The following is a 288,358-nucleotide window of genomic DNA, read 5'->3' as shown; positions in this document are numbered from 1 at the left end:
ACTTGCCCAGAGTCACAAGGAGCTGCCTGTGCCTGAAGTGGAATCGAACTCAGTTCCCCAGGACCAAAGTCCACCACCCTGACCACTAGGCCACTCCTCCACTGTTGCTACTATTTGAGATTCTACATGGAATGTTGCTATTCCACTAGCAACATTCCATGTAGAAGTCGGCCCTTGCAGATCACCAATGTGGCCACGCAGGCTTCTGCTTCTGTGAGTCTGACGTCCTGCACGTCAGACTCACAGAAACAGAAGCCTGCGCAGCCTTCTACATGGAATGTTGCTAGTGGAATAGCAACATTCCATGTAGAATCTCCAATAGTAGCAACATTCTATGTAGAATCTCCAATAGTAGCATTTGTACCCTGCGCTTTCCCACTCATGGCAGGCTCAATGCGGCTTCCATAGGGCAATGGAGGGTTAAGTGACTTGCCTAGAGTCACAAGGAGCTGCCTGTGCCTGAAGTGGGAATCCAACTCAGTTCCTCAGTTCCCCAGGACCAAAGTCCACCACCCTAACCACTAGGCCACTCCTCAATCCCTTTACCCCTTCCTTGCCCCTTTATTCCTACCCTGTACTTCTCTCTCTCTCTCTCTCTCTCTCTCTTTCTTTTTCTTTCTTCTTACTTTGGCAACAATATGGTACCTAAAATTGTCACACCAATTAAGTTCTGAATCTGCCTCTTTTTTGATCAATCTGCTACACTTTCCCTCTCCATTGGCAGGTGCTAGGATATAACAACTCCCTCCTCCCCCTAGTCAGACGCAGCCAGCCAATAGGAAGGCTGCACGGAGAGGCAGGAGCAGTAGCTAGGATACAAAAGCACTTCTTTCCTGTGTTTCCCTGCCGCTCTGATGCGTGGAGATTTTTGTTTCAAATCTACAGATCACAAGGAAGAATATTGGGGCTGCTCAGACACCCACAGCCAGTGGTGTGCTGGAGCGGGCTCTCAAGGGCTCGCGAGAGCCATTTGTTACGTTTTTAAGAATTTTGGGAGCCGGTTGTTAAAGTAGGCCTCCCCATGGCTACTTTAAGAACTGACTCCCAAAATGTGGGCTTGGGCCCCTTCCTGAATTCTCTTTTACTTTGCTGGCAGTGAGGCTGGCCCCACCAGCCAAGTAAATAGACTGCTGCTGCTCCCTGCTCCTTGTTTCTGACTCTGAGCATCAGGCTGGGACTTTTCATGCAAGCGCAAGAAGGTTCCATCATGCTGCTCAGAGCCAGAAACAAGCAGCAGAGAATGGTGGCAGTCCATTTATTGGCTGGTGGGGCTCAACAAAGGTATGCCTAGCATGCCCGCACAAGGGAGGGGAGAGAGAGGCATGTATTCCCCCTCCCCCCCAAAAAAATTTCAGGGCCAGCTATGCCCAGAGAGAGAGCCCGTTGTTAAAATTTTACCAGCACACCCCTGCCCACAGCACCCACAGAGCTGGTGCCTATGACATCCTCAAGCTGTGACAGTACCAGATATCATTTCCCACTATCACTTTTGGAGGGAGGGACAACAATTCTGGGAGAATAAGGGAGCAGTTTTCCCTAATCCCTCCGTTAGGGCACTGCACAATGCAAGCACCATTATATAACTTCGATATCCCGGAGAACATCCCAATGCTGATTTCGGGGGACATAAATGTGCATTTTATTTCTGAAATGGGGAAAGCAAATGTGTACTTTAATCCAGCCTTAGTCCAACTTGAAACATGCCCAGACCATGCCCCTTGTGATGTGTATATATTCACAATTTCAGTGTGAAAATCTTGGTTTTCTAAGAACAGGATATAGATATGTTTGCAAAATACATGTCTAAATGCTGATTTGTGTACATCCAAATCACAAATAGGACTTCCAAAATAACCACCTCTCTAAATTAAGCCTGTGTTTACAGAATGGTGCTTATGTGGAATTCTGCCATATTCTATACATTTATATGGATAGTAGAACATAACTGTTAGCCCCTATGTTATAGAATTGCCCCCTATGATGGTAATTTTATAACAGGGCACCTAGGTTAACAGGGCAAGAAGACACCTGTTTTTACCTATGTGTCTTTATAACATACAAGCACCCAACTTGCAGAAATATCACTTAGGCTGAAGACATGGGCACTAAGCTTGCTCGGGAACAAGTCTAAGTGGTCTTTTTACCAAACGGTGGTAAAAGGTGGCCAGAGGTGGCATCAGCACAGAGAATCACCGTGTGCCGAGGCCACCTTTTACCACTGCCGGTAAAAGGCCTTTTTTTTTAAGGGCCAGTAAATGACTGTACAGTAATCAAAAAATTGTCACATGGGCATTTACTGCTGGAGCCATCGTCTCCTATTTACGGCTCCGGAACTATCCTGGTAGTAATCAGGCAGTGCATGGCGCTGTTCAGTTACCGCTGGGCATGCCCCCAGTGTTGGAAAATCTTTTTTAAATTCTGAGACTGGAAACAGCGCACGCCAGAAGCTAGAACTACCACTGGGCTCCTGAGCAAGCCCGGCAGTAAGGCTCATTTCCTGTGTGCAAATCTGGCAGCAGCCCTACCAGGGCTGCTGAGAGGGGGGGCAGGGGGGACAAAATTCCCCAGGCCCGGGCCTCCACGGGGGGCCCGGCGCTGGGGTCAGGCTGCCGGTGCTACAGTCCCTGGTCTCACCTGCCTGCCTCCTTGGCTCCGGGCCCCCTGCATTCGAAGCGGCAGTCGCAGATCTCCTCTCTTCTGGCCTTCCCTCCCTGTGTCCCGTCCTTGCGGAAACTGGAAGTTACATCGGACAAGGGCGGAACACAGGGAGGGAAGGCCTGAAGAGAGGAAATCTGCGATTGCCGCTTCGAATGCAGGGAGCCCGGAGCCATGGAGGCAAGCAGGTGAGACCGGCGACTGCAGCGGCGGGGAGAGCGACGGGGGTAGCAGCGGCGGGGGGAGTGATGGGGGGGGGGGGGAGGAGGCGGGGCGTCCTTGCCCCGGCCTAGTCTCTCGGCAGCTCTGAGCTCTACCGTCAGGTAGCAAGAGGGCCCCTAAATGTATGAGTGTATTTTATAAAATTCATGTGTTAAATGTGGATCTGCCCATGCTCCAGCCAAACTCAACTGAACATGTTGACTTTCACCATTCATGCTTTTATACATAACCTAATTTTAAAACGACCCATTTATGTGCATAAATCAGGTTTTTACATGCAAAATTGGTTTATAGAATTACTCTCTTAGGGCTAAATTTTATAAATGGCGCCTGAAAAATCAGTGCTGAAAACCACACTCTTACTGTGATTCTATAAACTACGCCTAATGTTAAGATTAGTTTAAGGAATATGCGTATGTGCCGTTCTTATGACTAAAATTTAGGTGCACCCATTTAGGCCACCTAAAACCAGGCCTAAAGATCCACGACTAAGAGGCACATAGAAACATAGAAACATTACGGCAGATAAAGGCCATATGGCCCATCCAGTCTGCCCATCCTCTGTAACCCCTAATTCTTCCTGTTCCTAAGCAATCCCACATGCTTATCCCATGCCTTTTAAAATTCTGGGACAGTCCTCGACTCCACCACCACCTCCACCGGGAGGCCATTCCACGCCTCCACCATCCTTTCTGTGAAATAATACTTCCTTAGGTTACTATTAAGCCTATTCCCTCTTAACTTTGTCGTATGCTCCCTCATTCCAGAGTTCTCCTTCATTTGAAAAAGGCTCTCTTCCTGTACATAAATGCCCTTGAGATATTTAAACGTTTCTTTTTTTTTAAATGTTTTTATTGAGGTTTTCAATAATACAACAAACAAAAGAGAGAAAGGAAAAAAAAACAACAACTTATACAAAACAATGCTATACAGGAAGCTGAGATCAAACATTAGGCAATACAATTAGACAGCTGATGTCAGAAAGAGGTCGAGAGTTTTCCATTTCTGAGAACCATAATGAGACCCAGGGATAGCAGGCACTGAAAGCTGCTCATATTTCTTGTACAATAAAACCCAATTCCACCAAAGAATGATATTTAAACGTTTCTATCATGTCTCCTCTCTCCCTCCTCTCTTCCAGCGTATACATGTTGAGGTTCATAAGCCTGTCCATATAATTTTTGCATTCAAGACCGCTTACTAATTGCATAGCCGCCCTCTGGACCGATAACCCTGCGCATAGTTTTTTGAAATGCTCGCAACATGCCCATTCCACACCCCTGGCCACATCCCTTTTTCGGCTGTGCGCATTAGAATTTACAAGCACCACATTATAGAATACGCCTACAACATTGTGCACATAAATTCTAATTAAAACCAATTAGTGATTCTAATTGTTTGTTTAGTACCAATTATCAGCGCTGATTGGCTTGTTAATCGAGTTGTACGCGTAATTTGGCCATGCAGCCAAACTAGTGCATGTAACTTAAAGCACCATTTATAGAATTTCGGGGTATGTGTATTTTATAGAAAAGCTCTGTATTTGCTGAGCCTTTTAAAAAATACTAGTGTCCTAAATATATAAGGGTTGATATTCAAAGTGATTTAACTGGGCAAGAGAGGCTCCTGGTTAAATAGATTTTCTAAATGTTAAACATTCATAGCTATCCCAGTACCTTTATGATACTGTATTGTAAAATTGGATTCTTACAACAAATTACTTTCTTATGCAATACTAGTAAAAAAGGCCCGTTTCCGAAACCAATGAAACGGGCGCTAGCATGTGGTTTTTTTTTTGTGTGTGTGTGTGTGTATGTGTCACAGAGTTATTTTGTGTGTGTGTGTGTGTGAGTGTGTGTGAGTGTGTGAGGGTGCGGTGTGTGTGCAGATTGTTGATGATGGAGGTGGTGCGTCGGTGTGCGGTTGTTTCGTTAGTTTGGCAGCGATTCCTAGGCAGGGAAGGAGTACTCCTCCCCCTTCCTTGGTCGCTGTTTGCTGCTGGCTGGATCACGGGTAATCCTTCCAGCTGGGCCGCAGCTTGTCCTGTTCGCCCACGTCCCAGATGGTGACAGGCACGTTGTTTTCCGGCTCCTCTGACTCCATGTCAAGCGATCCCAAATATAGTCTGTGCTATAGGCCCTCTGGCACTCTTCAGTACTGGCATTAAGCATTTAAAAATTCCCCCCCCCCTCCCCCGGTCTATTTTTGCACATACCCACAACAGGAATATTTTTCTCTCGTTCCAGCGATGGTTCTGTGCTCTCCGTGCCGCACAGATAATGAGCCATTCTGCTGGGGAATGCTCCTCCCTTATTGTCACGTAGTTTCCTCTGATTGGTCCATCTTACGTTGCCTAGTGTTGCCTGGGAACGGTGTTGTGATGGTCCTTTGTGTTTCAGAATGTTGAGGGTGTTTTTTCTGATTGGTCCGTCATGCGAGGGCGGGGCAGAGAGACATGGTCAGTGTTGTGGCTTCACCACCATGAATCCATGAACCCTTCAGGGAGTGACTGAGTGACTTCAGAATGCTGTCTTCAGAACGTTGAGGGTGAGTTTTATTATAGTAGAATCTTTGTTAAGTATCCTATACTGTTAATTGTAAGCCACATTGAACTTAAACTTGTTTGGGATGATGTGGGATATAAATGTCACAAATAAATACAATCTGATGTTCAGCACCATTTAACAGGTTATCCTGAATATCAGTACTAGCCACCTCCTCTTTCTTCCCCTTTTTCTTAATGTGTTTCTAGTTGTGGATAGCTGTTTCTTGAATGTGAGCTCCAGTTTTGCCATGTTTGTAACTGTTGCTTGTTGAACTGTGGTGAGCTCTTGCTTCTATTGTATTATGTTGAAATCCAATAAAAGATATTAAACTAAAACAAATAAATACAATCTGCTGATATTCAGCACCATTTAACAGGTTATCCTGAATATCAATACTAACCACCAAACATGAAGCTGGCTATTTTGTGTGTGGTTCAGGGGCAGACTTGGCACTTATGCAGTTCTGTTTATTTTATTTTTGTTACATTTGTACCCCGCGCTCGCTTTCCCACTCATGGCAGGCTCAATGCGGCTTACATGGGGCAATGGAGGGTTAAGTGACTTGCCCAGAGTCACAAGGAGCTGCCTGTGCCTGAAGTGGGAATCAAACTCAGTTCCTCAGGACCAAAGTCCACCACCCTAACCACTAGGCCACTCCTCCACTGTTGCTACTATTTGAGATTCTACATGGAATGTTGCTATTCCATTAGAAGTCGGCCCTTGCAGATCACCAATGTGGCCGCGCAGCCTTCTACATGGAATGTTGCTAGTGGAATAGCAACATTCCATGTAGAATCTCCAATAGTAGCAACATTCCATGTAGAATCTCCAATAGTATCTATTTTATTTTTGTTACATTTGTACCCTGCGCTTTCCCACTCATGGCAGGCTCAATGCAGCTTACATGGGGCAATGGAGGGTTAAGTGACTTGCCCAGAGTCACAAGGAGCTGCCTGTGCCTGAAGTGGGAATCGAACTCAGTTCCTCAGTTCCCCAGGACCAGAGTCCACCACCCTAACCACTAGGCCACTGCTCCACTTTATTGTTTATTACACTTGATATACCGTTTCTCATTGAAACAAACTGAAACAGTATACAACATAATAGAAAGAGGAGAAGAACGCCATAGCAAGATAGGAGAGCAATCACTCACTCAGAACAGACAGCAACCAAACCTTCCAAAGAAAACAATCCTAAAGAGTATGGAAAAAGACAACCCAACTCCAAAAAAACATACACAACTAAAAGCAGTGGTTCCAAGAACCATTAATCAAAGCTAAAATCTTATTAGAATCTTAGAAAATCCCATCTCCCATTGCAGAAGATCTTACCGGACAAACCATCAGATTTCAAAGGCCAGTTTAAAAAAGTAAGTCTTTAGAGATGTGCGAAAGGCAAGATAAGATATTGATATTCAGCACTTATCTGCCTAAGATAATCAAGTTGATGTCATGTGATTGATGTGCAGGGCCGGTCCAACCCAGTAAGCAGGGTAAGCACCGCAGGAGGGCTCCTGCCTTCAAGGGCGCCAGCTCCCGTGGCCCGCCCAGCTGTTCGACGGCCTTCCCGCTTCTAGTTCCTGCCGTAATGCTACATGCGGCGGCGCACGCGCTTTACACCTCTGCGGCGCTGCTCGTCTCCTTCCAGCCTGGCCAGCAGCTCCTCCGCTCTCGATGTCACGAGATGCCACCTCCTCCCTCTGCGGCACCCTGCGTGCGCGCCAGTGCGCCTTGCGGTTGCGGCAAGTGAGTACCCTAACTGCCTAAGCGTCTCATGTCTCGTGTCCTCCTCTGGCCGGCTCGCTCCTCCGTCCCAGGCGCTGAAGCTTCCAGCTGACTGCCTGACTCACTGCCTAAGCTTCCGCCCCTGCCCTGGCCTTTCCTGCACTGGCTAGTGCACTCCTCATCCACCCCTGCCGTCCATGGGCCACGCCACCAGTCGGGACTCGCTCAGCAGAGGAGAAGAGAAGAAGAATCTTCTCAATCAAGCTCTTTAAGCCAGGTATTGGCCCCGCGGGGGGAGGGGGGGCGCCAACTGATAGTCTGCAGGGGGGCACCAGAGACCCTAGGACCAGCTCTGTTGATGTGAAAAAAATAAGCAATTTAATCAACTTCCGGAAATCACTGAAGGCCTATCTCTTCAATAGAACATATCACAACAACCCTTCATTTGAACTTTAGTGCAATACTGTTTTAATTGTTATTTCACTATTGATTTGTTATACCCAATGCTTTATCTCACTATTGTTACTCATATTCTTGAAATTATTAATTGTATCTTTACTCAGTTATGGCAATAGCCAGGGCGGAATATTGTAAGCCACATTGAGCCTGCAAATAGGTGAGAAAATGTGGGATACAAATGCAACAAATAAATAAATAAATTGGACCACACAAGACATAGTTCCATCTTTATCTGATTTTGCTTAGGAGGTTAAGGGGCCCTTTTACAAAGCGGAGGTAAGCCCAACGTGGGCTTACCGCACGCTAATCTGAAACTACTGTCGGCCCAATGTGGGCACTGGTGGTAGTTCCAGCTCCAGCATGCACCATTTCCCACGCTAGGGGAAAATCAACCTGCATTTTTTTAGCGCAGAACTAACCCGGCGGTAATTGGGCAGCACCGTGTGCTACCCGGTTACCGCTGGGTTAGCACGAGAACCCTTACTGCCACCTCAGAGGGTGGCGGTAAGTGCTCTCCATCTCATGGCCCTGGCAATTTTCAGCCTTTTTTCACCCGCTTCGATAAAAAGAACCTCAGCACGCGGCAAAAAAAAAAACCAGCCCCCACCGCTAGCCCAGGGCCCTTTTTACCGCAGCTTGGTAAAAGGACCTCTAAGTGCTAAATATTGCACTTAACCAGATAAGGGATAGCCAGCCATATAAACCCGGATATTTAATTCCGGCACGTGGACTTGTCTTGGTATTGATCATCGTCGGATGAATATTTTCTAACCTACACTCCCATACAAGGTTTTATTTATTTAAAAATTCTTATAGGCCACTCTGTTTACCAAAGTTATCCTCAGAGTCGGCAGAGGGGCCAAACAAAATCATCTTCAACCCTGCTCCCACACTCTTTAGCTGTTGGGACTATTTGTGCAAAATATTGGTGGGGCCATGGCCCTTGAGGCCCACACCATTCCGCTGCCTATGGGTATCCTTCACACGCGAGTCTTCCAGAAATAGATTACAGGTACTGCAGAATGTTTCCGTGAGAATAATTTTTGGACCTCCAACTAGAACTAATACTACTCTGCTTCTTTACAGTCTCCATTTGAGTTCCGGTTGTGGATTGACCTCACCTTAAATTTTTTGATACTTCAGTAGTGTTTTATACATTGAGGGACAATTGTTCATCTTAACTTTTTAAGAGATAACAATATCATTTGCCAAGATGAACTCTTGAAACAAGTCAGAACACCACAGCTCTCTAGTTTATTAGAACTGCCGTTGTTTTTAACTTGTCTTCCACGTACTGATTGTTACTATCATGACACGTTTATTTCTTTATTTTATCTCTCTATATAAAAGGCAACACCAACATTCTATGAAGCCTCCAGCCGGAAGTGTGAAGGGGGAGAGATATCCGGTTTCCCCATGAGTGTCTGCCCCGCCCTCTCTGTAACACAAACAGTCAGTGAAGGAAAACAGCAGAGCAGGAAATCAAATCACTGGCTCTGTAACAGTGAAGGACTCAGAGGGGGGAGGGGAGAGAGGCCAGAGGGCAGGGACACACACACTCCCACATGCACACAGAAGAAAACATTGCTAGCCCCCGCTTCATTTGCATCAGAAACGGGGCTTTTTTACTAGTTTATTTATAATACTTATACCCCATTTATGTATGTGAATTGTAATCCACTTAGCTGCTAGGCAGAATAAAATGTCAAATAAATAAATTCACAGCTGTTGGTCTTAGAGAAAGTCAGTTCCATTGTGTGGCAGGTGGCATGACACCAAGGGTCTCCTTTACTAAGCTTGGTTAAGCAGCTAGCATTCGTTTTATCATGTGGTAGACATAGTGCGAATCTGCACTAATATTTATCGTGCATTAAAACCTGCAGTTTCAGCTGCTTAATGCAAGCATAGGAAGGAACCAGGCATGACATGGGAGGGCCAGATGTGTGGCTGGCTGTGACAATTAGTGCATAAGTCATTACTACACATTAATTGTCAAAACTGCCAATAGAATGGCTGCTCTTACCACCTCAAAAAGAGGAGGTAAGTGCAGCTTCACTACCACCACTGCAGCCATAACCCTAACCCAGATCAATTCTCCCTCCAATATGATCCTGCACGCCTCGGTCCAACGTCCCTTCCATCCTACCAACCCCCCCCCCCCTCCCCTCCGGGTCCTCAACACCATTTTGAATCTGGAGCCAAACTGCGTAAGAGCAGAGTGGGGCCATTTCCACTTCTTGCTACTGGGCCACCAGAGGTCACCTCTGGGTAAGTCCCAGGGTGGGGCTAGGTTCCAGGGGGTCTGGGGGATAGGGGGAGTGTTGGATTAGGGACAGGTAGGAAGGGCTGTACTTTGTGGGAGGGAGATCAGAGGATCAAATGGAGTAGGGAATCAGAGAGGGGGAGCTGAGCTGGGGATTGGGGGATCAGATGGGGGGAGGGATTGGTAAAGGAAGATCATGGAGGGACCTGGTAGCACTGCCACATCTGTCATATTGACAGGTAGTGCCCAGGCAGTGTTATATGCCTAGGCTGATAGCATGGAGGCCCATGCTATTGACCCAGGTACGTAGTGCAGTGCCCATGCCTGCATGTCCCCTAGGCACATCCCCTACATTTACCACACCGGATTTGCCTTTATCTCACGTTAATCTTTGCTATTAGGGTTAGAAAAAAAATGGTGCCAAGAAAAGCATTATTCTATAAGCCACGCTTAAAGTTAGGTGCGGTTTATAGACTAGCGCTTATGTGTGGGAACTGCACATAAATTTAGGTGTGGTCATGTACACCAACTGAAACGTAGTGCAAATGTACCCATCTATATTAGGTGCTTATCCCCGTTATTCTATAACAATACATTTTAATTTTAGGAATGCCCCCATTCTGCCCATGGCCCTCCCAATTCCACACACCCTTTTTCAGATCACGTGTAAAAGTTAGGCGCAGATTCCGCACCTACATTTGCATGCATAAAGGTCAATTAAATGTAATTAGCATGGGAGTAGTTTGACAGTTTCATTTGGGGGGGCAAAGGGTGGGGGTGGCACATTAGCATATTCATTTGCATACATACATCATATACATTCATTATAGTTATTCAAAACACAGACACACACAAACCTAGAACACTGAACATGAAGCCAGTGTGTGTGTGTATATATATATATATTCAGATTATTCAGATTCTTCAACGTCATTGGACAATTTTGTCGATTCATGAAGCATTTAAATTTACTCCTAGATTCGCATTCACTCGAGGGAGGAATTTGGGAGAATATTTAAATAGAAATAAAAATACCGATTATAATGCAATAGAAACAGGACACTTTAAATGTAACCATTGTATTTACTGCCAGTATGCTTTGGAAGTTCAGGAGGTCATCATTCCCCATACTGAGAAAAAATACAGGTTAAGATCTCGTACTGATTGCAACTCTAGTGGCTGCATATATGGGATTGTGTGTCCTTGTAAATTATGGTACATAGGTATGACTACTCAGAAGATCAAATGTAGAATTGCTCAACATTTAAGTTGTATTAGAACAGAGCGTAAAGAATCTCTGCTTGTTCCTCATTGGATGACTGTCCAACATGAGCTTAAAGATTTAAAGTTCGTGGTCCTTAATCAGGTTAAATTAGAAAGAGGAGGTAATCTCTCTTCCAGTCTACTGAAAAAGGAGCAACGCTTGATTCATCAGTGGAATACGGTAGTTCCTGGTGGACTCAACCATGAAATTGATTGGTTAAACATTTGATATAACCAATGGGAATCTTGACTGCTAGTACGCATGTGCGGGCGTTTTTTTGCCTTCCATGCTGCTAACGGATGTGTGCTCCTAGCCGCCGTGAGAAGCCGGTAAGAATGATTGATAAATTTTAAGTTTTGATGTTGTAATAATATGTAAAATGGTCAGATAGGATTGAATATTATGCACATTACATTTGTAGGACGAATGAATAACCCTTGAAGACGCCTTAGTTGGTGAAACACAATTGTGTCGGGTTGTATGTTTCATTCTACAATCGGGAAGAATTCCAGGCATAAGAAACTCTTATGGACATTTCCACTGGACTTATAACAAGTTTTGACGAAACGAACAACGTTTTGATGTCCAAGTATAGAGAAAGACGATTTATACGACATCTGATGGAATATTAGTAACGATGGATAAGATCTACACTACTTAACACTATAAGGGACAACAGATACGACTTATGATAAGATATGTCAAGATAGTCAAATATGAATGTCCAGTAGATATGTGAAGATTTAATATGGCTTTAAGAATTTGTTAGGAAATCATATTTAGATTGATGTGGTTGAATGATAGAATGATTGAAAGTGTATGTGATTTGTTTTATTGGATGTATGTGATAAATATATATAAAAATACTTTTTGAGATAATAAAGTTGGCATTAGATTTAAGAAGAAAACGGTTGTTTTTTTAATATTAAATATATATATATATATATGGGACCACAAAAACTCCATTCAGACAATAACTGAAATGGAGACCCCCCCCCCCCTCCACCTAAGAAAGCCAGACTCTACAAGCACGGCAATACTGGTAAGAAAGAAGCAGAAATGTTTTTTTTTCTCCTGTACTCTGCAAAATACAAAATAAATAAATAAATATATGTACATTTCACAAAGCAGACACATCTCAATTCTTAAAAAATATTAAATAAAAATATATTTCTTTCTTTTCTACCTTTGTTGTCTGAGCACTTTTATTTTTCTGATTGGGCTGGTCTCACTCTCTTCCACTTTCCATGTGTCAGTCTTCTAAATTCTTTTCCAGGTTGGCTTTTCCATTTCTTCTCTCTCCACTTGTTGTCTTCCTTTCCCATTCAATCACCAAGAAGTCCCACTCATCTTCTGCTCTGTTCCGCTTCCCCCCACACCTCAAGTCCCATTCATCTTCTCCTTCTCTCTCTCTCCCACCCACCCACCCCCCCTAGTCCCATCTATCTTCTGCTCTCTCTGTCTCTTCACACCCCATCGTCCCATCTCTCTGTCTTACTCAACCCCCACATGGTCTCATTTGTTTTTACCCTTCCCGCCCAGGCCCGCCCATCTCTTTTGATCTCCTTGGAGACCCCTGCCGCCGCCACAGCCCTGGAGTCTTCCAGTGGTGCCCTGTATCACTAAACCCCTGAGCCACCGGCAGCTTCAGCAAAAGCAGCATGCAAACTGCTTTAGACCTGCCCCGGAAGCCCTTCTCTCTTCTTCAGCTTCACGCCTACCCAGGAACAGGAACTTGAAGGAGAAAGAAAGGCTTCTGGGGGCAGGTCTAAGGTAGCGTACATACTTTCTTGGAGAGGCTGCCAGCGGCTCGGGAGATTGGAGAATGGTGTGTGGCAGCTCAGTTCATTTGGAGGTGCACTGCCTCCCCCACCCCCAAACTACGCCCATGTAATTAGTGCCAATAATTGCTTGCTAAAAAGCTTATTAGTGGCTCTAAATAGCTTGTTTTTTAATTAAATTGTGCAAGCAAATTGGGAGCATGCCCAAATTTGCACACACAATTTGTTGCGACTTATATAGAATTAGGGGGTTAATGTGCAATGACTGCAGAATCCTATCACACTTTTGTAAAAGAGCTCTCAAAATCGCTGACTAGAGATCATGGTTATCAGGTTGCAAATGATTTCCAATCTAGGATAGCTACCTAAATGGCCAAACTAAAAATGAATGTGTATGTGTGGATTAAGGGGGAAATCTTTACAATTAAAGGGGGAAAGGGAAATGGGACTTGATATACTGCCTTTCTGAGGTTTTTGCAACTACATGCAAAGCAGTTTACATATATTCAGGTACTTATTTTGTACCAGGGGGCAATGGAGGGTTAAGTGACTTGCCCAGAGTCACAAGGAGCTGCAGTGGGAATTGAACCCAGTTCCCCAGAATCAGAGTCTGCTGCACTAACCACTAGGCTACTCCTCCACTAGCAACATTCCATGTAGAAGCCTGCCCTTGCAGATCAGCAATGCAGCCGCACAGGCTTCTGTTTCTGTGAGTCTGACGTCCTGCACGTCAGACTCACAGAAACATGTGCGGCTACGTCGTTGATCTGCAAGGGCAGGCTTCTACATGGAGCAACATTCCATGTAGAAGAATAGCAACATTCCATGTAGAATCTCCAATAGTAGCAACATTCCATGTAGAATCTTAAGTAGAGGAGTGTGGTAGCCGTGTTAGTCCACTCTTAAGGTTATCAATAGAAATCAAACAAAATAAGACATGGAAAAGAAAATAAGATGATATGCCTCAGATATGTATCCAAATCTATCATCTTATTTTCTTTTCCATGTTTTATTTCTATTGATAACATGTAGAATCTGAAATAGGGAAAGGGAAATGGGACTTGATATACACCGCCTTTCTGAGGTTTTTGCAAATACATTCAAAGTGGTTTACATATATTCAGGTACTTATTTTTTCCAGGGGCAATGGAGGGTTAAGTGACTTGCCCAGAGTCACAAGGAGCTGCAGTGGGAATTGAACTCAGTTCCCCAGAATCAAAGTCCACTGCACTAACCACTAGGCTACTCCTTCACTTCACTCCACTCCACTCCAGGATAATGACACCCTGATTCCATTTGTAATGGAAGAACAGGAGTGCGAGAGAAGCACCAGGTTGGAAAAAAAAATAGGGTTAGCAAAAGTCTGCATTCACTAAATTTCGAGGACATCTAAAATGTGGACAGACTAGCCGGTGTTAATCCTTCTACAGACTCATACTGAGGCAGAGTGTTTTCAGTAAGTATCCTACCACTTCCCCACAAAAGACTCATTTCCTGGCATTCATGCATTAGAACAGAGCTCCAATCATGGGGACACTATGCAATTAAAATATGTTTGAAGCAAGCAGAACAATTTTAACTAAAAATGTGCACTGGGTAAGTATCATTCAATTACAGGGTGCCTGGTCTCTGTATGCTGGCACTCTATTTTTAGTTTTGATAAGACGGGTTTCTTCAGCAAGGGACATATGCAGATTTCTATTCCGATGATTGAACTATTTTGTGTCATTAGCAGTGGAGGACAGAACATCAGGATTCTTGTCTTTCAGCACAATTAGCAAAAACGATAGAAAAATAATTTACTACCTGCTTACATTCAGCTGTAGCTTTTTGCAAAGCTTTTGTGGTTTCTTTAGATCTGTCGTACACACCTTCATTTTAAAATCTCTTGGATGCCATTCGTTTTCATAATAGAAAAATGGGGTCATTTCAAGTCTTGTGAATTAGAACATTTCCTTTAATTAAACTTGTCCTATAAATGCCATTGAAAACATGACCAAACTCTGTGTACCTTTATTTTTATAATCATTGAATTTATTCATTATGTTCATTGTATTGAAAAACAAAATAGATTTATACTGGAAAGCTGGTGTCAAATTGCCATCTACATAACACTGTCTTGTGTATCTAAAAGTAGACAAAGCGATGGGGCCTGATGGGATTCATCTCAGGGTACTCAAGGAACTCAGAGAAGTTCTGGTGGCTCCACTGTCTGAGCTCTTCAATGTTTCCTTAGAATCTGGAATGGTCCCGGAGGACTGGAGAAGGGTGGGTATGGCCCCCTCTGCACAAGAGTGGAAGTAAGGAGGAAGTTGGGAATTATAGACCTCTCAGTCTGACCTCAGTGGTGAGTAAACTAATGGAAATTCTTCTAAAGCACAGGATTGAGAGGTTTCTCGAATCGAATGGACTGCAGGACCCAAGGCAGCATGGTTTCACTAGAGGCAGGTCATGTCAGACAAATACGATTGATTTCTTTGACTGGGTGACCAAACAGTTGGACATGGGAGGGGCTCTAGATGTGGTGTACTTGGATTTTAGCAAAGCCTTTGGCACGGTTCTGTACAGGCAACTGAAAAATAAACTAATTGCCCTCGGTATGGGACTTAAAGTGACTGACTGGGTTAAAAACTGGTTAAATGGAAGGAGACAGAGGGTAGTGGTAAATGGAGCTTGCTCCGAGGAAAGGGATATTATCAGTGGTGTACCACAGGGGTCGGTCTTTGGGCCAGCTCTTTTTCACATCTTTTTGAGTGATATTGCAGAAGGACTGTTTGGTAAGGTTTGTCTGTTTGCGGATGATACCAACCAAATTTACGCTCATAAACTCAGGAGTATAATTTATGCTCCTAAATGTATGACTAAATCTATGAGCATAATAGGCCCTAAATCAGGAGTATAAATTTCGGAGCACAGATTATGCTTGTAATTTAGGAGCGTAAATTTAGCAGCTTAACCTTTATAGAATAAGGCCAATACGGTCCTTTTACAAAGGTGCATAAAGGCGTTAATGTGCAAATTAGCACGTTAACTATACCGTTAATGCAGTTTCATGCCAGTCAGGAAGTGCAGATTTGCAGGTTAACCGCATTCTGTTTTAGGGGGTAGGAACCTTATTCTATAAATGTTATGGACCCTGTTTACTAAGCCGCACTGTAGGCACGCTAACATTTTAACACGCGCTAAAAATTAGCGAGTGCTAACGATAGAGACACCCATTATATGTATATGGGTGTCTCTAGTGTTAGCATGAGCTAAAAGGTTTGCACACCTGCAGCGTGGTTAGTAAACAGGGCCCCATGCTGCTAAATTTACACTCCTAATTGGCTCTTCACTCAATTAAGATGCACATTCAATTTAATGAGTTTTACCTGACTCAGGTTTTATAGAATCCAGGTGAGGTAAGTGCCTCCCTGCTAATTGCAACCAGGTTTCAGCACACTAAAGACGTTTCAGTGCAGTAATTGCTGAGGACAAGCTGTGCACACCCCCAACAATGACAACACAGCCTCTGCGCTTGGCATATTCCGATTTCTGCTGTTAAGTACATAGGAGTATAAACATTGCCATACTGGGACAGACCAAAGGAACATCAAACCCAGTATCCTGTTCCCAACAGTGGCCAATCCAAGTCACAAGCACCTGGCAAAATCACAGAACAGTGAAACAAACTTTATGCTGCTTATCCTAGAAATAACAACAAAAGAAAAGAAAGTAGAGTGCTAAGGGAGAATCCAATGGTGGAGATTATAGGCAAAGTCTCGTAAACAAGCAGCGATGCTTTACAAACTTCTGTTGTGCTGCTTTCCTTATAATCATAGACTCATGCCCGCCCTCCTACCATGATTAGAGCTGTCAACCATGCTAATTTTCCAACTTTTTCTTTCTTTTTTTTCTTATATAATTAATATTGTTTTGAAAAGCTTGCTCTTTAGCTCTCACAATATACACTTGCTAGAGATGGCTTAAGTATTTTAAGACTTATCTGCATACCGATAGACAAGCACTCCCTGTTTCGCCTTCCTGGCTTTCTCAAGGGGAACATAACGTGCAGTCTCAGGCTGTCAGATTTTCTTCGTCTACCATCTGTCTATAATCTCCACCATTGGATTCTCCCTTAGCACTCTACTTTCTTTTGTTGTTATTAGCTATACTAAGTAGAGTTCAGCTGCGTTGTTTGGCAGTAATTATCCTAGGAATAAGCAGTGGATTCTCCCAAGTCCATCTTAATAATGGCTTATGAATTTACGGGCTTATGAAGTGCAGTCGCACCATGGAGCGATACAGAGGCATTATAACATTCTCGTTTTTGTTTTCCATTCTTTTCCTAATAATTCCTAACATTCTATTTGCTGTCTTAGCCACCACTGCACAATCACCAGTGATGACACCTATATCCTTTTCCTGGGTGGAGACTCATAATGTGGAACCTTTCATCATGTAACTATAATTTGGGTTCCTATTCCCCACATGCATCACTTTCCACTTGCTCACATTAAATGTCATATGTCACTTGGACACCCAGTCTCCCAATCTCATAAGGTTCTCTTGCAATTTTTCACAATCCTCTTGCAATTGTGGGGATGGGACGACTTTCCTATGAAGAGAGGCTGAGAAGGCTAGGGCTTTTCAGCTTGGAGAAGAGACGGCTGAGGGGAGATATGATAGAAGTGTATAAAATAATGAGTGGAATGGATCGGGTGGATGTGAAGCGACTGTTCACGCTATCCAAAAATACTAGGACTAGAGGGCATGAGTTGAAGCTACAGTGTGGTAAATTTAAAACGAATCGGAGAAAATTTTTCTTCACCCAACGTGTAATTAGACTCTGGAATTCATTGCCGGAGAACGTGGTACGGGCGGTTAGCTTGACGGAGTTTAAAAAGGGGTTAGATAGATTCCTAAAGGACAAGTCCATAGACCGCTATTAAATGGACTGGAAAAATTCCTCATTTTTAGGTATAACTTGTCTGGAATGTTTTTACGTTTGGGGAGCGTGCCAGGTGCCCTTGACCTGGATTGGCCACTGTCGGTGACAGGATGCTGGGCTAGATGGACCTTTGGTCTTTCCCAGTATGGCACTACTTATGTACTTATGTAATAACTTTGTGTCATCAGCAATTTTAATTACCTCACTAGTTATTCTCATCTCTAGATCATTTATAAATATGTTAAAAAGCAGCGGTCCCAGCACAGATCCCTGGTGAATCCCACTATCTACCCTTCTCCATTGAGAATACTGACCATTTATCCCTACTCTCTGCTTTTAAGCCACAATTTGGCATTGCATGCTATCCCTAATTTCCTCAGGAGTCTTTCATGAGTATGGTTACCATATGTCCGGATTTACCCGGACATGTCCTCTTTTTGAGGACATGTCCGGGCGTCCGGACAGGTTTTGCCAGTCCACCCGTTTGTCCGGATTTCTGGACAAATGGGCGGGCGGGTGGTGGGCGTATTCTAGCCTCCCCTTACTTACTATCTACTGCCCTGGTGGTCTAGTGACCTCTTCGGGGCAGGAAAGAGCCCCCTCTTTCCTGCCCGGAGTGCTGCCCTTGCCCTCCATCCTGTTGCTGTGACGGTCTCGGGATTCAAAATGGCCACCGAGAGTTGAAGCGACCTCGCAACAGGATGCAGGGCAAGGACAGCGCTCCGGGCAGGAAAGAGGGAGCTCTTTCCTGCCCCAAAGAGGTTACTAGACCACCAGGGCAGTAGATAGTAAGGGGAGGGGAGGTGACCCAGGGGAAGGGAGGTGACGGGGGGCAGGGGAGGGGAATATGTGACCCGGGGGGAGGGGAATATGTGACAGGGGTGGGGCGAGGATGCGAAGGGGGTGGGGCGGGACATGTGTCCTCTTTTTGAGAGGACAAAATATGGTAACCCTATTCCTGAGGTACTTTGAAAAATGCCTTTTGAAAATCCAGATACAAAATACTGACCAGCTTACTTTTATCCACATGTTATTCACCCCTTCAAAGAAATGTAGTAGATTTGTGAGGCAAGATTTCTCTTGACTAAATCCATGTTGGCTTTGTCTCATTAATTCATGCTTATGTATATGCTCTGTAATTTTGTCCTTTATAATAGTGTCTACTATTTTTCCCGGCATCAACATCAGACTCATCAGTCTATAATTTCCCAGATCACCTCTGGAACCCGTTATAAAAATTGGCATTACATTGCCACTCTCCAATCTTCCATTGCCATGCTTGATTTTAAAGATAAATTACATATTACTAACAAATAGCTCTGCAAGTTCATTTTTCAATTCTATCAGTATTCTGGGATATATATCGTCTGGTCCAGGTGATTTGCTACTCTTCTGTTGTCAAACTGTCCTATTTCATCTTCCAGGTCTACAGAGATTTGTTTCAGTTTCTCTGACTCATTAGCATTGAATATAATTTCTAGCATTGGTATCTCTCCCACATCTTTCTCAGTGAAGAGAATTCATTTTATCTCTCTGCTATGGACTTGTCTTCCCTGAATTTCCCTTTTACTCCTTAGTCATATAGAGGGGCATAATGGAAAGGGGTGTCCAAGTTTTCCTGAGGACGTCCTTGCAGGACGTCCCGGCGAAGAAGCGGGGAAACCCGTATTATCGAAACAAGATGGGCATCCATTTTTCATTTCGATAATACGGTCGGGGACGCCCAAATCACGAAATTTAGGTCATCCTTAGAGATGGTTGTCCCCGTTTTTTAGTGATAATGGAAACCGAGGATGCCCATCTCTGAAACAACCAAATCCAAGCCCTTTGGTCATGGGAGGAGCCAGCATTCGTAGTGTACTGGTCCGCCTGACATGCCAAGACACCAACCGGGCACCCTAGGGGGCACTGCAGTGGACTTCAGAAATTGCTCCCAGGTGCATAGCTCCCTTACCTTGTGTGCTGAGCCCCCCAAAACCCACTCCCCACAACTGTACACCACTACCATAGCCCTTATGGGTGAAGGGGGGGGGCACCTACATGTGGGTACAGTGGGTTTCTGGTGGGTTCTGAAGGGCTCACATTTACCACCACAAGTGTAACAAGTAGGGGGGGGGGGGATGGGCCTGGGTCCACCTGCCTGAAGTGCACTGTAGCCACTAAAACTGCTCCAGGGACCTGCATACTGCTTTCATGGAGCTGGGTATGATATTTGAGGCTGGCATAGAGACTGGAAAAAATATTCTTAAAATTTTTTTTTGAGGGTGGGAGGAGGTTAGTGACCACTGGGGGAGTAAGGGGAGGTCATCCCCGATTCCCTCCAGTGGTCATCTGGTCATTTAGGGCACATTTTTGTGGCCTGGTCGTAAGAAAAAAAGGACCAGGTAAGTCGTCCAAGTGTTTGTCAGGGACGCCCTTCTTTTTTCCATTATCGGTCGAGGACGCCCATTTGTTAGGCACGCCTCAGTCTGCCTCCAACACGCCCCCGTGAACTTTGGTCGTCCCCGCGATGGAAAGCAGTTGAGGACGCCCAAAATCGGCTTTCGATTATGCTGATTTAAGCGACCCTGTGAGAAGGACGCCCATCTTGCGATTTGTGTCGAAAGATGGACACCCTTCTCTTTCGAAAATAAGCCTGATAGTGGTCCAACTGTTTCTTTTACCGGCTTCTTGCTTTTAATGTACCTAAAAAAAGTTTATACTATATGTTTTTGCCTCCACTTTGTATTTCACTTGCCATTCCTTATTCTGTTTCCTATTATTTTCAGTCGCATCCTTCTTCCATTATCTGAAGGATTTTCTTATAGCTTTAATAGCTGCCTTTATCTCACTTTTTAATCATGCTAGGCAGCTGTCATTTGGCCTTCCTTCTTCCTTTTTTAATACATGGGATATATCTGGTCTGGGCTTCCAGGATGGCATAGCATCCATGCCTAATTTAAATATTTGACCTTTGCAGCTGCTCCTCTAAGTTTCTCCCCCCCCCTCCCCCCATTCTCCTCATGTTATTATAGTCTCCTTTTTGAAAGTTAAACGCTAATGTGTTGGATTTCTTGTGTGTACTTACTGCAGAGATTACATAAAATCTGATCATGTTATGATCAGTGTTATAAAGTGGCCCCATTACCTCCTGCACTAGATCATGCGCTCCCCCTAAGGACCAGGTCTAGAATTGTTTCCCCACTTGTTGGTTCATGAGCTCAGCTGCTCTATAAAGCAGTCCTTGATTTTATCAAGGAATTTTACATCCCTGGCATACTCTGTTAGCTTTAAGCATCGCCTCTTATGGGAACACAAATATAAGATCTCAAGAGGACTGTATTTATGCTATATACAAGCTCCAGCAGGAATTAAGCAAACCTAAATAAATAAATAATCCATAGCTTTTGAAAGCTACACTTTTAATCTATTATTTTGGAATGCTGATATTAAGCTTCCACCATTATTGCCTGTTCCTTACAAATTACAAAGCAATGCATTAACATAATTACCTAATAAGATAATATTCATAGCTTAGAAAGAGGAGTATTAATATGTAAATGGTTTCACAAATTATTAGAGTACATGTGCAGAATCAGTCAGATAAACAAAGCCTGTGCAAATTATATTTGGGTGAGTCAACTGTGTAAACTCTCACTTTATTTGCTTGAAAAATAGCTATTTGCTTCTGGACATGCAGAGGTTTTATAAAGGATGCTATCCTTTTTTTATTTCTTTAACTTGTCTAATATTTCGTATTTTGAAAAATACATATTCTGCATATAGAGGGTGGATCACTGAAAAGAAATGAGCTGCTTGGAGAGATCTCCATGCTGATGTGGTTGGCCGTGGGTAATGGTTGCAAGTGGGTTTGTTTTTAACATTCGTGACAGGAAAGAACTTCATTCCTTTGCCAGGCTGTGTATGTTGAAGATGACCTCTGTCGCCAAGATTTACTGCTAGTCTTTGTTTCACCACTTGTGAAAAGAGAGTTTTCGGAATTCAAAAAGGGTATACATCTATATCTCTACTATAATACAAAAGCACCTCCAACGTTCTGAAGCTGACTCCGTGGCTTCACTGAAGTGAAGGGTTCGTAAGGTTCGTCAGTCTGTCACCATCTCTCTCGGCCCCGCCCTCGCGTCAAGCAAGGGAAAGCATTTTATCACCCCTTATTAGTGTGTTGTAAACCCCTGATGCAGCCTTTTTGGCGAAACATGGCCACGTCGGGTAGTTGTAAAATAAAGGTTTCTACAAGCTGGTCTGCTTGTTGTTGTTTGTGGTTCTACTAGGGATATGCATTCATTTGAAGCAACATTTCCCATCATTTTATGCCATTTTTCCTCTGCAAAATGACAGGAAAATAACAAAATTTTGGTTTTTGTTTGTGAGTGTCATTAATAGTGCACACTGTTCCAAGAATGCACAGTTTTTGCAAAGAGTTTACACTATTTGCAATAGCATACCAAAGGTGGGGTAGCAAGGGCGGTCCGCCCTGAGTGCAGGCAGTAAGGGTGTGTGCAGAACAGAAGCATGGCCCCCTCTAACATTACTTCCTGTTCTGGGGCAGGGGACCGGCAGAGCCAACAGCCACGCGCCTGCTCCGCACACACCCTTGCTGGGAGGAAATGTCTGGTGATGTGCTTCAGGGGGAGGGTGTGATGCAGGGCCGGTCCAACCCGGTAAGCGGGGTAAGCACCGCAGGAGGGCGCCTGCCTTTAAGGGCGCCAGCTCCTGCGGCCCGCCCAGCTGTTCGACGGCCTTCCCGCTTCCAGTTCCCGCCGTAACGCTGCACACGGCAGCGTGCGCGCTTTACAGCTCCGTGGCGCTGCTCATCTCCTTCCAGCCTGGCCAGCAGCTCCTCCGCTCTCAACATCACGAGACGACGCCTCCTCCCCCTGCGTGCGCGCCAGTGCGCCTTGCGGTTGCGGCAAGTGAGTAGCCTAACTGCCTAAGCGTCTCGTGTCCCGTGTTCTCCTCCGGCTGGCTCGCTCCTCCATCCCAGGCACTGAGGCTCCCAGCTGCCTGACTCACTGCCTAAGCTTCCGCTCCTGCCCTGGCCTTTCCTGCACTGGCTAGTGCACTCCTCATCCACCCCTGCCATCCACGGGCCACGCCACCAGTCGGGACTCGCTCGGCAGAGCAGAAGAGAAGAAGAATCTTCTCAATCAAGTTCTTTAAGCCAGGTAATGGCCCCACGAGGGGGTGGGGGGTGCCAACTGATAGTTTGCAGGGGGGCACCAGAGACCTTAGGACCGGCCCTGGTGTGATGTACTTTGGAGTGGGGCTGATGTGCCAGGAGTCTGTGTGTTGTGCTTCGGGGGAGGGGGTTGTGCAGCAGCAACCCACCCTGGGTGGTAAACAGGTGAGGAACACCACTGACTATTTGCAAGAAGGGTGCAGTCTTTCAGAAAGAGTCCACACTCTTTTCCAGTAATACATGCATTGACGATCCATTAGTAAAAACAACTCAGAACTATCCAAATTTCAGAAAATTATTGAAGTTCACCCTGGTCAAAAAGGCTTATTCTCCAGGCACAACATAATAAGATTTACTAATGGTTTAAAATAATTCATGGACACTAATACCTTATATTTTCTTTACTATCTTGTGTTAAACTGATACCACTCTGTTTATGATCTTACTGTTATACTGTATTATTGTACTTTTGTACTGTAGCCCTTCTACAGTTTTGTGTAAGCCACATTGAGCCTACAACAGTGGAAAAATGTGGGGTATAAATGTATTAAATAAATAAAATAAATAAATTATGCATGAGCACACTATCAGCAAACAGTGCAAACTCTTTCCAGAACAGTATTCCTCCTTTACAAATAGTACACTTTTTTGCAGAAAGTATGTACTCTTTTGAAATTGTGCATTTTTTTTTAAAGAGTGCACACTTTTTTTCCCAAAAAAGTGCACATTCTTTCTGAAAGAGTATAAAATCTTAATTAAATTGTTCCCATAATAATAGTTAAAGCAACACAACAACAACAAAAAATAAAAACACAAACAAAACGGGAAATTATTAAAAATGAAAAATTCTGGGTTTCACAGCCCTAGCTTCTACTATACAAGATGCATCATACAGCTTGCAGAATGAAAGGTTATAAACTGGATAGGTGAAAACTTTCTTGTAAGATGAATCAAGCAGGAGTTATGATTTTTTTTAAAAAGAAATATAAAATTGAGTCATCTTAAAAAGGAGGGGGCTGTGATTTAGCAAAATCTCATTCCATTAAAATGACATTTCTGTACGTCTAAAAACTGATTAAGGGATGTTGATGATCCTGTGAATTTTAACAACTTTAGGTCAATTAGAAAAGCACAGAAACTTGCAATTACAACATTAATACTTGTGATTTGCATTTTAGTCAGTGAATAAAATATATGCAATGAAACAGGGGAGAGATAAAAAGAGAGTGAGAAAGAGATAAAGTGAGAAAAAGATGGCGAGAGAATTTATTTTCTCAAGTTCATTCTCACAAGTCTTTTTCATTATGTAAGATACAAATTTTACATAGTAACACAGGGCATGATGGAAGAAAAGGGTTACATGGCCTACTTTGTTTTCATTAGGGACATATCCTAGCTGTCAGCTATGCAAGCTTGACCACATGACCCAAGTTAATTAGGTTTGTTGCCATCTCTCTTGACCTTTCACCATTCTGGGCTGTTGTCAAGTGCCATTGAGTTGGGGTTTACAAATGGTGATCCCCTGGAGAGTTGCTCTGAACTGTGTTCAGTCTTCATTCAGGTACAGTGTAGCTGGGTCACCCATCCAGGACCCAGCCAGGCTTGACCCTGTTTAGTTGCCTCTTCCTCCACACAACTGTTGCCTTCACTCCACAGCACTCTGGCTCCGCTGAGCCTTGGCTCCAGGCCCTGCGAACTCCCAGGACTTCCTCCTCCCTCCATTCCTTTCACAGAGGCACATTCAAAGCCCAATGTTTATAAGTAAGAGCTTTTATTTCTTGCTTTCAAAACAGTCCATATAACTTCAAACTCAGGTTCAAAAACAGTCCATATAACTTCACTTCACTTTAGCTCAGATTACTTCACTTAGGGAACAGTACATTATCAGAGGGACAAACCAAATAGCTTGGTAGGTTGCAGCCCAGACCTTTTTAATATGAAACAGTTTACACAGTCTTTCTTGCACCTTCTCACAGCACGGTTACACAGCTTTTTTCCCACCTGGTTCAGGCTGGGGTTTCAATTGTGCCCAGCTCTTTCTCTCCCACAGGCTGCACCTGTTTCCTCTTTAGTAGAGATTTTCCCCAGTGCCTCAGCCTCTCTCCTCCAGTGTTCCACCAGGCTCTCCAAGGTACAGCTAGCCACCCTCTTACAGCAGCTTTTTGGGTTTGAGCTAGGGCTCCAATCTCCATCTGTTCCTCCCCTAGTCCTTCAGTAATCTCCATTTTATCCTCCTCTTCAACTTCCCCCGCCCCCAATCTCTCCAGCTGGCCCTCATCACCTTCCTCAGAGACCATTTTCCAATCTTCTATCTCCTCCCCTAACTCTTGCACAGCCGGGTGGGGAAGAGAAGGATTCTGGGACTGGTAGTTCCTCCCCTTCTTCCTTAACCCAGCCAACCTCTCTGCCTCCGGTAGCCCAGCTTTCTGAATGTGGATGTTGTGCACATGAAATCTGCCCCGTTGGGATTCCCCGGCTCCCTGTACTCCCTTTCTTCGCACCTTCCCGGATCCCCTTTCACCTGCATTCTTACAACAGGTAGCTAATTATTGATAAAGTGGCTTGCGTAGATATGTTATTTTATAAATCCATCACATTGTTAGGAATCTTCTTTTGTATTGACCTTCATCCTTTCCAAGCATGGTATCTTTCTCTAATGACCTTTCTCTTTGTATAATGGGGGAGATTCTATGTATAGTGCCTAAAAAATTGTTGTGGAAATCAATGCTGACTAAGTGTATTCTATAAGCGGTGCCTAGATTTATTTATTTATTTGTTGCATTTGTATCCCACATTTTCCCACCTATTTGCAGGCTCAATGTGGCTTACATAGCACCGTACTGACGAACGCCAATTCCGGTATGACAAATAGAGATCATGTGTGACAGACACATTACAGAATCGGAAAGGAGGAAGAGTTATGTTATGTCCATTTCGAGTATTAGATTTGTTGTGTTGCAGGGTTTGGTCATTTAAGTTGGATCATTCGGATATTTTTGAACAGGTAAGTTTTTAGTGATTTCCGGAAGTTTGATAGGTCTTTCGTTGTTTTCACGGCGTTTGGAAGTGCGTTCCATAATTGCGTGCTTATATAGGAGAGGCTGGATGATTAGGTTGATTTGTAGTTGAGTCCTTTGCAACTTGGGTGGTGGAGATTTAGGTATGTGCGTGTTGATCTTTTTGTGTTTCTGGTTGGTAGGGCAATGAGGTATGTCATGTATCCTGGGGCCTCTCCGTAGATAATTTTATGAACCAAAGTCACTTTGGCAAAGTGCAGATTTTGAATGCAATACGTTCTTTTGAATACGCCTAGTTCATATCTCAGTGCCTAAAACTACGCACCTCTATTCACACCAATGAAAATGTGGCATAAATCCCGGCAAGTAGATTTGCATGCACTGGGGCATATTTTATAACTATATGTGTAAATTTCAGAACACCCATAAAATGCCCATTTCCCCACCTATAACTATGCCCCTTTTTGCCTGTATGTGTTAGAAACTAGGTGCACTGAATTACAGAATACTCTTGGCGAGTTGTGCGCCTAAATTCTAATTATTGCCAATTTGTGCTCATTATTGCTTATGTGCTGTTATCAATGCTAATTAGCTCGTTAAGCTAATTAAGTTATGCGCATTGTTATAGAGTATGCTTGGATTTTATTGTGGCTCTCTAGGAGTGCTATATAGAATCCAGGGAAATGTGTCCAAAGTAGCACAGTCAAAATGTTGTCATTTAAGCTTCTAATGAAAACTTAGGTTTGATCACTTCTAATATTGATTGATTTATTCTTAAAGGCAGTCCACAGTATATGCAACATTCTCCAGCACCATAATTCAAAGGCATTGAGTTTCTTCCTGCCTCGCTTCTTCACTGTCCAACTTTCACATCCGTATGACATTATCGAAAATATCATGGCTTTGATCTAGGCACTTAAAGATCAGCCCATGGTGGTAAGCCACTTCCAGCCATAAATTGGTCTAACTCCAGATAGTCAATGCTGGAGCATACACGGCTCCTGGCACTGAATATCTGAGCATTTCGGCCAGCCCAGAAGTCAACTGGGCGCTGGCCAATATTCAGACTGGTGTCTGGGTATCTTGCTGCCTAAAGTTAGGACAGCTGTGTTGCTGTCTAACTTTATGCACTTACTTAGCTGATTAGTGTATTGAAAATCGCCACTAACAAGCTTAGTTCATGCTCTTCCCTAATGCCACCAGTAGGAGATGGTCAGCTAGTGACATATTCAGCGATAGTAACTAGTTAAGTGCCACTGCATATTGGATAGGGTTACTATATGTCCGGATTTACCTGGACATGTTCTGTTTTTGAGGACATGTCCGGGCAGCTGGGCGGGTTTTGCCAATTTGCCCGTTTCTCCGGATTTCTGGACAAACGGGCAGGCTGGTGGGCGGCCCTGTCCTATAGGAACGGCCCGCCTGCCACACTGCCCGTTTGTCCAGAAATCCGGACAAAAGGGCAGATTGCTAGCCTCCCCTCCCCTTACTTACTACTGCCCTGGTGGTCTAGTGACCTCTTTTGCCTTTGGGGCAGGAAAGAGCCCCCTCTTTCCTGCCCGGAGTGCTGCCCTGCATGCATCCTTCCTGTTCCTGATCTCAGCGCCAATTCAAAATGGCCGCCGAGAGTTGACGTGACCTCGCGAGACTTCAACTCTCGGCGGTCATTTTGAATCAGCGCCAGGAACAGGAAGGATGCATGCAGGGCAGCGCTCTGGACAGGAAAGAGGGGGCTCTTTCCTGCCCCGAAGAGGTCACTAGACCACCAGGGCAGTAGTAAGGTAAGGGGAGGGGGGTTATGGGGAGGGGGAGTGATGGGGTGTGGAAGGGGCGGGGCATGTGTCCTCCTTTTTGGGGGACTAAATATGGTAACCCTAGGTGACTAACATGTTGTTAACGCGGAGGCACTTACTGCATTCTAAATAGGAAGCACTAAGGGCCAGATTCAGTAAATGGCGCTGAAAATCAGCTCTCAGATCTATTCTATAAAGGGTGTTGCGGGATGAGAGTCCTTTATAGAATAATGCTTAGTGGGGGATTCCCATGGCCAATTCTGCATGGGAGGACTTACACCAGTTGAAACCTGGTGTAAATCCTGGTGCACAAGATGGGCTCATATCCCTGGAATTCGATGACACTGTGCCATCTTTTGAGAATACCCCTCGTCAGCATTACATTGTGCTGTTCAGAGCCCAACCTGAAAGTTAGCCTAACTGAAGATTCAGGGCCTACCCAGAGAGTTCAGTAGAGGCCTCTGGGAGATAATGCAAGCAGCTCTGACATTCCTCCCCCCCCCCCCCCCCCCCCTCCCTCCTCTGATCCCTGGTGATGTCAGTACTGCCTCCTGCCTTCAGGGCTTAGTTTGCATGTTTAACACCCATGCTGCAGAATGACAAAAGAGACCAGAACCAGTGCTCATATACAAAAAAAGGAGGCCAGATTAACTGACTGTAAGAACTGAACCTCCAAAGGAATTCTTGCCTCCTTGGTAATCAAGAGACATCAGATCAAACAAACCAAATTATAACACAGGAATATACTGGAAAAAGAGAAAGTTCAAAGATATAAAGGACACACACAGACATTCACACACAGGATATACACATACACTCAAATATACCCCACACCTTCAGATATCCCCACATTCAGACACAGAACACACACACACATCTCCCTCCTCAGCTCTGAAATAAGGACATACACTCATTCACTGACAGACACACACACACAGAATTAGAGAGACACAAACCCTGAGACACACAGAAGTAGCACTACAGTACGTTTGTGCCTTAAGTGCTGTAGGCCTATCTAATATAATAATTCGCAACTCCAACGTTCTGAAGCTGACTCCGTGGCAGTGAAGCCATGCAGTGTTTGTAGGGTTCGTAATCGCCCAAGAAAAGAAACGCGACATCAGAAGGAGAAGGGACCAACCACAGGCCTCGCACGCGCTCTCAGTGCCCCGCCCTCGGAGGGAAGGGAAGGCTGCATATAATAGGAATGTTTTCCGTAACCTGGTACAATCAATGGTGCTCAGTCATCTAGATTACTGCAACGCACTCTACGCCGGCTGTAAAGAGCAAATAATCAAGAAACTTCACACAGCCCAGAACACTGCAGCTAGACTCATATTCGGCAAAACAAAATATGAAAGTGCTAAGCCACTACAAGAAAAACTACACTGGCTCCCACTTAAAGAACGCATCACGTTCAAAATTTGCTCCCTAGTTCACAAAATCATTCATGGAGATGCACCAGCTTACATGTCAGACCTGAGAGACTTACCACCCAGGAATGCTAAAAGATCATCCCGCACATTCCTTGATCTGCACTTCCCTAACTGCAAAGGTCTAAAATACAAACTAATGCACGCGTCAAACTTTACCTACTTAAGAACACAGTTATGGAACGCACTGCCACTCAACTTAAAAACGACCTACGAACTAACGAACTTCCGCAAATTACTGAAGACCCATCTATTTAATAAGACATACCACAAGGATCAACCAATGTGAATATACACAACTCCTCCACACATAGTTAGAACTGCCTTATAATATCTGCTTGTTATACTACTATCATGACTGTTCATTATCATATTGCCAAAGATTCTTCTGTAACACTAAATGTCTATTTTTATTATATTTCCACTACTCATGATGTATCGTTAGCCACATTGAGCCTGCAAAGAGGTGGGAAAATGTGGGATACAAATGCAATAAATAAATAAATATTCACCCACCGAAAGTACGTTCCCTCCCTCCAAGTTCCAGGGTCGTCATCCGTCCCCCCTCCCTCCCAGTTCCAGTGTCCCCCCTCCCTCTCAGTTCCAGGGTTGTCGTCCCACCCTCCCTCCCTCCCTCCCTCCCTTCCAGTTACAGGCCCCCTCCCTCCGAATTTTAAAAGTCATCCTGACTTACCTCGCGCAGTAAAAAGCGAGCAGGCTTGGCACTTACTTCAGTTTTCCCTTCTCTGTCTCTCGGCTCTGGTCCCGCCCTTGCGGAAACAGGAAATGAGGGCAGGACCAGAGCTGAGAGACAGAGAAGGGAAAACTGAAGTAAGTGCTGAGCCTGCACGCTTTTTACCGCTGCTGCCGGCCGCCACAACCCCGACAAGGTAAGTCAGGATGACTTTTAAAATTCGGAGGGAGGGGGCCTGGACTGGAAGGGAGGGATGATGACCTTGGAACTCGGAGGGAGGGACGACGACCCTGGAACTGGGAAGAAGGGAGGGGGGACCCTGGAACTGGGAGGGAGGGGGGGACCCTGAAATTAGGAGGGAGGGAGGGAGGGGGGACGTTGGAACTTCCCTTAAAAACATTAATGGCAGAAGGTGATTACCTTGCTAGTGCCTGTTTCATTTCAATGAGAAACGGGCTTTTTTTTACTAGTTTCTATATAAATACCTTTTTCCAAGCCACACCTGTATGTTGTACTATTGTGTTACAAAACCCACTACCCCTGAGCAGTGGACCTGGGACCAAAGAAAGGAGTTCAGAACCAGATGAAAGCCACAGCTAACATCTGACCTCTGGGACCATAACTAACACCCCTAACCTGCCCATATCTCTACCATGAACATGTACCCTTTTGGGTTGAGGACTATGGGATTTGGGTGCTCAGGCTTATAGAATAGCATGCAGCCAGATGCTCGCACAACCCCTAATTGCTGCCAATTAACATTGATAAAAGATTGTTAGCATCCAACTATTGATGCTAATTGGCTTGTTAATCAATTAAGTTATGCATGCTTCTCGAGATTGCATCCAAATTTGGGCATAAATAATTGGGTGCCCTTTAGAGAATCGGGGGGGGGGGGGGGGGAGGGGAGTAACAGAGTGCTAATTCTGAACATTACTGCCAACTTTAACAGATAACCAGAATTTGAAAATGCTGGGAATGCTCCTTCTTGCTGGTGTGTTAGCTTTGAGCTTGCCGTGCATTAACATTTGGCGTTACGGCAAGTTAAACCCCAAACTTAACACACTGTAGTAAAAGAGCTCCTTAACATTTTCCAAATCAAACTCTTGGGACATCAAAAGAAAGGCCAGAAAGACTGTGAATAACAATGGATCCAGATCATCCTTACAAGCATATATCATCATGGCATAATGACAGTGTAGAAAAATGGAAGCAAGGCACGGCAAAACAAGCCACAGTGCTCTATACATAGTATACTCGACAAAATGTGATTATAATGTCTGCCTACACAGTCATGTTACAGAGCCAGCCACGTTATTTATAAATGCAGCCTGGCGTAGCTTGCTAGAACTGCTTGTATTTCTCACAAGACTGCCTGTTAGAAGGAAAAAAAAAAAAAATCCATCCTACTTAATGTGAAACCTTTACATGGGTTGTGATTATACTGTCAGACTATTGACAAACTTCTACAGCAATCTGAACGATTTGTAAATCACCGTAATCCAGAAGATAAACTCACAAATATTACCAAATTAATCATGGCCAAACACAAGAAGTCCAAGTAAAATGGACGACAGATAAATCAATCACTGGAAAAGATTGTGCTGATTTGGTGCGCTGCATTTTTGGTAGCAATCTGACGCCTAAATTATATCATTTGCCTTATTTTTTGTACCTTTCACATGTGAAAGAACTGTATTCTTGCAATATGCATGTGGATGAGTCATATTCTATGGGATTTCAATAATTTGAAGTTTTTAGGGCTCTGTGTGCTCTTTCTTAGACATTATTTATTTTGATTTTGCTCACACCTTTTTCAGTAGTAGCTCAAGGTGAGTTACATTCAGGTACTCTGGATATTTCTCTGTCCCAGGAGGGCTCACAATCTAAGTTTGTACCTGAGGCAATGGAGGGTTAAGTGACTTGCCCAAGATCACAAGGAGCAGCAGCAGGATTTGAACTGGCCACCTCTGGATTGCAAGACCAGTGCTCTAACCACTAGGCCACTCCTCCACTATAGCAACATTCCATGAGGAATGTCAAATAGTAGCAACAGAATTTCAAAATAGTAGCAACATTCCATGTAGAATCTCAGATAATATCAACATTCCATGTAAAATCTCAGATAGTAGCAACAGAATCTCAAATAATTTATTTGCATTTTGCTCACACCTTTTTCAGTAGCAGCTCAAGGTGAGTTACATTCAGGTACTCTGGATATTTCTCTGTCCCAGGAGGGCTCACAATCTAAGTTTGTACCTGAGGCAATGGAGGGTTAAGTGACTTGCCCAAGATCACAAGGAGCAGCAGTGGGATTTGAACTGGCCACCTCTGGATTGCAAGACTAGTGCTCTAACCACTAGGCCACTCCTCCACTATAGCAACATTCCATGAGGAATGTCAAATAGTAGCAACAGAATTTCAAAATAGTAGCAACATTCCATGTAGAATCTCAGATAATATCAACATTCCATGTAAAATCTCAGATAGTAGCAACAGAATCTCAAATAATTTATTTGGATTTTGCTCACACCTTTTTCAGTAGCAGCTCAAGGTGAGTTACATTCAGGTACTCTGGATATTTCTCTGTCCCAGGAGGGCTCACAATCTAAGTTTGTACTTGAGGCAATGGAGGGTTAAGTGACTTGCCCAAGATCACAAGGAGCAGCAGTGGGATTTGAACTGGCCACCTCTGGATTGCAAGACTAGTGCTCTAACCACTAGGCCACTCCTCCACTATAGCAACATTCCATGTAGAATCTCAAATAGTAGCAACATTCCATATAGACCAACATTCCATATAGAATCTCAAATAGTAGCAACATTCCATCTAAAATCTCAGATAGTAGCAACAGATTCTGAAATAATTTATTTGGATTTTGCTCACACCTTTCCAGTAGTAGCTGAAGGTGAGTTACATTCAGGTACTCTGGATATTTCTCTGTCCCAGGAGGGCTCACAATCTAAGTTTATACCTGAGGCAATGGAGGGTTAAGTGACTTGCCCAAGATCACAAAGAGAAGCAGTGGGATTTGAACCGGCCACCTCTGGATTACAAGACCTGTGCTCTAACCACTAGGCCACTCCTCCACAGAATAATATTGCATATGTTATCCATAGTATGTAAGCCGTGCCAGATTTAGGGTAGGTCATGCAGGGCAGTCAACAGCAGTATCATGTGGTGAGGACTGCCATCAGCTGGTAGGCAACCATGAGCCCCCAAACCAGCCTGTCTCCCATCACATCCCCTCTCGGCTGCCCCATGCAGGTTTAGATGTTGGAATGTGCACACAAGCCAACAATGAGCAGGGCAGAGAAAGCTACGTGTACTCTCAAACTAACCAACCTAGGAACCAGGGATGGGGACCATCCAAAAGTAGGAGCACCATCAACATTCCTGCCTAGGGTGCCACCTGTGCCAGAGATAGATGTGCTGTTAAATTACTTTGGGCTGACACCAAAGAATCAGTAAAACTAACAACTAATCCCACTGTGTGAATGAATATCGACCCCTCAGGTTTTTTTTTTCTTTTAATATTGGACCCTAAATATTTGTACTAACAAACCTAATGGATGCTAATGAATGGACATCACTATTAACACACCCATGTGTTAAGCACCTATTGCCAACCGCATAAACCTTTTTGATTATTAGTATGATTCATTTTACATCTGATTCTGAGCTCTTCAAATTGTTTTGATTTCACTCTAGCTGAGAATGCAGTTATGATGGCATTGATGGGATGAATCTTAGCAGAGATTGGGTGGCGACGCCGGTAATTGGAAACACAATGGGAGATGGGCAGACTTCTACGGTCTACGCCCTGATCGCAACTGAATAGATAGGGATGAGCTGGAGTGTAAATTTTAAGGGGCTTCGACGTTAGCTTCAGAACTTAGTACAAGAAGAGAGCTGGGCAGACTTCTACGGTCTGTGCCCTGAGAAAGGCAAGGACAAATCAAACTCAGGTATACATATAAAGTATCTTGTTGGGCAGACAGGATGGACCGTACAGGTCTTTATCTGCCGTCATTTTTCTATGTTACTATGTTACTCTTTGGGGTTCTACATGGAATGTTGCTATTAGTTGGGATTCCGGAATCTTGTAACTCTTTAGGATTTCAGAATCTTCAGAAGTTGTAGTACAAGAACAGTGCTGGGTAGGCTTCTACGGTCTGTGCCCTGAGAAAGGCAAGGACAAATCAAACTCAGGTATACATATAAAGTATCTTGTTGGGCAGACAGGATGGACCGTACAGGTCTTTATCTGCCGTCATTTTCTATGTTACTATGTTACTCTTTGGGGTTCTACATGGAATGTTGCTATTAGTTGGGATTCCGGAATCTTGTAACTCTTTAGGATTTCAGAATCTTCAGAAGTTGTAGTACAAGAACAGTGCTGGGTAGGCTTCTATGGTCTGTGCCTGAGAAAGGCAAGGACATATCAAACTCAGGTATACATATGAAGTATCACATATCATGTAAAATGAGTTTATCTTGTTGGGCAGACTGGATGGACCGTACAGGTCTTTATCTACTACTACTTATCATTTCTATAGCGCTACTAGACGTACGCAGCGCTGTACACTTGAACATGAAGAGACAGTCCCTGCTTTATCTGCCATCATTTACTATGTTACTATGTATTTGACAGCCATATCAGAAAGGTATTCCTAATGTAATTTAAGGAGTAGTTACTTGTACTCGTTCCAAAAGTATGAAGACTCGGGGACACTTGAGGAAGTTACATGGGAATACTTTTAAAACAAATAGGTGGAAATATTTTTTCACTCAACAAAGAGTTAAGCTCTGGAACTCTCTGCTGGAGGATGTGGTAACAACAGTTAGAGAATCTGGGTTTAAAAAAAGATTTGGACAAATTCCTGGAGGAAAGGTCCATTGTCTGCTACTGAGACAGACATGGGAAACGACTGCTTGCCCTGGGATTTGTAGTATGGAGTGTTGCCAAGATTTGGGTTTCTGCAGGTACTTGTGACCTGGCTTGGGCACTGTTTGGAAAACAGGATACTGGGCTAGATGGACCATTGGTCTGAGCCAGTATGGCTACTCTTATGTACAAACACTTGTTAAGAGAATAATGAATGATTTGAGCTTTTTAACACACATTAAATGGAAAAATTGTGTATTATTTTACCATACCTTAGTTTAAGTTACCATGGACTACATAAAAATGAATTACAAAGAATACAAATGAATGCAAAACATACCATTATTACATTAATCGAATAATGCAGCCTACATTGGATGGGAGTGAAGTTGGCGCTTGAACGCTTCAGAGATAACCCCTCTTATTCTATAATTTTAATGCCTAAATGTAAGCACTATCCCCTAATTCTATAAAATTCACCAAGAATTGCATGTGCAAATTTAGGTGTGTGTGCCCAATTTGCATGCATAATTTAATTGAAGAGTTAATTAGTGCCAATGATTGTCATTTTAACAAGCTATGACAGCAGCTTGGGGGGCATTCCTAGCATTTACATGTGTTATAGAATACGGGGGATATCCACCTTATTTATGGCGTCTTTTACGTAGGTGCGCTGGTGTTTTTAGTGTGCGTTAAAAATAGGCACACGCTAAACACTAAAGATGCCCATAGGTGTCTTTAGTATTTAGCGCGTGCCTATTTTTAATACATGCTAAAAACGCCAGCGCGCCTACATAAAGGACCCCTTTAGGCATGTACATTTGCACCACATTTCATTTGGTGCAAATGACCACACCTAAAGTCAGGCATAATTCCCAGGCATTAGTGCTATTATATAAATCATACCTAACTTTAAAGGAAGTTTAAAGAACAGTGCTTTTTTTTGTGCCGATTCTTTAGGCACCGTATGTAGAATCTAGCCCTATTTGCGCACTAAAATGATAGAATACTAGCATTTACGTGAGTAAGTGTCCACTCTGCCTTTTTCTATCAATATGTGCAAGGGGGGCATTCACAGAGGAGAAGCGTGAGCAGAGTATGAGATTGACCAACATTTTGGAGGCTGTATCTTATTAAGGACATCAAAAATGTCCAGGACTAAAACTAAGACATTTTGAGCTAGACCTGCTTCAATAATGACCAGATGAGCACTGGAGGAATAAAGGAATGACCCTCCCCCCCCCCTTCCTTACTCCCCCAGGCTTTTGTTGTTGCATTAGGTGTAAATTAGCACCTAACACAGCTTTTTAAAAGGGCCCCTAAGTTTTAAGCTCTGAGGGGCCCCTTTTATAAGCGGTGATAAGCCCAACGCGGGCTTACCGCTCACTAAACAGGAAGTATCGCTGGGCTACCGCAGCAGCCCAGCAGTACTTCCCACCCCTAGTGAGATTTCATATCTGGTGCTACAAAAATATATTTATTTTTGTAGCACCAGAGTGTACCCAGCAGTATTTGGGCAGTGCCGCATGCTGCCTGGTTACACTGGGTGAGAGCGGAAGCCCCTACTGCCACCTCAATGGGTGGCGGTAAGGGCCCCCCTCCCCCCAAAAAATATCCGCATGGCAAGCGCTTTACTTGCCGCATGGCCATTTCCTGCAGGAAAGAAAGATTTCCCTTTTACCTGCTGCAGGAAAAGGAGGCCTCGGGGCATGTGAAAAACACTTGCTGATGCTAGCACAGGCCCCCTTTTGCTGCAGCTTGGTAAAAAGGGACCCCGGGAGAGCTGTTCCATCCTGGTACTGTCAGATGACATCACTCACTTGTATCCCTTAGGAATCCTGCTGAATACCGAAAACACCTGTTACAAGTAAGCAGCATTGCTGTGTCCACATATGTCTGCTTTGGAAATTTCTCCAAGGAATTTATGTGATTACATTTAAACCTTCTCTTTTGCATGCACAGATTTTCAGGGTTAATTAATTTACACACATATGCTTGACTTTTGAAATGCATGAGAATAAATTACAAACTCCTCTCCAAATTCATCTCGGTGGATTCCTCTGCCCATACTGGGTAAAGTCACACATGTGAGGCTGCATTGTGCTTAAGTTTACTTGTATATCAAGTGGATAATTTTATTGAAGCCTATATCGGTAGGTTAAGAACTGTTTTATCTGTGGAAATCATTCAAAAAGTCCCATCCCTAAAACTACTTCAGAAACTGGAATATGAATAAAACAGATATTCCTAGGTTTCATAAAATTACTATTTTATGTTGTTATGGTGATGACCCAGAAATCAGTTTTATATATTTTTTCTAAATCCAACCTGGTTTGAGTAAAAACTATCAGAACTGAGTAATTTTAATACCATATGATTAAAAAACTTTAAAGTAATCTAATGCCTTTATGAATGAGGATTAGGGTTCAGTCATTTCATTTGAAAACATCTTAAATTAAACAATGTAATGCATGCATGGTAATGTGCTCTCATGACGCAATTGTTCTAATGACATTTATAGGCAATAGTATACAAAGTATTAATTAAAACTTATTATTCAAGCAAGTAAAATATCTTAATTAAAATTACAATTTCTTAATTATATTGTACAATTAATTGTACAATTATTCAATTTCTAAGTTCCATTCTAATTGTCATATACATGGATGACTATAAATTGTTACCTTTTTCCATCTAGCAGGTAGTGCATTTTTTGTTTTCCCCAGTTTTTTAGTAGTGAAAATTTAATGCCAAGAAGTGCAGAGTGATGCACTTGGGGTGCAGAAATCCAAAAGAGACGTACCAGGTAGGAACTTCCTGAGCCCTTACGCCAAGCCCCCTCCCTACCCATCTTCAAATCCTTGCTCAAAGCCCACCTCTTCAATGTTGCTTTTGGCACCTAACCTTTATACCTTTCAGGAAATCTAGACTGCCCCTATTTGACTGACTGTACATTTGTCCTTTAGATTGTAAGCTCCTTTGAGCATGGACTGTCCTTCTATGTTAAATTGTACAGCGCTGCGTAACCCTAGTAGCGCTTTAGAAATGTCAAGTAGTAGTAGTAGTAGATTGGTAAGCTTGGCTCAGGAGAGGGACCTGGGGCTGATGGTGTCCAAGAATCTCGAGGTGACAAAACAACGCCACAAGGTGATGGTTGCCTCCAGAAGAATGCTAGGCTGCATAGCGAGGGGGTATCACCAGCAGAAGCAAGAAGGTGTTAATGCCCCTGTACAAGTTGTTGGTGAGGCCTCACTTGGAGTACTGTGTCCAGTTTTGGAGGCCGCATCTTGCTAAGGATCAGGGGCGGATTGACCATTGCAACAAAAGGGCACTGTCCAAGGGCCCAGAGCAGCGGGAAGTCCCACTCTCCCGTAGCTTCCATCTAACTTAATCACATTTGATAGGTGTTTAAGAGCCCGTGACCCTTATTGCCCGAGGGCCCAGATCACTGTCAGTCTGGCCCTGCTAAGGATGTAAAATGTATTGAAGCGGTTTAGAGAAAAGTGACAAAAATGTTAAGGAGTTTACATAGCAAGGTGTACGAGGAGAGACTTGCTGACCTGACCACTTATACCCTGGAGGAAATGAAAAACTGGGGCAATATGATACAGACATTCAAATATTTGAAAGTTATAAATTTGCAGACAAACTTTTTCCAGAGACGGGAAGGTGGTAGAAGTAGAGGACATGAATTGAGGTTGAAAGGGGACCGACTTAGGAATAACGTCAGGAAGTATTTCTTCACTGAGAGGGTGGTAGGTACCTGGGATGCCCTCCCATGGTAAGTGGTGGAGATGAAGACGGTAACAGAATTCAAAAATGCATGGGATAAACCCAAAGGAATCCTGATTAGAAGAAATGGATCCACAGAAACTTAGCAGAGATTAGGTAGCAACACCACTAATTTGGAAGCAAAGCCAGGGCTGGGCAAGACTTCTAAGGTCTGTGCCCTGATTGTGGCTGAATAGTTTTGGATGGGCTGCAGAGGAGATTTTCAGGGGGTTTCGACAACTTCACAAATTTAGAACAAGGACAGTGCCAAGCAGACTTCTATGGTCTATGCCCTGAAAATGGCAAGGACAAATCAAGATCAGGTATCCATATGAAGTATCACATCATAAACTCATTCCATATGGTATCTTGTTGGATGGATGTCGTCATCTACTATGTTACTACAAGTTACTATGCTGTTTTTTTATTATTTTCAGTCGGATCCTTCTTCCATTTTCAGAAGGATTTTCTTTTAGCTGTGATAGCTTCCTTCATCTCACTTTTTAACCATGCCGGCTGTCGTTTATCCTTCCTGCCTCCTTTTTTAATACAAGAAATATAACTGGTCTGGGCTTCCAGGATGCTATTTTTGAACAGCATCCATGCCCGATGTAAATCTTTGACCTTCACAGCTACTCCTCTAAGTTTTTTATTCACCGTTCTTCTCGTTTTATCATAGTTTCCTTTTTGAAAGTTAAATGCTAATGTATTGGATTTCCTGTGTGTACTTACTCCAGAGCCGATATCAAATTCGATCATATTATGATCACGGTTATCAAGCAGCCCCAGCACCATTACCTCCTGCACTAGATCATGTGCTCCACTAAGGACTAGGTCTAGAATTGTTCCTCCTTTTGTTGGCTCATATACCAGCTGCTCAAAAAAAGCAGTCCTTGATTTCGTCCCGCTTTTGTGGGATAATGTGGGGTATAAATGTACTAAAAAATAAATAAATAAATAAATTTTACCTCCCTAGCATGCCGTGATGTTACATTTACCCAGTCAATATCAGGGTAATTGAAACCCACCGCTCTCAGGACAAATCACTCCTTTCTGTACCCTTCTCCACCACCGCTAACTCCAGACTCTGCCCCTTCTGCCTCGCATCACCTTATGCCTGGAACAGACTTCCTGAGCCCATACGCCATGCGCCCTCCCTGCCCATTTTCAAGTCCTTACTCAAGGCCCATCTCTTCTCCCTTGCTTTTGTTGCCTAACCACCTTCCCATTCCTGATACATACACTGACTACATAGTTTTTACCTTTAGATTGTAAGCTCTCTTGAGCAGGGACTGTCCTTCCCCATGTTTAAACTTGTACAGCACTGCGTAACCCTGGCAGCGCTATAGAAATGCTAAGCAGTAGTAGTAGTAGTAGTAGTTATTGTATTCTCCAGTTTGTTAGCCTCCCTAATTTCTCATAACATTTCTACATCTGTTTGTTCATCCTGGCTTGGTGGATGGTAGTACACTCCTATCACCATCCTTTTCCCCTTTACACATGGAATTTCAATCCATAGGGCTTCCAAGATGTGTTTTGTGTCCTGTAGAATTTTCATTCTATTTGATTCAAGACCCTTCTTTACAGCGCTACCCCTCCACCAATTTGATCCACCCTATTACTGCGATATAATTTGTACTCTGGTATGACAGTGTCCCACTGGTTATCCTCCTTCCACCAGGTCTCAGAGATGCCTATTATATCTAAGTTTTCATTTAGTGCAATATATTCCAACTCTCCCTTTTTATTTCTTAGGCTTCTGGCATTCGCATACAGACATTTCAAACTATGTTTGTGGTTCCTATTTACATCTTGTTTAGCAGTTGACAGTGATAAGTTGCAATCTTTTGCCTGCTTTTTATTTAAAGACACCTGGTCTACTATGATCTCTATTGCAACCTCACTATCAGGATACCCTATCTTCCCTGTTTTGGTGATATCTTTGAAGGATACCTTGTTCTGAACCATGAGCTTTTGAAAGACTGTTGGCCTTCCCCCAGTTTCTAGTTTCAAAGCTGCTCTATCTCCTTTTCAAATGCTGATGCCAGCAGCCTGGTCCCACCCTGGTTAAGGTGGAGCCCATAATTCCTGAATAGGCTCCCCCTTCCCCAGAATGTTGCCCAGCTCCTTACAAATCTAAAACCCTCCTCTCTGCACCATGGCCTCATACATGCATTGAGACTCCAGAGCTCTGCCTGTCTCTTGGGCCCTGCGTGTGAAATGGGGAGCACTTCTGAAAATGCTACCTAGAGGTTCTGGGTTTGAGCTTCCTACCTAAGATCCTAAGGAGTCCTTTTACTAAGGTGCGCTGAAAAATGGCGTGCACTGTTGTAGATGCGTGTATTGGACGCACGCAGGTCTATTTTTCATTAAAGGACAGACTTTTAAATGCCCAGTTGATTATATATGCTAAACGCAACAGTGTTAAATATTTCAGACATGTCCCTCAACTGTCTCGAATGATGTTATTATCATCCAGAAAGAAAGATATAAAAGTTTTCAGTTTTGGCACAGTATAAGTCATCAAAAGAACAAGTGACCAGGATTGGCCACTGTTGGAAACAGGATGCTGGGCTTGATGGACCTTCGGTGTGTCCCAGTATGGCAATACTTATGTACTTTTTCATTTTTACTGCCAGGGGCTTACCTGGTGGTAATGTTACCACCAGGTTACAGCAGGAGCCCTTACTGCCTCTTAAATAGGAGGTGGTAAGAGCTTTTCCAGGAAATGGCCATGAGGCAAGTTTGTACTTACTGCACAGCCATTCCATTTAAAAAAAAAAAAAAAAACCTGCCATGATAAAAAAGGGCCTCAGTGTACAGCAAATCCACATGCTAACACCACGGCAGGGTCTCTTTTACCGCAGCTTGGTAAAAGTGCCCCATATTTATAAGAGGTCAGACCGTCAGAATGAAACCAAATATTTAATTTTATTTTGACTTATAAAACCACTTTTCCCCGAAACATGCTCAACACAGAAAAATCTATTTGTTTATCTAAAATGTTTTACTTGGTGTAAATTCCAATGCCTAAATTGGACGCAGAACGGGTGCATTCTATAACGACACACATAGATGTTAGAAATGACCATGCCTCACCCATGGCCACACCCTCTTTTCAACTATGTTACAGAATATGCTTAACGACTTGTGAATTGGCTTGTCGGCATTGCCGCGCGGCTTAGTAAACAGGGGGGGTCAGTCTTTTATTACTTGAACACCTTCTGGAATCAGATCCACATAACTATACATAGAAACTTCACTGCATGGTTTGCAGGATCATTCAGATCAGATGCCAGTATACCAGAGGATGAAAAGCAACTCTCCCAAAGCAAATGATTTTACACATGCACATTGGAGCCGACTCTGTGGGTGCTGTGGGTGCTTGAGCACCCCCAATATTGAGAAAAATTGCTTCAGGGAGGGGTCATTTCCATTGGGCTTAGCACCCCCAATAATTTTGAAAAGTTGGCTCCTATGCACATGCATGCCTATAATTGGTTCATCATCTGGATAATTTTTCTTTTGTTTGTTTATTTGATTTTTGCAAGACCATTGCAAACAACCTGAGCTTTTAATTCAGAAGCAAGACCCAATCTTGAGATTATTTTAGAACTAAGGAATTGACTCTTTCATATAAAACCTTTAAAAACACTACATTTAAGTTGATTAACACTTGTTCTTTCAAAAGTGGTTTGGGTTCAGTGATGTAGTTAAAACCACGGATACTGAGGTGTAAGGTTTAAATAATTTCCTGGCTCATTACTCCTGAAACTGAAAGTTTGCTGTTATTTCATAATTTTATATCCACTGCAACACTAAGAAAAAAAAAAAGATGCAGTACAGAATTGCTTTCAGGGTCAAATGTACTCCGGCCAGGCTTAAACTGGGGTGCTTTATATAAATGGCTCAGCTAAATGCAGACTGAGGAAAGGGTTACAGAAAGCATTACATATTCTAGTGGTCCTGTCACTAAGGAACCTGATTTAGTCTTCAGGGTTTTATACGAAAATTCTTGAAATACCTCAATGTTCTCAGCAATCTGAGAGCTCAGAGGCCCAGCATGACAGACCCCTGCATTCTTATACTTACTCTCAGATATTCCCCCCTGTTGTAGAACATAGAGTATTGTGCCTTGTCCCCGGTTTGGAATTGTGGACTACTACTACTACTTAACATTTCTAGAGCGCTACTAGGGTTATGCAGCGCTGTACAATTTAACAAAGAGAGACAGTCCCTGCTCAAAGAGCTTACAATCTAATAGATAAGAGTGAGACAAATATAGGACAATCAAGCCATTGTGACATCACTGATGAGGTTGGCTCTTAGGCATTGGTGGAATGAGGCATTATGACATCACAATCTCAGCTCTGGTTAAATCACTGCTATATGTAATACTACTACTACTACTTAACATTTCTAGAGCGCTACTAGGGTTACGCAGCGCTGTACAATTTAACAAAGAGAGACAGTCCCTGCTCAAAGAGCTTACAATCTAATAGATAAGAGTGAGACAAATATAGGACAATCAAGCCATTGTGACATCACTGATGAGGTTGGCTCTTAGGCATTGGTGGAATGAGGCATTATGACGTCACAATCTCAGCTCTGGTTAAATCACTGCTATATGTAATACTACTACTACTACTTAACATTTCTAGAGCGCTACTAGGGTTACGCAGCGCTGTACAATTTAACAAAGAGAGACAGTCCCTGCTCAAAGAGCTTACAATCTAATAGATAAGAGTGAGACAAATATAGGACAATCAAGCCATTGTGACATCACTGATGAGGTTGGCTCTTAGGCATTGGTGGAATGAGGCATTATGACATCACAATCTCAGCTCTGGTTAAATCACTGCTATATGTAATACTACTACTACTACTTAACATTTCTAGAGCGCTACTAGGGTTACGCAGCGCTGTACAATTTAACAAAGAGAGACAGTCCCTGCTCAAAGAGCTTACAATCTAATAGACAAGTGAACGGTCGGTCCGATAGGGGCAGTCAAATTGGGGCAGTCTGGATTCACTGAACGGTAAGGGTTAGGTGCCGAATGCAGCATTGAAGAGGTGGGCTTTAAGCAAAGACTTGAAGACGGGCAGGGAGGGGGCTTGGCGTAAGTGTTCAGGAAGGACTGAAATAGGATGACTATATATATATTTTGTAAAAGTATTGTGATACTATTCCTCCTTTTTCTCTACAAGAGTTATTCTTGGAATTGTAATATTAAACTTAAAAATAAAATAAAAAAATAAAAAAAAAGAAGGGAGTTAACAGACCAAAAGTGGGAGGGAAGAGAATTCCAGAGTTTAGGACCGAGATAGCTAAAAGAAGTGTCACGCGAGATAGTCAAATGTAAAGCAGAGGGAGAAGGAAAGCATAGTAGATTGTCAGAGGAAGATTGAGGAAGGCGGGTAGGAGCATAAGGGATCAGACATTGGTGCAAATAGGCCAGGGCAGATGGAGGATGACATTTAAAAACTAACATGAGAAGTTTGAAGTGGATATGTGAGGAGACAAGGCGGAGGGGAGGGGTAATGTGATCAAAGTGGCGTGATCCAGTGAATAAGTTTAATGGTTTGAATGAGTGACGTGGAAGACCAGCATAGAGTTGCAGTAGTCGATCCAAGTAAACACCAGGGCAAGGAGGAGAGAGCGTAGAGACTGAGGAGACAGAGAAGAGTGAATGGCGCGGATAAGGTGAAGGGCAAAGAAAGAAGAAGGGATAATGGCATCAATCTGGGGTTTAAACGTGAGCTTCAAGTCAAATAGAATACCACGAATTCTGAGTCATAAAAGCACGGAGGGTGATTATTGATGATAGGGGGTGAGGTGATGGGAAAGTAGAGATTGATTGGTTGAGAAACAGGAATTTAAGGTAGCTAGGGGGAAAGAAGTGTCAGGGACCCAAAATAGGATCTGTATGTTGTCTGCATAGCAGAATGGCACACAACCCTGTTCTTGAATGATAGTGAGGAGGGGAGCCAAGAAGATGTTGAATGGGGTAGGGGAGAGGATAGAGCCCTGTGGGACACCAGATTAAAGGGGCATTATAGAGAAAGAAGCACCTGAGAAGGAGAGATGGAAAGACCACTTGGAGAGATAGCTGGAATACCAGAAAAGGACCACACCCAAGGTCCTGATAGGCGGAGGTGGCGCAGTAGAAGGATGTAATCAACCATCAACCAAACTGAAAGCTGATGAGAGATCGGGGGAGACAATGATACTGAATGTTGATGGTTGAATGCAACCCTAATTGTGCTGTTGTGCTGAGTTAGGCCTACACTAGAAACAAGGGAGAAGAAGAAGAAGGTGGCAGCCGTTGAAGGAGGTAAATTGAAATTGCCAAGGAGAATGAGAGGCAAGAAGAGAGCAGCGGACTAGGCTGTGAAAGAAGAGAGCTCATCGAGGGAAAGGACAGAAAGGGGAAGGGGATGGCTTAGAAGGGCTAGGTAGAACATAGAAGAGGGGCCAGAGACACGGAGGATGAGCACATCAAAGATAGCGAGAGGTTTAGATGAGGATTGGGAGACAGAGAGGGCAGAGGAGAAAATGCAGGCAACACCTCCTCCCCAGCGAGAAGGCCAAGGAATGTGAAAATTAGAGAAACAAGAGTTGAGGAGGGTGGAGGTGTCATGGAGACCTGGATGGAGCCAGGTCTCTGTGATGCAGAGGATGTAGAGGGAATGCTAGATTATGAGGTCAGAAACACGCTGTCCTTTGTGACAAAGGGAGCAAGAATTAAGTAGTCCAACATGAAGCGGAGGAACAGAGGGCAGCAAGGGGAGGGAATGGGAGGTGATCAGAAGGAGAACAAGGTAATAATGGGATGGGAGGTACCAAGGATGGAGAGTGCAAGGACAGGAATCATGGCGGCAGACAAGTCAGAGTGAAAGATGGCAAAAGAAAAGTCTAGAAAGTGTAAAGAACTAAACAAGGTGAGATATCAGAATTGATACGTCCAGGTCTGGTTCTGATAGTATTTTAGAACAGGATCTGTCAACTAGGGAGCAAGGTCATGGCTGCAATATTGGATGCAGCCAAGGTCATGGGCAGGAATGAATCAACATTTCTCTTGCCTCAACAAACCTTCACTGGACCACCAGGGATTGAGGTAAGCCTGGGGTATCTACAGCCTACAGGGAGTAGGGGAAGGCGTAGGAAGCGGGCCAGAAAAATTGTGTTGTGTGTCATCCGCCATAACAGCAAAAGAGGTGGGGAACTGAATAATACAGAAATTTTCCTAGATGACATGGGAAAGGTCACAAAACAAAAACGTTCTGGCTACCCATCGCTACAACTAAACCGCACTAGTGATTGCCACATGGCAAATGTGACGCATGGCCTGTGGCAAATTTGTCACACCAGGAATCACTAGTGCGGTTTAGTAAAAGACGCTCTTGTGTGCACACAAAGACCCTAATTCTTATTGCATGGGCCTGTACGATTTTCGTGATATGAAATATAGAACACGGACATAGGATGTGATGGAGGACTGAAAAACCAAGTGGAAGGTGTTTATGGTACTGATTATCGGTGTAAAAAATATTGCTGGAAACCGGGTATGACAGATTTCTTTTCTTTTCTTTCTTTCCCCCCCCCCCCCCCCCCCCCCCCCCTAAGGTGTCTATTTGGTCTCTGCTGAACTGCTGTATTCTGTCTTACCTTATCTATTAGTTTTAAGTCTCTTTCTGTCTCTCTTCCATATCGGCTTCTAAAATCTTATCTCTATTGCACTTCTGCTATAGTCTGATAGGGATTTTATTTATAATAAAAAAAAATATGTTATGAGATAGGGAGAATAAAGACAGAGAGAGAGAAGGAAAGATAATAGGCAGCTTAAAATGACAAAGTATGCAAAATCTATTGCACCTTGTGGACTAATGTGGGAAGAGGTGTCTGGATAAAATGATGGCTATGAGCATAAAGGAGATAAGTTGAATTGTTGACAAAATTGACTTGCACTTGCATTTTGCAAAAAAATATGAAAATTAACTCTTGCAGCCTCTTTCTGCTGTTTTACATGCGTGTAGGCTTCCAAGCCTTTCATAGACCTTTAGCAAGTCAATCTCCTGTTTATCTGTAAGTTGGCATTTAAACTTTTTATCTGTCTCACAATGTCCCCTTGTAATTTGTAACGGCGAGCTTGCATTTTTACCACTTTGAATAATTTGCGCCATCCTCAAATTTAATCACCTCACTCTATGCACCCTCTCCATGGTCACTTAGGGCTCCTTTTACTAAGCAGCGGTAAGCCCAAGGCGGGCTTACTGCTCGCTATACAGGAAGTAGAGCCGGGCACCACCGGGCTACCGCAGTAGCCCGGCCATACTTCCCACTCCTAGCGCACTGTCATTTCCGGCGCAACAAAAATGCATTTATTTTTGTATCGCCGGAGTGTACTTGGCAGTAATCAGGCAGTGCCGCATGCTGCCCAGTTACTGCCGGGTTAATGCGGGAGGCCTTACCACCACCTCAATGGGTGGTGGTAAGGGCTCCCCCCCCAAAAAATGGCCACATGGCAAGTGCTTTACTTGCCAGACGGCCATTTCCTGTAGGAAAGCGAGACTTCCCTTTTAACAGCTGCGGTAAAAGGGGGCCTCGGCGCGTGTGTGAAACATGCGTCAACGCCAGCGTCGGTCCCCCCCTTTTGCCGCAGCTTGGTAAAAGGGGCCCTTAAATCTTTAAACTATGGTGACAATATTCAGCTGTCGCAGGGAGTGTTTTTGGTCACCGCCGAGGGCATTATTCCCAGATATTCAAAGCAGGGACCTGTGCAGGCTCTGCCTTTGAACATCCAGTTATTTTTAAGGTGGTTACGACATAGCTGCTCAAGTCAATATTCATGACTTAAGTGTCCATGGATTACTGCATAAAAACAGGACAGACTTTTCTACGGTCCCATTTATGCAGTAAACCTAGCTGCTTAAGGGACAGAGAAAGTACGCATATCGTGTACACAGCACTGCATATATCTAATATTCACAACTAATATTCCGCCAGTGTCGTTATGCTCATATTAGCCCTTTCCTCAAGTCACTTCACTGGCTTCCTATCCGTTTCCGCATACGGTTCAAACTCCTCTTATTTACCTATAAGTGCATTCACTATGCAGCTCCTCAGTACCTCTCCACTCTCATCTCTCTCTACATTTCTCCCCAGGAACTCCGTTCACTGGGTAAATCTCTCTTATCTGCACCCTTCTCATCCACCGCTAACTCCAGACTCTATTCCTTTTATCTTGCTGCACCATATGCCTGGAATAGACTTCCTGAGCCGGTACGTCAAGCTCCATCTCTGGCCGTCTTCAAATCTAAGCTAAAAGCCCACCTTTTTGATGCAGCTTTCAACTCCTAACATTTACTCACTTGTTCAGAACCCTTATTTCATCATCCTCACTTTAATATTCCCTTATTTCTTGTTTGTCCTGTTTGTCTGTCCTAATTAGATTGTAAGCTCTGTTGAGCAGGGACTGTCTCTTCATGTTCAGATGTACAGCGCTGCATACGTCTAGTAGCGCTATAGAAATGATGAGTAGTAGTAGTAGATTGGAGCATACTCAGTGCCAGTGAGCCTGATATTCAAAAGGTACTATTCAGTGGTACTAAACCAGGCAATGCTGATCAATATTAGCTCTAACTGGCCATTGATGGGCAGTCCCACAAGTTATGTGGGCACTATCAATATTCGATGCTGGTGCCCACATAGCTAACCAGACAAGTTTACTATGGGTAGACGTGAATTGCTTGTTTACTCTTTCCAAAAATAGTAGGACTAGGGGGCACGCAATGAAGCTACAAAGTAGTAAATTTAAAATGAATTGGAGAAAATATTTCTTCACTCAACTTGTAATTAAAGTCTGGAATTTGTTGCCGGAGAATATAGTAAAAGCGGTTAGCTTAGCGAGGTTTAAAAAAGGTTTGGATGGCTTCCTAAGGGAAAAGTCTTTAGACCATTATTAAAATGGACTTGGGGGGAAAATCCACTGCTTGTTTCTAGGATAAGCAGCATAAAATGTATTGTACTGTGTTGGGCAATGCCATAGCAAGGGCGGCTGACACCCGGGGAGGGTCACCACTGCGCACCCCCTCGGGTGCAGCATGGCACACCCCCCCCGGCACGCACCCCCACCCCCGGAGCGCATTCTTACTGCCATACGAAAGCAGGGGGCGGGCGGGAACGCCGATCTGCCCCGAGTGCACGTCGCTGGGAGCTGCGTCGGCTCCGCTGCTTCCCTGCTCTCTCTGCCCCGGAACAGGAAGTAACCTGTTCTGGGGCAGAGGGAGCAGGGAACCAGCGGAGCCAACACCCCCCCAGCGGTGTGCACCTGGGGCGGACCGCCCCACCGCCCCCCTTCCTACGCCACTGGTGTTGGGGTCTTGCCAGGTACTTGTGACCTGGATTGGCCACTGTTGGAAACAGGATGCTGGGCTTGATGGACCTTCAGTCTGTCCCAGTATGGCAGCGCTTATGTTTTTATGTACTAAGTAAGACCACATACATGACAGCCCTTGCTTTGCCTGGTTTACTATGCTGATATGGCATAGAATATCGGCCAGACCGGCATAACTTCTGGGTGCCACTGCAAACCTGGATATTATTATTATTAGAATTTGTATAGCGCTACCAGACGCACGCAGCGCTGAACACCTGACACAAAGAGACAGTCCCTGCTCGAAAGAGCTTACAATCTAAATAATACAGACAGACAAGACAGTTACGGGTGAGGGAAGTAATGGGTGAGAAGGAAGGAAGGGACAAGGGGAGGGCAAGTGAGTAATGGCTAGGAGCTAAAAAGCAGCAGTGAAAAGTTGGGCTAGACAGTGCTGCTGCCCGAACAAGGCTCAGCAATATCCAGGTCTAATTTAGCCAGTGATGGTCAGCGTTTGCAAAAACACTGGCCATCACTGGCTGAATATTACCCCAGTCATATTTCAGAAATACCTGTTTGCCAGCATATACGGTGGGAGCATCAATTTTGGAGAAAAAAAACATGTAGGTGAAATTGAAGACACAAACCTAGCAGCTTCCACTTGGAAGTGTTGATTTTGCAATTTCTTCATATAAGTGGCGGCATTTCAATGTGTAGGTGTGCTATTATACAAACCTATACGTGTAAGAGCTGCCAATTAATCAGTAAAGCTGTAATTTTAATTTGACTTCATTTGGACACAGAAATAAAACCTGGGCGAGTAAGGAGATGGCCTAGTGGTTAGGGTGGTGGACTCTGGTCCTGGGGAACTGAGTTCGATTCCCACTTCAGGCACAGGCAGCTCCTTGTGACTCTGGGCAAGTCACTTAAGCCTCCATTGCCCCATGTAAGCCGCATTGAGCCTGCCATGAGTGGGAAAGCGCAGGGTACAAATGTAACAAAAATAAAATAGATACGATTGGAGATTCTACACGGAATGTTGCTACTATTGGAGATTCTACATGGAATGTTGCTACTCTTTGAGATTCTACATGGAATGTTGCTATTCCACCAACATTCCATGTAGAAGGCTGCGCAGGCTTCTGTTTCTGTGAGTCTGACGTGCAGGACATCAGACTCGCAGAAGCCTGTGCAGCCACATTGGTGATCTGCAAGGGCCGATTTTTACATGGAATGTTGCTAGTGGAATCTCAAATAGTAGCAACAGTGGAGGAGTGGCCTAGTGGTTAGGGTGGTGGACTTTGGTCCTGAGGAACTGAGTTCGATTCCACTTCAGGCACAGGCAGCTCCTTGTGACTCTGGGCAAGTCACTTAACCCTCCATTGCCCCATGTAAGCCACATTGAGCCTGCCATGAGTGGGAAAGCGCAGGGTACAAATGTAACAAAAATAAAATAGATACTATTGGAGATTCTACATGGAATGTTGCTACTATGGGAGATTCTACATGGAATGTTGCTACTATTGGAGGTTCTGTTGCTACTATTGGAGATTCTACATGGAATGTTGCTATTCCACTAGCAGGAATGTTGCTATTCCACTAGCAACATTCCATGTAGAAGGCTGCGCAGGCTTCTGTTTCTGTGAGTCTGAAGTCCTGCACGTACGTGCAGGACGTCAGACTCACAGAAGCAGAAGCCTGCGCAGCCACATTGGTGATCTGCAAGGGCCCGCTTCTACATGGAATGTTGCTAGTGGAATAGCAACATTCCATGTAGAATCTCAAATAGTGGAGGAGGAGTGGCCTAGTGGTTAGGGTGGTGGACTCTGGTCCTGAGGAACTGAGTTCAATTCCCACTTCAGGCACAGGCAGCTCCTTGTGACTCTGGGCAAGTCACTTAACCCTCCATTGCCCCAGGTACAAATAAATACCTGTATATGTAAGTCACATTGAGCCTGCCATGAGTGGGAAAGCACAGGGTACAAATGTAACTAAAAAAAAAAAAATGTCTCCCTTAATTCCTTGTGTAAAGATCTGGCATAACAAACACTTTTCTTGCAGTCTATATGTGGCTCTGAGCTGGGCATTTTGCAAAGAAAAGCTACAAAAATGGTATTTGATTTGCATTACAAGACATACAAGGAGAGACTTGCTGACCTGAACATGTATACCCTGGAGGAAAGCAGAAACAGGGGTGATATGATACAGACGTTCAAATATTTGAAAGGTATTAATCCTCAAACAAACCTTTTCCAGAGACGGGAAAGCGGTAGAACAAGAGGACATGAATTGAGGTTGGAGGGGGGAGGGGCAGGCTCAGGAAAAATGTCAGGAAGTATTTTTGTCACAGAGAGGGTGGTAGATACTTGGAATGCCCTCCTGCGGGTGGTGGTGGAGATGAAAAGGATAACGGAATTCAAAGATATATGGGATAAACACAAAGGAATCTTGTTCAGAAGGAACGGATCCACAGAAGCTTAGCGGAGATTGGGCGGCAACACTGGTAATTGGGAAGCAAAGCTAGTGCTGGGCAGACTTCTACGGTCTGTGCCCTGAAAATGGCAAGGACAAATCAAGGTCAGGTATACATATAAAATAGCACATACGAGTTTATCTTGTTGGGCAGACTGGATGGATCGTACAGGTCTTTATCTGTCGTCATCTACTATGTTTACTGTTTGGGGTCTTTTAGTCAGGCACGCTGGCATTTTTAGCACGCGTTAAAAATAGGCGCACGTTAAACGCTAAAGATGCCCATAGGAATAGATACCTAGTAACATAGTAACATAGTAGATGACGGCAGAAAAAGACCTGCACGGTCCACCCAGTCTGCCCAACAAGATAAACTCACGTGCCATTTTTTGTGTATACCTTATCTTGATTTGTACCTGTCTTTTTCAGGGCACAGACCTTATAAGTCTGCCCAGCACTATCCCCGCCTCCCAACCACCAGCCCCGCCTCCCACCAGAGGTTCTGGCACAGACTGTATAAGTCTGCCCAGCAATATCCCCGCCTCCCAACCACCAGCCCCGCCTCCCACCACCGGCTCTGGCACAGACCGTATAAGTCTGCCCAGCACTATCCCCGCCTCCCAACCACCAGCTCCGCCTCCCACCAGAGGTTCTGGCACAGACTGTATAAGCAGGGCCGTGCTGATGCGGTAAGCGAGGTAAGCGCCGCAGGGGGGCGCCCACCTCTGGAGGGCGCCACCGCGGTGCTTACCCTCGCCCCGCGCCGCCGAGGACTTTAAACTGCAGCAGCGTCGGTGAAAGCGCTGCCGACGTCTCCCTTCCCTTGCACTCATTGGTTCCCTCAGTGTCCCGCCTTCTTCTGACGTCAGAAGAAGGCGGACACTGAGGGAACCAAGAGCGCGGTGGGGGCGGTCCGCCCCGGGTGTCAGCGGGTGGGAGGTGCTCCGCTCCCACTGCTCCCAGCCTACCTTCTTAAAAAAAAAATAAATCAGTAAAGCGGCGTGGCAGGCAGCGCAGCTTCGCGTCTGCCCTGCTTGTAAAACAAGTAGATCTCCTCGTCGGGCCTTCGCTCACTGGGTCCCGCCCTCGAGGAAATAGGAAGTTACCTCAGAGGAGGGCGGGACCCAGTGAGCGAAGGCCCGACGAGGAGATCTACTTGTTTTACAAGCAGGGCAGACGCGAAGCTGCGCTGCCTGCCACGCCGCTTTACTGATTTATTTTTTAAAAGAAGGTAGGGTGGGAGCAGCGGGAGCGGAGCACCCCCCCCCCCCCCCACCCGCTGTCATCTCGACAGAGCTGCTAGTCGGGTCGGATCAGGGGTGCCCAGATGGCAGAAGGGGATGGGGATGGGGATGGGGAGGGGAGCCCAGATGACAGAAGGGGATGGGGTGCCCAGATGGCAGAAGGGGATGGGGAGCCCAGATGGCAGAAGGGGATGGGGAGGGGAGCCTAGATGGCAGAAGGGGATGGGGTGGGGAGCCCAGATGACAGAAGGGGATGGGGTGGGGAGCCCAGATGACAGAAGGGGATGGGGAGGGGAGCCTAGATGGCAGAAGGGGATGGGATGGGGTGCCCAGATGACAGAAGGGGATGGGGTGCCCAGATGGCAGAAGGGGATGGGGAGGGGAGCCTAGATGGCAGAAGGGGATGGGGTGGGGAGCCCAGATGACAGAAGGGGATGGGGAGGGGAGCCTAGATGGCAGAAGGGGATGGGGTGGGGAGCCCAGATGACAGAAGGGGATGGGGTGGGGAGCCCAGATGACAGAAGGGGATGGGAGCCCAGATGACAGAAGGGGATGGGGTGCCCAGATGGCAGAAGGGGATGGGGAGGGGAGCCTAGATGGCAGAAGGGGATGGGGTGGGGAGCCCAGATGGCAGAAGGGGATGGGGTGGGGAGCCCAGATGGGGTCTGGGGCTGAAAGGGGAGGCCCTAATGCAAGGCATGTGGATGAAGGGAGCTGGAACTGGGGGCTGAAAAGGAGGGTAGGTGGGATAAGGGGGCTAGTATTGGGACTGGAGGCTGAAAAGGGACAAGAGCTGAAACTGTGGGGACTGGGGGCTGAAAAGAAGACAGGGAGAAGTGGCTGGGGCTGAAGCTCGGGACTAGTGAGAGAAAAGGGCTGCGTTTGAAACTGGGGGCTGAAAAGGGGACAGGGAGAAGTGGCTGGGGGCCGAAGCTCAAGACTGGTGGGAGAAAAGGGCTAGGGCTGAAACTGGGGACTGGTGGGATAGTGGGGCTGGAACTGGGGGCTGAAAAAAAGGGGCAGAGAGAGGGGACAGATCCTAGATGGAAGGGACCTTGATGGATGGGAGAGGGAGGGCAAATGGTGGATTGAGCGGACAGAGAGAAAGGGCAGACAGTGGATGGAAGCGATAGAAAGGGCAGACAGTGAATGGAAGGGGGAGAGAGAGAGGGCAGACAGGGGCAGACGGTGGATGGAAGGAGCAGAGATAGAGGGCAGATGTAGATGGAAGGAGCAGGGAGAGAGGGCAGACATTGGATGAAGGGGACAGCAGAGAGGGCAGACACTGGATGGCAGAGAGAGAACAAAGACAGATGCTGGATGGAAGGAAGGAAGACAGTGAAAAGAAGATGAGGAAAGCAGAAACCAGAGACAACAAACTGTAAATAAAATATTTACTTTTATTTTTTTGCTTTAGGATACAGTAGTATTGTAGCTGTGTTAATAAATGTTTATAATAGGTAATCTTTTTATTGGACTAATTTTAATACATTTTGACTAACTTTCGGAGAACAAAACCCCCTTCCTCAGGTCAGGATAGGATACTGTAACAGCACTATACTGTATTGACCTGAGGAAGGATGTTTTGGCCTCTGCAAGCTAAATGTATTAGTCCAATAAAATGGTATTATTTTATTTTCTATATTTCTTTTATTTCTATTTGTTAATTTGTAAAGTGGTGATTGGTTCTTGTTAGTTTTTTTCAAATTTACATCTGCAGTCTTTATATTTTGCACAGTACTAGGGGACAGTTTCTGTTTCTGTGGTGTTGCATTGTATGCAGAGTCTGGCATCTTGGGGGTTCAGTTTAATTTTTGTCTAAATAGCGTTTGGAATATGTCCACTTTGAGAATTTACATCTGCTATCTTATTTTGCAATGTATAGCAATTTGTTTCTAAGAATATTGCTGACAAGTGGTGATCGATCATTTTCACCGGGGGGGGGGGGGGGGGCGTGATCATTTTCACGGGGGGTAGGGGCGCCAACTGATAGTCTGCAGGGGGGCGCCAGAGACCCTAGGCACGGCCCTGTGTATAAGTCTGCCCAGCACTATCCCCGCCTTCCAACCACCAGCCCCGCCTCCCACCACCGGCTCTGGCACAGACCGTATAAGTCTGCCCAGCACTATCCCCGCCTCCCAACCACCAGCCCTGCCTCCCACCACTGGCTAAGCTTCTAGGCATCTTTAGCGTTTAGCACGTGCCTATTTTTAACACATGCTAAAAATGCCAGCACGCCTTAGTAATAAACCCCCTATGTTACTAACTGCTGCTGGCATTATGCTTAGAAATTCAATGCTGGGTCAAGTCCAGGCTTCGGCATTGAGTTTACAGGTTTGGGGAGCTGGCTAAAGCATAGCCACTTAAGGGGTCCTTTTACTAACCTGCAGTAAAAAGGGGCCTGCGCATGCATCAGTGCATGTTCTTGATGTGCACTGATGCCCCCTTTTTACTGCAGTGGGTAAAAGGCTGCACATTTTTTGGGAAAAAGAAATGGCCCACTTATCACACACCCAGTAATACTTTTTGGCTGTACAAGATATTTCTTTAAAAACTACTACTACTACTATTTATCATTTCTATAGCACTACATGGCATACGCAGCGCTGTACACAATACACAAAAAGAGACAGTCCCTGCTCAAAGAGCTTACAATCTAGATAAGACAGGAAAACAGACAGAACAATTAAGGGTAAGGGAACAAAGAGGTGAGGATAAAGGACAGGGCAAGTGAGTAATGGTTAGGAGTCAAAAGCAGTGAAAAGACCTCAAAACACAAAAACACTTACTTTTTATTTTCAGCGTCTTTAGCTGGGGTCGTGGTATTCATCATTGGTCATAAAAACCTTGTCGCTTATTTTTTAATTTTATTTTATGTTTTTATTTTATTTATGATTGTCTTTGCACAGAAAAAAATCCTTTTTTTTTCAATAACTTCTGAACGCATTATCATCAAATCCGCAGACAAAGGAGGCGCAGTGGTAATTATGGACATACAAAAATACATTGAAGAGGGGCACAGTCAGCTCTCAGACAATAAATACTACAGGAAACTAACTGAGGACCCCACACAGGATTACACAAAACAGCTGAAAGACCTTATCAAAACATTTCCTACACAAGCGCAACCTCACCTGAAGAAACTCATACCAAACCAGCCTGCTGTGGGCACATTCTACATGCTACCCAAGATCCACAAACCGGGAAACCCTGGCAGACCAATCATATCAGGTATTGGCACACTCACGGAAGAAATATCTGGATTCATAGAGGGAATTCTGAAACCTCTCGTACACAAAACTAACAGCTTCATAGAAGACACCACAGACTTTCTGAATAAATTGAAAAATATCAAGCAACTACCATCTAACACCCTTCTGGTCATGATGGATGTAGAATCACTATACAGCAACATTCCACATGCGGATGGCATAGCTGCATGTGGAAGACTCCTAAAAAAAATCCACTCTGGACCATCAATACTCACCAGAAACTATTACAAAATTAATCAAATTCATTTTAACTCACAACTACTTCCGCTTTGACAATGATATCTATCTACAAATAATGGGCACTGCGATGGGCACCAGGACAGCACCCCAATATGCCAACCTTTTTATGGCTGAGCTGGAAGAGACATTTCTGAATACACACCAGACCAAACCTCTAAAATACTACCGGTACATCGATGACATTTTTATGATTTATTTTGTTTGATTTCTATTGATAACCTTAAGAGTGGACTAACACGGCTACCACACTCCTCTACCACTGGGGTAAAATGGCAAATTTTTCTATTTCCTTATTAATGTCCATGTGGCTAATTTTGCAGTAGGGGCTCACATGCTAAGCACACGCTAATCGGTTAGCACGCAGCAATATAGCTGTGATAACCAATTATTTTTTAAAAAATTTTTGGTTACATTTGTACCCCACGCTTTCCCACTCATGGCAGGCTCAATGCGGCTTACATGGGGCAATGGAGGGTTAAGTGACTTGCCCAGAGTCACAAGGAGCTGCCTGTGCCTGAAGTGGGAATCAAACTCAGTTCCTCAGGACCAAAGTCCACCACCCTAACCACTAGGCCACTCCTCCACACAATTAGTGCAGAGCACGCCCACTCTCTGCCCCAAGACCTACCACAACGTTAAAAAATAATTTGTAGCTTTTCCACAGGGGTAGCACACGCACATTCCAAGGTTACCAAGGGACACCTCGGCGCGTCCTGTGGTAAGCCATTTTTTGCTGTGGTAAGCACGCATTAATGCTTACCGCCAATCCATTTACTACGACTCAGCTCTACTGTCGAGCTAATCTTTTCGATCCTCCCTTACGGACATCATTGCTAATGCCTACAAAATACAAAGGCAGCAAGAACAGAAGAAGATTTGACTTAGCAAGGAAATTTTAAAGAAGGAGTGTAACTTTTTTCAAAGAAATTTATATAAGCATAAATTGAATAGAATATGTTAATGGAAACAAGTGAGGCTTTGAGTGTTGGCCGTTAAAATATACTGGCAAACTGTGACATCCCATGGACAGACCTGTTAAACTACAATCAGCTCCACTGAATTCAATGGAGCCATGGCGAGTTGCCAGCATGTTTAAATTATCAGGCATGTTAATACTTCCAGGAAACCTTTTTCTGTTTCTTCTAACATTTTCCATCTAACAAATTACTCATGTACTGTATTTATACAATAAACATTTTTTTATTAACATGGACATGTTGTATAAACAATCCCCCATTAAATAGGTAATTCAGAAAGCAAAGTACCCAGGCCAGTAAACAGCAGCCTTTGATTACATTCATTAGCTTAAATTTGTAGACATGTATCCAGTACTATGTAGAAATGTTAAATGGTCTCAAAGCTGATGTGGGTGCAGGGGTTGGCAGCCACACAGTGCCAGAAATATTACCCGTCCCTGCTGGAATCATACCCATCCCCACCTGTCCCCACTGGAATCTTATCCATCCCCACCCATCCCCGCAAGAATTTAACCCGTCCCCAACCGTCCCCGCAAGAATTTAATGGTACATAAAAAAAAATTTTCTGGTTGGCTCTCTGTCTCTCTCTGGCTTCAAGCCGCAGCACTGCAGGCAAGGAAGAAACAGAAGTTGGAACTTGGAACACTCTGGGGCGCACATGTAAGACTTGTGTCTGATTCACTGGCACTGAGATGTCACCACATGCACGTGGCAGTAGGTCAGGTGACATCTGATGCTTGTGCCTGTGTCAGAGTTGAGGTCTGCCTATCAGCCCGAGAGCAAAGAGGATTAACAGTAACATAGTAAGTGACAGCTGATAAAAACCTGAATGGTCCAGTCTGCCCAATAGTCACGCTCATTATCAATTCATAATTAAATCAACAATGAATGTGATATTATATACTTGATTATGGTCTTTCTTTGGTGCTTCTGGGACATAGACCATAGAAGTCCGCCCAGCCCTACCCTTATGTAGACCATTACCGCCCAGTTACAGTGTGAGACCTTACCGCTAGGTCAATGGCTTGCGGTAAGGTCTCAGACCCAAAATGGACACATGGCAATTTTCATTTTGCTGCATGTCCGTTTTCGGCAAAAAGTGCATTTTTTGTAGGTGCGCTAAAAAATAATTCTGCTTGTACCCGAAACACGCATCTACACTACCAAAGGCGATTTTAAGTACATAAGTATTGCCATACTGGGAAAGACCAAAGGTCCATCAAGCCCAGCATCCTGTTTCCAACAGTGGCCAATCCAGGTCACAGATACACGGCAAGATCCCAAAAATGTACAAAACATTTTATACTGCTTATCCCAGAAATAGTGGATTTTCCCCAAGTCCATTTAATAACGGTCTATGGACTTTTCCTTTAAGAAGCCATCCAAACCTTTTTAAAACTCCACTAAGCTAACCGCCTTTACCACATTCTCTGGCAACAAATTCCAGAGTTTAATTACATGTTGAGTGAAGAAACATTTTCTCCGATTCGTTTTAAATTTACTACATTGTAGCTTCATCGCAAGCCCCCAAGTCCTAGTATTTTTTGGAAAACGTGAACAGACGCTTCACATCTACCCGCAGTATTTTTTTGGAAAGAGTAATCAAGTGATTCAAGTTTACCCGTTCCACTCCACTCATTATTTTATAGACCTCTATCATATCTCCCCTCAGCCCCCTTTTCTCCAAGCTGAAGAGCCCTAGCCGCTTTAGCCTTTCCTCATAGGGAAGTCGTCCCATCCCCTTTATCATTTTCGTCGCCCTTCTCTGCACCTTTTCTAATTCCACTATATCTTTTTTGAGATGCGGCGACCAGAATTGAACACAATATTCGAGGTGCGGTCGCACCATGGAGCGATACAAAGGCATTATAACGTCCTCATTTTTGTTTTCCATTCCTTTCCTAATAATACCTAACATTCTATTTGCTTTCTTAGCCGCAGCAGCACACTGAGCAGAAGGTTTCAACGCACCTTAGTAAAAGGACCCCTTAGCAATGCTTCCAACTGAGATGGTATATATAAGAGAAAGGAGGACCTACTAACTAAATATTATTTTGGGGATTTACTCCAACCTGGAAAGGAAGCATATACTTTGGCATGAGAGTTACAGAAGATGAATTAAATGGGTCTGCAGTGGCGTTCCTAGGGGGGCGGAAACCTGGGGCGGCACCCCGCCCCTCGCGTGCAGCGCCCCCCCCCCCCCCGATGCAGCGCGGACACCCCCCCGGGTGCATGCCGCTGGGGGGGTGCCGCAGCGCGCACCTGCCACGAGTTTACTAACTTTGCTCGTTCGCTGCAGCTCCCTCTGCCCTGGAACAGGAAGTAACCTGTTCCAGGGCAGAGGGAGCTGCAGCGAACGAGAGAAGTTAGCGAACTCTCACAGCAGGCGCGCGCTGCGGCACCCCCCCAGTGGCGTGCACCCGGGGCGGACCGCCCCCACCGCCCCCCCCCCCCCCCCCCTTGGTACGCCACTGTGGGTCTGCATATATTTGGGTGAATAAGTTGTTATAATATGTTCTTGAAGCAGAGTGGAAGGCATAGATTGAGTAAATACTTTTATCTTAGGTAACTTTTTTTTTAAGTCAGAAGATGTATATACTTTTTGGTATTCAAGGTTCTTCAGACCACTCAAGAGCCAAACAAATTCTAGCTACGTGAGTCGAAGATTCTCTGGTGAATTTAGCGTCTCACTTCTATGACAGACGCGTCGGTGGTACAGCACAAACAGTTCCTGTACTGTACTATGTGCTCACTAAACTACCTTCTATCAGTGTGTTCTGTGTTATTAACATTACCTTCAGTTGTCCCCAGTCTGCTAAGCATACCTTCCAGCCAGACATGCATCATTCTGTCACAGAGAACAGACAAAAGCAGCAAAACAAAAACAAACAAACAAAAAAAATGCTATTTTGGGTTTTAAAAAAAATCAGAACACTGTAATCACTTTTCATGTTCCAGTTCAAACAGAATTCAATATTTATCAACTATGAAGCCATATATAACTCTGTAACTGTAAAAATTATATTTTTCCCATTCCTTTACTAAGTATAAAGGCTATAAAAGGCGATTTGCTGAGGTTTTCAGCAGTAGATGATCTCTTTTATAGGAGAATGTTAGCGATAAAACTTCCCTGAATGGCTGAGCAGATGGAATCTATGGGGATAAATGAACAGTACAATCCTTTATCACCTCCTTGCTATTTCCTGAATATGAACTGATATATGCTAGCATATTTTTAAACAACTTTAGCTGTCAATGCAGTGAACAAGGTATCCTGATACCCACTAAGAAAATTAGGGCCCTTTTACTAAGCCGCGTAAGCGTCTATGCGCGCCCAATGCATGCCAAAATGGAGTTACCGCATGGCTCTTGCAGTAATTTCATTTTTGGCATGCATCTGATATGCGTGGACCAAAAAAATAATTTTTATTTTCTGTTGTGCATATTGGACACTTTTTGATGTGCATATGTCATTACTGCCCAATTATTATTTATTTAGATTTTGCTCACACCTTTTTCAGTAGTAGCTCAGGGTGAGTTATATTCTGATACTCTGGATATTTCTCTGTCCCAGGAAGGCTTATAATCTAAATTTGTACCTGAGGCAATGGAGGGTGAAGTGACTTGCCCAAGATCACAAAGAGCAACAGTGGGATTTGAACCGACCACCTTGGGATTGCAAGACCAGTGCTGTAACCACTAAGCCACTCCTCCATTATAACAACAACCCATGTAGAATCTCAAATAATAGCAACAGAATTTCAAATAGTAGCAACATTCCATATAGAATCTCAGATAATATCAACATTCCATATAGAATCTCAAATAGTAGCAACATTCCATGTAGACCAACATTCCATGTAGAATCTCAGACAATATCAACATTCCATGTAAAATCTCAGATAGTAGCAATAGCATCTCAAATAATTTATTTGGATTTTGCTCACACCTTTTTTTCAGTAGTAGCTCAAGGTGAGTTAAATTCAGGTACTTTGGATATTTCTCTGTTCCAGGAGGGCTCATAATCTAAGTTTGTACCTGAGGCAATGGAGGGTTAAGTGACTTGCCCAAGATCACAAGGAGCAGCAATGGGATTTGAACTGACCACTTTGGATTGCAAGACCGATGCTCTAACCACTAGGCCACTCCTCCACAGAATAATATTGCATATGTTATCCATAGTATGTAAGCCGTGCCAGATTTAGGGTAGGTCATGCAGGGCAGTCAACAGCAGTATCATGTGGTGAGGACTGCCATCAGCTGGTAGGCAACCATGAGCCCCCAAACCAGCCTGTCTCCCGTCAGATCCCCTCTCGGCTGCCCCATGCAGGTTTAGATGTTGGAATGTGCACACAAGCCAACAATGAGCAGGGCAGAGAAAGCTCACGTGTACTCTCAAACTAACCAACCTCTAACCACTAGGCCACTCCTCCACTCCACATGAGATTTTACAGCTAGATCAATGGCTGGCGGTAAGGTTTCAGACCCGAAATGGGCGCGCAGCAATTTTGATTTTCCCGCATGTCCATTTTCAGCAAACATTTTTAAAAGGCCTTTTTTTACAGGTGCGCTGAAAAATGATTCTACGCGTGCCCAAAATCCACGCCTACACCACCGCAGGCCATTTTTCAGCACACCTTAGTAAAAGGACCCCATAGTTTATTCTTACTGTCTTATCCCTGAAAGTGCTCTATAGGGTTCAGGTTTCGATGAAGTGTTTTATTGTTTACAGAGTTAGATTATTGTCAACAATTCAATCTGCAGCTCATAGGCGTTAAAGATGGCAATTTTCGACAGCCTGTGTTGCTGCAGTGTCTGCGCTAATTTTTACCAGTGATCTTTGCAGAAACTTTAAAAGTGAAAGCGGGTGCATACTTATACTGAAAACTGCTGAAGGAAAAGTATACGCAGAGATGGCCTCCTGCTGATGCTGTCGGGACATTTTTGACAAAAGGAAGAAATATAGAGGCAGACTTTACAAACGGCATATAAATCGGCAGCCCGGCGGTAGTTCCCACCCGCAGTGTGCCGTCATTTCTGGCGTTACAAAACTATCTTTATTTTTGTAGTTTCGGTGTGCATCCAGCGGTAATAGGGCAGTGCCGTGCACTGCCCCTTTACCACCAGGATAGAGTGGGTGGCAGTAAGGACGCTCCCCCGAAATGGCCACTCTGCAAGTGCTTCACTTGCCACATGTCCATTTCCTGAAGAAAAGAAAGGCCTACCTTTTACCCACTGCGGTAAAAGGGGACCTCGGCGCATGTCAAAAACACGCAGGCCCCCTTTTGCCACAGCTTGGTAAAAGGGGTCCCGACTAATTAATTTGTGTGTTGGTCTTGGATCTGCACCCAAATTTGGCCACCTGGATTTTAACGACCTATATAGAATCCAGGGGATGGTGACAAGAAAGTGCGTTCTTTGACGTGACCCAGATGTAGGAATGTTAAGGTACGAGTGGAGTATGGATAAGTCACAATTTTATGCACCTGGGGCTAGATTCTATATATCACACCTAAAAAATCTGCATGGAAACGAAATACACCTAGGTATATTCCATAAAGTTTGCCTAAATGTAGGCGTACTTTATAAGAGTATGCCTAAAGTTCCACGAGGTCTACAGAATACGCTGAGTGCCCATTCATGTGACTAAGGGGCCCTTTTACTAAGCCGTGTAAGCGTCTATGCGTGCCCAACACTCACCAAAATGGAGTTACCGCACGGCTACCAAATGGCTCATGCGGCAATTTCATTTTTGCCGCGCGTTTGATACGAGTGACCAAAATAATTTTTATTTTCGAATGCACGTATTGGACGTGCACCAAGTGGCATTTGGCGCATGTAGGTTATTACTGCCCAGCTACCGTGTGAGACTACCACTAGGTCAATGGCTGGCGGTAAGGTTGCAGACCCAAAATGGACGTGTGGCAATTTTGATTTTGCCGCACGTCCATTTTCGGTAAAACTCTTTAAAAAAGCCTTTTTACAGGCATGCTGAAAATGGATTGGCGTGGGCCCAAAACCCACGCCTACACTACCACAACCCATTTTTCAGCGCACCTTAGTAAAAGGACCCCTAAATTTAATCATGGGGAGCAGTTATATTCTATTAAAATGTGCATAGATTTTATAAACACCCATGACCCGTCCATTCCATGCTCTTGGCCATGCCCCCTTTTCAACTGTGTGACTTAGAATTTATGCAAATCACTATACTGAATACGCGTACACAGATGTGTGCGTAAACTCTAATTAATGCCAATTAGTGTCAATAATTACTTGTTAGTTGGCAATTATCGCCGCTGATTGGCTTGTTAAGTAATTAAGTTGCAAGCACAAATCCAGAATATGACTGCATTTGTGAGGGCAACTTAAGTCACTTCAAATAGAGTACAGGGGCTGTTTTATAAAATATGCGCATAATTTACATGTGATCATTTATGCCTGCTCCTAAGCAAGTACAAATGTCCATGGTTTGATTCTAGGTGTGATTTCTAATGGTCCCCTCCCCCCCCTTAGTTGAGATTCATTTCCTCAAGGAGGGGTTGTTTCAGTATAGAACAGGTTCAGAAACAGTAGGTCTGGGATTTCTGTGTAAATGCATTGAGCAGTACAAAGTTGCTAAATTAAAATCTGTTGATTTCTTTCAACTGGAGAATTCAATTCTTGATGAAAGTACTCAGAGATAACATTACTTACATACTAAGAGCTAGTTTAGGGGCCCTTTCATTAAGTTGTGTAGGTGCCAATGCTTATCCAACACGTGTCAATTTGGAACTACTGCGTGACCCGGGCGGGCAATTTCATTTCTTACGCACGTCAGGAAAATATATTTTATTTTCTAACACACGGTGCTAACCGGGCAGTAATTGGCAGTGTATGCGCGCTGACGATTACCACCCGGTTAAAGCGCAAGACCTAAGTCAATGGGTGGCGGTAAGGTCTCAGACCCAAAACGGATGCGTGCCAATTTTTATTTTGCCGCACATCCATTTTCGGCCCCCAAAAAGGCCTTTTTTTACAGGCGTGCTGACAAATGGACCTGCACGCGTCCAAAACATGTGCCTACACTAGCACAAGCCATTTTTCAGTGCACCTTAGCGAAAGGACTCCTTACTGAAGCACACTATTGTGTTTGTGTGCAATTAGTAAATAGGTCCCACTGCATACAATGGTACATGCGGTAAATAATGTGCATTAACGTGTGCTTGCATGCAGGTAGATGGTAGTGCCTTTTAGTATATGCAGTCCTACATCTGAAATAGGTCAGTGTAGAGTTACCATATGTCTGGATTTACCCGGACATGTCCTCTTTTTGAGGGCATGTCCAGGCAACCGGGCGGGTTTTGCCAATCTGCCCGTTTGTCCGGATTTCTGGACAAATGGGCAGATTACTAGCCTCCCCTCCCCTTACTTACTAGTGCCCTGGTGGTCTAGTGACCTCTTCCGCCTTTGGGGCAGGAAATAGCCCCCTCTTTCCTGCCCGGAGCACTGCTCTGCATGCATCCTTCCTGTTGGTGATCCTCGGCACCAATTCAAAATGGCCGCCGAGAGTTGAAGTGACCTCGCGAGACTTCAACTCTCGGTGGCCATTTTGAATCGGCGCCGAGGCTCACCAACAGGAAGGATGTATGCAGGGCAGCGCTCCGGGCAGGAAAGAGGGGGCTCTTTCCTGCCCCGAAGAGGTCACTAGACCACCAGGGCAGTAGTAAGGTAACGGGAGGGGGGTGACGGGGTATGTGACGGGGGGGAGGGGAAAACGTGTCAGGGGGCGGAGAAAGGGTGTGACAGGGGGCAGGGCGGGTGTGAAAGGGTGCGTGGTGGGGTGTGTGGTGGGGGCGGGGCATGTGACCTCCTTTTTGGGGGACAAAAAATGGTAACCCTAGGTCAGTGTAATTATCTGGGTCAAAAGGGGAAAAGTGTCCTGAGTTTATATAGGAGATCAATGTTTCCCCAAGTCCAGCCCTGCAGTACCTCTTGCCAGTCAGGTTTTCAGCATATCCATAATAAATATGCATGAACATGATTTGCTCATAATGTTCATGCATATTCATTATGGATATCCTTTTCCTATTTTAGTTTTTCTATATAATGAGGGGGGGGGGAATAATTTGTGATTTCTAATGTTTTTTGTGTGTTTATATCTATCTATTTCTATCTATATCTACATATTGATATATAGATAGATACAGATATCTAATATAATAATCCGCACTGCAAACATTCTGAAGCTGACTCCGTGGCAGTGTGGCAGTGAAGCCGTGTAGTGTTCGTAGGGTTCGCAATCGCACTCCCGATCACTGCCCCCGCCCTCGAGGGAACTGTATAGTTGCCAGGGAAAGAAACGCGACGTGCGAAGGGACCAACCACAGGCAATCGCTCTCACTGCCCCGCCCTCGGAGGGAAGGGAAGGCTGCATAGTAACGCCACGACCAGAGAACAGAGGACCACGGTGGCAGGAAGCACACAAACCGCCTGACAGGACTCTCACTTTCAAGAAAGTTGAACTCCGAGGTACGGACAGTGCACTACAAATGCTGGCCCCTACCACGACCAAATGCCTTGGATTTGGCCGGGTTTGAGATGGCTGGCATCGGTTTCCATTATCAGCGAAAACCGATGCTGGCCATCTCAAACCCGGCCATCTCTGACATTTGGCCGGCCCCAACCGTATTATCGAAATGAAAGATGGCCGCTCTTTGCGGTGCCAGCCATATAGATGGCCAGCGCCGTTCGATTATGCCCCTCCACATGTATCTCTCTCTTCCACTCAGAAGGTCATTATCTTGCTAGCGCCCGTTTCATTTCAATGAGAAACAGGCTTTTTTAAAACTACTATATAGATACATACATACACACACACACACACACACATATATAGATACTAGTAAAAAAGCCCCGTTTCTGATGCAAATGAAACGGGGGCTAGCAAGCTTTTCTTCTGTGTGCATGTGGGAGTGTGTGTGTCCCTGCCCTCTGCCCTCTCTCCCTTCCCCTGTGCTCTCTGTCCCCTCCCCCCTCAGAGTTGAATCCTTCAGTGTTAAGTTTCCTGCTGTGCTGCGTTTGTGTTACAGAGATAGTGAGGGCTTCTGCCCTCTATCCCCTCCCCCCTCTGAGTCCTTCACTGTTACAGAGAGAGCGATTTGATTTCGTGCTTTGCTGTGTTTTCCTTCACTGTTTGTGTTACAGAGCGAGCGAGGGCGGGGCAGACACTCATGGGGAAACCGGATATCTCTCCCCCTTCACACTTCCGGCTGGAGGCTTCATTTAGAACGTTGGTGGTGTCTTTTATATATAGAGAGATATTGAAATACATTTAAAAAATCTTATAATTAAAGTTACCTGCACTTTAGCTCTCAATAATTCTCCTCTATACTTTAGTACTGGGCATAATTATAGGGAGAGAAACTTTCAAAGGTTTTTTCACTTGTCAGAAGTCAGTAATCTAATAATCATACAGCTCCATACTTCAAACACTATCTAGCACCCACCATGTTGCAACAAGGTAAAGAAAAGCCATCAATCCATATGACTATTCAAACCACCCAGTTCCAAGGCTCATAAATTCATAATTCATGTTTGTTCCAACTTAAGTGAAATTGAACTATCATGGATGGTCTGAACAGTCACAAGGATTGATGGTGTTTCTTAACCTATTTGCAATAGGATTGGTGCCTGATAGTGAGTGAAGTATGGAGGTGTATTAATTAATTAAATAATTTTATTTAAAATATTTCTAGCCTGCACTATCCATCATTTAGGTGGGTAACAATAAAATATACACAATGAACCAAATAAAATAAAACTAGACATTGATATTCGAACATTTTCATAAAATATAGTTATATGTTCCAGTGGCGTTCCTAGGGGGGCTGACACCCGGGGCGGATCGCCGATGCGCCCCGCCCCCTGGGTGCAGCGCTCCCCCCCCCCCGGTGCAGCGCGGACACCCCTGGCAAAATGACACCCCCCCCCCCGCGAAGGAACCTCCCCCAGGTGCACGCCGCTGGGGGAGTGCCGCGCGCGCCTATCCTCCGTTGTTCCATGCTTCTTCTCTGCCCCGGAACAGGTTACTGTGGTAGCCCAGCAGTACTTTCTGTATAGCGAGCAATAGAAATCAAACAAAATAAAACAATGAAAAGAAAATAAGATGATACCTTTTTTATTGGACATAACTTAACACATTTCTTGATTAGCTTTCGAAGGTTGCCCTTCTTCCTCAGATCGGAAATAAGCAAATGTGCTAGCTGACAGTGTATATAAGTGAAAACATTCAAGCATTACTATGACAGTCGGACAGGGTGGGAGGATGGGGGTGGGTCGGAGGTATGCATGGGGACATCAAAGCATATCATTGATATTCTAACAGGGTGGGTGTGGATAGGTGAGGGGAGGGTGATCAACAGAGACATACAGCTTTATGGTTTATAATGGGCTAGGAACCCCAGATCCTTGTTAAGTCCTTTCTGTTGGGTGTTAAAATATTCAATCATTCTGACTTCAAAGGTCTTACGTTCTTGTATGGTTTTAAAGTTACCTTTCAGGATTCTCAAAACCACAGAAAGGCAGTATATCAAGTCCCCCGCCAGCCGACGTCCTCTCCCGTAGAACGCAGTGGCACTGGCAGAGAAAAGTCTTCTTCCTTGCATGCTGACGTCCTGCACGTTCGTGCAGGACATCAGACTCAGAGAACAGTAAACAACCCCCCAAGTTTGGCTGTTCATCATGATGCATATCCTGTTGGAAAATATACGTAAGATGGACCCCTCTATTCTGACTTGGATGACCTTTTTTAATGTTTGTTTATTTACACTTAGGGTCCTTTTACTAAGATGCACTGAAAAATGGCCTGGGCTAGTGTAGACGCGTGTTTTGGGCGCACGCAGAGTTATTTTTTAGCGCACCTAGAAAAAATGCTTTTTAAAAAATTCTTGCCGAAAATGGACGTGCAGCAAAATGAAAATTGCCGTGCGTCCATTTTGGGTCTGAGGCCTTACCGCAAGCCATTGACCTAGCGGTAAGGTCTCACACGGTAACCCGGGCGGTAATGGTCTACGTGCATCAGAAAATTAAAAAACAATTTTTTTTCAGAGGCGCGTAGCGGATGTGTGCCAAAATTGAAATTACCGCAAGGACCACGCGGTAACCGGGTGGTAACTCCATTTTGGCACACGTTGGACGCATGTAGGCGCCTACGTGGCTTAGTAAAAGGGCCCCTTTATGAATTACTTTTTTTAACCAAATAAATCAAAGCAATGTGAAAAAATGAATATAATCAAATAAAAGAACTGGAATGTCAAAAATAAACCAGAAAGAAATCAATCATTCAAGAATACAAATAAAGTCTAGTCGCACAAGCTCTACTGCCCCTCTATTTGTTTATCATTATAAAGCTTCAGAGCCAAATTGAAAACTATTTAAAATATTATTGTCCTCTTAGCCGCAAATAATATGGAAGCAATAAAGTGGACTATTAGATCAATGAGCTCTGCTAAGTGATTGGCCCTTGAATGTTTGAAGTGGCATTGCTACTGGTCAAATTAGGGGCTATATCTGCATCTTCTGCAGATGCAGGAGATAGGGATCACAGAAGCCTTCAGCCCCTGAAGAAGTTAATATAGTGGAAACAGAGTCCTGGTTGGACAATAAGATTGATACAAGCTTTAACTGTCTTATAATGTTTTATAATGTCTTTCTGCTTTAACGCCTTCATGTATTTCACCACCATGTAACACAAAACCCTCTGTAAACCAAATGTATATTCACTTCTATTTCCAGTATCCATGACGAAATTGAGCCTGCAAAGAGATGGGATAATGTGGGATACAAATGCCATAAAATAAAAATAAATTTATAGAATTGATGAATTAATGAACTGAAATTTCTGGATATTTATGGACTGAGAATTCTATATATTTGCATATAGAACATTGATATTGAAATCAATTACTGCATTGAGAGGAGGGTTTTTTTGTTTTGTTTTTGGATCAGCGATGAGTAGTAGCCTTGTTGACAATGTTAAGCCATAGAAGAGAATACATTACAGCAGTGGCGTAGGAAGGGGGGGGGGGCTGGAGGGGTGGTCCGCCCCGGGTGCACGCGCTCAGGGGGTGCCGGCCCCGCTGGTTCCCTGCTCTCTCTGCCCCGGAACAGGTTACTTCCTGTTCCGGGGCAGAGAGAGCAGGGAACCAGCGGGGCCGACGCAGCTCCGAGTGACGTGCACTCGGGGCGGATCGGCCCTCCCGCAGGTAAGAATGCGGTCCGGGGGGGGGGTTCCCACCGTGCTGCACCCGGGGGGGGGGGGGGTGCGCAGTGGCGACCCGCCCCGGGTGCCATTAGCCCTCACTAAGGCACTGTATTACAGTCAAAATTCAGAACGATTTAACTAGGCCTGATTACATTGTTTTGCCTGGCCCAAACTCTAATATCAAGCAGCACTTCACTGGAGAGTGCTGCTGAAAAATAGCTCTGACCAGTACAGCAATCTCCAGTTAGTGTTGGAGTGGTCTGGAGGTGGAGTCAGGGTGGGCCCAAAACTTATCCAAGCACCGCTGAAATTCAAAGCTGGTGCCCAGATAACTAGGGGCTCCTTTTACTAAGCGGTGGTAAGCCGAACGTGGGATTACCGCTCGCTAAACAGGAAGTACTGCTGGGCTACAGCAATAGCCCGGCGCTACTTCCCACCCCTAGAGCACCGTGATATCCCACGCTACAAAAATATATTTATTTTTGTAGCACTGGAGTATACACGGCGGTAATCAGGCAGTGCCACTCGCGGCATGGATACTGCCGGTTTGGCGTGGGAGCCCTTACTGCCACCTCAATGGGTGGCAGTAAGGGCTCCCCCCTCCCCAAAATGGCTGTGCAGCAAGTACTTTACTTGGCACACGACCATTTCCTGCAGGAAAGAGAGACTGCCCTTTTACCTGCTGCGATAAAAGGGGGCCTCGAAACATGTGAAAAACACACGCCGACACCAGCACAGGCCCCTTTTTGCCGCAGCTTGGTAAAAGAGGTCCTCAGTGGGCAAAAAGAACTATATAAAATGCAGTTATAACTATGTTTGGTTAGCTCTCTGTATACCGGAACTGAATATTTACCATGCCTGTCAGATATTCATCTCTGGTAGCTGGAATAGGCCTGGTACTGAATATTGGGTCTAAGCCTGCAGTGGTCAGCACTTTAACAAATTTTGACTGTCATGGGCTAAAGATAGACTTTGTTAGGGTTTTGAGGGTCTTTTTCTCCTTATTTTTCTGCATTGTATAGCAAAGATTTATTGTTGACTTTTGAGATTATGTAGCTTCAACCATAATCTGTGTTTAAGTCATTTGAACAATGGTGTCAATATATATTTAACTGGTCTATTTTGAAATGTTGTTTGTGCTAGGTGTCTATACTGTACTACCTTTCCTCTAGCTGAAACCTATTTCTCATTCTTTAATACCATGTAGAACAGGTTAAAATAATGGGAATTTATGGGTGAACTCCAGTTCACCTTGAATTCAAATAGAGACTCATTTCTTAGATTTAGTAAGGCTACTGTGAAGGTAGTGACCCATTATAACAGCTTTACTTATGCAGCAAATTTGTGGAAAAAAAATAGTTTTTTTTGCATTTTCATTCCAGTAAGTAAAGACTTGCAATTGACTCAATTCAACGTTCTGCAGTTAAAATGAAAACAAATCAAACTCTTTTAAATGCAACTTTGCCTTTTATCCTGGATGACCCATCTTCAAATTTCAGTCACAAGTAGTCTACCCTGGTGGCATCAAATTGACGATCATTGAACAGCCAGTTACACACACAATTCCCCCTTCACTGAAGAATGATTCAACAGAATGTGCTAAGAACAACACCAATAGAAGACAGCAAAAATCAGTCTCTTTGGTAAGCATTTAGGAATTTCAAAATAAACTAGTCTGGGCTAGGGTTACCATATTTTGTCCCCCAAAAAGGAGGACACATGCCCCGCCACCTTTCACACCCCGCCCCTTTTACATTCTCGCTCCGCCCCCTTTCACACCCTCGCTCTGCCCCGTCACATTTTCCCCTCCCCCCTGCCACACACCCCATCACTCCCCCTCCCCGTCACCCCCCCTCCCCTTACCTTACTACTGCCCTGGTGGTCTAGTGACCTCTTCGGAGCAGGAAAGAGCCCCCTCTTTCCTGCCCAGAGCGCTGCCCTGCATGCATCCTTCCTGTTCCTGATCTTGGCGCCTTCAAAATGGCCGCCGAGAGTTGAAGTCTCACAAAGTCACTTCAACTCTCGGTGGCCATTTTGAATCGCTGCCGAGATTAGCAACAGGAAGGATGCATGCAGAGCAGCGCTCTGGGCAGGAAAGAGGGGGGCTCTTTCCTGCCCTGAAGGCGGAAGAGGTCACTAGATCACCAGGGCAATAGTAAGTAAGGGGAGAGGAGGCTAGCAATCTGCCTGTTTGTCCGGATTTCTGGACAAACGGGCAGATTGGCAAAACCCACCCGGTTGCCCGGACATGTCCTCAAAAAAAGGACATGTCCAGTTAAATCCGGACATATGGTAACCCTAGTCTGGGCAAACAGGAAGCATCCTGACCTCTGATTCTTTAATTTTCACAGCAGAACAAATTACGCAGGGGTCCTTTGACTAAGCTGTGGTAAAAGGGGGCCTGTGCTAGCATCAGCGCGTGTAAAAAAAAGTGGGCTTGATATGAATGTGGGAAAAAGGCTGGTGAATAAGTTTAGTGGTGAAATTCAGCCACCAGACATATAGGATGAGATTCTATATATGACGCCTAAAAAACTAGCTCGGAAAACAATGTCGACTAGGCGTATTCTATAAGCAGCGCCAAGATTTAGGCATGATACACAGAATATGCTTAGCTGATAAGACTACACGCCTCAATTTACAACAACAAAAATGTGGCCTAAATTCTGGCGCATAGATTTAGGCACACTGTGCCATATTCTATAACTTTGCAAGTAAATTTTGGAATGCCCACAAAACGCCCAATTCCCTGCCTACAGTCACAACTATTTTTGCCTGCGCACGTTAGAAGTTAGGCGCACTGCATTACAGAACGCACTTACCAAGTTGTGCACGTAAATTCTAATTGTTGCCAATTAGTGCTCATTATTGCTTGCTAGGAGGTGTTATCAACATTGATTAGTTGTTAAGCCAATTAACCTGCTTATTTTCAAACGAGAAGGCCAGCCATCTTCCGACACAAATCGGGAGATGGCTGGCCATCTCCTAAACCCAGCCAAATCGGTATAATAAAAACCCAATTTTGGCCGGCTTCAGCTGTTTTGCGTCGCGGAGCCAGCAACAGTTCGAGGGGGCGTGTCGGCAGTGTACCGAAGGTGGGACGGGGCGTGGTTAAGAGATGGCCGGCTTCGGCCGATAATGGAAAAAAGAAAGCCGGCCCTGACGAGCATTTGGACAACTTTACTTGATCCCTTTTTGTTCACGACCAAGCCTCAACAAGGTGCCCCAACTGACCAGATGACCACTGGAGGGAATGGGGGATCACCTCCCCATACTCCCCCAGTGGTCAGCAACCCCTCCCACCCAAACAAAATATACATATTTTTTTGCCAGCCTCAAATGTCATACCCAGCTCCATGACAGCAGTATGCAGGTCCCTGGAGCAGTTTTTAGTGGATGCAGTGCACTTCAGGCAGGCGGACCCAGGCCCATCCCCCCCTATCTGTTACACTTGTGGTGGTAAATGGGAGCCCTCCAAAACCCACTGTACCCACATGTAGGTGCCCCCCCTTCATCCCTAAGGGCTATGGTAGTGGTGTACAGTTGTGGGGAGTGGGTTTGGGGGGGGGGGGGGTTGGGGGGCTCAGCACCCAAGGTAAGGGAGCTATGCACCTGGTATCAATTTGTGAAGTCCACTGCAGTGCCCCCTAGGGTGCCCGGTTGGTGTCCTGGCATGTGAGGGGGACCAGTGCACTACAAATGCTGGCTCCTCCCACAACCAAGTGCCTTGGATTTGGCCAAGTTTGAGATGGCCGCCATGAGTTTCCATTATCGGGGAAAACCAATGGCAGCCATCTCTAATGCCAGCCATCTCTAAGGCCGGCCCAAATGTTGAGATTTGGCCGGCCCCGACCGTATTATCGAAACGAAAGATGGCGGCCATCTTTTTTGATAATACAGTCGGAGACGCCACTTTATGGGGCCATCCCCAGAGATGGCCGCCCTTAGAGATGGCTGGCTCCATTCGATTATGGCCCTCTAAGTTGCGCATGTTATTAGAGAATATGCTTTGATTTTGGCACGGATCACTAGGCACGCTATATAGAATCTGGTGGTAATTTATCCATACAGGTGGTGATGGGTAAATAGCAGGTCTAACTGTATACAGATAAATATATATTTAATATGAAGCATATGAATTTTCAGTAACAGAGCTTACAAGAATAACACTGTAAATACATTTCTTACCTATTTATAGTTAGATGGAAGCCCTGATGCTGAATACCGATCAGCAAATTTCAAAATAATGTTCATAAATACATCACATTTTCAACAGAACATCCAAATTAGAACTGAGATGTCCCAAGTCGGGATGTTTCAAGTTCCGCTAATATTTTAGAACAGGGTCTTCCAACTTAGACACTTTTCTAAAATAAATGCAGGAAGGTATACAGTTATAAGTGGTGAGAACATCCTTTTTACAACCATCAATGGGGGTCAACATGGCAACATCAACATGTATATGCTGGCACATACCCTGTATATTAGCTTTTCATTTTCAAACAACGAGCTTATACTTGGAGTTCAGTTATCCATGTGAGCCTTGATTGCTTTGGAGCATGGAGCACTTTGTTTGCTGCTTTTTCATACTGACTACAGATATAATTTCAAGTGGACGATTCAGTACAACCCAAGAGACTCCTGACACAGGCCTTGTCAGCCGAAACACAGCTGTGTCGTTTGTTCCACAATAAACGTTTAGACCATCTGAAACATCGTCTGCTTATCCTTGAGTCATCTTCGCTGTTGTGTCACATAGCATTTCAGAACATACACATGTATGTCAGTCATATAAGTCTATGGGGTCCTTTTACTAAGGTACGCTGAAAAATGGCCAGCGGTAGTGTAGGCGCATGGTTTGGATGCGCCCAGAATCATTTTTCAGTTCACCTGTAAAAATGCCTTTTTAAAATTTTGACCGAAAATGGACGTGCGGCAAAATGAAAATTGGCGAACGTCCATTTTGGGTCTTAGACCTTACTGCCACCCACTGACTTAGCGGTAAGGTCTCATGCGTTAACTGGGCGGTAATGGTCTACGTGTGTAGAATGCCTTTTACTCCCAATAGCGCCGCACGCCAGAATTAGTGTATGGACTTTAAAATTAATTCTTTCTCTGATGAAGCTTTTCACGAAGAGCTGTTGAAAATTTTTAGTTATCCCAGCTTTCAAAAATTGTGATTTAAACTATTAAATGCTGACTTATGCATGTCCAAATGGCAAACAAAGGACCCCTTTTACCAAGCTGCAGCAAAAAGGGGCCGGTGCTGGCGTCAGCACGGGTTTGACATGTGTGCCGAGGCACCTTTTACCGCAGGTGGTAAAAGGGAAGTCTCGCTTTCCTACAGGAAATGGCCAACCGGTGCACTTGCCGTGCGGCCATTTTGGGGGGGACCTTTACTGCCACCCATTGAGGTGGCGGTAAGGGCTCCCGTGTTAACCCGGTGGTAATCAGGCAGCACGCAGCCCTACAGATATACTTTTTGTAGCACCGGAAATGATGACGGGCTAGGGGTGGAAAGTATTGCCGAGCTGCTGCGGTAGCCTGGCGGTACTTCCTGTATAGCGAGTGGTAAGCCCGCACTGGGCTTACCGCCACTTAGTAAAAGGAGCCCAAGGCTTCTAAAAAGACCACCAGAATATGTTTCGATAAACAGAGGTATCTCTATTTGCACGCACATATATACCTACACGCAAATATATGGTACTTGATTTAAGGCTTTGCAAAAGTTATGCAGGACTAAAAGTTACAAAGCCGGGGAATACTTTTGCTTGCATGGTTTTGAAACAGAGCATCACAATTTGAAAGCAGGTCATGAATGAACACAACAGCGAGTTTCTCCACTGTAAGTAAGAGAATCCTCAAAGAAGCTGGCCATGTCTCCATATAATTTTTGTGTATGTTAATTAAAAAAAAAAATCTAACAGTTCTTCATTGCAGGAAGTCCCTATTTAGAAAGCATGAATCTCCATAAATTTGAGCAGGGAATCAGAGGCAAACATCTGGCTGTTTCCAGTTCCAATTTGCACTGAAATACCACGGAAATGATCTTGTCTAGTTATCTCACACAATTTTTAATAGAAATAACAAATTGTGAATTAAATGAAGGGGAATAAAAATCTGTCTTGAGCAACTAATAAGAACAGTAATATCATTTCCCATATTAATATTTCATTTAGTCTCACTAGATTTTACCTAGTTTCATGGACAATGGATATATAACAGAAAACAAGGACTCTTTTCTCGTTTTCTAGACCAGAAAAGGGAGTCACCTTTGGCCACCAGGCCCTGCAACAAATGGGAAGAGTAAGTGAAAGGAAACCATGACAACCTTTGAAAAACCACTGAGCAGCTCTCTCTGCTGAACAGGAATATTTCAGGACCTAATTCAACACTTAAAACAAATACAAACCCCTATTTCTAGTCCTTACTTTCTGTTGGCCCTCCTCTATCATATTGAGCCTGTGTGTATACTAGTAATATGAATAATTTGCGTTGCATCCTGGTATAAGTTAGTGTTGTAGCCGGGTTAGTCCATGTTTAAAGGTAACTAATAGAAATAAAAAAAAAAAATTAAAAAAAAGATACAATGACCCATTTTTAATTGTACTAAGTGCTCATGCACTCATTTTCGTTAATGGCCATGCACTAGTGGAAGATAAAGGATGGGGTCTTGCCTTCATTCCTCCACTAATCGGCTGCTCAATCAGGGCACCTTTTTGTACTGTGGATGTGTATGAAACAGGTCTAGATCAAAACATTGTGGCTAGAAGGATGCTAGGCTGCACAGAGAGGGGTACAACCAGCAGAAGAAAGGAGGTGTTGATGCCCCTCTACAAGTCATTGGTGAGGCCCCACTTGGAGTATTGTGTTCAGTTTTAGAGGCCGTATCTGGCTAAAGATGTAAAAAGACTGGAAGCGGTGCAAAGAAAAGCTACGAAAATGGTATGGGATTTGCGTTGCAAACCGTACAAGGAGAGACTTGCCGACCTGAACATGTATACCTTGGAGGAAAGGAGAAACAGGGGTGACATGATACAGAAGTTCAAATATTTGAAAGGTATTCATCTGCATACAAACCTTTTCCAGAGACGGGAAGGCGGTAGAACTAGAGGACATGAATTGAGGTTGCAGGGGGGCAGACTCAGGAGTAATGTCAGGAAGTATTTTTTCATGGAGAGGGTGGTGGATGTGTGGAATGCCCTCCTGTGGGAGGTGGTGGAGATGAAAACGGTAATGGAATTCAAACATATGTGGGATAAACACAAAGGAATCCTGTTTAGAAGGAATGGATCTATGGAATCTTAGCGGACTGGCGATGCCGGTATTTGGAGAATAAAACCGGTGCAGGGCGGACTTCTACGGTCTGTGCCCTGAGAAAGGCAGGGAAAAATCAAACTCAGATATACATATAAAGTATTACATGCCATGTAAATTGAGTTTATCTTGTTGGGCAGACTGGATGGACTGTTCAGGTCTTTATCTGCAGTCATTTACTATGTTACCATGTTGCCTTGGACATTTCTTCCCATTCCATTATCATTGAAAGACATCCTAATTTTGGGCTCTGCCCAGTTGCACTCAAAACATGGCTCTAACATGCCCCCTTGCTATTTGGATCAACTGCTGTGTAAAACATCCAAATTCTGCCTTTTGAAAATTGGGATTTCGATATTTTCGGCAGATGGACTTCTTTTGTCCATTTTGAGATGCCATCTGCTTTCGAAAATGAGCACCATTGCCACTTGCAGATGCTCCAGTAGCACATGCTTCAGCCGGTACTTGGAGACAAAGGTCATCAAGCAGAGCCCAACTGCTGCATCACAACTGTACTCATTGCCAACTCAAGATCTGTGGCTTACCTCCATTCTTCAGGGCTTAGCGTCACAGCCTAGGAAGCGCTGGACCTCCTTCTACCAGTGATTTCTCCAAAAACTTTCTCCTGAAGAAAATCTGTGTACTGTTTTTTCAAGGAACAAAAGTATCCATTGGGCCTGAAAGAAAAAGAGGTCCAGGGTTGGCTAGGTAGATGTAACATTTCCCTTTCCTTTTCACCATTTTAAATGGTAACAGCTATACCATCTTCACAGAGTACAGGCACTAAGCCCCTGCCACATCGATTCACCATGGCATTCCCATTAATGACAGGGGAGAGAGTTAAGACGAAGGGGGTCTCTTACTAAAGGTTAGCTCGAGTTAGCTACAGCAGGTCTCATTTTATTCCTATGGGCCCTGCTGAAGATAACTCGAGCTAATTTTTTAGTAAAAGACCCCCTAAGGGCCCTGTTTACTAAGACGCGTTAGCATTTTTAACATGCCTACAATTAGCGTGCACGCTAACTGTGTAGGCACCCATAGGGATATTGTACTACTACTACTATAAATCATTTCTACAGCGCTATCAGTCGTACGCAGCGCTTCACAATTGAACATGAAGAAAAGACAGTCCCTGCTCAAAAGAGCTTACAATCTAAATCAGGACAGACAGACAGGACAAATAAGGGATAAGGGTAGGACAGACAGATAGGACACATAGGGAAAGGGGACTATTGAAGAGAGGAAGACAAGATAAAGGTTACGAACAAGTGACAAGTTAGGAGTCAAAAGCAGCATCAAACAGGTAGGCCTTTAGCCCGGATTTGAAGGCGGCCAGGGATGGCGCTTGACGTAATGGCTCAGGAATAAGGTGCGGCGAGATAAAAGGAACGGAGTCTGGAGTTAGCGATGGGGGAGAAGGGTGCAATTAGGAGAGATTTGCCTAGTGAACGGAGTTCCTGGGAAGGAGGGTAGGGAGAGATGAGGGTGGAGAGGTAGTGAGGGGCAGCAGAGTGAATGCACTTATAGGTTAATAAGAGGAGCTTGAACTGTAGGCGTGAACATGATTAACGCGTGTACATGGTTAACGCGCGTTAAAAACGCTAATGTGACTATAACACAGCTTAGTAAACAGTGCCCTAAGGCATCATGGATCTTCACTCCATAATTCTCCTTTCCATCTTGTGTAGATCAGACATTACAGCAGATGTTTTTTTAGTTGAGGGTATGGAATGCAGAGTCATCTAGATCCTAAAACAAGTACAGTAGGTGACAACCATTTGAGAAGAAGTCCTGTAATGAATTTGGATTAGACAAGTTTTATTGTACATTATTGAGCAATTGAATATGGCAAAATGGTTTGCCACAATTGACTGAACAAAGGTTTTCTCCAGCAGAGAGTCGGAAGGTGTTGTTAATGAATCAGATTTGTATTAATTAGGGATAAACAAAATCTAGATTTCTTGGTATAGGTACACTGTACGTTCTAGATTATTACTCAAAGATTCTCCACAAAATAACTTCTCTCAACTGCCGTCTTGTCTTTGATATCTCACGATCTAATAAAGGAAAATGTATGAGTGGAGGAGTAGCCTAATGGTTAGTGCAGTGACCTGAGAACCAGGGGCACTGGGTTCAATATCTACTGCAGTTTCGTGTGACTCTGGGCAAGTCACATAACCATTCAGTGCCCCAGGTACAAAATAAATACCTGTATATAGCATGTCAACTTCTTTTGACTGTAAGGGCCCTTTTACTAAACTGTGTAAGGCTCTACGAGCGCCCAATGTACGCCAAAATGGGGTTACTGCCCGGCTACCACGTGGCTCTTACAGTAATGTCATTTTTGGCACCGTGTCCGATACGTGAGGCTGAAAAATAATTTTTATTTTCGGGCACGCGTATCGGACGCACGCCAAGTGGCATTTGGCGCACATAGGTCATTACCGCCCGGTTACCGCGTGAGACTTTACCACTAGGTCAATGGCTGGTGGTAAGGTCACAGACCCAAAATGGACGTGCGGCAATTTTGATTTTGCCGCACATCAATTTTCCGGAAATTTTTTTTAAAAAGGACTTTCTTTACAGGCGCGCTGAAAAATGGATCGGCGCACACCTAAAACCCACGCCTACGCTACCACAAGCCATTTTGTCAGTGCACCTTAGTAAAAGAACTCCTAAATCCCTTTCCTTTAACTTATAAGGTGCTGATTAAAAACACTCTCGGTAGTAGATAACTTCCTTTTCAGAAGTCGTGTTCTCCTTTACCTTAATTGTGTGTAAGATTTGAACCTGCAAGCCCTCTTTTTCTAAAATATCTATTACACTGTTTCATGATGCATCAAATTACATCAGTTTGCCTGAGATTAAGCCTCAGAAAACATAAGTAGAAAAAGTTTACTTAATAACTCATTTGTTTTATTACTATTAAGAAGCTATACTGGCTTTTAATGAGCAGCATTTTTCCCTTGATGCCTGGCAAATAACTTTCTTTATATGGGTAAGTATTTAAAACCCATAGTTAACATTTGTTCATAACACTGGCCACGGCATTTGAATAAGGTACATATATACACAGACACTGCCAAAATCTGGACCCTGGTTCATAAAATTATCTATGGCGAAGCCCCGGGATACATAACAGACCTCATAGACCTACCAACCAGAAACACAACAGGATCAACACGAACATACCTCAATCTCCACTACCCAAGCTGCAAAGGACTCAAGTACAAATCAACCTATGCATCCAGCTTTTCCTACATAAGCACACAACTATGGAACTCATTACCAAAAGCCGTGAAAACAACTTATGATCACCTTATGATCCGGAAATCATTAAAAACTAACCTGTTCAAAAAGGCATACCCTACCGACCCAACTTAAACGCCTGTACCCTGCAACACAACGAAACCAAAGCTCGTAATGGACATACAGTGGGGGAAATAAGTATTTGATCCCTTGCTGATTTTGTAAGTTTGCCCACTGACAAAGACATGAGCAGCCCATAATTGAAGGGTAGGTTATTGGTAACAGTGAGAGATAGCACATCACAAATTAAATCCGGAAAATCACATTGTGGAAAGTATATATCAGATGCGCGCCAAGTGGCATTTGACGTGCATAGGTCATTATCGCCCGGTTACCGCGTAAGACTTTACCGCTAGGTCAATGGCTGGTGGTAAGGTCTCAGACCCAAAATGGACGTGTGACAATTTTCATTTTGCCATACGTCTATTTTTGGCAAAAAAAAAAAAAAACACGCGCCTACGCTACAGCAGGCCATTATTTAGCGCACCTTAGTAAAAGGAGCCCTAAGTGGGCAACTACTTTTAGGTGCCTCAATGTTGCATGATGGGTGCCCAGATTCCATTCTAGAATACTGACAAAACCCAATATCAGCATGCTTAACCTTTGCACGCCCCGCAGTCACACCAGTTATAGATCTGGTATAACTGTGCTCATGCAATGTGGACAGAGTGCATGTAAGTGGCAGCTCCGCTCATGCTCCTCCCAGAATGCCTTCTTGCATTTACACAGAATATAGGATTAGATTCAGTAAGTGGCACAAAAAAAATAGCTCAGCGCTATTCTATAAATGGTGTTTAAAGTTAAGTACTGCTTATAGAACAGCGCTAAGGGACCAGCGACAAACTCTGAAACCTGATGTAAATCCTCATGCCTAAGGGGCCCTTTCACTAAGCCGCTAAGCACCTACACATGCCCTACGTGCGTCAAGTTTGAGTTACTGCCCGGCTACTGAGTGGCTTTTGCGGTAATTTCATTTTTGACGCGTGTCCGCTAGGCGCGCCGGAAAATATTTTTTATTTTCTGACACATGGGCAGTAATCGCCATTCTATGCGCGTAGATCATTACCGCCTGGTTACTGTGTGAGACCTTAGCGCTAGGTCAATGGCTGGTGGTAAGGTCTCAGACCCAAAATGGATGTGTGGCAATTTTCATTTTGCCGCACATCCATTTTTGGAAAATATTTTAAAAAAGGCATTTTTTTACAGGTGTGCTGAAAAATGATTCTGCGCTCACACAAAACAAGCATCTACACTACCACAGATTATTTTCAGCGTGCCTTTGTAAAAGGGCCCCTAAATTAGGCACGGATCCCCGTTATTCGATAACCACATGTGCAAATTGGAGGAACACCCTGATCTGCCCATGACCCTTCCCTGGTAATGCCCCCTTTTTGGAGCCACGGGTAAAAGTTATACGTGGATCCCGGCAAATAAATTTATGCACCTAAGTTTCAATTATAGCCAACTAGCTGTTAAGCCCGTAACAACGGGCAAGTTTTTTGTTTTCCTAAGTCCTCCCGCCCCCGTCCACCAACCCTGCTCTCTCCCCTGCCCTCCCCCCATGTCCAGCAACCCTTCTCTCCCCCCTCCCATCCGCTCCATCCACCCGTGTCCATCAACTGTTCTCTCCCCTACCCTCCATCCTCGGGCTCCCATCCATGTCCACCCATATCCTAAGTGTACCACGATTGTGACCTCCTCTGCCCTGCCGCCCCCTCCGCCGCCATTTCACTACCCCCCCCCGCCGCCACCTTTGACCCCCCCCGGCATCGCCCCCCCTTTCCACCGTCGCCGTGTCCTCCTTCATCTGCTTTTGTTACCTCCCGTGATTCCTCCTGTCGTGTTGTCAGTTCTCCATTGCTGCGTCCGTTTCCCTCAGTTCCGCCCCCTCCTTCCCTCCCTGCTCCCTCTTCCTCCGATTTCCACGCCCATGTCCAAGCCCTCCTCCCTATTGGGCTGTACTGCTGGTGGAGGCGGGGCTTGGACTTCTGCACTCTCAACGTTCAGTCTCTACTGTGCATTTGCGGGTGAGTCGGTCACTTGTCATTTATATGTTTGATTAGCAACGATACTTGATTGTTAGGGCCCAATTATTGGTACTAATTAGCTCATTATTCAATTAAATTGCATACACAAATTGGGCAGTTCAAAATGCCATATACAGAATTCAGGGGTATGGGGGCAATTCTATAAAGTGATGCCTACATGTAGGTGCAACAAGGAAGTGCACTTAGCACCAAGTTCATAACGGTGTTAAGGTGCATCTAACTCATTATAGAATAGTACCGTAAAGCCCCTTGGCGTGCCAAAACGTACATTTGACAGCTTATTCCAGGTCAATGACAAGCATAAGCTGGAACACCTTAGTGCACTTTCAATGCACACATATGATACTATTCTATAATGTGCAGCCATTGCTAGATGGAACACCCATGATACGCCCATGTAACGGCCACTGGTATAGCCCATGCGAATAGCATGTCAGTTTTGTTGAATAGTGCCTGGCACACAAGTGTATAAATACCAATTTGTGATGTCATTCACATGAATAAAGGCCCTAGTGGTAATACTGTGAGACTACCACTAGAGGTCGGTGATGCCATTTTCATCCTTGTGGTGGCAAGGGCAGAAACAACTAGGGATTATTCCTGCCTAGAACCCACTAGACACCAGAGAAAGGTCCAGATAGAACCAGGGAAGACCTACTGGTGGGTGGGAGTCCATGAGCTTAGTGTGTGGGGGGGGGGGCTACTGGGGGGGGGGAGTTTGACCTAGGAATTCACTTCTGGGTGGCACTCACCTCCAGGGGTCACTTCTGGAGGGCCTTTTTCAGGATTGGTGTAATTCGGGGAGGGGGGGGGGCTTGTACTAGGGGAGCTTCCATTGGGGGTGGAATGATTTGGAAGGGGATGACAGCTAGAGGAGACTTTGGGAGGGGAGTGTGTGACAGAGGGGGCACTCATAGGGCATTTTACATTCAGTATGGTATCCCCATTAATATGTGGTCTGGGGGCTTCCTTTATCATCGGAGTCAGTAACCTGTACTACTAGGCTACCACCAGTTGCTGAATTCCATGGTCAATCTACATGTAGCAAATGACCCACTTTCACCGCATCTTGATAACTCCCCCAAATTATTTAATTCCCAATAGATTATATAGTTAATTATATATGAATCTTCTATTCTCTTCGAAAATGTGATAGATAATGTGTTCTCATCAGAAAGCCATGTTCATATTTTTGTTGCCTTTTTCTCCATTTAAGCTTTACTAAAACTGGAATTTATATATTAAGAATTATTTAAATGTAACAAATCCCCAGAGACAGGTCTAACCAGCAGGTTTAGCTGAATATTTTTAGTAGGGAAATTAACCTGCATCACTACCAAGTACAATGTGATATAAGCAAATTAAATGTGCAGTCAACTCATGGAAACTCCATTGGGAGATTCAAAACATAAAGTGCACAGAATTTGAATTATGTTCACTCAGTGTGATTAAACAACCCATATAATACAGTGCTTTTCTATTAATTATTTCCCACCTGCGCATACACATTCAAAAGTTGAGATACACACACACACGCACTAATTAATAGTGAGCTCTTGTTATGCAAAATTGTGCAAAGAACTCAACTATTACTGTGTAGGTAAAATACATGCAAATTTTGTTTTGTGGCCTGGATCTCAAATAAATAAATAAATAAACTACAACTTGGTGAGATGTAGTTCTATTTTGGGAAAATTTAGGGGTCCTTTTACAGAGCGGCGGTAAGCCTAATGCAGGCTTCCCACTCGCTCTTTCGGGACGGCTGCCAGCAGTAGCCCCGCCCCAAGCATGTGCCATTTCCTGCACGTTCAGGACGACTCACACAGAAACAGAATCCTTCCACATCAGCTGCAGCAACGAGCCGGCCTGGAGACCGGCGCTGAAGAGGACTTTGGCTGGCGAGGGTTGGGGAACCCCGCCAGCACAGGTACCTGACGGTGGCAGTGGTGGCGGGGGAAGGTTGGCAGTGGCGGGAAGGGGGGGGGTCGAAAGGGGAGGGGCGCCGGGGGGAGGGTCAAAAAAGTGGTGGCGACAGTGGCGCCGGGGGGTGGGGGTCATAAATGGCGGAGGGTCGGCGGCAATGGGGGGGGGGCTAAAATGTGCCCTCTTACCTCAGGCTCTGGACCCCCCCTCCCGCCAAAGTCTGGCTTCGACCCTGGCTTACAGAAAAGCGAGATAGAGACTATTTGCCTATAGTTTGAAATTAAATGACTAGGCTCTTTATTAGGAACGCCCGAATCCCACCCATAACATACCCCCTTGTGATTTGAATGCACTGCGGGTGAACAGCATAGAAAATTGCTTAGAAAATGTGTTTTGAAAATAGTGATTTGAACGTTTTGGCAAGCAAAATGTCCAAATGCCGCTTTATGCCACTTTTTAAACATTTTTCTCTTACGAAAATGAGCCCCCTTGACTCCTAGGTTTCTTTTTGTTATTTAATTTATAATTTTTTTTTTATTGGTCTTCCCCTACTTCTTTTTCGCTTGCAAATAGTTTAACATTCAGCAGTCAGATTATTAGCCAATATTTCCAATAGGGAAAATATTACACCAGTATTGATTCAGTTGCATTGGCTGCCTCTGGCTACACAAAGAAAATTTAGATTGTTTGTCAGAATGTTCAAGGACTTTAGACTTCAGCACCCTTCGGGACACCTTGTTGTATTAAAAGCGCATCATCCAGCAAAGGAACTACATTCCCAGACAGGAGATTTGTTGGAAGTACCGGCTATTTTGACATGCGAGAAGAACAGTTATAATAAATTGAGCATTTTCCATTGTAGGCTCGCAGATATGGAATACTTTGCCCCCTCAGATTACAGCAGAGTGAAATTTGAAGGCTTGTAAGAAGGAACCCCCAAATTCTGCACACAGCAGCTAAAGTTGCACGTGTTAAATTAGGTGCATGCCCAATTTATGGGCCCTGTTTACTAATGTGCCTACAATTAGCGCGTGCTGTGTAGGCATGTACACAGTTAATGCATGTACATGGTTAACACATGTTAAAAACGCTAACACGCCTATAATGCGGCTTAGTAAACAGGCCCTATCTGCATAACTTAATTGAACGAGCCAATCAGCGCTGATAATTGGGTGGGAACAACCAATTATTAGTACTATGGGCTTAATTAGCAATTATTGACACTAATTAGATTTAATTGGGACCAATGTGTGTAAAGTTAGGTGTGGGATCCTTGCCTACAATTTAACCATGGTACAAAAAAGGGGGTGTGGAAATGGGAGGGCCATAGGTGTTTTGGGGCGGAACAGGGGCATGGCTTCAAGTTACGCACATAATTAAGGAATAATTTTATTTATTTATTTATTATTACATTTGTACCCCACACTTTCCCACTCAAAGCAGGTTCAATGCGGCATACATAATAATAAGGATTACAGAGTATTGATAGAGAAAATATAGGTTATTCATATTAGAATAATAGAAGAGATAGGTAGGTAGAGATGGGGAAGGGTGAAGGGATTAGGAGAGGTATGAGCCCGGGGTAGATGAGCATTGGAGGAGGGTAGAGGAGGCGGGAGGGGGAATGGGACATGGGAAAAGCATAGGGAAGTTTGGTGGGAGATGTAGTCTGAGTCATTGTCGTTGTCTTCTGGATATGTGTTGGGTAGATGGGCTCAAAGGATTAGATTGGGTCATTTGGGTAGGCTTGCTTGAACATGGGTTTTTAATGATTTCCGGAAGGGTAGACAGTCACTGATTGAGTGGATGGGTATTCCAGAGTTGGCTGCCTAAGAAGGAGAAATTGGACCCATAATAGGTTTTGTAGTTGAGTCCTTTGCAATTGGGATAATGTAGGTTGAGGTAAGCTCGCGAAGTTTCAGACATGTTTCTGGTGGGAAGGTCAATCAGATTGAGCATATAGTCTGGAGAATCACCGTGGATAATCTTGTGGATTAATGTGTGGACCTTGAAGTTGATTCATTCTTTGATAGGGAGCCAGTGAAGTTTTTCACGAAGGGGTGTTGCACATTCAAATCGTGATTTGCCGACAATGAGTCTTGCTGCTGTATTTTGGGCAGTCTGAAGTTTCTTCAGGATATGGGTCTTGCAGCCTAAGAAAATACTATTACAGTAGTCGGCGTGGGTAAGTACTGTGGATTGCACCAAGTTCAGGAATGTTTTCAGGGGGAGATATGGTTTTACGCGTTTCAGTATCCACATCATGTTGAACATTTTCTTTGTAGTGAATTTTGCGTGACTTTCGAAAGAGAGATGGTTGTCTAATAACGATGCGCCACGCATACATTTAGGCACAGCATTTGCATCACGTTTTCACTGCTGCAAATGGCAATTCCTAAATTTATGTGCGACTCTCCACTTAAGTATGTATTCTATAAACCGCACCAAACTTTAAGTGATGCTTATAGAGTACCATTTACATGGATATTTTTCGTGCTGACGTTTTAGGCATCATATATGGAAAATAGCTCCACGTACTGTTAGATAGCCAGGTCAGGGCCATCTAGGTGTAATCATCAATTTTAATATAGCTTTAATAGTTGTCCTCTTTTAGGCCAATAATTTATTAGAAACTTAGATTAGGCACCTATTTTCAGCAGAACGTGGGACCCCAAAGGGGGTAATATTCAACCACGAGGGTCAGCATTTGATTTACATGTTGGCCATCGCAGTTTATGTCCAGATATTCAATATAGTTATCCAGATATCAGCAGGTGCTGAATATCTAGGTATATCTTGGGCGCTGACCATTAAGAAACTACAAACAGCCCAAAACACCGCTGCCAGACTCATATTTGGAAAACCAAAATATGAAAGTGCAAAACCCTTAAGAGAGAAACTCCACTGGCTCCCACTTAAGGAACGGACCACGTTCAAAATCTGCACGATAGTACACAAAATCATCCACGGAGACGCCCCGTCCTACATGCTAAACCTCGTGGACCTGCCTCCCAGAAATGCCAAAAGATCATCCTGAAAATTTCTTAATCTACACTTCCCCAGTTGTAAAGGTCTAAAATACAAACTTGTTCACGCGACCTCCTTCTCCTATATGAGTACGCAGTTGTGGAACGCACTACCAGCTAACCTGAAAGCAATCGACGAAATATCCAACTTTCGTAAATCCCTGAAGACGTACCTCTTCAATAAGGCCTACAAAGAGACCCCATAGCTTAACTAAACCACCTCACCAATCCACTCTAATCCGAAAATCATCTTTATATACCTATTTTATTAATACTTCTTTCCATCCTTAATCTCTTTGCATCAACAACTGTATCTGACATCCTGGTATGACACTACCATAACAGACCTCTGTAAGCCACATTGAGCCTGCAAATAGGTGGGAAAATGTGGGATACAAATGCAATAAATAAATAAATAAATAAATCCAGGTGCCAGCAATATTCAGACTGGTACTTGATAAGTAACTGGATAAAGCTAGGGCAGCCCTTTTGCTGTCCTAAATTTTTCCAGGCAGTCCCCAATCAGCGGAGTGAAAATCATTGCTGAGTAAGTGGAAACTCCTCCCAGTCTTCACTCCTAGCAGTTCCAGCCCTCCCCGGGAAGTGCCAAGGCAGTCTGTCTAGATTTTTAGTGGAATTATCTGGATATGCTGCTGAATGTATAAGTATAGACCTGGTAAGCGGGATTTATCTGGGTGAGATTCACTTCTACCTAGGTAAGTCCCTCTATATATCATCAGCTCCTAAGTTTTCATCTGAGAAAAAAAAAACAACATCAAATTTACATGCTGTAAACTCCCTCCTTCCACAGCAGGGCCGGGTCAACTTCCCCGGGCTCAGCACTCCACTCTCAGCCACAGCAAGTGAACACCTCCACAATGCAAGCTGGGGGGAAAAATCCCTTTTATTACAGTCCACATTCACAGTTTTTTTTTTTACATTTGTACCCCGTGCTTTCCCACTCATGGCAGGCTCAATGCGGCTTACATGGGGCAATAGAGGGTTAAGTGACTTGCCCAGAGTCACAAGGAGCTGCCTGGGCCGGGAATTGAACTCAGTTCCTCAAGACCAAAGTCCACCACCCTAACCACTAGGCCACTCCTCCACTCGCAGTTCATGAGCAAGTTTAGGTACACCCCTCCCTCCCTCAGTCTCAAACCTGGGAAAGTGGTCCCAGTACTTTAGGAGTCCTCTGTCCTCCCGGAAGCAATGGACAGGCTTCTCCTCTTTCTTCCAAAATAAACACTCAACAGCTCAATGCCGTCCTCTTCTCAGCCAGGAGCCTCAGTCCTTGAGGTTCCCTGCCAGAGCAGTGTTCCTCCCCCTGCAAAGCAACAAACAACCCTGTGGCCCCCCCACACACTGCCCTTTTCTTTATGCCAAAGTCACTTATCTGAACTCCTCCACCTCCATACCTTCCTCCCCACTGGGTGTAACAGCAGGTAGATCTGTTTCACTCGCTTCCCATTCCATGTCTTCCTCTCATCTCCCTCCTCTCTACTACTACTACTTAACATTTCTAAAGCGCTACTAGGGTTATGCAGCGCTGTACAATTTCACAAAGGACAGTCCCTGCTCAAAGGAGTTTACAATCTCGCCCTCCTCTTCAAAGACTCCAGAAAAACCGCCCTCTCTTTCTCACAGGTGGCAGGAATTATGCATTGATTCTTAAGCCAGGGGAACTGATTTCCCTGGTTCAGGCGCCCCCTTCTGGTAACCACTGCCTCTCCATTCCTCGCTCTGCTGATGCTGGCTCCTGGAAGGGGAATCCGACCCGGGGTTTGGGTTTTACCCCCCTCCCCTACTGGATTCTGGGTATGGTATTTCTGGCTCCAGTGACTTCAAGGGGAGTTCCCTGGATCATATCCTATTACAATGCCCAAGGCTGCCCAGTTACTAGTGCGTTAGTGCAGGAGTCCTTACCGCCACCTCAATGGGTGACGGTAAGTACCCCCCCCCCCTGAAATGGTCCCGTAAAAAGTGGGAACTTACCGCACAGCCATTTCATTTTTGGTTATTTTCACCTGCTGCGGTAAAAGGGGCAAAAGTAGAAGCAAAAAAATGGCTACCGCTGGGACTCTTTTACCGCAGATTAGTAAAAGGGTCACTAAATTAGGTGCCTAGTACTGAAAACTGTGTCTACCTTTAGCTCCCAAATTTTTTTTACCCTGCTCTATATCTGCTCGCTTATGGCTCACTTTACTTGCCGCACAGCCATTTCCTGCAGGAAGGCAAGACTTCCCTTTTATCAGCTGTGGCCAAAAGAGGCCGGTGCTTTTACCGCAGCTGGTTAAAGGGAAGTCTTGCCTTCCTGCAGGAAATGGCCATGCAGCAAGTAAAGCACTTGCCACGCTGCCATTTCGGGGGGGAGGAGGAAGCCCTTACCACCACCCATTGAGGTGGTGGTAAGGGCCCCTGTGTTAACCCGGCGGTAACCAGGCAGCACATGGCACTGCTCGATTACGGCCGGGTACATTCTGGCGCTACAAAAATTAATAAATTTTTGTAGCACCGGAAATGATGGTACATTAGCGGTGGGAAGGTACCGCTGGGCTGCTGCGATTGCCCAGCGGTACTTCCTGTATAGCGAGCGGTAAGCCCATTTATTAAAAGGAGCCCTTAGTCACTTGCGTTATAGAATCCTAATTTAGGAGCCTAGTGAAACCAAGATCCCAAATTTAGGAACAGATAGAAAGATAATTTAATCTATATTGGTATATCATATCTATCTATCTATCTATCTATCTATCTATCTATCTATCTATCTATCTATCTATCTATCTATCTATCTATCTATCTATCGTGGGAGATAACTATAGATACAGGTAGAGATATACAGATTGAAAATTACAGTGTTTAATTGGTGGGAAATGGTACACCATGTGACATCATGTTATTCTCCTATTTACTCTAATCAACTTCTCTCCTGACTCTCACATTTCATATTATTGATAATTCCAAACAGAAAATTGGGATGGAAAAAGAACTTTTTAAACCATATAAGTAATAAAGCAGAGAACAAGATAAATTAGCTTTAGAATTGGAGACAGTCAATTTTCATTTCCAAGCTGTGCTTATCTGAAAGAAATAATGAACTCCTGCCATGAATTCCAATATCTACATCTTCACAGCTTTGTAGCATTCAGACAGTGTCACTGTTTGAATTGGAAATCCCAGCTCTACTCCCTCGGCGTAGATGAATTACCAGTTCCCAATGCACAATTTCCAACCATTTCATGATGATATAACTTGTTGAGGAAGAAGAACATTTTAACCGAATGACAGATAAGCATTTAACATCTTTTCCTTAACCATTCAAGAATGGTTTTTCAAGACAGATTGCAAGTGGTGTCAGTTCAATTTTGGGACAAGTGACATGGGAAAAAAAGATGACTGAGAATTCCAGTAGTACTATCCAATGGTGTAGGGCAAGGACTTCTACTACTACTACTACTACTATTTAGCATTTCTATAGCGCTACAAAGCGTACGCAGCGCTGCACAAACATAGAAGAAAGACAGTCCCTGCTCAAAGAGCTTACAATCTAGTAGACAAAAAAATAAAGCAAACAAATCAATTAATGTGTAGAGGAAAGAGGAGAGGAGGGTAGGTGGAGGCGAGTGGATACAAGTGGTTACGAGTCAAAAGCAATGTTAAAGAGGTGGGCTTTCAATCTAGATTTTAAGATGGTCAAGGATGGGGCAAGACGTAGGGGCTCGGGAAGTCTATTCCAGGCATAGGGCGCAGCAAGACAGAAGGAGCGAAGTCTGGAGTTGGCAGTAGTGGAGAAGGGAACAGATAAGAAGGATTTATCCAGGGAACGGAGTGCATGGGAAGGGGTGTAGGGAAGGACGAGTGTGGAGAGATACTGGGGAGCAGCAGAGTGAGTACATTTATAGGTTAGTAGAAGAAGCTTGAACAGGACGCGAAAACGGATAGGGAGCCAGTGAAGTGACTTGAGGAGAGGGGTAGTATGAGTAAAGCGACACTGGCGGAAGACGAGACGGGCAGCAGAGTTTTGAACCGACTGGAGAGGGGAGAGGTGACTAAGTGGGAGGCCAGCAAGAAGCAGATTGCAGTAGTCCAAATGAGAGGTGACAATCTCTAAGTGCAGCCCAAATGTTGAGATTTGGTGACCATATTATCGAAATGAAAAATGGCCGGCCATCTTGTTTTGATAATTCGGTTGTATCTGCCGCTTCCCGGGGCTGGCCCCGGAGATGGCCGCTCTTATAGATGGCTGGCCCCATTCAATTATGCCCCTCCACGCGCCTTAGTAAAAAGGGCCCCAAAAATTCTTAGAGGCTAGTATTCAGTAGCTCGATATCCGATTAAAGTTAGATATCTGGATAATTTATGCTGCTGAACATAACCAGTTAAAATTAAGCACATAAAACTTTTCCAGTTACTTTAGGATTGTTTTGGGCAGCCTGTTAACCAGACAAGTTTATCTGTCAGGGTGAATAATAACCCCAGGTGTGGCATGGAAGAGTAGCCTAGTGGTTAGTGCAGCGGACTTTAATCCTGGGGAACTGGGTTCAATTCCCATTGCAGCTCCTTTATGACTCTGGGGAAGTCACTTAACCCTCCATTGCCCCAGGTACAAAATAAGTACCTGAATATATGTAAACCACTTTGAATGTAGTTGCAAAATACCACAGAAAGGCAGTATATCAAGTCCCATTTCCCTTTCTCTTATTTTTTACTGGATAGATGTCTGTCAACTCAGTTGCGGGGAAGGAGAATTTTTTTGAAATATATCATTTGTTTTAGTACTCCTGCAATTATTCAGATACCATGCAGCTGCAGGATAAAATGTTTTTAGATCAATTTTCAATGGATGGACCTGTTTGTATTGACGGTAAAGAGAGAATTGAGTTTCTTGGAAATTGCTCTGTTTACTTGCTGATTTGCCTTGAAGACCGTAGCAAATACTTGCACACAAATTTCAGCAGAGAAAGATATACCAGAAATCTTACAAGCAAGCACTTCGAACAGAAAGAATTAAGGAGCCCTTTTACTAAGCTGTGTAAGTGTCTACATGAGCCCAACGCGCGCCAAAATGGAGTTACCGCCCGACTACCGCGTGGCTCTTGTGGTCATTTCATTTTTGGCATGGTCCGATATGCACATCTGAAAAATATTTTGGGACGTGCGCCAAGTGGCGTTTGACGCGTATAGGTCATTACCGTCCATTCTTTACCGCTAGGTCAATGGCTGGCAGTAAGGTTGCAGACCCAAAATGGACACGTGGCAATTTTGCTTTTGCCGCATGTCCATTTTCAGGCGCGCTGAAAAATGGATTGGCGCGCGCCCAAAACCCGCACCTACGCTACTGCAAGCCATGTTTCAGCGCACCTTAGTAAAAGGACCCCTAAATTTGTTTTTACAGATGCAGCATAGAATATCATCCACTGTATGTGGACTATTTGGGGGGGCAGAAACCTGTAGTCTTGCTTCTTCAAATAAGCGCAGGGTTCGCTGTGGGCAGGCAATCTCTCATCATTTCTGCCAGGAAGAGATTCTCCATCGAAGGGGAGGGAGTGGGTCAAACAGACTGTCATTTTTGTCAGTGTTAATGGAAGCCTATGGAGCATGCTCATCAAATAAACAGAGATGAATGCTTAATGAGTTTTTTTGGCGCTGCGGATCACCCGGTGCTGTTATTCTGCATTGCATTACTTGTACATGACTGCACTATGTTTACTCGAATTGTTACTAAGAAAGAAAGTCATCTATCAGTGCGTATTAAGCACATTTGCATAACTCTTACTGTTCTCCTTTTTCAAATCAGTTTATTTAGAATTCACAAATAAAATGAAATAAGAGCGTGGGCCTCGCTTTTTCTATGCGGATGCTTGAAAATATCTATATTTTTTAAAAACCTGCACCCTTCTCCTCCACTGCTAACTCCAGACTCCGTTCCTTTTACCTTGCTGCACCATATGCCTGGAATAGACTTCCTGAGCCGGTACATCAAGCTCCATCTCTGGCAGTCTTCAAATCTAAGCTAAAAGCCCACCTTTTTGATGCTGCTTTTAACTCCTAACCCTTATTCACTTGTTCAGAACCCTTATTTCATCATCCTCACTTTAATATTCCCTTATCTCTTGTTTGTCCTGTTTGTCTGTCCTAATTAGATTGTAAGCTCTGTGGAGCAGGGACTGTCTCTTCATGTTCATGTGTACAGCATTGCGTACGTCTAGTAGCGCTTTGGAAATGATAAGTAGTAGTAGTGGTAGTCTTTGGAATTCCGGAATCTTGCTATTCTTTGGGTTCCGGAATCTTGCTACTCTTTTGGATTCCGGAATCTTGCTACCCTTTATCCTTATCCCTTATTTGTCCTGTTTGTCTGTCCTAATTAGACTGTAACCTCTGTCGGGCAGGGACTGTCTCTTCATGTTCAAGTGTACAGCGCTGCGTACGTCTAGTAGCGCTTTAGAAACGATAAGTAGTAGTGGTAGTAAATCAAAGGGTTTAGATGCCGTGCAGAAGAGACCCCTGCTCATTAATTTTAAAAGTGGTAAGAAGTGAATTAGCTTTTGCCTTTACTGCTAGAGAAATAAAAATAAAAGACACATGGAACATAACATAGTAACATAGTAGATGACGGCAGAAAAAGACCTGCATGGTCCATCCAGTCTGCCCAAGACAAACTCATATGTGTATACCTTACCTTGAATTTGTACCTGTCCTTTTCAGGGCACAGACCGTATAAGTCTGCCCAGCAGTATTTTTTCTCCCCTCCCAACCACCAGTCCCGCCTCCCATCACCGGCTCTGGTACAGACCGTATAAGTCTGCCCTCCCCTATCCTAGCCTCCCAACCACCAACCCCTCTTCCCCCCACCTGCTGTGCCACCCAATTTCAGCTAAGCTTCTGAGGATCCATTCCTGCTGCACAGGATTCCTTTATGCATATCCCACGCATGTTTGAACTCCGTTACCGTTTTCATCTCCACCACCTCCCGCGGGAGGGCATTCCAAGCGTCTGTGAAAAAATACTTCCTGACATCTTTCCTGAGTCTGCCCCCCCTTCAATCTCATTTCATGTCCTCTCGTTCTACATACTGTACATAGCTGTACATATACTGTACATACATAGCTGTACATGCATTTGCATGCATAATCTGCAAAGGTGTATCCCAACAGACCCGTGGAAGTGCACCGTAATTCTGTCAGGGCTCCCATATCATCACGTGAGGCAAATCTTATACACTGGACTATGAAGATCAAGAAGTCAAGAGAACTTTTCACTGTATATTTTTTTTTTTTATCGCTGCCGAGCTGTGATTATAGTCTGACAGCGCTGAATGTTTATTTTATTTTATTTTTACTGCTGTGCAAATATGGTAATAAGACCATTACAAAAAAAGTAGAAGTTACAGCAGCAGGTGCCTGTGGCAGAATCAGCCAGAGATGCAGCAGAGGCTGTCAGTTCTCCTCTAACTAGCAGCCTGGGATGCAGCAGCTGGAAGCTAATTAATGGCCAATGGGGTGTGGCTGCAAAGTGGAAAGCCTACTTGAGAAACAAAGCACAGAGCACAGGAGAGAAGAGAGAAGCTGCCTAGGGGACTAGGAATGAGAGGGCTGTGTTTCCTACCCCCTTGTCCTGCAGGCACTCCTACCCAGTCAGATTTTGAGGGCATCACACGCTGAATATGAATGAGATAGATTTGCACACACTGTCTAGTTGATATTCACCGTGGCTGTCCAGAAAACTAGACTGCTTAAATTTGTTTCCAGGACCAAGTAGGGTAACGCTGCAATAGTGGGCTAGAGGGGATTTAGGGTAACAGTTTCAGAAACATCAAGAAAGGGTTTCGGCTCTTCACAGAAGACTGATATTATCTTGCTGCACCGTATATGCCTGGAATAGACTTCCTGAGTTAGTACGTTAAGCTCTGTCTGTTACCATACTACTACTACTACTATTTAGCATTTTTATAGCGCTACAAGGCATACGCAGCGCTGCACAAACATAGAAGAAAGACAGTCCCTGCTCAAAAAGCTTACACTCTAATAGACAAAAAATAAAGTAAGCAAATCAAATCAATTAATGTGTACAGGAAGGAGGAGAGGAGGGTAGGTGGAGGCAAGTGGTTACGAGTCAAAAGCAATGTTAAAGAGGTGGGCTTTCAGTCTAGATTTAAAGGTGGCCAAGGATGGGGCAAGACGTAGGGGCTCAGAAAGTTTATTCCAGGCGTAGGCTGCAGCGAGACAGAAGGCGCGAAGTCTGGAGTTGGCAGTAGTGGAGAAGGGAACAGATAAGAAGGATTTATCCATGGAGCGGAGTGCACGGGAAGGGGTGTAGGGAAGGACGAGTGTGGAGAGATACTGGGGAGCAGCAGAGTGAGTACATTTATAGGTTAGTAGAAGAAGCTTGAACAGGATGCGAAAACGGATAGGGAGCCAGTGAAGCGACTTGAGGAGAAACCATATTCAAATCTAGGCTAAAAGTCCACCTTTTTGAGGCTGTGTTTTAACTCTTAACCCCCTATTCACCTGTTCAGTACCCACTTCTGATTCCCTAATCACTTATTTGTCCTGTTGGTCTGTCTTGAATACATTGCAAATTCTGTTGAGCAGGGACTGTCGCATACATATGCCTGCAAATTCTGTACAGTGTGACTAGAGTTGTGCATGCAAATCTGGGTATATTCTGATTTGCGTGCACAACTCAATTAGTTAACAAGCCAATCAGCGCCAATAATTGGATGTTAACAAGCAATTATTGGCACAAACTGGCGCTAATTAGAATTTAAGTGCCCTACTCACTGAGGGGCCCTTTTACAAAGGCTTGTAAGGGTGTCCAAATCGACATTAGCGCCCTGCTACCGCATGCCTCGGCAGTAATTCTAGATTTGGCGCAGCCTGAAAAGACGCGGTAGAAAATGTTTTCTATTTCTACCACGTGGTGCTTATCCAGCGGTAGATGGTCAGTGTGCCCTTACTGCATGCCAACCGCCTGGGTAGCACATGAGACCTTGCCGCTAAGTCAATGGGTGGTGGTAAGGTCTCAGGCCGAAAATGGCCGTGCGCTGGTTTTTATTTTGCCGCGCGTCCGTTTTCTGGCCCCTTAAAAAGGGCTCTTTTTTCCAGGACAAGGTAAAAACTGGCCCAGCCCGTGCCACAAAAGATGCACCGGCACTGGCGCAGGCCACTTTTCCCGCAGCTTAGTAAAAGGGCCACTGAGTGTATTCTATAAAACAGTGTGTGCATAAATTCTACTAGGCAGATCTCAACAGTGGACATGGCCATGGGAGGAGAATGGGTGTTTCACGGGCATTCCTAAAATTTACACGCAGTGTTACAGAATAACCCGTTCCGCACCTAAAGTTAGGCGTGGGCATTTACGCCAGATTTTCATCGGTGAAAATGACTGCGCCTAAATTTTAAGTCAGTAGATGGCGCTACGCATATTCTATAAACCGCACCTTACTTTAGGCACGGTTTATAAAATACATGTAGATACATTTACCACTGCGCCAAATATAGAATCTGGACCATTTTATGTACAGCACTGAGTACTTCTAGTAGTACTATAGAAATGATAAGTAGTAGTACATGGACTGAGGAAGACATGTCTAGCATGGCAACCAGCTTTCTCAAACTCAGCCCCTACCAATTGTGATCTTCTTCACTCCTTTCCCAGGATATGCTAGGGTTTATTTGAATTTAACACAAAAAAGTGCAGGCTGTTGCATCCAGGGGCGTATCTGCATGGGGCCACAGGGGCCTGGGCCCCCCCAGATTTCGCCCTGGACCCCCCTACCGCCGTTAACTCTCCCCCGCCTACCGCCAACCCTTTCCCCGCCTACCGCCGTCACCTACCCCGAGGTCCGCTCCTGCCAGCTTTTTAAACTATTACTTCAGCTGGCGGGGGACCCCCAACCCCTGCCAGCCCAGCCGAAGTCTTCTTTAACTTCTTCTTCCTCGTGCTGTTAAAGCTGCATGATGCATCCTTCCAGTTGGACGGAGTTTGATGTCACATCACGTTGTATGGACGTCAACGTGCTGCGACGTCAAACTCCATCCAACTGGAAGGATGCATCATGCAGCTTTAACAGCACGAGGATGAAGAAGTTAAAAAAGACCTCGGCTGAACCAGATGATCAATGTGGAATAATGATTTAGATAAATAATAACTGGGGATAATCGGGTTAATACCATGTTTTCTTTGTTTGCTGCTGTTTAAATTGATCTCCTTGTCTTGTTTCACTCTCCCTATTTATTTTGTGGTCTAAGAAAGAGAAAGATTGTATAAAATCCATTCATCTTGTTGAGATTGTTTTCTTCTAATATTGTTTTAATGTACAATCATCTCTGTTTTACTGTTTTGCAAGTGATCCTTGTAAAATGAAAAAATTATAAATAAATGATTTAAAAAAACAAAAAAAAAAAGACCTCGGCTGGGCTGGCGGTGGTTGGGGTCCCCCGCCAGCTGAAGTAATAGTTTAAAAAGCCGGCAGGAGCGGACCTCGGGGTAGGTGACGGCGGTAGGCGGGGAAAGGGTTGGCGGGGGAGGGTTAATGGCGGTAGGGGGGAGGGTTGACGACGACGGCGGTGGGGGGGGGGGGTTATAATGTGCCCCCTCACTCTAGCCCCTGCCCCCGAACCTCAGATATGCCCCTGGTTGCATCATCGTGATATGTCATGAGATTGATAAGGGCTTGATGAAGGAACGCACAGGGCATGGCAAAGATGTCCTTTAAAACCAACTGGCATGTTCTGCCATTTTTATGTCTAAGCTTGAAACAGCAGGGCAGGACTGCGATACTGGGCATTCAGCAAACCCATCGGTCCTTTCCCTATCCCTGTATCCTGTGTCTGCTTCTGCTGAACAGGTTACAGCTCACAAGCTTTCCACCCTTAATGACCTTGGCTCCTGAAGGTATGAAATTAGGCCTTCATATAAAGACCGAAGTGATTCAGAGGAAGCTGACAAAAACGGTACAGGGTTTGCTCCAAAAGACATAAGAGAAGAGACTGGAAGACCTGAATATGTATACCTTAGAGCAGTGGTTCCCAAACCTGGTCCTGGAGGCACTCCAGCCAGTCAGGTTTACAGGATATCCACAATGAATATTCATGAGAAAGGAGTGGCCTAGTGGTTAGAGCACTGGTTTTGCAATCCAGAGATTTTCATGCAGAAGAGGCAGTGCATGCAAATCTTGCTTATGAATATTCACTGGGGATCAATATTCAGCCTGTTAATTCAGACCTGTGTATTCAGTGCTGGGCCATATACAGGCACCAGAATGGAATATATAGGTCTCTGGCAGTACCTGGAGGTTATGCGGGTATGACCGATATTCAGTACCAAACCTGCTACATGCCCAGTTAGCTATACGTGCCCAAAATTATTCCCAGCATCATACACAACTAATATATCTTTAGCTACTTTGCAAAACAAATCATTTTTATAATATGGATCCTCAGATATAACAACACAGGTACTGCAGAATCAACTTATCTTAAGCAGCCGTCATTGATCCAAAATAATTTTTCAAGAATTTTTTGTTTAAATATCATTGCAGGAAAAAATAAAGCTACTTAGCCTCAAATTTCAAAAACTGTCAGAGCTGTTGCTTAGTATGGAGTGAGAAGAATTGAATTGAACCTCTTCCCTGAAGAAAAAAAACGAAACCTGTCTATGCCGACAGAGGCTCTTTACTGTTTTTGAAATTTGAAGCTAAGTAACACATCAAAATTTTTTTTGTCCTAGCACTTAGCTATATAAACATCTTGATTTGTGTTTGGTCTGGATCTGATTTCTAGAGATATGATAACACAGGAATATATTTGATGTCACTTCAGAAATCCTGTATTCCTCTGGCTTGACATGGATGCCTCTTTGGGTCACTGCCACGAGTTATTTTTAGATGCAAGAAAAACATGCCCAGGCACATTCTCCTTCAGGACACAAACAGGCTCATTTTTGAAAGAGAAGGACACCCATCTTTCGACAGGGTCGCCCAAATCGGCATAATCAAAAGCCGTTTTGGGCGTCCACAACTGCTTTCCGTCAAGGGGATGACCGAAGTTCACGGGGGCATGTCGGAGGCGTAATGAAGGCGGAACTTGGGCGTGCCTAACACATGGGCATCCTCGACCCATAATGGAAAAAAAAGGGCGTCCCTGATGAGCATTTCGACAACTTTACCTGGTCCTGTTTTTCTTACAACCAAGCCATAAAAAGGTGCCCTAAATGACCAGATAACCACGGGAGAGAATCGGGGATCACCTCTCCTTACTCCCCCAGTGGTCACCCCCTCCCACCCTCAAAAAAACATCTTTAAAAATATTTTGTGTCATCCTCTATGCCAGCCTCAAATGTCATACTCAGGTCCATGACAGCAGTACGCAGGTCCCTGGAGCAGTTTTAGTGGGTGCAGTGCAGTTCAGGCAGACGGACCCAGGTCCATCCCCCCCTACCTGTTACACTTGCGATAGTAAATGTGAGCCCTCCCAAACCCACCACAAACCCACTGTACCCACATCTAGGTGCCCCCCTTCACCCGTAAGGGCTATGGTAGTGGTGTACAGTTGTGGGTAGTGGGTTTTGGGGGGGGGGGTTTGGGGGGGGTTCAGCATACAAGGTAAGGGAGCTATGTACCTGGGAGCAATTTCTGAAGTCCACTGCAGTGCTCCCTAGGGTGCCCGGTTGGTGTCCTGGCATGTCAGGGGGGACCAGTGCACTACGAAAGCTGGTTCCTCCCACGACCAAAGGGCTTGCATTTGGTCGTTTCTGAGATGGGCGTCCTTAGTTTCCATTATCGCCTAAAATCAGAAACGACCAAATCTAGAAACGACCATCTTTTGGGACGACCTAAATTTCAAGAACTGGGCATCCCCGACCGTATTATTGAAACGAAAGATGGACGTCCATCTTGTTTTGATAATGCTCCACTGGGATGTTTTGCAAGGACGTCCTTGTCAGCTATCAGTCCTCAGCAAAACTTGGGGGTCCCTTTCGATTATACCCCTCAAAGTAAACAGAGGTCCTTCAGCACAGGGTTCAGTTTGATAACATTACAAAGCCAGCATTACTGAGAGATATAGCTAAAAATCTGAGATACACTAGGAGTGGCCTAGTGGTTAGGGTGGTGGACTTTGGTCCTGGGGAACTGAGGAACTGAGTTCGATTCCCAGCACAGGCAGCTCCTTGTGACTCTGGGCAAGTCACTTAACCCTCCATTGCCTGCCGCATTGAGCCTGCCATGAGTGGGAAAGTGTGGGGTACAAATGTAACAAAAAAAAATATATTATGGAAAGTGCTTGCTTCAGCAGAACATATACTAAAATTGAATATTATGGAAAGGGGGATTTACACCCACTCATGGATAGCTTCTGTACTAACCAGCAAGTGATGTGGTGGTTAAACCGGATTTTCAGCAGCACTGTGTGGTCAAGTGCCTTTGAAAATCTGCTGATAGCCCATTGAAAGCAACTTAAGCAGTCGGAAGACTCTCCCATCAAGTTAAATCAATCTAAATACTGACCCAGTAGTTTTGTGAAATCAAGGCTCACACTGTACCTGCCAGCAAATAAACTTGTATTTGCTGGCATCTTATACATAGTTTACCAAAGGCTCCATGCTCAACAGAGCTTTTTGTAAACTACTCAGGGAATTGTGAATGCCCCTGTCTTGATGTTCCAGTTCCTACCTAGATTTTCTATGCAAATTGGGGCTTTTAGCATAAGATGACCATTCGTCATTGAGCCAAAGGTAGATGTGGTAATGTGAGTAGTGGATAGTTCTGGGCCCTTGATAAATACAGTCACACAGGGGTTAAAGGTGAAAGTAAAATATTTACATTCAGAGAAGTGTGTAACCTTTTCTCTCCACAGGTCAGAGATGAATGAATGTACAAAGTCAGTTTTTATATAGTCACAAGCTCTCTCTCCGGTGGCCTGTTCCTGTAGGCCCAATGGCAAATGCTTGGTTGCCCCTCCACCAGGCAACCCATTCACCTTCTTTCTTCCTTAAATCCTCAGCGTTCCAGTTTCAATATTTCACACTGGGCACCGCTTAGCCCTGACTTCCCAAATTACACTGTCTACCAGATTGTAAGACAATCTTGTCCTACCTCAAATCCAGTTCAGCTCTGTTGCGTACAGGGTAGCACTCTTTGTTAAGGCCATTCTTCTTCCCCAAGATCTTTCCAGCCCTGCTTGCCACACACCCTTGGAGTCCTCTGCACTTGAGGCCTCCCTACTGGATACCTCTTGCCTGGGAACCTCCCTGATCTGTTCAATCACAGGGCATTTAACTCCAGTCTAGTCTGAGCTCCGCCCCTCTGACTCAGCCTCAGACTTGGCAGACTGGCACCACCTGCTGTAAGGTGGTTGAACTGCACCGTCAGTGGAGGAGTTCTCGTTACTATACCATCCACTCCCTCACAGTTAAAAACATGCAGTTGAAAAATCTAGGGAGAACGGTAAGGGTTAAGGAAGGGAAAGAGATGCATCTCTATAGACCTGACATGGCAGCAAAAAAAGGAATTATGTAACTAGAAAAGCCAAGAAACCCTAATATTTGAGCCATTACTGTTCTAAATTGATCAATTATTTTAAATTGAAGTATAAATTGCTACAAATCACACAGAACCAAAGTAGTTTAATGTGCACATGCACAGAGGTAATACCTACTTTAAAATTCTGTTGTCTTTATTAGCAGACTAGCATTATAGTGTTTCTTAAATGTCAGCCTTTCATTTGGAGACAGGAAAGAACAATCAAGATTGTTCAATTGTTTTCATCATTATTTTGGTATGACAATTTTTCATTTTGCAATTGCATACAACAAAAATAAGCACAAAATGGAGGTGAGGGGAATTATTGACACCAGGGCTGACTTATTTATATATAAATACGTAGCTACAACTCGTACTAAGGGACATACTTACTACGGTACATTAAGGTTTGCAGTTAATGTGCCTTAACAGTCCTTTGAATGAAAAACCTCTGTAGTAACGTTTGGTGGAGGGGAAGGTATTTGCAGGAAGTCAGCCACAACATTAATGCATTGGACAGATCACTAGTGCATGTTACTGTCATGTGGATGCATAGAAGGATCCAGCATGATGTGTACTGACTTACTGAAGGATATTATTGGGGAAGTTATCTCAATGCTCAAAGATCTAGGTGTTGTTGTAGATAATATGCCAAAATCTCCTGCTCCGTGTGCGGTGGTGGCCAAAAAAGCAAACAGAATCCTAGGAATTATTAGGAAAGGGATGGTGAATAACACCGAAAAGGGGAATGGGAATGGGACTTGATATACTGCCTTTCTGTGGTTTTTAGAATACTGAAAGGTAACTTTAAAACCATACAAGAACGTAAGACCTTTGAAGTCAGAATGATTGAATATTTTAACACCCAACAGAAAGGACAACAAGGATCTGGGGTTCCTAGCCCATTATAAACCATAAAGCTGTATTTCTCTGTTGATCACCCCACCCCTCACCTATCCACACCCATCCTGTTAGAATATCAATGATATGCTTTGATGTCCCCATGCATACCTCCTACCCACCCCCATCCTCCCACCCTGTCAGACTGTCATAGTAATGCTTGAATGTTTTCACTTATATGCACTGTCAGCTAGCACAGTTGCTTATTTCCGATCTGAGGAAGAAGGGCAACCTTCGAAAGCTAATCAAGAAATGTATTAAGTTATGTCCAATAAAAAAGGTATCATCTTATTTTCTTTTCCATGTTTTATTTTGTTTGATTTCTATTGATAACCTTAAGAGTGGACTAACACAGCTACCACACTCCTCTACAACTACATTCAAAGTGGTTTACATATATACAGGTACTTATTTGTACCTGGGATAGTGGAGGGTTAAGTGACTTGCCCAAGGTCACAAGGAACTGCAGTGAGAATCAAACCCAGCTCCCCAGGATCAAAATCTGCTGCACTAACCACTAGGCTCCACCTCCACATTACAATGCTACTCCTCCATACTATAATGCCTCTGTATTGCTCCATGGTGTGACCGCACCTTGAGTATTGTGTTCAATTCTGGTTGCCGTACCTCAAAAAAGATATAATGGAATTAGAAAAGGTTCAAAGAAGAGCGACCAAAATGATAAAGGGGATGGAACTTCTCTCGTGTGAGGAAAGGCTAAAGAGGTTAGGGCTCTTTAGCTTGGAAAAGAGACGGATGAGGGGAGATATGATTGAGGTCTACAAAATCCTGAGTGGTGTAGAACGAGTAGAAGTAAATCAACGTTTTACTCATTCCAAAAGTACAAAGACGAGGAGACACACAAGGAAGTTACATGGAAAAACTTTTAAAACAAATAGGAGGAAATATTTTTCACTCAATGAATAGTTAAGCTTTGGAACTCTTTGCTGAAGGATATGGTAACAGCAGCTAGCATATCTGGGTTTAAAAAAGGTTTACACAAGTTCCTGGAGAAGTCCATAATCTACTATTGAGACAGACATGGGGAAGCATGGAATATTGACACGATTTGGGTATGTGCCAGGTACTTGTGACTAGGTTTGGCCACTGTTTGGAAACAGGATAATGGGCTAGATTGACCACTGCTCTTACCCAGTATGGCTACTCTTCTGTTCATAGGTTCATCAAATGTTGCAGAGATATCAAACTGTAGTAGAACAGTCTGCCTTCCAACACTAAGCTGCTCTTTCACATAGGTAGCTAATACCAAACGAAGAGTTTCAATGCTATGATCAGCTCTAAACCCCAATTGAGAAAAATGCAAGCAAGAAAATTTATCAATATATTCCTTAAATAATTGACTCACATATGTTTCTAACAACTTAGTAAAAATGGGTATACTGGTATTGGGTCGCTAATTAGAAGGTATAGACAAATCAATGTTATTTGCCTTTGGGTATTGGTGTAAGTATAATCTTACCCATATCAGATGGCAATGAAACCTTGGCCAACAGTAAATTAAATTCTATTGTTAACCATTGTAAGATTAAAAGTGGTACAGTTGAGACTAAAGCAACAGGACAATAATCTAGAATACATTGAGAGCGTGAACATATCTTCAACAAAGTAACAGTGAGAGTAGTGGTTACTTGTGTGAAAGATTCCCAAATTGGATTAGTCTCCACCCCGTCAGAAAATTTTGAAGAGGAATCAAGTGAGTAATCTATTCTATTTGAAACGGTGATCATGATATCAGAGCGAATCTTTGATACCTTATTAAGGAACAGATCTGCTAGATCTTGAGCAGATGGCACAGATACACAAGAACCTGAAGAAGATTCAGAAATAGTTGTTACTGTTGTTACTGTTAATATTACCCTTGTTAATCATTTGGGCTGGAATAATTTTCCTGGTTTTCACTACCTTTTTCTAATATTGTTTGAAAACAGATTTCCATACCAATTTATCTTCTGATCTATTAGTCTTATGCCATCATCTTTCATATCTACAACAATTCTGTTTTAGAATTTTTAGAACCATGGTGAATTTTTAAGAATATTAACCTTTTTGGGTTTCAAAGGAGAAATTTTATCCAAGACAAATAGAGAGGCCAAATTCCAACACGTTTTCAGTGATTCACTATTATTAGAAATATCCAAGCAATGTAGCATCTCTGCCCAATAGCTGTTACTATCAATTTTCCCTCTGGTTGAAATGGTTTTAGTATTTGGAAGTTTTACTAGTTTCTCAAGGCATAATTTTAAATTAAACTCTAACTAAAAATGATCAGACCATGGAATTACGGACCAGGTATTTGCCTCAACCAAATGGGCAGACCTACTAATTAAAAAATCAAGGGTATGTCCCTTTTCATGCGTGGGAGCACTATTCATCACAGTTAATCTAAAAGATTATAGAAATTCTGTAAAACTAATAACATTAGGATCACTTAAATCTTCCAAGTGAAGATTCAAATCACCAAGAATGATCAACCTATCAAACCGACAGGAAGCTTCTGCAATTATCAAACATATAAACGGCGAGTGACCGTACTCACTCGCAAATGCGCAGTAGAGACTTCCCTCTCTGCCCCGCCCCCACGTCAATACGTGATGACGGGGGCGGGACAGAGAGGGAAGTCTCTACTGGCATGCTGCACACGTCGAAACCGCTCCCCCTCCCCCGGAGTCGCCGCCGCCGCTCCATCTGGACCGAGCAGCACTGTGAACTTACATCACCACGCAGCAGCAGGCACACCAGCAAAGCTACCGTCGGGCTTCCTTCTCTGCCTTTGTCCCGCCCTCGCCGACGTTACGTCACACGAGGGCGGGACACAGGCAGAGAAGGAAGCCCGCCCTGACGGCAGCTTTGCTGATGTGCCTGCTGCTGCGTGGTGATGTAAGTTTACAGTGCTGCTCGGGCCGGGTGGAGGGGCGGCGGCGGCGACTCCGGGGGAGGTGGGGCGGCGCCGACCTCGGGGGGGGGGCTCGGAAACCCCCCCATTCCAAAAGTAACCCGTTTTCATGGGCTCAACGGCTAATATCTAATAAATTCTCCTCTGTGGACCCTGTGGTTGATATATCAACAAAATACCAACTAAATTAAAAAAAAACATTTCCTGTTAAATAGTTGTAAAAATCATCTTGAAAACTATATAACATAAATTCTAAGCTAGGAGGAATCTCAGTTGACACTATAGAAAGCTTAAAAAATTGTTTAAACATCATAGCTAAATCTTCTTCCTTTTTACCTCTCCTAGCAGAATGTAGCAGAGATGAGAAATAATTGAAGTGTCTTCCTCCAACATCCATGTTTCAGTAATGAGCATAAAACCTAAGCTAAAAGTTCTTAAAATTGTAAAATCTTATTGTTAAGAGATCTTATGTTTACATAAAAAAATAGGAACTGGGATCATAGAACAACAATAATGCCGAGTCAATTGTCCTGATAGAGGTATTACATATCTATCTAACCTAAGATCTCTCAACGGCCTTTTACCATATCGTTTCCCAGTAGGAATTCTTTTAGGACAGACATCTGGCAAGACCCTTCTGACATCTAAACAATCAATCAATTGCCTTCTTACTGTATAATTAAATGATTTAAATTTCAGCCTGCTCGCTGAAGATGTCCATACTGGAATTTTTAACTCATAATCTTGTATAATTCCTGAATTTCCCTGAGACAACCCAAGTAAAAACATGCATAAGCAAAGTATCAACTTCATCTTGAGGATGATGTACAAAATAATAGTAATAAAACCAAATAAGTATTACTCAGTTAATTGCTCCACATAGATGCTTCACAAAGACGCTCGCTTAGGCTGTGCACCAAGCGGCAGCACGCTGCTAGGCATTATGGTTTAAAAAAACCCCGTGATGTCTACCATGAAATTCAATAGGCAGAGCTTGCTCCCACGCCTAGCGCCCAGATGGTAATGACAACTACAGGCAGAGCTTGATCCCATGCCAAGAATAATGATAGCAGCAACCACGTTGAAATCAGTGGCATAGTTATGGGCACCACGGGGGCCTGGGCCCCTGCAAATTTCCTCTGGGCCCCTGGTTTGGCTGCCCCACCACCACGCCTCACCTCCTCGCCCCCACTGCTTCGCCTCCTCGTCGCTCCCCCTCACCTCCTTCCCACTTCCCCTCACCGCCTTGTCGCTCTCCCCGCAAAAACAAATGCCTTTTCTGGCGGGGGTCCCCAACCCCCACCAGCCAAAGTCTTCTTCAGCACCGGTCTCCGGTGCAGCTGCATTCGCTGCCCTTCTCGTCTTTCTTCTTGCTCCTCCTGTGCACGCTGACGCTCCTTTACGTGAAACTGAGCATAAAGAAAAAAAGAGTAGGGCAGCGAATACGGCTGCGCCAGAGACCGGCGCTGAAGAATGCTTCAGCTGGCGGGGGTTGGTGTTCCCCAGCAAAGGTATTTGTTTTTGCGTGGAGAACGACAAGACGGTGAGGGGAAGTGGGAAGGAAGTGAGGGGGAGCGATGAGGAGGCGAAGCGGTGGGGGGCGAGGAGGCAAGGTGAGGTGTGGTGCTGGTGGGGGCAGCACTCAAAATGTGCGCCCAACCTCGGGCGCTGGCCCCCTCCCACCATGAGGTCTAGCTACGCCCCTGGTTGAAATTAACAGAAGCACAAACAGGAACAGGTGGCGGTAAGCGCTCACATGCTAATTTTTGGTAATGCCCACGTGCTAATGGCAATATTAGCACATAGCCATTAATTCAAAATATTGAAAATCAGCTATTTTGCAGCAGCAGTAAAAATGGCCTTAGCGAACAGGAAAGACACACACGTAAGGGTACGCTAAGGCCACTTTTCTTCAGCTTGGTAAAAAGACCCCTCAATACTAATTAATGAATGCACATCCCTGCTTTTGAAGTATGGTGTTCTAAAATTTCAAGATCATAGGAAGATTTGGATTTTAGCTGCACAACTCCGAGCAACATGAATTGAAAGAACTTAGACAGAACAGATAACAGAACAAAGAAAACGTAGTACACTTAAATCTAACTTCACAGGTCAGTCTGTGTAATTAAAAAAATAACCTTTTAGCCCCCTTTAAAAAGGGATTTTACTTGAAAGAAAATAAAGCAAATCCCTTTTGTCATGGCAACCATACGAAATTTTAAAAAAATATTAGCTAATTTCTCAAAGATTTTGCTATTCATCTCCACTCCAAAATAAATTATTGCACATAATTATCTGTGTCCACTCATTTGTTCAAAGAATTTGAACTATTACAATTGTCATGTAAATGATTACAATTCACTGATGAATAGAACCACCTACCTGTATATCAGTGCCAAGACCAGTTTTCTTTCACCTGGGACCAGGGGCATAGCTACTATGGGGCCACGGGGGCCTGGGCCCCCGTAGATTTGGCCCTGGATCCCCCTGCCGACGACCCTCTCAACCCCCCCTCCCGCTGCCAACCCGCCGTCGCCGTCTGCTACCTTTGCTGGCGGGGGACCCCAACCCCCACCAGCCGGTCTTTTCCCTTCGTTTGGTTTCCAAGTCTGACGTCCCCACCAGCAAAGGTAGCAGACGGCGATGGGGGTTGATGGTGGGAGGGGGGTTGAGAGGGTCGTTGGCAGGGGGGGAGTCAAAGTTGTTTGTGGTGGTGCTGGCAGCGCCGGGTGGGGGCTAAAATGTGCCCCCTCACCTCGGGCTCTGGACCCCCCTCTCGCAGAAGTCTGGCTAAGCCCCTGCCTGGGATAGCTATTCAGAATTACGATCTCCCCACGTCAACTTGCCAGTGGCTGCTCCAAGACAGTTCTCTCCCCTTGGTGGCAAAGTTGCTTCTGACCTCTTTGTGACAGCAGCTTCAACACAACACCTTTCTCTCTCTCTCTCTCCCTTCCTGCCCAGTATTTTCCCTTCTTTCCACTCCTTCCATCTCCCTCTTTCCCTCCACTCCACCTCTTCCTCTAGATTCCCCCTTTTTTGTCTTCGTCTACTCTACGATGCTTGCACTGCATCCTTTTCTTCTCCCCCTCCTCATGTAAACCCCCCCTTTGTTCTCTGACAAGCACTATTTACTCTGCATCCAGTTTTCTTGGAGGAGTAGCCTAATGGTTAGTGCAGTGGGCTAATAACTTAGGGAACTGGGTTCAATGCCCATTGCAGCTCCCTGTGATTCTGGCCAAGCCACTTAACCCTCCATGGCCCCAGGTACAAAATAAGGAGCCCATTTACTAAGCAGCATAAGCGTCTACGTGTGCCCAACGTGCGCCAAAATGGAGTTACTGCGTGGCTCTTGCAGTAATTTCATTTTTGGTGCGCGTCCGATACGCGCGTCTGAAAAATAATTTTTATTTTCAGACACGCTTATTGGACGCATGCCAAGTGGCATTTGACACGTGTAGGTCATTACCGCCTGGTTTACTGCATGAGACTTTACCGGTAGGTCAATGGCTAGCGGTAAGGTCTCAGACCCAAAATGGATGCGTGGCAATTTTCATTTTGTCGGACGTCCATTTTCAGCAAAAATTTTAAAAGACACTTTTTACAGGTGCACTGAAAAATGATTCTGCGTGCGCCCAAAATACGCATCTACGCTACCGCAGGCCATTTTTCAGCGCACCTTTGTAATAGGGCCTGTAAGTACCTGCATATATTATGTAAACCATTTTGATTGTAACCACTGAAAGGCAGTATATCAAATCCCATCTCCTATCCCTTTCCCCCCTCACTGTTCACCCTGCATTCCCTTCCTCTTCCCTCTTCATTCTTGTCTGAAAAAAATACAAAACTCTATAAAAATATCACTCACAGTATCTGTTTCCAACTTGGGCCATATCATGTGCACAACACGTCTACTATACAAAAACAGTATTAACTCCTAGAACTCAAAAAGCAACAATTCTATATGAAAAGGTGACTTATTTGCTATGCTCTGCCTGTTCTGGATCACTCCTCTTTCCTGAACCCTGCTGCTGCCTGTGAAGTGGTGGCTAGAGCAGGAAGCAGAGGGTTGTTTCTTTGTTGCCTGAGATTAGAGCACAGGCAGGAACAGGCAGGCAGGCATGCATGTGTGGTGAGATGGACCAAACACTTTTAGAAAATTTGATGGGTTACCGTTTTGCTGCCTCGGTGATGTCACAGTCCTACTTGTCCTTGGAGAACTTTTATTCCCTATTTTAAAAAGTCTTATTTAATCTCCTGAAGGTCTACTCTATGTCATCTATGAACTAAAATTGCCTTTTCAATTCATTTAGAAAACATAAGCATGTAAAGGTTTAAGACATGATTGACACGGCCAGTGCTTAATAGACACCGCAGTAGCGCAAAGTAAGATTTAAAACTGGAAGTCAAATGGCTGTTTTGTTTAGTTTCTCATTTTAACAGTCTGCCATTTGAATTGCTAATACTGATGAAAAGAACATTTGGAATGCAGTCTGAATTCTAAGGAATAGCTCACTACAAGATAGCAATTTGAATAGAATTGTTAGCTCTTTGAGAGCAACCTACAGATTGCAAACAGAACCATTTAACAATTAAACAAGAAAAAAAAAAGGTTCTTTCGAAAAGGTTTAAAAGAGTGTTGCTACTTTTAATTTGTGAATATTCTGCCAACATATGGGCAAAGGGGATGGAGTAAAGCAATTTAGGAGAAGCGGAAAAACGCAAAGAAAGGCCAACAAATCCCTATGTTATCTTTTGTAATTATATCACAGGAGTGTGAACAATTGTAAAATCCTCGGCAGGTTTATTGTTGCATGCACCAAGACATTAGAATAGCAAATCTACTGAATAAAATAGTTTTACAGCATTATAGAAACAGAGAAAATGAGGGAGATAAAGACCATATGGCTTATCCAGTCTGCCCGTCTACCTATCCAGTGATTCAAGTGCCTGCCACTATGGTACGTTTAAGGCAGATTATATTGGCGTTCTTTTACTAAGCCGGGCCAACGATTCCCGCATGTCAAATGAGAGGAAGCCCATAGGAATAGAATGGGTTTCCTCTCATTTGCCGTGCCGGGAATCACTAGAACGGTTTAGTAAAATAAGGTCAGTTATTTCTAGCGAGGCCTATTCACTGATACAACAACAACTTGAGCACACAAATAACCTGTGTCTTCATTAAAGAACCTCCGGCATGTACAATCTACCGCTGTCAGGTGCTCTTTTACAAAGGCACGGAAGGCTCTACGCACATGCAGCGTGTGTCAAATGAGACTACCGCCAGGCCAACGCGCCCCCCGGCTGTAATTTTGGATTTGACACGCGCCCATACCACCGGGACAAATTATTTTTTAAATTTCCTACAGCACATGGCATTTCAAGTGATAACTACTACTACTACTACTTATCATTTCTATAGCGCTACTAGATGTACGCAGCGCTGTACACCTGGACATGAAGAGACAGTCCCTGCTTGACAGAGCTTACAATCTAATTAGGACAAAGAGTAGCAAGATTCCATGCAGAATCCCAAAGAATAGCAAGATTCCGGAATCCCATAGTAGCAAGATTCTGTGTGGAATCCCAAAGAGTAGCAAGATTCCGGAATCCCAAAGACTACTACTTATCATTTCTATAGTGCTACTAGACTTATGCAGCACTGTACACTGGACATGAAGAGACAGTCCCTGCTCGACAGAGCTTACAATCTAATTAGGACAAAGAGTAGGAAAACTCCATGCAGAATCCCAAAGAATAGCAAGATTCTGAAATCCCATAGTAGCAAGATTCTGTGTGGAATCCCAAAGAATAGCAAGATTCCGGAATCCCAAAGACTACTACTTATCATTTCTATAGCGCTACTAGACGTACGCACCGCTGTACACTTGAACATGAAGAGACAGTCCCTGCTCGGCAGAGCTTACAATCTAATTAGGACAGACAAACAGGACAAACAAGAGATAAGGGAATATTAAAGTGAGGATGATAAAATAAGGGTTCTGAACAAAGTGAATAAGGGTTAGGAGTTAAAAGCAACATCAAAAAGGTGGGCTTTTAGCTTAGATTTGAAGACGGCCAGAGATGGAGCTTGACGTACCGGCTCAGGAAGTCTATTCCAGGCATATGGTGCAGCAAGATAAAAGGAACGGAGTCTGGAGTTAGCAATGGAGGAGAAGGGAGCAGATTTTTCACTAATCCCTTATACTCAATCCCTCAACTTCTTCCCTCCATCCTTTACCATTTCCCTCCCATTCTCCTTCCCTTTCACCTATCATATCCTTGTCTACCTTCCGTATTCTAACTAATATATTCCGAGACACTGTTGCCACTGTGTTTTTTTGTTTTTTTTTCTCAGTTCATTATATTCTTTTCACATGCCCTTTATAATGCTTTTCATAAAGTAAGTATTTATGATCATCACAATTTATAATACTCTTCCTACATTTCCTTGTTTTACTGTATTTTCTACCATGTAAGATACTTTCTTTTACTATGTAAGCCGCACTGGACCTGCTATATGTGGGAAAGAGTGGGGTACAAATGTAATAAATAAATGAATAAATAAAATAAATAAGAGAGATTTACCCTGTGAACGGAGTTCCCCGGGAGGAATGTAGGGAGAGATGAGAGTGGAGAGGTACTGAGGAGCTGCAGAGTGAATGCACTTATAGGTCAATAAGAGGACTTTGAACTGTATGCGGAAACGGATAGGAAGCCAGTGAAGTGACTTGAGGAAAGGGCTAATATGAGCATAACGACACTGGCAGAATATTAGTCGTGCAGCAGAATTTTGAACTGATTGAAGAGGAGAGAGATGGCTAAGTGGGAGTTGGCACATACTGACCAGTCACCAGGCATGTAGCACATGAGCCCATTTACCACTAGATCAATGGGTGGCATTAAGCTCTCAGGCAGGAAATAGGCACGTGGTGGTTTCAGTTTTACCACAGGCCCTTTTCCTGGCCCATTGAAAAAAAAATATGAAGGGAGTAGGACAGGTAGGCTCTATCCAAACCAAGGAAGACGTGTCGATTTCAAAGATCTTTATTGGACCACATTCAAAAGACTCGACACAGCTGCCGTGTTTTGGCGCCTAAAGTGCCTGCGTCAGGAGTCTTATGAGTGAATAATATAACCTGGTGTTTCCTTGTTGCACAATCTGATTGCCAGGAGTAATAGTCAGTGAAAAATCTCAAGTTTAGGCGATAGGCGTAGAGTCCAGCAAGGAGTACCTTTTAGCGCTAAATCTACAGAGGAGTGAGAGTCAGAGGAATTAAGAGCCAAAACTCAGGCAGAGAAAGGAATGAGAGTCTGAGAAGTAGCGGAGGCAGTTTCAGAAGAATGAGAAAGTGGTAGTTGAAAGAGGTTCATTGGGAAGGACTGATGAGCAGCGGCAGCAGGTGAGGTGAGAAGAGTAGGCCTTGGTATTGGGAACAGTACCAGTAAGGGGATAGGTAGTGGGAGAGCTCAAGGATCAGTAAAGTACAAAGTTGGACTGATGAAATGGGCTGTATTTTTTTACATTAACCAAAGTTATTTTGGGTATGCAATCCCCCACCGTTTTATTGTAAACCTAAAAATTCCCATTCAAATTTAAAACTGATTTAAAGCAATTTGCAAACTCTATCAAGACATTTGCATTATGCCTTATTATCATATAATCTTGATGCATTTTCTTTCTATTGGTTATTTTGGCTGAGTGCCAATTATAAATAAAAGCTTGTTCTGAATTGGTCATTACCGAAAAACACCAAAGAAAAGAGAACAGGAAATTGCATAAAATGTACTCTTCCAAAATAGCATTAAAATAATACTGCTGAGGTTTCAAACTATGTTGAGACTTTGAAGGAAATGGATTTTGAAATTGTTTTAATGACAAGAACACTGAGTTCTTATCATTTATTTACTAGGACGTTGCCCATTGCAATCAAAGACGTCTAAATATGCAAAATGTTCTCTAAATTCAGGACAAAAGTGAAAAGTAGATTTTAGTTACAGAAGTGTGTTAACCACTTCATTGCACTTTTTCGAAGTATATACTGTAGTATTATTTTCAGTTTCTTTGCTTTAGTTGATTTTTTTTTTTTTAATTTCGAATGCTAACATTCCCTACAGAGGTGTACAAAAATCTGAAATAGGTTGTTTGACATATAGAATTTCAGTATCGGTTGCATTCGTTTCATTTCCATTTTTAAAATGTGTGCATCAGTGTTGTTATTCTTTGTAGCTGCCTGTCCAATAATTCTGCAAAACTATTTCAGTAATAAATGCACGTTATATACATGAACCAGTGCAAAACACAGGAACTGAACTATACATTGCGATTTCAGTGTGGCTCAGCTGCTATCTGGATGTCGTATTCACGGCATTGTCCCCCAAATTCTATATATGGTGCTAAGAAATGTGTACTCTAAGGTGGGCGCGCCCAATTTGTGTATGCGATTTAATTGCATAACAAGCCAACTAGCACCAATAATTGAGTGCTAATGATCAATTCTCTGCGCTAATTGGCATTACTTAAAATTTGCGAGCGCATTTTCTATTAGATTGTAAGCTCTTTGAGCAGGGACTGTCTTTCTTCTATGTTTGTGCAGCGCTGCGTATGCCTTGTAGCGCTATAGAAATGCTAAATAGAAGTAGTAGTAGTTTAGGTACTGGGATCCGCAAGTACATAAGTACATAAGCATTGCTATGCTGGGACAGACCAAGGGTCCATCGTGCCCAGCACCCTGTCACCGACAGCGGCCAAAAGAACAAGCAATTTGTCCCGCCCATCCTAGAAATACTGTATTCCCTTGTCCATTCAATAACATTCTATGGCCTTTTCCTCCAGGAAGCCGTCCAGCCCTTTTTTCAAGTCCGCTAAGTTAACCGCCTAACCACCTTTTACGGCAGCAAATTCCAGAGTTTAACTACGCGTTGAGTGAAGAAAGATTTCCTCCGATTCGTTTTAAGTTTACCACACTGCAGTTTCATCGCATGCCCCCTTGTCCTAGTATTTTTGGAAAGCGTAAACAGACGCTCCACATCGACCCGTTCCATTCCACTCATTATCTTATAGACCTCTAGCATATCTCCCCTCAGCCGCCTTTTCTCCAAGCTGAAGAGTCCCAGCCTCTTCAGCCTATCCTGATAGGGAAGCCGTCCCATCCCCTGTATCATCTTTTAACATGTGGCTCCAAAAAGGGGACACAGCCATGGGAGGGTCATGTGCGGATAAGGGGTATTCCTACAATTTATATGCGCTGTTATAGAATAAGGGGGATTTGCACCTAATTTTGGGATGAGGATTTACACCAGGGTTTAGTTGATGTAAATCCTCACAACTAGAGTTAGGCACGGATCCCTGGCAACTAATTGCTGTTCTATAAATTTTGCCTAACTTTGAGCACTGTTTATAGAATAGCACTTAAGGCCCTGTTCACTAAGCCACGCTATAGGCACGCTAGCATTTTTAGCACACAGTAAAAATTAGCATGCGCTAATGCTAGAAACACCCATATGCGCTAAAAATGATAGCGCACCTTAGTAAACAGGGCCCTTAATTTGTTTTTTTGTTGGGGCTGATTATTTGATGCCCTTTATGGAATATGTTCCTGTATGATTAAAATAAAGGTGTATTTTTTTGTTTGTTTGATAATAGATACTTTTACTTATACATTCAAGCAATATACACTTGAAACCAGAAAATTCCAAAAGGTAATACAATAAAGAGAAAAAGAATCCTTTAGTCCACAAAATTGGACGGGAGGGGGGTATAGGAAAATTAAATGAGGTCTATTACCAAACCTCCTAATAGAAAGCTAAACAACAGTGACAGAAAAGACTACGAAATCCCTACAGCCGGTACATGCTAATTATAAGAACTAACCAAAACTCCCCCCCAAGTTTTTTAACCAACCAAAATCTTGCAACTGCTTCGGCTCAAAGAAAATATAATTTTTACCATGAAAAGTCAAACAACATTTAGCAGGAAATTTCATTATAAACGTGTCACGGAGCATCAAGATTCTTGGCCAAAAAGGCCAAGAAATTTTTCTTGCGCTTTTGTATCACTTGAGCGAGGTCAGGAAATACACAAAATTGTGCCCAAAGAATTGCTCATGTAAATGATGAAAGTAAAGACATTATATAAAGTCTCTATCAAAGGGGTTTTGAAACCCAGTCCTCTGGGTATCCTGAAAACCTTGATTGGCAGGGTATGCCCCGAGGACTGGGTTGAAAACCTCTGCAGTATCACGTTCCAAAGTGAAGGACACCAGGAGCGTAGATCTTCCAGTGATAACATCAAGAGAGTTCTCTAAAAAAGCTGTAAAGTTCAGAGAATCAGGAGTCAACCTTGCTTCACCCATAGGCGTAGATGAGCTATGAGCTGCTCCAAACACCAAACATTGGACTCTCACTATGGGTGGCAAATTTTCATGTAGTACGTAAGTACATAAGTATTGTTATACTGGGAAAGACCAAAGGTCCATCAAGCACAGTATCCTGTTTCCAACAGTGGCCAATCCAGGTCACAAATACCTGGCAAGATCCCCAAAAAGTACAAAACATTCTATACTTATCCCAGAAATAGTGGATTTTCCCCAAGTCCAATTTAATAATAGTCTATGGACTTTTCCTTTAGGAAGCCGGCCAAACCTTTTTTTAAACTCCGCTAAGCTAACCACCTTTACCACATTCTCTGGGAACGAATTCCAGAGTTTAATTACATGTTAAGTGAAGAAACATTTTCTCTGATTCGTTTTAAATTTACTACATTATAGCTTCATCCAATGCCCCCTAGTCCTAGTATTTTTGGAAAGTGTAAACAGACGCTTCACATCTACCCGTTCAACTCCACTCATTATTTTATAGACCTCTATCATATCTCCCCTCAGCCGCCTTTTCTCCAAGCTGAAGAGCCCTAGCTGCTTTAGCTATCATCAGCAAATTTAATTACCTCACTAGTTACTCCCATCTCTAGGTCATTTATAAATATGTTAAAAAGCAACGGTCCCAACACAGACCTCTGGGGAACCCCATTAACTACCCTTCTCCATTGAGAATACTGACCATTTAACCCTACTCTCTGTTTTCTATCTTTTAACCAGTTTTTAATCCACAATAGAACACTACCTCCTATCCCATGACTCTCCAATTTCATCTGGAGTCTTTAATGAGGTACTTTGTCAAACGCCTTCTGAAAATCCAGATACACAATATCAACCAGCTCATCTTTATCCACGTTTGTTCACCCTTTCAAAGAAATGTAGTAGATTGGTGAGACAAGATTTCCCTTCACTAAATCCATGTTGACTTTGTCTCATTAATCCATGCTTGTGAATATGCTCTGTAATTTTGTTCTTTATAATAGTCTCTACCATTTTGCCCGGCACCGATGTCAGACTCACAGGACTATAATTTCCCGGATCTCCTCTGGAACCTTTTAAATAATCGGCGTTACATTGGCCACCCTCCAATCTTCCAGAAACATGCTTGATTTTAAGGATAAATTACATATTATTAACAATAGATCCTCCAGGTTTATAGAGAATTCATTAAGTTTATCCGACTTGTCAGCTTCGAATACCATTTTTGACACCGGTATCCCACCCAAATCTTCCTCGGTGAAGACCGAAGCAAAGAATTAATTTAATCTCTCCGCTATGGTTTTGTCTTCCCTGATCGCCCCTTTTACTCCTCGGTCATCTAGCAGTCCAACCGATTCTTTTGCTGGCTTCCTGCTTTTAATATACCTAAATTTTTTTTTTACTATGTGTCTTTGCCTCCAACGCAATCTTTTTTTCGAAGTCCCTCTTAGCCTTCCTTATCAGCGCTTTGCATTTGACTTGACATTCCTTATGCTGTTTCTTATTATTTTCAGTCGGTTCCTTCTTCCATTTTGTGAAGGATTTTCACAAAAGTACTTAAGAACCATTTCCACTGGAGCCACTAGAGGGTACTTTGGAAAATTCAGGAATCTCAAATTGGTCTTCCTCATCTGGTTTTCCTTATGATCTAATGTCCATTGTAAAACTTCCCTTTCCTTTATTATCGTAAATTCCAGATTTTTCACCTCATCCGATGTCTTTTCTTGGGTTCTCAGATGCTGTTCATATTTTAACATCAACTTCTCATGAGCTTCAACCTTGGCTTGCATAACTCCAACTTCAGTCTTCATCCCTTAGAATGAAGATTTAAGAAATTGTCCAGAATTTTGATTGCCTCCCATTAGGCATCCATATCCACCATTGCTGGTTTCTGTAACTCCCCAAATGAACAGATCTCTCATCCAGAAAATGATGACACTCCAGCAACCTGGGTAATATTTTCCTCTGCTGCAGGTCAATGTCCTCCGGAAGAGTCCAAACCCGCCACTCCTCCATTCTCAAGGAAAATGCCATTCTCCTGATCCTGCAGCAAGGCGTCCTCCCTCCAGGTCGCTCCACTTCTGGGTCATGGGGAGCCCAACCATTGTTCTAGGCTAAGTGAAACCCAGTCTGAACTGAGGTCCGCCACCGTCTCAGGCTTACCTCTAGAAGCAGGAATCGTAGCCACAGTTTGGGACGACATAAAACCAGGTATCATAGTCTGAGTGCTTTGGAGCTCCCACAGGTGGAGGCTTTTGAACACAGGTCACTCCTTTCCACTTCTCCATTGCTGAAGCAATCAGGGTGCAGCAGCATAGTCTCAGAGCAAACAAGCTGGAGCATACCTCTCAAATGTCTGTCCTCAATGCTGGATGGAAGGAAAGAAAGAAAGATGGGTCAATGCTGGATGGATGTGAGGAGAGAAAGAGAGGGTGATGCTGGATAAGGAGAGGATGAAACAGAAAGGAAGAGAGATGGTGCAATGCCAGATGGAGAAGAGAGAGAGATGGGGCAATGTTGAATGGGAGAGTTAGAGAGTGATGGTGATGCAGGATGGGGGGAGGGAGAGACAGAGAGGAAGAGACATGGGACAATGCTGGATAAGAGGCGGGAGACGAGACGAAGCGAGAGAGGGGGACATGCTGTATGGGGGAGAGAAGTGATCATGTTGCATGGCAAGGGAGGGGTGAGAGAGAGAGGGAGATGATACATGGCAGGAGAGGAAAAATAGAGGAAATGCTGCATGGCCGGGGAGATAAAGGGAGGAGATGCTGAATGGAGAGATGGGAGATTAGAGAGCAAAGAGTTAATAAAAGAAGAGGAAGGGGAATGAGAAGGCCTGGATGAAGGAAAGAGATGGAAAGCCATAGGCAGATACAGTAAACATACTTTTTTGATCTGACCTGAAGAAGGAGGTTTTATTTTCCACTTTTTATTTCTATGTATTAATTTTTAATTTAATAAATGGAATATGTCAGTTTTTGAAATTCACTTCTGCCATTTTTATGTTTTGAACAGTACAAGGGGAAATACGTCATTGTTTATCTAGTGTTGTGCTGTTTGCAGAGTCTGGCTTCTTGGAGGTTTAGTTTCATTTTTGTCTACATAGTTCTATTTTTAATTGGTGGTTATGCATTCTGTACTTGTTGGTGAGGGTCTATCTGTATTCTGTGTGTGAAAAGGCCAAGTATTCTGTTAGCATCTGCCTTTTTCTAGATAGGTCCTTGTTGTGTGATTCCTGGAAGTTAATGCCATTATGGCATGCTAGAATTGCTTTATAGGTCCTGAGTGAGTTTTTGCATGGTTTTGTATTAATTTGCAATATGCCTGGTACTTTGATTTTGGATTTAGATGTAGCTCATACCATTCACAGTAGCAACTCAAGATGAGCTACATTCAGGTACAGTAGGTATAATCTTGTCCCTGGAGGACTTACGACCTAAATTTGTACCTGAGTTAAAGGAGAGTTAAGCGACTTGTCCCAGATCTTAGGGAGTTTGCAGTGGGATTTGAACCTTGGCTTTCCTGGTTCTCTAGCTTGCTGCTCTAGTCTAACCATTTGGTATAGCTAATACAGATAGGACCCGATACAGTAAAAACCCCTAATTGCATCTGGCACCTTTGAACCTAATGATGGAGAGTAAACTCAAGAAGCTACATTGCATATCAAAGTCAACCGTTCTAACCACTAGGCTGCCACCGCCAATCTGCAGTACTCCCTCTTACTTTTTTTTTATCATTTTACATAATTACATTCACATTTATCACATAAATGTAAGGAAATACAGAAATTAATATAAAGAAAAAGGAAAACCTTTTCTCTCAACAATATATATATTTGTACAATTGTCCACAATTGGAAGATCCAAGATCAGGAAAACAATCTTAAAGAAAATAAGAAAAACTCAAAATGGTTAATCTTACACTTCACATTTTCTGAGGGAGGAAGGTTAATCGGTTGCAGCCGGTACAGTGGTAACTGAAGGAAGTTGCTGCAGAGGATTCTTCATCTGTTTCCACAAACTCTTATAATTTCTTAGATTCAAACAAATAAGTAATAAGGAAATAAAACACTTACAAGGGAATCGCGCTAGGAAGGTCCCACATAGGGCAATGATTCCTGGCTTGAAAGCCAAGACCTCACACCTCCCAGTCTGCAATTCCCTTGATGTGTCAGGAAATATATTCATCTTTGAACCCAAAAAACTATCAACCATGTGTCGGAAATACAATTTCAAAACATTGTTCCTATCTAAATCAAAGGCGAAAGTTGCAGTACTCCCTCTTACAACGAGCAAGTCTTATTTCCTAGGGAGGTTAGTGCAAAGAGGCAAGCAAGGTACAAGCAAGCGTAGCCATGTTCCTAATGGCAGTGCCGTAGCGAGGGCTAATGACACCCGGGGCAGGTCGCTGCTGTGTACCCTCCCCCAGGGTGCAGCACGGCGCGACCCCCCCTCTGCGGTGCACCCCCCCCCCCTCCAGAGTGAACCCCCCCCGGACCCGCATTCTTACCTGCGAGAGGGCCGATCCGCCCCGAGTGCACGTCATTTGGAGCTGCGTCGGCCCCACTGGTTCCCTGCTCTCTCTGCCCCGGAACAGGAACCTGTTCTGGCGCAGAGAGAGCAGGGAACCAGCGGGGCCGGCATCCCCCGAGCGCGTGCACCCGGGGTGGACCGCCCCTCCCGCCCCCCCTTCCTACGCCACTGCCTAATGGCAGTCAGCTGTAACCCCAGTAAAAAAGAGAGTACTGTGTGCATACCATTTCTGCAGGGCCGCAGAGAGACTGAGTCGGGCCCGAGGCAGGGCCGCCGCCACCGGGCCGAGGACAGAGCTGCCGCCACCGTCCCCCCCAGGATCGCCGCACCGCTGCTGCCCTAAAGGATTGCCATCCCCCAGCCGCAACTGCAAATACCTTGGCTGCCGGGGATCACAAGGCCATGCCAGCAGGAGAGGTCTTCCTCCAGTGCTGCTCTTCACTCTGCCACATGACCTTCCCCTGCGGATGCTTTTTCTCTCTAACGTCACGCATGCTCAGTTTCAAAACCGAGCATGTGCTGCCTGAGGGGAAAAGCAGCCGCTTGGCAGGCAATGCAGCAGAGTGAAGAGCAGTGCGGGAGGAAGACCCTCACCAGCGAAAGCAGATATCCTGGGCCTACTATAGAAGCAAAGGAACCAATTTTTCAGAATTATTGTGGGTGCTAAGCCCAATGGAAATAACCCCTCCTTGGACACATACAAAGAATTCTCTCAATATTGGGGGTGCTCAAGCGCCCACAGCACCCACAAAGCTGGCTCCTATGCATAGAATGTCCATCTCCTCGTTTTACTTAAATGTGCCCCTTTCACTCCTGGTACTTTTAAAACATAAAGAACCGGATTGTATATAGGGCAACCAACATCTAGACACTCCCATTCATACTCCTAGTGGTATTCTATAAGCTGTGTCTACATTCAGATGTGGTTTATAGAATAGTGTATAGGCCGGGTGGATGCACCTATATTTAGGTACAGTCATTTATGCCAGTGAAAAGCTGGCATTAATGCCTGCTCCTAAATCTAGGTGCGCTCCCCCAAATTCTATAACCATGCACATAGATGTGATTGATGGCCCCGACTCACTCATACTTTTCCCGTGACCACACCCCCTTTTTAGCTGTGTGCGTGGGGATTAACACGCGCAGCTTTTTAGTATACGCCTACAAAGAAGTGTGTGTAAATTCCAATTATGCCCAATTAGTGCTAATTGGTCGTTATCAGCCAATTATCAAGACTAATTTATTTATTTTATTGCATTTGTATCCCACATTTCCCCACCTATTTGCAGGCTCAATGTGGCTTAATTAATTTAGTAATGCATATAAATTGGCTGCATGCACAAATTTACACATGCCATATATAGCATCTGGGGGAAGTGTCCCTGGAATGTAAATTTCTCCTAGGAACATAAGATCTAATCAATGTCACAAGCATTGCAGGAAGTTGCTCATAATACACCTTATGCACTAACACTAAAATCTTAAATTTAACCCGATACTCAACTGGCAATTACTGATATTGAATGTAAAGTGGAGTAATATGATCCATCCTCCTTAATCTACCCAATATCTGAATAGCTGTATTTTGCATAGTTTGTAATTTCTTCAAACAACTAAACCAGCATTAGCATAGTCAAGCTGAGACATAAATAAAGTATGCATCAATAGCAAAAAAGGTTTTTCATCTACATACCCATGAAGAACCCAAAATCTACATAAAATTATATAACCACGTCTAACCATCATATTCACCTGTACTGTAAAATCTAACTAGTAATCAAACAAAACACCCAAATATTTGAACTTTCCAGCAACCGGAACAACTTACCCAAACAGTTGTACAGTTGTTCCTGGCCATTCCCATAATCCAACAGGCAGCATTCTTACTCACTTTCAATACCATAGAATACCTCTCAAACATGACTGTACTGTCGTCAAGCCACAAGTCAAAGAAGGTGCCCATGCTACCCATAAAAAATCATCTGCATACACATACAAATTCCAGAAGTTTCTATTAGATCTACCAATCTACTATAATAAAACTCACCCTCAACGTTCTGAGGACACTGACGTCAGTGAAGCCAAGCTCTGACTTCCTTCAAAAAGGTTCGAAGGTTCGTGGTGGTGAAGCCACCAAAATCGCTCTGGGCCCCGCCCTCGAGGGCGGAGCAATGGCAGAACAACGAAGGGGTTGGCAGGGAGGGAGGCTGGGAGGCGGGTGGGTGGGAAATCGCTCCGGGCCCCGCCCTCGAGGGCGGAGCAATGGCAGAACAACGAAGGGGTTGGCAGGGAGGCCGGGGTGGGTGGGAAATCGCTCGGGGCCTCACCCTCGCATCTAACGTCATGATGTTGGGGGCGGAGCAATGCCAGAACAACGAAGGGGTTGGTCAGGGAGGGAGGAGGGTGTTGGCGACGAAAACCTTGCTAGCGCCCGTTTCATTTGCTCTGAAACGGGCTTCTTTTACTAGTGGTCTAATAAAGATAATATAATATAGACAACATTTGGGAATGCGCTGATCCTTTAGGAAATGAATGCATTGGCATCATTTATAGAATAGTGTGTAGTGCAAGGATCCGTGCCCAACTGTTAGGCATGAAGGTTTCAGTTGGTGTAAATCATTGCACATATGTTAGGTGCAGCTCTCCCGAATTCAATAACACTGCGTACATCTTTGGCGAACGCCTCTGACTCACACACATTTTTCTTCTGGCCTTGCCCCCTTTTCAGTTGTGTGCTATTGGATTTCTGCACATGGCTTTACAGAAAAGAGTACTGCATAATGCATGCGTAAAGTCTAATGACGGCCAATTAGCTCCAATAATTGATCATTAGTGCCCAATTACTGGTGAAGATTAGCTTATTATTCAATTAAGTTTCACACAGATTTTTGGGCACCATATGTACAATAGCTTAAGTGCTATTCTATTTATTTATTTGTTGCATTTTTACCCCACATTTTCCCACCTATTTTCAGGCTCAATGTGGCTTACATAGTACTGTCAAGGCATTTGCCCAGTTGGTTGATAGCAAATACAAGGTTGTATAGTGATTGAATGAGGTAATTTGTGGAGGGTCGAAGGGGATGAAGATAGTGTGTTGTCCAGTACGATCATTAGGCATGCTGTGTTTCTGGGTGAGGAGGTTTACGTAGGGTCGTTGGGGTAGGCCTTTTTGAAGAGGTTGGTTTTTAGTGATTTCCTGAAGTTCAGGTGATCATGGATTATTTTCACAGCTTTTGGGAGGCCATTCCATAGTTGTGCGCTTATGTAGGAGAAGCCGGATGCGTAAGTTGTTTTGTATTTCAGTCCTTTGCAATTTGGGTAGTGTAGGTTTAGGTATGATCTTGACGACCTGACTCTGTTTCTTATTGGTAGATCTATGAGGTCTATCACGTATCCTGGGACTACGCCATATATAATTTTGTGGACTAAAGTGCAGATTTTGAAGATGATCCGTTCTTTGATTGCGCTGCATATGCCTTGTAGCACTATAGGAATGATAAGTAGTAGTAGTAGTGATATGGATCCAATGCAGCTTTTCTCGAAGAGGTTTGGCACTTTCGAAGCGTGTTTTGCTGAATATCAACCTGGCTGCTGTATTTTGGGCAGTCTGGAGTTTTTTTGTTAGTTGTTCTTTGCATCCCGCGTAGATTCCGTTGCAATAATCTGCATGACTTAGATAAATAGATAGATATTGATATACGTTTTTCCATGTTTGGCAACTCAACAATACACTAAAGGCCTGCATGTCTGAAGCCTGGTGGACATTTGACAACCTACCAAAAATACTGCTAAGTAAATTTTATGGTTGCCAGTAACCATATGACTTCTGTTACAGTGCTTCTGAATAGTTCATATGACAAAAAAGGAAGATGGTGAACTGAGGGGGGGGGGGGGGGGTGGAGGATAGGGCTGACTGGGAGTCAAGTGTTAAAGTACCTGCATATATTTCCAGAATACTGAAAAAACTATTCTGTTTAATATGTTGTATTATTTTGGTGCATTGTTTTGATTGATTTTTTTGGCACATAATCTCCTGGAGTGTGTTTGATGTGCATATTATCATCCGTAACAAAAGTACTAGGAGGAAGGCAGCTGGTGCAGCTGCAGCAGAGTGATACAGTGAATAAATCCTTCCCTACCGTGTTCAAAGTGCTCACACCGTCCCTTTACTGCTAACATAATGTAATCCCCCATCCCAAGGATTCTACCTTGCCCTGCCGTGCACCATCTCTCCAGTACTGGTGGTAAACCTTAGCCCTTGTTGTTTTCTCCTCTCCTCTTCACCCTTTCTTCATGGACAGAGAAGAGAAAGAGGGGAGGCCTTCACCCCCTATAGAATCACACAGAAGCCACCCTATGGGCCCCTTAGAAATAAGCAACTAAGAGAAAACCAGAAACTGTTACTCATGTTGATCTTAGAAACCTGAAGCTTCAAACTCTGGCAGTTTCCCCAGACTCTCACTCTTCAGAAGTGCATTCGTATCCACAAGCTCTACTTCAAACTTTGTTCCTGGTCTCTTCTCTATTTCCAATAAGCATGATTTATTGCTGATTCATCCATGGTAGAACATTAGCCTTACCCCTATTGCCTGGTAACACTTGGGAACTCCAGGCATCCCCTGCCTGGAAAAGGGGTCAACTCTTCTGCAAGAGACTATCCCTCAGATTCTCATGGGCCGATGATCAGAAGCAAACGCAGGTGCTAGAGGCTGTTAGCGCCATACTAGCACCTGCGTTTGCCACCGCCCTATGATTAGAGCCCCCAAGCACGTGAAACAACACACTCGCAGGCTCTGAACACAACTAGCATGCAAATGCATGCAAAACAGGGCTCTTAGCGCAAGTAGCATGCAAATGCATGCTAAATATATTCCTCTCCAATGATCAGCATGCCAAACTTTGGCAAGCTGTCCGTGACAAACCCTACTCCAGTTCGGAGCTGGCGTTAGGGTTTGCAGACCATTGGGGAGGAATGGTGAGCCCTGTCCAGCATGCATTAGAAGTCCTTGGTTCCGGAGGGGGGGTTTCCTTATAGGGAACTGATGGCCACTTATAAGTTACTCAGGGATACTGAGAAGCCCTAGCTGTATCGTACTCCCTAGATGGGACTTTAAAAGCAGGGACCTCCTCCCTCATTCCCCTTTACCTGCTATGTCCCTCACAGCTTTTCAGCTCTTGTTCCCCCCCCCCCCTTCATTCCCCTTTGCTGACCTGCTGGGGTGATGAACTTGCCATAAGTGTGAGTCCCAACCACCCTGTAGCCCAGACTTTGTCTATGTGTCTACCTATCTGTAAAATATTTTCTATGTAAGATACCCACATATTTACAGAATAGTGCTTTGGTGGGTTTTTTTTTTACATACATATATGTCGTTATTCCAAACAATTTGCCCATGTAATAGGAATATGACTATATACAGAATTACCCCCTTTATTCTGGGTGCCTAATTTTTGTACTCTAAAGGGCAAAGTTATCAAGGTGTGCTAAAAGTCTTACATCATCTTAAGTTACTGAGGGAGTGACCATCCAGTGGCAGCTCAATATCACAAGTTACTGACTCCCATAGTATATGAATAACACTGATTGTGAACAGCCATGCAAAGAGTGTTATTCTACCATCACAAGAGCATTAAGCCATGATGTTCCCAGGGACATCCTAAATGGGCCACCCAAAGTCACAGCTGTCCCCAGATACCCCAATCTCAAATAAACCCCCTTGAAAGGACCCCCCAATTTATGACCCCCCCCCAATCCAGAAGATCCCTCTTCCAAATCATGATGCCCCATTCAGAAGGACCTCATGCAATAAAGATCACCTCCAACTTCCTATAGCCCCCACCTCCAAGGCTAGGGAGGTCAGGTAGTAGTGATCCTCAGTTGTTCCTGCCCTTGCCAATATTGGGTTCAAAATGGTGCTGGCAACCCCTAGAGGTAGTCTCATAGTACCTACTCCTAGGGGTGAAGCTTCCAATGCTCCTGGGATGGAAAAATAACCCCAGTGTTTACTGCAAGATGCATTATAAAATTTACATAGTAATGAAATATTTTGCATATATTTTCAAGCTTTGCCTCTGATTACTATGTAACCAGTGGTAACATTAAATACCTTGTGTCTCAGTAATACAATTTGCCTTAGTACTCTTTAATACACATTGAGGGGTAAATAACACACATTTGTTCACTATCCTATTAATTATGGTGTGCCTTTCTGATTTTATCTTGAATGTTTTATCTTTTTTATTTATTTATTTATTTTATTTTATTTATTTATTTGTTACATTTGTATCCCACATTTTCCCACATAGTTGTAGGCTCAATGTGGCTTACATAGTACCGGGAGGCATTTGCCAGCTCCGGTGAACAAATACATTTTTATTATAAACTGCTTAGACCCTCCTTTTATGAAATTAGCAGTATATCAAATTTTTATTAAACATAAACATTGGAGTGAATTGTATAAATCGCGCCCAAAAAAAAAAAGCTTAAGCTCTATTCTATAAGCTGCACCTAAAGATGCCCCTGCCTAAATTTATAAACAGAACCCCCTTATTCTATAATTTCACACGGAACTGTTATCCATACCCAAGCTCTGCGCTGAAACACCCATGACCTTCCTGTTTCCATGCCCCCTTTTCCGGGACACATGTAAAATGTAGGCACTGATCACACACCTAAATTTACACACGTACGTGTTAATTGATTTCAATTAGCATGAATAATTGTTTGTTAAAAAGCCCATAACTGGCACTAACTAGCTTGTTATTTAAATTGTGCGTGCAAATTGTGCGTGTACCCGAATCTGCGCATGCAATATTTGGTGACTTGTATAGAATTATGGAGATTCTAACCATAAAGCAGCTTACCCCTCCTAAATCTCAATGAATCACCCTTGCCTTATGGTTTACTTTCTTTTGCACATTAGGATCTGAATCTGGAAATGAAGGTACACAGAATCCAGGTACCTAAAAGTTTGAATCTTCAATTCAAAATAGAGTGCATTGATGCTGTTAACGAAAAGCAGAGGGGCAGTGTTAAGCCAGTACAACAAGTTCTATAAAGTCTTGTGAGAGAATTTACAGGAATAAAAATGTTGAAGCCAGATGGCATGAGAATAATAAAAAGCACATAGCATGTATTTAATAAAATTAAAATCTATAAATATCTAGTAGAGAGATGAAATGCAAACACCAGACGGGGGAGCAGAAGTCATAAACAGGTAAGCAGTTAATTTGAAGACTGCAGTTCTTGAAAATGGTTAAAACCTTTGCATAGAGACTGATCAAAGGGTATGGGAAGAAGTACCCTAATTACAGGAGCATGTTGACAGATAGGTCACATCAAAATGAAAAGCTAAGAAAGGTGATAGCACTGCACTGGTAGGTTACAGTGAGTTTATCATCATCAGACAGCAAGGATAAACACAACATAGAAAAAAAAAACTCTCTCGATATCCTCATACTTCAGAATGCTTTTGCAGCCAGAAGGAATGATTGGAAAACCGAGTCTGTGACTGACAATAATTCAGTTCTGTGTCTAATCATCAGGGGAGTCCTCAAACAAACACGAGGCTGAACCTCCTTGACTTTGTGACTTGATATATCCCGAGTCTGAAGTAGGCAATGTCTCTCGGTTGAGTCCCCTTAGCAGCATGTGCCTTGCCTTGCATTTGAACTCTCAGATCAATAAACCAGACCATACTGAATGCTGCATTACATGGCTTTTTTTTATTTGCCCAAGCAAAAAACACAAGTAAAAAATATTTTGAAATAAATTAAGGGAAAAGTTTGCAATTGAATGCTTCACTTAAAACACGTATTTTTATAGTAATAGAGAAGTTACAGTTTACAGTATGTAAATGTAAAGTTGCATTTGTAATCCTAGAGCACAGTTCTTCCGTTTCTATGCACTGCCATGATTATTAAAGTTTATTTCCACTAGATGAAAAGGGGAAATCTTGAATGTTATGCAAGACTTTCTTTTCACAAAATCTAAATTTAAGAGCCTATTTACATTGAGGCTGATATTTAAAGGTCTCCTTATTGGCAGTTTAATCCCTAATGGTAGTACTGTGAGACTGAAAAACAAAAAAAGCACCAAGGGCATTCGGAGCTAGGATAGCAGTTTGTTATTCAGGGGTCCTTTTACTAAGCTGCGGCAGTGCGAGCATATCTTTTGGGAACGCACTGGCCATTTTTTGCCGTGTCCAGGAAAAGGGGCCTTTTTTTTAAGGGGCCAGAAAATGGATGTGCAGGAAAATAAAAACCAGCGTGCATCCATTTTTGGCCTGAGACCTTACCGCCACCCATCAACTTAGCGGTAAAGTCTCATGCACTACCCAGGCAGTAGGCATGCAGTGTGCATGCTGTTTACACCATGCGATAGAAAATAGAAAATATTTTCTACTGCATGTTTTTGACACGTCAAATTCAGAATTACCGCCCGGGGTATGTGGTAGCCGGGCAGTAATGCCGATTTGTCCCATGCTGGATGCACATAGGGCCTTTTGCGCCTTTGTAAAAGGGCTCTCTTAATCTGCTCATGAGCCCTTGTGCCTAGGCCAAGGCTTAGGAAGAACCTTGGCCAAGGCCTAGGGTAGCACAAACAGGCGCTAAGCAATACCACGGCCACAAAGCCCTGCACACTCAGGACAAACAACAAGCACCATGTTGGGTTCTCGAGGTCCTTTGCATTCTGTCGGGTCCTTGAGGTGGAACCAGAGTACGTGAGCCCTTGGGCCACTGCCGAGGAGCTGCAGAGGCAGGCAAGACCACCCTGGGACTGGATACATGGAAGAGCAAGACTGGAACTCTGGACTGGAGTAGTACTGAGGCCGGCAACTAGAACAGGCAGAACAGGAACAGCTTCACCTGCGCTTGGCCACGTTCCTCTGGAGTTGAGCTCCGGAGTGCGGGCGGCCGGCAGGACTTGCAGGGCAAGGCAGGAACTGAAGATCCAGAGGACCCACCCTGGGTCTGGGAAACACGAGGAAGCTAGACTACATACTAGCCTCAGACTGAAAGCTGCTGTGCAGCCACTAGCAAGAAACACAAGACAGACTAAGGAGAAAAGACGTACACAACGGCTAGGCAGGAGCTGGGCTCAGGATATACACTCAGGACAAACACACTAGCTAGGCAGAAGCAGGGTTCAGGAGGTACTCAGGAAATACACACTAGCTAGACAGAAGCAGGGTTCAGGATATACACTCAGGATATACACACTAGCTAGGCAGAAGCAGGGTTCAGGATAAACACTCAGGAAATACACACTAGCTAGGCGGGAGCATGGTTCAGGATAAACACTCAAGAAATACACACTAGCTAGGCGGAAGCAGGGTTCAGGATATACACACTAGCTAGGCAGAAGCAGGGTTCAGGATAAACACTCAGGAAATACACACTAGCTAGGCAGAAGCAGGGTTCAGGATATACACTCAGGATGTACACACTAGCTAGGCAGAAGCAGGGGTCAGGACCTACATACAAGCTTGGCTGAAGCGGGGTTCAGGATATGCAGACAAGCTTGGCAAAAGCACACAGAGAGTATCAGGGGACAGACTATAGTCAGAGACAGGCAGCAGAGAATATCTGGGTTCAGGCAATAGTCAGAGCCAGGCAGCAAACAGAGAATATCTGGGTTTAGGCAATAGTCAGAGACAGGCAGTGGACAAAGGAAAAGCCAGGGTTAACAGGGTCGGGGTAGAAGCTTCAGACACCAAACACAGACAGAGAAAAAATGGCTGAAGCTTCAGCCTCCAAACACAGAGCAAGGCAATTGAAGGACAAGCAGTCCGCAGACACAAAGTAGCAGGGCAGAGCTCCACAAGGAGGGACTAGCAGTCCACAGACACAAAGTAGCAGATGGGCAAAAGCCCCAGAGAAAGGCTAAGAGGGGCATAATTGAACGAAAACGTCTATCTCCATGGGCGTTTATCTCCGAGAATGGGTCCGTGAAGGGGCGGACCGAACCATATTTTCGAAAAAATAGACGTCCATGTTTTATTCGACAATTTGTGAGCTGGGCGTTTTTGTTTTTCAGTGATAATGGAAAATGAAAGAGCCCAGCTCAAAAACGAATAAATCCAAGGCATTCGTTCTTGGGAGGGGCCAGGATTCGTAGTGCACTGGTCCCCCTCACATGCCAGGACACCAACCGGGCACCCTAGGGGGCACTTTTACAAAAAAAAAAAAAAAAGGTAAAAGAGCTCCCAGGTGCATAGCACCCTTCCCTTGTGTGTTGAGCCCCCCAAATCCCCCTCAAAACCCACTGCCCACAAGTCTACACCATTACTATAGCCCTAAGGGGTGAAGGGGGGCACCTACATGTGGGTACAGTGGGTTTGGGGGGGTTGGACGACTAAGCATTAAGCAGCACAATTGTAACAGGTAGGGGGGGATGGGCCTGGGTCCACCTGCCTGAAGTCCACTGCACCCCCTAACAACTGCTCCAGGGACCTGCATACTGCTGCCAGGGAGGTGGGTATGACATTTGAGGGTGAAAATAAAAAGTTGTGAAACATCATGTTTTGTGGTGGGAGGGGGTTAGTGACCACTGTGGGAGTCAGGGGAGGTCATCCCCGATTCCCTCTGGTGGTAATCTGGTCATTTAGGGCACTTTTTGGGGCCTTATTCGTGAAAAAACGGGGTCCAGGAAAAGTGCCCTAAATTCTAGCTACAAACGCATACTTTTTTTCCATTATCGGCGAAAGGCGCCCATTTCTCCTCGGCCGATAACCACGCCCCAGTTCCACCTTCGCCACGCCTCCGACACGCCCCCGTCAACTTTGTACGCTTCCGCGATGGAGTGCAGTTGAAAACGTCCAAAATCGGCTTTCGATTATACCGATTTATTCGTTTTTGTGAGATAGACGTCTATCTCCCGATTTGGGTCGAAATCTAGGCGTTTTTCTCTTTCAATTATAAGGTGGTAAGTAGCAGCGCAGCAGTGCACTCACTAACCTGACGACCTATAGAATAACACCATGCAAAGGCCCTGCATGCAAGCACAGCACTCCCTTATGAAGGCCCTCACTGATGATGTCACCTGCGCAGGACAGGAGCATGGAACACCCTCGCACCAGGGGGAGGCTGGGAACACATAGGAAGTGAACACACAGGAAACACAAGCAGGAGCCATCTTGGAACCTGGCGCTGAGTAGGCGGCAGCCATCTTAGATGCTGATTCCCCAGAGATGCATAGCCCACACAGGTGAGGTCTAGTGAAGTAATCAGCACACAGAGCCAGAGACAAAACTAACACAGAGACAGACAGAAGCCAGCACAGAGGCTGATCCCCAGAAACAAGGTAAGGCTGAGGTTGGTCACGGCCACAGACGTGACACACCACCAGAAAAGGGAGATAGACCACTCAGGCGGACCTCATGGCCGATCCGGAACCCACACATACAGAGTCCAAGCATACGGGCCTCACAGACGAATTGGAACTGAGTCACACACTAGGGAAGGGAAAAGAACAACGAGGGGTCCCCAAAGGGACTGGAGCTCATGCATTGCACACAGCGCTAGCTAGTGACACAAGGGAAGGGTGACAGAGAAAAAGCTGGCAGGTACAGACTATGACCAGAGGGAGAGAATGCAAACAAAGACTACACAGAAATACAGGTAGCAGAGGGCAAAGGCCACAGGGAAAAAGGGAAAGCCAGGGACAGAATGGGACACTGTAGATATGGACTCTACAAGAGCGAAGCTCCACATGAATAGCTAAACAGGGAAAAACAGGCTGAAGGAAAAGGCTGCTCTCATATAAAGACAGGAAAGAAGCAGGCATACAAGAGTACCGAAAGGGATAAGGCAGACACCAGAGAAAGGTTGCCTAGCAGAGGCAGGGCATACAGAAGGCAATACCAAGCTCTGCACTTAAAGGGTTAACACTGAGGAAAGGAAAACTTAAACAAACAGGAACAATTACAAGGGACAGAGAGGCTGCCTAACAGAGGCAAGATTTACAGAAGGCAAATACCAAGCTCTGCACATAAAGGGTTAAATGATTTTGAATAACGGGGAATCTGTGTTCAGGCACATATATAGGCAGTTATGACATAGCTTAGATGTAAAACTTTCTGTTAGTGTTTGATTCCCTCACCCCAGGCTTTTTATTTATAGTCTTTTAAGCCAATTAAGAGGATAGAGGATACATTTTTCATCATTAGATTTAATTGGACATCTTTATCGCCGAGTTATTAGCCTTTAGAAATAGATTAGTTCTAGGTCCTCGCAGTTCACTTGAAGCAATATAAAATAAATAGTATAAAATATACCTACTAAGCTTAAGGGGTTTTACATTCATTTAAGTATCCCTACTTCTTAGCAACTTCACATAACTAGACAACACACCACTACTAAGAAGTAGATAGCAATCCAGCAGCAAGATGAGGGTTATTAAATCTTCTGAACCAGGCGCCACATGTATGACTATTTCCCATAAGCACATAAGCACCGCCACGCTAGGAAAAGACCAAAGGTCCATCAAGCCCAGCACTCCGTCTCCGACAGTGGCCAATCCAGGCCCCAAGAACCTGGCAAAATCCCCAAATTTAATAATGATCAATGGACCTTTCCTTCAGGAACCTGTCCAGACCCCCTTTAAACTCAGCAAGGCCAGCTGCCATCACTACCTTCTCCGGCAATGAGTTCCAGAGTCTAACTATGCGCTGAGTAAAGAAAAACTTTCTCTGATTTATTTTGAACCTACTACTACTTAACATTTCTAGAGTGCTACTAGGGTTACCCAGCGCTGTACAGTTTAACAAAGAAGGACAGTCCCTGCTCGAAGGAGCTTACAATCTATCACATTCTAGTTTCATCTTGTGTCCCTTGGTTCTGTTATTGTTAGGAAGTGTAAACAAACGCTTCACATCTGTCCGCTCTACCCCACTCATTATTTTGTAGACGATGAGAGGTTGTATGTTTGCACTCATTGCAAAGATCTCCTGGTTCTCATGGAAGAAATTCGATCTCTGGAGGATAGAGTACCAGACTTGGAAGATCTGAGATGGACAGAGAGGTGTATAAGGGAGGCTTTTGGAGACAACAGTACATAAAACAACACTGTTTGTTCAAACCATTTATTGATATTTAGGACTCTAATTAACATTCATGACTTGACACAGGCCGTGTTTTGGCCACTAGGCCTGTACCAGGAGTCTGACTGGGATGTGCAAGTGCACAGGTATCGCATTGCTATGAATCGCAAATAAAGTTGTGGGCAACGCCAACTCTCAAATGAGAGAGAGAGTGATTTTATCTCCGGGTTCGGAACAGCGGCTCCGTCTCTGAACTGGCTCGTTCAAATACCACCGCCGATGCAGCTCGTCTCTCAGTTTTGCTCTGAACACAGAGCTGAATAAGTAAATTAATGGAAATGCTTTTAAAATAGAAAATAGTGAGGTTTCTGGAATCCAATGGATTACAGGGACCGAGGGTTAAATGTCCAATTTTCTCAGTGAAGAAAGGTGAATAATGGAGTACTCCATGGATCTGTACTGGTAGCGGTCTTTTTAACATATCTAGAAATGGAAACAAGTTAGATGAGCAAATCTGTAGATAAAAAAAATTATTCGGGTTGTTAAATCAATTGTGGATTTGGAAAAATTGCAGGACGACCTTGAGAGACTGGAAGACTGGACATCCAAATGGCATACAAAATTTAATGAAGACCCATGCAAAATGGCACATATAGGGGAAGAATAACCAGTGCATTTTCTCTAGCGAAAAAGGTGCCGGTACTCAAATGCCAGGCTAACCTTTAGGAGTGGAGTGATCACTGAAGGATTCACCCCACAATAGCCAGGCCACCTGCAACCAGTTACAGAATCTATGACAAGGCAAAATTGGTGTGTAGAGCCTGAGCTCTTTCATTAAAACTTGGGGACCATGGGTCAATTTTAGCAGACAGTGGAAAAGGTGCCAGTACTCAGTACCCCCAAGTACCCCCTCGAAAAAACCCCTGAGAATAACCCAAATTATAGTTGAACAATGCTAGCTTCCACCTTAGGAGTCACCATTCAGGAAAAGGATCTAGGCATCGTTGCGGACAATACATTGAAATCTTCTGCTCAGTGTGTGGTGGTGACCTCCCCCCCACAAAAAAAAAAAAACCAGAGGGGCCCTTTTAGTAAACTGTGGTAAGCACTAACGCGTGCATACTGCAGGTTCAAAACCATTACTGAAGGGCACACTCAGGCATCCTGTGGCAGGTTCGGGATCAGTGGGCATTTCCCATGTGCTAAAAAATATTTTTTTAGCACTGGGGCATGTCAGGGGGCAGAGAGTAGGCATGTACTGCTCCAGCTGGTTAGCACAGCTACACCACTGTGCGTTAACCAATTAGCGCGTGGTTAGAGCACAAAGCTGTGGAAAGCACTAGCATGTTCTTACCACAGAAAAAAAAGGCATCCCGTGGTAATTTCGCGATGTGCACATGCTAATTTATTTTTTCATGATGGGGACAAGTTTGGGACGAGCAATGGGCGTACTGTGTACTAATCAGTTAGCGCAGCTACATTGCTGTGAGCTAACCGATTAGCATGTGTGGCAGTAAAGGCTCACGTGCTAATCTGTTTTAATGACCATGCGCCCAGGGCAAAAAGAGCGCCTGGCCATTAATTTAAAAAAAAAAAAAAAAGGAAAATCCACCATTTTCCGCCAGAGGTAAAAATTACCTGAGCGCACAGGAAAGACTCACGTAAGTGCGCGCTGTGGCCACTTTTTGCCACTGTTTGGTTTCTAGTAGAAGTGCACACATGGCTGTTTAGAATGTTTTAAACATAAGGACAAATTGATTTTGGGACTAAAGATATTAGTATTCCCGGATGTCTCGAAGGACATACAAAAGAAACGTAAACAAGTTTTGATATTGAAACCAGAAGTATTGAAGTTGGGAGGCACATTTTATCTTAGATTTCCTTGTAAGTGCATTGTAGTTTACAATGCACAAAAGTATGTTTTCATTGATCCATCTCATTTAACAACATTTGTAACCTCTTAAAGAACATAAGGAACTAAATAAGGAGTGGAGGAGTGGCCTAGTGGTTAGGGTGGTGGACTTTGGTCTGCGCAGGCTTTTGTTTCTGTGAGTCTGACGTCCTGCAAGCAGAAGCCTGCACGGCCACATTGGTGATCTGCAAGGGCCGACTTCTAGTGGAATAGCAACATTCCATGTAGAATCTCAAATAGTAGCAACAGTGGAGGAGTGGCCTGGTGGTTAGGGTGGTGGACTTTGGTCCTGAGGAACTGAGTTTGATTCCCACTTCAGGCACAGGCAGCTCCTTGTGACTCTGGGCAAGTCACTCAACCCTCCATTGCCCCAGGTACAAATAAGTACCTGTATATGTAAGCCACATTGAGCCTGCAATGAGTGGGAAAGCGCAGGGTACAAATGTAACAAAAATAAAATAGATACTATTGGAGATTCTACATGGAATGTTGCTATATTGGAGACTCTACATGGAATGTTGCTATTCCACTAGCAACATTCCATGTAGAAGGCTGCGCAGGCTTCTGTTTCTGTGAGTCTGATGTCCTGCAGGACGTCAGACTCACAGAAGCAGAAGCCTGCGCGGCCACATTGGTGATCTGCAAGGGCCGACTTCTAGTGGAATAGCAACATTCCATGTAGAATCTCAAATAGTAGCAACAGTGGAGGAGTGGCCTAGTGGTTAGGGTGGTGGACTTTGGTCCTGGGGAACTGAGTTTGATTCCCACTTCAGGCACAGGCAGCTCCTTGTGACTCTGGGCAAGTCACTTAACCCTCTAATGTCCCATGTAAGCCGCATTGAGCCTGCCATGAGTGGGAAAGCGCGGGATACAAATGTAACAAAAATATTAAGTATGCCTATTCTCTCCTAGATGCTGAATTTCTTTTTTTGAAAGTTTATATATTCTTCTTTCTTTGACCTCCAGTGTTAAGGACATCTCCCCATATAATGTGGACTTGAGTGTTGAATGTGTGGAATAATATTTTCCCTTGTTATTTGTTTCCTTAAACATAATTTGACAGATTAACACTTTCTATTCAAGTGTAACTCCTTGAAATATTTGTAAATGTATAAAAATAAAATAAAATAAAAAAAAAAACTGCACATGGTGCCCAGCACTCAAAGCAGCAGGAAAGCACTGAGTGTAGTGCACCTGTTCTATGACAGACATAATACCATTCCTATGGATTTAATGTTTAAAATGTGTGCCTTTTTTTTCTGTTACATTTGTACCCCGTGCTTTCCTACTCATGGCAGGCTCAATGTGGCTTACATGGGGCAATGGAGGGTTAAGTGACTTGCCCAGAGTCACAAGGAGCTGCCTGTGCCTGAAGTGGGAATCAAACTCAGTTTCTCAGGACCAAAGTCCACCACCCTAACCACTAGGCCACTCCTCCACTGTTGCTACTATTTGAGATTCTACATGGAATGTTGCTATTCCACTAGAAGTCGGCCCTTGCAGATCACCAATGTGGCCGCGCAGGCTTCTGCTTCTGTGAGTCTGACGTCCTGCAGGACGTCAGACTCACAGAAACAGAAGCCTGCGCAGCCTTCTACATGGAATGTTGCTAGTGGAATAGCAACATTCCATGTAGAATCTCCAATAGTAGCAACATTCCATGTAGAATCTCCAATAGTATCTATTTTATTTTTGTTACATTTGTACCCTGCGCTTTCCCACTCATGGCAGGCTCAATGTGGCTTACATATACAGGTACTTATTTGTACCTGGGGCAATGGAGGGTTAAGTGACTTGCCCAGAGTCACAAGGAGCTGCGTGTGCCTGAAGTGGGAATCAAACTCAGTTCCTTAAGACCAAAGTCCACCACCCTAACCACTAGGCCACTCCTCCACACACAGCCTAAACTACGAGAAGCAAAAACTGCCGAAGATTCTATGTCTATTTCACTTAGAGCGGTGTTCCCAAATGTTATTGTGGCCGTGATCCCATGATTGTGGCAAAATAAAATTGGGTGTTATCTGGAGGTGCAGAATAATGATTCACTTATGGAGAGCCCACCTAGGTGGTGAAACCCAAAGGCAAATTTTGTGACCCCCATTTTGTACCCTGTGGGAAACCCTAGCTTAGGGGCAATTCGGGATGACCTTTTATTATTGCATTTGTCACGGCAACAAGGAGGAGTCTCAACAGGAAGGTTTGAGGGGAAGGGACCGGTTCATGGGAGGGAGGGAGGGAGGAAGGAAAGGGGGAGCTGCTGAACCACACGGGGGTAGGGGAAACAGGAAAAATGTCAGGCCATTTTGGGTGGGGAGACGGGCAAGAGAAGGGAGATCCTGGACAAGGGAAAGGAGAGAATCATTACACAGAGGGGAGATGTTGGATGGGGAGGGAAAAAGTGAGAAAGAAGAGGAGGGTATATAGAGAGCAAAATGGATGGCAATATGTTGGTATCAAATTCAGAAAACTATCAGCTTGCAAACTAATACATGCATTCAAATACTCAAGTAGCACAAAGTCTACTGTCAAATCACACAATTAGAAATTCTTTCAAGCAGAGGAAAGACATCAATAGAGCAGCGCTTTCCAAAAATACTAGGACTAGGGGGCATGCGATGAAGCTACAGGGGTGATATGATACAGACGTTCAAATATTTGAAAGGTATTAATCCACAAATAAACCTTTTCCGGAGATGGGAAGGCGGTAGAACGAGAGGACATGAAATGAGATTGAAGGGGGGCAGACAAGAAAAATGTCAGGAATTATTTTTTCACGGAGAGAGTGGTGGATACGTGGAATGCCCTCTCGCGTGGGATAAACATAAAGGAATCCTGTTCAGAAGGAATGTATCCTCAGAAGCTTAGCAGAGATTGGGTGGCAGAGCCGGTGGTGGGAGGCGGGGCTAGTGGTTGGGAGGCGGGGCTAGTGCTGGGCAGACTTCTACGGTCTGTGCCGTGAAAATGGTAGATACTAATCAAGATCAGGTATACACAAAAAGTAGCACATATGAGCTATCTTGTTGGGCAGACTGGATGGACCGTGCAGGTCTTTCTCTGCCGTCATCTACTATGTTACTATGAATGTTTCATTCACACGCATAAGTACTAGTACTCTATAATCTTAGTGTGCAAATGGCCCCTACATTTAGGTGCTAAGAATCTAGAATTTGGGGATTGTGGAGAAGGGGTTATGTGGGACGAGGCTGGGGCAAGGATGCTAGGAAAAGGCATAACATGGCAGAGGGCTATTGTGGATGAAATACAAAGGAAGACGACAGGCCTTTGAAGGAGGTGGGATAGGATGGAAATGGGGAATAAAAGGGGAATGGGAGCCTGTGAAAGGAGGTAAGACATAGGAAAGGGACCAGAGCTCGAGATGGGATGAAAAGCACAGGTAGATGATGATGGAGAAGGATGAGTATAGAAAATGGAAATAAGGACTAGAAAGTGGCTGAAAGACAGGAATTGAAGTCTGGTAAAGGAATGAGAGACATGGGTGAAAGTGGGAGGACTAGAGAGACAAAGATGGAAGAGGAATAGAATCCACCTTAGCTAAAATTAGAGATAAAAGAAGTAAGGGGTGAGGATGAGTGTCAGAGAGAGATACAGGGAAGGAAGGAAAGAGGACAGGGAGGGGAGGTGAAGAAACAGAAAATGGAAATGAAATCCTGAAAAAGGACTTAAAAGAAAATAAGAGGAATATGATATAGCGAGACCAGGAGCAACATGACTGGAAAAATAAAATGTTCAGACAAAGGTACAAAATATTTATTTTCAAATTTTAGAGAAGAACAATGTCAGTTTTGAAGATATGCATTACTTGTATTTCGCTCCGGCCAGAATGAAATATATTTCTCTTTCTTCCGTATTCCATAGAATTTTCTATTTCATTTTTGTCTGCATATTTGTAGTCTCTAATTCTTTATTAGGTGATGCTTGCCTGTGTTTTGCTTGTGGAACTGAGGTGAGGGATGCTGTTAACATGTAAGTTATGTGAGGAATATCTAGCAGTCTGAGTTATTTTTTTTTTTTTTCATAACTAGAAGTATAGGAGCTGGTGGAGATGAAAACGGTAACGGAATTCAAACATGCGTGGGATATGCATAAAGGAATCCTGTGCAGAAGGAATGGATCCTCAGAAGCTTAGCTGAAATTGGGTGGCGGAGCAGGTGGGGGGAAGAGAGGTTGGTGGTTGGGCGGCGGGGAATCCTGCTGGGCAGACTTATACGGTCTGTGCCAGAGCCAGTGATGGGAGGCGGGACTGGTGGTTGGGAGGCAGGAAATACTGCTGGCCAGACTTGTACGGTCTGTGCCCTGAAAAAGGCAGGTACAAATCAAGGTAAGGTTTACACATAAGAGTTTATCTTGTTGGTCAGACTGGATGGACCATGCAGGTCTTTTTCTGCCGTCATCTACTATGTTACTATTGGTGTTCAAAAATATTTAAGAACATAAGAATTGTTGTACTCACTCAGACCAAAGGTACATTTAACTCAGTATGCTGTGTCTAATTGTAGCCAAACCAGATCACAAGTACCTGGCAGAATCCCCAAAAGTAGCAAGATTCCATGCTGCTTACGTCTAGGGATAACCAGTGACTTTCTCCAGTTGTACGTTAATAACCGGGGGGGGGGGGGGGGGGGGGGAGGGAGAGATGTGTGCTGGGGAGGAGGGAAGATGAAAGATGGGAGAGAAGAAGCGGAAGGTATGAGGAGGGGGAAGTAAAGGTGAGCAGGGCAAGAGAAGTCGAGAAGAGATGGAAAAAGCAAGAGGAGAGTGATGGTGAGGAAGGAGGCTGAGATAGAAAGAGGATGGGGAGGAGAGATGACTGTGAAAGAGTAGAACTAGAGAGAAGGGAGAGGGTGATGTGGAGGAAAGAAGCAAGATGGGATGGGTGGAAGAAGACATGAAGGAAAGGGCTGAAGAATAAGAGCGAGAAGTGGGAAAAAAGAATGTATGGGGAGGTGAGGAATGAAGAGGGGGAGAGAGCAAGAGGGGAGAAGAAAATGTAAGAGTGTAGGTGTGATAAGGGGAAATAATGGAAAAAATCGAACATACAAGAAAATGAAAAACAAGATGACAATGGTGAGGAAATGCTGAGAGAATAATATGAGCAACAGAAGAAGACTTCAATATCAGAGATGAACGGAATTGTCGAAGAAGTACAAATTAAGCAGAGGCTTGACAAATTAACTGAAATAAAAAAGAAACACTCGTCCTTCCCTACAGCCCTTCCCGTGCACTCCGCTCCATGGATAAATCCTTCTTATCTGTTCCCTTCTCCACTACTGCCAACTCCAGACTTCGCGCCTTCTGTCTCGCTGCACCCTACGCCTGGAATAAACTTCCTGAGCCCCTACGTCTTGCCCCATCCTTGGCCACCTTTAAATCTAGACTGAAAGCCCACCTCTTTAACATTGCTTTTGACTCGTAACCACTCGCCTCCACCTACCCTCCTCTCCTCCGTCCTGTACACATTAATTGATTTGATTTGCTTACTTTATTTTTTGTCTATTAGATTGTAAGCTCTTTGAGCAGGGACTGTCTTTCTTCTATGTTTGTGCAGCGCTGCGTATGCCTTGTAGCGCTATAGAAATGCTAAATAGTAATAGTAGTAAAACACATAAAGCTTTGAAAATATTTTATTGTGTCACCATGCTGCAGTTACAATTGAACAGGTGGTTGAGGCTGTGTGTGTTTGAGTGCGTGTGTTCTCTATCTATCCCTCCCCCCCCCCCCCAAAGAAATCCAGGAAACTACACATGTATTTTGTCACATTTCTCATTTTATTGTCAAAGCAATGAACATCAATGTCGTATATCCACCAAATATATTTACCACGTCACAGAGTCATTCACACCTTTAACAATATAATTTGCATTTCACTTATTTATTTTTTTTTAATTAGGATTTAGTGCATTTTGAAGAAGGTGTTCAACAAGTATAACCCTGACAAAGGCAATAATTAGAAGAGTGTGAATGCTGGTATTTTAATATTTACCCGAGTGAGGACTTAAATGCACAGATTCCCTCTTACATAATACCGACCAGTGTAAAGGTTTGCATGCGTCTTGTTTGCATGGTGCATAATTTAGGACTAGATTCAGTAAATCGGCTCGGAGTGCTATTCTATGGATGACACTCAACTCAGAGATTTAGGCATGCCAGGTTATAGAAGAGTGCACAGGGAGATGGATGCACCAAATCTAATTAATGCTAATTAACTGTGATAATTGATTGTTGACATCAATTTATTGCTAGTTAATGACTTGTTAGCTAATTAATTTGTGTGCGCATCTTCAATCTGTGTATGAATATTGGCACCATACATAGAGGCCCTTTTACTAAGGTGTGCTGCTAACAGATGTAACGCACGCTAATACGCCTTAGTTAAAGGATCCCATAGAATCCACAGGTTATTGTGGACATGCACATAGGCAGAGTTTGTGCAGAGTGTGTAAGTGAAGCATACATGAAGCGTGCCTGGATGTATGAGAATTATAAATAGTAATTTATAAATGGTTCTTCAAGCATGTGGCTCTTCCTCCATTCCACTCCACTTCCCTCTTTCTGTCATGAACTTGGTTAGAGTAGCAGAAAAAAAGGCGCCAGAATAATGATGAGGGCCACCCCAGAGATTCCCAAAGGCTGTCATTGGCCCTAGGGCCTTGCATTGAAGATTTGCGTTACAAGACGTATGAGGAGAGATTTGCGGACCTGAGCATGTATACCCTGGAGGAAAGGAGAAACTGAGGTGATATGATACAGATGTTCAAATATTTGAAAGTTATTAATCCACAAACGATCCTTTTCCGGAGATGGGAAGGCAGTAGAACTAGAGGGCATGAAATGAGATTGAAGGGGGGGCAGACTCAAGAAAAATGTCAGGAAGTATTTTTTCACGGAGAGAGTGGTGGATACTTGGAATGCCCTCCCGCGGGAGGTGGTGGAGATGACAACAGTAACGGAATTAAAAAATGCGTGGGATAAACATAAAGGAATCCTGTTCAGAAGCAAGGAATCCACAGAAGCTTAGCGGAGATTGGGTGGCAGAGCCGGTGGTAGGAGGTGGGGCTAGTGGTTGTGAGGCGGGGCTAGTGCTGGGCAGACTTCTACGGTCTGTGCCCTGAAAATGGCAGATAATGGCAGATACAAATCAAAGTCAGGTATACACATAAAGCAGCACATATGAGTTTATCTTGTTGGGCAGACTGGATGGACCGTACAGGTCTTTCTCTGCTGTCATCTACTATGTTACCATGTTACTATGTAATTTATGCACATTCCTGCTGTCATTAGATGCAGGCATTTACACCAGTGCTAGGGCTGGCGTAAGTGACGGTGGCTTAAATCAAGGTGCGTTTTTGGCCATTTATGCTAGTATGTTATAAAGAAAAGCATGCACCTATTTTTTGTTATAAAGTAGGCTTGAAATAGGTTATCAAATTACCCACCACAACATCTTAACAGACAACAAAAGGGGAAGCATTAGTTTAGAACAGGGGTTTTCGGGGCACACCCTGAAAACCCCTACTGGCTGGGCGTGCCCCAAAACTGGGATGAAACCCTCTGGTTTTAGACGGATAATAAGGGTGACTAACTTATGCACAAGAATTCCCAATTGCTGTAGCCTGGTGGTTCCCAAACCTGGTCCTGGAGGCACCCCAGCCTGTCAAGTTTTCAGGATGTCTAAAATGAATATTCATGAGAGATACCTGCATGCAACTCTATCTCATGAATGTTCATTCTGGATATCCTGAGACCCCGACTGGCTTTGGTGCCTCCAGGACCAGGCTTGGGAATCACTGCTCTAGTCACTCTGCCATGCACACATCTCAACTCAGGTTACAGTAATTCCACTTGCTGGCAGTTTACAGCTATAAAAAAGGTGAAAACATAAGTATAAGATATACCATAAGTAAACGTAGTACCATAGTAAATGACGGCAGATAAAGACCAGCATGGCCCAGCCAGTCTGCCCAGAAAGGTGCTCCCCAGTATCTCTCCACACTCGTCCTTCCCTACACCCCTTCCCGTGCACTCCGCTCCATGGATAAATCCTTCTTATCTGTTCCCTTCTCCACTACTGCCAACTCCAGACTTCGCGCCTTCTGTCTCGCTGCACCCTACGCCTGGAATAAACTTCCTGAGCCCCTACGTCTTGCCCCATCCTTGGCCACCTTTAAATCTAGACTGAAAGCCCACCTCTTTAACATTGCTTTTGACTCGTAACCACTTGTAACCACTCGCCTCCACCTACCCTCCTCTCTTCCTTCCCGTTCACATTAATTGATTTGATTTGCTTACTTTATTTATTTTTTGTCTATTAGATTGTAAGCTCTTTGAGCAGGGACTGTCTTTCACTATGTTTGTGCAGCGCTGCGTATGCCTTGTAGCGCTATAGAAATGCTAAATAGTAGTAGTAGTAGTAAAGGTGGTCGGAGTTGTAATTAATTATTTAGTTTGTTTAAGTGGTGGAGTGAGAAGCAGGCTGAAGGACAAATGACTATTAAAGAAACGAAGGGCTTGAGGCTACTTATTCCAGCGGACATATTGTGCACGGCATCCAGAAATACTCAAGGCACCAGGTGCAAAAGGCATCCCTTTGCTACCCAGGCAGGTATTGCTTCCACTGTATCTCATTCCCTGCAGGTAACACTTTTGATTTTCATCTTCATATTAATCCTCTTCATCATCCTTCATTAAAAGCACATCACACATTATATTTCTCATTCCTTCTGAGCATATGGTGCGGAACTGTTCCATGACTGCAATATGATGATTCTGGACTGCTGAGCAGAACTGATTGGCATGTGAGACTGCTGGGAGACTCTTATCTAAGGCAGACAGGATTCTTCCCAGCGAACTCCTAAGGGGCCCTTGGTAATGAAAAATAGTAATTCTGAGTCTTCTCTACCTGTCCGTTGCCAAGCAGCTCTAAATGGAGTTTCAATAGTTTTTCTTTTCCCCTAACCAGTATTAAAGCAAATCAAGCATGACTCATTTGAGTCATTAGACTTAACAGAGCTTCACTGAAGGCCCCCATCAATCATTATGTCAATAGAATGCTTTATCACCTCCAATAAATAAATATAAATATAGATGCATATATACCATGGCTTTAGATCTAGGTCATAATCTCTCTCCTATATGTAATACTGCATAGTTACATTTGATGGTAATAGAACTCACCCTCCGATTCTGAACAATTCATAGTCTACACAAATGGTCATAAACTCAGGATTATTTCACCTGTAGCACATTTTTACTTATACAGCAAAACAAACAAACCAACCAACAAATAAAGAATAAATCAACTCAGGAGATATTTGGCTCAAGGGCAGGCAGGTTTACTTCTCTCTCTCTCTCTCTCTCTCTCTCTTAATAAACTGTAGAATTTTGCAGAGTAGAAGCATCACCTCTGGATTTAAATACTTTACGCTCTAAGAGCTAGATTTTCTAAGGGGTCCTTTTACAGCCAAAAAATGGCCTTAGCGTGGCCTTGTGGATTTTCCCCACATGCTAAGGCCATTTTTACTACAGCCATAATCCATTTTTTTGTATTAACAGCCATGCGCTAAAAACAATGGCCTCATGAGCACTTACCACCACCCATTTTCTAGGCGGTAAGGACTCCTGCAGTATTCCTGTGCTAACCAGTTAACGTGCAGTAATGGAGCTGCGTTAATTAGTGAAAGGAATGCCCACCCTCTGCCCTTGACAAGCAGTTAGCGCATGCTGATTTGGCAGTTGCCACAGGATACCCGAGCATGTCCCACAATAAGGCACATGTTAGCACCTGATGCAGCTCAGTGAAAGGGCTCTTAAATGTGTTAACAAGTTTGAAAATATGCATTTGAAAATACGCAGTTAAAAATAGGCAAACCTTCCTATTGCTATGACAGGGTCAACGTAAAGGAATGCACGGTTGGGTCTCCCACTGAACCCTGTGGCAAGTGTTGACTGGGTCCTGCCCCTCTGAAACATAGTTCTCCTTGAAACGCAGGCAGGACCCAATAAAAACTAGCTGCAGGCATGAATGGGAGGCTCATCTCTGCATTGCTTTATACCTGGCCCTGTCATGGCAACAGAAACTATTGAGTATATTGTCTTCCCTAAGGATGTCTTTCAGAAACAGCAGCCTTTGATTGAGTACTCTAAGACAGCTCATTTCCCGGGTCAATTGATTGCACACGTATAGCAATCAAAGCACCTTGAGGGAGTGAAGCAAGCTATTGCAAAAAAAAAAAAAAAATTCCTACTCCGATAGAGTGTATTATTAGCCTTATGCTGGGGCAAGAAGGGCAAGCGGTATCCCTACATGCTGTGCACTAAACACTGTATTAGCTTGGACATCTTTTATACACAAGGGGGAATTCTATAAACGGAGCTCAAAAACGGGTACCGGAAAAGATCAGTGCTAAGCACTATTCTGTAAAGGGCACTTAACGCCAGGTCCTTCGCCCGTCTCTGGGCGCTGAAACCTGGTGTAACTCCCAGCACCCACGTTGGCTGCAGAGACCCCATTATTCTCTAGCAGTACATGCAATCATTTCGGAATGCCCGTGACCCACCAATGTCCCCTTTTGGGTTGCACGCTATGGGATTAGGCATCCAGCATTATAGAATAGCGCGCAGCCAGGAGGGCCTAAGGGCTCTGACCTGATGGTTAAGTGGTTCATGGGCAGGAGTGAATGGGGATCCAAATGTTGCCCCTTATGTGGAAATATGACCCCTAGTGGTAGGGTTACCATATTGGGGCAGTGCTGGAAGTGCAGGAGCAAATGGAGATCACTCCAGTGCTATTTAACCAGTCAGGAATGGCTGCTGGCCAGTTAAATAGCGTTTTGCCAGCTACCTGCTAATATTCAGTGGGAGATAGCCTGTTATCTCCACTGAATATTTACGGTTAGTGGCTAGCTGCTAACCAACCACATCACGCAACTTAACTGGCTAACCACGAATATTCACAGCAGCCAGTCAGCAGCAGTTTATTTCTCTTAATTGGTGCTAATTAACATCAATAATTGGTTATTAACATCCAGTTATTGTTGGTTAACAGCTCGTTAGCCAACTGTGTTGCGTGTACATTTCAGAAGTGTGCCCAAATCTGAGCACCATATATAGAATCTGGGGAAAGTCTTTTAAATATTAGGTCATTTAGGGGAAAGCTATCAAGTTGTGGCAAAAGGCAAGCTTTTGCCATACCTTGATTTACCACCGGAGTCAGCGGCATTATTCTAGCAACCTCCCCGATCATGATTACAACAGTGCGCAGATTTCCCCCAAAGTTATATACTACAACAATGTGTGCGCAAACCACTTAGGGGATGTCTTAGTAAGTTGTGGTAGCGTTTTTAGCTTGCGGTAGAAATCAGCTGGCGGTAAACGCAGAGACACCCATTATATTCCTAAAAGAAAAGTCCATAAGCCACTGTTAAGATTGACTCGGGGGGAAATCCACTGCTTATTTCTAGGATAAGAAGCATAAAATGTTTTGTACTGTTTTGGGATCCTGCCAGGTACTTGTAGCCTGGATTGGCCACTGCTGGAAACAGGATGCTGGACTTTGTGGACCTTTGGTCTGTCCCAGGATGGCAATACATATGTTCTTATGATGTGTGCTACAGATAAATAGATATATGTCAAAAAACAAAGTAGGGCAAAGCAGTCCGAGTATCTTTTGAATTCTGAATACATTTGAGCTAAATATATTACTGATCTGAGCAGGATTAAAAGAGTTTTATGCCCGCGTGAGCACCAGAACTGGAGTGGTTCACTCCAGTAGGCTTCTAATATATACGCAATTTCCTTTAACTACTTCTAACAATCTGAAAGCCTTTATGTGTGTAGGTGGGTGTTGGTAGGTGTTCTTTTTTCCTTTTTAAAATAATATCTTTTGGAATCCACTGGTCTTCTTTGTAAGCAGACAGCCCATTGAATCTGGAAACAAGATAAGTATAATGCCGGGGTGCTGACTGCTGATTAAAAAGAAAGAAGCAGCTTGTTGAAATTTTGACCACCATCTGTTTTTCTAAAGCTAGAGGGGTAAAAAAATAAAAATCAAAAAACCTCATGACTAAAAATTTGCTGCTCTTCCCACTGAGACCTACTTAACTTTTTTTTTTCAAGTCTGCAGATTCTCCACATGGAATTTAAGAATAACGAGCTATTGGTATAATAAATACTCTCAATTGTCACATCAGTAACTGTTTGGTAAAAATGATTTTCTGTGTAACTTTTGCATGCTGTCATTAAGGGAAAAAAAAGACAAGGAACGTTCTGTAAGAAAAAAGTGAGTGGGACCCTAGAAGAACGCTTGTTTTATTCCTGCTTATGTTAAATTTCATTCTTTTCTGTCTGTCAAACAAAAACATTCCAGGGATGTAAAATGACTTTCAATAGCATTTTAAAATTGTCTTCCAGAGAGTGGGCAATCTCTTCTTTTGAAAATAATGTCTTCAAAATAATGGGCATAATTTCTTACTGTCCCTGAACATAACTTAAGTTACCAATGAAGAGGTGTGAACTAAACCTAAATAAACAATGCATTTTGTCTTTAAGTTCGTTTTGCATGGCATTTACATGTGAATATTTATTTATTTATTGCATTTGTATCCCACATTTTCCCACCTATTTGCAGGCTCAATGTGGCTTACAGAATCCTGTTATGGCTTTGTCATTCCAGGACGTCAGATACAATTAGTGATGTAAAAATCCTATATAATAAAAGGCACCTCCAACATTCTGAAGCTAACTGCATGGCTGAGGCATTCCTGCTCTCTGTATCCATCTCCTGAATTGACATCACGTACTTCTGGGTTCGTCACAAGCAGAAGTGACCAACCACACGAGGTTTCTCGGCTTCAGAATGTTGGAGGTGCATTCTATTAAATAGGATTGGTCAGTTCCTTGAAGCACAGCCAGAGTTCAGCGTCCTGCACAGTCAAGCTCAGACACCAGAGAGAGAGGGGGGGCTGACACCAGAGAGAGGGAGGGAGGGGGGCCTGACACCAGAGGAGGGGGGGAGCAAAGTTGCCAGGTGGGCGGTTTTACAGCCCAATTGGGCGGTTTTTCGCCAGCGACGGGAACATTTCGCCGGCCGCGGGATGCGGTTTTTCCGTCGCCGCTGTGCGAGTTCGGTGGTTTTTTCCAGGGCTTCTATTGGTCCAATTTGGTCCAATAGAAGCTTTTCCGGGGCTTCGATTGGTCCAAATTGGACCAAAAGAAGCCTTTCAGGGGAGGGGTTGACGTCAGGGATGACGTAGGGGGCAGGGCTAGTGATGTGGGAGGCGGGGTTAGTGACATGGGAGGTGGGGTTAGTGACACAGGGGCGGGTTAGGTAATTTTTCCCAGCTGGCAACCCTGAGGGGGAGGTATCTCTGTCACATACACACACTCTTTCTCTCACAGTCAATGTCATTCTCGCTCTCACTTTCACACACTGTCTCTCACACACTATCCTGCTTATAATCGAAATAGAAAAACGCCTATATTGTGACCTAAATCGGGAGATAGACGTTTATCTCACAAAAACGAATAAAGCGGTATAATCAAAAGCCGAATTTGGACGTTTTCAGCTGCACTCCGTCGCGGATGCGGACAAAGTTGATGGGGGCATGTCGAAGGCGGAACTGGGGCGTGGTTATCGGCCGATCAGAGATGGGCGCCTTTCGCCGATAATGGAAAAAAAATATGCGTTTTTAGCGAGAATTTAGGGCACTTTTCCTGGACCCTGTTTTTCCACGAATAAGGCCCCAAAAAGTGCCCTAAATGACCAGATGACTACTGGAGGGAATCGGGGATGACCTCCCCTGACTCCCCCAGTGGTCACAAACCCCCACCCACCACAAAACATGCCGTTTCACAACTTTTTATTTTCACCCTCAAATGTCATACCCACCTCCCTGGCAGCGGTATGCAGGTCACTGGAGCAGTTATTAGGAGGTGCAGTGGACTTCAGGCAGGTGGACCCAGGCCCATCCCCCCCCACCTGTTACACTTGTGCTGGTAAATGGGAGCCCTCCAAACCGCCCCCCAAACCCACTGTACCCACATGTAGGTGCCCCCCTTCACCCCTTAGGGCTGTAGTAATGGTATAGACTTGTGGGCAGTGGGTTTTGAGGGGGATTTGGGGGGCTCAACACCCAAGGGAAGGGTGCTATGCACCTGGGAGCTGTTTTACCTTTTTTTTTTTTTTTTTGTAAAATTGCCCCCTAGGGTGCCCGGTTGGTGTCCTGGCATGTGAGGGGGACCAGTGCACTACGAATCTTGGCCCCTCCCACGAATAAATGTCTTGGAGTTATTCGTTTTTGAGCTGGGCGCTTTCGGTTTCCATTATCGCTGAAAATCAAAAACGCCCAGCTCAAAAAAAGATAAACGCCCATGTTTTTAGAAAATACGGTTCGGTCCGCCCCTTCATGGACCCGTTCTCGGAGATAAACGCCCATGGAGATAGACGTTTCCATTCGATTATGCCCCTTTATATGTCTCACACTGTATCACATTCACTCTCTATGTGTCACACAGTCACTCACACACTCTCTTGGTCTCATACACTCAGTCTCACAGAGAGTCTGTGTCTCACACACACTCTCTCTCTCGCACACACTGTATCTGTGTGAAACACACTCTCTCTCACACTGACTCACTTACGCATTTGCACACACTCTCATTCTCACACACACACACTCTCTCTCACAGACACACTTGCACCCAGACTCACTCTCTCTCTCTCACACACACACACACATACATACACACACACTCACACATTCACTCTCTCTCTCCCACACAGTCACTCTCACATACACTCAAACATACACACTCCGAGGAAAACCTTGCTAGCGCCTGTTTCATTTGTGTCAGAAACGGGTCTTTTTTACTAGTATTAAATAAGTGAGAGAAAAGAAGATTTAGGCAGATAGGTATAGAAAGTAGACTTTCATAACTGGGTGGTTGGCGAGGTGATTTAGTAAGGTTGTGGGTTCTCTTTGTAGGCCTTGTTGAAGAGATGTGTCTTCAGAGATTTACGAAAGTTGGTTATTTCGTCAATAGTTTTCAAGGTGGTAGGCAATGCATTCCACAACTTCGTGCTCCTGTAAGAGAAGGTAGTTGCATGCATCAGCTTGTATTTTAGTCCCTTACAGCTGGGGAAGTGTAGATTCAGAAATTTGCGAGATGATCTTTTGGCATTTCTGGGAGGCAGGTCCACGAGGTTTAGCATGTAGGTTGGGGCGTCTGCGTGGATGATGGGGTTTGTATGTTTAAATGGCCAGCAAGTGCAAATTGCAATTTTTATAGTCACTATTTATATATGTAAAAGCTGAAAGACATGTAAACTTGGATGGGAGGGGCTTGTGCGTAGGTTGTAGACGTGATTTGAGTGGAATACAAATGAACATTATGAACATCAGCATCAACAGCTGCTCCGAAACAGGCATGTCAGCTAACCGCTCGTTTGGACCTAAGTTCACATCAGTTAGGGCTCCTTTCACCAAGCTGTGGCAAAAGGCGGTCTGCGCTGGCATCGTCGCTGTGTTTTTGATGCGCGCTGAGGCTCCCTTTTACCACAGCGGGTAAAAGGTAGGTCGTTTTTTTTTTTTTTAGGAAATGGTCATGTGGCAAGTGAGGGACTTGCTGCATGGCCATTTTTTTGGGGGGGTGGGCACCCTTACCGCCACCCATTGAGGTGGCGGTTAGGGCTCCCACGCTAAGCCGGGAGTAAGGGGACAGCCTGAGGCACTGCACGATTACTGCCTGGTACACACCAGCGTTACAAAACTAAATATATTTTTGTAGCACAAAAAATGACGGCATGCTAGGGATGGGAACTGCTGCCAGGCTGCTGCAGTAGCCCGGCGGTACTTCCTTGCCGCTTTATAAAAGTGGCCCTAAGTGAGGGGCCAGTCATGCACACCTCTGTTATATATATAAAACCATGCACTGTTTATTGTAGCTCCTTGTGTATTTATTCATTTATTTATGCATCCCTGCTATGGGCTCAGTTTGGTGAGCTGAGATGGGGCCAATACCCCTACCCCCCCCCCCCCCAAATGCTTCAGGCCAGTAAACGTCTATGGTTTATCGTTTATTTTGATTTAATATATCCATTTCTCGGTTGAGTCAAGTCAAAATGGTTTACAATAATATAAATGAATACAGGCAAGGAATGCCATAATATAAAAGGAAAGCAATCAATCACTCAAGGCACAAACAGGTAGCAAACATACAAGCAAAACAATCAGACCATCAAAGTTACAGAAGAACAAAACACACCAGAAACATGCACAGCTATAAAAATACAAATCCTAAACCCCATTAATTAAAACCTCTAGTCCCTTCCCATCCCAGAAGAACCTCACTGGGTACTGCCCTCACTATTCAAATGCCAGTTCAAAGTAGTATGTATTTAGGGACACTTGAAAGACAGGAAGATAGCCTACCTTTCTTCTTCACATATGCACATTTTTGCTGTTTTCATGTACAGCTATGTTTGTTATCTCTACCGCTGGTGTGGTTACCATATAGTTTTAAATATTTGCGAATCGGAGAAATATTTTCTTCACTCAGCGTGTAATTAAACTCTGGAATTCGTTGCCAGAGAATGTGGTAAAGGCGGTTAGCTTAGCGGAGTTTTAAAAAGGTTTGGACGGCTTCCTAAAGGAAAAGACCATAGACCATTTTTTTTTGTACCCCGTGCTTTCCCACTCATGGCAGGCTCAATGCAGCTTACATGGGGCAAGGGAGGGTTAAGTGACTTGCCCAGAGTCACAAGGAGCTGCCTGTGCCTGAAGTGGGAATTGAACTCAGTTGCGCAGGACCAAAGTCCACCACCCTAACCACTAGGCCACTCCATCACATTACTAAATGGACTTGGGGAAAAGCCACTATTTCTGGGATAAGCAGTATAAAATGTTTTGTACATTTTTGGGATCTTGCCAGGTATTTGTGACCTGGATTGGCCACTGTTGGAAACAGGATGCTGGGCTCTATGGATGTTTGGTCTTTCCCAGTATGGCAATACTTATGTACATATGACCCCTTGATATGGGTGATTCTGCTTGTATGGCCGTTCCAATTTGAGGGGCCCTTTTACAAAGGCTCAGGAGGGCTAATGCACAGGTTGCACATACCAAATTGGCACTACCATGGCGTTAATTCCGAGTTTGGTGCGGACCAAATCCTGCGGTTGAAAATATTTTTTTATTTTCTATCGTGGGGGGCGTTCCCAACGGTAATCGGCAGTTGGCATATGCTGCCAATGGGTGGCGCAAAGGGCTTAGGCCGTAAGTAGGCGTGCGCTAGTTTTAATTTTAACATATACTAACATTCAAACCTTCCACTGCATCATAGAAAGGAAAGTGTGCAATCACACAATATAATCACGCAAAATATATCATTTAAGACATATGGGGGGGGGGGGGGAAGCCTCAAGGTGCTTGGATCAAGACGATCTCATAAGCAACAGTTGATCCGCTCCTCATCACGGGCAAAAAACCTTCCCAATGTCATAAATGAGTAACAAAAACAAAAGGAGGAAAAATAATGGGAAATATCCCATTAGTCCTCAGCCCAATATCTATATGTATCAATCTCCTGGTGTGGGTTGCTGCCAGGGCCGCCGAGAGACTGGGCCGGGCCCGGGCCCCCGCCACCCCGAGGTCATCATCATCGCTGCCCCCCCCCCCACCACCCTCCATCCACCACCGGGCCGGGCCCCACTGAATTCAAATCATAGCGCCTCACAGAACCTCGCTCCATGTGAAAGAAGCGCAGCAGCGGCAGTTTGCAGATTGCCCCCCTCCGGGCCTTCCCTCCCTGTGTCCCGCCCTCGCGCAAGTTACGTCAGATGAGGGCGGGACACAGGGAGGGAAGGCCCAAAGGGAGGTGATCTGCATACTGCCGCAGCTGCGCTTCTTTCACACGGAGCAAGGTCGAGGTGAGGCGCTATGATTTGAATTCAAGGGGGCCCGGCCCGGTGGTGGACGGAGGGGTACGGTGGAGGGGAATTTTGCCCCCCCTGCCCCCCCCCCCTCTCTGCGGCCCTGGTTGTTGCCAAGTGTTCCACAACTCATCCCTTATAAATTTCAAAAAATCAAAGAGCTGAAGGACAAATCACTTAGCTCTTTGGCGGTCATTCTTGCGCACAGTTAGCTCGACTTCCTCGTCCCTGACCGACGATGGCCAGCGTTTCGCTGTGCTTACAACAAGCTTTAGCTGCTTCGGGGTCTTCACGGGAAGCGGATAAACAATGGCTCCTCCTGCCTGGTTGACAGGCAACCAGTTTTAACTAGTTTTAATTTTGCCACACATCTATTTTCCGGCCCATAACCTCCCCCCCCTTTTTTTCCAGATGCGGTAAAGAAATGGTCCAGCGCACGTCCAAAACACATGCCCACAAAACCGCAGGCCACTTTTTACAGCGCCTTTGTAAAAAGACCCTTCATTAACCTGGAATAGTGTATAACAACACAAACAGATGTGAGTAGGTAGTCAAAGTGTGTGTGTGTGTGGGGGGGGGGGGGGGGTTGGCTCTATGAGCATCAGCATTTATGTCTATGATTGACCTTATACTGAAGGAACGCATCACCTTCAAGATATGCACACTAGTCCACAAGATCATCTACGGCGAAGCCCCAGCATACATGTCCGAGTTGATTGACCTACCACCCAGAAATGCTAGGAGATCTTCCCGAACATACCTCAACCTCCATTTCCCTACTTTCAAGGGCGTGAAATACAAGACGCTACACGCGTCAACCTTTTCTCACACGAGCACGCAGCTTTGGAACTCACTGCCATGGAACTTAAGAGCGATCCACGAACAAGCATCCTTCCGCAGATTACTGAAGACCCACTTGTTCGAGACAATCTACGGAAAAAACCTAAACACATAGAGTCTACACTCACTTACATCAACACATCACACATCCACTCAAGATCTCTCATTTTCCCCAACTCCACATAACTCATACATATACTTACAGGAATAGGTAAACCATGTGCCTACATGTCTTAACACTGCCCTTAAACTTCCTATTATCTCCTCCCAAAATCTCCCTGTTGATGTCCCATTGTGATATTCCTAATGATAATTTGATTATCTCGTATAACTTGTACAATGTAACCCATAACCAATTTGTATCAACTGTACTCTCTTTATTCATATCTTATTGTAAGCCACACTGAGCCCGCAAAGAGGTGGGAAAATGTGGGATACAAATGCAAACAATAAAATAAATAAATAAATACTGCTTTATTAACGTCATACACCCCTAGTGCCTATTACTGTTCACACAAGTGATACTGTGTCTATATGCATATCTATAAATATTTCCTGTATATATATATATTTATGCCTTCCTTTCCACAATGATGTTACTGTTATGTTGTGGAATCGTTTACAACTGTTTTTTTTTTACACGTCTCATTTGCATATTTACGTAATCATTAGCTGTCTGCTTTTCAGTCATGCAATTATTGATTCCTTATCCAATTAATTTTAATTGCCACATTTCTCTTGCCTGACTGTGCCCTTTCTTTCACCAAACCTCTTTCTGATCCTTGCCTATGGTTGGCTAATTTAGGATGGGCTTATTAAATCCTGTTCTTTATATATATTAGAAATATATTCTCTTTCCATTGTTGAACAATGTTTACCTGGGATGTTTCTTGGTACTTAACTTTGACGTTTCGGCCTCGCTGTGTATGTTCTCCCTCTACTTGCAATCACTGCACTTGCTTACCCTCATCTCTTTTTTTTTTAAATCTGTGTTACTTATTGTTAACACAGATCGTTTGAATTCCAAGAGTGTCCTTCAATTGCCTTCACCTCTTATTATTTGACATGTCCTTAGCCTTACAATGTGTTTTATAAGGTATCATCTTATTTTCTTTTCCATGTTTTATTTTGTTTGATTTCTATTGATAACCTAATGTGTTTTATGCAATTCTATAACTGGGCACTTCCATTTAGGTGCCCCAAGGGCATGTGGTAGGAATCTAGTTATTACAGAACCAAGGTGTCTAGGTTCCCTTATAGAATAGTTCCATACCCTGGTATGACAGCTTTGCACATTCAGCGGTTTTATGCCGACATCATATCATATCTATTTTATTTCAACGTTCTTCCTTGCTTTCTATTCTGGCATCATTTGTTTTGTATTGACATCTATCATATTTCTGTTACGTGATTGTTCTGCAGTGCTGTTAAACGTGTATATTTCTGATACTGTTTCACGTTCATTCTTTTACCAGGTTTCAATTTGCCATTTTCAAGTTTACCTCATTTATTGTATTTACTAGCCGTTAAGCCCGTTAAAACGGGCGAGATTTCCAGCTACCCTCCTCGCCGCCGCTCCCTCCCTCCTCCGTGCCGGGCCCCCTGCACTGACCTGACAGCGCCTCTCACCTCCGTGTGAAACCTCTGCTGCTGCCTGCAGTGCTTCCACATGGAGGTGAGAGGCGCTGTCAGGTCTGTGCAGGGGGCCCGGCACGGAGGGGGGCGGGAGCAGCGGCGGGGATGGGGAGGAGGGTGGAGGCTGGTGCGCGCAATGTTCGTTTCCAGGTGGCAGCGTCCGACAGTCCGACTTCGTTTCCCTCTCTGTTCCGCCCTCTGATGTCATCACGTCTTGACGCGAGGGCGGGACAGAGAGGGAAGTCTCTACTGCGCATTTGCAGGTGAGTCGGTCACTTGTCATTTATATGTTTCATGTTTATATTTTCACATTTTACTATGGTTATGCTGCTAACAAAATTGTTAGTTTTATGTTAAACTGGACCTGCTGTACAGCACCTTCGGTGAATCTCTTCATAAAGGCGGTTAATAAATCCCAAAATAAATAAATATGCAAGGATTTTTAGTTGAGCACACAAAACCTTTCAAATTTCATCTGGTTTAAGAGATGCTTCCCCAGAAGATCATCTTCCTTAAGGGAGTCTAAAGGGGTGGGGGGGGGGGGTGAGGGTCTGGCGTTCTGTGTTTTATAACTCCCCAGGGGCATAGCCAGACAACAGATTTTGGGTGGGCCTAGGCAAAAATTGGGTGGGCACCAAGTGTTCTTCCCCCCCCCCCCCCCCCCAAAAAAAAAAAAAAAAATTATCTCAGCTGGTGGGAAAACACTTCTTTCCACCTTGGCAGCAGGCATTGCACTGAAAACTGAGCATATGCAGGTGCCGGTGTCATGGAGAGTAGCGTTTTCGTTAACAATCAGGGGAAAATCTTCAGCTGGCGGAGCTTGGGATTCCCACCAGTTACCACTAAACATGTGCTACTGTTGGGTGGGCCTGAGCCATAAATGGGTGGGCCCTGGCCCACCCAAGCCCACCTGTGGCTACGCCACTGTAACTCCCAGAGTTTAGGCGTTACGGGATGGATCCTTGTCTTCGAAGCATCACAGTGCTAACACCAAGATACAGTAGATGCATCAGAACTAGAAAGATCAGAGGACTTGACTTCATGTGGATTTGGAGCTGGTTATCTTCATATCTACCGGCTGAAATCCACAATGGCAGTGCACTCACATGCCCCCTTTTGCGAGCGTTGGATTTATATAATGTATGCACGCACACCTGCTACACACATAAATGCGCTCGTCTACAGGGCTTAGAAGCCTAGTGAACAGCAGCAAACATGAGGTGGATTTCTTGCTCCCTGATGGTTGTTATGATGAAAGATTGCTTCGCAGCCAAAGAACAGAAATATAACAGAAGGGGAGCAGCGTTTTTGTCCAAAACATATCTATTTCAAAATATATATATATACACTGTCAGTGAACATCAAGTGGGAAAACGACAAAAGCAGATAAAGAAGTGGGACCATCTGAGACCAAGAAAGAATACATAACAGAGAAAGGATAATCGCACACTGAGAGAGGGAAGGTACTTAACGTGAGAGTACAAAAGCACAATGCAGTCTGACACTGATTAAAGACAAGCATCAGACTGACCAAAAGAAAAAGGAACATACGAACTGTCTCACCTACTGATGCATCCATACGAAGAACAGTCTGTACAAGCACACGTGTTTAAGTAGAATTTTATTTTATTGTATTTATTTTTGTTACATTTGTACCCCGCGCTTTCCCACTCATGGCAGGCTCAATGCGGCTTACATGGGGCAATGGAGGGTTAAGTGACTTGCCCAGAGTCACAAGGAGCTGCCTGTGCCTGAAGTGAGAATCGAACTCGGTTCCTCAGTTCCCCATGTAGAAGGAAGTCGGCCCTTGCAGATCACCAATGTGGCCGCGCAGGCTTCTGCTTCTGTGAGTCTGACGTCCTGCACGTACGTGCAGGACGTCAGACTCACAGAAACAGAAGCCTGCGCAGCCTTCTACATGGAATGTTGCTAGTGGAATAGCAACATTCCATGTAGAATCTCCAATAGTAGCAACATTCCATGTAGAATCTCCAATAGTAGCAACAGAATCTTCAATATTAGCAACATTCCATGTAGAATCTCCAATAGTAGCAACATTCCATGTAGAATCTCCAATAGTAGCAACAGAATCTTCAATATTAGCAACATTCCATGTAGAATGTCCAATAGTAGCAACATTCCATGTAGAATCTCCAATAGTTATTTTATTTTTGTTACATTTGTACCCTGTGCTTTCCCACTCATGGCAGGCTCAATGCGGCTTACATGGGGCAATGGAGGGTTAAGTGACTTGCCCAGAGTCCCAAGGAGCTGCCTGTGCCTGAAGTGGGAATCAGTTCCTCAGGACCAAAGTCCACCACCCTAACCACTAGGCCACTCCTCCATTGTTGCTACTATTTGAGATTCTACATGGAATGTTGCTATTCCACGAGCAACATTCCATGTAGAAGTCAGCCCTTGCAGATCACCAATGTGGCCGCGCAGGCTTCTGCTTCTGAGTGTCTGACGTCCGGCACGTACGTGCAGGACGTCAGACTCACAGAAACAGAAGCCTGCGCGGCCTGCAGCCTTCTACATGGAATGTTGCTAGTGGAACAGAAGCCTGCGCGGCCGTGTTGCTGATCTGCAAGGGCAGGCTTCTACATGGAATGCTGCTAGCGGAATAGCAACATTAACATTCCATCTAGAATCTCCAATAGTAGCAACATTCCATTTAGAATCATTCCTATGTGTCCTTCTACCCTTATCCTTATTGGTGCTGTCAGTCAGTCCTGATTTAGATTGTAAGCTCTTTTGAGCAGGGACTGTCTTTTCTTCATGTTAAATTGTGAAGCGCTGCATACGACTGGTAGCGCTATAAAAATGATTTATAGTAGTAGTTTAGTTAACAAAAAAAAAAAACAAAAACAAAGCTTTTTTTGTGTCTGAGACAATATAGAGTTAAGTGATTTGCCCAGAATCACAAGGAGCAGCAGCAGGAATTATACCCAGTTCCCCTGGCTTTCAGGCCACTGCACTTACCATTAGTCTACTCATTCACTCTGCTTAAGCCTAAGGCATGTGCACAGAAAAATAAGCTAACCTGGTAATTTCTTCTTTGAAAATTAACTATTGGTCCATGAATACTATATAGTGCACATGTACCAGGCAATAAAGTGAGCTACTGAAAATTGCTTTCCCCTATTTGATCAGATTTGTGTATTTGATTTTCAAAACCATTACATTTTGAATCTATGCAAACTGAAAACCTCAGATGATAAAAAAAAAAATTTGGAAATCTAATTCATGCAAATAACTGTTTCAGATGATAAGCTGTGTTCTGTTCTGTGACAAATTGTTTTACTTTGCATTAACTGGAACTTGCTTATTGGCTCCAGTGCTGAAAAATGCAATGTCATGTTCTTAAATAAAGGCATTAAGAAGGATTTTCAAAGGTTATAGAATTCTGTCCATGGACATCTCATCTGGTGCATAAATGACTGACCCACATGCCTCAAACGCTTCCTACTACTACTACTACTATTTAGCATTTCTATAGCGCTACAAAGCATACGCAGCGCTGCACAAACATAGAAGAAAGACAGTCCCTGCTCAAAGAGCTTACAATCTAATAGACAAAAAAAATAAATAAAGTAAGCAAATCAATTAATGTGAACGGGAAGGAAGAGAGGAGGGTAGGTGGAGGCGAGTGGTTACAAGTGGTTACGAGTCAAAAGCAATGTTAAAGAGGTGGGCTTTCAGTCTAGATTTAAAGGTGGCCAAGGATGGGGCAAGACGTAGGGGCTCAGGAAGTTTATTCCAGGCGTAGGGTGCAGCGAGACAAAAGGTGCGAAGTCTGGAGTTGGCAGTAGTGGAGAAGGGTTCAAGCCATAGTGAACACTCAGGCCTGGAATAGCATTTTAGAAAGGGCATCCAACGGAGAACGAGGGCATCTAGGATGGTAACATCACTGGTTGTGCCAGTCTTTTAGAACGGGATCTACAGATGTATAGCCTGTTGTAAAATACATGAGAAAAGGAAGTCCATGTCCTAGTGATGTCAACTGAAGGGCCCTTTTATGAAAGGGTTGCTGTGCGGTAACACGGAACTACCGCAACGCGGCCGCCGGAAGTACTTGTGGCTCAAGTGCTTGCCATTTCTGGTGTACTGGAAAATATTTTTTTTCGAATTTTTACCGTGGTGCTAAACCAACGTGTGATGGTAAGCAGTGGCGTAGCTACATGGGGCCACAGGGGCCTGGGCTCCCCCCAATTTCCTCCGGGCCCCTGGTTTTGCTTGCCGGGGGGGGGGGTGTCGTGTAGAACGTGAGGGGAAGACAGAGCAGGGCAGGCAATGCGGCGGTGCCGGAGACTGGCGCTGGACAAGGCTTCAGCTGGAGGGGGTTGGGGACCCCCGCCAGCCAAGGTATTTGCTGGGGCAGTGGGTGGGGAGCGGCAGGGCTGCAAGGTGTCATGGGGGGGGAGCGGCAGACCAAAATGTGCCCCCACCTCGGGCGCTGGCCCCCTCCCACTGCGAGGTCTGGTTACGTCCCTGGTGGTAAGTGCTCCCTGCCACAAGGCCATGAGGTAAGAGGGAGGCTTTTTACCCGCTGCTGTAAAAAAGACACGGGCACATGAGAAAAACAGCTACCGCAGGGCCCTTTTTACCGCTGCTTGGTAAAACGACCCCTGAATGTCCAAACTATGAACGATGAACAACAGGAGACATGGCATCTTGATGGCAGTAGAGGAATAGTCATGTTATGTAATGGTGACATAACTGTCCGTTTAGAATAGCCTAATAGATTAGTGGGGTTAAGAGCCCACTGATCCTGTTTAAAGTACCACTTCAGCTCTTCCTGGTTTTTTTTTTAATTGTGAGCCTTCTAAAGACAGAAAAATATTTACTGTACCTGAACTGTTCAGGTACAACAAGTTTTTTTCTGTCCCTGGAGGGTTCGCAATTAGAAAAAAAAAAACCACAAAGAGTTGCAGTGGGATTGGGACCAGCATTTCCTGGCTCTATACCTACTGCTCTAACCATTAGGCTTTTCTTCCAGTGCAGATTATTATCTATGTGGCCATTTTATTATTTATTTATTTAATTTTATTTTATTTGTAGCATTTGTATCCCACATTTTCCCACCAATTTGCAGGCATGAATATCCATAGTTCCTGAAGCTATGATAGAGCTTGGTATCTCTTGCCAGATTCACATTTGAAGTGTGCAGAAACCACTGGGGGAGGGGGGGTTAAGGGAGTGACTTCACTTAGGGCTCCTTTTACTAAACTGCCTAAGCGTCTACCGCACCCTATGCGTGCCAAAATGCACTTACTGCCCGACTACCATGTGGCTCTTGCGGTAATTTCATTTTTTTTAATTTTCTGGCACGCGTAGCAGACGCACGCCAAGTGACATCTGATGTGCGTAGGTCATTACCACACGAATTCTTTACCACTAGGTCTACGCTGGCAGTAAGGTCTGAGACCCAAAATGAACACGCACAATTTTGATTTTGCCGCATGTCCATTTTTTTTTGGGGGGGGGGGGGAGGGAGGAAGAGGCCTTTTTTACAGGCGCACTGAAAAATAATTCTGCGTGCGCCCATAACCTGTGCCTACACGACCGCAGGCCACTTTTTACCGCGGCTTAGTAAAAGGACCCCTCAATCCTTCCAATGGAGAACTGCTCGATCAGAGCATCTTTCTTTAACCTGGATATGCCAATCTCCAGGTCTAAATACCAATGTCCATCTTTTCGGACACAGCTATCCCTTCCCCTTCAGAAACAAGAGTTGGATGTTCATATTTTGTCTTCTCTCTAGTCCAGGGTTGTTCAACCTCGTTCCTCAAGGGCTGCAATCCAGTCATGTTTTCAGGATTTCCCAAATGAATATGAATGAGATCTATTTGCATACAGCGGAGGCAGTTGAAACAAACAGATCTCATGCAAATTCATTAGGGAAATCCTGTAAACCTGATTGGATTGCAGCCCTTGAGGAACGAGGTTGAACAACCCTGCTCTGGTCCCACTCAAAACATACGCAGGCCACGCCCCCTTTGCCAGAATGGCATACTGCAACTTTAGAAATCTGTATCCCAGCTTTATAAAACCAGAATGTGGAAGTCCATGCAATATGGATGTCTAAATGCCAGTTTTTAGATGTCTAAAACATGAATAGACCTTCTAAAATAATTGCTCTAGGTTGTTAATTTGTGCTACACCAGTGCTGATCTGAGTATCCTCAAACAATAGTAAAAAAACATCATATTTCTATTAATTTTTTTTTTTGTTACATTTGTACCCCGCGCTTTCCCACTCATGGCAGGCTCAATGCGGCTTACATATTGTATACAGGTACTTATTTGTACCTGGAGCAATGGAGGGTTAAGTGACTTGCCCAGAGTCACAAGGAGCTGCCTGTGCCGGGAATCAAACTCAGTTCCTCAGGACCAAAGTCCACCACCCTAACCACTAGGCCACTCCTCCACTGTTGCTGCTATTGGAGATTCTACATGGAATGTTGCTATTCCACTAGCAACATTCCATGTAGAAGTCGGCCCTTGGAGACCACCAATGTGGCCGCGCAGGCTTCTGCTTCTGTGAGTCTGACGTCCTGCACGTACGTGCAGGACGTCAGACTCACAGAAACAGAAGTCTGTGCAGCCTTCTACATGGAATGTTGCTAGTGGAATAGCAACATTCCATGTAGAATCTCCAATAGTAGCAACATTCCATGTAGAATCTCTAATAGTAGCAACATTCCATGTAGAATCTCTAATAGTAGCAACATTCCATGTAGAATCTCCATTAGTAGCAACAGAATCTCAATAGTAGCAACACTCCATGTAGAATCTCCAATAGTATCTATTTTATTTTTGTTACATTTGTACCCTGCGCTTTCCCACTCATGGCAGGCTCAATGCGGCTTACATGGGGCAATGGAGAGTTAATTGGCATTTAATTTCAGTTTTAAAATGTAGACACTAGAGTGTAAACTCTAATCCATGTTAAGACTTGCAGAATAATGCATAGTACCCGCTGGTACATTTTTATTATTATTTCTATTTATAGAATTTTGAAAACTTATGATAAGTATACATAATATTGGCATTTGCATCGCATCCGTTCCTGACACACACATGAACAAAGGATACTATGACAACCTTATAAACTGGAAAAATAATTTTGGCTGCAGCTTTATTATTCAATCAGAAATTCATAACCAGCACAAAAAAAAATATTATCAATATTTCAATGCAACCTTCACTTTTCTTATTACCTTTTATAAAGCCAGTCAGTGCCGACCTAGCTGCACATATTTATTCCATCAAATGTATTAATACTCCATGAACCACCTTGTAAAGTGAGACCTGCGGTGACGTCAAGGCCTCACTTCTGCTTCTGGCGGTTTCGCACACAAACAGATTACACTGTAAAATCCACATTGCTAGTAAATTCATCGTCCTTAAACGAAGGCTGCTTGAGAAATTCTCATTTAAATTACCACAGCTGCGACTTAAACCACTCCTTTTCACATCCCTAAACATCGCTATCCCAGCTACAAAATTACCCAAGATCCCAATCCTCACTCTTCTAAATTTTGGGAGGGATTGGATGGGATGAAATTTCTTGCTTCAGTTCCCTCAACTAGCTTTCCTCCTTGCTGCCCATCAATTCTCCTCAGCCTGGAGCCCGCCAATTTTCTTGACGTTCTCGTGCTCTTTTGATCCGCCTCAACCTTAAAAAAAAAAAAAAATTTACATACCCTTTGAAGTCACCATTCTTTCTGCTCTAATTTGGATGCTTTCAACATCTCTTCCCAGTAATCCCTTTTTATATTGTTTACTCCTTTTTGCTAATTAATTTAATTACATCAAAATTTCATTAATTTTAATTTTCATTGCTAAGTCTTTATAAGACTCCCATTGCAAAATAATTAAATTATCTTCTTATCGAGTATACATCTCCCCTACCACCACCCAGTTTTCTTTTTTCCCTTCACCATAACAAAATATATATAAGCACTACTGCAGCAATACCAATATTATCCACCCATAATTGATCTTATGGGTTTTCTTAATTGTTTTAAGAATCAGAGGAGATTTACACAGAGGCCCTTTTACAAAGGCATGAAAGGCCCTACGCATGTCCAGCGCACACCAAATCAGCATTACTGCCCGGCTACTGCGTGCCCCAGGTGGTAATTCTGAATTTGAAGCGTGCCAAAAACACACGTGGCGCTTACGCAGCGGTAAACGGCAGTGGATGTGCACTGCATGCCTACTGCCTGGGTAGCGCGTGAGACCTTACCGCTAAGTCAATGGGTGGTAGTAAGGTCTCAGGCCAAAAATGTATGTGTGCTGGTTTTTATTTCGCAGCACATCCACTTTCCGGCCCCTTAAAAAAGGGCCCTTTATCCAGGATGCAGTCAAAACTGGCCCAGCGCGCACACAAAAGACGCACTCGCATTGCCACAGGCCACTTTTTGCAGAGGCTTAGTAATAGGGTCGCACAATTAGTAAAAAAAAAAACAGAGATAGAAATTTCTCAGAAAAAGAAAGGAAAATAATAAGACCCTCTGCAAAATCTACAATTAGTAGGGGATGGAGAATTCAAAACTACAAGAAAAAAGTCCAAGAACATTAGATTTATTAAAAGCAAAGAACATCAAAAGGTCTTTTAACCCTGACTTATCATATAAAGGTGATAGGAAAACCAATTGTTAACAGAGGGGCCCTTTTACTAAACCACATTAAGCCACGGATTCTATATAGTGCGCTTAGGTTTAGGTACGAAAATCAGCGCGGATTCTATATTGAGCACTAATTGGCACTGATCAGAATTTAGGCACATAACTCGCTAAGAATATTCTGTAAAGATGTGAACCGAACTTCTAAAGTGTGGAGGCAAAAAGGGGCATGGTTATGGGAGGGGAAATGGGCATTCCAGAATTTAGGCACCTAGTTACAGAATATGGCCCAGTGCGACTAAATCTACGTGCTGAGATTTACACCAGGTTTTCATTGACATGAATGGATGCGCGCAGATATCTAAAGAGAATCCACGTACGTGGAGAACTCAGTAGATCCCACGGAGCAGACAATGAGAACAAAAGGAAGTGGGAATATAAACCAAGCTTATCCAAAGAACTGGAACCAGACAAAACCATATAAAATTCAAACAAACAATATTTATTAATGCTTTTAGCATTTCTATTGTGTTCACGCAGATTCCAGTGACAGACGGAACATTTACAAATGGTCTTTTTCAAGACCGTTTCTATGTTATATGTCTTTGTCTCCAGATTTTTACCCATCAATTGAGGTTTGAGATAATTTCATATCATCAATTCATATGTTTCATTTTTTACTACGGATACAAGATTCCTGATGTAGGCCAACAGGCCGAAACACAATGTCGAGTCATTTAAAAGAAATATTAATGAGTTCTCTTTTAAGTAAATATTAATAAATATTGTTTGTTTGAATGTTATATGGTTTTGTCTGGTTCCAGTTCTTTGGATAAGCCTGGTTTATATTCCCATTTCCTTTTGTACTCATTGCGCGCAGATATCGGCAGTGAAATATCAACTAAGCATATTCTAAATCTAGGTGCCGATTATAGAATACACTTAGTTGCCACTGATTTCCATGCCAAATTTTTAAGTGCCACATATATAGAATCTCCTTCTAAGTGCTAACAGATGCTTAATATAGCGGGAAAAAAAGTTTACCGCAAAATAAATTAAAGCATTATGTGGTAGTTTATCTGTCTGCTTGTGCTAACTTGCGCCTTAGCTATTTTTTGAAAGTATTTTTTGCTGGTGGTGTGTCATGGGCATGGAAGTGTTAACCAGCTAGCACGTTTACATTAGAGCGTGCTAACTGATTAATGCTGAGTTCATGTGGGAGCACTCAGGGGTCCTTTTACAAAGGTGCGCTGAAAAACGGCTTGCGGTAGTGTAGGTGCAGGTTTTGGGCACACGGCCATCCATTTTTTAGCCTGCCCGTAAAAAGGCCTTTTTAAAATTTTGGCCGAAAATGGACGTGCAGCAAAATGAAAATTGCTGCGCGCCCATTTTGGGTCTGAGACCTTACCGCCAGCCACTGACCTAGCGGTAAAGACTCACGTGGTAACTGGGCGGTAATGACCTACGCACGCCAAATGTCACTTGACGCGCCTCTGTTACGCACACTTGAAAATAACAAATGTTTTTCAGACGCGCATATCAGACGTGCGCCAAAATTGAAACTACGGCAAGAGGCACACGGTAGTTGGGCAGTAACTGCATTTTGGCGCACGTTGGGTGCACATAAACGCATACGTGGTTTAGTAAAAGCACCCCTTAGCATCTTCTAAATAGGAAGCAGTGAGTGCTCCCAGGTTAATCTTTTTCAGGTAATGCATGCTAATGAGAACAGTAGCACAAACCTGAAAAAAGTTTTGAAAAATGCCTACAGTACTGCTTAGCGCATGAGGAAGTCCTGCATTAAAATGCGCTAAGCCCATATTCTATTGCAGCTTATTAGTCCCAGAAACACCACAAAGTCATCCCGCAAATTTCTCAACCTGCACTTCCCCAGCTGTAAAGGACTAAAATACAAGCTGATGCACGCCACTACCTTCTCTTACATGAGCACGCAGTTATGGAATGCACTACCTACAGACCTGAAAACAATCAACGAAATAACCAACTTTCGCAAATCTCTGAAGACATATTTCTTCAACAAAGCTTACAAAGAGAACCTACAGTCCCTACTAATCCACTTCACTAACCCATCCAACTATAAAAGTCCACCTCTACACTTACCCGCTTAATACTTTCCTTCTTTCTTCCCTTACTTATTCTTTGCACCAGGGGCGTATCTGGAATCCGGCGGTAGGGGGGGCCACAGCCAGAGAGGGGGGGCACATTTTTGCCTCCCCCCCCCCCGCCGCCGCCGCCGCCTCTCTCCACCCCCTCCCCGCCGTCAACCCTCCCCCGCTGCTTACTTTTGCTGGCGCCGAGGTCCGACCCGCAATCTCCGTTTTTCGTCTTCCTCCGTGGCCATGCTTCCAGGAAGTAACGCTGCAGTGCTGATTCGTTGAATCCAGTTCGACGTCTGACGTCAGACGCCGAACTGGATTCAACGAATCAGCACTGCAGCGTTACTTCCTGGAAGCATGGCCACGGAGGAAGACGAAAAACGGAGATTGCGGGTCGGACCTCGGCGCCAGCAAAAGTAAGCAGCGGGGGAGGGTTGACGGCGGGGAGGGGGGCCAGGGCGAAATCTGCGGGGGCCCAGGCCCCTGTGGCCCCACGCAGATACGCCCCTGCTTTGCACATTATTAATTTTTTCTGACACCCTGGAATAACAATGTCATAACAAAACTATGTAAGCCACATTGAGCCTGCAAATAGGTGGGAAAATGTGGGATACAAATGCAAATAAATAAATAAAATAAATAAAAAGCCTTCAGAGAGAGCTAACAAGATTGAGAAGGACTCATCTCTGAGAAAGGGGGGCAACTGAGAGGGATCAAAAACACATATTTATATTTCAAAATACATTTGCAAGGGAATTTTAGAAAGAACAGTGCGTTAATCTGGAGGACTTGAGGTCTCATGAAAAGAAACTGCTTCCTACGCTTCTGAAAAAAATCCTTATCCTCATATTATCAAATAAATCTAGCTTGTATTTGAAATAAGATTGCAGAGCCAAATCAAGGTCAGATTCATATTTAAAAAGTGGCATTCATACTAGAGTGAGTTATTTCCTCCATAGAGGTCTCTGAAGAAACAGATGCATTCAAACTGTCAGTAGAGATCAATGATTCTTCTAGTTGGCTACCATCTTGGGATCTCTTTCTAGGTGAAGGGATATAACGGGCATGAGACACAGGTGGAAGAAAATTTGAAGGTAGCTTCAATATTTCAATCACACATATTTTTAAACATGGCTCATGATGACACTGAAAGTTTCTTTAGAAAATTAATAAGACAAAAATTCCTTGCCCTTGAAGTGTCCTCCACAAATTCCAATGTATGATGGACTAGAGTGTTAGCTTTCATCAAAGTTAGTTCCTCCTTCCCTAATTTATCTACCTTCTTCTCCAATTAGTCACATGTTTAGCTAACTCAGATAAATTCACAGAAACAACTCTTGTTAATGTAGGGGTTCTTTTACTAAGCCGTGGCAAAAAGTCACGTGTGCCCTTACGCAGGACTTTTCTGCAGTCTACGGCCATTTTTACTGCAGCCATAAAATGTCCGATTTTCTATTTTTTTTGTATTAATGGCCATACACTAATGTTTAAAAAGTACTACGTGAGCATTTACTGCCACTGATTTTATAAGCAGTAAGGATTTACGCAGTATTCCTGCACTGATCAATGAATGTATGGTAATGTAGATAAGTACAATAAGTATTGCCATACTGGGACAGAACGAAGGTCCATCAAGCCCAGCATCCTGTTTCCAACAGTGGCCAATCCAGGTAACAAGTACTTTTCAAGATTCCAAACAGTGCAATACATTTTATGCTGCTTATCCTAGAAATAAACAGTGGATTGTCCCCAAGTCATTTTAATAATGGCTTATGGATGTTTCTTTTAAGAAGCTATCCAAACCTTTTTTAAACCCCGCTAAGCAAACTGCTTTAACTGCATCCTCTGGCAACGAATTCTAGAGTTTAATTACACATTGAGTGAAAAAATATTTTCTCTGATTCGTTTAAAATTTACTACTTTGTAGCTTCATTGATTGCCCCCTAGTCCTAGTATTTTTGGAAAGAGTAAACAAGTGATTCATGTCCACCCATTCCATTCCACTCATTATTTTATAGACCTCTAGCATACCTCCCCCTCAGCAATCTCTTCTCTAAGCTGAATGGCTGATGATGAGCTAACTGGTTAGTACAGGAATGCCCACTCTCTACCCATAAAAGGAGATAAAAGTGGGAAAACGACCACGAACTCCAAAGATGAGAGGGATAATCTCGATACTCTGTGTTTCGAATCTTCTTAAGTATCGAGGTTATCCCACTCATCTTTGGAGTCCGTGGTCGTTTTCACACTTTTGTCTCCTTTTCTGCTTTTTCCCGTGGGATTTTAGAGTTCTTCACCTTGGTGCATTTCTGCGGGCACTCTCTACCCATGACATGTCCCCTCAAAAAAAAAAAAAAGAAAAAAAAAAGAAATATTTTTTAGCATATGGTTAGCGCGTGCACATTTTGGAGTACGTCCCATGCTACTCCATTTCGAGTTCTATTAGGCATTCGCTAGTGCCTATTGCAGCTTAGTAAAAGGACCCTTTACAAACCTTCCAAAAATTAGTAATTAGAGATGTGGAGCAGGAGGAGTGATCCATTTTTAAGATACGAGGTCGGCAAAATCTTACGAAGAGAGAGAGATCAGCATTCCTGAGTTTATGCTTCAGTTTGGAAGTAGTGGTCTTGAAGGCGGACAAAGGGGATGTGACGACTGAACAGCCTGTTAGTACATATGTTCAAGAAGGTAAGCAACATGTTTCAGATTTAACAGCTTACAAGAAATTGAACCAGGACCTTATGAGATCGTTGCAAGAATCTGTAAAGGGGTTAGTAGGTCAAGTTTTTCCAAGCAATATGATTTCTGCAAAAGAGATGTATTTTCTCTGTCAAGAACATCCAGTAACCCCCCGAATTTACATTGTTCCTAAAATACGTAAAAGTATTTTTTTTATCCACCAGGCCATCCCGTTGTGTCTACGAGATATTCTGTGTTTGAGCCTTTGAGTAAGTTGGTAGTTTTATTCTTCAAAGCTAAAGCCAAGATGGTAAAATCTTATTTACAAGCCACCACTCATTTATTAAGAGATTTACAAGGGGTTACGGTTATTTCCACTAGTATTTTGGCAACATTGGATGTGGTGTCACTTTATACCATGATGCCACAGCAAGAAGCTCTGTCTATCATTGCTCAAGTATTGAATGAACATATAGAACCCCGCAGAGGATTTCTTCAGATTTTCTCTGTAAACTGGCCAAAATGATCATTCAGAGAAACTGTTTTTGGTTCCAGGGTGAATTTTATAAACAGACTCAAGGAGTGGCCATAGAGAGTGTCATTGGCTCTACCTGTGACCACATTGTTTGTAGTCCAATTTGAAGAAAACATCACACATTTAATACAGGCACTAATTATATCTCCACTTAACTACATAGGGGTCCTTTTACTAAGGTGAGCTGAAAAGTGGCCTGCACGTGTATTGAACGTGTGCAGATTCATTTTTCAGTGCACTTGCAAAAAAGGCCTTTTTTTGCCGAAAATGGACATGCGGCAAAATGCGTGCATCCATTTTAGGCTTGAGACCTTACCACCACCCATTGACTTAGTGGTAAGGTCTCACAAGTTAACCGGGCAGTAATCGTCGGCATGTGTACAATGCCGATTACCACCCGGTTAGCGCCGCATTCCAGAAATTTTCCGGTGCGTATAGTGGGCACAGCGTAAAAAATGAAATTACCACCTGGGCCACATGGTAGCTGGGCAGTAGTTCCAAATTGGCATGCATTGGGCATGTGTAGGTGCCTAACCTGCTTATTTTTGAACGATAAGGCCGACCATCTTCCGACACAAATCAGGAGATGGCCGGCCATTTCATAAACCCGGCCACATCGGTATAATCGAAAGCCGATTTTGGCCGGCTTCGGCCGATAATGGAAAAAAGAAGGCTGGCTCTGACAAGCACTTGGCCGGCTTTACTTGGTCTATTTATTTTTAGGGCCAAACCTCAAAAAAGTGCCCCAACTGAGGGAATTGGGGATCACCTCCCCTTACTTCCCCAGTGGTCACCAACCCCCTCCCACTCAAAAAAAAATTATAAACATTTTTGTGCTAGCCTCTATGCCAGCCTCAAATCACAGCACTATGCAGGTCCCTGGAGCAGTTTTTAGTGGGTACTGCAGTGGACTTCAGGCAGGCGGACCCAGGCCCATCCCCCTCTTACCTGTTACACTTGTGGTGATAAATGTGAGCCCTCAAAAACCCACCCGAAACCCACTGTACCCACATGTAGGTGCCCCCCTTCACCCATAAGGGCTATGGTAGTGTTGTACAGTTGTGGGGAGTGGGTTTGGGGGTTCAGCACCGAAGGTAAGGGAGCTGTACACCTGGGAGCAATTTGTGAAGTCCACTGCAGTGCCCCCTAGGGTGCCTAGTTGGTGTCCTGGCATGTGAGGGGGACCACTGCACTATAAATGCTGGCTCCTTCAACAACCAAATGACTTGGATTTGGTCGGGTTTGAGATGGCCGCCATTAGTTTCCATTATCAGCGGGAAACCAATGGCGGCGATCTAAAAAACGCCGGCCCAAATGTTGAGATTTGGCCGGCCCCGACCATATTATCGAAATGAAAGATGGCCGGCCATCTTGTTTCGATAATACAGTAGGGTATGCCGCTTTACGGGGCCGGCCTTAGAGATAGCCGGCCCTGTTCGATTATGCCCCTCTAAGCGGCTTAGTAAAAGGGCCTCATAGGCCCTAAATTGCATAAATTAATATATTATTCTTAAAAATGAAAGCCAATAGTATGTCTAACATTCAAACTAGAATTTCAGATTCCTACTGACTGTAACCATTAGAAAATCAGCTACTAATTTATCTATAGCAAATGCTTTTGCTCTATGTCATCGTCTTAAATGACCAGCAATGATTTTAGCTGCCTTATTTCTGTATGCTGTAACAATATAAGTTTAGATTCACCTTGGAATTTTCCCATAAGCACAGAATGGGAAAAATAATGCTTTGATGAATCAGGTCTATAGCTAGATTAATGCCCTGTCACACAGTAACGATGCACAAATCTACCATATACTCAATGTATTCTCCAAGGGGGATTTCATTGACATAAGCGTTAAACGTATTGACTTATGAGGCTCATGGGAAACATTTTCTTCTGTAACACGTATCCTTTTGTAACACAGGCAAACACTCAAATAATAATCAAACTGAATGCAAGGATACATTAAAATGAAAGCTTGCCCAATTAAACAATTTGCTGATGTATCTACTATACACAATGATGCAGGAAAATTTCCATTTAACACAGGCACAGTTGGAGAGTGTGGGGGAGTAGTGACCACCCAAACACACTGGATGCTAGCGCTGTCAGCCCCCTACCCCTTCCAGTGTGACCCTCCTCCCCAAACTAAGGGGTTTTTTATTATTAAGCGGTAGGATCCTAGCGCACACTTACCACAGCTTAACATGACTTATCGAGAGACGCAGGGGGTCCCTTTACTAAGCCATGACAAAACGTGGCCTGCGGTAGTGTGGGCGCATGTTTTGGGTGCTCACTGGGCCAGTTTTTACTGTATCTAGGGGAAAAAGGGCTTTGTTTTAATGGGCAGGGAAAAGGGCCTGCGGTAAAACCGAAACCAGCGCGTACCTATTTACGGCCTGAGCCCTTAATGCCACCCATTGATCTAGTGGTAAGCGCTCACGCGCTACACGTGTGGTGAAAAGTTGGCACGAGCCAACTGCCGATTAACGCCGGAAACGCTACTCACGGTAGGATATTGAAAAAAATAATTGGTCCCGGCAGTATGGGCGCACGCCAAATCTGGAATTATCGCTAGGGGTGCGTTAGCCTGGTGGTAGTCTCATTTTGGCCCCTAAGTTTCAAATCAGCACACGCTAACCACAAGCAAAAAATATATATATTTGTTATTTTTTGTTGGAGGGGGCATGTCTGGGGGCAAAGAGTAGGCATTCCTGTGCTAATCAGTTGGCACATCTGCATTACTGTCTGCTAATTGGTTAGGCAGAATTACTACATGAGCCCTGCAAAATAGGTGTCGGTAGGTGCTCACACGGTGATTCTTTTTTAATGGCCGCACATTAATGGCTAATACCAAAAATCCTTCGGTCACTGAAATGAAGTCGAGATAAGGATGGAAGGAAGTCAGCAGCAGGAAGATAACGCTGCCAGTTAACACCGTCAAACCAGAGTCCCTGAAGAAATTATTTTGAAACCCGCGGCGTCGGGCGTCTTTTAGGGGGAGGCTATTGGATATTCTTTTGTCATGACTCATCAAGATGAAGCACTCACGAATTACAAGATAAGTTCATGTGTATTTATTGACTATATTATCAGCAGCATTGGCTATTGGTTATACTTATATCACATTTAGTAGAAGGTGAATTAAGTATTAGTATTTTATTTATTTATTTATTTTATTGCATTTGTATCCCACATTTTCCCCACCTATTTGCAGGCTCAAAGTGGCTTACATAATGTTGTTAACAATGTCATTACAAGATATTAGATACAGTTAGTTTTGTGCAGAGATTGAGTAGGGAAGAGAGAGGAAGGGAGAGAGTGATCGGGAGTTATGTAGTTGGATTTTCATAACTGATTGGGTTGGTGAGGTGAATTGATGAGTTGTCAGTTATCGGTTCTCATTGTATTACCTGAGCAGCACAAAATATATATAAAAAGAATCACCCGATGAACGAAGTGCTGAACCACCAGGCAGTGATATTATCACTTGCAGTAACGAGTGGAAATTCTGAGGGTATTCTCACACAAAAATTTGAATATACACTAATACTCTTTTGGAAGCCCTTGCTGTGAATTTGTGTTTGATTATTTTTGAATCTTGGTAACTTTTTGTCCTGGTCCGCACATTAGTGGCAACATTAGCGCAGGAATTAACAATCTTCAGAGCTGAAGACTCTCAGGTGTTCGTAGATCTTAAGTTTAATGTTTAATTTCCAATCTAATTACTCAAAAAAAGGAGGAAAAAAACCTCAAACATCCCAGCTTGGCAGCGAGCAATAAATTCTTAGTGCCAGCATTCAATATGATTGTGCATGTTGTATCATTGAGTTTGTATATTAACGTTACTACCAAATCAAGGGTTACACACTCCTCCTCTTAGTCAAATTATTTATTTATTATTTATTTATTTATTGCATTTGTATCCCACATTTTCCCATCTTTTTGCGGGTTCAGTGTGGCTTACAATACGTTATGAAAGCTGGAAGTACAGTTTGTTACAACTCAGTTATGGATTACATTATGAGGTGTTATGCGAGACAAAGTCTAGTATCATTAAGGAATATAACAATGGAAAAGATCATTGAGACATTGGAAAGGAAAGAACGGGAAACTAGAAGGGGCGATACATTGGAAGGAACCAGCGGGAAACTAAAAGGGGCAGTATATAATAACAGGAAAGCATTTGGTATACATTTTCTGTGAGTAAGGTATGAGTGTGGTGAGATTACGGGAGATGAGAAGGTGAGGTTAGGGGGATGGGAATTCAGAGTGGCTGTAATGATGCATTATTGAACAGTGAGTGCGGCTTTATGTGTTTTGGTTCTTTCCGTAAATTTTCTCAAAAAGATGGGTCTTCAGTAGTTTGCGGAAGGTGGTTTGCTCGTAGATCGTTTTCAGGCTGCGCGGCAGTGAATTCCAGAACTGTGTGCTCATGTAGGAAAAGGTTGACGCGTGCAGTGTCTTGTATTTCAAGCCCTTGCAATTAGGGAAGTGGAGGTTGAGGAAAGTTCGGGATGATCTTTTGGCGTTTCTTGGTGGTAAGTCTATTAAATCAGACATGTAGGCTGGGGCTTCACCGTGAATGATTTTGTGGACTAATGTGCATACTTTAAAAGTAATGCGTTCCTTGAGTGGGAGCCAGTGTAGCTTCTCTCGTAAGGGTTTTGCACTTTCATATTTTGGTTTTCCGAAGATGAGTCTGGCTGCTGTATTCTGGCCTGTTTGGAGTTTTCTCAGTATTTGCTCTTTGCAACCTGCGTATAGTGAGTTGCAGTAATCCAGATGGCTGAGAACGAGGGATTGCACTAGGCTGCGAAAGACGGATCTTGGGAAGAATTGTCTTATTCTTTTCAGTTTCCACATGCAGTAGAACATCTTTTTGGTTGTGTTGTTTGCATGAGTTTCGAGTGTTAGGTGGCGGTCGATAGTGACTCCAAGGATTTTTAACGTTTCTGAGATTGGAAGGTTTAGTTTTGGTGTGTTTAAAGCGGTGAATTCATTCGTGTTGTACTGGGAAGTGAGTATCAGGCATTGAGTTTTTTCTGCGTTTAGTTTCAAGCAAAAAGCATCTGCCCAGGTGTTCATGATGTGTAGACTTTGGTTGATTTCATTGAAGATTTCTTTAATGTCTTGTTTGAAAGGGATGTATATTGTTACATCATCGGCGTAAATATATGGGTTGAGGTTGTGGTTTGATAGGAGTTTCGCCAGGGGGATCATCATTAGGTTGGTGAGAGGGGTGATCCTTGTGGTACTCCACATTCGGGTGTCCATGCCGCAGACGTGGTTGAATTTGATGTGACTTGATATGATCGTTGGGTTAGGAACCCCTTGAACCAGTTTAGGACATTGCCTCCAATGCCAAAGTACTCAAGTATGTGTAATAGGATTCCGTGGTCGACCATGTCGAAGGCACTTGACATGTCGAATTGTAGGAGGAGTATATTGTTGCCGGTTGCAATCATTTGTTTAAATTTAGTCATAAGGGTAATCAATACTGTTTCTGTGCTGTGATTCGACCGGAATCCTGATTGGGCATCATGCAGTATTGAGTGTTTGTTTAGATAATTTGTGAGTTGTTTAGTTACCATTCCTTCGGTTATTTTGGTTATTAGTGGTATAGATGCTACTGGTCTGTAATTGGTTATTTCGCTTGCGTTTTTCTTTGTGTCTTTAGGTATTGGGGTGAGTAAAATTTTTCCTTTTTCTTTAGGGAAAAGTCCATTTTGTAGCATAAAGTTTATGTGGTTCGTTAAGTCTATTATGAATTGTAGAGGAGCTGATTTCATAAGGTTGTTTGGGCATATGTCTAGTTTGCAGTGGGATTTGGCATATCTTTTTAGAGTTTCCAAGATGAGGTCTTCTGATAGTAGTTCGAATTCGGTCCAGGTTCTGTCTGCTGGGTATGTTCCGGCTTCTGGGTCTAGACAGTCTAGAAGTGTGGCGTATTCGATCGGGCTGGCATTATGCTAAACAACCAATTACATATGACTATTTCAAAGTTCTACTATCATTTTCACATATCAATTTAATGGGATCCATTAATTTGTTTTGGAAAAGTGTGGAATACAGGGATCCATTAATTTGTTTAGGAAAAGTGTGAAATACACTACAGACACCTACAATTGGACATCGACTGGAGGGTTCTCCTGGGTTGTCTTTATCTTTATATGAACAATGGAGTTAACCATGAATATGGTTAACAAATTACTGCATTGTCTGGAGAGCCTCTAATGATGAAAGAATCCACAGTCAACAAATAGACTGATATGTTGGGATATTAAGTGACTCTGTTCCATGTTCAGTCCATGTTTAGTTATAAATGTTGTGATTAAGATCAATAGAGTTATGTGTGTGGTTGATCTGTTTGTATTTTTAAAACAGGAATAAATATGATGTGATATATTGAGTGTATGTATAAATTGATATGTGAAAATTATAGTAGAACTTTGAAATAGTCATATGTAATTGGTTATTGAGTTTGTATAGATACATTTAGCACTGGGTACTCAAAGGTTGATTTGATATTTTACCCTCGCTACATAAATTCATTTGGCCAAGTAACAAGGATTTATTGCATTTGTGATTTGAGAATATATATCCTGGCTTTCTAAAATCAGGATTCAGATGTGTATGCAATATGCACATAGAAATGCTGATTTCTGAACATGTAAAAGTAAGGTTGCTTTCAATTTCTTACCGTGAGTAGCGTTTCTGGCGTTAATCGGCAGTTGGCACGTGCCAACTTTTCACCACACATGTAGCGCGTGAGCCCTTACCACTAGATCAATGGGTGGCGTTAAGGGCTCAGGCCGTAAATAGGTGTGCACTGGTTTCGGTTTTACCGCAGGCCCTTTTCCCTGCCCATTGAAACAAAGCCCTTTTTTCCCCAGATACAGTAAAAACTGGCCCAGTGAGCACCCAAAACATGCAACCACACTACCGCAGGCCACGTTTTGTCATGGCTTAGTAAAGGGACCCCCTGTGTCTCTCGATAAGTCATGTTAAGCTGTGGTAAGTGTGCGCTAGGATCCTACTGCAGCTTAATAAAAAGAACCCCTTAGTTTGGTGAGGCAAGGGGAGGAGGGTCACACTGGGAGGGGTAGGGGGCTGACAGCGCTAGCATCCAGTGTGTTTGGGGGGTCACTACTCCCCCACACTCTCCAACTGTGCCTGTGTTAAATGGAAATTTTCCTGCATCATTGTGCCCTTGTGTTCAGGTCTGCCTACTTCAGGCCTGATGCCTTGATTACAGATCCATGGAATGTTCATGCATTAGAACTGATGTGAGTTTATCTTGTTGGGCAGACTGGATGGACCGTTCAGGTCTTTATCTGCCATCATTTACTATGTTGTTTTGTATTTAACACTTGCATATCTTTTTGTATGTACAGGGTGGGCAATTTGATAAAGGCCCTATTTGTGAACCTATAAAACTATTTGGGGGGCAGAAATCATGTCTCAATACTTTTAAACAAGGTTTCAGCAATACTGCGTGTTAGATACTGTTTCAGATGAATACATCAATATAACATTAGAGCTCACCAACTCCACCGGAATACATGTGTCTATTTGGTCCTGGCCATCTAAATGCTGGAAACATTTTCCTGGCCACGTAATACCCCTTGACTAATCTAGGGCCCCAGGGGCAGAGTCATACTCCAAGCTAGTCTGAATCTGCACATTCCTGGTAGGGGTGTGCGGTGAATTATTTATTTTTTTTATTTGTTTTTGTTTTTTTACATTCTTTCAATTTTTAATTTTATTTTGAATTGTATTCTTTTCATTATTTATTTGTTTGTTTGTTTGTTGCATTTGTACCCCACATTTTCCCACCTATTTGCAGGCTCAATGTGGCTTACATAGTACCGTCAGAGGCGTTTGCCTAGTCGGTTGATAACAGATACAAGGTTATATAGTGATCGTATGAGGTATAAGTGGAAGGTCGGAAGGGATGAAGATTGCGTGTTGTCCAGTACGATTATAGTCTTGCTATGTTGCTGGGTGAAGAGGTTTACGTGGGGTCGTTGGGGTAGGCCGTTTTGAAGAGGTTGTTTTTTAGTGATTTCCTGAAGTTCAGGTGGTCGTGGATTGTTTTCACAGCTTTTGGGAGGCCATTCCATAGTTGTGCGCTTATGTAGGAGAAGCCAGCTGCGTAAGTTGTTTTCTATTTCAGTCCTTTGCAATTTGGGTAGTGTAGGTTTAGGTAGAATCTTGACGATCTGACTTTGTTTCTTATTGGCAGATCTATAAGGTCTGTCATGTATCCTGGGACTACACCGCATATGATTTTGTGGACTAAGGTGCAGATTTTGAAGGTGATCCGTTCTTTGATTGGGAGCCAACGCAACTTTTCTCGAAGGGGTTTGGCACTTTCGTAGCGTGTTTTGCTGAATATCAGCCTGGCTGCTGTATTTTGGGCGGTCTGCAGTTTTTTTTTATGAGTTGTTCTTTGCAGCCCGTGTAGATTCCGTTACAATAATCTGCATGGCTTAGGACCATTGATTGTATTAGATATCGAAAAGGTTGCTCTTGGGAAGAAAGGTTTTAATCGTTTGAGCTTCCACATTGAATAGAACATTTTCTTTAAAATGCTTATTTTCCATAGTTTTATGTTTGTTTATTTTTCCGCTTTATATACCACCTTTCAGACAAGAATAGCGCATGCTATTGCAAACAATTGCATCCCCCTCCCTAAAAAGACATAAAAGTCTGCTTTTTTTTTCCTGTTGTTCCATTTTTAAAATATGAAATGACGTAGGATATAATGTGACACTGCTACATGAACTCTATTCTATCACAACATTACCTTGTATTTGTTCACCGGAGACTTCAAAGCCTCTCCGGTACTATGTAAGCCACACTGAGCCTGCAAATAGGTGGAAAAATGAGGGATACAAATGTAACAAGGTCATTTTGCATTTGTGGATCACACCGGATTGCCCATTGTTGTCACAATGGCGCGCGAGAATGATTTTTCTTTGTCCATTGGAACGCAGAGCAGTGGGTGACTTGGCCACACCGAGAGGAGAGTCTTTTTGTCAGATGTGGGCCCCGTTCTGGGACTCCCTAACAGCGGTGGCACGGAGCAGAATACTTAATTCCTAAGACAACGTGGGGGGATGCATTACTGGCACATCGGCAGGAGGGTAGGGGGAGGGATAAGGGGAGAGAGAGGGAAGGGAAAGCGCTAGCTCGCACATACAAAAATAATAGCCTCATGTTGTTATGTAGGGATACTATATGTTTAGCTGTAAAATATGCTGGGGGGGGAAGGAAGTGGGTTGGGGGAAGGGGAGAAAATTGTTAAAATGTTTGATGACGGACATTCCGATTTAACGCGACAGTGGATGTTTTGCGGCTGGTTTTTCTATTTCTTGCCAGATGTTGAATGTCTCTAACTTGGTTTGCCATCAATAAAAATGTTGAAATATAAACATATACATAACATAGTAAATGACGGCAGATAAAGACCTGAACGGTCCATCCAGTCTGCCCAACAAGATAAACTCCTATATCAGTTCTAATGAATGAACCTCTGGAACATTCCATGGATCTGTAATCGAGGCGCCAGGCCTGAAGTAGGCAGGCCTGAATACAAGGGCAGCTGTTAACACCTTTTGCCCTTAAAGCAACCTTACTTTTACCTGCTGCGTGAGCAGCAACACAATAATGCTGTCTTTCTGCCTAGAATTACTATTCTACCATCCTCCGTCTCAAATGAACTTACCAGGTTTATGACTTTGCAGTCAAAAGAGCAGGCTTTCAGGAACGCTGCTTAAGGCAAACTGTCTCCATATTAGCCAGACAAAGCGATTATCTGAACCGGTGCTGTACATTGTTTTGTGTCTGAACCTCCTTGCACCGCAGGACATTTAGAACAATAAGCGTAAAATATCTGATTATTGTGGTCTATTAAAACACTCTGCTTTGCCTTAACTTCTGGGAACCATGCTTAGATCCAGCAGTGGCAGTAAATCAGCCTGATCTCTGCACAGCTTGTAAGTACACAGGGACAACCCATAGGAAAATGAACCAGTAAACTCTGAACATGAATTAGCTGTGTAGCTGAAGGCAGAACCCCCCCCCTGCTTATCTTACTTGTTACACTAGAGGTCGAAAAGCAGACAGAGTATTAGCTGTACAATAAATCAACGTTTTCCTCTTACTTGATGTACAAATACAGGGCTACATTTACAAATGCGAGTAAATGTGCTATTTAACACAGGCCCCATTATAGTCATTGCATGTAAAATTCCATTAAGATATATTAATACACAATAACACATATTAGTAATAATTGTATAAATGGCACTCAAAAATGGGTAGAGCTGAGTAGAAGCTGACCCATGGAGAAACAGCAGGAGACAGAGAAGTGAGAAAAGGAAGAGGACTCAGCAGGCGATGACAGGAGACAAAGAAGTGGGAGACGGAAGAGGACTCAGCAGGCAACGACAGGAGACAAAGAAGTGGGAGACGGAAAAGGACTCAGCAGGCGATGACAGGAGACAAAGAAGTGGGAGACGGAAGAGGACTCAGCAGGCGATGACAGGAGACAAAGAAGTGGGAGACGGAAGAGGACTCAGCAGGCGATGACAGGAGACAAAGAAGTGGGAGACCGAAGAGGACTCAGCAGGCGAGGACAGGAGACAAAGAAGTGGGAGACCGAAGAGGACTCAGCAGGCGACGACAGGAGACAAAGAAGTGGGAGACGGAAGAGGACTCAGCAGGCGACGACAGGAGACAAAGAAGTGCGAGACGGAAGAGGACTCAGCAGGCGAGGACAGGAGACAAAGAAGTGGGAGACAGAAGAGGACTCAGCAGGCGATGACAGGAGACAAAGAAGTGGGAGACGGAAAGGATTCAGCAGGCAATGACAGGAGACAAAGAAGTGGGAGACGGAAAAGGACTCAGCAGGCGATGACTGGAGACAAAGAAGTGGGAGACGGAAAAGGACTCAGCAGGCGATGACTGGAGACAAAGAAGTGGGAGACGGAAAAGGACTCAGCAGGCGATGACTGGAGACAAAGAAGTGGGAGACGGAAGAGGACTCAGCAGGCGATGACAGGAGACAAAGAAGTGGGAGACGGAAGAGGACTCAGCAGGCGATGACAGGAGACAAAGAAGTGGGAGACGGAAGAGGACTCAGCAGGTGATGATAGAAGACAAAGAAGTGGGAGATGGAAAAGGACTCAGCAGGCGATGACAGGAGACAAAGAACTGGGAGACAGAAGAGGACTCAGCAGGCGATGACACAATACTTTATTGACACAAAAAGTTCTTAAGTTATGAAAAACTCTCTTCTTTCATGAGACTCGGCACAACACTGGGTTTCGGCTAGTGCCTGCCCCAGGAGTCTACTAAAAGATGACATATTGGAAACAATTAAATAAACGAAAAAGTTAAAATAAACATATGGGGCTCTAACTAAGAGGGGCATAATCGAACGTCGCTGGCAAAATAGATCGCCGGCGATCTATTTTGGCAGTGGCGCAACAGCTGTCTGGAACCGTATTATCGAAAAAGATGGCCGTCTATCTTTTTTTTCGATAATTAGCCCGGCCAAATGCCAGAGTTTGCCAAGTTTGAGATCGCCGGTTTTGTTTTTCAGCGATAATGGAAAAAAATGCCGGCCATCTCAAACCCAGCGAAATCCAAGGCATTTGGTCATGGGAGGAGCCAGCATTTGTAGTGCACTGGTCCCCCTGACATGCCAGGACACCAACCGGGCACCCTAGGGGGCACTTCTAAAAATGTAAAACAAATACACAAATAGCTCCCGGGTGCATAGCTCCCTTACCTTGGGTACTGAGCCCCCCCAAACCCACTCCTCACAACTCTACACCATTGCCACAGCCCTTATGTGTGAAGGGGGGCACCCACATGTGGGTACAGTGGGTTTTGGGGGGGTTTGGAGGGCTCAACATTAACTACCACAAGTGTAACAGGTAGGGAGGGGGGAATGGACCTGGGTCTGCCTGCCTGAAGTGCACTGCACCCATTAAAAACTGCTCCAGGGAGCAGCATACTGCTGTCAGGGAGCTGGGTATGACATTTGAGGCTGGCATACAGGCTGGTAAAAAAAGGTTTTTATTTTAATTTTTTTAGTGTGGGAGGGGGTTGGTGACCACTGGGGGAGTACGGGGAAGTCATCCCCCATTCCCTCCGGTGGTCATCTGGTCAGTTGGGGCACCTTTTTGAGGCCTGGTCGTGAAAATAAAAGGACCAAGTAAACCCGGCAAAATACTAAAACTGCTTTTTTTTCCCATTATCCACAAAAGCCGGCCATCTGGTAGCCATGCCCGCCCATGTCCCGCCTTCACTACGCCACCGACACGCCCCCTTTAACTTTTGCCGGCACGGCGACAGGAAAGCGGCGATGGTGTCAAAAAAGCCGCTTTTCGATTATACCGATTTCGCCCCTTTTGAGAGATCGCCGGCTATCTCCCAATTTATGTTGGAAGATGGCCGGCGATCACTTTCAAAAATAAGCCTGTAAGCCACGTAAGCATCTACGTGCGTCCAATGCATACCAAAATTGAGTTACCGCCCGACTACTGCATGGCTCTTGCGTTAATTTCATTTTTGGCGCACGTCTGATACACGCGTCTGAAAAATATTTTTTTTATTTTCGGGCGTGCATAATGGACGCGCGCCAAGTGGCATTTGATTCGAGTAGGTCATTACCGCCCGGATTCTTTATTGCTGGCGGTAAGGTCTCAGACCCATAATAGCCACACGGCAATTTTGATTTTGCCGCATGTCCATTTTTGGGAAAAAAGGCCTTTTTTACAGGTGCGCTGAAAAATGGTTCGGCGCAAGCCATTTTTCAGCGCACCTTAGTAAAAGGACCCCATAATAAAGTGGACCATGGACGCGTCTAAAACAAGTAATAATATATGTATATATCTCTAATATATAATAGATTAACAATGGTAAATCAATAAGGGACCAATGGTAAACAGATAAATTAATGAAATATATAGTATCAAAGATAAAAGCGTTGGTTCATAATGAAAAAATATGAATAAATGAATGAGACAAAAATACTGACCTTAGAGTAATGGATACAAGCTTAAACAATAGGCAGCTACCAAAAGGGTAGAATCTGACTTTCTTGGGGGGTCATGGTGACTGTGTGGCACGGCATGGCAGGGGTGGGGTGGGGCTGGGGGCATGGCGGCATTTTATTTTTTGTGCTCTCTTTTTGTCTCCACAAATAAGGTAACCCTGCTCAGGTATTCTATAATGACAGGTGTCGCACATTATCAGGGCACCTAACTGCTTCCTAATAACTTTAGCTGTAGCTCCTATCACACAAAATTATGTCTGCAGTAGAATATCATGCATTAACAATGTTAGCATGCGAACATGGAGGCACACATTGATAGCACATTGTATCAGCTCCAGCTAGTTCAGAATGCTGCAGCACAACTGACCAAGACTGAGCTTCTCATCTTTCCCCCTAAACCAACCTCTCCTCCCCCCCCCCCCCCCCCCCCCCAATTCTCTATTTCTGTGGATAACACTCTCATCCTTCCTGTCTCATCAGCTCATAACCTTGGGGTCATCTTCGACTCCTCCCTCTCCTTCTCTGCACATATTCAGCAGACTGCTAAAACCTGTCGTTTCTTTCTCTATAATGTCAGCAAAATTCGCCCTTTCCTTTCTGAGCACACTACCAGAACCCTCATCCACACTCTTATCACCTCTCGCTTAGACTATTGCAACTTGCTTCTCACAGGTCTCCCACTTAGCCATCTCTCTCCTCTTCAATCTGTTCAAAATTCTGCTGCACGACTAATATTCCGCCAGTGTCGTTATGCTCATATTAGCCCTCTCCTCAAGTCACTTCACTGGTTTCCTATCCGTTTCCGCATACAGTTCAAACTCCTCTTTATTGACCTATAAGTGCATTCACTCTGCAGCTCCTCAGTACCTCTCCACTCTCATCTCTCCCTACACTCCTCCCCGGGAACTCCATTCACTGGGTAAATCTCTCTTATTTGCACCCTTCTCCTCCACTGCTAACTGCAGACTCCGTTCCTTTTATCTTGCTGCACCATATGCCTGGAATAGACTTCCTGAGCCGGTACGTCAAGCTCCATCTCTGGCCGTCTTCAAATCTAAGCTAAAAGCCCACCTTTTTGGTGTTGCTTTTAACTCCTAACCCTTTTTATCATCCTCGCTTTAATATTCCCTTATCTCTTATTTGTCCATCCTAATTAGATTGTAAGCTCTGTCGAGCTCGGACTGTCTCTTCATGTTCAAGTAGACAGCGCTGTGTACGTCTAGTAGCGCTTTAGAAATGATAAGTAGTAGTAGTAGTAGTGATAGAAGGCTGGATGTGACCACATCATGCCCTTCCAGCAAAAGCTACACTGGCTACCAGTACCTTACAGGGCTAAATTTAAAACTCTGATTTTCAAGGCCCTCAGACAAAATGAGCCAGAGCACTAAGGGGCCCTTTTACTAAGCCGCGTAAGCTCCTACTTGCGCCCAACACACACCAATTCTGAGTTACCGCCCGGCTACCACATGGCCCTTGCAGTAATCTCATTTTTGGCGCGCATCCGCTACATACATCCAAAAAATATTTTTTTATTTTCTGGCATGCACCAGCTACGTGCGCCAAGTGGCATTTCACGTGCGTAGGACATTACCGCCCGGTTACCACACGAGTCTTTACCGCTAGGTCAATGGCTGGCAGTAAGGTCTCAGACCCCAAATGGACGCACGGCAATTTTCATTTTGCCGCACAACCGTTTTCAGCAAAAAACGAACTCTGCACGCAACCAAAACCCGTACCGACACTACCGCAGGCCAATTTTAGCGCATTTTAGTAAAAGGACCCCTTAAAGAATAAGTTAACCCTTTACACACCTTTAAGACCTCTAAGGTCCTCTCAAGCAGAGGCGTAGCCAAGAGTGGGCCCAGGCCCACCCACTTTGGGCTCAGGCCCACCCAATAGCAGCACACCTATGATGTAGCTGTCAAGGTTTCCCAAGCCCCAGCTGCTGAAAACTCCCAACAACTGTCCCTCCTGCATACGTTGTAAATAGCAGATCTTCGCCTTCAGCGAGTAGCAACTGATACATACTGTTCGCACCAGTCCCACAGCCTTCCCTCTGATGTTTCCCTCTGCAGAAACAGGAAGTTGCATCAGAAGGAAGGCTGTGGGGCCAACATGAGCAATGTATTAGTTGCTACTCCCTGACAGTGAAAATCTGCTATTTAAAAGGTATGCGGGGGATGGGGATTTTTGAGAGACCATATGGCATGCAGACGAGAGAGGAAGTGACCAAATCACTTGTGGGACAGAGCGGAGCTCTTCTGCCCACCCATCTTGAGCCCAGGCCCACCAAAAATTGGGTGTCTGGCTACGCCCCTGCTCTCAAGGATCATCACTATCTGTAACCTTATCAAAAGAAATTGTAGGATGTGATACCCGCCAGCGAGCCTTCTCAGGAGTAGCCCTCACACTCTGGAATTTACTGAAGACTACCTCTACTTCAGGAAGCAGGTGAAAACCTGTCTCTTCTCAAGCCTTTAATACACAGGGTGACTGACTATAAACCCATTCTGCACCTGGACTAGCTTGCTACACATACTGTAACTTAGATCAGTTCCTTATCTCTTCCTTAACTATACAAAGAACTTGCCTTGAGTTTAGCCAACCATCAAATTATCCCAACTGACTCTGAATCTTGTCTTGGTCCCTCAACTATATGGTAAGCCGTATTATAGAAACTATTTAGCATCATATCTATTTATTTATTTATTTAGATTTTGCTCACACCTTTTTCAGTAGTAGCTCAAGGTGAGTTACATTCAGGAACGTTGGATATTTATCTGTCCCAGGAGGGCTCACAATCTAAGTTTGTACCTGAGGCAATGGAGGGTTAAGTGACTTGCCCAAGATCACAAGGAGCAGCAGTGGGATTTGAACCGGCCACCTCTGGATCGCAAGACGGGTGCTCTAACCACTAGGCCACTCCTCCATTCCATGTTAGTTGAATGCTCTAATGCATGCTTATTAAGTGTATCATTAGTATTATACTAACATTGTATTATATCTCTGGTATTTGAATTCCAGTGCTGTTAAATTTGCATATTTTTGATACTGTTTCATGGTAGTTCTAGTATTTGGCTTTATCTCATTTATTGCATTTACTAGCCGTTAAGCCCGTACCAAGTGGCTAGTTTTTTGTTTTCCTATGCCCCCCCCCCCAAGTCCACCAACCCTGCTCTCTCCCCTGCCCTCCCCCCAGCGTCTGTTTCCCTCAGTTCCGCCCCCTCCTTCCCTCCCTGCTCCCTCCTACTCTGATTTCCACGACCATGTCCAAGCCCTCCTCCCTATTGGGCTGTACTGCTGGTGGAGGCGGGGCTTGGACTTCTACACTCTCAGCTTTCCGACTCTACTGCGCATTTGCAGGTGAGTCGGTCACTTGCCATTTATATGTTTGACTAGACTTTGAGCCCGTAAAAATGGGCTATTATAGGAAGGGGGGGTTGAAAGGCCCGCCCCCACCGCCGAGTTCGCCGCTGCCCCTCCCCCTCCGAGTTCGCGCCCCCCCCACCGAGCCTTCACCACCCACCTTCCACCCGGCCGGGCCCTCGCTCCGCTATTGAAACAGCGAGGGTCCGGGAACGCAGCACTGAGCTCTGCTGAGCTGCCGACGTCGGCCTTCGTTTTTCTTCTCTGCCTGTCCCGCCCTCGTGTGACGTAACGTCGTCGAGGGTGGGACAGAGGCAGAGAAGAAGAAGGAAGGGCGATGTCGGCAGCTCAGCAGAGCTCAGTGCTGCGTTCCCGGACCCTCGCTGTTTCACTAGTGGAGCGAGGGCCCGACCGGGTAGAAGGTGGGTGGCGGCGGCGACTCGGGTGGGGGGAGCGTTAGACGGCGGTGTCCCTCCCTCAGCAATGCGCAGTACAGACCCTCTGTTCCGCCCCCCGTCATCACGTATTGACGTGGGGGCGGGGCAGAGAAGGTCTCTACTGCGCATTTGCGAGTGAGTACGGTCACTCGCCGTTTATATGTTTGATGTTTATTCTTGGCTATTTTACTAATGTTTTACTGTTAACAAAATTGTAAAGTTTTATGTTAAGCTGCACCTTCTGTACGCCCCCTTGGGTGAATCTCTTCACAAAGGCAGTTAATAAATCCCAATAAATTAATAAATAAATAAATATAAACACAGCAAAACAAGTGGTGCAAACAAAACACCCCTTCTGTGACTTTATTTCAATATAAATGTTCAAAAATGAGAACTATTAGCAAATTATCTTAAGTCTTGTTGTGTATGAAAGGCACAATATTTTTTTCTGACAAAGCTTAAATCATGAACTGAAGCTATTTTCTGGTTCTCTAGCTGGACAAACAGGTATCATTGAAAAGCTATGTGAGAAGCCTGAGATCTAATAAAGATTCGTGGAACTAGAGTGCATCAAAAATATACTGTTTTAAGTTAGGATTAAAAACAACTGGAACGTCTTGCAAACATCCCCCAGTGACATCATAAACCAAGAGAAATTGTGACAGATTGATAGAAAAGTGTCAAATGTTTTATTACGGTAATTTTATCCTTCTCATTAGTGAATGGCACTTTATTGCAGTGTAAATCAACAGAAACACCACCAGCTCCAAGAGAAGTTTCAGCAGAAGGGTCCTACTGAAAGCCCCAATTTTGTCAAAGGCTTAAAAGAGAAAAAAAAAAAACCCTTTCAAAAACTAAACTAAACTAAAACGGGATCCAGGAAAATGCTAACCTTTCCTTTCCTTTCCTCCAATATTTCTTCCTGGCCTTTATCTGCACGCATTCAACATAGCAGTGCAAGAAACTGGGTCCTCGCTCTTTGAAAAGATAGATTTTCTTTCACTTAATCTGCTTGCAATATTCCTTTCTATGCCTGCTACCTGATGAGACCGATAAATATAACGTACAGGCTAATCAAGTTCTCAACTTATCAGTTTCTAATGTCCTTAAGTGACAGCTGCTCTGTTAGTTTTCTTTTCCCCATTTAAAAGATAAATATCTGTGTCATTGTTGAAAGCCAGATATAGCCTATATTTTCAATATAATTTATTTCGATGATTTTCTTATTTACAGCATTGTCATGTTGTGTTTTTTTCTCTTTTATCACACATTGATATCTTTCAAAATAATGCTGTCTTCTCACTCCTTCACTACGAGTAAGTGAGAATATTATGCAGGAAAGAGTTTTTCGCTCAAGAAATTAAAACTGTGGATTATGTAGTGCTTTGTTCAGGATTTGCAAGGAAGGCAGCCTCAGCAGGGGGGGGGGAAGAGAGATGTGCGAAGTATTAAAAGACTCACTTCTCTCCGATCTTCCTTTGATAATTGCGGGGCCTTTTTACTAAGGTGCACCGAAAAATGGGCTACGCTAGTGTAGGCGCGTGTTTTGGGCGCGCACAGATCTATTTTTTCAGCGTGCCTGTAGGAAAGGCCTTTTTTTAAAAATTTTTGCCGAAAATGGACCTGTGGCAAAATAAAAATTGCCATGCGTCCATTTTGGGTCTGAGACCTTACCATCAGCCATTGACTTAGCAGTAAGGTCTCACACGTTAATCGTGCGGTAATCGTCTACGCACGTAGAATGACGATTACGGCCCAGTTTCTGCCGGGCGCCAGAAAAGAAAAATTATTTTCCGGCACGCGAAGTGGACATGCATCAAAAAGGAAATGAAATTACCGCAAAAGCCACGCAGTAGCCGGGTTGTAACTCCAAACTGACGCATGCTGGGCTCATAGGCACCTATGCAGCTTAGAAAAAAGGGTCCCTTAGTTTCTTCCTAAATAATAAGTCATGTTGACAAGTTCTCAAAGATAAAGGAAAATAATTCCATAGTATGACCATTTGATATTGTAAAGAAGAGGAAAAATGCTTAACTGATTTTATCCCACTTACATTCAGAAATCCCAATAAAAATTGATTATAAGTTTTGCATCTAGACTTTTTGTTTGGCAAAAGTGTAGCCAAATTTATCATATAAGATGGTACCTCACCAAACAAGATTTTAAAACCGTAACATTCAGTTTAAAACGGATACCATAATTGGTAGCCAGTGTAATTTGAAATAGAAGTTTTTTTTTACATTTATTTATATATTTAAATCATTATTTCAAGGATTTACACTTGATCAGGAAAGTGTTAGCAATCAGATTATTAAAGGAAATATCATATAACATATATAACAACACTCAAGTCCACATTAACTTGGATTCCATGATTACAGATAAGAGGAAAATAAAAAAGGAAAATATTTAGGCAAATTGAGCACCTAAGATAGGACAGAAGTTTAAACAATTACTCTCTTGAAGCTGTTTTTGAGGCAACAAAAGATGTTAAATGGGAAGGTTCCATGAGCACATATTTAACTGCATTATATCTTATAATGCATTTACAAGGATATCTCAAATAGAATGTGCCCCCTAGTTGCAAAACGGCAGATTTAAACATTAAGAATTGTTTCCGCCTACGCTGGGTTTCCCTCGAAACGTCAGGGAATACAAGAATTTTTAATCCCCCAAATAATTTTTGTTTGTGTTTGAAAAACATTCGAAAGAGCCACTGTTTATCAGGTAACAAAGCCACCGTGGCTACTAATGTTGCCGCTGTGGCTAATTCAGTTTCCGAGATTTCCAGCAAGGCAGAGACATCCATAGAATTTTGTTGTTGTTGTTGAGCAGATTCTTTATTTGGAATGTAGTATACTTGGGTAAATTTCCTTCAGGTAGTCCCAATATTTCTTGAAGGTAACGTTTTAACATTTCCATTGGTTTCACCATTGCTACCTTTGGAAAATTTATAAACCTGAGGTTGTGATTCCTCATATAATTATTATACGTCTCTGACTTATATCTTAGATTTGAAACATCTTTTAAGATTGATGTTTGTATATTTCCCATGCTAAAACATTCTTTTCCATAATTTCAAATCTTTCAGCCAGAGATTTAATATCTGAGTCATTTTTTTCAATCCTCTGTTCTATCACAGAAAGTTTCTGCAAAACATTATTTGTCTGTTGTAGGAAAGTTTGTACCACTTGGGAGACCAAGTCCCACAAAGATTCTAAAGTTACCTCTGTCGGTTTAGCCAATATCCCAGGGGGCACAGTCGCCAAAAGTTCAGGCTTCCTCCCTTGCTCCATGCCTCATTGACCTGCTTCTGGTGTAACAGGGTCGCTCACTCTGGGGGTTCCCAGCTGTCCCCCTGGCTCCCTCTCATCATTTCTCTGAGCTTCACTCGAACCTGGGCTCAAACCGCTCCGTAGCGATGGCCCTGTCGCTCCCAGGGAGGGAGAGCTAGTCCTCTGTGGTTGCAGGGGTGGAGCTCTCAGATTGGGGCTCAGTGTGACATCAAGTCTTGGGGACGCCGAAAGTTCCTTCAGCAAGCCGGCGTCCCCTAAGGAACCACTCCCGATCTCCAGTCCCTGTCCCAGTGTCCTCACAAAATGATCCATCGGACTGACAGGTAATGGGGCAGGCAGCAGGGAAGCTCGGGCTGCTGCCTTACCTCGTCTTTTCGGCATTTGGGCGAGTAGGAAACGAGGACTACAATGTTCCTAGGTGCGTGCAGCCATCTTGGAATGAAATAGAAGTTTTTAACTGAATCATATTTGACAAACCATAGATTAATCTCATAGCTGTATTCTGTAACAACTGTAAACAATGGATTAATATTTTGGAACAACAAACCAACACAAGGTTATAGTAATCAAATCGAGACAGTAACAGAGATTGAACTAAGATCCTAAATATATCCCTATTAAAAAAACTTTCTAATACATCTTAAATTCCTAAGGACATGAAAAGATGTTTTTCATTACAGAAGATACTTGATGTTGCACAGATAACAAATGATCTAACTCTACTCCCAAGATCTTTGACATTAAATGCAATGAGAATAGGTTAGACCCAATAGAAAAAAAATTGTTGATATATCATTGGTATCTCGTAACCAGAGAAATTTAGTTTTCTCTTTATTAAGCTTTAAATGATACATGGGGATCCTAGACTCTATCTGTTCCATACAAAATTGAATTTGAGCTAAAATTCCTTCCCAAGTTGGTGAACAAGGTAGAAGTACATTTCATAAGGTAGCTCAGTTTCTGCAGGGCGTTTCCCAGTCATAACGTTTGGATGCATTTCAAAAACGTTGCTTGCTCAGATAATACTTGCTATGGAACAGCAGAACTTTACCTATATGATAAATTTTACTGTAGAATGAAGCGCTCTTGAAATATCAGATGTACAATAATAAAGGACAACAGACCTAAATGCATTAAGAGCAATGCAAATGATAACATACACTCACAAGCTTGCTTATTGTTCATACTTTTGAGGTAACAAAACTAAGGGGTCCTTTTAATAAACTGCGTAGCACTCATAAGTGCCCAAAATGCATCGATTTTAAGTTACCGCCTGGCTACCGCGTAGCCCTTGAGGTAATTTCATTTTTATTTATTTATTGCATTTGTATCCCACATTTTCCCACCTATTTGCAGGCTCAATGTGGCTTACAGAGTTCTGTTATGGCATTGTCATTTCAGGATATCATATACATTTATTGATGAGAGCAGGTTAAGTAAAGGGAGAAGAAAGATTTAAGAGAATAGTAAAGAGGGTAAATGATCAAGTCTACGATGGGTTGGTGAAGTGGGTTTTCTTTGTAGGCCTTGTTGAAGAGATGTGTCTTCAGAGATTAACGAAAGTTGGTTATTTCATCAATTGTTTTCAAGGCAGTCGGTAGTGCATTCCACAGCTGCGTGCTAGTGTAAGAGAAGGTAGTAGCATGTATCAGCTTGTATTTTAGTCCTTTACAGCTGGGGTAGTGTAGATTGAGAAATTTGCGTGATGATCTTTTGGCGTTTCTGGGAGGCAAGTCCACGAGGTTTAACATGTAAGTTGGGGTGTCAGCATGGATAATCTTGTGTACAATTGTGCAGATCTTGAACGCGATGCGTTCCATAAGTGGAAGCCAGTGAAGTTTCTCTCTTAGGGGTTTTGCACCTTCATATTTAGTTTTTCCAAATATGAGTCTGGCTGTGGTGTTCTGAGCTGTTTGGAGCTTTTTGATAGTCTGTTATTTGCAGCCAGTGTACAGTGCGTTGCAGTAGTTTTTGATGCTTGTCCGTTACACGTGCGGGAAAATATTTTTATTTTCTGGCACGCGGGCAGCAATTGGCCGGTAATCAACATTTTACATGCGTAGACCATTACCACCCGGTTACCGCGCGAGACCTTACCGCTAGGTCAATGGCTGACTGTAAGGTCTCAGACCCAAATTGGACATGCGACAATTTTCATTTTGCCGCACGTCTGTTTTCAGCAAAAATTTTAAAAAAGGCATTTTTTACAGGTGCGCTGAAAAATGATTCTGTGCACGCCCAAAACACGCGTCTACACTACCCACAGGCCATTTTTCAGCACGCCTTTGTAAATGGGCCCCTAAGAATGTATTCATTTAAAACTGGATTTCTATACTGCCCATCCACCATACTAGGCAGATTATAATAAGCATACAAAATTATAAAAAACAAAACAACAATAAAACAACTAACAAACACAAAAATGAATAGAATAACCAAACAACATACACCTACTATCAGATAAAAGACAAAAACATGGGGGTTGATATCGAAGTGATGTAACTGTGTAGAAAAATTTCCTGGTTAAATCACTTGTATGGGGTTATCTACTGATATTCAGTGGCACTTACATGATTAGTGCCGTTCACTATTACCACAGACTTCTAAACTGAAAGCCAGCTATTTTGTGGGTTTTCTGGGGGTGGAGTCAGCACTTAATCAGGTAAGGGCCCCTTTAACAAAGCTACAGTTTGCCACGCGCCGAGGCCACCTTTTTCTGCAGTAGGTAAAAGTCTTTGTTAAAAAAAAAAAGGAAATGGCCATGCGGTAAATGAACCATTTGCCACATGGAATTTCCCGGGGGGAGCCCTTACTACCACCTATTTGAGAGGCGATAAGGGCTCTTGAGATAACTCAACGGGGCTGCCTGATTACCAAAGGGTAAGCCCCCGGCACTAAAACATAAAAAAATATTTTTAAGAGCCAGAAATGGTGCATGCCGGGGGCTCTTGTAGTAGCCCAGTGGTAGTGCTGAAATGGCAAAGCAACAGTACGGGGTACTGCCAGTGGTGTAGGAAGGGGGGCGGGAGGGGCGGTCCGCCCTGCGTGCACGCCGCTGGGGGGGGTGTCGGCTCCACTGGTTCCATGCTCCCTCTGCCCCAGAACAGGTTACTTCCTGTTCCAGGGCAGAGAGAGCAGGGAGCCAACGGAGCCGACGCAGCTCCCAGTGGCGTGCACTCGGGGCGGACTGGCCCTCCCGCCTTCCCCTTCCTTCGCCACTAGGTAAGAATGTGCACTGAGGAAGGGGGTGTCAATGCGCCGAGGGGGGGTGTCATGCTACACCTGGGGGGGGGGGGGGTGAGCAGCGGTGAACCGCCCCGGGTGGCAGCCGCCCTTGCTACGGCACTGGGTACTGCTACTTTGTAAAAGGGGCCCTAGCTTAAAAACTCTGTCCTACCTTTATGTGGTGTCGCTTAGGCAGTTAAGTGCTGAATATTGAACTTAGAGGAGCATTTAAGAAAGGACACCCAACTCACCAACTCAGAATGTGGACATCCAAGTCAGGGCACAACAAGAGTTGAAATGACCAGATGTACCCTCCAGAGAAGTTTCCTCTAAATCCTTTATTATCTGATAAATTGTATCAAAGCAGATAGTGTGTGGTGTCTAATGAGCAACAGACCCAACATGAGCCGTATTTTGGCTAACCAACATCCAAGTCACTACATCGCAATTGGAGGTCCATCTCAAATGTATTTTAGAGCAGAATACAGCCTGTTCAAAAACACATGCGAGATGGACATCCACATACTGGAAATCTCCAGCACGAATGACCATTTTACAAACTGAAACGTTCAAATTATGAACGGGGCAAAGCAAGGGAAACGGACATCTTTGTGGCAGCAGAGGAACATCAAACATATAAACGGCGAGTGACCGACTCACTCGCAAATGCGCAGTAGAGACTTCCCTCTCTGTCCCGCCCCCGCATCAATACGTGATGACGAGGCCGGGACAGAGAGGGAAACTGCGCCGCCGAGGTTGATACTGCACCCGCCCACCCGAGGTCACCGCTACTGTTACCCTCCCCACACACACCCGGCCCGGGCCCTCTCTCCGCTACTAAACTTACACATCCATTCGCCGGAACGCAGCATGCACATCAGCTGAGCTGCCATCGGCCTTCCTTCCCTGCCTGTGTCCCGCCCTCGCTGACGTTAAGTCACAGGAGGGCGGGACACAGGCAGAGAAGGAAGGGCCGACGGCAGCTCAGCTGATGTGCGTGCTGCGTTCCGGCGAATGGATGTGTAAATTTAGTAGCGGAGAGAGAGAGGGCCCGGGCCGGGTGGAGGGATGGCGGTGACACCGGGGGGGGGGGGGGGGGGAACGGTAGCGGTGGCGACCTCGCGGGGAGGGAGGAAAACCCCAATACCAGCCCATTTTTACGGGCTCAACTGCTAGTCCATATTATAAATCACCACAGAAACTTCCACGTGGAGGAATGGCCTAATGATTAAAGCAGGTAGCTGAGGGCGTAAGTAAAATAAATAAATAAATAAAATAAAGCCCTTTCCCTAGTAGCCCTAGGCTCACCTTTTAACAATCATCAGAAAATTATCCCCCTGCCAACAATGCATTCATCATTGTACTGATAAACTTACTACATGAATTCTTCAAAACTAGCCTTCAGGCAATCTTCAGAGACACATCCCAACATGCCCTCGTAAATGAACATCATTACAACCTTCAGTGCAATAAGAGCTACACAGCCACTCAGAAATGACTGTAATCTGAGCTGAAAACAAGTGTGACAAAATTTTACAATCTAGTATTTCAATACAAGTTTTTGATAAAGGTAGACAAGTCAACGATTTATTGCAGACTAAGGAGGTCCTTATACTAAGGTGCGCTAATAGACTTAGTGCACGCTAAATGATTAGCGTGCGCTAAATGATAAGGAGCCCATTATATTCCTATGGGCATCTTATCATTTACCATACACTAATCATTAGCATGTGCTAAATCTGTTAGCACACCTGAGTGAAAGGACCCCATAATTTTAGTCAAATGGGCCGGATTCTATATCAGACACATAAAAAATCCATGCAGTAAACAATTCTGGCTAAGCGTATTCTATAAGCAGCATCTAGATTTAGGCGCAGTATATAGAACACCCTTAGTTGATATCCCAGTGCCTAAAACTACACGTCTCCATTTACACCAACAAAAAAATGGTGTAAATCCCCGTGTGTAGATTTACACGCACTGGGTCATATTCTATAATTATTCATGTAAATTTTGTAACACCCATGAAATACCAATTTCCCCCACCCGTAACCACACCCCTTTGAACTGCACACAGAATTTAGGTGTAGTTCATTACAGAATATGCTTAGCGAGTTGTGTGTGTAAATTCTAATTATTGCCAATTAGTGCTCATTATTGCTTGTTAGATGCTGTTATCAATGCTGATTAGCTTGTTAAGCCAATTGGGATTTGCACGTACATCTGTCTGTGCACTGTTCTATAACTCCAAGCCCCCAAATCCCATAGCGTGCAACTCAAAAGGAGGCATGGTCATGGGAGGGACATGTGCGTGTCAGGAAGCCTTCCAAAATGTTGCTCATGTTGTTACTAAATAATGATTCAGCACGCTCAACTTGGGCACCAGCTTTTACATCGGGTTTCAGCAGGTGTAAGTTTGGCACACAAATTAGGGCAAGGGAATCAGTGCTAAGCATGATTCTATAAAGGGTATGTACCCTTCATAGATAAGCGCTTAGGAGGAGATTCTATATATGGTACCTAAAACATCGGCGCTGAAATCAGTGCTAACTAAGCATATTCTATAACTGGTGCTTAGATTTAGGTGCCGATTATAGAATATGCTTAGTTGATATTCAGGGGCCCTTTTACTAAGCCGCGTAAGCGTCTACACTCACCCAACGTGCACCAAAATGAGTTCTTGCCCGACTACCATGTGGCTCTTGCGGTAATTTCATTTTTGGCGTGCGTCTGATACGCGCATCTGAAAAATATTTTTTATTTTCGGGTGCGTGTAATGGACGTGCATCAAGTGGCATTTGGCGCACGTAGGTCATTACTGCCCGTATTCTTTACCGGTAGGTCAATGGCTGGCGGTAAGGTCTCAGACCCAAAATGGACGCGCAGCAATTTTCATTTTGCCGCACATCTGTTTTTGGAAAAAAAAGGCATTTTTTTGTAGGTGCGCTGAAAAATAATTCTGCGCACTCCCAAAACATACGTCTACAGTACCGCATGGATCAAAAAACACACAAGGGTGGAAGAATGCCACAAGTCCAAAAATGACTTTATGTTTGATGTTTTAAATTTATCGATTTTATGTTTTTAGACCCCTGATGAAGGCTGTTTTAGCCGAAACACGGACCGTGTAGGGTCCCAATAAACTTTCAACTTGGTTCTTTTACTGCCGTGGTTTCAGAAGATGTCATTTTTGGACTTGTGGCATTCTTCCACCCTTGTGTGTTTTTTGATCCTTTCGGTTTGTTTGTGGAAGTATCGGACCTCAGTTTATTTCTACAGTACCGCATGCCATTCTTCAGCGCACCTTAGTTAAAAGACCCCTCAGTGCCTTAATCTGCACGCATCCATTTACTCCAACTAAAACATGGTGTAAATCTCAGCGTGTAGATTTAGGCGTGCTAGGCCATATTCACTAACTAGGCGCCTAAATTTCAGAGTGCCCATGGAATGCCCATTTCCCCACCCATAACCATGCCTCTTTTTGCCTGCTCATGTTAGAAGTTTTGGCGCACAACTTTACAGAATATGCTTAGCAAGATGTATACCTAAACTCTAATCAGTGCCAATTAGTGCTCATTATTGCTTGTTAATTGCTGATATCTGCGCTCATTAGCTTGTTATTTATTGCATTTGTATCCCACATTTTCCCACCTATATGTGGTGTTATAGAATCCACATCAATTTCAGCGCCTAAATCTAAGCACATTATATAGAATCCAGGGGTTAGCACCGATCTTTTCCAAAGCCCATTGGCGTAACTGCCCGTGACTAAATGTAGTCTCGCTAATGGATGCAGGACATATTCTATAAACCGTATGGAAATGTAGGCTTATTCTATAAAGTACGCCTAAATTTAAGCATACTTGTTTTGGCACTGATTTTTTAGTCATGATATATAGAACCTAGTCCATAATGGGCTTCTTATCCTTTAGCACATGCTAATCTATTTTATTTATTTAGATTTTTGCTCATATCTTTTTCAGTAGTAGCTCAAGGTGAGTTACATTCAGGTACACTGGATATTTCTCTGTCCCAGGAGGGCTCACAATCTAAGTTTGTACCTGAAGCAATGGAGGGTTAAGTGACTTGCCCAAGATCACAAGGAGCAGCAGTGGAATTTGAACCAGCCACCTCTGGATGTCAAGACTGGTGCTCTAACCACTAGGCCACTCCTGTACTCATAGTGCCACTAACATGCATATTTTCAAAGCACTTTGGGAGGCTAAGTTCCATAGGTTTCTATGGAACTTTGGGAGGCTAAGTGCTTTGAAAATGAGCCTGTAAATCCATTAGCACACTTTAGTAAAAGGACCCTTTAGTTCTTACTCTGATATTGAATTACTGGCCAGTTTATATTTTATGTTGCAAACCTGTTTTTTACCAAATGGCTGTATAACAAATCTAATATAATAATTTGCTCCTTCAACGTTCGAATGTGTCTCACTGGGATCGTAACAATCTCCTGACGTCATGAACCCAGTGAGAGACATTTGAACGTTGAAGGAGCAGACTGGACTAGGCCCGGGCCAAGTCTGCCCCCAGGGTTCCGCCCCTGCCGCCACGCCCCCCCCCACGAGGTCGCCGCCGCTCACCCCTCCACCCACCCCAAGGTCCCCACCGCTCCCCCCCCGCTCCCCCCCCCCGAGATTGCCGCAGTCACTGCTCCCCCCTCCCCAGGTCGCCGCCGCCGCTCCCCCCTCTCCGTCCGCCCACCCACCCAACAGACCTGCACAAGTCTCCAGCGTCAAGGCGATGTACAGTAAGAATAGATCAAACATGAGCAATAGACAATTACAGCAGTAAAAATATTCAAAAACAATACAAAGTATGGCATGGTATACTACTTGCAATGTCAACACAATATGTAATAGAACATTGTAGGCGATAGTGAAGGGTAAAGCAAAGATGTAACATATAGAAGGGTAAGAAAGTAGGAAGCGTTAGAAAGTAAGGTGATTGATTTAAAGAAAGTTGCAGATGAGGTCAGAGAAATGGTTAAATGTTATCTCAGCTAGAGTAGGAGTGGATAAACACATCCTGCTGCAGTATATGCAGCCTGAGTACTCCTTGTGAGTGTGAGTGAGACTAGCAAGTTAGTTACTTCTTCTATTAAAGGCCTGGTTGAAGAGCCAAGCTTTCACGTGCTTCCTGAAGTAGAGATAGTCTTGTATTAAGCACAGCCTTTCAGGTAGTGCATTCCAGAGTGTGGAGGCTACTCCGGAGAAGGCTCACTTGCGGGTATCACATCGTGTAATGTCTTTTGGAGAGGGTGTAGTTAGTGAAAGTCCTTGGGGGGGGGGGGGGGGGAGGACCTTAGTGTCCTTAGTGGTGTGTGGAGGATCAACCTATTTTTCAGGTACTCAGGGCCATTTCCTTTCAGGGCCTTGAAGATCAGACATAGAGTTTTAAATTAGTGCTCATTATTGCTTATTAAGTGCTGTTAACGCTGATAGGCTTGTTAAGCCAATTAAGTTAGGTGCGCTGTTACAGAATACGCTTGGAATTTGTGGCAGAACGCTAGGCACTCTATATAGAATCCGGAGGGGGGGAGGGGGGGATTGTCCTTCTGCAAAGTTTTCCTGCATTTCCTCACAATCTGCTCATGGTTTTTGTGCCATCTGCAAATTTGACTAACTCACCCATTGCTCTATTTTCCATACCATTCATGAGCAACCACAAGAAGGGCGGAAGAAACCAAAAGGACCAGACTGAAGACCACAGATAGTAAGAGCACCTAAATAGTTTTATTGGGACCCTACACGGTCCGTGTTTCGGCCAAAAAGGCCTTCCTCAGGGGTCTAAAACAAAATAAGATAAAATTATATAATATAAAAACACATCAAAAAATTTTTTTACAAAATTCTGTACAAAACATATAATAGTGACACTGAAACACAATTAAAACCATAAAAATAAAAAAAAAACGTGATATCACAAATCGTTACAAAAGATAAATGAAGATGCAACGATTTGAAATAATCCAAAAAAACAATAAAAGCCAAAGCTGTATAATATAGGCATAAAGATGTTATGATGTTACTTCAAATATCCAAAACCACATACATGGATACTTATATTAAAACTATATATATATAGTATGAATTTATATGTGATAAAAAGGCGCTGAACGGAATGAATTCAAAAATCTGTTTTAAAAACTGCATTATTTTTGCTATAATATCACTACTGCAGTGGCGTTCCTAGGCAGGGGGGGGCGCGGTGGGTGCGGTCCGCCCTGGGTGCACGCCGCTGGGGGGGATGCCGCGCGCGCCTGTCCTCCGTTGTTCCATGCTTCTTCTCTGCCCCAGAACAGGGGGTGTCCTTTCGCTGGGGGGGGGGGTCCGCGCTGCATCAGGGGGGGGGGGGCTGCGATCCGCCCCGGGTGCCAGCCCCCCTAGGAACGCCACTGCACTACTGTAATAAACAAACACATATCAAGTTTAATCAAATATGGCATACCTTCAAATTGACGTACACAGATGTTCCTCCAAGATTACATATCATTTATGAACGTGTTAAATAGCATTAGCCCTAGTACAGATCACTACTTACCCCTATCCGAAGAGGAAAACTCACCATTTGGTCCTTCCTTCTGTTTCCTATCCTTTAGGTTACCAACAGGCAGTAGGACTTTGCCTTCTATCTCATGATCTTTTAATTTTCTGAAGAGTCTTTTATGACTCATTTACCAAATGTCTTATGAAAATCCAGACACATATATATTGATGCCTGCATTAACGCGAACCTCATTTCCATTTCCTCATCAGCTGTTAACATGTGTTAAAGACAATGTTAATGGTCACGAGCAGATGGTAAAACCAATTTAGTACATAGTACACAGTGTGACAAGTGTTTTACTTCTTATTAAGATCAGCCCTCTCCTTTCCAGTGCCATTCTGTTTGTATAATTCCTGGGGAAGGAGGCATCTTGCATTCTTTGCTGCAGGCAATCAATGGCTTGATTTACTCAATTTCCTTTTTTTTTGTTACATTTGTACCCCGCGCATTCCCACTCATGGCAGGCTCAATGCGGCTTACATGGGGCAATGGAGGGTTAAGTGACTTGCCCAGAGTCACAAGGAGCTGCCTGTGCCTGAAGTGGGAATCAAACTCAGTTCCTCAGTTCCCCAGGACCAAAGTCCACCACCCTAACCACTAGGCCACTCCTCCACTGTTGCTACTATTTGAGATTCTACATGGAATGTTGCTATTCCACTAGCAACATTCCGTGTAGCAGTTGGCCCTTGCAGATCACCAATGTGGCCGCGCAGGCTTCTGCTTCTGTGAGTCTGACGTCCTGCACGTACGTGCAGGACGTCAGACTCACAGAAACAGAAGCCTGCGCAGCCTTCTACATGGAATGTTGCTAGTGGAATAGCAACATTCCATGTAGAATCTCCAATAGTAGCAACATTCCATGTAGAATCTCCAATAGTATCTATTTTATGTTTGTTACATTTGTACCCCGCGCTTTCCCACTCATGGCAGGCTCAATGCGGCTTACATGGGGCAATGGAGGGTTAAGTGACTTGCCCAGAGTCACAAGGAGCTGCCTGTGCCTGAAGTGTTTTGGCCTCTGGAAGGAGAAAAACAGGGAAGACCACGATTCAAATCCCATAGATGCTCCTTGTGACTTAAGTCACTTGGGGGGGGGGGGGTCTATTTACTAAGTTGCGCTGAAAAATGACCTGCGCTGGTGTAGATGTGTGTATTGGATGCACGCAGGTCCATTTTTATTTTGCCGCATGTCCATTTTCAGTCAAAAAAGGAAAGGCCTTTATTTGCAGCTGCGCTGAAAAATGGACCTGCGCGCGTCCAATACACACGTCTACACCAGTGCAGGTCATTTTTCAGCGCAGCTGCAAAAAAAGGCCTTTCCTTTTTTGACTGAAAATGGACATGCGGCAAAATAAAAATTGGCGCGCGTCCATTTTGGACCTGAGGCCTTACTGCCTCACTCACTAACTTAGCAGTAAAGTCTCACGCATTAACCAGGCGGTAATCGTCAGCTCGTGTACACATGCTGGAAAATTTCCGGCGCACATAGTGGATGCGCATAAGAAATGAAATTACTGCCTGGGCCACGCGGTAACCGGGTGGTACTTCCACATTGGCGCACGTTGGCCGCACATAGGCAACTATGCAGCTCAGTAAAATGGCCCCTTGGGGGGTCCTTTTACTAAGCTGCATAAAGCAGTAACACACACTTACCCTGGATTCTATATAGCACGCTTAGAAATCCACGCTGAAATCCAGGCATATTCTATAGTAGCGTATATAACTTAACTGGCTTAACAAGCTAATCAGCGTTGATAACAGCACTTAACAAGTAATAATGAGTACTAATTGGTACTAATTAGAATTTACTGCACAACTTGCTAAGCATAATCTGTAATGAACTGCATCTAAATTCTAATACGTGCAGTTCAAACGGGGCATGGCCAAGGGCAGCAAAATGGGTGTTTCGAGGGCATTCCAAAATTTACACGCATAGTGGAGTTGAACGGGTAGATGTGAAGCCTCTGTTCACGCTTTCCAAAAATACTAGGACTAGGGGGTATGCGATGAAGCTACAATGTAGTACATTTAAAATGAATCGGAGAAAATGTTTCTTCACTCAACGTGTAATTAAACTCTGGAATTCATTGCCAGAGAATGTGGTAAAGGTGGTTAGCTTAGCACAGTTTAAAAAAGGTTTGGACGGCTTCCTAAAGGAAAAGTCCATAGACCGTTATTAAATGGACTTGGGGAAAATCCACTATTTCTGGGATAAGCAGTATAAAATGTTTTGTACTTTTTTGGGATCTTGCCAGGTATTTGTGACCTGAATTTGCCACTGTTGGAAACAGGATGCTGGGCTCGATGGACCTTTGGTCTTTCCCAGTATGGCAATACTTATGTACTCATGCACTTATGAAATGTATAGGCGTGTTAGCGTTAACGTGCCATAAATTTAAGGGCGCATTAGATACGCTAGCACACCTTAGTAAACATACCCCTAAATCATTTTGGATAGCAACTGGATATTTTTTTACCTCTAAAAACAAAGGATGCACTAAAAATATTTCATTTACACATAAAGGAGGAAACTTTTTATTCTAAGAAGCCCTGTCCTAGAATGTTACTTGCCTCACGCTAATATGTTTTCCGAACTGAAAGGAAAAAGCACTCCAGGGTAAGAAACTGACCCAACACTGTCAGCCTGAGTCATTGCATCTCTGCACGTAGATGTGCCTCCACTGTATGCCATCTTTTCAGGTAGCGAGACCAGGAACAGCTGCACAAACTCTTCCCATATCCAACCTCATTTATCATCGGAAACAGAAAAGCAAAGGGCACTGGTACAATGATAACAGTCTTCCAAAAACCAGTGGATTCTTACGAGTTCTGACCTGAAATGCATTTTTTAGTTATGTATTATGATTTTGGGACGTGCTAAATAAAAAGTACACTTCTTTCCATGGTTAACAAATGATGTCTGGATTTTGCCATAAAAGAAAGCTTTGATATCTACTATAATAAAACTCACCCTCAACGTTCTGAGGACACTGACGTCAGTCAAGCCAAGCCACTGACTTCAGTTCCTTCAGGTTCGAAGGTTCGTGGTGGTGAAGCCACCGGGCCCCACCCTCGCGTCAAACGTCATGACATCGAGGGCTGAGCAAACGTTGAGGGTGAGTTTTATTACTGTACCTGTGCTCCGCCCTCGTGTCAAAACGCGATGACGTCGAGGGCGGCCCAGGGAAAATCGCCACCCACACAGAGCTACAACGCTAGCAACAGCGGTGGCGCACGAATCAGCTACAACCGCGACGAGCCACAGGGCGGCCCAGAAAAATCGCCACTGTTCTCCGTATGTGAGTCACCCCCCCCCCCCCCAAAAAAAAGCTAGCGCCCGTTTCATTGCTCTGAGAAACGGGCCTTCTTTACTAGTGATACAATAACAAAGACAAGCAGTGTATGTGGGATCCCCTTCATCCATTACTGTGATGGCGGTTGTGTTTTGGTAGTGACATAGTTAATTCAACAGGCAGGAATAGTTTTATGAATAAGATAAATAAATGATTGCCAGATGAACGCTTGTCAGTACTTTCAGGGCAAAAAAAAAAAAGCATATAACATTCCTCTGATTGCTGTATAGACTCTCTCCCCTCCCCCCCCCCCCACCCCCCCATTATTCCAGAAATGTCTATCAATTAGAGTTAAAAGATGCAATTCATCTGTTTTTAAGGTTTCAGCTCATCAGGGCTTGCAGGTCCAGATATATCAAGACTAATTCTATAAAACAGACCCTGTAAATGTTTAAAATAATGGAATACACACTTCTGCATGCAAATGCTGAAACTCCAAGAGCTAGGTTGTAAATTACATTCAAAATCTGCACCCTGGCTCACAAAATCATCCACGGAGAGGCCCCGACTTATATGTCAGACCTTATAGACCTACCAGCAAGAAAGACAAAAAATTCCTCACGTACTTTTTTAAACCTCCATTACCCTAACTGTAAGAGGCTTAAATACAAATCATTATATGCATCCAGCTTCTCTTACATCTGCACGCAATGTTGGAATGCACTGCCGATTGCCTTAAAAACAACACACGATCTGGCAGCCTTCCGGAGGTTACTGAAAACCAAATTATTCAACGAAACTTATAGTAATAGTCCTTCATAAAAGACTCACTATCACATCTATATTAGAATTAATAAATACTGAATTCCTTAATTTAGTTACTTTAACCATATTGTTATTATGTACGTTATACTTTACCCCTACATTTTGCATATCCGATATGTATTAATTATTTTCTTTACTTCTAATTTTCTTGATATCTTTTGTACCTTAATTATGCTACGTGTTCTGGGAAGACATTGTTTTCCAAAAAGGGGATAGTGCTGGGCAGACTTATAGGGTCTGTGCCAGAGCCGGAGGTGGGAGGCGGGGATAGTGCTGGGCAGACTTATACGGTCTGTGTCCTGAAAAAGACCAGTACAAATCAAGGTAAGGTATACACAAAAAGTAGCACATATGAGTTTATCTTGTTGGGCAGACTGGATGGACCGTGCAGGTCTTTTTCTGCCGTCATCTACTATGTTACTATGTTATGTTACCTTAATTATAACAATAGTATGTTCCGTTAATGGCGATTGTCATTGCGGCATAATGTAAGCCACATTGAGCCTGCAAAGAGGTGGGGAAATGTGGGATACAAATGCAGCAAAATAAATAAATACAGTGTCTGGAAAAAACCACCACATGCTATAATCAATTTATTTCTTATGGGGTCCTTTTACAAAGGTGTGCTGAAAAATGGCCTGCGGTAGTGTAGGCGTGGGTTTTGGGCGCGCGCGCAGAATCATTTTTCAGCGCACCTGTAAAAAAGGCCTTTTTAAAATTTTTGCTGAAAACAGACATGCGGAAAAATCAAAATTGCCGCGTGCCCATTTTGGGTCTCCGACCTTACCGCCAGCCCTTGACCTAGAGGTAAAGTCTCACATGGTAACTGGGCGGTAATGACCTTCGCGTGCCAAATGCCACTTGGCGCGTGTCCGATACGTGCGGCAGAAAATTTTTTAAAAAATTTTCGGCCAACGTATCGGCCGTGTGCCAAAAATGAAATTACCGCCAAGAGCCACACGGTAGCCATGCGAAAACTCTATTTTGGCACGCGTTGTTTGTAGGCACTTTATTGCAAACTGGGTTCCAAGCTTGGATTTCTAATACCGTACTGAATTTGGGATGTGCTGGATGCTTCAGGACTCCTTTTTTTATTTTTTAAAGGCCTGTTAAAACGGTTGAAATACTGAGGAAAATAAACCAGTCTGTACTGAACTATCTGCATCCCCAGGCAAGCCAGTTAAAGATCCCTCTCTACTCCAGCCTGGTTGTTCATTGCTTTCCTTTTATTACCTCACTGTCATAACTCCATTTACCCTGGAAGCTGTAAAAGTTATTTAAGCTGAAATAGAATAGACAACATATTTCTCCTCCAGGGTAGTGAGGGTAAATTTGTAGGCTTGCATTTTATAGCGTGAAAAGACTGAACATGAAGCCGGTCAATAAAATCGGTACTTTCACTACAAATCCCCAAGCCTCTGAATCCGTTGACTGCATTTTTCCGTGTAAGCAACTAGGAATCTCCTTTTGCTTGAGTCATCTGAACATGCAACCATTAAAATACAGTGCCGCTTTGATGGTAGGAATCCGTATTCAAACAAAAATGAGAGTGTGTGTTTGGAAAAGAACTGTAGTTTACTCACGGTTTCAGGGTTTTCTCTTTCCCTTTCTTTCTGTGACTAGAACTGTGCTGTACTCAGGGCCACTGAGAGACTGGGCCGGGCCTGGGGCCCCGCCACCCCCCCCCCCCCGAGGTTGTCGTCACCGCCCCCCCCTCCATCCACCACCGGGCATGGTCCCCCTGATTTCAGATCATAGCGCCTCACCTCGACTTCGCGCCGTGTGAAAGAAGCGCAGCAGCAGCAGTTTGCAGATCGCCTCCCTTCGGGCCTTCCCTCCCTGGGTCCCGCCCTTTTGCAAGTTACGTCAGACGAGGGCGGGACCCAGGGAGGGAAGGCCCGAAGGGAGGCGATCTGCAGACTGCCGCTGCTGCGCTTCTTTCACACAGAGCGAGGCCGAGGTGAGGCACTATGATTTGAATTCAGGGGGGCCCAGCCCAGTGGTGGACGGAGGGGGATGGGTGGAGGGGACTGCGGTGCTGGGCCCCCCTTGGAGGCCTGTGCCCGTGGAATTTTGTCCCCCCTGCCCCCCCCTCTCGGCGGCCCTGGCTGTACTCTACAACCACTGATGGCTGATATTACACTGCCAGAATTTACCATGGGGGAAACGAACTTCCTAATAAATGACACTTATTAAGGGGCACTTTTACTAAGCTCGGCAGGGCAACCGCACAGGTAGCATGCGCCAAATTGACCCTACCGCTGGAGTAGCACAGGTGCCCAGTGGTATTTCCAAAGTTGGCGCATGCACGTTCCCATGCAGAAAATAATCAGCAGCGTGGTCATCAGGGGCATAGCCAGACTTCGGCGGGAGGGGGTCCAGAGCCCGAGGTGAGGGGCACATTTTAGTTCCCCCCGGCGCCGCCAACCCCCCTGCCGCCATTGCCGACACCCCCCTGCCATTGCCGACACACCCCGCCACCACCAGCACCACCACCAACATCTTTGACCCCCCCCCCCACTGACGACCCTCTCGAACCCCCCAACCTGCCCGCCCGCTGACCCCAACCCCCACCAGCCGAGGTCCTCTTCTTCCTTCGTCCTGTTTCTGTGAGTCTGACGTCCTGCACATTGTACGTGCAGGACGTCAGACTCAGAAACAAAACGAAGGAAGAAGACTTCGGCTGGCGGGGGTTGGGGTCCCCCGCCAGCAAAGGTAGCAGTTGGCGACGGTGGGTTGGTGGCAGGAGGGGGGGTTGAGAGGGTCATGGGCAGAGGGGTCCAGGGCCAAATCTAAAGGGGCCCCATAGTACCTACGCCCCTGGTGGTCATACTGCCATGTGCTGACTGATTACCGCGCAAGTAGTGCGTGAACTCTTTCTGCCTTCTAAATAGGTGGCAGTTAGGGCTCAGGCAGTAAATAGCAGCACTAATTTTAATATAAGTGCACAGCCATTTTCCGCCCCATTTTAAAAAAGGCCTTTTTCCCACCGTAATAAAAATCTGACCAGCATGTGCAAATTTCACGCACCAAAACTAGCCCGGGCCAATTTTTACCACGGCTTAGTAAAAGGTCCCCAAAGCGCCTGAGTACCATCTAGCAAAACATGTATTCTTCCCTAATTGTGATTAGTGAATGTCTTTCTTTCAGCATTTATCAAAAACACCTTTCCCCCCCCCTTAATGCTGAAAAAGCTCTGTTGTTTCATCTCATCATGATAAATGGGTGCTATGTATTCACGGTTAAAAATGAAATGGCAGAATGAAATTAGAGCACTGGCACTACTAATACTACTTATCACTTCTATAGCGCTACAAGGCATACGCAGCGCTGTACCCCATAAACATAAAGACAGTCCCTGCTCAAAGAGCTTACAATCTAAATAAGACAGGTAACAGACAGAACAACTAAGAGGTAAGGGGAATTAAAGAGGCGGGGATAAAAGGTACAGGCAAGTGAGCAGTGATTAGGACTCAAAAGCAGCGTCAAAGAGGTGGGCTTTTAGCTTGGACTTGAAAACGGCCAAAGACGGGGCTAGACGTACAGGCTCGGGAAGTCTATTCCAGGCGTGAGGTGCAGCGAGATAGAAGGAACGGAGTCTAGAATTAGCAGTAGAGGAGAAGGGGACAGACAAGAGAGATTTGTCAACAGAATGGAGTGCCCAAGAGGGGGTGTAGGGAGAGACAAGAGTGGAGAGGTACTGGGGAGCGGCAGAGTGAATGCCCTTATAGGTCAGTAAGAGAAGTTTGAATTGAATGCGGAAACGGATAGGGAGCCAGTGAAGTGACTTGAGGAGAGGGCTAATGTGATTGTAGCGACTTTGGCGGAAAATGAGTCATGCAGCAGAGTTTTGGACTGATTGAAGAGAAGAGAGATGGCTAAGTGGGAAGCCAGTGAGAAGCAGGTTGCAATAGTCTAGGCGAGAGGTGATAAGAGTGTGGATGAGGGTTCTGGTAGAGTGCTCAGAGATGAAGGGCCGGATTTTGCTGATGTTATAGAGAAAGAAACGACAGGTTTTGGCAATCTGCTGAATGTGAGCACAGAAATCCCCTGTCACACTCAACCAGAAATTCTGAAATTAAGGACCATCACGTCAGAGCGTCCGAGTGATCCAGTTCCAGGAGGGAGATTTTAGGCAATCCTAGCCTGAAGCATTACGGAACCTGCAGAGTTGATTTCAATGGGTCGAATCAGTGCTTTAGAATCTGAGTTGCAAAACCAGAATTGGCCAAAAAGGCCTCCCTCCTGAAAATGGGCAACTTGGCAGCTCTGCCACATTCCCCTATCCTGTGCTTTTACTACTACTACTATTACTACTATTTAGCATTTCTATAGCGCTACAAGGCGTACACAGCGCTGCACAAACATAGAAGAAAGACAGTCCCTGCTCAAAGAGCTTACAATCTAATAGACAAAAAATAAATAAAGTAAGCAAATCAAATCAATTAATGTGAACGGGAAGGAAGAGAGGAGGGTAGGTGGAGGCGAGTGGTTACAAGTGGTTACAAGTCAAAAGCAATGTTAAAGAGGTGGGCTTTCAGTCTAGATTTAAAGGTGGCCAAGGATGGGGCAAGACGTAGGGGCTCAGGAAGTTTATTCCAGGCGTAGGGTGCAGCGAGACAGAAGGCGCGAAGTCTGGAGTTGGCAGTAGTGGAGAAGGGAACAGATAAGAAGGATTTATCCATGGAGCGGAGTGCTTTTCCTGTATTTTCTTCCTCTTTATGGTTAATTATGACCCAAACAAGAAGAGAGGCAAGTGCTGTACCAAACCACAGCGAAAAAGCACCACAAGAAAAGTCAGGTTTTATGCACTTTTAGTTTGTATTTTACCAAACTCTGCTTTAATTACTGACATGTATATATAACCAGGATGCTCTAGACCATTGGTTCTTAAACCTGTCCTGGGAGCTCTCCAGTCAGTCAGGTTTTCAGGATAGAAACCATGAATATTCATGAGAGAGATTTACATACAGTGGGGGCAGTGCATGCAAATCTTTCTCATAAATATTTAGGGATCCTTTTACTAATGGCCTGTGCTGGTGTAGGCACGTGTTTTGGACGCACACAGATCCATTTTTCAGCGCACCTGTTAAAAATGGCTTTTTTGACCGCAAATGGACGTGCAGAAAAATAAAAATTGCTGCACGTGGGGGCGTGTCAAGATGGCGACCTGAGCGTTTGTGCTGATCGATCGTGTCGGATCTGCTGGCGATTCCTTACCTTTTTCGGGTTCTAAAATGCCCCATACAAAGAGAAAGGGGATAGTGAAAGGCCAAACGCCAATGGCCCGAACTTCCTCCCCATCTCAGCAGTCGATAGAACGATACACCACGCTCATTCCAACTACTAAGGTGTGCGATTCCGAGCTGAGGATCGAAGGAGGAGCCTCGGTCCTCTCGGACCTAGAAACAACATTATCGCCGCCAGATAATCGACCTCCGTGCCCAGCGTTCCTAGAAAAGAGTGAGGAGGTTCAGACCCGTACGGAAGTCGTTCAGGGTCAAACCTCTTATGGCGTTGACTCTTTCCAGAACACCGAGGGAACAACTTTGGAGGGAAATCCTCCCACGGAGATTACTCTTCAGGCGATTTTTGGAAGGCACTACAGGGATTAAATCAGACTGTTCTGAAATCTGCTCGGGAAACATCCCAGCTTGTGAGTAAAATTGATTCTTTAACTTGTTCTCATTGAAAAGACTAAGCAGGAGACAGCGTCTCAAACGGAACAAATTCAACAAGAAGTTAAAACCTTAAAAACAATTACTGAATCCTTGATTACAGACAAAACTACCATACATAGGAAGATAGAACAAATTGAAAATTTTAATAGACGACTGAATTTGAGACTGTTAAATTTTCCCTGGGTAAAAAATGTGAGCTCTACGGAAATGTTTAAAAAGTATTTACAAGATATTTTGCTGTTTCCGGCTTCAGCTATACCCCCTTTAAATAAAACGTATTATTTGCCGATTCCTGTGCAAGGTGAACCTGGGGATAGCGATGACAAATTGGAACACCTTAGATTACCTTCAGATCACCAAGCTATACAAGATCCTTTTGGATATTTCATTGATATTAGAAACATCATTTTCTGAAATAGAGCAATGTAGAACTCTTTTAGTATCTTTCGTCTTCGAGCAGGACTTAAATTCGGTGTTGAAGCTATATTTTAGGAACTCCTTGAAAATCTTTTGTGGTCAAAGAATTTGGGTATATCCTGATGTCTGTAAAACAACTCAAGATCGAAGGAAAAGATTTCTGACTTTTCGAGAGGAGACCCGAGCTTTGGAGGCAACATATTTGCTTGCATATCCATGTAAATGTCTGATTAAATATATGGGTATAAAATATATATTCTATGACCCAGAACATCTTAAAGCTTTTTTAGAAATGAAAAAGCTAACCACTATACCTAAAGAATAATATGAATGTTATCATACTGATTATCAAAGAATTAATGGGAATGTTAAGGTCAGGCCATATAGTTTTTCTTTCTTTTTTTCTTTATGGATCTCCTATTGTCCTGATCACTCCACCCTCCTACATTTTTTGGTTGTGGTCTAAGGAATTGTATAATTTGATATATGAAAATTCTTTATGTTAAGATTCCTTAAATATTATGTATTCAAAGATATACAGTGTGTTACAGAAGCATGTTAATCGTGTAAAAATTTATGAAAATTTAAATAAATAAATAAAAAAATTGCTGCACGTCCATTTTGGGTCTGAGACCTTACTGCCACCCCTTCAATTAGCGGTAAGGTCTCACGCGTTAACCACACAATAATTGTCTATGCGTGTACAATGCCGATTACTGCCGAGTTAGCGCTGCGTGCCAGAAAATAAAATATATTTTCTGGCACGCATAGCGGACGTGTGTAAAAAATGAAATTACTGCCTGGGCCATGTGGTAATTTCAACTTTTATTTCTTTAGATTTTGCTCACACCTTTTTCAGTAGTAGCTCAAGGTGAGTTACATTCAGGTACTCTGGATATTTCTCTGTCCCAGGAGGGCTCACAATCTAAGTTTGTACCTGAGGCAATGGAGGGTTAAGTGACTTGCCCAAAATCACAAGGAGCAGCAGTGGGATTTGAACCGGCCACCTCTAGATTGCAAGACTGGTGCTCTAACCACTAGGCCACTCCTCCACTCTGCGTATTGTGTGCAGGTAAGGCACCAACATGGCTTAGTAAAGTGTCATGGATTGGATTGTCTCCTAAGTGCATGTTTGGGAAAGGGCCCTATGTAACTTAAGTAGGTATGTGTAGAAGAGTGCTTAGGCAGCATGTTGGCACACAAGCGTGTATATTTACATATGTAAGACACGTGTAAATGTTAGTGTCTATTTTTTAGAATTGTCCTGTCTGAGTGCACCACTGAGTTGTCACATATCAGCGCAAGGAGAAAGTAAATTATATATTTAAAATAACATGGGGCCCTTTTTACTAAGCCGAAGAAGCGTCTACGTGCGCCAAAATGGACTAACTGCCTGACTACTGTGTGGCTCTTGCGGTAATTTCATTTTTGGTGGCATCCGATACGCGCATCTGAAAAAAAAGTTTTTTCAGGCGCGCACCACGGGCACACGCCAAGTGGCATTTGATGCGCATAGGTCATTACTGGCCAGTTTCTTTACTGCTAGGTCTACGGCTGGCGGTAAGATCTCAGACCCAAAATGAACGCGTGGCAATTTTGATTTTGCCACACGTCAATTTTTGGCAAAAAAAAAGAGACCTTTTTTACAGGTGCGCTGAAAAAATGGATTGGCGCGCACCCAAAACCCACGCCTACACTACTGCAAGCCATTTTTCAGCGCGTCTTTGTAAAAGGACCCCTTAGTTGATAAAGATAGGCCGCGTGTGTTTCAGTCGTTAAAATGTTTTCTTCTCAGTGCGTGCTCAGTGTAAAAATGTTTTATGGTTGGGTTTCTTGTCTCTATTGGGCCGATTCTTTTGTATATAAACCTTTCAGGCAATGAGCAATCTACTTTCAATCCTACCCATTTAATATCAGCAGATGTCCTGGGACATAAAGGTGCATTAATTTGCTGTCACATGTAGCCATTAAAAGTCATGATTACGCAGAGTAGCAACTCTATTACCCTTTATGTATCTTCTTCCTCGTTTTATTTTTTTTTCCTGAAGCCATGTATCTTCCACCATCAGCCCTTAACATTTGCACATTGATGTTCTGTGCAAAAACATTAAAAAATAAAAAAACACTGCAGTAAGGAAATGTTTGTAAAACATGTCAATTTGTCATAAATTACAAGCTTCATTACCATGAAACTCTAACAAATACAGCCCACATCTCATTAACTTAAAGCACAATATGAGTGCAACAACTTTCATCTCCCCGAAGAGTGCTTATGCGCTGGAAAAAAAGAAACACATAAAAGTTTTGCTGAAAGCTGCCACTAATGACAGCATTATCATTATTTACGACAAAACACACACACTTTTTGTTTTTTGTTTTTTTGGGAAGAATGTGAGCTTCCTCTTCACATAGTAACCTAGTAACATAGTAGATGACTGCAGAAAAAGACCTGCACGGTCCATCCAGTCTGCCCAACAAGATAACTCATATTTGCTGCTTTTTGTGTATACCCTACTTTGATTTGTACCTGGGCTCTTCAGGGCACAGACCGTATAAGTCCGCCCAGCACTATCCCCGCCTCCCAACCACCAGCCCCTCCTCCCAACCACCGGCTCTGGCACAGACCGTATAAGTCTGCCCAGCACTATCCTCACCTCCCAACCACCAGCCCCGCTTCCCACCACCGGCTCTGGCACAGAAAGTACAAGTCTGCCCAGCACTATCCCCGCCTCCCAACCCCCAGTCCCGCTTCCCACCACCGGCTCTGGCACAGACCGTATAAGTCTGCCCAGCACTATCCTCGTCTCCCAACCACCAGTCCCGCTTCCCACCACCGGCTCTGGCACAGACCGTATAAGTCTGCCCAGCACTATCCTCACCTCCCAACCCCCAGCCCCGCTTCCCACCACCGGCTCTGGCACAGAAAGTACAAGTCTGCCCAGCACTATCCCCGCCTCCCAACCCCCAGTGCCGCTGCCCACCACCGGCTCTGGCACAGACCGTATAAGTCTGCCCAGCACTATCCCCGCCTCCCAACCACCAGCCCCGCCTCCCGATCTTGACTAAGCTCCTGAGGATCCATTCCTTCGGCACAGGATTCCTTTATGCTTATCCCACGCATGTTTGAATTCCGTTACCGTTTTCATTTCCACCACCTCCCGCGGGAGGGCATTCCAAGCATCCACTACTCTCTCCATGAAAAAATACTTCCTGACATTTTTCTTGAGTCTGCCCCCCTTCAATCTCATTTCATGTCCTCTCATTCTACCATCTTCCCATCTCCGGAAAAGGTTTGTTTGCGGATTAATACCTTTCAAATATTTCAACGTCTCCTTCTTCACCCTCCATCTTCTTGTAATGAAAAGGTATATTACATGACAATTATATTATCCTTACCATTAGGGGGAAGCGAGGTGTGTGCGTATGCATACGGTTTAGTGTCGGAGTTGTATTTCATTTCGACATCTATGATTTCGTTTCATTAATTTGAATTGTGAATATTCTGGTGTGATGCCAGGCTTTGTCTGTTTAAGGATCCCTAAGCAACAGAACTAGAGGAAAAAATACCAAAACAGACAGCATTTCAGTAAGTATATTTTCCTATAAGCATCTTGTGGAGCGCAAGGGGCCTTTTTGCTAACATGAATAAAGATGCAGTAACTGTTAGCTTACAGCTGTTGTCACCATTGCTATGTTGGAATAAGCGTGCATGCTGATTCATGTGCTCTCTATACCCTTGTGGAAAATAGGCCATGAGCAGTGAATGGGAATGGTAGACATGAATCGCTTGTTTATTCTTTCCAAAAATACTAGGACTAGGGGGCACGCAATGAAGCTACTAAGTCGTAAATCTAAAACAAACCGGAGAAAATATTTCTTCACTCAATGTGTAATTAAACTCCGGAATTCGTTGCCAAAGAATGTGGTAAAAGCAACTAAATTAGGAGGGTTTAAAAAAGGTTTGGATAATTTCCTAAAAGAAAAATCTAGAAAGTATTATTAAAAGTGGCCAATCCAGGTCCATAGACCGTTATTAAATGGACTTGGGTAAAATCCACTATTTCTGGGATAAGCAGTATAAAATGTTTTGTACTTTTTTGGGATCTTGCCAGGTATTTGTGACCTGGATTGGCCACTGTTGGAAACAGGATGCTGGGCTTGATGGACCTTTGGTCTGTCCCAGTGTGGCAATACTTATGTACTTATGAAAACCTAATGTGCCATTGTAAGGATCTTAAAGGGAATGTGAGATGACACAGGAAGTCAGTGTTTTTTTCAAAGGATGGAAGGGAGTGACCCTTTTAAATTCCCTGAATTAATTGCTGGGAGTGAATTCAGGTGGTTCTGAGATCAGGATGTAGTGAATTACAGCAATCACTTTAAAAGAGTACAAATGAATGTATCAGAAACCTCAGGGTCATCATTTTCAATATGGGATGAACAGATCAGAGATGTCAAATAGTACGATTTCTCTTTGTAAATGTGAGCACCAAAAGTAAGACATTTATCAATTCCTTCCTGTCTCGGTGGAATGACAGAAGCCGGTTGACCCCAATGCATTTGGTGCTGTGCTAGATGGTAGGTGTTTAACCACCCTGGGAGAGGGAGGTGAGGTAGTAAACATGTCATGGGAGTCAGATGTTGCAGAGAAGTGCTTGAGACCACCGGGGAGAGAAAGTTGAGGAGAAAAATGCTGGAGACCCTGGTGGTGGTGGTGGGGTTAGAGAAAGAAATTAGTGCTGGAGAATACAGGGGGAGGGGAGAAATGCTAGGCACCGTGGGGGGAGGGAAGGAAAGAATTACCCAGTTTTATAGCTTATTCACCAATAGATATACAATTGTAACACAGCTATAAGCTCTGTAACTTAAGTAGGTTCTCAGGTAGTTTATTGGTCGTGATGAATGTACAAGAACATCGCCATCCACGAACAGAATGGTATTTTTCCATATGTCGATTTTCTCTACCTGCCGTCGCCTTTTCTCCTACATATCATACATAGTAACATAGTAGATGACGGCAGAAAAAGACCTGCATGGTCCATCCAGTCTGCCCAACAAGATAAACTCATATGTGTATACCTTACCTTGATTTGTACCTGCCTTTTTCAGGGCACAGACCGTACAAGTCTGCCCAGCAGTATTTCCCGCCTCCCAACCACCAGTCCCGCCTCCCATCACCGGCTCTGGCACAGACCGTATAAGTCTGCCCTCCACTATCCTCGCCTCCCAACCTCTCTTCCCCCACTTTATACGGTCTGTACCAGAGCTGGTGATGGGAGGTGGGACTGGTGGTTGGGAGGCGAGAAATACTGCTGGGCAGACTTATATGGTCTGTGCCCTGAAAAGGACAGGTACAAATTCAAGGTAAGGTATACACATATGAGTTTGTCATGGGCAGACTGGATGGACCATGCAGGTCTTTATCTGCCGTCATCTACTATGTTACTATGTTACCTGCTCCGCCACCCAATTTTGGCTAAGCTTCTGAGGATCCATTCCTAGCGCACAGGATTCCTTTATGCATATCCCACGCATGTTTGAATTCCGTTACCGTTTTCATCTCCACCACCTCCCGCGGGAGGGCATTCCAAGCGTCCACCACCCTCTCCGTGAAAAAATACTTCCTGACATCTTTTTTGAGTCTGCCCCCCGTCAATCTCATTTCATGTCCTCTCGTTCTACCGCCTTCCCATCTCCGGAAAAGATTTTCATGAAGTCTCTTCTTTCTTTCTTTCTTTTTTTTTTTTGTCTAGCACAGAAGCAAATACACCGATTACCTAAGCTTTGTAAGTTATAAAAGGAGTTTAGCGCCGATGATGAATAACGCCAAAGTACGAAGGTAAGAAAAGACCGCAAACGACATACTAACACTAACAATCTACTTATTACTGTCAGAGTATTATCTATAAACAGGATTATTGCCCACACGCACACAAAAAAAAATCTATTTTTCAGATGTTGTGAAGAAAGGAAAGCAAGCCCTGTAATATCACTCAGTTAATCACTGGCTGTGCAACGTATAGCTGTGGAGAGAATTAAGAGCCATCCTTTAGAATCAAAAGCAAAGAACTGAAGCTTATTTGGAAGCAGAGGGTTGAATTCTCACTGAGACAAACTAATGAATGACTAAACAAAATCAATAGCAGTTTAGGAGATGTGATACTTTTCTGTATTTAATGTTGTATTGTTAACAAATGATACTTGATACCATCTCTAAGGACGGCTGTTTTCTGCTCCTTAAATGCTAAATTTGGGATCCTTAGGCCATATCTGGATGGTTCAATATCTTACCTTTAAGCGGCGCCTTTATTTATTAAAAGTAGCAGTAATGGTGCCTTGGTAGCTTTCAGGGTTTCTGAGACAGGTTTGCAATTTTTTTTATTTCCATGGGTGGAGAGAGCCAGTGTTTCAGGGCCAATTAGTGGGCACATTTCACTTCAAATCCAGTAATTACATCAAGACAATACAAATGACATTTTAGAAGGTTTAGATGTCGGATACCTGTGGAAAATTGTGGATTGTCATGTTTAAATTGGCATGTACCTATATGTGAATCCATAATTTTCCTTAAAATAAATACATAAATAAGTGGAGGAGTGGCCTAGTGGTTAGGGTGGTGGACTTTGGTCCTGAGGAACTGAGTTGGATTCCCACTTCAGGCACAGGCAGCTCCTTGTGACTCTGGGCAAGTCACTTAACCCTCCATTGCCGCATTGAGCCTGCCATGAGTGGGAAAGCGCAGGGTACAAATGTAACAAAAATAAAATAGATACTATTGGAGATTCTACATGGAATGTTGCTACTATTTGAGATTCTACATGGAATGTTGCTACTATTGGAGATTTTACATGGAATTTTGCTATTCCACTAGCAACATTCCATGTAGAAGGCTGCGCAGGCTTCTGTTTCTGTGAGTCTGACGTCCTGCACGTACGTGCAGGACGTCAGACTCAAAGAAGCAGAAGCCTGCGCGGCCACATTGGTGATCTGCAAGGGCTGACTTCTACATGGAATGTTGCTAGTGGAATAGCAACATTCCATGTAGAATCTCAAATAGTAGCAACAGTGGAGGAGTGGCCTAGTGGTTAGGGTGGTGGACTTTGGTCCTGAGGAACTGAGTTCAATTCCCACTTCAGGCACAGGCAGCTCCTTGTGACTCTGGGCAAGTCACTTAACCCTCCATTGCCCCATGTAAGCCGCATTGAGCCTGCCATGAGTGGGAAAGCGCGGGGTACAAATGTAACAAAAATAAAATAGATACTATTGGAGATTCTACATGGAATGTTGCTACTATTCGAGATTCTACATGGAATGTTGCTATTCCACTAGCAACATTCCATGTAGAAGGCTGCGCAGGCTTCTGTTTCTGTGAGTCTGACGGACATCAGACTCACAGAAGCAGAAGCCTGCGCGGCCACATTGGTGATCTGCAAGGGCTGACTTCTACATGGAATGTTGCTAGTGGAATAGCAACATTCCATGTAGAATCTCAAATAGTAGCAACAGTGGAGGAGTGGCCTAGTGGTTAGGGTGGTGGACTTTGGTCCTGAGGAACTGAGTTTGATTCCCCCTTCAGGCACAGGCAGCTCCTTGTGACTCTGGGCAAGGCACTTAATCCTCCATTGCCCCAGGTACAAATAAGTACCTGTATATAATATGTAAGCCACATTGAACCTGCTATGAGTGGGAAAGCGCAGGGTACAAATGTAAAAAAAATAAAAAATTAATTAATTTAAATGTGATCATAAATAACATGGGGATAGTGATTAGGATGTGACACAGTCCTAACATGCTATATTTGCCTCCTAATGTGTTAAAGGACAATAACCTGTGTTATATTACCATAAATATAAATATATAAATGTAAAATAAATAGATAACACAAATTTAAGTTACCAAGGTATACACTGTAATGATAGGTGAAGCATGCAAATGCATGCAAAGCATCTCATTACTATGCAAACTGAAAAACACAGCTTGCAGTGAGCACTGCAAGCTTAATTATTCCAGCAAAAAATAACACCAGCAAAATATTGGTTTCTGGCTGCTTCCTAAAGAGGCTGGCCAAATTGTTAATACCATCCTCCCCCAACACTGAAGCCCCCTTCTAATAACAACCCCTCCTCCAAATGCCCTCAATCACAAAATCTCCCACAAACCTCCAGATTCTATATAGCGCCTAGAGATCCACACCAAACTCGGTGCGGATTCTATAACAATGCGTGCAACTTAATCGGCTTAACAGGTTAATCAGCATTGATAACAGCTCTTAACAAGCAACAATGAGCACTAATTGGCAATAATTAGAATTTACATGCACAACTCGCTAAGCGCATTCTGTAATGTAGTGCGCCTAACTTCTAACACGCACAAGCAAAAGGGGCCTGGTTATGGACAGGAAAATGGACATTTTATGGGCGTTCCAAAATTTACACACCTAGTTATAGAATACGTTTTCACTGGTGTAAGTGGATGCGCATAGTTTTAGGGTTTTAGGCACAGATACATCAACTAAGCATATTCTAAGCTAAATCTAGGCGCTGCTTATAGAACACACTTAGCCAGCACTGCTTTCAGAGCTGATTTGTTAGGTGCCATACATAGAATCTCCCCAAAATGCTTCCAATAACAGCCCCCACCTGATATCCTCAATTTCCCCTTTCTTGATGTCCCCAATCAGTTATCCATTCAACCCGAGAAATCATTTTTCCCTAAAAGCCCTCCTACCCTCCCATAGCCACCACCCCAGTGTCTAGTGGAGTTGGGGCAAGAGCGATCCTCAGCTCCTCCTGCCCTTTGCCAACAGTGGATTGCAAATAGCAACACCAACGACTAGCAGTGTTCTCATGGTACTACCGCAAGGGATTGCTGGCACCATTTTGAACCCAATGCTGGCAAGAGCGACTGGCGATCACCCTTACCCATCACCCCTCTAGACACCAAGGATATTGCAAAGTAGGCCTGGGAGGCCTATGAAATAGTAGTGGCCTTTAGGGAAAAGGTGGGTAGTCAGGGCAGGGAAAAAAATGGGTCTTCAGGCCAGGGGAATAATTGTTTGGGGGTCCTTGAGAGGGAGGAAAGTGATGGGGGTCATCAAAAGAGGGACATGGGTTGGGGGGGAGGACATTAGGAGGGTACTTGCAGGGGGGCACTAAGGGAAGGGGGAAAGTGAAGCGGCTGCTGAATGTGTGTACGACCCTTAATGCCCGCGATCATTGCACTATGGCATAGTGTCCGATGCTTCCTGGCACTATTACTAGTGCCAGGGTGATGGAAAGCTGTGTTATTCATGTATTGCCTCCCTAGATTCAAAACAACCATTTCTGTAGAAGCAGACAATTAAATTCTTTACATAAGTACGTAAGTGTTGCCATACTGGGACAGACTGAAGGTCCATCAAGACCAGTATCCTGTTTCCAACAAATGACCAAACCAGGTCACAAGTACGTGGCAAGATCCCAAAACAGCACAAAACATTTTATGCTGCTTATCCTAGAAATATGCAGTGGGGTTTCCCAAGTCCATTTTAATAATGGCTTATGGACATTTAGGAAGCTATCCAAACCTTTTTAAAACCTTGCCAAGCCAACCGCTTTTACTACATTCTCTGGCAAGGAATTCCAGAGCCCCCAATCACATGATGCATGAAGAAATATTTTCTATGATTCGTTTTAAATTTACTACTTTATAGCTTCATCACGTGCTCCCTAGTCCTAGTATTTTTGGAAAGAGTAAACAAGCGATTCACGTCTACCTGTTCCACTCCACTCATTATTTTTTAGGCCTCTATCATATCTCCCCTCGGTCGTCTTTACTCCAAGCTGAAGAGCCCTACCCACTTCAGCCTTTCCCAAGTCAGTACTGGAGTACCCTCTTGCCAGTCAGGTGTTCAGTGCTATTCACAATGAATAACCAGGAGATTGATTTGCATACACTGCTTCCATTATATGCAAATCTCTTTTATTCATATTCATTGTGGATATCATGAAAAACTAATTGACAAGGCAGTACTCCAGAACCGACTTGGAAAACACTGCTTTAGTTGATTAAGAGGGTATTTATTAAAAGATGATAAAAGTTGGGCTTTTACCGCACCTTTATGTTCCATGGAAGTGACTAACTTGCGGGAGCTCAGCACTGTAGGTTAGTTACTCTGCAATATATGATTGTGTGCTGAATTTTGTGTGCACTTTTTTCAAGTTTTCTATTTTTCAAGATGCGAATCAGTGGATCCAGAAACTAGCTGAATCTGTCTCATGTGAGTCGCAGTAGGCAGTGGAACAAGCAGAGCAGCATGGGAGAAAACAGGTCACATCGGGGTCCTTTTACTAAGATGCACTAACATTTTTAATATTTATTTATTTATTTATTACATTTGTATCCCACATTTTCCCACATAGAAGTAGGCTCAATGTGGCTTCTTGCATATCAGTTCAGTTGGAAGTAGCAGATAAGTGGAACTAGATTTTTGGAATAACAGTTCTCATCCCACTATTAGTGTATATGATATATTTATATACACTTTTGATAGTTTGTACCCCTGACGCAGCCTGAAAGCGAAACGTGGCCACGTCGGGTATTGTTCCAATAAATGCATTTGATTCCACTGCTTTGTTGTTTATTATAGGCTCAATGTGGCTTACAGGTTCCGGAGAGGAGAGTACTAACTCCGGGAATATAAACAGAGTAGAAAATAGAGTAACAGTACGTGCAAGGAAGCTGATAAGGTTCCGGAAAAGAGAATACAACTCTGGGACGAATATAATGCACTCTACGATGGCTGCAAAGAGCAAATAATCAAGAAACTTCAGACAGCCCAGAACACTGCAGCTAGACTCATATTCGGTAAAACAAAATATGAAAGTGCTAAACCCCTACGGGAAACACTACACTGGTTCCCTCTTAAAGAACGCATCACGTTCAAAATATGCACTCTAGTTCACAAAATCATTCACAGAGATGCCCCAGCCTACATGTCAGACCTGATAGACTTACCACCCAGGAATGCTAAAAAATCATCCCGCACATTCCTTAATCTTCACTTCCCCAACTGCAAGTAAAGTACAAACTAACGCATGCGTCAACCTTCTCCTACTTGAGTACACAATTCTGGAACGCACTGCCGCGCAACTTAAAAACGATCTATGAACCAGCTAACTTCCGCAAACTACTGAAGGCCCATCTCTTTAACAAGGCATACCACAAAGATCAACAAATATGATCTCCTCCACATATATCCAGAATTGTCTTATAATATTTGCTTGTTATACTACTATCATGCTTGATCATTATCATGTTACCCAAAAGACTTCTGTAATACTAAATGTCTATTCTCTTATATATTTCCACTATCCATGATGTATTGTAAGCCAGGGGCGTAGCCAGACAGCCAATTTTGGGTGGGCCTGAGTCCAAGGTGGGTGGGCACTGAATTCATGCTCCCATGTCCCTAGACCCCCCTCTGCTCTGATTTGCTCCGCTCTTTGTCCTTCCCTCCACCTGCAAGCCCAAAACATTAAATACCTGAGCAAGAAGGGATCTAAAAAAACCCAGCCAGCTGAAGATTTCCTCCTGCTCAGGCAGTCAGCAGCAGTTTCCTTGAGCTGATGCCACAGGCTGTGCATGCATGAAAACTAAGCGTGTGCAGAGGTGTCAGCTCGAGGCAAGTTCTGCCAGTTACGGTTTGAAAGAGCACCAGCTGCCCGAAGAGGAGGAAATCTTCAGCTGGTGGGATTTGAGGATCTCTGCCAGCCATAACAAGGGTGCCAACATTTTGGGTGGGCCTGAGTCCAAATAGGATGGGCCCTGGCCCACCCAGGCCCACCCATGGCTACGCCACTGTTGTAAGCCACATTGAGTCTGCAAAGAGGTGGGAAAATGTGGGATACAAATGCAATAAATAATAATAATAGTAGCATATAGAGAGAAGTAATCCCAATGAGGCTGATAAGTCTCCGGGGATGGGATTACAGCTTCTAGTGAGCAATACAGAGTAGGATAAGGGTAGAAGTACACTTAATTATAACTACAGTGGTAAAATTCGTACAGTTTGAAGTAATAGGCACTAAAGATTAGCGCACGCTAAATGCCGCAAAGCTCATTGTATACTTACAAACTGCGTGGCATTTAACGCACATTAATTGGCTAGCGTGTGCTAAATCCATTAGTGCACCTTAGCATAAGGACCCCATTGACACCAGTTCTATCAAGTAGTGTGCATGTATCAGAGCTATTGCAAGTGGTTTGTGAGTATCTGCTAGCAGACAGCTATGGGGCCTTTATACTAAGCCGAGCAAGCGTCTACACACGCCCAACATGTGCCAAAATGGAGTTACCGCCCGGCTACCACATGGCTCTTGTGGTAATTTTATTTTTGGCGCACGTCCAATACGCACATCCGAAAAATAATGTTTATTTTCCGACACACATATCAGACGCGCACCAAAGTGGCATTTGACGGGCATAGGTCATTAGCTCCCGGTTACCACGTGAGAATTTACCGCTAGGTCAATGGCTGGCGCTAAGGTCTCAGATTCAAAATGGACGTGCAGCAACTTTCACTCCATTTTTGGCAAAAAAAATTTTTTTAAGGCTATTTTTTTTACAGCCACGCTGAAACCCGTGCCTACCTACTGCAAGCCAGCTTTCAGCACACCTTAGTAAAAGGACCCCTATATTCTTAACCAAATCAAATGCTCAGCCAGCTCCTTTCAATCACTTGTAAGCATGCATTAACACATACAGAGACTGCTTTATAATTGCAGCATTTTAACTTAAACGGAAATCTCATAGCAAGCTTAACAATATAAGTATCGCGGCTGAAAAAGATGAGAAAAACAGCAGCTACAATACTGTCATTCCCTACTTTATATATATTATTTTCTGTTCCTTATTACAATCATTGCCACAAGAATGGATTCATGGTAAGCTATTTATTCTTCTCATTAGAACTCTCGTCAGAAGAGTGCAGTGTTACAACCAGGATGCCTCATATATTTCGAAGGCGATAACAGTAAAATGTACTGCTATGACCTTTTCAGTGCTCTGTAATTTGATGCATTGATCATTCCCTTTTCTTACTGTTTACAGTCTTTGCAGCATTAGAAGATGTGGTAGAATGGACATCTAATCTAAATACAGAATTTTGAAAAGGTTAAACCAATGTTTAAAAGTTTATAGTCTTTCCTTACAGACAATTCTTTTCATTGAAGCTAATATGACATTTTTTTGATCTTTCAATCAAGATTACATTCAAGGCTGGTAAAAGCTATAAGATTACGAGTCTTGCAGACAAGAGCGTCCTTTCTGATTCTGAACCGTAAGAACCATTTAATGTGCAGATTCGCTGTCATTGCAATTGTCATATAGAAAGTGCAGAGGTTCTCAAACCTGACCTAGAGGACCTCCCCGAGTCACTTTTCAGGATATCTACAATAAATATATGAGAGAAATGTACATTCCATGGAAACAGTGCATGCAAAACTATCCCGTACACATTCTTTGCATATATCCTGAAAGCTTGGTTGGCTCTGGGTTCTCCAGGACAGGTTTGGAAACTTCTGGAGTAATGGGAACTGATGTACAGTGCGGTGCAAATGAGAGTGGATGATTTAAAAATCAGTCTCCGTACCTCCCACTCCGACCCTCCTCAAAAAAACCCAAATGGAAATAGAAATGGATACAAATGTGCACTTATAGATTGCTTCCTTTTAAAAGAGATACTTTGGATGCATTTGTCTTGGTAGCAGCCGTGTCAGTGCAGGAGCAAACCAAGTTGTTTAATGCAACAGTTACTGCAATGACATTGAAAGAGGTCATCAGAGTCAAATCCATTTCTGTAAGACACTCAAGTGGATTTTATTGAAATGCACCTGGAACTTTAATTACCATTTGAACATTATCAGGCTCATTTTCAAAGCACTTAGCCTCCCAAAGTTCCATAGAAACCTATGGAACTTAGCCTCCCAAAGTGCTTTGAAAATATGCCTCATTATATATGTTATCTAAATTATGCATATTTGTATCTATGGTTTCAACTGGTTATGGGCTCCTTTTACTAAGCGGCAGTTTACCGCTCGCTATAATGGAAGTACCGCCAGGTTACCGCGGCAGCCCGGCGGTACTTTCTCCCGTCATTTCCGGTGCTACAAAAATGTATTTATTTTTGTAGCACCGGACTGTATCCGGCAGTAATAAAGGGTCCCATTACCGAACTGCGGCAAAAGGGAGTCCCAGCGCGCATGTAAAACACGTGCTGATGCCAGGGCCGGCCCCCTTTTGCCGCAGCTTAGTAAAGTGGCCCTTTATTATTAACCGCTGCTCTGAGATATTATTGGAACAGTGTACACAGAAGGCAAATCACCTCAGTGTCCCAACTTATAGGATCATTCATCATGAACACACTCAACACTCTATATTTTCAGTACAGGGTCCTGAACTCTGGAATTCTCTTCCCATGCACCTACCTCAGTCCTCCTCCTTAGCACAATTCAAATCTGATCTTAAAACTTTCCTATTTCAAGATACGACCTCTGGAGGAGCCCTGTGACAGGAGCAGCCTTGCCTTTTGTACACCCCCCCCCCCCCCCATCAAAGATTGTAGTTCCTCCCTCTTTACCTATCATATGTCTTCTACTACTACTACTTATTTCTAAAGCGCTACTAGACGTACGCAGCACTGAACACTTGAACATGAAGAGACAGTCCCTGCTCGACAGAGCTTACAATCTAATTAGGACAGACAAACAGGACAAACAAGAGATAAGGGAATATTAAAGTGAAGATGATAAAATAAGGGTTCTGAACAAGTGAATAAGGGTTAGGAGTTAAAAGCAGCATCAAAAATGTGGGCTTTTAGCTTAGATTTGAAGACGCCCAGAGATGGAGCTTGACGTACCGGCTCAGGAAGTCTATTCCAGGCATATGGTGCAGCAAGATAAAAGAAACGGAGTCTGGAGTTAGCAGTGGAGGAGAAGGGTGCAGATAAGAGAGATTTACCCAGTGAACGGAGTTCCCGGGGAGGAATGTAGGGAGAGATGAGAGTGGAGAGGTACTGAGGAGCTGCAGAGTGAATGCACTTATAGGTCGATAAGAGGAGTTTGAACTGGATGCGGAAATGGATAGGAAGCCAGTGAAGTGACTTGAGGAGAGGGCTAATATGAGCAGAACGACGTGGAATATTAGTCATGCAGCAGAAATTTGAACAGATTGAACAGGAGAGAGATGGCTAAGTGGGAGACCTGTGAGAAGCAAGTTGCAATAGTCTAAGCGAGAGGTGATAAGAGTGTGGATGAGGGTTCTGGTAGTGTGCTCAGAAAGGAAAGGGCAAAGTTTGTTTATTTTAGAATGTAAGCAGCCCAGAGAGTATCCACTGTAGGGTGGGATAGAAGATTTTTAATAAACTTGAAACAACAGAGCTTTCTGCACAGAAATGCATACTGTGTAAATTGCCCATCATGTATGAACATCAGTGATTCCCATATAATGGCAGACCTCTAAAATATGTCATACACTATGGTTCTGCTCCCCTTCTCCTCCCTCCAAGTTGCATCTGGGTGCTGCCCCTCTTCCCCTCCCCGAGTCCCATTTCTCTTCCCTCCTGCCCTCCCCCATAGTCCAGCATCTTAGATCTCTCTCCCTCCCCCTCCTTCACCTCTGGGTCCGGTATCTCTCTTTCTCTCAGCCCTCCCTCTCACCACCCTCAATTCAAATTCACGTTCCACTTATTATTTTATATACTGCAAATCATAACAAAAATGTAGCACCTCCCCATCTCACTCAGACCGCTCCCCCTGCCACTCCTCAATCCAGCATCTTCCCATTCCCCCCCCCCCCCCCCAACTACCTCGTACTGTTTTGGAGGGGCCTACCTTTGATTTAATATAGCTGAAGAGGTCCATGCCCGTGCTGCCCGAGCAGTGAAGAAACTCAGTGGCATGCTTCAGCCAACAATGCTGGCACTCCTGCACATGCTCGGTTCATGCTTGTGGAGCCCCTGTAAAGAGCTCGCGGAACCCAGTTTGGGACCCACTGATGTACATACACTTACGTATGTTATGGCCTAGACATGCATAATAGAGTGGAAGAATAGCCTAATGGATAGAGCAGCAGGCTGAGAACCAGGGCAGCCTGGTTGAAGTGCCACTGCAGCTGCTTGTGCCACTGAGCAAGTCACTTTACCCTCCATTTCCTAATGACCCAAACTGATTCTACTAATCCTACTAGCCATCACATATCCAGAAGACAATGATAGTGACCTTGGCTATCTTTCCAACCAAAATTCCATTTGCTTATCCTGTACCCATCCCTCTCTTGCCTCTTCCACCCTTGCCTACACCTCTCCTACTCCTTTACCCCTCTCCTTCTCTACCTAATTTTTTTTTTTTTGTTACATTTGTGCCCCACACTTTCCCACTCATGGCAGGCTCAATGTGGCTTACATATTGTATACAGGTACTTATTTGTACCAGGGGCAATGGAGGGTTAAGTGACTTGCCCAGAGTCACAAGGAGCTGCCTGTGCCTGAAGTGGGAATCAAACTCAGTTCCTCAGGACCAAAGTCCACCACCCTAACCACTAGGCCACTCCTCCACTGTTGCTACTATTTGAGATTCTACATGGAATGTTGCTATTCCACTAGAAGTCGGCCCTTGCAGATCACCAATGTGGCCGCGCAGGCTTCTGCTTCTGTGAGTCTGACGTCCTGCACAACGTCAGACTCACAGAAACAGAAGCCTGCGCAGCCTTCTACATGGAATGTTGCTAGTGGAATAGCAACATTCCATGTAGAATCTCCAGTAGTAGCAACAGAATATCCAATAGTAGCAAGATTCCATGTAGAATCTCCAATAGTATCTATTTTATTTTTGTTACATTTGTACCCCGCGCTTTCCCACTCATGGCAAGCTCAATGCAGCTTACATGGGGCAATGGAGGGTTAAGTGACTTGCCCAGAGTCACAAGGAGCTGCCTGTGCCTGAAGTGGGAATCGAACTCAGTTCCTCAGTTCCCCAGGACCAAAGTCCACCACCCTAACCACTAGGCCACTCCCTATCACTTTTGTTATTCTGTTATATTTAACTTTTATTTTCTCATCAGTATCCTGTAATCTCTATTACTATGTAAGCCGCATTGAGCCTACTTTGAGTGGGAAAGCGCGGGGTACAAATGTAATGTAATAATAATCATTTCATCAGGTACAACATCAGTGGCCTGCAGGCAGTAGATTTAAACTAGCAAACAAACAAACAGTGCATGCATGTTTGGAGAGGCTATTCTGGCGATATGGATGGGTACAGAGTGAACTTGCATCTATACCTTTTGATTTTATATGAGTTTTCATGGAAAAAAAGTACCCCACAAATAGCAAGAACAGCTGATTTCCCACGGGAAACTTTTCTCTTTAAAAATTGATATAACCCCCCCCCCCCCCCCTCTTTTACAAATCTGTGCTGGCGGCTCCCAGTGTGAAAATGCCGACAAAGCCTATTCAAAGTGAATGGGCTGCGTTGGCACTGCTGTGCGGCTTCGTAAAAAGGGGGGGAAATCTGTATGTAAAAAGTTGCCCCCATCTGTTGTTTCATGATGTATCATGTATTGTTTACAACACAATTGAAGCATTTTTATATTGTCGGTATTATAATTATAATCTGTCTCAAGTCTTTTTCTGGGTATGAAGAACAATGAGTCTAATTAAAGTTGAAAAAAGAAACACTAAAATAGGACACATTATGCATCAGACCAACTTTTCTAATTCATATTCCTTTTATATAATGATCACAATTGGAGAGAAGTACATAAATACATAAGCATAAGCACCGCCACGCTGGGAAAAGACCAAAGGTCCATCAAGCCCAGCACTCTGTCTCAGACAGAGGCCAATCCAGGCCCCAAGAACCTGGCAAAAACCCAAAATTTAATAACGATCAAATGTACTTTTCCTTCAGGAATCTGTCCAGACCCCCTTTAAACTCAGCAAGGCCAGCTGCCGTCACTACCTTCTCCGGCAATGAGTTCCAGAGTCTAACCACGCACTGAGTAAACTTTTAGGGCCCTGTTTACTAAGTCGCACTATATGTGCGCTAGCATTTTTAGCGTGTATTAAATGTTAGAGACACCCATAGGAATATATGGATGTCTCTTAGCATTTAGCCTGCGCTAATTGTAGTGCACGCTAAAAATGCTAGCACACCTTAGGGTCCCTTTTACCAAGCTGTGGCAAAAGGGGGCCGGAGCTGGCATCGGCGCGTGTTTCATACGCACGAGGCCCCCTTTTACCTCAGCTGGTAAAAGGAAAGTCAAAATGGCAGCCCAGCCATTTTGTTGGGGGGGGGGGGGCCCTTACTGCTGGTACACTCCGACTTTACAAAAATAAATACATTTTTGTACCATTGGAAAAGATTTATTTATTTTATTTATTATCTCATTGGTACCCCACAGTTTCCCAACAGTGTCAGGCTCAATGTGGCTTACAATGCACCACAGAGGCAGACGCCAATGCAGTAAAATGAAGTTAACACAGCAGAAAACCTACAAGAAATAATGGGGAAGAGTAGGAATGGACGGAAGGAGAAAGCGACTGTGAGGGAAGAGGGAAGGGGGATGTGTCCAAATGTCTCTAGATCGATGCGCTTCCAGCAGTGGAGACACATGAAGAGGCCGTGGGATAAGCACTTCCAAATAACATGGTCTTCAGAGATTTCCTGAAAGTTAGATGATCTGTGATGGTTTTGATGGTCCTCGGCAAAGAATTCCAAAGCTGAGTGCTAATGAAAAAGAAGATGGTGCGCTATGGTTAGGAAGGACCACCAAGTTGCTGCGGTAGCCCGGCAGTACTTCCTGTACTGCCGGGCTAGTAAAAGGAGCCCTTAATTTCTTGAATTAATGTGTATCGGACCAATGAGGCTAGGCCTAACGAAAAAGGATAACTCACTGAACATTAAATTAAACTAAAAAAAATGGTTTAATCAGCTCCTGAGCTCTATCATTGGTGGAGCATTACTGTTGGGAAGCTTAAAGGTTTGAGTGTGGGGGTTGCTGGAGGATGCTGCTCAAAGGTTTACTGGAATGGGGGAGATGGCGCCACAGTGATGGCATGCACTTTTGGGGTGGGAGGTAATGGATGGCAAAGAGGGTGATGGTGGGTGCTGCAGACACTGGGGTTGGTAGTGGTTGGGAGAACCCAGATGTTGGCATTTATAGCTAACCTTACAGCAGAAACTTAGAAATGCCTCAGAACAGGTATAAATTCCATTGTGCTAGTTTTCCAATAACAGATATGGATTCCCTATGTGAAATATGGCATGCACTTTCGTATTGTAAGTCCACAAAGACCACTCTCTCCCTCCCCCTTGACACCTTGCACCGACAAACTTCCCCACATGTGAATAGTCTGTAATCCGAAATGGTGTTTACATGTCCACACATTTAAATGCTACCATTTACACATGGGGGTGTTCCTTAAATAACCGCCAATAGCTCAGGCCCTTTCCAGAACCAGAAGAGAAAGGAATGTAACCCATAGCACCCATGGCTAACATAATTACCAAAATAATAATGTACATTCAAATATTATAACAGAACACCATTAAAAAATGGGATCAATATTTCAACACACAGAATGGATATTCGTTTTAAAAAGACAAAGAAAAGTCACATGTATATTCACCAGTCACTTAAGTTCCAGGGTTTGTATCATCTGCATCGTTTGCATCCTAATGTCCTGAGGTGGCGGTCTGAGATTATTTGCCTAGTTTTATTCAATAGTCTTCATCGGGAAGCCAATAAATTTGTTTTATTGCTGTTCCCATGATATGCATTATCACCTCCTGTATACATAAAAAGCCATATATTTGGGACCTTTATAGTCATTCAATAGCTAATCAGCAATGTGTACTGCAATAAGTGTTCTGGAGACAATGTAGAATGTCACAGACTGAATGTTGATTAACCTTAAAAAAGGCAAATCTATTAGTAATAGGTCACCAGAGTGGCATAAGCACCAACTGTAAACATAAAATACTGCTAGACCAAAACGCAGCATATTTGCAGGCCAGAAGTTCGTTAAAGATTGCCAATAGAGATAATGGGTAAAATCTGGGAACAGCAAACAACATGCAAACACAAAAAATCACTGGATTCTGAATCCTGAAGTTTCTCTTTTTTTTTTTTTTTTTTTTTTGTCCTTGATAAATTAAATAATCATGGAATAGAAATGACTAATTTTGTGAATTAGTGGAGTGGAGTGGAGGAGTGGCCTAGTGGTTAGGGTGGTGGACTTTGGTCCTGGGGAACTGAGGAACTGAGTTTGATTCCCACTTCAGGCACAGGCAGCTCCTTGTGACTCTGGGCAAGTCACTTAACCCTCCATTGCCCCATGTAAGCCGCATTGAGCCTGCCATGAGTGGGAAAGTGCGGGGTACAAATGTAACAAAAATAAAATAGATACTATTGGAGATTCTACATGGAATGTTGCTATTCCACTAGCAACATTCCATGTAGAAGGCTGCGAAGGCTTCTGTTTCTGTGAGTCTGACGTCCTGCACGTACGTGCAGGACGTCAGACTCGCAGAAGCCTGCGCGGCCACATTGGTGATCTGCAAGGGCCGACTTCTACATGGAATGTTGCTAGTGGAATAGCAACATTCCATGTAGAATCTCAAATAGTAGCAACAGTGGAGGAGTGGCCTAGTGGTTAGGGTGGTGGACTTTGGTCCTGAGGAACTGAGTTCAATTCCCACTTCAGGCACAGGCAGCTCCTTGTGACTCTGGGCAAGTCACTTAACCCTCCATTGCCCCATGTAAGCCGCATTGAGCCTGCCATGAGTGGGAAAGCGTGGGGTACAAATGTAACAACAACAACAAAAAAATTCATCTTCTAGCATTGTTTTAGAAAACTATGTACAAAATTAATTAGAGGTACTTTAATCTAGGAACAGATTTATTTCAAAGAACAGAATAGGAACAATGGTTTTTTTTTCTGCAACAAATGCAGTTCTTTTTATAGGATGGATAATAATTATACCAGACTGTTGCAAAGTAGATTGCTTCCACAACCCAAAAATGCAGAGGGGGAGAAAACACACAGAGACACAAAACAGTAGACCACTTTCAACAGGGTACATTGTACTAAGAAAAACAGGAAATGTGGGCCCAAGAAGAAGCGAAAGCAGAAGTTGCAGTGTCAGCAAATAGTAACCCAAAGAAATGCATAACGGAGAAATGTGGCAGTAAAGTGGGAAATACAAGTGAGAGTAACTGATGACAGAGAAAGTGACCTGGGTGTGGATCTATATGGAAATATTTTTGGTTCATTATTTGGATCTTTTGTTCATTCATTTTTATTTAAGTCAGTGGGACAAGTAATTTTGCTACCTTCGCACCAGGCAGGCAAGTCACCAGGAGATCCTCACGTCCACCAGCCACCCAGATATCTATATGCCTAATGATCAAATCACCAACTACAACAGCTATCCTAACCTTTCCCTCCCGGTTATCACTTTGAGACATATCCTCGGTGTGAGAGGATAGTGCATTCCCTGGTGGGCAGGTCCTGGCTACAGGAGTACTTCCTGCTTCACCAGGGTGATGCTCTCCTTCTAGGAGACCTCCCTCCTCCAAGGTAGCACAGGGGCTAAAAGACTGGAGGTGGTACTTATCTACAACACCCCTGTAGGTCTCCTCTATGTACTTCTCTGTCTCCCTCAGCTCCACCAAGTCTGCTACTCTAGCTTCAAGAGAACGGACACGTTCTCTGAGATCTAGGAGCTCTTTGCATTGGGCACACACATATGACATCTCACCAACTGGAATAATCATACATGTGACACTCAATGCAAAAGCCTGGATAGCACCCCTCTCGCTGCTGGACTGCTGACTCCATCTTAGTGTTTTTGAGTTTTTTAATAATTTAAAACTTGCTACAGTATTAAGGATATTAGCCTAATATAAAAGTGTATTTTAGTTTATACAGTATATTGTATGATTTATTTAGTGTTTCCTTCTTAGATGGTAATGAAATGTATTTAAAACTCCTTGTTTGTTACCCTAATTATAATAACTGACTATAAATGAAGAGTTGTCCTAGGGGTGGGCAGGAAGACTAAACTAGATCCTGCAGTGCCTGCTAGATTCTATCTGTTAATGCTGTGATACAAATCTTTTAAAACTAAGTGGAATGACTATGGAGATTAGTTGATAAAATTTGCTTTTTTATATTTTTATTTTGCCTATCACTAACCTACAATTCCTCCTTTAAATCCCAATCTTTAAGTTCCCAAAGCACAAAGCAAAATATCGTTCACTTACCAGAGAAACGTCCTCTTTTAAATACGCTGATTGGCTTGGTGCGCCAATTAAGTTACACACATTGTTATAGAACACAAATGGATTTTGGCATGAATCTCTAGGTGCGCTATATAGAATCCGGCAGATTATCCGTAATATTTTTTACATCTATATGTCTTTGGAAAATATGATGGAAATAAGTGTCTTCTTGACCTCCAAACCTAGGCAACCTATTATAAATTATCTTCTACATGGATGACAGCTGAATGTCACCCCTATACAAATTTGAGCCACCAGTGGTAACTGCATTCTACATAGATTCAATGTCATCACCTATCCTTATAGTAGACCTAAATATAAATATTTATTTATATAGCACAATTAACATTTAAAGAAATATGGTGACTATTGAGATACTAAATCTACAAGTTTTCGCATCCTGTTCAAACTTCTTCTACTAACCTATAAATGTATTCACTCTGCTGCTCCCCAGTATCTCTCCACACTCGTCCTTCCCTACACCCCTTCCTGTGCACTCTGCTCCATGGATAAATCCTTATCTGTTCCCTTCTCCACTACTGCCAACTCCAGACTCCGCGCCTTTTGTCTCACTGCACCCTACGCCTGGAATAAACTTCCTGAGCCCCTACGTCTTGCCCCATCCTTGGCCACCTTTAAATCTAGACTGAAAGCCCACCTCTTTAACATTGCTTTTGACTCGTAACCACTTGTAACCCTCGCCTCCACCTACCCTCCTCTCTTCCTTCCCGTTCACACTGACTGATTTGATTTGCTTACTTTATTTATTTTTTGTCTATTAGATTGTAAGCTCTTTGAGCAGGGACTGTCTTTCTTCTATGTTTGTGCAGCGCTGCGTATGCTTTGTAGCACTATAGAAATGCTAAATAGTAGTAGTAGTAGTATTATTGCAGGAGCATTTTCAGGTTTTATAAGTAGCAGAAGGGTCATGCCATAAGCACAACGTTGCATAAACTCTCTTGAAACCTGGCTGTAACATATGGCCGTAACATGCTTCCACTAGCTTGAAAAGTTTCACAATAAAGGAAGAAATGTCCATTCAGAAGGGCAGTGATAAAGCCAATTGTGTTTGCTAGGCTCCTTAATGTCTAGCTGAGATACTCTATTTTAGTAATTTAAAAAATCTTTGTGATAGATTTACAGTCAAATAAGTACTTTTCATGATTCCATTGCAGCCATTAGTAAATCAACAACCTGCTTCTAACATAATAATGGCCACAGCATTATTTGGATAGAAAAGGATTCAGTTTCAGATCAATAAATATTATTTTTTCAACCCAATTGCTGGATGTTTACTGGACAAAAGGAGATCATATTTTAAGCTGCACAGGTATTTTGCCTAGTGAAAAATCAAGAATTCGCTGTAGTACCAATTAAAAATCCATTTCTCTTGGTCTCTGTTTCACATGGGTTTGCACTCAGGGGGTCCTTGATTGGGAGCAATATGCTAAGGAGATGTGATCTGTAGGGGAGGAACGCCACTAGCCTGTTTATGGTATGGCCTGAGAGCACTGGGCTGCACATTTAAGGCCCAATGCTTCCATCATGTTAAAATAACCCCAACATTTTACCATGATTTCATGATCATAACACAACTTGTGGTGCAGACCCAGTGCACACCACAAATTGGGTTTTACACAGTAATGAGCTGCTTTGCGTGCATTTGAATGTTTTGCATCTCATTACTATGTAACCCGTACTGACCTAAATATTACCATGGCAGAGCAATACAAGGGCAATTAATGAGACTTAAAGCTATAACACAGCTTAATAACTTCTCCCTTACATGTGTATGTGATCTATAGATGTAAATGCCATTATTTCAAATGGAGATACTTCTAAAATCACCTCCCTTGAAATATAAATCTAGTTCAAATATTTAGTAGACTGCGTGTAGCTTTAAATAACAATAATATTATCCCCTTAGTATTCAACCAAAGCCAGATTAAGGCATAGGCAAACTAGGCATGTGCCTTGGGCCAATACGTTTAAGCGGAGGGGAGGCTGTAAAATGTCTTCAGGATTCAGGAGGCTAGGATTACCAACTGTCTGGATTTTTCTCAGGATTCTAAACATTTGTAAGTTACCTGACTCAAATCCAGAAGGAAGGCTAAGTGAATGTATGTTTTTCATACTATTTATTTATTTATATCCCACATTTTCACACCTCTTTCAGGCTCAATGTGGCTTACAATACATCATGGATAGTGGAAATATATAAGAGAATAGACATTTAGTGTTACAGAAAGATCTTGGGCAACAAGATAATGATAAAACATAATATATGAATAAACAAGCAGATATCGTTAGATAGTTCTGAATATATGGGGGGGGGGGGGGGGTTGTGTATATTCACATTGGTTGGTCTTTGTAGTATGCCTTGTTAAAGAGATGGGTCTTCAGTAGTTTGCGAAAGTTCGTAGATCATTTTTAAGTTGCGCGGCAGTGTGTTCCATAACTGTGTGCTCAAGTAGGTAAAGTTTGACGCGTAAATTAATTTGTATTTTAGACCTTTGCAGTTAGGGAAGTGCAGATCAAGGAATTTGCGGGATGATCTTTTGGCATTCCTGGGTGGTAAGTCTATCAGGTCTGACATGTAGGCTGGTGCTTCTCCGTGAATGATTTTGTGAACTAGGGAGCAGATTTTGAACGTGATGCGTTCTTTAAGTGGGAGCTAGTGTAATTTTTCTCGTAGGGGCTTAGCACTTTCAATACAGTTCTTCAATATTATTATTATTTATTGCATTTGTATCCCACATTTTCCCACCTATTTGCAGGCTCAATGTGGCTTACATAATGCCGTAATGGCGATTGCCATTTCCGGATTGAGAAATACAAAATGGTTGTTAAGTGACAGAGTAGATTAAGCAATCAAGTGTAGCGAGTTCCTTTCTGGCATGAGAATTAGAGTGGTGTTGCTATGGAGTTCATGAGTGACAGGGAAAATTAAGCAATCAAGTGTAGAGAGTTCATCCTGGAATGAGAAGTAGGGAGGTATATCGATAAAGTTAATTAGTGCCAAAGTAAAGTTAAGCATTCCAGTGTCGAGAGTTCGGTTTTGTCCAGTTCTGGTATAGGTTTCCTTGTCTGGTATTTAGGATGGATCATTGAGGTATGCCTTTTCGAACAAGTTGGTTTTTAATAACTTTCGGAAGTTTGTTAGGTCGTGTATTGTTTTGATGGCAGTCGGCAGGGCATTCCATAATTGTGCACTTATGTAGGAGAAGCTGGATGCGCATGTTGATTTATATTTTAATCCTTTGCAGCTAGGGTAGTGAAGATTCAGGAACGTGCGTGCTGATCTTTTTGCGTTTCTGGTTGGTAAGTCTACGAGGCCTGTCATGTAGACCAGGGCTTCACCGTGAATGATTTTATGAACCAGGGTACAGATTTTGAACGCAATACACTCTTTAAGCGAGAGTCAGTGTAGCTTTTCTCTTAGGGGTTTGGCACGTTCGTATTTCGTTTTGTCAAATATGAGTCCACCACCCTAACCACTAGGCCACTCCTCCACTGTTGCTACTATTGGAGATTCTACATGGAATGTTGCTATTCCATTAGCAACATTCCATGTAGAAGTCGGCCCTTGCAGATCACCAATGTGGCCGCGCAGGCTTCTGCGAGTCTGACGTCCTGCACTACAGAAACAGAAGCCTGCGCAGCCTTCTACATGGAATGTTGCTAGTGGAATAGCAACATTCCATGTAGAATCTCCAATAGTAGCAACATTCCATGTAGAATCTCCAATAGTATCTATTTTATTTTTGTTACATTTGTACCCCGCGCTTTCCCACTCACGGCAGGCTCAATGCGGCTTACATGGGGCAATGGAGGGTTAAGTGACTTGCCCAGAGTCACAAGGAGCTGCCTGTGCCTGAAGTGGGAATCGAACTCAGTTCTTCAGTTCCCCAGGACTAAAGTCCACCACCTTAACCACTAGGCCACTCCTCCACTGTTGCTACTATTTGAGATTCTACATGGAATGTTGCTATTCCACTAGCAACATTCCATGTAGAAGTCAGCCCTTACACACGCGCAGGCTTCTACATGGAATGTTGCTATTCCACTAGAAGTCGGCCCTTGCAGATCACCAATGTGGCCACGCAGGCTTCTGCGAGTCTGACGTCCTGCACTACAGAAACAGAAGCCTGCGCAGCCTTCTACATGGAATGTTGCTAGTGGAATAGCAACATTCCATGTAGAATCTCCAATAGTAGCAACATTCCATGTAGAATCTCCAATAGTATCTATTTTATTTTTGTTACATTTGTACCCCGCGCTTTCCCACTCATGGCAGGCTCAATGCGGCTTACATGGGGCAATGGAGGGTTAAGTGACTTGCCCAGAGTCACAAGGAGCTGCCTGTGCATGTACCTCTCCCTCCTTTATCTCTCTGTCTCTTACTTTATATTTTTCTTTTTGTATGCACACTTTTGTATAATTGTTTAGTCACTTACCCTCCTGTTTACTAAGCCATGAATGGGCTGTGTCGGCATTAGTGCATTGCAGCCGCTAGTGTAGCATAGTAAACGGGGGGGGGGGGGGGGGGGGAGGAGGTAGCTTTTTTCTCTTCCCAAGACTTTCTTGTATCATTGGGCGCCTGCGCTTTTCTCCAACCACGAGATCTTCTGGCAGGACACCTATTAGCCTAACTGTACAAAATCAAATAAAGGAAAACCCTAGCCCCTTAATCTTTTTAGTCAAGATCTCTGTCTGGGAATTTTCTGAAGGGACTGTAGTGGCCTTGCTAACTAAATGAAATTAAATTTTAGTTTATTAAGACAATCTGCCTAAGCTTTTAAACATTTCTTTAAGCTGAAGAAGAGCATAAGGTTTATCCTTGACAGTGCAATCATCTCACCAGTGCAGCCTTTTCACTTCTGACGCTCAGAATTACCTTAGAGCTTACACTCACTTATTCAACCAGCTTCAGTTTCATTAGCTTATCCCTTTAAATTACTCTGCAGTCACACAACGTGCAGCTTTCAGCTTAAATCACACAAACTCTCAGTTCAGAAGCATTTCTCCACACTCATTTAGTTATAGACATCACTCTCAGACACCTTTACAATCTCTACCCAAGGCATATTACCAGCACTTTCAGCTTTCCTTATAGGCAATCTCGTTAACCTCTCACTCAACCACTTCTAGTCACTTTCCAAAACCCACACAACCACTCTTTTAAATCTATTTGCAGAGAAACAGCTAAATAGGTCTATTCTCCATCAGTTCTTCAGCTCTTCTCAAAACTGCCACAAAAGCTGTTTCCCTAGTAACAGTGACTCAGATGATATCACCACTCTTGTGTCTGTGCAAGAATTCCAGCTACCAGCTCCCTACCATCAGCCGCCACTAACTCTGTTCAGCACATCTCTATCTGCTGCCCATGAACTGACTGCCCAGCAGTGGCGTAGCCAGACCTGACATTTTGGGTGGACCCAGAGCTAATATGGGTGGGCACTATATATATATATATATATATATATATATATATATATATATATATATATATATATTGGAACCAGGTACCTCTCTTTTGCAGCCAAGGATAGAACAATCTCCTCCAGCCACAGGCTCCCGGCATAATGAAGAAATAGATGCCCACCAATAACTTCAATCTTAAGGACTTTTATTCCATGCAGGTTTCTAGTACACAGTTCCAACAGCAGCATAGCACATACCAGGATTCAATACAGGCTTACAGGCTCCAGTCTGGGCTCTTTATCCAGTGCACAATAAACAGTAATTCAATTCCCAAGACAAACAGTTCTTTCAGTTCATCATCACAGTTCAGTCACCAAGCAGCAGTTTCTACCTTCTATCCTCTTTACCTTCAGGAGAGTTCAATATTTTAGGGACTCCTTCTACCCAAGGGTTTTCCCCTGCATCAGCTTCACAGTGAATTAAATACTTTTAGGACTTCCTCTCTTCCAAGGAATCTCAGCCTGCTTCAGTACTTTAGGGACCTCCCTGCCCAAGGATTTTCAGCCTGCAAATACTTCTCTCCTTCTGCTTCTCTCTCCTGAACTGAATTTCTGGGACTCCTTCCCACCTGCCTAATCAATCCCTGGCTTCAGCTACCACCACCAATCATTCTCCTTCCATTAGCTTCCCCACACCTAAACCAGCTGAGTTAAGCGTTAGACTAATGAGACCAATGATGAGCTCCTGCACACAGGGTTTCCTAACTCTCTTTCCGCCTAGTGACAGCCACTCTGCACAACCTGCCAGCTTACACCCATGTCTTCCCTGATTGCAGCTAGGAGTCCAGTCCGGGTTCTTCATCTCCACCTCTGGTTCCTTGCCTGCAATGCCTTCTGGGACTTGTATTTCAGACTGAAACTGCCTTAACCCAACTATCCTGGAGGTGACTTTATCACAATATACATAGATAGATAGATAGATAGATAGATAGATAGATAGATAGATAGATAGATAGATAGATAGATAGATATAGAGAGAGAGACATGAGTAGTGTTTCTTGGGATACTACAAAATAATGCCTTAGAATGCACTTGATGATGGATTTCTAAGTATTCTGCCCAACAGCTGCCCTGCATCAACATAAACCACTTACTTAATGTGAAAAAAAGAAATAGTCCACCCAGAGAAAACTGTCAGCGCCTACACTTTTTTTAAATTTTAAACTGCAGAGACCATCCCCACCCAAAGACCCACCAAAATGAGAGAAAGACAACTTTTTTTTAATTAAGCTAGCTTGGCACTATTAAAATTTATTGTTGTGGAATTTTTAGGTAGGGATGGGCTCCTCATTGCCCTAGAGCGACACTGGCAGTGAAATGTCTACCCTCCCCCCCATCCACAAGCCCACCAGACCACAGCCATAATTTTGATTACAAAAGAGTAATCAAAATGCTGGCAAGTCATGGTGGTGGGCTTCTGGGTGGGGGTGGGCTCTTCACTGCAGGGCAAAAAAAAAAGGTATATTTTAATAATTAAATATATACATTTTTTGCCCTAGGCAGTGAAGTGCTTACCACCCCACCCAGGCCCCAGCTAGCTTAATTAAAAAAAAAAATTAAAAGATGATGTTAAAATTATATGATGTAAAAAAAAAAGCATTTACAATTTTATTACCTGCTGCTGGGCTGGGCTGGCGGCTGCTGCTTGGCAGTAAAGTTACTCGATTCTGGATGGAATGATCTAGATTCCAAGTTCTTTCCCGATAAATTCCCACGTTTCAGGGCAGGGCCAGGCTGAGGCTCGCACTAATCAATAGTCGACCCCCTGCGTGCCGTGCGTGCACATGCAGCTATGGCCTCAGATGCCACGAGTGACAAGCGAGCCGACGACGGAGCCGAGCGCAGCGAGAGCAAGGCTGAGCACGCACGCCGCCGCGCACAGCCATGTCCGCGTAGGAGGGATGGAAAAGGAAAACAACTACGACGCGCCTGGACAGATCAGCTGAGCCTTCCCTGAGCGGTGCCTCCGACGTGGTAGTACGCTTACGCTAGCTAGGCTGCTCCGCTGCTGCAGTCAGTGAGTATGATGTTATGTGCGCTTGCTTGGGTGGTGTGGTGGGCGGGCCTGAGCCGAAATCGGGCTAGAAGGAAGGAACCTCCTGGAGAGATCAGCTGAGCCAGAGCGCGAGCGGGTGCCATCTCTGCCGTACGCTAGGCTGCTGCTGCTGCAGTGTGCGAGCGCTTGGGTGGGCACCCGTAGCTACGCCCCTGCTGCCCAGGACTAAGATGCCCAATGGGGTTGCCAAATCCTCTCTTTCCTGGTAAGCCATTTTTTAACTAAAATTTTCCAACCCTGTTTACACATTCTTGGAATCTCTGGTTTATTATCAGAGGCAGTAGAATGAGAAAATGACTTGCCCAGGTTCCCTGGCTCTCAGCCCACTGCTGTAGAGCTGCCAAGTTAGCCAGCTCCAGGAGAGAGACTTTTTGGCCAGTCCTGTTTTTAAATTTAAATCCTAAGTCACGGTCCTATTTGTAGTCTCCGATACCACCAATTGAAATCAGCACTTGGGCTCCCATAATGTACTAGGATAGGGTTGCAGAAATCCAGGACTGGCTCAGAATTTCCCTCCTGGACTGGGTAACTTGACAGCTTCTCCATCTCTACCCATTCAGCCTCTCCATTCAAAGCATGTCCTTGCATAGTCCCCATGCTCACTGACAAACTATTACTGCAATCATACCCATAGCTAGGCTCTGTCCGTTTCCCTGCTACTTCTAGAGCGCTGAAATGATGGTGCGGGAGGGGGTCCCTGGTAGGGAGGGCCCACAAATATACTTTTGCCTAGGGGCCAATATAGTGTTAATCCAGTCCTATATTCAACCCACAGTGCTGTGCACTTTTTTTTTTTTAATGCCAGCTGCCACGTTTTTAATGCTGCTGAAAACCCACAGCTGACCCCAGAGAGCAGCGCTAATCCGGACAGGAGCTGTTTCTACCTGGATAAGTGACGCTGTCTATCGCCCCCGTACATCTTTTGCAGTCAAACTAAGATAGACAGTGGATTACAAACCACAATTCTCCAAGGTTTGGCACTGGCCAGAATGCAAATGTTTCCTTATGCCTCGTTCATTTCCATTGCCTCTTCTATTTTCAACTGGAAAAATACGAATGTGGCATACGAGATTTCTAGTTCCTGAAAATGCCATGGTTACAAGATCAGTTACAAATCTTTCAGTTTCATTTTAAGAGATCAGATTTTTAGGAGAATTGTTGTTTTATTTCTTTCAAAGCAAAGCAGCATCCTCTTTTGTGTAGCATCTCAAAACAAAGCCCAGTGAAAATAATACCAATTTTCTTTTGTAAAAATGATACCAAATTACTATAATGTCACAGGCTGGCTTGTCATCATTGACCACTCAGAGTATACAAACAACCTATGGAAAAGTGCTGTTTCCATCATGAAGCCTTCTGTTGTATTCTGTGGTGTGTTTAATCATTCAAGTTTAAAGGCAGTGCATTTCATCTTTCTGCCATTTCTTTCTAAGTACAGAAGAAAATGGAGCAGACAGCTTTAATAACTTTACGTACAGCAGGGGAGCCAGGCAATGGCAGGAAAAGCAATCTAAAATTCAGCACCTTAAGTGCCTGGAGCACAAAGGACTAAGGTGCTACAACTTAATATCTTTGCGAAACCGTAGTTTCTACTCCAAATACGGGAAAGGCATGCGACGTGATGTTGTACTGTGTGTATTGTTGTTAGGAAGAAAATCCTTGGTATATTTTTCCAGCATGGGGTGACAAAAATACTAGGACTAGGGGGCACGCAATGAAGCTAGAAAGTAGTACATTTAAAACGAATCGGAGAAAATATTTCTTCACTCAACATGTAATTAAACTCTGGAATTCGTTGCCAGAGAATGTAGTAAAAGCGGTTGGCTTAGCGGGGTTTAAAAAGGGTTTGGATGGCCTCCTAGGGGAGAAGTCCACTGCTTTATTAAAATGGACTTGGGGAGAGTCCACTGCTTATTTCTAGAATAAGCAGCATAAAATGCATTGTACTGTTTTGGGATCTTGCCAGGTACTTGTGACCTGGATTCGCCACTGTTGGAAACAGGATGCTGGGTTTGCTGGACCTTCAGTCTGTCCCAGTATGGCAATACTTATGATGTATTTAAATTATTACATGATGATATAAGAACATAATTGCCATATTGGGTCAAACCGATGGTCCGTCTAGCCCACTATCCTGCTTCCAGCAGTGACCAATTCAGATCACAAGCACCTGGTAAACAGTAGCAAGATTCCATGCTACCGACCTCAGGAAAAACTAGTAGCTTTCCCTATGTTTACCTTAATAGCAGTTTATGGACTTTTCCTCCAGGAACTTCTTCAAATCTTTTTTAAACCCAGATACACTAACTGCTGTTACCACATTCTCTGCCAATGAGTTCCAGAGCTTCAGTATTCAGTGAATGAAAATACATTCTCTCCTATTCGTTTTAAAAGTAATACCATGTAACCTCATGGGGTGTCCCTTGATCTTTGTACTTTTTTGAAAGAGTATGCAATCATTCAAGTCTATCCACTCAAGATTTTGTAGACCTCTATTGTATCCCCTTTCCCAACTGCCTTTAAGATGAAGAGCCCTAACCTCTTTAGCCTTTACATAGTAAACATAGTAGATGACGGCAGAAAAAGACCTGCACAGTCCATCCAGTCTGCCCAAGAAGATAAATTCATATGTGCTACTTTTTTATTTGTACTGTCCTCTTCAGTGCACAGACTGTATAAGTCTGGCCAGCCCTATCCCCGCCTCCCAACCACCAGCTCTGGCACAGACCCTATAAGTCTGCCCAGCACTAGTCCCGCCTCCCAACCACCAGCCCCAGCATGAAAGGAGTGCTATCTCCGTAATCATTTTGGTCACCCCTCTATGAACCTTTTCTAATTCCTCTATATCTTTTTTGAGATATGGCAACTCAAATTCCACACAATACTGAAAGTACAGAAGTATTCTATGTTCTTTGTCATATATTTTCAATCCCTTTCCTAATACCTCTGAATATTCGATTTGCTTTTGACACTAAAGAGGTCATATTTTTTTGGTTACATTTGTACCCCGCGCTTTCCCACTCTGGCAGGCTCAATGCAGCTTACATATTGTATACAGGTACTTATTTGTACCTGGGGCAATGGAGGGTTAAGTGACTTGCCCAGAGTCACAAGGAGCTGCCTGTGCCTGAAGTGGGAATTGAACTCAGTTCCTTAGGACCAAAGTCCACCACCCTAACCACTAGGCCACTCCTCCACTCCATTTTGGAAGCATCTACACTTGTAAATAAAGACAGTTGCCTATGTAGATTGGCTACACATGGAAATGGGGAGTTGAGAAAGCTACTATTTACACATGTAGATAGCTGGGATAATGAGATTTCAGGGGGCATGTCTTAGGTGTGACTTGGTGAGACCATAAATTTATATGTATATTTGTCATTGGGTCCCACAATGACAAGACTGATTTGATAGGCTGGAGTGAGTTTTGACGGCAACTTCAGTAGAGGGAACATAAGAGCAGAGCCAGGTGGACTTCTACGGTCTATGTCCCAGAAACGCAAAAGAAAGACTCGTAATAAAGTATATAATATTTCATTCATTGTTGAGTTAATCATGAATTGATAATGAGTGTGACTGAGCAGACTGAATGGACCGTTCAGGTCTTTATCTGCTGTCATTTACTAGGTTACTATGCGGTCCTTACTAAGCCATAGCAAAATGTGGTCTGCAATACTGTGGGTGCGTGTTTTTGGCGCGCACCAGGCCATTTTTTACCGCATCTGGGAAAAGGGGCTTATTTTTTCAATGGGCCGGGAAAAGGGCCCGCAGTAAAATAGAAACCAGCGTGTACCTATTTACGGCCTGAGCCCTTAACACCACCCATTGATCTAGCATTAGAAATATGTGTAGTGATGACATAATCCAAAACATTAGGCCTAGGCCCTCCCAATAAACCCAAACTAAAATAAGATAAAAAGAATTTAAAAGTCCAAGACATTTTTGCATAAAAGTAAACAGAATGTCTCGCATCACCTTATGCCTGGAACAGACTTCCCGAGCTCATACGCCATGCGCCCTCCCTGCCCATTTTCAAGTCCTTACTCAAGGCCCATCTCTTCTCCCTTGCTTTTGGTGCCTAACCACCTTCCCATTCCTGATACCTACACTGACTACATAGTTTTTACCTTTAGATTGTAAGCTCTCTTGAGCAGGGACTGTCCTTCCCCATGTTTAAACTTGTACAGCGCTGCGTAACCCTGGCAGCGCTATAGAAATGCTAAGTAGTAGTAGTAGTAAGTATCAACCCTTCACTGAACAGATATCCATAGAATGCTAAAATCCAAATAAAAGCCACTAAATCATCCCAAACTTTACCAACAAATACTATTTCTACGCACATTGCTACACAAAGGAGCACTCTAAGGAGTGCTTTGGCTTGTGCCTTAGGTGGTGTGCCACTAGGCACTGCAGTTAAATAGCAACAGTGTCTGATGTCACGTCTGGGCAAAGTCAAACTCCCGGGCTTACCGAACACTAAATTGGGACTACCACCGGCCCAATGTGGCTGCTGGGAGTATTTTCACCCCAAGTGTGTGCCATTTCTGGAGGAAAAAGAAAACCCCAGGAAATGGCTTGCATGGTGGTAAGAGGTCAAACCAAAGAAGGGTCCAAATCTCCCGCAAAGCGCACAAGCAACCACAAGAATGCTTTTACAGGCATTAGTGTCTATGCTCCGTTTCAGATAGCACCAGCGTTTTTGTGTTTATTCTTTCTATCCCATGTAATCTTGGAGGAACATCTGTATACGTCAATTTGAAGACCCCTGAGGAAGGCTTTTTTGGCCGAAGCACGGACCGTGCAGGGTCCCAATAAAACTTTTTGGGTGATCTTACTATCTGTGGTCTTCAGTCTGGTCCTTTTGGTTTCTTCTGCCCTTCTTGTGGTTGCTTGCATGGTGGTAACACAGCTGTAATCAGGCATCACTGCGCACTGCCCGGTTACCACCGGGTTACCACGGGAGCCCTTATCGCCATCTCAATGGGTGGTGGTAAGGGCTACCCGCCGCATGGCCAACGCAGTAAGAGTTCTCTAACTGTATGGGCCTTGTTTGTCGGGGGGCTTCTTACCCGCTGTTGTAAAGAGGGCCCCACCACTAGGACAGGGCTCTTTTTCCTGCAGCTTGGTAAAAGGACCCCACAGAGAGGTACAAGCACTGCAGGGCTTGGCAGGAAATCAAGTTCGCAGCACTAGTGGCAAAAAGCAAGTAGATGACTTAATTTTTATATATACTACACACACAGCTTAGGGGTTCTTCTACTAAAGTGCACTGAAAAGTGGCCTGCATTGGTGTATTGTATGCGAGCAGGTCCATTTTTCAGCGCAGCTGCAAAAAAGGCCTTTTTTTTGAGCCGAAAATGGACGTGCGGCAAAATAAAAATTGGCATGCATCCATTTTTAGCCTGAAACCTTACCTCTACCCATTGACCTAGCGGTAAAGTACGCGTTAACCGGGCAGCAATGGTCTACGCATGTATAATGCTGATTACCGCCTGGTTAGTGCCGCGCGCATGAAAATAAAATATATTTTCCCGCGCTTAGTGAATGCACGTGAAAAATGAAATTACCACCCTGGCCATGCGGTAGCTGGGCGGTACTTCAAAACTGACATACGTAGGCGCCTACATGGGCTTAGTAAAAGGGCACCTTAAACTGCTGCCAATTCTTATTCTGAACACATTATGTAAAGGGTTTATTTGGACTATCAGAAGTGGTTTTCCTCATAAGGATTTGATGGAACTTATCCACCTTTTTTCATCATCGATCCTCTTAGTTCTTATTTATCTTAATGTTTCACAATCCTTGTTTATACTTTTTCTTTATTATAAATTTAATGTGTAATAAACACTTGATGGTGTTAGGGCACATGGCCCCCTAACACCATCATGTTCAAGAAAAGTGGTTACTGAACATTAAATTTATAATAATGAAAAAATATATACAAGGATAGTGAAACATTAAGATAAATAAAACCTAACATTAATAGAAATAAGAACCAACAGAACCGATGATGAAAAAAACCTGGATAAGTTCCATTAAATAGTGGAGGAGTAGCCTAGTGGTTAGTGCAGTGGACTTTGATCCTCAGGAACTGGGTACAATTCCCACTGCAGCTCCTTGTGACTCTGGGCAAGTCACTTAACCCTCCATTGCCCCATGTAAGCCGCATTGAGCCTGCCATGAGTGGGAAAGCGCGAGGTACAAATGTAACAAAAATAAAATAGATACGATTGGAGATTCTACATGGAATGTTGCTACTATTGGAGATTCTACATGGAATGTTGCTATTCCACTAGCAACATTCCATGTAGAAGGCTGTGCAGGTTTCTGTGAGTCTGACGTCCTGCAGGACGTCAGACTCGCAGAAGCCTGCGCGGCCACATTAGTGATCTGCAAGGGCTGACTTCTACATGGAATGTTGCTATTGGAGATTCTACATGGAATGTTGGTAGTGGAATAGCAACATTCCATGTAGAATCTCAAATAGTAGGAGGAGTGGCCTAGTTGTTAGGGTGGTGGACTCTGGTCCTGGGCAACTGAGGAACTGAGTTCAATTCCCGCTTCAGGCACAGGCAGCTCCTTGTGACTCTGGGCAAGTCACTTAACCCTCCATTGTCCCATGTAGGCCACATTGAGCCTGCCATGAGTGGGAAAGTGTGGGGTACAAATGCAACAAAAATAAAAAAAAAAATACTATGTAAACCGCTTTGAATGTAGTTGCAAAAACCACAGAAAGACAGTATATCAAGTTCCCTTTCCCTTATGAGGAAAACCACTTGTAATGGTCCAACAAAACCTTTTATATAAAGTGTTTAGAATAAGAATTGACAGCGATATAAGTTGTGTGTGTAATTTATTTCGCGAATACTGCTGGGATTGGAATAGAACATTAGAGCCTATTTGGTCAGTCGTTAACCAGATTTGACTACTGCAATTCAATTTATGCAGGTAAAGCGGAGTCTCCTAAAAAAAACTACAAACTGCACAAAACACGGTTGCCTGCCTTATATATAGATTGCCGCGTTACGTTCAAGCATCTCCTCTTCTTAAGGATCTACACTGGTTACGTATAAATGAAAGAATTTCATTTAAGCTCTGAGTTTTTGTTCAGATTCTTTAAGGTATCTTACTGTCAGGCTTTCAAGGCAGAAACTAGGTTTGTGAGCCCTTGGGCCACTGCGTGGAGCAGCAGTGGCAGGCAAAACCACCCCACACCAGAGACAAGGCAGAACTCTGACAGAAACAGCTAGACTTCACCTATGCTTGACTGCCCTTCCCCAGGAGTTGAGCCCCTGGGTGCAGGTGGCCGGCAGGACTTACCGGACAGGGCAGGCACTGGATACCTGCTAGGCTGAAAAGGGACTGAGGGTCAGAGGGAAAAAGAAAATACATGGGAAGCAAGACAGACAACTGGGCTAGGATTCACAGACAGGCAATACAACACTAGGCAGGAAATGGACAAGCTTGAGAGCAAGGACTAAAAGCTGCAAAGCAGCCACTAAGAAAGGAAACACAGACAGGTAAGAGACAGAACTGAAAGCTGCCAGGCAGCCACTAAACAAGAAACACAGACCACCAAGAACTAGACAAAGAAATACAAACAAGACACAAGACTGGGAAAAAAGCAATACAGTACAAGATAAACTACACAAAGACTAGACTAGAAACAGGCAAGACTTTCAGACAATAAACTGGACTAGGCAGAAGTGCACAGCGCATACCAGGGACCTTAGGCGATGCAAAGGCAAACTCAGAAGGTGTCCAGGTGGTAATAAACCCATCAGCAGCTGAACTCAGCTGCAGGAATCATGAGGCAGCTACGGGTGAGGCTAGCTGCCAAACTTCAAACCAAGTCTGGAGGGCTGGAATATCTGGACCGGATCAGAAGGAAAGTCTGGAAAGTCTATGGCAGCCACCGGTTCTGGCCACCAAAGGGCAAGAGGAACACAAACCAAGACACAGGCAGAAAGCATACTGAAGCACAGAGAGGCTTAACACACATAGGTGCAGTATAGTAGAATAATCAGAGCCATGCTGGAAGCAGCCAGCACACAGAGACAGACAGAACTAACTCAGGAAGAACAGACAGAAGCCAGCTCAGAAGCTGACCGCCGGAAATAAGGTGAGTCTGAAAGGGGTCACGACCACAATCGTGACACTTACCATCTTATCTGATAGATCTCAAGTTATCTCCATGAAATGCCACCTCATCATCTAGAGAATATCTCATATTACATTTCCCAAGTTGTAAAAACTTAACCTATAAAACTATCCATAATGCTAATTTTTCTTACCAAAGTACCAAACTCTGGAACGCATTACCCAAGTATATCAGACACTCAGTCGATTATATGTCATTTAGAAGTTTACTAAAAGCCCAATTCTTTAGATCTGTGTTCAGCTAATATGAAATAGTTGTATTCTTGTATTAATATTAATTGTCTTGTAATGCGTCTTCTTAATTTGTTATGTAAGCCGCATTGAACCTGAGTTTACTTAGGAAAATATGGGGTAGAAATGTCATAATAATAATAATAATTTATTTTTATATAGCTAAACAGTTACCAGTATTACCTTTAAAGGTGCCCTGCTATGGAATTTCAGTAGCTCCTGTGTGTATATCCCCTTTCAAAAAAAATAATTTACTGCATAGAAGTGTTTCTTTTAGTTCCTAATTACAGATAGCCAAAGAAGAAAAATCAGCATTATCTCCTGAACGTCATACATTTTTATCAGTATCGTGTATCATAATTTGCTACCATTCACCAAAAATCACTACTATTGTACTGGGTAACATCAGGTTGAGCTTTGTAATCAAATTTGGCAACTTGTATTTGAAACAAAAGTACACTTTATTACAGGCTAAGGGAGCAGTAATTGAGCTGCACAGCAAAAGGTCCCGGTATTTCAAGGTAAAACGCCTTGGCTTATCTGTGTGTATGTGTAAATATAATTATGCATGGCTATAAGAGATTGATGCCACTAAACAACATAAGAATCAACAAGCCATGTGATTTAGTTGGCTGTGGATGTTTTCAAGGTACATTTTGTGGAAAGAAAATCAAAAGCCTGCATATAAATCCACCAATGGTATTTGATATGATACTTTACAAGTAACTAGAAAGGTTGGTTGGGGGGGGGGGGGGGGGGGGGGGGGAAGTGGATGGGATCTGATATATCACTTTTCTGAGGTTACAATCAAAACGGTTTACACTTTATGGGCCTTATTATATAAAGGTTATGGTCCTAAATTTATGCTCCTAAAATTTATGACTATAATTTATACTCCTAAGTACATAAGTACATAAGTAGTGCCATACTGGGAAAGACCAAAGGTCCATCTAGCCCAGCATCCTGTCACCGACAGTGGCCAATCCAGGTCAAGGGCACCTGGCACGCTCCCCAAACGTAAAAACATTCCAGACAAGTTATACCTAAAAATGCGGAATTTTTCCAAGTCCATTTAATAGCGGTCTATGGACTTGTCCTTTAGGAATCTATCTAACCCCTTTTTAAACTCCGTCAAGCTAACCGCCCGTACCACGTTCTCCGGCAACGAATTCCAGAGTCTAATTACACGTTGGGTGAAGAAAAATTTTCTCCGATTCGTTTTAAATTTACCACACTGTAGCTTCAACTCATGCCCTCTAGTCCTAGTATTTTTGGATAGCGTGAACAGTCGCTTCACATCCACCCGATCCATTCCACTCATTATTTTATACACTTCTATCATATCTCCCCTCAGCCGTCTCTTCTCCAAGCTGAAAAGCCCTAGCCTTCTCAGCCTCTCTTCATAGGAAAGTCGTCCCATCCCCACTATCATTTTCGTCGCCCTTCGCTGTACCTTTTCCAATTCTACTATATCTTTTTTGAGATATGGAGACCAGTACTGAACACAATACTCCAGGTGCGGTCGCACCATGGAGCGATACAACGGCATTATAACATCCGCACACCTGGACTCCATACCCTTCCTAATAACACCCAACATTCTATTCGCTTTCCTAGCCGCAGCAGCACACTGAGCAGAAGGTTTCAGCGTATCATCGACACCCAGAAGCATAATCTATTTTGGAGCATAGAATATACTCCTAATTTTGAAGCATACATTTAAGAGCATAACCTTTATTTATTTATTCTTATATCCTACTATTTTCCAAAAATGAGTTTCAGTTCAAAGTGACTTACAATTTGCAGTTAGGTGTAGTTACAGTAGTGTTTTTCAATTAGGGTGTGTTGTACAGCATCTGTAGTTTGTGTGGTTAGTTATAGAACGTTATGCATAGGTAGGGTCTTTAGTTCTTTTCTGAACTGGAGATATTTAGTGAAGCTTCTTATGACCTTGGGTATTGAGTTCCACCATTTGGAGACCAGGTAGCTAAATCCTGCCTTACAGATGGTTTTGTAGATTATGTTTCTACACTTGGGTAGGTACAGGAGGAGGTAGCCTCTAGTTTCTAGGCTTGCGTTTTCACATCTAAAAAATAAATGTCTGAGGAATGCCAAGTAGCCATAAATTTCAGTGCTGATTGACTTTCACTTAGCCATTCCACAAAAGCTTATAAAGAGTTACTAGAGCCACCCCATATAAGAAAAATATCATCAATAAAGCATACCCAAAATTTAACGTGCTGAAAAAAAAAAAAAGAACAGTAAACAACTGATTCTTCAAAAAAGGTGACAAATAGATTAGCAATTGAAGGAGCCATCGCTGCCCCCATTGCTACCCCTGAAATGTTTTTGAACAAATTTATCATCAAACAGAAAAAGTTATTAATCATAGCTATTTCTGCTAGAGCTCCTATAAAAGCTGTTGGAACTTTCTTATTCACTCTAGTATTCAAATAATACTGCAATATCCGCAACACTTCTTGTTGTGGTATTGCAGTATAGAGTAAAGTAATGTGTAATGTCACCTATAGAAAATTCGGTAAATCTGGTTCAGTGTACACATACTCCTCTAGATGCCTTAGAAAGTCTGAAGAATTTTTAATATAGGACTTGGCTTCTTGAACAATTGGTTTCAAAACATAGTCTACGTAAACCGATAATGGTTTCTAATAACCTATACTAGAAGCAATAGGTCATCCCGGTGGATTTAACAAAGTTTTATGAATTTTCGGTAGAACATAGAATACTGGTATCAATGGAGTTCTAACGTTCAAATATTCAGATTCTTTTTTTGTTAGAAATCCCTTTTTCAAAGCCTCTGACTAATATGTACTAATATGCTAGACCAACTGGATTTTAGAAACCCGCTGGAAGGAAGAGAGTTTAAATTGCAGATGAACACCAATTGTTTGACTTCTTGTGTGGTTTATTGCATCTGTTGTCCGTGTCGTAAAGCTGTATGTTGGACAAATATCAAGAGCGTTAAAACTGTGGCTTATGGAACATAAAAGTACTATTCAGGCTTGCAAGATGACATCCCCATTAGCAGCACATTGTATACAATTTCAACATAATTTTGCGTCTTTGAAATGTATTGCATGAGAATGGATACCATCAAAAAATAGGGGTGGGGATAGAAGACGCCAATTGCTGCAGGCTGACCAACACTGGATTTTTAAATTACAATCTCTAAAATGCTAAGATTGAGTGACAGCATTATTTTTTTGATAATTTTTTATACAGTTATTGAATTTTCCCGAATAGGATGGCAATTGATATTTGACATCTCTACAGATTGGATTTTCTTGCAGTTTCATTGGGTGCTACTGGTTGACATGAGACGTTACGAGACAAACATTCCAGTGAGGAGTGATAGTAGTTTAGTGAGAGTGGGATTAAAGAGAGATCTCTGAATTTTTAAGTATGAAGAACTGTTTACTGAGATTCTACAGAGGTTTGCACTTTTGTTTGTATAAGATTTGTTCTTTGGTTTGTAAATGTTTGCTCCTGCTTATTAATAACGCAAGTCCCTGAAGCAGAGAACTGTTGTGGTGGTTGGAAAACATGTACGCTAAGTACTGCTATTTTTGAAAGTGATTTGCATTAATAAATAATACAAAGAGTTTTTTTTATGCCTTTGATAGACACTGTAACCCCAAATTGCTATGCTGATTTGAACTATGGAACTCACTGCCAAAAGCTGTGAAAACAACCTACGACCATCTAAACTTCAGGAAATCACTAAAAACCAACCTGTTCAAAAAGGCATACCCTACCGACCCAACATAAATGCCTACACTCTGCAACACAGCAAAGCCAAAGCTCATAATGGACACTATCCAGCTTATAATCGAACGTGATCGCCGGCCATCTTCCGACACAAATCGAGAGATGGCCAGCGATTTCTTAAAAGCGGCGAAATCGGTATAATCAAAAGCGGCATTCTTGACAGCATCGCCGCTTTCCCGTTGCTTCGCCGGCGAAAGTTCAAGGGGGCGTGTCGGTAGATTAGCGAAGGTGGGGCATGGGCGGGCATGGGTGTGGCTACCAGATGGCCGGGAAAAAAAAAAGCGGCGTTAAGCAGTATTTTGCTGGGTTTACTTGGGCCTTTTATTTTCACGACCAAGCCTCAAAAAGGTGCCCCATCTGATCAGATGACCACTGGAGGGAATGGGGTATGACCTCCCCATACTCCCCCAGTGGTCACCAATCCCCTTCCAAACTAAAAAAATAAAACTAAAAACCTTTTTTGCCAGCCTGTATGCCAGCTTCAAATGCCGTACCCACCTCCATGACAGCAGAATGTGTTGTATCCTCCGACAGCCTTTCCCTGGTTGTGATGTGGCTCTCGGGTGAGTGTGACACCGTTTCTGTTAGGTGCCCTGCAGAGTCACATTAGCAATGCATTGTGGTGGGTGTAGGGTACTGGGCTGTACTCCCATGGTGCTTTCCCCCCCCCCCTGCTAACTGGGTCAGAGTGTGCCCTGTTTTGTTTCCTGTTGTAGTCCATGCGGTAGTGGCCATTTTTGTAAGCCAGTTTTAGTTCCCTTTCCTGTGTTACCCACGTTAGAGAACGTAGTTCTTATCTTGAATGGTGCTGAAAGAGGGCATTGTACACCATTGTGCCAGCTCTGACCTACTGCTAATCTTAGTACCAGGGGACTCTGATCTGCAGTTAACTGTGAGTAAACGTGGTTATTTCAAGAAAGGACTTTTTCAGAGAGATTAGTCTTCAGGTGTGAACTGGTGTGCCAAAGTTATACAGCAGCAATAAGTCCTAGAGGCTGTATGCAGGTCCCTGGAGCAATTTTAGTGGGTGCAGTACATTTGTGGGTAGTAGGTTTGGGGGGGGGGGGGTGGGGGGCTCAGTTCCCAAAGTAAGGGAGCTATGCACATGGGAGCTTTTCTGAAGTCCACCGCAGTGACCCCTAGGGTGACTGGTTGGTGTCCTGGCATGTCAGGGGGGCCAGTGCACTAAAAATGTTGGCTCCTCCCCCGGCCAAATGCCTTGAATTTGGCCGGGGTTTGAGATGGCCGACATAACTTTCCATTATCGCTGAAAAACAAACCCGGCGAACTCCACGGCATTTGGCCGGGCTAAACCGTATTATCGGAAAAAAAGATGGCCGGCCATCTTTTTCGATAATACGGTTCCGGCCAGCTGTAGCGCCGCCGCCGACATAGATCGCCGGTGATCTATTTGGCTGGCGACGTTCGATTATGCCCCTTCACATAACCTCTCCTCTCTTCGATCCCCATTGTGCCTGAACCTTAATCGACCACAACATCACCATGTATTTGTTTCTCTACCGGACTTGGCGAACGCCATTATGGTACTATGTAAGCCACATTGAGCCTGCGAATAGGTGGGAAAATGTGGGATACAAATGTAATAAATAAACTAGCAGGGGTCAACTGAGGCTTTTTCTCTTTGTGATTACATTCAATTGTGTAATAGTATACTGCCTTCCCACTCGTCCACCTCCTGCTTTCTGTGACAAGCTTGGGAAGAGCAGCAGTAAGTAGTGAAGAAAAAAAACAGAATGATGATGGGGCCACCCCATAGATCTCCAGGGGCTGCCATTGGCCCCCTGGCCTTGCACTGAAGAACAGGGCAATATGTGCAGAAAAACTGATTGTGTCCTATTGGACAACAGAAAGATGTCATATTAAGGCATTAACCTCTGTATTGTATTTTTGTTCATGAAATAGATGAGATAGGTAAGTGCCAGTTGAAAAAGGTGAAGTACTCACATAGCTTTTTTTTTCATACCTTTTTCGGTAGTTTAAAATGAGTTACATTCAGCATAGGAGCTAACTTTTATTGGGAGAGCTAAGCCCAATGGAAATAACCCTTCCCTGGACACATACAAGGAATTTTCTCAATATTGGGGGTGCTCAAGCACCCACAAAGCCAGCTCCTATGACATTCGGGTGCCGTAGGTATTGTCCTTTCCTCTTAGGGCTTGTCGCCTAAGTTTGTATCTGAATCAAGTGGGGGAGGGTTATGTGATTTGCCCAAGATCACAAGGAATGTCCGTAGGATTTGAACCAGACGTCACTGGTGTTCAACCAAGAACGACCCAACTTAAATGACTCAACCCTGCAACACCTCACTATTAAAGATCGTATTGGACATTGATGAACTCTTTTACCTCAACCCAACTTGATTGAATCTTATCTTCCCTATCCCAATACAACATTTTGTACCTATCCCGTACCGGATTTGGCGAATGCCTTCACAATATTATGTAAGCCACATTGAGCCTGCAAATATGTGGGAAAATGTGGGATACAAATGTAACCAATAAATAAATAAATAAAACTCTGACTATTAAGTTCATCCTACACAAGCAACTCAAACATGCAGAAACTCAAACCTTCAGTACACTAATATTCACATCATGCATCTCCTAGCCACGCATACTTGCAAAACCTGCGCTTGAAGTGATAATGAGCAAACCTGCTAAAACATTTATTAATATTTACCTTGCAGTGCTGCCTAAATTATCAGCACTGATATACTGAGTCTGTCATTCGAACAATTTTATTTTAAACAAAAGCAAATGAATACAGGACAGGACACGGTTGCATTTCAAGACTTGCAGTGTGCTTAATTAACAATGAAGGATAAATGACATCAGTGAAGAAATATCAGCCAGAAGGGACCATAGATGTTTGTTGCAGATCGCCTCATTAGCTTGTTTCCAAAATATGCTCGCCAGAGTGAAATGCAATCATGTGACTGGTGGAGGTGACAAAACATCTGTCGTATTAGCTCGAATAAGACCATCGAGACTCGGTAAGAACAAACTGTGCTCTTACTTAATCAGGTTAAATAGAATTGGAGAGATACTGTGTCAGCTGTGGTCTTGTCCAAGTTTGCCATCTCTCCTTAAAAACGTACTTAAGGGGTTAGGGTTGCTAGTTAAAGTGTTACACTCTTTCTACTATAAATGAGTGATTTCCATCTGCTTTGTATTAAGTACAAATGGGGCTGTTGTTGATTGTCCATGAAGCAACTGTCCATGCTAACAAACAATACTCAAGCGACCAAGCAAACTTACTGCATCAGTTGCAATGTGCCTAGAATATTAGCTTGATTATGAAGGAATACAGTGATCAAAAAAAGGAGTCCCAAAACTTTTCTGTTCGTTGAGTCTAAGGCAAACATGCTGAAAATATTGGCCCAACTTTAATACCCTACCTTAGGGGCCCTTTTCTGAAGTGGTGGTAGCCGTACTGCTGTGTCATTGTGTGCCAGGGACTCTAGGGGGCCCAAAGGCTGTGCTGCCGCACATTACAGCCCTCCCCCTCCAGCCTCAGTGGGCCCTCCCCAGTGCTATCTTGAATGGCCCTGGTGGTTTAGTGGCCTCCGTGGGGGCAGGAAAGAATCCCACTCTTTCTTGCCTGCTGCTGCTACTCTGCCTGGCGGCGTTGCCGTGTTTTAAAAATGGCTGCCGAGACCTGCGTGACTACCACTGGAAGTCTTGGCAGCCATTTTGAACGCACAGTGGTTCCGGGCACAGAAGCAATAGTGGGCAGGAAAGAATAGGGTTCTTTCCTGCCCCCGAAGAAGCCAGGGCCCTTCAACGTAGGACCGGGGAGGGCCCACTTTGGCTCTAGGGTCTGTAGTGTGTGAGAGGGGGACAGGAACTGCAGCAGTACAGGGAGCTATAATGTGCAGGAGGGAGGCGATAGTGCAGTGGCTGGGGGGGGGGGGTGCCCAATGACCTTTACTGCCTGGGGGCCACGACCACTGTCAGTCTAGCCCTGCTCTATGCCAAATCAACCCTACCACCTGGCCCGCTTCTGGTGTGAAGTGATTATCACCGTGCTACCACAGGAGCCCCTACCACATCCTATATAGGAGGTGGTAAGGGTCCCCCAGAAATGGCCACACATGAATGCTTTGGCTTAGCTCATGCAGTGGCGTACCAAGGGGGGGGTGGGGGCGGTCCGCCCTGAGTGCACGCTGCTGGGGGGGTGCCGTGGCGCGCGCCTGCTGCGAGAGTTCGCTAACTTCTCTCGTTCACTGCAGCTCCCTCTGACCCGGAACAGGTTACTTCCTGTTCCGGGGCAGAGGGAGCTGCAGCGAACGAGCAAAGTTAGTAAACTCACAGCAGGCACGCGCTGCGGCACCCTCCCCCCAGCGGCATGCACCCGGGGGGCTCTTTCGCGGGGGTGCCGCGCTGCATCGGAGGGGGGGGGGGGGCGCTGCACCCAGGGGGCGGGGCACCGCCCCGGTTGTCCGCCCCCCTAGGAACGCCACTGAGCTCATGGCCATTTTCTTCTGGAAAAAACACCTTTTACCGCTGGCGGTAAAAGGGAGCCTCAGCATGTGGCAAACCCATGCAGTGATGGCACTGCAGGGCCCCTTTTACCACTGCTTGGTAAAAGGACCCCTTTATGAGAAGGGGAAAATAAAGCAATTTGTCAAACATGTCAGCACATGATTTTGATTGGTCTCTATATAAACAATTTTCCTGTATTAAAGAGGTGGACCCAGGCCCATCCCCCCCCCCCCCCCACCTGTTACACTTGTGGTGGTAAATGGGAGCCCTCCAAAACCTACCCAAAACCCACTGTACCCACATTTAGGTGCCCCCCTTCACCCCTAAGGGCTATGGTAGTGGTGTACAGTTGTGGGGAGTGGGTTTTGGGTTTTTTTGGGGGGGCTCAGCACACAAGGTAAGGGAGCTATGCACCTGGGAGCAATTTGTGAAGTCCACTGCAGTGCCCCCTAGGGTGCCCAGTTGGTGTCCTGGCATGTCAGGGGGACCAGTGCACTATGAATGCTGGCTCCTCCCATGACCAAATGCCTTGGATTTGGTCGTTTTTGAGATGGGGTTCCTCGGTTTCCATTATCGCCAAAAACCGGGGACGACCATCTGTAAGTTCGACCATCTCAACATTTAGGTTGACCATCTCTAAGGTTGACCTAAATGTTGAGATTTGGGCGTCCCCAACCGTATTATCGAAACGAAAGATGGATGCCCACCTTATTTCAATAATAGTGGTTTCCCCGCCCCTTCACGGGGCCGTCCTGCGGGGACGCCCTCAGGAAAACTTGAGTGCCCCGTTCGATTATGCCCCTCCACGTCAGCAGATACCAGCAAAAGGAGTAGTGTAATCAGCAGGGCTCTCCCGTGAAGAAAAGCAGAAGGATGGGGAATATAATAAATTATTTCTTCAGGACCCGACAGAGCACTGTGTTTCAGCATAAAGCCTACATCAGGGGTCTGTACACAAGGAGAGCCATTTTCGATATGACGTCTAAGTCTGACTTTGGACGTTTTGCAAAAAACGTTCAAAATCTGACTAGAAAAGAAGGTCATTTTCAAAAAAAAAGAAAACATCTTTTTTTCCCTCTGAAAATACTGTTTTGAACAAGGTTTTATGATTTGAACGTTTTGGGATGTAGGAGGAGTCAGGAAAGCAATAGGGCACCCTAGGGGGCAGGGCAGTGGATTTCATAAAATGCACCCAGGTACACATCTCACCATTGCTCCCTTATCTTGTCTACTGAGCCCCCCCCCCCCCCAAACCCACCGAAAACCCACTGCCCACAACTGTACACCACTACCGTTGCCCTTATGGGTGAAGGGAGCACCTATATGTGGGTACAGTGGGTTTAGTTTTGGAAGGCTCACAGTTTCCTCCAGAAGTATAACAGGTAGGGGGAGGTATGGGCCTGGGTCCACCTGTCTGCAGTGCACTGCACCCACCACTAGACTATTCCAAGGACCTGCATGCTATTCTAATGGACTTGAGTATAACATCTGAGGCTGGCATACAGGCTGGCAAGTAATGTTTTTAATCACATTTTTTGGGGTGGGAGGAGGTTAGTGACCACTGGGGGAGTAAGGTGAGGTCACCATTGATTCTCTCCAGTGGTTATCTGGTCAATTAGGTCACCTTCGCGTGCCTTATTCGTTATAAAAACAGGGCTAGCTCAAAATGTCTTTGTTTTAGTCTTGGACGGTTTTGTTTTCTTCCGTTATAGCTGAAAAACAACCAAGTATTAGGAACGCCCAGATCCCGCACTTAACACCCCCCTGACATACCCCCCTTGTGATTTGAACGCACTTCTGATGGACTTCATAGAAAAACATTTAAAAATTGGTTTTCAAAATACCAATTTGGACGTTTTTGTGAGAAAAACATCCAAATTCAGATTTATGCCACTTTTTGGACATTTTTCTCTTTTGAAAATGAGCTCCAAGGTCACTGAGAAGAATAGAAATCTCTGGATAACAGTCTTGATAAAGACACGGCTCCAAAAAAATAGGACGGTCAGCTTATGACACAGAAACATACTTCTCAGTGAACTTGTGTTCAGACCCCTGATGTAGGCTTTATGCCGAAACACAGTGCCGTGTAGGTCCTGAAGAAATACAACCTGCTTGTTAGAAATAGAACAATGTCATCGCGAACATACCTCAATCTACACCTCCCAAACTGCAAAGGTGTCAAGTACAAAACATACTCTGCATCCAGTTTCTCCTTTCTGGGTAGTCAACTTTGGAATGCTCTCCCAAGACCCATCCGAGCTATTAATAGCTATTTACCTTTCAGGAAAATGTTAAAGTCCCATTTTTTTCAAGCAAGTTTACCCTAATGGACCAGCTTAATTCCACCAGATCACCTACGATACTCCTGCTAAGACGTCGACGCTTACTCTGACCCCAATGTTATACTGAATCCCTCATCTTCTTCCCTTCACCCTTTACCTTTCCCTCCCGTTCTCCTTCCCTTTCACCTATCATATCCTTGTCTACCTTCCCTATTCTAGTTCATTACGTTCTTTTCACATGTCCTTTGTAATGCCTTTCATAATGTAAGTAGTTATGATCATCACAATTTATAATACTGTTCCTACATTTCCTTGTTTTTGCTGTATTCTTTACCATGTAAGATGCTTTCTTTTACTATGTAAGCCGCACTGGACCTGCTGTATGTGGGAAAGAGCGGGGTACAAATGTAATAAATAAATAAATACGGGTTTTATTTATTACATTTCTTGTCCTTCTGTTTTTCTTCACGGGAGAACCCTGCTGATTACACTACTCCTTTTGCTGGTATCTACTTTATAGAATAACACATACTACTACACTACTACAAATCATTTCTATAGCGCTACCAGTCGTACGCAGCGCTTCACAATTTAACATGAAGAAAAGACAGTCCCTGCTCAAAACAGCTTACAATCTAAGTCATGACAGACAGACAGGACAAATAAGGGATAAGGGTAGGACAGACAGATAGGACACATAGGGAAAGGGGACTATAGACCAAGGGAGAGAACCTAGCTAACTTCTTTGGTCGGAGATGAGCCCGGATATTCAATGCTGGACCATTTTCAGTGACATGCATCGAATACCGGGTTGTTGTTTTTTTGGATGGTTTAAATTTAACCAGCCAAGCTGATATTCGGATTTGGTTGATTAATTTTAAACCGGGGAAAGATATTCTAGCTATTTTGGCAGCCTAATTTGGCCACCAAACTTAACTGTGCTGAATATCGGCAGATAGCTGGTTATATTACGCTATATAACCGGCTATTCGCTAACCGGCAATATTCTGCAGGAGACAACCGGTGTTCTCCTGTTGAATATTTCCAGATAGGCAGTTGAGGGCTCTTGGCTGCTTAAATGGTTTTAAATAATCAGGGGGGGGGGGGGTGAATGTTGGCATGTATCTGCCAAATAGGGTGGCAGTTTTCCACGTAAGGAGTGTGTGACTGCACCTGTCCGTTTATAGATTTGCATCCATAACGTCTTCCTCCGTTAATGCACTGTGTTTCAGTTTGATATGTTGGATCTTTCCGATTTTCTTTAGTTATCTTGACCCTTTTAGATACCTGTCTACTTGCAATAATTTTATTTTTCCTTCAACGTGTTTTTATTCCGAGGAGGAATTCTTACCTTTTACTTCTTCCCCTGTTCCTGCATCCTTGTCAGTAAAATGTTTTCAGTAATAATTTTTGCTGAACAGTATTGAATTTTAGTAACTTCTGTTATATCAGTAGGTCCTTCAGGGGCCCTTTTCCAAATGCGCACTGAAAAATGGCCTGCGGTAGTGTAGACGCGTGTTTTGGGGCATGTGCAGAATCATTTTTCAGCACACCTGTAAAAAGTGCCCTTTTAAAATTTTTGCTGAAAATGGACATGAGTCAAAATGAAAATTGCTGCGCGTCCATTTTGGGTCGGAGACCTTACCGCCAGCCATTGACCTAGCAGTAAAGTCTCATGCGGTAATGATCTACGTGCACCAAATGGTACACGCGCCAGAAAATAAAAAATATTTTTCGGGCATGCATAGCAGATGTGCACCAAAAATGAAATTATCGCAAGGGCCACACGGTAACTCCATTTTGGTGTGCGCTGGGCACGCGTAGACGCTTACATGGCTTAGTAAAAGGGCCCATCAGACAGGTCATGGACTTATTTATCTTACTTATATTCTTTAGGTGTTAAATTTACATGCAAACTTGCATTAAGCAAATAGGTTTATCTGCATATAGGGTAGAAAAGTTTAAAAATGCTTTTCAAAATAACAACCAATATGTGGTGGTATATTTTTTAAAAGTATATGCAGTTTTGCTGATAATAAAAGTCTAGATACATAGTAAAGGGAAGATAGAAGAACCTTCCTTTTGTGAAGATGAGCCGATATGAACAGAACCCTTCCAGCTGGAACATTCTTAATAGAGTTTCAGTAAATGGAATCTTTAAATAAAACAACCGGACAGATAATTTTGTTCTAGAAAGAGATGCTGCAGTATTATGTCACAATGAGGAACAAAAACTAAGCATATCCCAGAGTGAGGATGAAGCTAACAAGGCGGGGGGGGGGGGGGGGGGGGGGGGGGGAAGAGCACAGCCTCCTATTATGCTACAACCCAAGAGCACTGGGCCGCAGCTTGAGGCCCAGTGCCCCTTGGTTGCTGGAAAACCGCTGCTTGCAAGGTGGCTCACAAACCGCATTATTCATTTTCCACAGTAGTCTGTAACCTATGGGACAGTTATACTGCAGGTTGCTGACTCCTATGCAGTGGCGTAGCAAGGGGGGCTGCCACCGGGGCGGTTCGCCGTTGCACCCCCCCCCCCCCCCCGGGTGCAGCACAATGACACCCCCCCCCCCCATGCCTACCCTCCTCAACTCCGTCCAACCAGCTCCCGCACCCTACCTTTAAAGAAATCTCGGAAGCCGTGGCGAGGCGAGGCGCAGCGCCTTGCACCTGCATGTAAAAGAAGTGTGGATCGTCTCATCGGGCCTTCCCTCACTCTGTCTGTCCCGCCCTTGCGGAAATAGGAAGTTGCGTCAGCGGAGGGCGGGACAGAGTGAGGGAAGGCCCGATGAGACGATCCACACTTCTTTTACATGCAGGCGCGAGGCGCTGCGCCTCGCCACGGCTTCCGAGATTTCTTTAAAGGTAGGGTGCGGGAGCTGGTTGGACGGAGCTGAGGGTAGGTACTGGGTCTGGGGGTGTTGATGCGCCGAGGGGGGGTGTCATCGTGCTGCACCCGGGGGGGGGGAGAGGAGCTGGCAGGGAACACCCCCCTTGAGTTGACACCCGGGGCGGACCACCCTTCCGCCCCCCCTTGCTACGCCACTGCCCCTATGTTAAATTAAGGTACAGTAAAAGCTTGCCTTTTACCGCACCTTGATTACTTCTCCCCTAAATTGTCCTATATTTAACATAGGCATTCACACCCCTCTTCTAGCTCTCCCATCAACAAAGTCTATAGCAGTCAAATATGATGACAAAACATGGTTAGAGCTTTAACTGCATTTTAGACCAATAACATAGGTACGTGACAACTCACTCACCCATGCCATCTTCCATACCCATCAAGTACTTTACCCTTCCTATTAGTCTTCACTATCCCAGAATGTACCCATCCATAGCCCCTTTTATTCAGACTTCTCAACCACACTTGGCCACTCAACTGGTGAGAACAATCTCACTGTAATAAGGTACCATAAACCCTATAGATGATTTACTGTGAAAGCCTTCATAGCCCATGAGGACACCAAGCTGTGCCTTATGCTCCATTGACAAAATCTTGGTTCTCAATACCCTCAACCCATAGCCCATGACAGTATCGTTTCTAGGACTATGAAACGCCACACAGTGAACTCAGCCTACCCAGGTTCAACAGGCTGATCATGGTAAAACGGCTATGCCGACCATAGGCGCCCGGTATCAAAGGCTAAGCCTCCCCAGCCGCAGCGAGCCGGCTCCTCCCCCTCCCTCCGGATCCGGTCCCTCACGTTACCGACCTGACTCTTCGTCTTCGGAGCTGTCAGCGCTAACTGTCCCCCGCTGCGCTGGCGCTGCCGGTGTTCGCGCTTTAAAAATGGCCGCCGAGACTTCTGCTGAAGTCTTGGAGGCCGCCCTGTAAGTCTCGGCGGCCATTTTGAAGTGCGAACGCCGGCAGCGCCAGCGCAGCGGGGTAGAGTTAGTGCTGACAGCTCAGAAGATTCAGGTTGGTGACGTGAGTGGACCGGATCCGGAGGGAGGAGGAGGAATTCGCCGAACAACTCGGGAGGGGGTGGCAGGGGAGAGAAGGGAGTCGCTGGGCATTTGTGGAAGGAGGGGAGAGAAGGGTCGCTGGGTATAATGGGTGCATGCAGGGCAGGGGAGAGGAGGATCACTGCTGGACATGGGTGGATGGAGAGCAGGGGAAGGAGGGTCACCGTGTATGGGTGCATGCAGGGCAGGGGAGAGGAGGATCACTACTGGACATGGGTGTATGGAGGGCAGGGGAAAGGAGGGTTGCTGTGTATGGGTGCTTGCAGGGCAGGGGGAGAGAAGGGTCACTGGACATGGGTGGATGGAGGGCAGGGGAGAGGAGAGGAGAGAGAAAAAATGTTCGACATGGGTGGAGGGGAGGGAAGAGTGAGGAAGGAGATGAGATGAGGGAAAAGAAAGAGAGGAGAAAAACTGCACATGGATGAAGAAAATAGGCAGAAGCTGAGGACCAGAAATGAAGAAGAAAGGAGGAAAGGAAAGAAAGAAATGGAAAGGAAGCCCTGGAAACGGAGTTAAGAGGACAGATAGCAGCAGAATCGGATACTGGGCCAGCATGATCAGAAAAACAGTCACCAGACAACAAAGGTAGAAAATATCATTTTATTTTCATTATAGTGTTTGGAATATGTCCACTTTGAGAATCAGGTGCTCAACATTAACAGTTTATATTTATTTACTTATTTATGGCATTTTATCCCACATTAAACATGAATTAGGGTGTTTTGTGGCTCTACATGAGAATTGTTTCATATTGTTGACGGTCTGCATTTTCCGTATGGGTGGTATATTGGTGTATTAGGTTTGCCCAGTGTAATATTTATGGTACAGTAAGGTTCTGAGTGTGTTTTTGCACAAAATTGTGCATAGTGTTTTGCAGTTGAGCGATTGTGCTTAGAATATGCTTTGAGCAACCACTTTATTCTTTGACATATGATACATATCTAATATCTATATTTAATAAAAGGTATTAATTGTGACTTTTATTTTTATTTATTTATTTTTTCTGTGTGTTATCAGACAATTATGGATTTAAGCTCCACCCCTAACCCCGCCCCCTTTAGCTTCCCCAAACAGTTGGGCCACCGACCGCCTATGATGCCGACCACCACTAAGCTGTAACTACGACCCCCCACCCTCACCTACAATCACACATCTCAACCTTCTTGAGCCCAACCAGATTAGGGAAGAAAGTTTGACGAGTCTGAAAGTGGGACAACAGCCCATCTATCCTACTACCCCTTCTCATAGCCCACCAAAATATCATTCCACCTGCATTAGCCCGGTGGACTGAGTCCAATCAGTATCAGCTATTGCCTTGCATTCTCTCCAACCTCTTACACCTTTTCAAACTACCAACATCCATTTCTGTTCCTCAACAATGTTAAGGCACCCCTTGCTAATTTGGAGGGGTCTTTCCATCTGTATATTTTTTTCAAAAATACACATAGGTGAGTTACACATTCACCAGTGGCTGAGGAATTATTATTATTATTATTATGTATTATTGTTCTGCACCTTGGATAAGGGTGGACCATAATAAATCTGAATCCTAAACTTGTTTTGAATCTTGGCCCGAAAGATTATAACTATCTAGAAATATGCAAAATATAAATGGGCAACTTTTTAGGCCCTACATTGGTTGGAGAGCCCAAGGGATTGCCAGAACCTGAGACAAAAAAAAGGCCAAGCCCCATTCTCTTCTTCCTCCTCTTGGGCCTTCTGATCCTCTTCTTCTTTAAGAGTCTCTGGTATTTCCTCATCTTCTGTTTTTTTGCCCTCTTTTTTTTATTAAATAATCACCGGAACAGAATGCAGTATTGTTGGAGCAAAAATGTAAACTAATACCAGACGAAAAAGCTCCAGCATGAGATCATTTGTGTAAACCCCGGGCTGAATTTTTTTGTTTGAGGCTTAAAAAATTCAGCCCGGGGTTTACAGAGTTTTTTGCCCAGTGATAGAAACACTGCGTGAGTTACAATTCGAGTAATATATAACCACGCACAAAGCCGTTGGTATTTTACCAGCAGTCTCTGAGGGCTTTTCTCTGTTATACCAATTTAGCACAAATGATCTCTTTTTTTATTACCCTGCCAAAACAACTAAGAGGGTAAGAACCCAACCTATTCTGAGATATTAATGTGGATGCATTTACTGGACCGACAGAGAGCTTTTGAGGGCATGCTAGCTGATGACATTGGTATTGACAATGAGGGTTGCAATGCAAAGGTATGGTTACATTAAAGCAGCGATTTTCAACCAGTGTGCTGCGGCACATTGGTCTGCCGTGTATGGTCTGCAGGTGTGCCACGGGACTCTCAGTGGTTGTGGTGGTTGGCAGGGATCTCCAAGCCCCGTCAGCTGAAGATGTCCCTGAAGGTACCCTGAAGCTCCTAAGCACAGCTCAGCAGTCAGCAGCTGCTTCCTAAGCCGCTGATGCCGGTATTCTGGGCATGCTCAGTTTTTTGCATATACGCAGAGTACCAGCATCGGGAACATCCAAAAATTGGTTTTCTTCTCGGGGTCAGGGTAAGTGACGTATCAATCAAGCAGATGTTGAAGCCTCTTTCTCCTGCAGTTGCCTGCTGGATTTTTCTTCCTGTTTTTTTTTTCTCATTTCTTAGGAGCTCTTAAAGTTTTATCTTGCCTTTAGCAAATCATATTATAGACTGGGCATGTTGCTTCTCAATTTTCTCTCTATAAAACCTCCAACAAAAGTGTGTGTGTGGAGGGGAGCAACTTGAGGGGGCAGAGCAGAGCGAGAAGATGGGTGGAGAGAACTTATAGCCTTAAAAAAAACTCATGGTGTGCCTTGACAATTTTAGCGCCTTATCAGTGTGCCGTGAGATGAAAAAGGTTGAAAATCTCTGCATTAGAGGATCTCTCTCTGGCTACATCCACAGCTTGTAGGCCACTAGATAAATGGATCACATGACAGGCATGTCTCAGCACAATACACAGAGCATAGCAATCATTTAGATTAATATGGCTTGGGTAATGAATATGCAGTGTATCATAAATAACACAGTGCTTCTAGGGAACCACATTTCAAAGTCTGTATGATGAAGTAGGAAAGCATGTAACAAGTATGCTGGCTTGGATAATACTGTCAGTGTTAAGCAGGTAATCTCTACAGACCCCTATCTTCATCCTGGTAAGAAAAGGCCATCAACATTCTATATATTTAACAGTAGGGCCACTACCAGTACCCTAGATACAGAGTGATAAAAGGCAGTAGAGATATGCAACCCCCTTCCCCCGTTAGCTAGGAAATCTGAAAGTATATATTTTTTCAGGAGGATGAATATGTGTTTATTTATTTTTGTTACATTTGTACCCCGCGCTATCCCACTCATGGCAGGCTCAATGCGGCAATGGAGGGTTAAGTGACTTGCCCAGAGTCACAAGGAGCTGCCTGTGCCTGACGTGGGAATCCAACTCAGTTCCTCAGTTCCCCAGGACCAAAGTCCACCACCCTAACCACTAGGCCACTCCTCTACGACATGGATTATAGTGTTTATGGTATACCATTGGGAAGGCATTAAGGCATGACTTTAAAAGAAGCCAGCGTAAAACAGGACTTTGCATTTGAACTGAAGGAGCTCCAGATGTCACTGTATCTTGTTCAGCTGCTCTTGTTGAAGCTACAGGAGTGGCAGGGGTGCAGCACTCAAAATTTGGCCTGAAGGCCTTAATATCATGGTATCTGGGGAAGAATCTGTATGAAACAGGGAAAGAGGTGCTGGGGGGGGGGGGGGGGGGGGAGAGGACAAGGAAAGAGAGAAGTGCCAGAACCTGCAGGGAAAGAAGGAAGAGGGCGAGGTGGGGGTCCTGTAAAGGGAGACAGAACAGGAGAGAGGGAAGAGAGAGGAACACTTGCTGGACTTCTGGGGGTGGGGGCAGAGGAAGGGAAAAGAGAGGGAGAGATGCTAGCCAGGAGAGGGAGACAGGAGAGAAGGAAGAGAGAGAGAGAGAGAGAGAGAGAGAGATGCTGGCATGTTTGGGGAGGGGTAATAGGGAAACAGAACAGTTATGTTGGACAGGACATCAATAGGGACACAGAGATGAAAGATGCTCAACGTGGGACGATGCTGGGTCAGATAATGCAGAGAGAAGATTGATGGTGGACATGGATATAAGGAGACTGTTAAGACAGTTAAGAGAAGAAAGAGGAAAAAAGAAACCAGAGACTAGAACCAAGAAAATAAGAACAATAAAATGACCAGACAACATAGGTAGAAAAAAAGAATTTTACTTTCTATGTTGATTGGAATATGACAGTTTTGGGCATGTGCATCTGCCAGAAATAGTTTAGACATGGCTGGGGGCCCAAGAGAAAGACCTCACTGTAATGCCTTCAATCTCCAGCATTGCGGTGGCAAATCTCCAGCTTTGGGATGGGCCATTTTTGATGTGCCTCTGGTAGCTGGACTACATGTGTAATTAGTACATTTGACCAGCAGCTACATATAAGCAGTGGTATGTTTACTGTACCACTTGGTGCTTTTCATTTCCTACAGTTTCTTTTGGAAGTAGAAATAGGCATATTTTATAAATGCTCCACATTCACGGTCTTTTATAAAATACCTGCCTATTTTTTTCCTCTACATATGGAAAACGGCAGACTAACAGAAATAAAATCAACTAGAGGAAACTGGAGGCTTTATGAGACGTTTGGAAAGACCAATAAAAAAATGTTATTGTAGCACATGAGCTTTCAAGACCTCACAGGATTCTTGAAATGTCAACAACACATCTCCGCTAAAGTCTTTAGCTGTTGTAAATCAATATGGCTGTATCATTTCTGTGTCTTGTCTAACCCCTATCATGATCATGTTCTGTGTTAGATGAAACATATTGGTCAGGTTCCCCTTCTACAATAGCTACCATGCTGTTCTATTCTACCATCCATTTTTGCCTGCTTTCTCTGCTTGTCTTAATTTATAACTTAAGTCTTCAGGGGTCCGCAGTGATCGCTACCTGAGCCTCAACCTTAACAGCCTATTATAAAACCATTTAGACAACATATTCTTGGAATGAATTGTACTTTGTTTCCACTCACATCTCATTTAAAAGCCCCTTAAATTACAGAAATTTCTTCTTGCAGTATAATAAACTGAGTTCCAGTTAACAGCAATTCAGAGAAGGACCTAGTAATTATAAAAGGTTATTGAAATTCAAAATCATGAATTATTACACACTCCAGACTTATCCTTCAGAACAGGATTAAGGCATAGCAAACTAGTCATGTGCCTTGGGCCCAAAAGTTTAGGGGGGCCCTGTCAAATGTGCTCAGGATTCAGCAGGCCAGGACTTCCGACTGTCCGGATTTTTTCAGGATTCTAAAAATTTGTAAAATTACCTGTCCCAAAGCCAGAAGGAACGCCAAGTATGGATATTTTTCAGAGTTTAGCCCACTATAGATCTCTAATACAGTGGCGTAACAGGGGGGGGGCTGCCACCCGGGGCGGGGCGGTTTGCTGTTGCACCCCCCCCCCCCCCGGGTACAGCACGATGACACCCCCCTCCCAGCTCCCGCACCCTACCTTTAAAAAGAATATTGTGAGGCGAGGCGCAGCGCCTCGCGCCTGCACGTAAAAGAAATGTGGACCGTCGGGTCTTCCCTCGCTCTGTCTGTCCCGCCCTTGCGGAAATAGGAAGTTGCATCAGAGGAGGGCAGGACAGATAGAGCGAGGGAAGGCCCGACGGTCCACATTTCTTTTACGTGCAGGGCAGGTGCGCGGTCCTGCGTCTCGCCTCTCAATATTCTTTTTAAAGGTAGGGTGCGGGAGCTGGTCGGGGGGGGGGGTGTCGATTCGCCGAGGGGGGGAGCTGGCAGGGAGCACCCCCCCCCCCCCTGAGCTGACACCCAGGGCGGACCGCCCCTCCCGCCCTCCCCCCTTGCTATGCCACTGCTCTAATATTCCCCACTTCCAGTGCAGAAGCTGTGGTAGAATCCAGCCACTGAGAAGGCATCTAGTCGCAGGAAGGAGGGACTGAGCTGCAAGGGATGTGGAGGAAAATGAGCTCTGCTGCTGCACAGGGTCTTTGAAGAAAGCCAGTGGAACCAGTGAGTGTTCTAGAGGGGAGACTGTTGCAAAGGAGTAGTTGGTAATTGCGAAGCGAAACCGGTGTTGGGCAGACGTCTATGGTCTACGCCCTGATCGTGACTGAATAGATATGGATGGGCTTGAGTGTAAATTTGAAGGGGCTTCGAAGTTAGCTTCAGAACTTTTAGTACAAGAAGAGTGCTGGGCCGACTTCTACGGTCTGTGCCCTGAGAATGGCAAGGACAAATCAAACTAGGGTATAAAGCATCACGTACCATGTAAAATGAGTTTATCTTGTTGAGCAGACTGGATGGACCGTACAGGTCTTTGCCATCATTTACTATGTTACTATGTTATTGAGATTTACTATACCACCCAAACTAACTGGCAGATCTAAGTGGTTTACAAAGTAAAATGCAAACATTTAAGTAAATGTAGGAAAGGAACTGCAATATGAGACAGGAAAGGAACATTTCATTCACATAATACACTCAGTATTAAATAGAGGTAAAGGGACAGAAAAGGAGAAGGGGGAAGGGAAGGTAGGGTAGGGGGAAATAAGAAAAAGAGAACGAAAAAAAGAAGACAGAATGGTGCAGTACGTCCTTCAATCAATCAAGAGCTATTAAATGTTTGGAGGTACAGTAAGGTTTTTATTGATGATTTCTTCCATCTTAAGTAGAGGAGTGTGGTAGCCGTGTTAGTCCACTCTTAAGGTTATCAATAGAAATCAAACAAAATAAAACATGGAAAAGAAAATAAGATGATACCTTTTTTATTGGACATAACTTAATACATTTCTTGATTAGCTTTCGAAGGTTGCCCTTCTTCCTCAGATCGGAAAGAATAGCTTTCGAAGGTTGCCCTTCTTCCGATCTGACGAAGAAGGGCAACCTTCGAAAGCTAATCAAGAAATGTATTAAGTTATGTCCAATAAAAAAGGTATCATCTTATTTTCTTTTCCATGTTTTATTTTGTTTGATTTCTATAGATTCTACATGGAATGTTGCTATTCCACTAGCAACATTCCATGTAGAAGTCGGCCCTTGTAGATCAGCAATGTGGCCGCGCAGGCTTCTGCTTCTGTGAGTCTGACGTCCTGCACGTACGTGCAGGACGTCAGACTCACAGAAACAGAAGCCTGCGCAGCATTCTACATGGAATGTTGCTACTGGAATAGCAACATTCCATGTAGAATCTCCAATAGTAGCAACAGAACCTCAAATAGTAGCAACATTCCATGTAGAATCTCCAATAGTAGCAACATTCCATGTAGAATCTCCAATAGTATCTATTTTACTGTCATAGTAATGCTTGAATGTTTTCACTTATATACACTGTCAGCTAGCACATTTGCTTATTTCCGATCTGACGAAGAAGGGCAACCTTCGAAAGCTAATCAAGAAATGTATTAAGTTATGTCCAATAAAAAAGGTATCATCTTATTTTCTTTTCCATGTTTTATTTTGTTTGACTTCTATTGATGATTTGAAATTTCTAAAGGATAGTTCAGCCGAATAGAATGAGGAAGTGAATTCTAGAAGACAGGGGCGGTAAAAAAGAAAGCATGATGAGTGATTTCAAATTTAGGACTAGGAAGAACCAAACGGTAATCATTAATAGAATGAGGAAGAAAAGCAGGAGAGTAGGGAATAGTCAGAGTTGCCAAGTAGCTGGAAAGGCCTAGTCTGAAGGCCTTAAATATGAGTGTAAGTAATTTGAATATTTCTGTTGCTCAACAGGGAGTCAGTGAAATATTTGGAAACAGGGGAGAGACATGATCAATTTTTTAATGACATTTTAATTTAATACCTCTATTTTGAATGGCTTGGAGGTTTTTTTGTTTTTGTTTAATTTGCAAGTGAGCAACGCAAGAAATTAATGCATGACACCTAGTGGGGGCTATCACGGGCATAGCCAGACTTCAGGGGCACAGGGGTCCGGAGCCCGAGGTGAGGGGGAACATTTTAGCCCCCCCCTGGCGCCCCCCCACTGCCATTGCCGACTGCCGCCGCCGCCACCACCAACTTTGATGACCCTCTCGACCCCCCCCTCCCGCCGACAACCCTCCCTTGTCATCGCCATGGGCTACCTTTGCTGGCGGGGGACCCCAATCCCCGCCAGCCGAGGTCCTCTTCTTCCCGCAAAGGCTTTGTTCTGTTTCTGACGTCCCCTGCCAGCAAAGGTATCCCACGGCGGGAGGGGAGGGTCGTCGGCGAGAGATGGGGTCGAGAAGGTCGTTGTGGTCGAGAGGGTCGTCGGCAGGGGGGTCCAGGGCCAAATGTACGGGGGCCCAGGCCCCTGTGGCCCCACATAGCTACGCTACTGGGGGCTATGCCCAGCATTGAATCTGAAGCTGCCAAATTAAAATACCCATTAGCACACGGTGAACAGGTTGATGTTAATGCAAAGACACTTAGCAATCCTCATTAGGAGGCGGTAAGTAATCCCACGCTAACTGCATATTGGTAAGTGCACAGTAAGTGGAGTGTGATAAGAACAAAAAGCCTTCCATGCTCATTCTCTGCCTATGCCCCATCCCTAATTCTGTAAAAGTCACCAAACATTATGCATGAAAATTAGGGCGGGCATGAGCCTAATTTGTGTGCACAATTTAATTGAATAATGAGCTAATTAGTGCCAATAATTGAGGGGCCCTTTTACTAAGGTGCACTGAAAAATAGCCTGCGCTGGTGTAGACGCGTGTATTGGATGCGCGCCGGTCCATTTTTCAGCGTGCCTGCAAAAAAGACTTTTTTTTTTGCCGACAATGAACATACAGCAAAAAAAAAATCAGTGCGTGTCCATTTTGGGCCTGAGACCTTACCGCCACTCATTGACTTAGCGGTAAGGTCTCATGCGTAAACTAGGTGGTAATTGTCAGTGCATGTACACTGACGATTATTGCCCGGTTAGTACCACGTGGTAGAAAATAGAAATTATTTTCTGCCGTGCATTTTGGATGAGTGTCAAAATTTGAATTACTGCCCGGGCACGCGATATCTGGGTGGCAGTTCTAATTTGACGCACATTGTACGCACGTAGGCGCCTATGCGTCTTAACAAAAGGGCCCCTGACTTTTTAACAAGCAATTATTGGCACTAATTATATTTAATTGACATTTACACGTGTAAATTTAGGCACAGGATCCGCGCCTAAATCTTACATGTGATCTGAAAAAGGGGGGTGCGGAAATGGGATATATGATTGAGGTCTACAAAATCCTGAGTGGTGTAGAAGTAAATCAATTTTTTACTCATTCCAAAAGTACAAAGACTAGGGAACACTCGAGGAACTTACATGGAAATACTTAAAAAAAATAAAAAGGAAATATTTTTTCACTCAACGAATAGTTAAGCTCTGGAACTCTTTACCAGAGGAGGTGGTAACAGCAGTTAGCGTATATTGGTTTAAAAAAGCTTTGGACAAATTCCTGGAGGAAAAGTCCATAGGCTGCTATTGAGACAGATATGGGAAGCAACTGCTTGCCCTGGGACTTGTAGTAGGGAATGTTGCTACTCTTTCAGATTCTGCATGGAATCTTGTCACTCTTTAGGATTCCAGAATCTTGCTATTCTTCGGGGTTCTACATGGAATGTTGCCACGATTTGGGTTTCTGCCAGGTACTTGTGACCTGGCTTAGCCACTGTTTGGAAAACAGGATACTGGGCTAGATGGACCATTGGTCTGACCCAGTTTGGCTACTCTTATGTTCTTATGTCATAGGCATAATGGGGGTGTTTCTAAAATTAGTAAGCATTGTTATAGAATAGCAGGGATACATACCTAATGTAGGTGTGTACATTTGCACCAAGTTTCAGTTGATACAAATGGCTACACCTAAAGTTAGGCATGACTCCTGGGCGAAAGCACAATTCTATAAAAAACACCTAGGTTTAAGTGCACCATATATATAATGTAGCCCATAATGCATGGTTTAACATGTGGTACCTGTGTATATCCCACAAACCCCCTTAACACGGTAGTACGTTAACACAGTGGGTACCACGGCTTAGTAAAAGGACTCCTTAATGCCGTTGTCTATGGCTTATCTTGTTTGAATGAAAATAAGCCATTTATTAAGCACAGGAACAATACTCGGAGTACTAGTGACTCAACAAGAAATCAATTCACTCTGAAGACTAGCAGAATATGCTAATGATACATTTTCTGTGAGCTAATAAAATTTGCTTTCAGCTTAGTTTAATATAATACTTTTATATACGTCTATGATGGCAGAATGACCCTTAAATATACTGTAAATCCATCAAACAACAAAGACCTTTGCAAATTTCAATCAATGCATCTCATTTAACAATATTTTAAAACATGCCTCATGGGTTTAGCCAGAGGCAGGAAACAACATACAATTAGCACTTTTATGTGGCATTAACAAACAATCTTGTTAGTTCATTACCTTTTAATATTTGCGTCAATCCCCTGGAAGCAGATTAGGACCAATTGTGATTACCATATGTGAGTTTCAATCTCAGAAAAGATCAAAGAAGATTCACTTTAATATATGCCACTATTGTAATGATTCAATTAATTTTCTGTCAAAACCTCTTTGTAAATTTAACTTTATGCAAGTGAAGAGCAAATCTAAAATTCTGTGCTGTGGCTTGATCTTTCCATTCACGGCCATGCCTTGAGGAAAATGGAAGATCAGTGGAAATTTGAAGACTATTTTTATAAACTTTGAAAGGGACTTTGAAAGGGTTTCTCACAGACTTGTAGCAGGAGAGTGGAGGAATGAGATAATAGTGGGAACCAGAGGTGATATTTAACAAATTGGCACTAAGGGCTCTTTTAATAAATCACTCTAGTGATCCCTGGTGCAGCAAATGCGCTGCAGCCCCTTCATTTTGAATGCGCTGCATCGCATCTGCCGCACGGGAATCGCTAGCATGGTTCAGTAAAAGAGGCCCTAAGTGAAGCCACGTTAACTGCACAAATGTTGGTGCATCTTAAGTGCGAGAGAACCACAGAAGTGGAAGAAAACACCAGACTTCCGCGTGAAAAATACAGCCAGAGAACGAGTGGGAACAAGATTGGGCTCTTGAACACAGACCAAGGACTCCTGATATGAAGTTAATGTCATGTCCCCTACCTCAACGCAAGCGGCGTCCTCGGGCTGTGCGGGGTCCCGTCGACATGCACACTTGACTGGCACAGCCCTGAGCCATGTGTGTGTAGTTCTTCTCTGGCTGCAGGCTCCTTGATTGCTTTGCTTCCACCCACCTGGGTCTGCTCTCTCTCTGCCTGGCTTCTCTTGCTTCTCTCCTATTGGTCTTCTGGTTCCTCCTTCCCCTGCTCTTGTCCTATGGCTGTGCTCCTTCTCCCTGATGGTCCCTGCTGATGTCAGATGCCAGCACTTTATCAGCTGAGCTCTTCCTGGACTCCATGCTTCGGTTTCTACTTTGGTAGGTGTCACTTGCTCAGTAGTGTGCTTCTTCTCTACTTTGTCCCTCGTTGCTGACTTTGCCTGTGCCTGGATTACTCTCTTGCCTGCTGCCTGCCTACTGACTTTTCCTGTACCTGGATTACTCTCTTGACCTGCTGCCTGCCTGGTGCGAAGGTGGCGGACCTCACACGTCACCTAGATAGGATTTTAGATAGTGCTGGGGAGGAGTCGGCTGTCTTGGTACATGTGGGTACCAATGACATAGGAAAATGTGGGAGAGAGGTTCTGGAAGCCAAATTTAGGCTCTTAGGTAGAAAGCTCAAATCCACATCCTCTAGGGTAGCATTTTCTGAAATGCTACCCATTTCACACGCAGGGCCCAAGAGACAGGCAGAGCTCTGGAGTCTCAATGCGAGGGTTTTAGATTTGTTAGGAACTGGACAACATTCTGGGGAAGAGAGCGCCTATTTCGAAAGAATGGGCTCCACCTTAACCAGGGTGGGACCAGGCTGCTGGCATCGGCATTTAAAAAGGAGATAGAGCATCTTTTAAACTAAAAATGGAGGAAAGCGCCTGGTTCAGGATAAGGTATCTTTCAAAGATATCACCAAAACAGGGAAGATTGGGTATCCTGATAGTGAGGTTGCAAAAGAGACCGTAGTAGATCAGGTGTCCTTAAATAAAAATAAAAATCAGGCAAAAGATTGCAAATTAATACTGTCAAGAACTAAGCATCATGTAAATAGGAACAACAAACACACTTTGAAATGTCTATATGCGAATGCCAGGAGCCTAAGAAATAAGATGGGAGAGTTAGAATATATTGCACTAAATGAAAAATTAGATATAATAGGTATGTCTGAGACCTGGTGGAAGGAGGATAACCAGTGGGACACTGTCATACCGGGGTATAAATTATATCGTAGTGATAGGGTGGATCAAATTGGTGGACGGGTAGCATTGAATATTAACGAAAGCCTTGAATCAAATAGATTGAATGTTTTTCAGAAAACAAAACACTTCTTGGAATCACTGTGGATTGAAATTCCATGTGTAAAGGGGAAAAGGATAGTGATAGGAGTGTACTACCATCCACCTAGCCAGGATGAACAGACGGACGCAGAAATGTTAATTAGGGTTGCAAACAAACTGGGCAACACAATAATAATGGGTGATTTCAATTACCCTGGTATTGACTGGGTAAATGTAACATCGGGGCACGCTAGGGAGGTAAAATTCCTTGATGAAATCAAGGACAGCTTTATGGAGCAGCTGGTAAAGGAGCCGATTAGAGAAGGAAAAATTCTAGACCTAGTCCTTAGTGGAGTGCATGATCTGGTGCGGAAGGTAATGGTGCTGGGGGGCTGCTTGATAACAGTGATCATAATATGATCTGATTTGATATTAGCTTTGAAGTAAGTATACATAGGAAATCATATACGTTAGCGTTTAACTTTAAAAAAATGAGACTATGATAAAATGAGAAGAACGGTGAAAAAAAAAACCTTAGAGGAGCGACTGACAGGGTCAAAAACACCATCCTGGAAGCCCAGGCCAAATATATTCCGTGTATTAAAAAAGGAGGATGGAAGACCAAACGACAGCCGGTGTGGTTAAAAAATGAGGTGAAGGAAGCTATTAGAGCTAAAAGAAAATCCTTCAGAAAATGGAAGAAGGAACCGACTGAAAATAATAAGAAACAGTCAAATGCAAAGCGCTGATAAGGAAGGCTAAGAGGGACTTCGAAAAAAAGACTGAGTTGGAGGCAAAAACACATAGTAAAAATTTTTTTAGGTATAATAAAAGCAGGAAGCCGGCAAAAGAATCGGTTGGACCGCTAGATGACCGAGGAGTAAAAGGGGCAATCAGGGAAGACAAAGCCGTAGCAGAGAAATTAAATGAATTCTTTGCTTCGGTCTTCACCGAGGAAGATTTGGGTGGGATACCAGTGCCGGAAAAGGTATTCGAAGCTAACGAGTCGGAGAAACTTAATGAATTCTCTGTAAACCTGAAGGATGTAATGGGGTAGTTCTACAAACTGAAGAGTATCAAATCTCCTGGACCAGATGGTATTCATGCCAGAGTACTGATATAACTGAAAAATGAGCTTGCGGAGCTATTGTTAGTAGTATGTAATTTATCCTTAAAATCAAACATAGTACCGGAAGATTGGAGGGTGGCCAATGTAACGCCGATTTTTACAAAAGGTTCCAGATGACATCTGGGAAGTTATAGACCGGTGAGTCTGACGTCGGTGCTGGGCAAAATGGTAGAGACTATTATTAAGAACAAAATTACAGAGCATATTCAAAAGCATGGATTAATGAGACAAAGTCAACATGGGTTTAGTGAAGGGAAATCTTTTCTCACCAATCTACTACATTTCTTTGAAAGGGTGAACAAACATGTGGATAAAGGGGAGACGGTTGATATTGTGTATCTGGATTTTCAGAAAGCGTTTGACAAAGAACCTCATGAAAGACTCCAGAGGAAATTGGAGTCATGGGATAGGAGGTAGTGTTCTATTGTGGATTATAAACTGGTTAAAAGAAAACAGAGAGTAGGGTTAAATGGCCAGTATTCTCAATGGAAAAGGGTAGTTAGTGGGGTTCCCCAGGGGTCGGTGTTGGGACCGTTGCTTTTTAACATATTTATAAATGACCTAGAGATGGGAGTAACTAGTGAGCTAATTAAATTTGCTGATGACACAAAGTTATTCAAAGTCATTAAATCGCGGGAGAATTGTGAAAAACTACAAGAGGACCTTACGAGACTGGGCATCTAAATAGCAGATGACGTTTAATGTGAGCAAGTGCAAAGTGATGCATGTGGGAAAGAGGAACCTAAATTATAGCTACATCATGTAAGGTTCTACGTTAGGAGTCACTGACTAAGAATGGGATCTAGGTGTCGTCGTTGATGATACGTTGAAACCTTCTGCTCAGTGTGCTGCTGCGGCTAAGAAAGCAAATAGAATGTTAGGTATTATTAGGAAAGGAATGGAAAACAAAAATGAGGATGTTATAATGCCTTTGTATCGCTCCATGATGTGACCGCACCTCAAATATTGTGTTCAATTCTGGTCGCCATATCTCAAAAAAGATGTGGAGGGGCATAATTGAACGAAAGCGTCTATCTCCATGGGCGTTTATCTCCGAGAACGGGTCCGTGAAGGGGCGGACCGAACTGTATTTTCGCAAAAAATAGACGTCCATGTTTTATTCGACAATTTGTGAGCTGGGCGTTTTTGTTTTTCAGCGATAATGGAAAATGAAAGCGCCCAGCTCAAAAACGAATAAATCCAAGGCATTTGTTCGTGGGAGGGGCCAGGATTCATAGTGCACTGGTCCCCCTCACATGCCAGGACACCAACCGGGCACCCTAGGGGGCACTTTTACAATAACAAAAAAAAGGTAAAAGAGCTCCCAGGTGCATAGCACCCTTCCCTTGTGTGTTGAGTCCCCCAAATCCCCCTCAAAACCCACTGCCCACAAGTCTACACCATTATTATAGCCCTAAGGGGTGAAGGGGGGCACCTACATGTGGGTACAGTGGGTTTGGGGGGGTTGGACGACTAATAAGCATTAAGCAGCACAATTGTAAAAGGTAGGGGGGGATGGGCCTGGGTCCACCTGTCTGAAGTCCACTGCACCCCCTAACAACTGCTCCAGGGACCTGCATACTGCTGCCAGGGAGGTGGGTATGACATTTGAGGGTGAAAATAAAAAGTTGTGAAACATCATTTTTTTGTGGTGGGAGGGGGTTAGTGACCACTGGGGGAGTCAGGGGAGGTCATCCCCGATTCCCTCCGATGGTCATCTGGTCATTTAGAGCACTTTTTGGGGACCTGTTCGTGTGAAAAAAGGGTCCAACAAAAGTGGCCTAAATGTTCGCTAAAAACGCCTTTATTTTTTCGATTATCGCCCTAACACGTACATCTCTCCTCGGCCGATAACCACGCCCCAGTTCCACCTTCGCCACACCCCCATCAACTTTGTCCGCATCCGCGACGGAGTGTAGTTGAAAACGTCCAAAATCGGCTTTCGATTATACCAATTTATTCGTTTTTGTGAGATAAACGTCTATCTCCCGATTTGGGTCGAAATCTAGGCGTTTTTCTCTTTCGATTATAAGGTGGATAGTAGAATTAGAAAAGATGCAGAGAAGGACGACGAAAATGATAAAGGGGATGGGGCGACTTCCCTATGAGGAAGGGCTAAAGCAGCTAGTGCTCTTCAGCTTGGAGAAAAGGCGGCTGAGGGGAGATATGATAGAGGTCTATAAAATAATGAGCGGAGTTGAACGGGTAGATGTGAAGCGTCTGTTTACGCTTTCCAAAAATACTAGGTCTAGGGGGCATGCAATGAAGCTACAATGTAGTAAATTTAAAACGAATCAGAGAAAATCTTTCTTCACTCAACATGTAATTAAACTCTGGAATTCATTGCTAGAGAATGTGGTAAAGGCGGTTAGCTTAGCGGAGTTTAAAAAAGGTTTGGATGGCTTCCTAAGGAAAAGTCCATAGACCATTATTAAATGGACTTGGGAAAATCCACTATTTCTGGGTTAAGCAGTATAAAATATTTTGTACTTTTTTGGGATCTTGCCAGATATTTGTGACCTGGATTGGGCACTGTAGGAAACAGGATGCTGGGCTCGATGGACCTTTGGTCTTTCCCAGTATGGCAATACTTATGTACTTAGAGGGCTACACTTATAAAATAAAAGAGTTAAAGTGGGATTTGAACTTGGGTCCCTTGGTTTAAGGTCCACCACACTAACCTCTAGTCTGCCCCTCTGCTCTGTAGGGATGTCTGTGTGGCCATTCTTCTAAGAATGCTACCAGACAGATATCCTTGTCCCTGTTTTGTTTTGTTTTGTTTTTTGCAGTTCATAATTTGGGCCTTCCAGTTTGTAAAATGGCTGTTCACGCTGGACGCCCATCTCACATATTTTGAAACAGGAAATCTTGACATGAGATGGATGTCTCTTTTTTACGTTATGAGCCGGACATCTGTATTCTGACTTGGACATTCTTTCAAAAATGCTGCTCCGTGCTTCTAATTTCAGTCACCAAAAAAAAAAAAAAAAGTGAATCAGACCTTAAGGTCTACCTTACATTCGGATACATGCTTACCAAATTAAATTTAAAAAATGTATTTATTTTTCTCACAGAATTGTTTTCAGTTTTCAACAGGCCTGATTTTGAATTTGGGTGATAAAGGTTCTTTTCCTTTGACAAGTAGACACCAGCTGAAATGTCAAAAGTCTTAAAATAAATTAAATTGTCATTGATCAATCAACTTGAATTTGTTTATCACAATTCTTACCATAATGTATACATTTCTTTTAGGACAAGAATGCTCTCAAACTACAGATCATAATACAAAGCTCAAAAGTGGAGGGACTAATCAATGTTAACATCAAAAGATGTATTTTTTTTCCTACAGGGAGAGTGACAGAAGCCTGGCAAGCCCTCTCAGTGGAGGTGGTGGGAAGTAAAACAGAAAGGAATTCACAAAAAGGATTGAATGAACAGAGAGGATCCCTAGAAGCACAGAAATAAGGAGAAAGCCAGAGAGTTATGATAAATGATATCATATCTGAAATAAAATTAGGCAGACTAGATGAGTCTGAGGGCCAGCATTGGGGGGGGGGGGGGGGGGGGGGGGACACAGAGCAGCTGTCCTGGGCCCCACAGCTCCAGGGGGACCTTCAGTCCAGGCTCGCTCCCTCTTCTCCCCACAACAGTCCATCTCTTCCTCCCTTCCCCTCACCTTCCTGATCTTCTTTAAAAGTTTATTTTCCTTCCTAGAGGGGCAACAACACAGCAGCCATCCTCACAAGCTGCCTCCGGCTGCCCCAAAGCTTTCCCTCTCTGCTGTGATCCTCTCCACTCTGATGCAATTTCCTGTTTCTGCCTGGGTGGATCGTGGCAGACAGAGCGGGAAAGCTTCAGGGACGTCGGAGGCAGCTTGTGAGGATGGCTGTGCTGCACCGGGACTGCTCTGAGAGGGGAAATGCATTTTTAAAGAGGAACGCAAGTTGAGGTGAGAGGGAGGGAGGGAAATGCACCATGGTGGGGAGAAGAGTAAGAGATACTTGCAATGCAGATGGGGAGTTTGGGGGAGGAGAGGGGATCATCAGAGCCCCCTCCTTAATTTGTGCCCTGGGCCCCACCATGTCTAAAACCAGCCCTGCGCCTGATGATTCTTTTCCAATATCCAATTCTGATTATTTGGATTTAGATCATACCTTTTCTGTGGTAGCTCAAGCTGGATTACATCTAAGTATGGTAGGTATTTCCCTGTCCCCTGAGGTTTTACAATCTAGTAATCTCGTGCAATAAAACTACTTTATAAATTAGCATGAGATTTTTCACACATTTTTTATGTTACTTCCAAAGTAATATGCAAAAGTCAGCAAAGTCAAACTTTGCACCATAATGTCCAGAAATTACAAAAACTGGTGCAAAATCAAGACTACCAGGCTCGTTTTCGAAAGAGAAGGGCGCCCATCTTTCGACACAAATCAGAAGATGGGCATCCTTCTCACAGGGTCGCCCAATTCGGCATAATCGAAAGCCGATTTTGCGCGTCCCCGACTGCTTTCCGTCACGGGGACGACCAAAGTTCCTGAGGGCGTGTCAGAGGTGTAGTGCAAGCGGGACTTGGGCGTCCTCGACCCATAATAAAAAAACAAAAAGGGCATCCCTGACAAGCACTGGGACGACTTTACCTGGTCCTGTTTTTCTTATGACCAAGCCACAAAAAGGTGCCCGAACTGACCAGATGACCACCGGAGAGAATCAGGGATCACCTCCCCTTACTCCCCCAGTGGTCAATAACCCCCTTCCCCCATCTTTAAAAATATTTTGTGCCAGCCTCTATGCCAGCCTCAAATGTCATACTCAGGTCCATCGCAGCAGTATGCAGGTCCCTGGAGCAGTTTTAGTGGGTGTAGTGCACTTCAGGCAGACGGACCCAGGCCCATCCCCCCCACCTGTTACACTTGTGGTGGTAAATGTGAGCCCTCCAAAACCCACCAGAAACCCACTGTACCCACATCTAGGTGCCCCCCTTCACCTGTAAGGGCTATGGTAGTGGTGTACAGTTGTGCGTAGAGGGTTTTGAGAGGGGTTGGGGGTCAGCACACAAGGTAAGGGAGCTATGTACCTGGGAACAATTTCTGAAGTCCACTGCAGTGCCCCCTAGGATGCCCCGTTGGTGTCCTGGCATGTCAGGGGGACCAGTGCACTACGAATGCTGGCTCCTCCCTCGACCAAAGGGCTTGCATTTGGTCATTTCTGAGATGGGCATTCTTGGTTTCCATTATCGCCGAAAATCAGAAATGTCCAAGTCTAGGGATGACCATCTCTAAGGATGACCTAAATTTCAAGATTTGGGCGTCCCCGACCGTATTATCGAAATGAAAGATGGACGTCCATCTTGTTTCGATAATATGGATTTCCCCGCCCCTCCCCTGGGACGTTTTGCGAGGACGTCCTCAGCAAAACTTGGGCAGCCCTTTTGATTATGCCCGTCTAAGGGTCCTGGGAAAAGTTGGCTTTAGATTGTTCCTACTGCGGGTTTTTCCCATGCACCAAGGCCATTTATCATGCAGGCAGAAAATAGCCAATTTTCTATTTCTTCAATTAATGCTGTAACCAGAATTCAACACAATATTCGAGGTGCGGTCACACCATGGAGCGATACAAAGTCTACAATTTCAATATCTTTACCATTAATTCTGAAGTTCATTGTTGCTCCTGTCGTCATCATTTTAGCCTTCTTTATCTATATCTACATCAAACATTTATAACCAATCAAAATGAACAATGCTGCAAATGACACAGGGGTCAAAAGACCCCCAACAAACAAAGCAAATATTTTTGGGCTTCCCATCCCTAGAGCTTAGGTGTTTTGCTTCCGCATGTATGCATAAGTGTACATTTATCCATGAAAGTAACACTATTTTTGTACCCAGTTGGCACCTGATTATAAAATTAGGGGGTAAACATTTACAAGATTGTCAGGAAGGTCATACAAATAACAGATATAACTGGAAATATCTAATTCAACGGCAGGCTTTAGAAAATATCTTGAAACTCAACCCTAACAAAACTAAAGTTCTTTGGTTTAGTATTTCTTGTTTTTGCTGTACTTAAGCAGATTGTTCTTGCTCAAAATAAGATTCGTCCAGTTGAGGACAAATCTAGAGTCCTTATTTTGAGCCCCAGAATAATGAACTATGGAGAAAGGCGATTTTTAAATTGAGACAACTGAGATTAGTAACATCGTTTTTTGATCAATCTGCTTATGCTTTGCTGGTTCAGAGGTTAGTTCTCTCACATTTAGATTATTATAATGTTCTTTATTTAGGCTTACCGGCTAAACTGTCAAGGAAGTTACAGTTCATCCAGAATACGTCAATTGGGTTGAATGAAGGGGGCAAAAGACAGATTGAAGTGGATCAAGAATAGCTTGAGATGAAAGAAAGTCAAGAAGGGAGATGAAGGGAGATGTTCCACAAGATCTCAAATCAATGCTTGGCCTGTATGTACCAGCCTGATATTTAAAGTTTGCTACAGCTGCATTAATGAAGACTCCTACAATGAGTAAATGCCATCTGATTGAGATGCAGACAAGGGTGGTGTCTTTTGCTGGTACAATTCTGTATAACTGTTTTCTGGCTGAGCTTTGGCAAGCTGAGAGGCTTGCTGAAATTCACAGGGCTAGTTCAGGAATAGGTTTATTCAGTGTGCCTAGTGCTCTGTGGATGCTTACAGATGCATTTTAGGTTGTTAGAGCCTTTGAGAAATGTAGGGAGATAGTTGCATAATATTTTCTGTTATTGTGATCTATGTTCTATTGTACACATCCAAGAACTGGACAGGATTGGAATTTTATAGATAGTTTAAATACAAACATAAACCAACAAATAAATAGCTAAGGGGTCCTTTTACTAAGGTGCACTGAAAAATGGCCTGCGGTAGTGTAGGCGGGTGTTATGGGCACGCGCAGAACCATTTTTCAGCGTGCCTGCAAAAAAAATGCCTTCTTAAAATTTTTGCTGAAAATGGATGTGTGGTAAAATAAAACTTGGTGTGCATCCATTATGGGTCCAAGACCTTACCGCCAGCCATTGACTTAGCGGTAAGGTCTCACGCATTAACCAGGTGGTAATGACCTACGTGTGTAGAATGCCACTTGACATGTTGTATCCACTATCAGGCTTATTTTCGAAAGAGAAGGGCGCCCTTCTCTCAGGATCACCCAAATCGGTATAATTGAAAGCCGATTTTGGGCGTCCCCAACTGCTTCCCGTCATGAGGATAACCAAAGTTCCCGGGGGCGTGTCGGAGGCATTGCGAAGGTGGGATTGGGGCGTGCCTAACAGATGGGCGTCCTTGAGCGATAATGGAAAAAAGAAGGGCATCCCTGACGAGCACTTGGTCAACTTTACTTGGTCCATTTTTTCTTACGACCAGGCCTCAAAAAGGTGCCCGAACTGACCAGATGACCACCGGAGGATGGCGAGGACAGCCCCCAGGAAAACTTGGGTGCCCCATTCGATTATGTCCCTTTATGTGCATCAGACATGGGTCAAAAATGAGATTACCACAAGGGCCACGCAGTAGCCAGGCAGTAACTTAAAATTGGCATATGTTGGGCGCACTTAGGTGCCTACACAGCTTAGTAAAAGGGCCCCTAAGCCAGTGGTTCCCAAACCTGGTCCTGGAGGCAACCCAGCCACTCAGGTTTTCAGGTTATCCACAATGAATATTCATGAGAGAGATTTGCATACACTGCCTCGACTGCGGTGTATTCATTGCGGATATGCTGAAAGCCTGACTGGCTGGGGTGCCTCCAGGACCAGGTTTAGAAACCACTGAGCTAAACTACTTCCCATGTTCCTGACATTACACGCTGCAGGACCGCTGAAGTTTTACGGTAGATCTCTGGTACTTTCTGAAGTACAATATGGATGGAGTTCCTGCTGAATGCACCTCTTAATTGGCTCTAAATTTTCTGGGGATCACATTTCAAAATGTAGACAAAAAGCGAGACAGAGATCTACAATCAAAGGGGTCCTTTTACTAAGGTGCACCAAAAAGTGGCCTGAGCTGGTGTAGACGCTTGTATTGGGCGCGCGCAGGTCCATTTTTCAGCGCACCTGCAAAAAAGGCCTTTTATTTTAGCCCAAAATGGACAAGCTGCAAAATAAAAATTGGCGCGCATCCATTTTGGGCCTGAGACCTTACTGACACCCATTGACCTAGCGGTAAAGTCTCATGCGTTAACTGGGCGGTAATTGTCAGTGCACGTACAATGCTGATTACCACCCGGTTAGCGCCACGTGCCAGAAACTTTCCAGGACGCTTAGTGGGTGTGTGTAGAAAATGAAATTACTGCTTGGGCCACGCGGTAGCTAGGTGGTAGTTCAAAACTGATGCACATAGGATGCTTGTACGCACCTACGCAGCTTAGTAAAAGGGCCCCATAATCCTATATAATAATTTGCACCTCCAACGTTCCATTGCTGTCTGGCTGCCTGGGTTCGTCAGCCAGCCTCCAGCGTTCCATTCCCCCTCACTGCCCCGCCCTTGCGTCAAAACATAATGACGTCAGAGGGCGGAACATTGAGAAGGAAGGGAACGCTGGAGGTGAGCTGACATCAGGATGTTACTAACGGAAGGGAAGCCAGCCAGACCAGCCAGAAAACGATGAGGTACAAAGGAAGAGAGAATCGCGGCACATCGAGGGGGAGAGCAGGGCAGAGCAGAGCAGAATCGATGGACATGGATGGGATGGGATGAGAGGACAGGAGAGAAGAGAATCGCGGGACATGGATGGAAGGGCAAGGAAGAGGTGAATCGCTGGACATGAGGGGATGGGATGGGATGGGATGGGAGGGGGGAAGGGAAGTATCCCTGGACATGGAGGGGAGGGGAGGGCAGGGGAGAGACAAAAAATCGCTTACAAGACAGCCTTCCTAGGGCCTGTTTCATTGTTGAGGAAACGGGCTGGGTTCCACTAGTAAATAATAATTCCAACAACTAATTTTAAAACAAATAATAAAACCCCAATATAGTGGTCGGAACGCTGTCACTCTGAGCTGAGCAGTGCTTACTGCGAGTATTTGATTTCTTTTATTACTCACTTGCAGTACTATACGATTGATAGTACCTGACATTTTTAATGTGTTTGATCTCCGAAGTTGCTGCTAAGAAATTCCGCCCCCTTTTTTTCTGTAGGCTGGTTGGAATATGGGGAATGTGCTGTTCTAATCCCCTATAGGGATGTGTCCATTTTGGAACAGTGTTGTCATGCATGCTTTTTTTAAAAGAGATTCACATTACGTTATGAGCTACATTGGTTGCGCTAGAATTCATTTGTTCAAGCTATGGTTGAGTTTATAAAATCTGATTTTAAGAACATGAAATGTCACACATACTTTTTGGCAATGGCTAAGCAAATATGCATGTGGTAGGCACTTTATAAATGTATTTTGTGGTTTTTTTAAATTATGTATTATCATAAGTACATAAGGAATGCCACACTGGGAAAAGACCAAGGGTCCATCGAGCCCAGCATCCTGTCCATGACAGCGGCCAATCCAGGCCAAGGGCACCTGGCAAGCTTCCCAAACATACATTCTATACATGTTATTCCTGGAATTGTGGATTTTTCCCAAATCCATTTAGTAGCGGTTTATGGACTTGTTCTTTAGGAAACTGTTTAACCCCTTTTTAAACTCTGTAAAGCTAACCACCTTCACCACGTTCTCCGGCAACAAATTCCAGAGTTTAATTATGCGTTGGGTGAAGAAAAAGTTTCTCTGATTTGCTTTAAGTTTACTACACTGTAGTTTCATCGCATGTCCCCTAATCCTAGTATTTTTGGAAAGCGTGAACAGACGCTTCACATCCACCTGTTTCACTCCACTCATTATTTTATATACCTCTATTCAATCATTCTGTGGGCCAACACTTTACAGGACCAGGACACTGCACCAGTGATTTCACTGTAAGAATCCTCAAGGGTAACTTTAAAACAATAAGACCTTTGAAGTCAGAATGATTGACTATTTTGACACCCAACAGACAGGACTTAACAAGGATCTGGGTTTTCTAGTCCATTATAAACCATAAAGTTGTATTTCTCTGTTTATCACTCTCCTCTCACCTACCCACACCCATCCTGTTAGACTATCAATGGAATGAAATGCTTTGATGTACCCATGCATACCTCCTACCCACCCCACCTTGCTAGACTGTCATTGAAATGCTTTGATGCTTCACTTATATATACTATCAACTAACACATTTGTTTATTTCCGATCTGAGGAAGAAGGGCAACCTTCCAAAGCTAATCAAGAAATGTATTAAGTTATGTCCAATAAAAAAGGTATCATCTTATTTTCTTTTCCATGTTTTATTTTGTTTGATTTCTATTGATAACTATTTATTTTCAAATTAGTTGTTGGAATTATTATTATTATGTTTTATAAATTGATTATTTATATGATTTTAATTAAATTGTATGTTTTTATCAGTCTTTACCCTTGACACAGCCTAAGGGCGAAATGTGGCCATGTTGGGTTACTGTTTTAATAAATAATACAGCACCTCCGAACTGTTGGTCTGCTTGTTTGTTGACATTCACATTTCAAAACGACCTCATGAACCAAAAGCAACCACTGTGTCCTCATCACAGAGAGTAAGGCTTCCTAAAGGAGCAATCACCCCAATAATGTAGATGTGCCAAAGGCAGCATTGTACTGAACCAGAATCACACCCCGCGTGACACACTCCCTGGTGCCTCTTCCCCACCCACTGCATCGTGGTCAAGAAGAGGAGAGAATGAACAGGGGCCAATCTTGGTGCCTTACCTCCCTGCATCTGTGGAGCCGCACCACTTGTACAGCTCTTGGTATAGCCCTGGCCAAAAACACTCTCTATTGAATTTTGCAATTCGTAGGGGTCGTTTTACTAAGCTGCGGTAAGCACTAGCACATGCTTACCGCAGCTTAAAATGCCTTACTGTGGGTCGTGCTCAGGCGACCCGTGATAATTTTGGCATCAGTGTGCACTATCCATGCACTATCAAAGAGATCTTATTTTTTGGCTTTGGGAGCGGCAGTGGCGTTCCTAGGGGGGCTGGCACCCAGGGCGGATTGCCGATTTGGCCCCCCCCCCCGGGTGCAGTGCCCCCCCCCCCCCCGGCGAAAGGACACCCCCGCGAAGGACCCCCCCGCTGGGTACACGCCGCCGGGGGGTGCCACGCGCACCTGTCCTCTGTTGTTCTATGCTTCTTCTCTGCCCCTGCCCCGGAACAGGAAGTAACCTGTTCCGGGGCAGGGAAGAAGCATGGAATAACGGAGGGCAGGCGCGCGCGCGGCACCCCCCCCCCCCCCCCCCGGCGGCGTGCACTCAGGGCAAACCACCCCCACCACCCCCCCTAGGAACGCCACTGGGGAGCGGGTCTGGGGGCAGAGAGTAAGCGTGTTCTGCATTGCCATGCACCAACCGGTTAGCATGTGGGGCTCACACGCTAATGGCTATATGGAAATGGGAAAATTACCGCATGGCCATTTACCCATGCAGTAAAAATGGCCTTAGTGCATGGGAATGACCGGCATAAGCAGGTGCTAAGGCCCCTTTTTACCGGGGCTCCTGAATTTGTGAATTTTCCGGAGACTACCAAAAAAATCCTGTCTTCATTTATCAAGATTCACATTACATAAAACAAAAGACTATCCACACTGTTATAAAACTACCGTGGAAGCAAACCATCATCATATTTGCAACTACCTAATTACAGTTTCAGTATTCCATCACAGAAACCTGATGAAATGTATATAATTTAATATCTAGATTACCGTGATTGGAACACTATGAAAATGCTGCAGCACAGCGGACCTGCTGAAAGCTTTGAAGTCATGGTAATTTTCTTGTGTACAGAAGAATTAATGAGTATAATTTCAAATACTAAAGGGTATGCTATACTGTAATCTTGTTTTTCTCAATATGTCAATACTAGCTTGGGCTCCAGCACTTTACGATCACGGTATCTGCAATAAAAGAGTGCTATTGGTCAAAACTTAGATGCACGATAACTAAAAAAATATGACATGCAGCAATAAACTATGGGAAGTTATACTGCCCATAAAGATTCCCTTTTTTTCCAGTGGCCTTCTGTGTACATTAAAGTTTAATCAGCACCCTCCTTTAGAATAGGAATGGTACCCAATTTCCACTACGTCCAGTCCAAGCCTGGAGAAGAGACGGCTGAAGGGAGATATGATA

Source organism: Microcaecilia unicolor, chromosome 7, assembly GCF_901765095.1.
Source record: "Microcaecilia unicolor chromosome 7, aMicUni1.1, whole genome shotgun sequence".
Taxonomy (NCBI): domain Eukaryota; kingdom Metazoa; phylum Chordata; class Amphibia; order Gymnophiona; family Siphonopidae; genus Microcaecilia; species Microcaecilia unicolor.
Note: the sequence above shows the minus strand (reverse complement) of the source record.